This window comes from Accipiter gentilis, chromosome 15, assembly GCF_929443795.1.
Source record: "Accipiter gentilis chromosome 15, bAccGen1.1, whole genome shotgun sequence".
In the NCBI taxonomy this organism is placed as follows: Eukaryota; Metazoa; Chordata; class Aves; order Accipitriformes; family Accipitridae; genus Astur; species Astur gentilis.
In genome coordinates this window covers 25,218,472-25,478,756 of record NC_064894.1, presented here as the reverse complement: position 1 = coordinate 25,478,756, position 260,285 = coordinate 25,218,472, and the positions used below count along the sequence as shown (strand labels likewise).

Genomic DNA, 260,285 nt, shown 5'->3' with positions numbered 1-260,285 from the left:
ACGTAAAGGGAAGTCTGTTTCTACCAAGTATCTAAAAAATCTGCAAGGAAACACTATGTAAGATAACTCAGATCTTCTTACTCTTCTTAATTATACTGTATGGAACTAGATCCCACTTCAGAAATCAAGCACATAATTACAACCTAAACTGTAGGAGGCCCATTTTTAATCCTAGCTACTTGATATAATGATATCAGTGCTACTTATATGGATCTTACTAGTACAGTAATAGGGAATAATTCCTCTGCTAGTAAAGAAATAGTTTGGATTTATAACAGTGCGGCTGAGAATAAATCAGAAGCTCATATTTATTGAAGTTATTCATATCTAGTGCAGTCATTGACACCAGGCTAGCCATAAACCCTGGTGCTGTTGTTAACTGAATGAGCAAGCTTTCACTTGTATTTCTGTTGGTAGTATTACAGCTGTTTCAGCTTTCCTGTTTCAAGTAGATAAATATTTATTTAAGGATTATTGTAGCAGGATTATAGCATGTCTGAAGACTTTCTTGCAGATGTATGTTTAAACATCAGATGAAATCCTGAAATAATTCTGCCAGAGTGTGATTTGTAGTTTGAATCTTGATTTAACCTGACTGACTCAGCAGAACCCTACTCTAGGGCTGCACCTCCGAAAGCACTTCAGTGTTTGGAGAAACAATGTTGCGTCAACATTTAATGAAACCTGTATGTCCTTGAAAGCCTACACTGTTTTTTAGCCAGGGCTTAGGATCCTACATCACTGAGGAGCTGCCCAAAAGAGGCTTTTCCTGGATTCCCTCCCATGCATTGAGTGGGGTGGCTCCATGTCACCAAAACACTCCAAATGTTCTTGGGGCTTGAAAGTTTTCACAGATTTTGGAAATATCCTTGTGTTGGGGACATTGCTTCACAGTGAAAATAATACTTTGGTAAAACATAACAAGTCACAGTAACACCAACCATAGCTGGATGGACAAACCCATTGCCAGAAGGACTCTCATAGAGTTGACAAGCTCAGTGTCAGGATCTCAGGTGAGACATGCTCTTCTACCCTGAGAAATATGTCCCAACAGTGCTCTCCAGAGTTTTCATCTTCCCTGCATTTCGAAATAAAAAAAAAACAAACTTAAATATCAGATCAAATTAGGAATAAAGAGTCCTGCAAGGCAGATGATACTGTTTTAAGGCTGTTTAAACTATTAAACTATGAGAAGCTTTGGCCAAAAGCTATGGACCATAGTTTCAAAGTAAATCTTAACCAAGTGGTCATGTGCAGTGTGGAAGCATCAATCAACTCCTTCCTCTGGAAGGACAGCAGAGGCAGCAGGGCACTGCTGGCACTTCCCTCAAGTTGGTACTGAGTTGTTAAAAAATTTTGTGTCGGAATACTTTCTAGACTGCAACTCTCCTTAGCTGGCTTCCTGAAAGACAACATTTTCAGAAACATGGTAAAATTCCAGCTAGTAATTTCCAAGTTACCCAGCTGCAACAAAATGATCCTATTTCTGTATTATATTTTTAGTTTCTTCTTCACTGCAAAAATTCAAACACAATTATATAATTTTATTTCCATACCTCCCCATCCCCAAATTCTTTTTGAATTTATGTATTCAATAAAGATGCAACAGGAATGAAGTCCTGCCCTCCATGACAGATCTGCTGGGTCTTGAGTTTCTTGGATCAGCTTATTCCAAGGACCCCAGGGAAGTTCAGGGCCCCTGCTCAGGGGTGGGTGTAAAGCACCGAGTGCCTTACTGCTACTGGGCAGCTCTAGAGCTAAGGAAGCATACGACATTTACACAGCTCATACAAAAGCCACGGGGTTCACATAGTAAAACCAATGCTTTCTCTTGGATTAGCTTCAAAATATATTGGAATCTAGACCAAGAGCTTGATCCTGCAACCTGCCCCCATGTGAGTGATCCCATTCAATGCCACGGTACTGTTTACCTGGCAATAGGCAGTAAAACAATGCCGCTGTGTATTGACACAAATGTCACTGAGCAAAATGTCTCTAAGTTGCTGTAGAATGAAGGATGTACTTTAAAAACATTTGTAAAAAAATCACCCCGTGTCCAATCCTTACTGAAGGGAGAAGAAATAGAGAAGGGACAACTCTGACACAAAACCACAAAGAAACCCAGTCTCTCTTAGGTAAGGTAGTTCCAACAGATTTTTGCAGAGGCTCAAAAAAGGCTGTGAGGAATATGCATCCTGTTTAGGAAGTCATAATAAAAGAGCACCTTGACTTGCATCAGTAAATGCAGCATTAATTGCCAAGGAAAGCCCAGGCTTTCTTCCCAGTGACAGAAAGGACTCGGTTCCAACAGGTGTCAGAGACAAAAATACAAGAACAAAAACGTCAGGGGAGACCCAGGGCTGCCGGCACCCTGATTTCAGCAAGCAACTCTTTGAAAACAGTACAAAAAAAAGCAGAATTGTCTGTGTGGAAGTAACAATGAACTAACCAAACAAATGGGTTTGTAGTGCACGTGGTTCAGGGGCATGCAATATTTTTTTAAGTGTCTCTCTCCATAAATAGGTCTTGTGTTTTGCTTTTGCAAACAAGCAGAAGAAAGTTTTATTAATACGGTGTTTTGAATGTTGATCTGCTTGGCACAATCAAATGGGCCATTGAATCCAAAATAGTCACGGCAAAATATATTTTGGAACATATTTTCCCTCTGATCCAACATCAGTGGTTGCCAGCAAAACAGTGAAAAATGGCTGAGGCACAAATTTTGATATGAAAAACACTTTTTTTTTTCAGTTGTGGGGGTATTTTCATAATGCCCTTCTTAGAAGTTTCTTTATTTTGTAGATAATTCTCTTCAGAGAAGCATAGGATAACCACAGTGCACAAAATAATGCCTGATTTGCTGATACACTTGGAAGATTTTTTCTTTAAAGAGATAGCCAAAATAAGCTGCAAAAAATACTAGCATTGGAAAAAATAACAAAGCAAATGATCCGTCACATATCTCAAAAGCCAGACAAGTATTCCCTGTGCAGTCACTGGCACATTGAAGGACATTTTCAATACGTAAGGACTGCAAAGCTGAACCTAATTCTCCCTTCTATCTCCTGGTAGTACAGGGAAAAACTAATAAAGACATTTAGCTCAAGCCTTGAGATCAGACATTACTGATTTGCAGTTCTCAATGTCTTCATTTGGCTCCAATGAAAATAAGTCAAAGCAAAATAATCTGAGAACAACCAAAATCTTAATGGTTATAGCAGCAGTGACCTAGGAAAATGAACCTCTGTCCTCTGCTTTCTGGGAGAGGCAGGCAGCTGCTGCAGCTGCATTTGCCATGGGGTAGGAAATGTTTTGCTGCGCTTTCCAGCCTGGAGGACAGCCCCGTTGCCTGACATTTCCTTCTCTGCTGTCCCAGAAAGACGATTGCTTCTTATGCTGGACTGCTGTCCTCTTGCACTGGCTCCAAGCCACACTGCTTTTGTGTTATTACATATACTGGCATCTAAAACCATTAAATGAAAAAGAGACACTTTCTTATTTTTGCAAAACTAAGAGTCAGAAAATTATAAGAAACCAGACTTACAGCAGCCTGTGCATCTTTAATCCTACTCTTTTATGTTTGCCCTGGGAAATAATTGTACAGCAGAGTCATATAGTTAAATGCTGTATCATAATGCACAGTGTGTGCTTGCAAGGCTCGCCTTTTTAAAAATAAAAATAGATTTTTATTTGAATTTTAACACCCTCTTCCCTTTGTGTCATGTGTTACCCACAAGAGAAGGGTAGAGAAAAATCAGCTGAAATATTTCTTTCATTAGAATTTGCCAATTCAGTGATGTTGAAACATTTTGTGGAAAGTTGTGACTTTGACAAAGTTCCAGCAGAGCCCACACATGTCCTAAACAGTACCTCAGCACTATTCCCTGGTCGCCCGAAAGGAGTCATGCACCCAGCAACACAAATTGCTATATTTTCAACAGTCCCACGATTTCCAGGATCTGAGACTTGCTGCTTTCCCCAGAACCAAGGCTGCGGTCCCTTTCATAGAAAATCCAATATACTGGAGTTTTGTGGCTAGGCGGAACAAACCCAAAATATTAAAATACCCCGTGACAGTGTCAGAGGAGGCCCCCAGCACAACCTGCTTCCTCCTAACTCAGCAGTTGCTCTACCGGCTGCTGGGCACTCGCAACCTGGTGTGAGGGACAGGCATTGCTTGGGCAGGGACGCAGGGTGTAATTACTGTGGCACATTGCAAATGCCCAGAACAGTAGAAATGAAGAGAGGGAAACAGCAGTGATGTATGGACAGAGAGGCTCACCCTGAACAACATTTTCTTCAAACCCAGAGGTGTTTATTTTTGCTTTCTGATGGCCTTTTGGAAGCAGGGGGGAGATGATGGTGCTTAAAGAGAAGTCATAATGTCCTCAGTAAGAAAAAGCAAAAACCACCTAAAGAAGGAGTGACTCTTAGTCCCTCTTCCCTCTGATTGCCTTTTAACTGGCAATCAGAAGCAAAGTCAAGATTTAGTAGAGCCTGGTGGTGTCTATCTTAGAAGTCCACATGATCCATCTGCTGGGTGCTGGTGTTCCTAGGAATTCCTCTTAGAAGCGTTCAACACAACAGGTCCAAGTAGCTTGGGAAGAAGAGACACATTTCCTGCGCACCTTTACTGACAACTGACAGAAGTGTATCTGCAGACTGTTTCTATCCTGCTGTCTTGGCAGAGACCGCGTCCACACTAAAACCTGGATGCTGGCAGCTGCAGCAACATGAAGTTCGGCCCAGGCTTCAAAACGCATCCAGCAAGTAGGGGAAATGACTGTGCAGTGAATAAAGCTGCGTGCCTACGTTGTACTGCAACCTCCAGCACGCCTGCCACCTTGACACACTCTGCATATAAACCAAAGGCAAGGTTTTATCAGAAGGCCAAGTCATGCAGGTACCTTGGGGAAACAGGGCAAGAGCTGCTGTTACTGAAGGAGATCCCATCGCCATGAAGTCCTTGTCTGTTCTCCTCTCAGTAAGTTTCCCAGCTGCTTTGACACATCTTCACTCCGCTTCCTCCCACCACCTCCCCTGCTCTTCTGCTCCATCTCCCCCAGACCCTGCAGGGGCTGTGAGCGCTGGCCAAAGATGGGCTAGGACTTGTCTGCAGCCCCCCAGAGAAGTTATCCCAGGGGGGTGTGGGTGGCCCATTGCCCGCTGCTGGTGGTCAGCTCCACGGGCTCCACTGTCTCAGCTCAACAGAAGCGTGCCCGTGTCGCAGGTCCACCTCAGCGCCGCTGCCTATACACCATTGCCTCTCACTGCCTTCGGCGGGTGGGACTGCGTAGCTGTGGGGGCCCTTGAGCGAAGAGATCCCGTCCCCAGCAGCGTTCCCTCCATCGCTGTCTCTAGCCATGCTCACCAATGCCGAGGGTACGGGACCCCACACCTCTGCTGGGGCATTACCGGAGAGTGCAAGCCAAGCCACGGCTGGGCTTTCCCCCACTCTTTAGGCAAGGACAGCAGCAAAGTCGTGGACTGTGGAGTGCCTTCCCTGTCACCACGGCTGACCCCAGCTCCTCCCTGTCCTCCAGGCCACCGCAGCTTGTCACGTCCCCGTCTGATCTCAACAACCCATCGACACGTGTGAATCGGAGCAGCAAATAGCATCTTCCTATCTTCACACACCCCTGCTCTGGGTTCACCCATCGCTTCACAGCAAAGGGCATAGCAGAAACAGGATCTTTTCTGCACTTGACACCTGACTGTGACAGCCTGGAAGCTGCCCAGCTGGCCGGAGCCCTTGGCAGCCCAGAGACCTGAGCCCAGCTCCTCTTGGGAAAGGACTGGCTGCTTCCCGGGCTAGCGTGGTTCATGGGCACAGCCTTCATTTCCCATTTCCAGGCATCCAAACCACAACTGTTTCAGCCCATTGAAGCATCACCCAATATGTCACGCAGACTCTGGGCAAACAGTGCCAGGAGCGTCACCCTTTCCTGCAGGCAAGACCAAAGGGCAGGTGCAACCCCAGCAAGGGTGAGTTAGAAATACTCTGCCAGGCTTCAGCTGCCCTAATGCAGCCAAGGAGGCTGCGGGAGGGGGGGACCTGCAGGGTGAGGTGGTACAAAGCGGCCCTGTGAGCCACCTTCCCCTCCCTTGGAGCAGGGCTCCCTGCAGTATCTCACATAGGTACCTGGCAGAAGCACAGCCAATTCTTTTATTTCCTCACCTTCTAAAATTTTCTGCCGTCATCCTTTCAGCCGCCAGTAGATGGTGATACTTTATCTTCATCCAAGGTGCATGTGTACACTTCAGAGCCACGGAGGCAGCACGACAGCCTGTTTGAGAAGAGATTGAAAAATAAAAAATATATATAAATCTGAAAGGTAGGCTCCAGACAACCTCCTCCTTGTGCAGGCGCTGATTTTGGAGGTCTAGCTAATACCCCCAATTTCACTCAGGGCTCCTGGCTGGATTTCCAGAGCTGCAAAAACTGCAACTTCATCACTTGCTTCCTGGTGTGATCCTTTGTGTGTGTTTGAATGAGTGCGTGAGAGGAGGCCTGAAGGCACAGCTCTTCATGGAAGCTGCACAGTCTGGGCACCAGAACAACGAAGAAAATTTATTTATTGCTGAGAATGCAAACAACATCCTCGCCATTTCCAGCGAAGCAAAATACTGGAGGTGTGCTTGGTGACCACATTCTCTTGAAAAGCTCCCTTTATTTTACAGGCTTCTCTTCCTGCAGCAAGTGAAAACCAGTGTAAATCACTAATCTGCACAGCAGTGTAAATTGCTGATCTACACAGTCCTCTGTGGAAAATGTATTCTCACACTTCCAGCTCTTATAAATTGCCTTCAGAGCTGCACTTGTGCAAGAACTAACCTGATCATAAGAAAAAAATAGAGCAGATTTGGCTAAATCCTGCCTGAAATTGCAATGGCAACATTTTTGTCATTCCTGATTCATTGACATATCATTTACTTTGGGGCAAGACTGGTGTGGTCGTGAATGATGTGGTCCTAACCACAGGCAAAGGGCAGCAGGATAAGAAAGCCCTGCCTAACGCTAAGCCGCACGGCCAGCTGCTTTGCGGGCACACTAGGAGGGACTGAAAAAACATGGACCACAGCAGATCTTTCCCCTGTTATTGCTCCAATTACAGGCCTGATCTTCCTCTCCCAGAAGCTCTGTGGGTTGCACGCATAATCATTTTGTCTGTCCTAAAACCATTGCTAACACACGCTCTCACCCATTCAGCTGAGAGCCATTTTTGGCAGGTGCATTTCTAGACATTCCCATCTCCTGTGCCTGGAGAAATTGCTTTACAGCCTCATTAACTCACCTTGTTTTGCCTGGGTCCACATCCGCAGGTGCTCCGGTTTGTGGCTTTGGTGCCACCAACCTGTACAGAATGTTTCCATTTCACAGTTTAGGATTTGTCTAGCTCATGGCCTACAAAGCGCAAGAGCAGATGCCAAACCTGTGGACACCTCGTGGTAGTGAGGGCAAGGTACGACTCAAAACGCAAGAGGCGAGGCTCAATTCGGTAGTTTGCATGGAGCATTAAGATACTACCAACATGAGTCTGTAACGTAATTATGAAAACAGGGGTCTAAACTCAGTTCTCCATCTTACACAAACAGTACACGTAGCCCAGCAAAATGGGCATCTGGGAGGAAAGTGGTCTCGGTTAAACCTCCCCAGCTAGAGTACGTAGCTATCGGCTGGGTTTCAGCCTTACCTACTGCACAGTTCGCAGCATGGTTTTTCCCTCAAAGTACAATTTCCAGACAACTAATTTGGACTCAAAATATCTCTCTCTCTTTTGGGTTTGAAGAAGACAGGAACCCAAATTAGAGAGGAACCGTGTGGATTTAGCAAGAGGCTGTAAACATTTCGCCCAACAAAGAGAATAAGCATCAGCCGATAATTTTAGAATCCCATAAAAGAGGCAAAAGCCACCCAGGCAGATCTCAGAGAAAGACCTCCAACATACACATACAGAAATAGGAGATAAAACAATGAAGTGCAATCAGTTCTCGGAAACTCCTGCCCAGAATGGCAAGGCTGAGATTATCCTGGCCAGAGATATCTCTAGGATTGTCTCTAGGACAGAGAGAAAAGAGCAGCCGAGGCTCCGAGAGCACCCCGGTGAGGGAGCGGTGCCAGCCAGCAGCCCCAGCCTGTGCGTTTCTCACCTTCTGCAAAATGAAGTCCCGCTTTGAGCCTCTCCTGCATGTGTGGGGAATAGCTGACTGCGGCAGCTGGCAAATGGCTCTGGTGAGAACAGTAAAAGCCGTCATTAAAATTAAAAAAAAAAAAAAAAAAAAAAAAAAGAAGAGCGAGAGCAACAGATACATTTGACAGAAAAATCACATCAGAAGCAGGTTATGGGGAAGTGCCTGTGGAGAAATTGCAGCTTCGGGCTAAAGAGGCACCTGCTGTGCCCACTGTTAATTAATTGCCATGGCGTCAGATGCCGCCAGAAATGCCTCACCATGGCTATGCGACATACCGTAATGTTACGAGATGTGCCTTGCCTGTGAAAAACTTGCACTCAGTGCATCCCTCCAAGCAGCTTGCAGGGGACTAAAACCCCTCAAGCCGTCTGGCAGGATAAACACTCCCAGTTAGCCTGGATCCCACAGTCCCGGGACGGGACTGGGGCAGATGGAAGTTCAACAGCCTGTGCCAGGGAGGCTTCAATCCTTCGTCATCTTAAATTAGTCATCTCAACCCAGGCACAGGAGGAGCTGCTCGTGGGACATGTTCCCCATGCAAACTGCTCCACACGGTTTTGGTAATTTTTGCACCCCTTCTTTAAAAGATGCATCACACGATGCCGTGACGGCTGGCAGAGCCGGGCCGGCCGGGAACTGCAGCAGCATCTCCTCCCAGCTCCGTGCAAGGCTTTGGAAGAGAAACTGAGTCCCCAGACCTGGCACTCGGACCCAGACCAGCAGCACCCGCTTCCCTGGAGGCACAGGGGGTTCTCCCTGCCAGCTGCCAGCTCCTGCCTTCCCTTTGTGCTGCCATCAGCCGGGGCTCAGCCCACCCTTCTGCTGGGCGAAGCCTCAGAGCTATCCCCCCGGTCGGGCTCCATCCCCTCTGCCTCCCCCCTGTCCCACCGAGTCCCTCGCCACCTGTGAGCTGCAGGGAGTCCATCACCCCCCGCCTCCATCCTTGCTCATCCCGCTCCCCAAACCGCAAGCCCCAAGTCCCCGCTGTCTCTGCCTGGAGGGGACCAGCTCTTTGCAAGGGAGGGGAAGCCTGGGCCAGCGCTGCCGAAGGATGCTCAGTCCCAGCACCACATCAGGAGCAGCATCAGGCCTGTAAAACTTCCGTCCTCCCTTCTCTCAGCACCTAAGTTTTCTCGTTACTTCCATACCGCTCAGCTCTCTTACCAGCCACCCCTCGTATCCCTTAATTTTAGCTGTGAGTCTCCTATCCCCATTTGTAAAATGCTCTCAGGGGTGTATCTGTCATGAGAGCAGCTCCCATCCTGAGCCCCTGTCACATGCCAGGGATGCAGACAGCCCCGACTCTCTGGCATTTCAGCATCAGATTTATTATTAATTATCAGTGTCATTATTACACAGCACCTACGAGCCCTGGCCGTCTAGCAAGCCCCGTGCAGAATATTAAAATGCTAATTTCCCTCCGAGATGAGAACTTGCTGGTGTCTCTCTGCTCATTTGTTTGCAAATGTCGTTTTCCTGTCAAGGCTGTACTCCCAGCAGGCACGGCAAGGAAACGCTTGCATAAACAGCCCCTGTTTAAGAAGCCATGTATCTCACACATTCGTGCCTTATAGCCCTAATCAGGATTACCGTGACGCTACAAGGAAACCGTTTCATCTGATGCATTTTTAAGATCTTATTGTGCCTTCAGAACACCTCGATGCAGCAACCGCTTTAGGATATATGGTGGAGGATGTCATTTTCTTCTGCAAAGCATGGCTTAGCTGGCTGTAATAAGTTATATTAAGGCGCAGCTCATTTTTGTGCCCCTGTGTAAGTCTCCAAATGGCGTGCTGGTGTGTGACTGCTGCAGCTGTCCCGGGTTTTGCCCTGGTATCGGGTTCTCTCTTGGAGAGTAGGCAGCAGCGCGGCTCTTGGCAGCGACGGCTGTCCTGGGCCGGGAGCCAGCACCCACCGGAGCCGATGGGAGCCCTTGCACCACCGCCAAAGGGCTCAGGGGCTGTGCTCCCGGGCAGAGAAACCCTCTCTATTGGCACAGGAGAGAAACCCCTCTATTTTTAATAACAGCCATTAATAGGGTATGGGTTTTAATGTTAACGATAGGTAGGTGGAGAGGTGGTTCAGGGAAAGCAGAGCAAAAGGCTGCAGCTCTGCAAGTGAAGCAAAGAAGTGCTGTTACTCCTCCCCCCCCCCACGCTGAGCTTCTTTGGAGAGCTGCATGTGAGGTGCCAACCCCCTGAGCATCACCTTCCCTTTTCACTGCCAAAGTATCTCCTGAAAATACCTGAATTCTCTTCTCCTCAGCTGCATGATTTCCAGCAGTTGACCAAGCACAGGAATTGTTTCAGGCTGCATTTTAAGGTAACTAAACCAGCATTCAGTTATATGGCAGAGAGAGCAAAAGAATTTGGCACCAGCAAATGCAAATAAGGCAGTTCAGCTTAAAACAAACAAGCAAATGAAACCAGGATCTCTCCCTGCAGGTATTTTTTGTAAAAGCCTGCCATTATTATCCCTCTGCCATTGAGCAAGACTGGCAGCATTATCTCAAAAGTTGTGCAATACCCCTAAATGTTTAGAACTATTTCAACAGCTCCGAATCGTGGGGGATACAGAAACACAGCCAGAAAGTAGTTTGGAGAGAAAGATGGACAGTTTTTACACCTTCACAGCAAATGTCACACATGCACATAGTACAGGCCGTCTCATTAAACAGGGTCTTCCTTCTTTTTACAGTCTCAGTACCCACCCTACTTACAAATACCTGCCTTACATTAAGGCCACGTGTCTGCCTCCAGATGCTGTTACAAAGCGATTGCAGTGGGGTTTGCTGCTACTAGACAGGAACTCTGCATGACCGGTAATAATCCCCTCCCCAAGTTAGGGGTGCAGTTGTGTTTGCAAGTGTTTAAAAGTTTATTACAAAAGAGGCATAGCTAGCACGCCTGAGTGAGACAAGAAAGTCAAACAGGCTGGGACACTTGGTGGATTAAAAAAATCAAAGTTAAGATGTAGCAAAAAGCATCGCAAGTACTGGGTCCTGTAACTCTCGGGGCTAAAGAAGTCACTGTTGCAGCAGCCAGAGCTGATACCCAAGGATGCTTGTCTCCTGGTACCAGAACTATTCCTGGCTTCATTTCTGAGCTGCCCACACATAGCTTTCATTCAGAGATGGCTCAAAATGTACAGAAGGGCCAAAGCAGACACACTGCCTGGTTTTGCATGGACGGATGTGCTGGAATGCCACAAACTTCCAGAAAAAACTCCCCAAAAATCTCTGTCCCACACAATTGCCACTGCTCACAACCAGGGTCTGGTACTACTCCAAACTGCCCAGCCACAAAACTCAGCCTAATCCAGTCCTTGGGAGAAAAAAAGGAAGGGAACAGAGAAATACAAATCAGAACCATGGCCATGGTGGGCAGCGCTGAGCCATTTATTCCAGCCCAGCTTTTCACAGAGAGGGAAGAAATCCTGAGCAGAGACAAGCAAGACTGAGCCAACAGCATGACCAGCAGTGCTTTCTAGGGCAGGGGCTGGTTCTTGCCCGGTGTCCTTGCTGCCGGCGGGATGCTCAGATGAGCCTCCGCAGCAGAGGAGGTGAACGTGGCAGCTGCAGAAGTCCCAGCTGCCAGTGGGGAGCAAGGAGCATCCCAGCCCAGCTACACCAGAGCCCTGCAGCATGTGGGCAAATCTGCTGTGCCTGCTAACGGTGCTTGACCCAGCAGGCTGAGCTCTTGGGGTGCTTTTGCTCTGCGCATTAACTTAGTCTCCAGTGTTATCTGACAACTCAGATGTTAAGAAGCCAAAATACGTGCCCAGTAATCTGGAAAACAGGTTCCCTGTGCAAGCAACGAGGCTCAGGAAAAACACGGCTTATCTCCACAGCAGAGATATGGGGGAGGGAGGCACTTGCTGTATATCACAGCGTTGTTCTTCCTGCACCAGGAACACGTACAGATCCTCGTTGCCTTGTTACCCAGGCCCCTAGACCACAAGGCACCGCTGCCCAGAGATGCGAAACTCCCAGCCGGCCAGACTGAACTCACTGACGTCTGCCCCATCGCATCGCCGCAGTGCCCGACTGCCTGCGTCCCCCTCGCCCAGCCGGACCGCGCTGCTCTGCCTGCCCCAGCCCGGCAGCTCGGCAGCTCCTTCCCAGCCTGCGGGAGATCAGCCTCGGCTCTGGGCTTGGTCCCAGCGTGGGCAGGTGAGGGGCTCATCCCAGGGGCTGCTTCCCTCCGTTGGTCCCACAACCAAGAGTCTGCTGTGGGATCATCCTCACCTCACCCTCCTCCAGCCCCAGAGGAAAGGCGCTGATGACGCCTGCTTTGGCAAGAAAGTGCCGCCGCCCTAAATCCAGCACAGCTCGGGGCTATGAAACTCTGCAGAGAACAGGCTGACCCTGGGGGGCTGGTCACCGCTGGAGGTGGGCAAATGTGGGACACGGAGGCGAGATGTCGGCATCAGGATGTACGTGGATACCAGGCAATGGCAGATCAGGCATTCCAGGGCTTCGTTTTGCCAGGGCCACATCCCTCTGCAGCCCAGCCAGAGCGACGGGGTTATGAAAACAGGTTGGACCATAACAGCCTTCAGCCTTGCCAGCTGGAAGCATCACTCTGATGGGCCCCCGGGTCCTACCAGAAAAACATAGTGTTGTCTCTGGCCGGAGCGATACCACCAAACCACAAGAACTTTCCTTTTCCAGCTGCCTCCTGGGCTTCATCCCTCCCGTGGGATTTGCCAGCAGATGGCAGGCAACCCCTGGCAGAGCTCCGGGCCAGCCAGCCTGGGCTACTGAGCTCCTCCATCCCATCCAAACAGCAGAAAGGTCTCCTCCCAGCTCTCCTGCCCCTTCCCCAGTCATGCCCATACCTGCGCCTGCACCAGTCCCAGCACTGAGCCAAACCACCCGGCCGGGAGGGTGCAGAACGCTCTGGGGGAGTTTGCAGCCCTCAAGATGGACAGAGAAGAGCTGGTGTTCAGCTGAGTGTGCGTGGAGGTGTTCGGTTCCAATACCAGCAATTCGGAGAAGGGAGATGCACTCAGCTACTGCATGGCCATTCAGCCCAGAGAAACACTTTTACGTTACAATTTAGAAGAAAGAAAGAGCAGGCCTCTGACCCTATGCAGGGTTATCTGTTCAGATCAACCTTTGATATTAAATTCTTTTTTTTTTATATTCAAGGCAAAAGAGGCCCATTATCAAAGACACCGTGTCAACAGCAAGGAGCAAGCATACTGCACTGCAGACTTCAGATTCAGGGCCCCTGTACCTACTCATCCTGGTCGGGCATTGCCCAGGACACAGGCAAACAAAAACCACATTTACAAATCCTGTCATAACACCACGGAGGCTGCTGGCAGAGAGACTTGCCAAGCAGAAAACGGCAATGGCTAGGGACAGACGTTTCATTTGCAAGCCTCAAGAAGCTGTTTGCAAAAGCAAAGTTGGACTGCAACAGCTTTGCTCTGAACCTCCCAGTGAAACCAGTGACAAGTCTGCTCCGAAAGGCTCTAGGATAGGAATTGGCTCAGCCCTCCGCTCAAACTGTTTGTGGTTTATGTGACAGGGAGCATTCAGCCAAACTCCCATCAAGAAATGTGAATTTAAACATTTGTACGTAGCTGTCTGTTAAGAGGGGGAAAACCCACAAAACAAAACCCCTAACTGATAAACAGCACCAGCTTCCAAAAGAGCAACTCCTCACTTGGCAGGGCTGCAAACTCCGGCTCTCCCCAGCTCACCGGGAGCCACGGCCGGTATCGGTGGGACGGCGCTGGCTCCGTGGCCATTTCAGCTCAGCTGAGCAGCCCCAGCTCTGCGGGCTGCTGTGCTTCGCGGCTCTTCCTCCTCCTCCAGCTCGCACATACTCTCACCGGCTGCCAAAGGGCATCGTACACAGCCTGGACGTTATTCATGCTCTGGCACCGGGGACGTGCAGGGCCCGGACACTCGCAGCCCGAGGTGTTCCTCCCTGCGGCTCTCCCCTCGCAGATGCACGCGTAGCAGCTCAGAGGAGTTAAAACATCTCTCCCAGCCTTTGGTTAACCAGCGCGACCGGTGGGTTTTTCACCCTCCCGTTGGCGCTGCCGGGGGCCACATGCCAACCACAGCATCCAGCAGCCTCCCGACCACCTCTGCCCTGTCCGTGCACAGACGACACGCAGGCCGGCGTGATCCCAGCGCAGCTGCAGGGCTGCTCGCCTCTCCAAGCGCGACGGGAGCTATGGCACAGCCCTCGAGGGGCCAGCTCTGCCCGTGCAGGGTGCGCGCTGCCCCATACCTCTCAACTTCTATACACGTTCCCCTGGGGGCTGCACTCGTTCCTCGGAGCCAGGACAGCCATCGCCCCTGCAGCAGTGCCCGCTGGGCGCTCCTCCGAGCAGAACTGGGGTTTGGGACAGAGACAGCTTTACTGTCCTGATGCCTGAATTTGCCGCAGCCCAGCCCTGAGCAGCCCTACCTTGTCTCCATGAGATAGTTCTATGTCTTCAGGCTAGCAGTGGCTCAGAGAGATTTCAGGTCCTTTGCTCCCAGGCTCAGGTTGTTTCTGGAGCTTTCAACAACCCTCCTGAAAGTGGGGGTTGCACGTCATGACCAGCAGCTTCACAGAGTGGCTTCTGGTGAACACCGTCACATTGCTGCTGGGAGCCGTACCGCGACCGTCTCTCTCGGCCTGGGTGTGCTCCCAGCCGAGCGTGCTGCCTTGGAGTTGTGCTCCACCAAACACAGCGGCGTGAGATGATAATCCCGTCTTCTGACTCCAAATCTTCCTCCCGAGATGCTGCTGCCTGACACAGCCCTGCTCACGTGTAGCTAGATTTAGTTAGACTCTTCATATTAAACGGGTCAGAAATGACTTATCCCTTTACACTTCATAATAAAACGGGCAAGAAAATTTTAGTCTATGTGTCTCTGGACAGTAGGTGGGAACCACGGGTCTGTGATGACCCCACCACCACTGAGGTCCAACAGCAGTGACTGTTGCAGGCTCGCGCTGCCCAGCTAGGCAGCAAGGAGAGTAAGCATGCTGGTGTTCCAAAAGCCCAGTGGAGGCATCAAAAAGGGGCTCCCAACCTCTCACTGGACAACCTCGTGTAAAAAACAGAAGGCGGGAGCAACTCCTGCAGAATGGCACTTGCTCATGGTTCTATCACAGAACCATAGAACCATTTAGATTGGAAAAGACCTTTAAGATCATCAAGTGCAATCACAAACCTAACACTGCCAAGTCCACCAAGCTGAGACAAAGTCAGCCTGGCCTGTTCCCACCAGGCTCACTGGGTCTCGCACGCACACACACATACACACACGCACATGCGGTTGTTAAAGCATGTTCTGGTGACAGAGAAATGTGGGGTGATTCAAAAGAAAATAATGGAGCCGCTCCCACCTGCCCGTGTGAACGTGAATCATGTGGGCTCAAACCCCAGCCAGATACAAATCAACAGATCATAAATGAAATATAAAAGAGCATCCCCTGAGGCTCGGCAGCCTCCTCCACCTCTCCCCCCCCCCCTCCTGGGACGTCAGTCCCTCTAATGGGCTCCGGCAGGGTTTGTTCACACCCTCCCTAAATAACCCCCCGCTCATTCCCTGCCACCACCTGCAAAGGGAAACAAAAGTGTTCATTTTCAAGGGCTTTCCCAGAAAAGTCTCCCTCTTGCCCTCTTCTTCCAGGCTGGGAGAGTCATTTGAGTCAGTGTAGGTCTTTTGCTGGTAGTCTTCCCCCAGAGCAGCCGCCACCCGGGACTTTGGGGCGGGCAGGTAGGGCTGCAAAAGGAGGCGGCCAAGAAGATGATGCCAGTGGGGTGCTCAGGGTCCCTCTCTGCAGAGCACGAGGGGCAGCCAGGCCCCTCCTTGCCTTTTGAGGCAGCAAGTCATCCCGCAGCCCTGCAACGCAACGCCGAAGACTCCCTTCTTGCTTTAGCCCCTCCGCTGCCTCCCCTCCCTCGGCGGGACGAGGCTGCCGGCCCGGCCGACGATTTACGGAGGCAGCAGCTTTCTGCTGGCTGAGGGCTCGCATGAACCACGTCTCGCCTAATCCAGAGGGGCCAGCAGGAGCCCCGCACCAGCACGGCATTTGCAGACCTTCTTTTGCCTGCCATGGCCAAGGAATCTGAATTTCCACCAGCCTTTTCTGTTTGACTTACAGGTCAATGTTATGCATTTTCTCAGCAAGACTCATGTCCTCCAAGCAGAAGATCCAGCTTCATGGCAGATAATGTCTGGCGTACTGCTGAACCAGCTGGCTCTCTCCCACGTAGGATTTTTCTTTTCTTTCTAGCTTCTTAAGTAGTCTTCCACAAGGTGCACGATGCTTCCATCCACAACGGTATATGTAAGAAAATTTGAAGACGATAATCCCAAAAGGGCTCAGGCCGTGCTCTGAAATATGTGCTGTAACATTAGATGTCCTGATGGACGAACACCAGAGCTGCCAGACAGCTCCCCAGGACAGCCAGGACCCAGGCAGCGTTGGCAGGAGAATATCCTCCCTAGCAAAAAAAGCAAAGTGAAACAAACATCCCAATGGCTCTCTGAATATACTTTTTTTTTTTTTTTTTTTTTTTAATGCATCTACCATTAGCCATAAAATCATATCCTCAGGTGCAGGCTGCCAGGCATCTGGAGAAGAGAGGGTTTGTGTAAGACTGGGCAAAGCTGAGCCACGGTATGAAGAGGGACATTTTAGCCAAAGCTTACAGCAGCCCTAGCAGGTGAGAACAGAGCAGGGAAAAAAAGATGGGAGGGGATCAGAGCTGCCCCAAATCCATCCAAATCCAGTGAACTGCCTGTTACTGTATGACCCTCCTGCGGGACAGATCTTAAACACAGCAAAATGAGATCTGGATCTGGGGCACTGCACAGAAACAGGAGGACATGCTTCAAAAATCTTTCAGAAGTCCTACCCTCACCCACACATGGGACTCTTCAGACCTTCTGAGAAACATCAGGACCTAAAAACGCGTTGGAAGGCGGGTACCGCAGGCCCGCTCCACGGAGGCACGCAACCACGGAGCTGCGGCAGCTCGGTGCGTCACCTTTTCGGAGTCAGGAGCGAGCTGGTCCTCACGTGGCACCTTCCACCTCTGCCTCTCCCGCGGCATGCATGGGGAGAAGAGGCAGCGCGCAACATGCCCGTCGCTGCGCTGGCTGGCACCTTGCTCCTGGCTTCGGTCTTTTTCACGCTTTCAGCCGCTTGTGCTCTCACTTGCAAGGGTGGGAATTGCAACCGGGCTGCAGGGTGGTGGTCCGGAGAGTTTTTCTGAAACACCAGGGTGTTTGTAAAGCATCCGAGAAAGCAGACCCTGCCGCCGGAGCCTCTCCGTCCTGGACAGGAGAGCGTGGCAGCAGCGGTGCTACCCTCTCCCGGCTCGCCCCGGGCGCTTCTGGCACCTTCCCAAGACGCCCACTGCCTGCAACGTGTGCTGACAGCTTGTGTAAGGTGGACCCGCTGCTCATGGGGGCTGGATAATCTTTCCCATCTCACAGGTGGGCTTGGCGGTCGGAGCCGTGACGGCACGTCGCGTTCACCACCCCTTGCATTTTCCCACCGCAGCTGCAACCCGAAAGGGGACCTCTGCGCCAACCCCACCGCTTCCAGACCCTCTCAGAGGACCGACCCACTCGAGAGTTTGCGAACACCCACGGTAGCAAACCTCCACATCAGACGGGTGCCGCGGTCCATGCAGAGGCTGACACATCTGCCACGGCACAGGTCACCTCCCCTGGCGGGAGGGCTGGTTCTGGGTCAGGATCCCCGCCAGCAGCCGTGGGGCTGGGAGCGGGTCCCGCACCCAGCTGAAGGAAGAGATTGTGTTACTCGGTGGGGACGTCTGGCCCCAAACATCCTAAGCTGCGGTACGTGGTGTAAACCCGAAACCTGCTCTATGAATGCTCAACGCTGTTATATTTAGTATGCATAGCTATTCTAGCTACACAGGGTATCCTGTTTTCCCACTGCATTTTTGGGAAACGAATTATTCCTTAGCTCCGCGTTTGGATACGTGCATGAGAGGAGCGAGACATAGGAAACTTGGTTAGGGTTTTGGGGGGTTTTTTTGGTTGTTTTTTTTTAAATTTAAGAGGTGACAGATGACTACCAGTGCCAACATGGTTTTATTAGCCATGCTGGCCTAAACAAACTTCGGACATATCCTAATAATTTAAATGAGCACACTGCTGGAGTTCACCTGTCTGGCAAGATCCTGAAATCCAAAAGCAAAAGTGTGTTTTGTTTTGACATCCACATGTAGCTTATCCAGACACCGTCCCTGATCCCACAGAAGTAGGGAACGTTCCCGCTCTTCCCCCGTCCCCTCCAAGTATGCCATGACACATGCAGTGGAATCTCAGTCCACACGAGGGCAAGACTGAATACTGCTATGGTGCTGTTTTGATTTCATTTTCAAGGTAGTGTATAGACTACCCAGTCACAGACCGGTGAATTGCTGGTCTCCCCAGTCATACGCAAAACATCATGAAGGAGCTAGGTAGAACACAAACGGATTACCTCAGCTCTGATACACGAGAAGCTGCAGCGATAATGCAGTCTTGGAATAGTACAACCATCGTGTATTAATAAAAGCATGACGCACTACGACAGATATATGAGTTTGGCACGTTAGGTGGGAAAGAACATGCCTGCTTCTGATCTAGCTGGCAGGTCGTTTCTTACGTCCTCCAGCACACACGATCCACTGACAAGTATTTTATAAGATATACAATAACAAGCCACAGTTGAGCATTTCTCCACAGACAATATATGTAAATGTTATCATGTGAGATTGAGTTCTTGGAGATGAAAGCGTACAGCCACTGTGTAAATATGATACTAGTCACTATCTCAGATGACTCAAATATACTGTAACAGCTCTAATATCGCTCTGGGTGATAACAGAAGTTACTTCATTCCTGCTTCCCAGAACTGACTGTCTCAAAGTCACAGGGGACTTCCAGCTTTCACCCAGCAGCAGCACGAGGTAGAAGCAACTCTTGATAACCCCCATTGGGACTTACCCACCAGGGCGTGTTAGTAGATGTCCCCATTGTTTCTTAAATGGGTAGGGATTTATTTCTATGCTTGTGGGATACTGCAAGCTACAAGAAACTTTTAAACAAAAGCTCCATTACTACCAGGGGGAGTATTTTGAAACCATAAACTATGCAGATTTTCATACATTTGTGGGTGGGTAAGACCAAAAAGTCTATAAACTTCTTGACATGATTGAGTCAGTCTGCTTGTGACATGCAGGGAATTTTGTCAGGGTCACTCACTCCTGTCAACTTCGCTAGGTGTAGCTTCTACAGTTGTGACGCTACACTTGTAAGATAAACATTTCTCTTTCAAATTCTGTTTCCCAACAACTGCAGTTACTACACAATGTCACGAGGCTATCTGCCTGCTTGAATCTCCTCTGCTGCAGCAAAAGGAGGACAGCAGCAAGGGAGAAACCTCATCTCCTTTGGTTCCTCTTTGTTAGCAAGTTAACTTTCTGCGTTTTACTGCCAAAATCAAACTACTAGAAAGTGTCCTTCTGTCTTCTGTAACAGTGCAAGAAAAATTAAAATAGGTTGAAAACGGAAAATCAATTACAATTTTGCGAACTACTCATTCTACATTATATTAGATAATGGCAAGACCAACAACAGATGTTTTTGAACTGTACAGCCTAGAAATAATAATACGAACTGACAATTGACAACCATCTCATAGCACTATCTATCAAACTGGAGGACTACAGGAGCCTTTTGCAGTAAGACTTTAAGCTTTTAATTTTTCAGTTCTCTGGCTCACCTTTCAGCTAAGAAAGTATGTTTTCTTTAAAAGCTAATTGCTTTTCCACAGACCTGTGTGACCTAAGCTTACAGGTTAAAGTTCAGTGTCCACTTGTGTAAATCGTCTGCAAGACTCTGAACTGACAATCGTGCCCCTGACCAGGTCAAGCATGAAGAGTTAGAGGTCATCTTTCCAGAGCAGGGCTATGCCACGCTGCCCAGATAAGGGCAGAAAATATTTTTAACAATATAAATGTTAAAAATACACACTTAAATGTATTTAAAAGTTCATCATGTTCTGGAGAACTTCAGACACCTAAATTTGATAGCATTGAAACTTTGATTTTGTAACAAAAGGCTGTATGCTTCCATTGTTTCTTATGTTTTTTTTTAAAAATCTAACATCCCAAGGAATTCCCACTTGTGGATGCAGGCAAGAATCCTACCAATGTAGGCTCAAATGCAGGCCGTGGAGAGGAAGTCTGAGCCATACATCATTCGACAGAACCTGATCCATAATTAAAACTTTGTCTACTGATGATAGGTGTGAAGAATTCCTTTCTTCAGTGCTCCACATATGGGGTTTTTTATTACTTAAGATACACGATTAGTCTTGTGGGATGGAGATTGCATAAAATGCATTACTGCTGGCTATCATGTCACATCTAAGACTCAGTAACAAATACCTGATTTTTTTTGTTCCTTATTTTAAAAAGTCATATTTAAAAAATAACGTAGATTCTCCTTTACTAATTTATTTACAACATTTACTGCTAGTGTAAGCAAAGTAAAAGTCCATTCTGACAATGGACTGGGACAAAGGTATCCTTTCTGCAATGACTTCAAACACCAGTTGGAGGTTTCACATAATTTCTTACTGAACATCATCAAAAGACATTTTAGCTAAAAGAGGATATTGCTGAATATTTCATTCAGCCATGCGCTCAAGGTATGCAATGTACACGTAAAAGTTACATACTCTCAAGTTCTCTCTGTCCTCTTCAAGATACTTTGAAGAACACACTACAAAATAAATCACAGAAATGGCCTGTTACAGTCCATACAATACACTTACCAGTACGCTGGTATACAAAGCTGGAAAAACTGATCCTGCAGCAGTATTTCAAGGCAAGTACACTATATAAAAATTATTAGGTAGGTTGGCATTACTTTCAGACTTCACATAATAATAATCATTATTTTTTTTAAACACCTACTCTGGATTATCTTGGGTATCTGTTACCTAACAACAGTGGTGTTCCCACAGCCATTTCAGCAGCTCAGCTATGACTGTACACACATCTTTCATAACCTCGTTGGTGGTTTTAATCTACCTCCAACAATTATTGTTCTAATAAATATTTCTTGCAAATGAAAAAAATCATTGTAGCAATCATGCAATAATATTTTTTTACATTACTACAAAAACACCAAAATAAAGCTTCTGGCTTTTCTGCGATCTTAAACAAGGGCATGAATTTGTCTTGGAAGAGCAATACCTACCTGTTAAAAAAACATTACAGGTAAACCATCGTTAACCTTTACTGGCTATTGGAACAATGCTTGCTTAAGTTCCATGTTTAGCCAGATCAAATTGATACTTGGCACCAATATGATGGTTTTTGTGTTCAAACAGCACATGGGCATTACTCCTTACACTACTACTGCATCTTGTCCAGTAGTAAAAAACCATTATGTGACAGTGATTATTATTTGTATTAGTGCACGCAAGTGCCGGTCATGAAGCTACTGTATGAGGACAAAACAAGCGTTCCTGTCTCCGGGAACTTACAACGGGTGTACAGGAAGGTGACAGACGGATACAGATAGCCTGGGGGGTGTAATGAAACACTGGGACAGTTTTCATTAATGCAACAGGTACAACTCATAGCGCACCAGTAGCTTAAAATACTGAACTTGTGTAGACATCAAAGCCAAAGGGTTTTAATGAGGGATGCAGAAGACACCTAGGAGTGAATTTTTCAGAAATCTATGCAACAGGTCTTCGGGAGCAATGGGCAATTGGAAACAGAGCGTAAAAATGCTTATTTGGAAATCTAAAATGTGGGGTCGGGGTGTGTAGAGATTGACCTGGTGGGACAATCAGACGAGGAGATAACTTAGATAACTTCTTGATTTGAGTAAGAGGGATGGGGTAACAGCAGGCTTTGGCAGTGATGTGCAAGTGAAGAGAGCAGCTTTACACCTCACGCAACAGAGATGGCAGAGGCAGGGCAGTTAACGCAGGAAGCAACAAGTCGAAACAAGAAACTAACAAACAACTTACTCTGCAACTTTCTGAATGGCTGTGAAATGTAAGTTGTCTAGCTGTCAAGGACAGAAAAAGAGATGACACCATAATTCACGTCAGTATGATGAGGCTGGATTAGACTGTAAATTGCATGACCAGGCAGGAAAAACAGCGAGAGATGCTGTAGAAGAACAAAGACTGGGACAGAGCCAACACAGGAGGTTTTAAGAAGGACATCCAAGTCAAAGCTGCTGACTAAGCACAATCTGACCAACAAACAGGACAGCAGAAGCAGAAAGGAAACTATGAGGGGTATAGAGGTGGGGATGCTCAGTCACGTTGAGGCTGAAGCAACAGCTCTTTATCCATGAGGTGTCAGAGATGCAGACTAAGCTTTTTGGCAAAAGGCTACTTCTATTCTCACCCTTGTGCAAAAGGCACATCAGAAAACACAAGCCTCTTAACGCGATTAGTAGTGCAAGTAAATCCCAACCATTCTTACCCATGCAACTGTTATGAAGACGACAGGTGGGATTTTTGGAAGAAGTGTCCATCTGTGAAACAATGGTTAGATGGAACACAAACACAGACTCGCAAAGCACACAAAACCCCACTTTGAAAACCCACCAATACGCTCTAGCTCGTGCTTTCCACGTTGTCACCTGAAACACTTGAAATTCTCCAAGGTCCAGCAGGAGGAAAAAGTAAGAGGGCATTTAGCTTTACAATGCAGTGAACCAGCTTTTTCTCAGAGGACATGTCTATAGGATTGTCACACAAGAAATAATGAATCTCAACCAGTGACATCGGCGTGGCACGCCAGAATACTTTAAGCAGAGGGCAAAACCTAAGAGAACTACTCCATCGATTCTGTTTTCCATAAGGCTTCATTCTATTTTGATAGACACGTACCCATGAATATCCTTGTGGGCATTTTGAAAGCTGTAATTTCAACTCTGAGGTTTTGCAAGCTTTGTTTTGTGTGGTGTACGATATCATAAACATCCTGAATATAATTACAACTGCAATTTTGTGGGCTATATTTTTCCTCTTGGTAGCCCAAAGCCAATGTTTACAAAAACTTTTCAGCACGCTTATTTGATTTGAACTTTTTATTATTATTACAAATGTATATTATTTTATTAAAAAAATTCACACTGAAGCAAAGTCAATTCCATTTCATTACAACCAAGAATATAAAATAAATGCAATGAACTCATAGTTTAGTTTTAACAGTCATTTCAAGAGTGACATCAGGACAACTTAAAAGCAGTAAACTCTCAGCTCTAGAATGAGAAACAAGTATTTTGCTTTGTGGTTTTGCTAGCCCCTTGGCATGGGCACTGCCAAATGTGGCCACCACAGATCTAGAGCGGCAAAGTTCTGTGGCAGCATGAGGCGCATACACAATAATTTCTAATGAAAACTACAAAAATGAAAGATGCGTGCATGAAATTATTAGAAAAAAATAACTGAATAGAGACAGGCACACTTCCACAAATAGTAAACATGGGAAAATACAACTAGAACAATTTGAAAAGTTACTACCTTACATATATAAAAAGTTCTTTAAATTGCTGTTAAAAAGGACATGTTCTGTCCAGATTTTGTGTAATACTTTTTAGTGTCTACACAAGACAAATTTTTAAAAAAATTAAATAGTATTAATTTACTACTAAATATTTAGGAGATAACAGTGCATTAAGGACTTTTTTTTTTTTCATATAGTAATACACATCGCTCCTGTCTGGCGACATTTTTAGAAGATTACGTATGGCCTTATGTACAATACATTTATTTAATCCTAAAACAATTCTTTGCTTAATGGTGTTAAAGTACCATTCCTGAAGATTATGAAGGGGAACTAAGCTTATTATGTTTATATAAAATATTATACACATTTGAACACTTCTAGCTTCCCGCCACCCCTCCCGCTACAAATGCTCTTCCCTCCCCCTCCCCAGATACAGTGTCACAGATACAGTGCAGGACTCGCAGCTTTCCCTATATTTTTTCCTTCATTGTGCAGTTTGTGCTACATAAACTTCACCAATGCGGACCAGGCTGCTCATCCCATTCATTCCCCACGCGTTTGTTTCCTCTGCGCTACGGTGGGACAAGCTGTACTTAGCAGCCCGCTCTCCCACCGGGCGACCAGGATGGAGAAGACGGCTCTGCCGGCGTCACCCGCCTCGCTCGGTGCCGGCGTGAAACACTTTGGTGAGGGCGGAAAGGTTATGGGCAGAGACAGAGCTATGAGTACTAACGAAACTGCACAGGTAAAAAAAAATAACATAAAAATGACATGGTCCTGGCTTCCCAGGACACACTGCACGATTCACTTCCGAAAGCGGAGCGTTTTTCCCTCGCGGGATGACCCCTGGAAAGCAAGGCGTCTTCCACCATGACTGCCGCCCAACCCGGGCAACGCGCGTCAAGCTCCCAAGAAAAGGCAAATTATTTCACCAGCAGGAAGGAACTAGAAGAGTGCGCAGAGCCTACGTTTCACAGCAAATGCTTTTGCTTTTATTTGCTCTCCTCCCAGCTGTAAGTTTGAAGGCAATGGAGGAAGTCAGCTCGGCTTTGCGTGTGCGCACAAAAGCTAGATACGAGCGGCGTGCCGTCATCTATCAGACCTAACCAAGGCAGAAATGCCAGTTCAGCTTAGAGAGAGGTCGTGGTAGTCGCCCTAGAACCTGGAAGCTCACTCAAAGCACCTCACGTTGCTGTGAAGTTTCACACTCTACATACAGATAAACCTACACCGTGATTTTGCCTTATTGGCACAAGAGCCCACCTTAATTAACCGTATGGCAATACATCTCCCTGCCACCTCCTGACATTATATGAATTCTGATGATCAGCTTGCAAGTCATAGTAGGGAGAAGAAATGTCAGATAACTACAATGGAAAAGACAAAAGGATTTTGAGAGAACAGAAGGGTGAAAAGAACAGGAGGGGACAAAAATTACTCTGCCAAAGGTTAACATCCAGAAATGTGACATTCAAGTCACAAAAACGTAAAATAAATGTTATTTTACGGCATTGGCCAAATATCCGTTAGCTCAAAGGTACCTCATCCTAACATCAGTAAGAAGTGAGACATTTCACTTATGGAAAGAATGCAACCCCAGACTCATTGAAATAAAATAAAGGAACAATTAAAATCTGTTCTTTCAAACAGGCTACTAGGGTATGCGTAATATGTAGCATTTCAAGGGTTACACATGGAAAGTATCCTTTGGGAGATTATTTTTCCCCAGAAATAATTTCTTCCTTCAAATTGCTTTATTTCATTTTCACCACCTTCTTACCCATTTGATGACAAAAGCAGGTTTTAGTTGCTTTTTCAGAGAAGCTGGGTGTTGTCAAAAACCACACGATGGTAGGTACAGCCAAAGCAAGCCAACTGCTCACAAAAGGTATGAAAACAACACAGGTTTGAGGAGGAAGAGGGTGCTAAAGGTGATTGGGAGATCAAATCCAGTAGGAACATGTATGTGTCTAGCTGTGATGAAAAGCATTCTCCTCAGAGCAAACAGGTTACTCATCTTGCTAGGTCTGATCACAACTTCAGTGTGAATGTGTACGGGTATATACAATTTTTTTTTTGTACGAATGCAGGACAGAAAAGAACACACTGCAGTAAAAAAGCCTGTAACATTGAGCGTTTACATATAAACTCTTCTCACTTCACCTCTCCTCTGGACACCAGTTGTAGAAGCTTGCTGATGTTACATTGCTAGTAGCTTTCTAAATGCATTTCTCAAGGTTTTCTGCAGCAAGAGCCAGCCTTATTTCTGAAGGCTGAAGGAAAAATGAAGCTGTCCCAAATTATATGTTGTGTCTCTCCAAATAACTGTGGTTGCAGAAGTTGGACAATAATCCTCTGATTATGCTTCTGAACTCTTGCTTATTTACTGGGGATTTTCTGCCAGCTACCCATCCACTTACAGTCCTTAGGCACAATCAAAACATGTTTGCTCTAGGGAAAAAGAAACATTTCAGTGCAATCAAGCGCATCTGGTGTAACTAATCTGGGTTAATCACAGCAATGTGAGGGACACAGAATATGCATTATAAACATGAAAAAGGAACCATTTTCAACATGCTTTTCAAACTGCACAATAATTTCTCTTAAGTATTAATTCTAACACAAAATGATTAAATGCATTTGTTTTTGCAAGTCTTAGTATTTCTGTCACCTTTATATTCAGAAAACTGACTCAGGAATGTGAAAGAAAGCTAAATTTATAGAACTCTCACATACATTAATCAGCTGCTTAACAGAAAAACAAGCCCGCCATCCACATTCCTACTGAGACTTGAGGGCATTAAGTACATTTTCCTGACTATTTTGGTGTCCAGCCTGGGAAGACATTCCATTCTTCTGTTCCAACAGATCCTGAAAGCATCTCCTTTTTATGTGACTGTCCTGGTTTCATTTAAAATAACGCTTAATTTAAAACTAGTCAGAGCCTGATCACTGTGATTTCAAGAATTCAATGTGAATGAGTTAAGAAATATCAGCAATCTTCTGTTTGGCGTTCAGTCCAGTAGCATGAAGCATATTTGTCGCTGCAGAGACTTGGGTGGTTTTTTTTCTTTTTTCCTTTTTCCTTTTTTAAATTTTATTTATTTTTTAAATTTTTTATTTTTAAGACCTCGCCTGAAAACTAGACTAATAAAAACAGAATAGTAAAATACTCTGGAACAGTAAAATTTTGCTGTTCTTGACATCCATGAGCAAAACAGTAATATCCTGTGAAAATAACATAGTGCTTTAAAAAGGTGCAATATACCTGTATAGCTAAACTGGCTTGCCTAGTATAAAACTAACTATATACAAGCTTGAAAGCCTGGGAGTTCAAGATTTTAAAACTTTAAAATCCCATCAAAGAGATTGAAAAGACAGATTTATGGCAATCACTACAGCATAAGGAAGGTGCACCAGGAATCCTTCAAAATTCCAAAGGTTAAAGAAGTTAAGTGCTGGGTTCAGATCAGAAGGGTTCATTAGAGTAACCACAATGGAGCACATGCAAGGGGAGAGAGGAAGGAAAACTTCACGAGAATCTCCTTTATGGCAATAAAGGGATGGGGGGCGGGAAGTCTTCAGTGAGTGAAGTTTTCCTTTTGTCATTGTGAATTTTAATTCTGCATCATAGTTTGTATTTTTGGTTCTTCTCATCGTTATGAACTTCATATTGCTGGAGTCTTCTGGCTTTTAGTCCGTTCCTTTCTGAGTACAGCCTGTTAGCCCTCTCAGTACCTGTGAGACTGATGAGATTGGTGATACTGGGAGCTCTGCTGAGACGACGTGGAATAGCCCATTGTACTCTGGGACTGAGAAGATCCCTGAATGTTGCTTTGGTAACTCAGGCGTGAGCTGGAGTGCTGCAGGAAAAGAGAGCGGGATCAGCGGAATGAAAACCAGCCTGTTAGGACTATGCAGCTCAGGAAACTTTTAACCTCTCCGAAGCTCATTAAAATGTGACTGTTGGAGAAGCTGACTAAACAGTGTTACTGTTTAAGGTCCCATAAAAGAAGTAATCAATCTGACCTGCAATCAGCCTTAACACAGCACACAAAATACGCAAGGTCACTGGCAGACACCTAGAAGTACAGCGTGTACACACCCGTTTTTTGAAGGAAAAATACACAAGACATGAGAGCAGACTCCATTTCAAAATTCAGCCGTTTCTTAAAATTACGTCTATCATTCTTGTAAGTGCTATTAATGCAAAAACAAACTGCTAAGGTCACAAACACCCTGTCTGAGATAGGTATTACTAAATGTTACAGAGAAACAATTTATTCTGTTCCTGGGAAAAAAGACAACCATGACCTAAGAGTTAATCAATTTTTCTAAATGAAAAAATGTCCAGTAGGATAAAATAATGAAATCTTAGGCATCTTTCAACCTGCTGCCTTATCTACTGGAAGCAAGGACAACTGCTTAAAGATAGGCATGTGTATGTGCAATAAGCTAACATTCATTTTCCTGAATGTTTTTTTTTCCCCTCCACCATTTGGGATATTAGCTCAGTGGACCCCAATCTCAGCAAGCCAAATTCATGGATCATTTGTAACCTCCAGCCTGCTGAATTTGCCCTTTTATTACCATATCCATTCCCTGCCCAGAATTAATAATGAGCTGCAATAATGTAAAGCTGCAAATAACTGCAAGCTGCAAAATCACTTCGCGTGAAAAGTACTGCTTAATGCATAGGAGACTCTCTAGCAAGGTAAACCCCACCCCAATCCACAAGAAAGGAGAGCCTACAAAAACAAACCCCAAAACTATTTGCAGTCAGCAAACAGTTTGCTTCCAGCCAAGTTAAGTACAGGGTTAGGCAGCCATTCAATAGAGTTCTGTTCACTCCCTAGTTGATGGTTCTACTTGGTTATGCCCAAGGGTCATCAGCAAGACTGTGGCCAACAGCAATCACCTGGGAAAGTGTTAAGAACCTACATTCTGATGAAATATCAGGATTATGAGTTACAGAAAGCCTCTGGAGAAGTTTGAGTTCTGAATGGAAATCCCATGGAGACAGCGGGTCTGTGAGAACACCACATCCTCCACAGACTAAGAATCGGCTCAGTGAAGGCAATACCCCAGTCAGTGGTCTCATCGAACCATGGGATCCCAACCAGGAGAGCTGTGAAAGTCTCCCAACAACTTTTCAGCTGGATGATGGAGAGCGGGAACCTAAAGGCAGCATAAACCACTTTTGCCCTTTGTTTCTGTACGTAGCTTTATACCTTTCATTTTACATAAATTGTAAAACATATTAAACCCTAAATTTATCACATTACTTTTTCTGTGTTCTGTCTAACGTAGGAATATGAAGGCTGCTTTCAAGACGAAGCACAGTGAGGCTAAACAGAGAAACATAACAGTACAATCTTGCAGACCTCTGTATCTTAATATAATATCAATGTAACTAATAGTTGTACAGACTAACTTTACTTGTTTGTAAGGGTCAGTTTGGGAGATAACAGCTCAGCACACTGGCTTTGGAATGGACGTCTCCCAGCGGCACGTATGCTGTTAATAACCAGATTATACTTGGCCTGCATGGTGAGATTAAGAGAGCGTCTAAAACCTGGAGTTTGTCTCAAAATTCTGAAAGTTTTTGCAACTTCTAAACGGAAAAGAAAAAGAATTGTGATAAATGCTATGACTTTATAGGAACTCATTCTGGGTGAAGAGCATCAGCTCACCATGCTGAGCAAAACATCCAAGGCGACATAAGGAATGCTCAGTAAAATTCAACATGGAATTTGCACTGTCATTTGTGGAAGTAACATATATGGAGGTTGGTGAACTTCCAAAAAAATTTCAACAGAGACTTTAGATCACAAGCTCAACAAAACTCAAAAGCAAAGGGAATCTTCTTCCTACTTCTGAATAAGATATAATGGAGTAAAATTAATGCCATAAGACTACAAGTATACATTAACTTGTTCATGCTTATTTTTGTTCCACAGAAGAGAATTTGTTTTTAACGAAGTCAGACTTGGGCAAATTGCAGACATTCCTTTCCAGAACAGAAGACAGTCAGCTAGAATTTAAGGGCAGATAGCCAAATGCAAATGTAAAAATGGATAATCAGACCATACAATTTAGCGAGTGACGTAAAGGAAACATACAGATCATCATTTTGATGTCTGTGCTTTTAAAGTTTAGAAGGAAAGAGTCATAGGAGGTAAAAAAATAAATAAATCTAACTATCTGAAAAAAATTTATATTTAGACTGCTAGCAACTTGTAAGGGGGAAGTTTGCCAACAATTCAGAGAACTGTGTAAGGATTCTATAATGAATATCATCAAATGCAGCACACCAGTCCTCAAAATACAGACCAAAACAGGCCAGCCATAAATACTGTGTAGTCAGACAGCTATAGTGATCTGTCCAGACCTCAAGCCTGTCTGGAACTTTTCAAAAAAGAAACCTAGTTGTCTTTACCCTTAAATTGCCCTCAGTGCCTTCATGATCATTTGTAATTAAAAGAGTAAAACATAAATGGGAGAAAAATGTCTGGCACTGAGAAATCAATTGTCTGTGGAGAAGGTCTGGAGGGCTAAGTCAAGGCAACTTCAGTGCTGGGTTTTTTAAAAGCTACTTATTTTAAAGCAGCCTGAAACGACCATTCTCCAAGGTGGTATCCTCTCGAAAGCTAGTGGCAGACAGAATCCCTAACATCTTTTAAAATCTACCTTTAATACCTACCTTTTTCTTATTCTGCTTTCAACTCATTACTGTCCCACCAAGTATAAACCCACAAGTATTGAAGATCCTTGTTAGTTCAATGTTTTCTACATTCAGTGTAAGTCGCTTTTTCAGTGGAAAATATAGTTCTAGTAAGCAAAGACAAGTATGCAAATCCAAAAATAATTCAGTGATACTGCTTTTACTTATGAATGCTACTATACTGGAAAACATAAGATCTGTTCAACTTTGGCCACATTAGAAACAACGCGTGTCTTTGTGCCCTATTTCAGCATGAATCATGCCGATGAACCAAAACATTCCTGTGTTTTGTAACATGCCTTTTTTCTTTAACATTAGAAGTAGACTTAGCAAGATACTAGAATAAACTACAGAATCGCTCCACACACGCGATATGAGGCAAAATGAAGCAGAAATCAAATGAGAGAACCTGGTTCTAACTTTGCTTCTGCTTCTCAAGACCTTCTCAGATCTGCTTCTTACACAGGATTTAATATTGCCAAGAGCCAAGTATCCTGAACTTGATCTAACGCAGCATTTACACACATGATATAGTTCCACTGGCTTCAGTAAGATTACTCTCAAGCATAAAGTTAAGCATATATTTAAGTGCTTTCCTGGAGTGGACTAGTCCTCAACACTTTACAGGGTGCAGCAGATATGACTCGTACTGGTATTCTGTTGAAAATTACTAACCAGAGAACAAACCCTTTTTACTTTAAACCTTCAAACCCACATTTTCATCCAATATATCATAGCACGCCTGCTCAGGTTCCATGAGAAATTCATTAAAACACAACTTGTTCTTGCAGTGGGGAAGGGGGAAAACAACGTTTTGGCCCTACAGGATCAGAAGCAGCAAAAATTCAAGTGGTACCTGATAATCTGAAGGCATGACAGGCCCGCCTGAGTTAGCGCCTGAAGGCCCTATGCGTGGTTTCTTGTTCGGAGGCACCTGGTTGAGGCTGGAGTCCTGGCTGTGCTGGAGCCCTGCGCCCGTGCCCCCTCCTCCCGCGCCAGCACCCCCGGCCGTCCCGTTGGTCTGGGTGCTGTTCTGCTGCTGCGGCTGCGGCTGCTGCGGCGCTGCCTGCGGCTGCTGCTGAGGTGCTGTTTGCTGCTGATGTTGATTCTGCTGCTGTTGATTCTAGGGGAAGAAGCGACACGACACGGTCACTTGCTCTGAACTGGTTTGCGAGTTTTTCGGAGTTGCCAACCCCGGAGTCAGCGTGCCTGCGGAGGTGGCGGCAGGCCCGCCTGCTCGATGGGAAAACGCAGCCAGGCTGCGTGTTGGGAGAAACGCGTCCTCGGTACACTCTCGCACACTTTGTGGGGGTATCCCATTTGTGGTCGTTTTGGTTTTTTAACAGAGCAAGCTAGACTAAAACTGGAAGGACAGTCTAGTGCTTCCTACAGCTAGCCAAGCGCTCAGAGGGGAGGATGGAAGGAACCATTTATAAAGCAGTGATCGCCTAATGAACCGAATCAAGACTCCCAAAATTTCCCTAGCGCTCAGTGGCAGACGTGGTGAACCACAGTAAATTACTTTAAGTGCTTCAACAGCCTTGTTCACTCAGAATCAAAACCACTTCTCAAACTTTCACAAATGACACGTTACAATAACCCGAAGGAGGCTGGCAGCATTACTGCCAGAAAGGTAAGCAAATTGAGACCAGAGAGATGATATAATGTCTTCCAGGTTGCAATGAAATTCTGCGGCAGAACCAGAAACAGGTTTCATTACTGTTTTGCTCTCCTGTGCTTTTAAGTACCCTGTAAAGAGGAGTATACTGGGAATATAGTCCAGCATGGTGTGCTAGGTATAGGGTCAGAAAATCTTACTGAAACAGCAGAAAAGTGAAAATTGACCAGACACAAATAGTTGAAAACAAAAGAGGAGGAAACAGCTGAAGGAAGAATCTGGCAAGGGAAGGAGAAGACTAGCAAAGGAAGAGAAGCCAGAAAATTAAGATGACTCTGGGACCTAGCAGCAAGAGAGACAAAGAGAAAAAGTGTCATGAAAGGGAGAAAAAAAGATAAGAAGGGGAACACGAGCAAAAGACATTGTCCTCTTCTGGCTTCAGAGGGCTACAGGCTAAAAAGAGTATCAGGGAACTGGAAGGAAGGTTAGAAAACCAGCAGAGTGCAACTCTGCCCTCCATGGTTAGACAGTTACAAGGAAAGACCACCCATCTGTCTGCTTTCCAGCACTGGGGATGGCTTCTCCAACAGAGCACTAAAGCACCTAAGAGAATTACAAAGAAAAGCAATTTCGGTAGATACGTCACTTGTTCATCATGGAAAAAACCTCCAATTGTCATGGCTTGAATTAAAAAGCCTTACTACCCTTCCCCCCAGTACGCAGTATGGAATATCTCAGGATAGCCTTTTTTTTTTTTTTGCTTATATAATTATCAAAGCTTTAGTATGGCAGCCTTTTATAAAAACCTCACTTAAACAGTTTCTCAGAAATCATGACAACCAGTTGCCACTAGTAGAAAATTCTTGATGCCCCCAATCACCAAAAGGCATTTAGTTACCTCAGATAAGTGACATAACAGATCTGTATCTATGCCATTCATCACAACGGTCTCCCAAGATACATTCAGATGAAATTTGCAATGATGTATTCATTTAAGATTGCAAAGAAGCCATGTGTCTTCAAGGACTTAGAGGTGGCTTGCATTTCCATTTCACATTTAGCAAAACCAATAATGCATCCTCCTGCTTGTAGTCCTCAAATCCCATCTCAGTCAGATTCTGTTTCCCAGGTGATTAAAACTTCAATAACTTTAAAAGTTAATCAAGCTAGCTTGTAGGAAAAAAAAAAAAAGAATTGTTAAAAAGCAATTAATCTTTTCAATAATGGTTTGTGCTTCACTTATACAAAAAAACACCAATAATTAAGGTGGTATTTGTGCTAGAATTCCAAAATTTGTGTTTTCATAGGGGTGTTTGGATGCAAGTGAGGTGGTTGCTACTGTGAGAGCTGAAAAACTGCAATTTTGTTATATATAAACAAATATTGCAGGAACTCTCACAATTAAAGACAACAGTTTGTTGTAGGTCCCACGTTTCGCACTTTGGATATTAGCACAAAATTCACCTCATTAGTCCAAGTTTGCTCTTCTGTGCAGCTACTACTGCTACTGCCTGGGTAGAGTCCATCAGACTCCAGCTGGGGTCTAGCTGCACCACCTTAGCACGCAAAAACAGCTTACACCAGCAAAAACATTGTCCTCAGGTCAGTCTAGTTCATGGTGGTTCCTAAATGAATACACTTGTAAAAGGTCTACAGTTAGCAACATATTACCAAGTGTCACCTCTCAGGCACAAATTACCGAAAGGAAACTCCAGTCCTACCTAGGAGTGAACCCAGCAGAAACTTGCCTAACAGAATTTGAATGAGAGAAGAAACTTCTCACTTTGTTTTATAAACACTCATTCTAGCTTTGCTGACTAACTATTAACCATTTTGAAGAATGGATGCTTATGTTAAAGGTTATTCAATTCAGATGCGAGTTCCAAATAAACAGAGAACTCCTCTAGGTTTCCAAAGGACTATACAGATATTTATGGTTTTAAAAACAAACCAGAAACTAACATGATGAAAAAAAATCCTTTCATTTGCAACAACATCATAAAGAAACAAAACATGGCACAGATCCAGTTTTCAGAATATCTTTTACCTTCACATTTTCTACACTGTGGGAACACATTCAATGACTAATGTGTGACTTATATTACCTAAATCATCTGAAAAAAGTTTAATTTGAAGCATGCATAAATACGTGACTGTCCCCAACAATCTCAAAGACCATTTATACAATGGCTCTTTTGAATATAAATATGCCATTGTCTCCCCCGCAACACTCCCAGGAAATAGACAGATATTTACTTTTAAATACACTGGCGTAACAAAAGCCAGAGTAATTTAAATTCATAAGGTTTGTTCTTGGTTTTGAAGCTGTGAGAGTTGAAGCAAAGCTAGTAACCAAATTACAGTCAAATCAGTATCATGACTTTCATTGTGTTTTTGCTTAGGTGCCTGTTTCATCTTTTTGAAAAAACTGTCTGGACACAAAAATCCAGGATGTTACTACTTGTTCTCAGTACAGAAGAATCTACAATATCTGTTCTGAAAACAAAATTTGCTGTCTGAAGTGTATTGATAGGCATACTTTTAAACTCTGCTAGTTTCTCATGCTATGCAGAAAATCTGAAAACAGAAGATGCATGTAGTCAAATCGTTTCTCCAGAAGATAAACAGTCCTCCTCATGTAGTCCTCACATAATTACAGTTCAAGGCTGTTTTCTTCACGTTTTGCTAGCTATACAGTACTGTTGGTGTCTCACTGTACACTTTTAAGTGAAAATTACAAGACGTTTCATACACTATAGCACCACTTGTCCAGCCTTCACAGCATGATGGGACAATGACTGCTGTCACGTAGCACAGCTGAGCTATACACACAAAGCAGGTCAGACTACGTTGCAAACACACCAAAACTTACTATGCACGCAAACAAATTCTTGCCCGTGTCTATGGGGCTATAGGAAAGAGAGTACTCGGAGCAGATTGTCGCTACCAAAACAGTTCCCGCTCCTTATTACTCCTTTGCCTGAGGGCCCTTAAAACATGATCAGGAAACTCTGTGCAGATGGATTAAATGTTCTGATGTAGTGCCAGAAGCAGGCTGCCACTATTTATTTGAGACCCCAACAGCCACCTACTTTCAAAGGGCTGGATGCATGCCAGTCATACAATGGAAATGCCATTCTTCTCATGTGATCACAATGTATTTTCATCATGCGATGCAGGAGGAGGTAGCAAGGTCCTCTTGGAATGACGGCAGCTGAAAGTAGGCTACTGCTGACAGAACAACCCATCCAGCTCATTCCCCACAGGTCAGGGCAAACCGTGCTGGTGATACTGCCTGAGACACCCCAAAGTCATCTGACACTTTTAATCTGTCTGGGAAGCAGTTTTAAGAGAGCCTTGCCTGGAAAACACATTTTTGGTTAACTCTTCATGTTTCATTACTTTTCATTTGGTAGCACCATGACTCTTTCTTATTGCATACTTAAAAAAATAAAAAATAATAATTAAAAAAAAGAGTTTATTATACCTTATCCCCTTTCTCTTCAGGTTCATCTTCATTGAGGAATTCTCTTTTAGGATATGGAATCTGACAGCCAGCAAATACACTGAAACACAGTAAACACTCCACAAATATGTACATACAACATACATTTACTTAATGCTATATTAAAAACAAGTGAATATAAAGCAATTTAATTTCTTGCATTTCATGAGTCCTGTTTCCATAAGTGACTGGCACTGTGAGCACCCATGACAGCAGCAGATACCAGCAGCTAGGTGTTGATCACAATGTCAGATCTCTCTGCTGTTGGCATGAGGCCATCATTTAGAAATCATGGCATGGTTGAGCACGCCTGAATGCCAGAACGACCACTTGTTGATCCAGATGAACAAATTCACATTTTGCCAAATGGCAAAATGAACAAACCCAGTGTCAGAGGTTCCACAACACCTAATTGGAACATACACGGCTTACCAAATAAAGGGCCTGATCCAAAGAGTATTAATGTCTTATCAGCCCACCTTGGCTTACAGTGGGCTTAAATGTATTTGCCAATCACAACTGCAGAGTTACTTTCAGTTAGCTTCTCAGGTCTTGTCTAGAGAAAAAAGATATCTTTTAAATTCAGCTGCTTAATGGGATTTGGAATATTCCTTAATGTTTATGGCAGAGACTTTAGCATAATGTTATTCTGTAATCCATGGGGAGCTATAGGTCTGCATAGGATAGTATCAGATAAACACTAAATAGAAAATTACTGGTAGATCTTGACCAGTATCAATTTTAGATTGCTGTGCCAGCATTCAAAATACAATCAACGTGACCTGATTTTTTAAAGTGTGTAAGCAGTTCCTAATCTAGCTGCTATGTAGTGTCTGTCTTACCCAAACAGAAAAAGAAAAAAACCCAACTAGTTTCAATTAGAGTCCTTTTGCACTCCAGTGGCTGTTCTCTCCTTTTAGTGTTGCCTGCTAGCTGAAGAAGCAGTGAAAACAAAGGTAGAAGTCTCCCTGCATCCAGCTCCTACAGATCATAATGCTATGAACCACCATGAAAAAAAATAAAAACTGGGGAGAGACACTGGAAGAGGAAAGTCTGCCAGTAGGAATGGAATATACCATTTGAATTTTTCCTGACAGTAAAATATATAGAGATATAAAACCTATACTCTCAAGCCTTCTGAACAAGGGACCTGGGGGATTTTAGGCAGTGATCAATCTCTTCACTTTTTTTCTCCTCATACTGTTATCCTGTGCAAGAGGGCATGGGAAGGGGCTGTAGGTCAGAGAATTCTTCTAGTCCTAGGGAGAGGCACAATGAAACCAGGCAGTGGAGAACAGGGCTCTGTGAGGCTGTGTAAGGCAGAACAGAACAGGGCACAGATTAATTCCCTAAATACTGCAATAGTATTGTCACACTAGCTTTGGTAGTATGTTCAGAATTACAATACTAGTCTGGTACTGGGATATTGTCCATGACCACTCAGTTTTGGCACCAGCAGATACAGACACTTCACTACTGCACTAATAGTTTCTACTAAGCATGCCTGAGTTACTGCTTCTTGTGGCTATAGGTGGATATCTGAATTTTTCAGCTGTCGTCTCATTTCAGGGATTAGCATTTAGCAGAAAGAAGACACTCCTAAAGAGCACAGAAGAGGGAATACGTACTCTGATGTAGGCAGAGGATCCTCTTGAAAGTAGGGGTCCTGCAAAGCCTGCTCTGAGGTAATTCTCTTTGTAGGGTCCATAGTAAGAAGCTTCTGAAGCTGCAAAGCATAACATTAAAAATAGCAAAAAGCTTATCAAACTATCATTTTTCCAACTATGACTTGTACGTCTTGGATTGTGGATTGTTAAATTATTTGTGGCTTGTCCAGACAAGCCTACGTTAGCATTCCTTGTTCAGTGAAGTTCCCAAGAACTAGAATGTGCATCTGTCAAAGCACTATGGCTGTGAAGTACTTCTCACGCAAGAAATACAGTTAAGCGTATCAGGCAATATTAATTGCTAAGGCTGAACCACTGTGCTAAAGCAACACTAAATTCAGCTATTACAGGTTCATAAAGCACCATTTCTAAATACTGGTGTTTTGTTGTGGCACATGTATAGCTTTTATACTGTTCTGTACTGCTGATACAACAGGAAAAAAGTGTCAGAAGAGACTGAACATGACCAGGACTCTCCATATCACTTTAGGGATGGAAACAATAAATCTTCATTTCTCATACTGGTGATATCCCAGAGTCAGAGCACTCTGCCACTCACACAGCTCCCAATCCCACTCTAATTGGTATTGAAATGAGAAAGAGGAGGAGCAGACCCTGCCTAGTAACCCTTCTTCCTCGCTAGGAGGAAAGCAATAACAAAATTATTAACTAGAATACTATTGACTGCAGCAGGCTATAAATGAGGATTATAATATATTAGTATTATAAACCGGAAATTGTAGGGATAACATACCATTTTAAATAGTTACTTATTTATCACATTCTGATAAACTCACAGGAAGAAATTTGGGTGCTCAAATGACATCATACAGTATCCTGCTCTCACACAACACTCTCTTAATTCAAGTTAACAGTGAAAATAAAATTCCTTCTGCAAAGGGCATCTTAGCTCAAACTCTATCTTCCAGGCCACCAACAAAAATTCCCTGGATATTCAGCAAAAGAATGTGATTTTGGCATGCCTGTTTGGGGCTTTTTGTTCCAATAAATAAAAAATGTGATATACAAGTCTATATTCTATACATATGGTACAGTAAACAGCCTCAGTAAAAGCACTCCTCCTCAACAAAGATGATTCCCTGTTATTTCCTTTCTCAATAGCTGTAGTTAACCCTACTTTGTAGATGAGGTCTTAAAAAATTCTCTGTACTTTTGCCACTTTCTTCCCACCTCTCCTTATTCCCGTACTTTATGGGCCATGCACCTCAACAGACTGACAGCACAACAAAGAGCCATTTGGGCTGTCTGTCCACCTATCAATTCATCTGCAACCAGCTCCTGAACTGATTCCTGATGCTTGTCCAGAAATACACCTCAAGATGGTCCTACATTTCTCACATCTGGAGAGTTTGCAAGGCACACTTATTTACTGTGGTTTATGTTGTCAGATAACCCTTAACCCTATGTTTCCTGTGTATCTTAACAAATTCAACTTCTAATGTGCTGCTGGCTCTCTACACAGTGACCTCGCATGATACAATAAATATAGACAAGAGTTTTGGTATTCAGATCCTCCAGATGGTTCCAATGTGTACCCAGTAAGTTGAGTTTAAGAAATTTTAATTATTTTTTCTTGAAGTCTCACACTTATGTGAATGCTTCCCTTCCACCCACTTGGGACCAACCTATTCTGCTTCCACAGCTATTTGTGTCATCATCCAGCAGCTACTAACAAGTCAAAGAGCAATCTTTGCCGGGACCTAGAGAGGACTGCTATGCCGAATGTATAACTAGTGATGAAAACAGACCACTAGAACTCAAGCTGCACTAACAGCCTCATTACTGAGACTCCCTGTTCACAGCACTAGCAAAGTCACTTTGAACTTCATTCCTAAATTTAGACAGCACTAAGTCATCACAGAGACATCCAGAAATGATGCTGTATTAGACAGAGCAACCCTGTATTCGCCTACAATGAATGACTCAACTAGGTAACCAGCAAATACATGTTTAGGGTTATTGTTTGGAATCACCCACAGAACAGAGGTAGCCTATTATCAGAGGGAAGAAAACGGAAAAAAAAAATACTACAAGAAATAATTAAATTTCTCCTTTCCCCTTCCCTCTCTTCACAAAACTCTAGAGCTCTTAGGAGCTCTTCATCTCTCTGAAACAACACGGAATCAAGGGATATATAACACTCACTATCATATTTGCACAGCAGACCTAAGGGTAAGGCTGGATATACAAGTGTCTTGCAGATCATAATTAGATAAGACCTTCAGCAGTTTAAGCACACCCTCAGCATGAATGTATATGAAGAAAACACATCTCAAAAATGGCCAGTTAGTGATAAATAGCTTTAATGTAGGTCTTCATTAGAATGAGACAGAAGAACAGACATGGATATTGCCATTAAAAATGCATTTCACTCCTATCATCACAGTAATTTTCAAGTTGTACCTACCAAAAGAAAAACTTTGCTGTCAGGCTTGACTTTGTGTTTCTCCATGTATTTTATGAGGCTACTATTGGCATATCTGAAAAATACAGTTAAAGAAAGACATTTCTGAAATAATAAGGCATTAAGAACATGGAACTGTACCAAGTGATCACAAAAACATTTATCAGTGCTTAAAAGGTAAACTGTAAAAAGAACTGCTATAAGAAAACATGTCAGATATTTATCTAGCAGTGGCACACAAAGTGTGCTTTTCACTAACAGGAGTAGTATCAACTGCGTACAGATATTTCCGCAGAACATGCAACTTTTACAGTGTACGGATAAGCTGTTGACATGGACATATGACAGAGAAACTCAACTTGAAGTTTATACTCCAGTTTTCTAAAGCAACTCTGCCACAGAAAGTATACAGCAGTTTATAACAGCACAACAGCTAAGCTATCAACTTGCTTCCAGTTGCAATTTGGCAGAGCAGTGAGTTTACCATTCTGTCTCCCTGACCCCAACCTGCAGCAAGCCATTCAGTCCTTATAGTTCCCAAGCTCAAAAATGCCCCAAATATGGATGACCTGTGCTTTGCCTTTAATCTACAAATCCAGAGGTTATCTATAGCCATGTTCAAAAGAAAGAAGCTTCGTGCACAGATAAGCTTAGCATCTTGTCTAAAGCCAGCATAATGAATCCAGGCCAGAGCTGGAAACAGAATCCAAAACTCCTGAATCCATGTCCTCTGCCTTACAACAGAGTCTGTGTTGCTCCTTACACTCTCTGATCTATCACCACCACTTGACTAATTCAGCCAAAGGACCAGAAAACACTAGAAATGAAAAATTCTCAGATCTTAGATAGGCTTTGCATTACAACCTATTGAATGCATTACCTTTCATAAAAATTTTCTGTCTTTCTGTCACTACTTCACTGTCTCCACATATCTGCTGGTCAAAAGGACCAGGGAGATGCTTCCCTATTCTTTCTCACACAAAATGAATGAAGTTATCTTGAATAGCTAATACAAGTGGTTTAAGCAAGCTCATTTGTCTGTGCCTGCCATAGATTAAATGGCAGTTATGACGATCCCTTCCAGAGAAATGAGGAAGCCACTTAGTTGATGCTTTTACCAGGCAGGTAAGGGAGAGAACACCATTCAAGCAAAACAGCTAATTCAAACAGGACAGCTGTCATAGCATTAGAACCCAAACACACCAAAATCCCCTCCCCGAAAAGTCAGAGGACAGGAGCCAATTTCTGCCTATCTGATACATTCACTGAACTGTTGTTGCGTTACCATCACTTACGTTGTTCTCCTAAAATCTTTCTGAAGAGTTGGATATTCTGGCATCTTCCTTATGTCTTCCCAATCTTTATCTTTGGTGGGGGGAAAAAAAGGAGAAGCATTTACAATTCTGAAAGTGTAGGTTAAGTAATACACAAGAAGAAATAACTAAAGCAGTTGTTTGACTTCCTGCTTGTTGGCCAGTGCTATCGTTCCATAATTGTCAGCATTTCCAAATCCATCAAACTGACAGCTTCTTTGTACCTATACAATCAACTAGTCATTTCCTTTAGGAAAAAAATCAACTCAGTAGCAGTTGATCTGACGCTTTAATGAAAAGAAATTACCTGCAGGGAATCCCATTACACTGAAAATGCGATCTAGCTGATCGTGATGAAAAGGGTTACTTGTTTTGATGTCCTCCTGGCGACAGTGAAATATAGGTTCCGAAGTCAATAGTTCAGCAAATATGCAACCAATTGCCCAAATATCTAGGAAAGAAAGAGAATAATTCATGCAAATTTACTGTACTTCATCACTCTGGTTTTTGTTTCTGCACGATTTCTCAACGAGCTGTATAACCACAGTAGGATAAAATGCCTCACAGTATAATTACATACAGTACTTTAAAAATAATGCATTAATATGATACATAAAAAGGGTAAAAGCTGGAGATACAGGTTTTTTCAATCAGAATTAGTCTCCAAATTCTGTTTCAAGTTGTACACTGGCAGTCCAGCACTTAACGTATTCGCAGAAACCTACACAATATTTGCTGATGACATAGCTTAAACGGCTTCAGCTGACCATCAAAACAAAACCATAAATTGCCCATAAAGATACATTGACAAAAATAATTCTATCACATATTTCAGAACAATTCCAAACAGATAATTGATAATCAAATAAATACTAAGAAGGAAAAGACTAATGACTCATATGTTTAGCTAAATAGTGCAAGCTAGTTAAAATGGAGAAACTAGATTCTAATTTTAATCGAGTAGATGAGTGATTACCAAACATTAATTTAAAAAAAAAAAATCCTGCTTGACAACTGACTCCCACTGGAACAATACTGGAACTGTCTCATCTACATCTCATGTATGAAAACGACAGCATGATATACTGTTGCTTTAATGAAAGAAAATAACAATCTCTATTTCATAAATTTCTCATTAATATGCTTTTCAAAATTAAATCTATTGTGGACGAGTACATTAGTTTCATTTACAGGAGAAGAAATTTCTAGTTTACATGTATTTGTTCTAGTTATTACTATCATCACCCATCTTAGTGTTTTGTATGACCCAAATGCTTTATTAAGCATCTTAAAATGAAAGTGTGAATTTGTCAGTGAGAAGAAGGTTACTAGCAGAAAAGAAATGGATTTGCTACCTTGAAAAATACGTGTCTGGGATATGACTCTGAAAAAAGATGTTGAGATCAGATGAATAATGAGCATAGATTGCTGAATACAAGAGTGTGGAGACTGGCTTAGTAGCCGAGGTTAAACTCGATGACCCTGGGAAGCCTTTTGGATTTTATTGAACTTAATAGCATAAATATAGAAAACAATTTACCCTTAATTTATAGGTCCAAGAGATAAAAAAATCACCTAACTGGAGTTTGGTTTATTAGATTCAGACTAAAGAGAACACCAAAAGTCTCTTGTTTGTTGCAACTAATCTGACTCAAAACCCCAGCTGCTGCCAATGATGGTGTTTGGCCCATGCTGCCTGAGACACACATCGTCTCCTGAAGAAAGAAAAAAAGCACTACTCTCTCTATGTAGGGAATGAAACAAGAGCCATCACACTCTTTTTGTCAAAACAGGTCAGTTCCATTTCCGCCATGTTACAGGTGTGGAGTTTGGGGTGTCCTAATTTATAAGCCTTTTCCCCCCACTTTCTTTACAGGAAATTCCGATAACATTTCATTCAGGCTTTAGTTTCAACAGGGTTTAACTTGTTCTGTGCATTACATCACTTTCTCAGGGTTTTATCTTCCTTTGATTTTCTCATTAGCCTCATCTGCATGAAAACAAGATCTTTAGCTCTTGAGATTTTATCTGCTCAAGCAGCTAATGCAGCATATTAATCACAATTCCTGTATGGGTAGTAGGCATAAATGACCTACTCCAGAATAGAAATTACTTACTATTTGAAGAATAGCATCTTCATTTAGCAGCATTTATTCACTCCTTTTCATACTAGATAGCAAATCCTTTTGGAGACGGTTTATCTAGAGGCCAAAGGAGTTGCAGCCCTCTTGGTTTTCACAGCTTTCTGCAGTGCTCACTGTCCATCACATAGTGAGGAAGAGGCTGGGCCACTGCTCATTATTCTATTCAACACTGCTCTATCCATATGGACCTTTTCCTTTTAAAGAAAAAAAATCTAGTATTCTTATTGACAGCAAAGCTGAACCGGGAAATCTCCGTGATGTGACATAACAAACTTCAAAACTCTGTTCCTCCTTCATCAGCTGAAATGTGTGAGAGCAGAACCACTGCGGCAACACATTCCCACTTCCCAACTCTGTGATTCATACAGAAAGCACATTTTAAACCCTTTCAGAATTCAGAAAGATAGTCATTGTACCAACTGGAAGTTACATCTGAATAAACACTGGTAAATCCCAAGCTGGTGTTGTATTTTCTACGGGATGGCATTACTGGACAAGTCAAGCATGAGAATACTTCCAGCTCTGATCAGTGATTATAGTCTCTAGTAGTTCATAGTGCTGGGGTTCAACCCTTTAGGTCTCTTGCCAGATAATATTAGCTCTTTGAAGCTGAAGAGTAAGTAACCCAAAATACTTAGTACACAAAACCTGAAGCTTTAACTTCTGTGAGTGAAGATTAAACAGCTGGAAGAGGTCTTATAGCCATGCAGCTCAAGCAGGTCAGGGTCTTCTCTTCGTGAATCTAACTTACATGTAACCTGATCTCGAGCACATCCTTGGCACATATTGAAACCATTCTCACAGTTAATGATTTTCTGCCAAGTTTGGCTAGTCCCCCCCGCCTTTTTTTTTTTTTTTTTTTTTAACTAACATTCATAATTTACAGTAATTATTTACCATGTGTGGCATTTTTCTGGCAGGAATGGCTCAGTAAATTCTGGCAAGTTTAAAAGCTTCATCAGTGCAAGCAGTCCTAATCAGTATTTATCTCCTACATTGTTCCTAGTAGTCAACCAAATACTAACTTCAGCTCTAACTATGGAAAAATGTGTCAATAATTAGCAATTTCCCTATCCAGTGCCATTTCATGTGTTTTCAGTTTGTGGTCCCTAAAGAAGACTAATGATTATTACATCTATTCCAAAACTATTCCAAATAAGAAGTACTATCCTTCAGAAACAGGCATTTACAGGGGCAAAGCTTAAAACACATAAGCAGTATTTTTCAACTACAGTGCATTATTAATCAAGTGCACATCTGCCTCTAGCACAAGAGGAACTTATAATACTATATAACAATTACATAATCAATAAAATTTCTGTTTAAAAGCAAACCTCAAAAATAAGAGGCAAACTACATACAATATCCTTTTTAACTTGTTATGTACCAGAACCACTGAAAACAGGGCCACACAGATCCTACAAGGTTGCCTTGGATACTAAATGTTTTCCTATCTGATGTGCCAGGAGGATGCTAATAAATATACCAGAGTAATACAAACATTCCTATAAGGATAGTTCTGTTTCCTACACTTTCCTCTACTATCATTAGGTTTCAGAAATGATCTGTAGTAAAAGGTTTTTACTGTTTGGGGTTTTCGTTGTTGTTTGTTTTTTTAGGGTTTTTTTTGTTGTTTGTTTGTTTGGTTATTTTTTTTACTTTGCCCTCCAAGACTTCCAGACTCCCCACTTTCCCCAAGTTCATGCTGAACCTGAGTGCAAGTCAATTTTGCTCCCTGGCTCTGGAAAGAGGGGTGGGAGTGAAGGCCTTCGTAGCATACTCTTTCCTCTAGACTCCTCACCTAACGGTTTGCTCAGGTCCTATTCAAAGCTATTCACCAGTGAAACATCCTTCCACTGTAACAGTATTTCTCAAGTACTACATAATTTTATAGAAGGAAAAAAAAAATAGACTTTAAAGCTGGTCACTTTTGGTTCGTAAACAGACTTTCCATATATATGCCTGGGTGCACAGATTATTAGAATATTTGTATGGCTGTCCGTGTCCCAGTTTTAAAACCTGTGACTCTTACAGCTTTATAGGTCAGCTACTAAAGCTGAGAAAATCCTGCATGTCCCGCTCTACTATAGCGCTGCAGCCAAGGAGCAAATACAAAAGGATGCTGACATAGCTCTTTTAATGATAGGGCTGATTAAGCAGACAAATGCTCATGTATTCTTTCCTTTCTATGCCACAGTAATCTCATTTCTGTATTTGTTCCAATATTTTGGAAACATTCTTTAAGAATATTACGACCATTTCAGACAATAAGACAATTTATTGAGCAATAGCCTTCATTCTCAAAAAGAAACATCTTTTCCCATGCATATTAACTAAAATGTTTCACTGAACCCAGGACACAATTCAAGATTAAATACTTTGTAATTCTTAACTATAGCCAAGAAAAGAAATACATGAACAAGCTCTCAGTCTCATAATTCTTTAATAAAATTCTGTTAAAGAAAGTCAAGAAACAGAAAACATCTATTTAGCTGCAATCGATCTGAGGAATTCATCATTAGTGAGGTTTGGTTTAAGAGCATCAGTACTTTACTCAACCTGCTTTTTTGTTGTTGTTTGTTTCAAACACAAAGTCTAGATTCTAAGACACGTTCAAATGCTGGTAAATGAGGTGAAGAGCCGGGGGACACCAGAACACAGCTTCTCTGTCGACCAAGGGCTAATGCAACAACCAGGGTAACCAAAAGCTAGTTAGCAAGGCCTTAGCCCAAACAAGGCAATCCAGGTCACCTACAAAAGCTACAACGTTTATGTAAGATTCACCAAAACTTTCAATTCAAGGCAATAACAACAAATACACCAACTGACTGGAAAACCAAAAGGCAGCTGTGCAGGCAAACGTGTCTAATTTTTTCAAATAATTATCTGTTGGTCTAAAGAAAATGTATAACTACTTTATGAAAAATCTTGCATCTCTTATGCTGAGCACAGCAGCAGATTCTAAACTTACCTGGAATATTTACACACAGAGACCTAGGAGCATAGAGATACTACAGAAAAAGAGTTTATTAATTTTTACACTGGTTTTAAATACCTAGAAATTAAAGAAAATAATATATCCTTAAAGGGGAATTTCTCATTTCTTTGTTTCGATCAGGTGAACAGAACATACCTGTTACACACTTGTTGCTATCACACATAGACACAAGGGAAAAATCTTCCCATTCGTACATTAAGGTCTCAATTTTTATATGCTTCATTTAAACTTTAGCCAGCAAAAGAGAAGGCTGAGGAAGAAGTGGTTACTAGCCTTTTAAATTTGACACGTTCTGTGGAGAACTGAGAACAGGGTCAAACATTTACATGCGACAGGCTTTTCAAGGGGAAGCAAAAAGTGGTGTCAGTAGGCTCAGGGTCAGAAATTTGCGATCACTCATTGATAAGTTAGGCAATGTTTACCCATCTTTAACAAACAGCATCTCAACAGAACCTGACCTAAGAAGAGAAATTTATACTGTAAAGCCACAAAGACGACTGTTCTGCAGACAGAAAAAATACCTCTCAGTAATCTGAAGGATGCTTACAGCCAGCCAAATGTATATCTAAGAGCAATGTTTTATTTCAAGAGCGTGTAATCTCCTGTGCCATGACATAGAGTCAAGATAATTCAAAACTTTTAAAGACAAACTCATATTAATTCAAATCAGTCATGAAATCTATTATCCTCACACTTTTTACCTGTATGCCTCCATCCTAGCCTTTTAAACTAAGCTGCCCTTTTCTCATGTTTGTGCTAAGAATCTAATTAATTTCAATTACTACACCTTAAAAATTTTGAAGCATTGACTGAAATTCTGAGTTCACCAAAATCAACTGTAATTTTCTACAGGGCTTTAGTGGGCCAGGATTTTTTCATTCTCTCTAAACAGAGTTATTTTAGGTTGTCAAAATATTTATTTTCCCACTTAAATTTCTATTCCTCAGTATATCAGCATTAAATGAAGATCTTGGATCATATGATTTCAGAATTCTGCTGTGCATTAGACACATTATCTAGCTTGCAACATTACACTTAAATTACTGTGGTAAGTTTGACAACACAGGTACAACAGATTTAATATGGGGAGTGGTAATAGGACCAGAGGCCCTAAGTAGTCTTCTCATGCAGCAAAAATATGATTGCAAACAAAGAAACCCTGTTAAAGAACTTAAATCCTTAGTTTACAGAATTTCACACCCAAAAATTTGGAAATTCTACGTTTACGGTTCTATATGCAACCTTCTATTTTCCGTGTGCAGCCTATGTACTGAAGAATACAGGAATCCTCAAGGCAGGGAAAACGCGATCTTATCAACAATTGTACCCATAGAGCATGAGAATTAAACTCTTACCAACATTAGTAGCTCGAGAATGAAAACTTTTACCGCTTTTGTAAGGATTTTCAGTGTCTGTCTTCCCAAATGCTCCCCCTCCCCCACCCAATCTTATATACCAAGTTTTCATCAGCAATTCTTCAACTCTTCAGTTGTGTTTCCAAGACTGTATAAACTACGGATTAACTACATTAGCTAGCAGTAGAGCAGGCTATCATCCTTGAGAGACAGAATAGAGTGATGGTTGCATGAATGCAGAATAGAGTGATGGTTCCATGTTCTTTTTTCTCTCAGTTCTTCTTCCAGAAACTGGGGTGGGCTCCAGCCTCAGGTGATGTGGCTTCAGGACAGGGAATTAGGTCACTGGGACAAGCACTGAGTTCTGGCAAGGAAAGTGTGTTACAGCCTAATTTTTTCCCTAATCCTAAACCTTCAAGATGCATCAGAGACAGCAGAGGGCTATTATTTTTATGCCAACTCCAGCATCTCCAAGTGCTACTTTTGTTCCAGCAACAGCAGTGCTTATACCTCAGAGGGTCCAAGAGGTAGTCTGGCGGGCTGCCAAAGCTCTTCACAGAAACAAAATTAAAAAGAAAAAAGTTCTTTCAGTGACAACTCATCAGAAGCACAAGGAATGTAATGGGTGACACAAAAGGCAGCTTTGTAGCCTCAGGGCTACTCCCCCTACCAAATATCAAACAACTACAGCAAGTAAAGGAAGTATGAAAGCTTCTCATTGCAAAGGTCACAAGTCTTTTCTATACTGCAAAGCATTAGGCAGATCCAATACAGAAATTGTCACCATTTCCTCCCATAATGATGAAAGAATTAAGAACAGGCAAGATAATGCCACTGTTCGGTAAAACAGTATTTACAAAGCTTTTCAGGGAACATCCACAGCTTTGCATTTCCAATTTATCACATTAAAAAAATGACTGATGGTGTCATCTGATCATAGGACTGCAAAACCAGGAACTCCTATTCTTAACTATGGTGCTTCAGCATTAATTTCCCCCCTCCTCCTCCATTTTTTTTCTCCATTTTATTCCATCACTGCAGTTAAGTGTCCAATATCATATAATCTATACTGTACAAATAGCATAGCATATTAGCACATTGTTGCCATTTTCTGTGCTCTTCTGAACTGTAGCGAATGAGAAGAGAGCAGTACATATTCTTTGAAAGGGAAATACACTTTTTTTTCCTAATTAAATGCAGAGTATTTTCACAAACCAGCTTTTCTGTACACAGTGGAGCTCTTTGGAGGTTAACTCCATGCTAAATGAAGAGGGACAGTGAGTTTATAATCTGTTGTGTGCTCTCACTTGGCTTGTGTCATTAACTATGACAACTTTTTACTAGGTCCAACACGTCAACACCTTCAGAGCTAACATGAGGTGAGCAAAAGGTCTGCTATCTGGTAGACTGAGTTATAACAAGGAACATGTGTGAAGAGTATTTTCCTGGCCTGTTCCAATTCATAAGCCATGACAGTCTTTTCTGGGAGTTATTAAAGCTTTTGATGTCTACCTTATTTCACTCAACAGAGAGGAATGCACATGAAGAAATCTTGCCTCTTAGGCACAGAGAAGCTTATTTGTCCTTCTAAACAAAGTGCTTTACAGTATCTTAACATTTCTGTTACTAAGGGGTGCAGCCTTACAGCTATTTCTAATAAGGCACTGACAATAACTCTGACATAATTATAAGCGATTCCATTGGATAAGCAATGAAACAAACTGCTGTGAAATGTAATTCTGCTGTCAGTCACAGCTATTGCCAAGACATCTACTTGTGAAGCAATCCCACCTGTCCTGAGAACAAGTCATTCTACTCAATCAGTGCTGTTGTGTTGAAAGTTTCATTTATTTATTGCTGAAATAATTGTGCCTGAAGATCAAACTGATGGATTAGCTCTGCACCAGAAGTATGCATCTTGTTATGGTAGTAGGTAGTTGGTTTTCCGCCAAAATCAACTTTTGTAAGTGAACTTTTCAGATATGGTAGTAAACAGAGCACATTAAAAGTCTTCATTACTGCACTAGTTAGCTAAGGTAAAATGTTTACAGAACCAGGTTTTACAACAGACAACCTTTTGGCTCTTTAAATGGCAACCTCATGTTTCATTTAAGGAAATGAAATCAGCCTTTAGTCCAGTGCTTTGTAAAGGAAGCCTTAAAAAATAAAACCGAATCAAACATCTCTGAAATGCAAGTTCAACTCTGCACCAAACCATTCACCTCACATATAAAAGGAACAACGTATTTGCAGTATAACCCAAAGAATCACAGTATATCCCAACTGACATGTACAGAACAGAATTAAGTATGAAGAGAAATGCTGAGTCTTGCTTTTTCCTGTCATCATTCATGTCCCATTTCCACATCAGAATCCATTATTTGCTCTGGGCTATGACAGACATTGCAAGAAGAACTCCTGCCTTACTTCCCTAAATTTTATTTTATTTTTTTTTAACTGAGTTCACAGCATAGGTTGCCTGAGAGGTTAGAGAATCAATCCTGCTGCTGCAAAGCTCATCTGCCTGGTAAAGGGCAAAGTCAGTGAGATACTAGGGAGGGAAAAGCTTGCTCACGTAAGAGGCCCTATAGTTATTAACAGTTGGGAAGAACATGAAACATACTCTGAGGGAAAAATAATTAGAAGAAAAAAGACATGGAACTGAGACTATTAGTGGCAGGGAGGCTTTTTTTGACCCACAAATCACTGATGATTTTTGACATACAGGGGGCTAAGCATAGATGGATTTTTGAATGCACCTCTTGTTCAAAGCGTTTTTTAAATCACAAAGCTATTACTATAGAGGATATTCTGCCTTCTGAGTATTTTTATGTTATTTTATTTTTCCTGCTCCAAAATAATCCATATACAGTTAAGTCATAGCAATCACCACACAATAGCAAATCTGCCAAAATATTGAATAAGAAGGCAAAAGCACCTGGTTCTTCCTTTCATATGTTTTGCAAGAGGAGAGAATCGTGAACATACGAAAAAGTATTGGGTGACCATGAGTGGAAGTTTACAGGTTAATTTACAGGACAATCTAAATGAGGAGAATTAGCTGTGATTGAAGATTCAGTGGCTTTGTTTTCCTTTTCTTGAATGTCCAGAATATGTATATTTCTCAAGCTAACTGCAAATGCTAAGTGACATCCCAGGTCCACAGAGAAATTAATCCCTTCACTAACAAAAATAATTCATAACATACTTGTACTGAAGCTCCCTATTATCATTAACTGATTTTATCTTCAGGACAATACTACTAAGTAGCGTCCCTACTTCACAGATAATGAAACAACACATAGGACGCATTAAATGACATGCTGTAAGCTACACACAATGCTTAGGACTGAATCAGTATTTAAATCCAAGTCTCCTGAAGACCCAGCTTACTGTCCTAAGATATGAAACTTTACTGTCTGCCCCATGTTAGAACACCTCCATTGGCTTTATAAGAGCAGAGGCAGGTCTGACCCACTGCACTGTTCTCATTCTCCTGACTATTAAGCTAGTACACACTCAAACATCTCAGACTTTTCAGAGTTGACAATGGCTGCCAGCTCTACTAGCTAATTTCCAGACATCAACATATTTGAGAAGCAAGAGCAATACAGCAGTTAGAAGAAGGGAGGAACTAGTATGCTAGATCTTATAACAGTTCATTTGTTAAAGTGCGTAACAATCCTGTGGACGATATTCCTTGCGTTGCTGTCAGCATCTCAAGCTTCCCAAAATATTTATTAATGTAGGTTTAAAATGTTCTATTTAAGTGACCTAATAATCCTTTATAAAACTTTACATTTTTTTGGATGATTGCAGTGATAAGATTGTGCAGCGTAGCAAATACTTGCTGGTTTTTGTTAGTTTGTTGTTGTTTTTTTAAAGAAGAAACTTGTATGGTATTTTAGAGATCACTGTCAAGCAAGAGGAAAAAATAGCAGTAAATCATCCAGCACCTGCAATAACTAGATAAGAGAGCAACAATTAATCTTTGGTCTTAAAATATTTTGCCTCTCAGAAAAAGCATGAGAACTGTGATAACCAAAATGAAGAAAGTTTACCACATGCCAAAACAAGTTTACCACAAAATATCATCTGAATCCAATTACTACCCATGTCATGTAACATTGCCCAGGGCATGAACAAGACTCCCTTCCTGGTGTAGCCTGACTTTTTCTTTTCAGAATGCATAAATGAATATTTTCCAGACTTCTCTTTTTCTAGTTTTTTCACAACCCCTTCCCCTCAAATCACAACCTCTCACAAACAGGAATGCGGATCCCTACGCAGCAAACAGAAGCTGACTGACTATAGATTTGCTCTTCTTAATTATCTCTCACGGATGTTTAAAAGCAGTCCCCATACTCCCATGGCTCCACAGACCACAGGTGGGAACCTCCCCTGTATATTTTTCCTGAAGATTTTTCAGTCTTCTGGTTGGCCTCATTTGTGATTTCTGGTTTACCAGATTTTCCAAATAGGTCCTATTTTTTTTCCTCCTTCCCCCCAACCCTCCCAGAACAAGAGACCAGAAGAGCTTTAGGCATCAGTCCAAGATTTCCAGAGGCCCCACAAGCCCAGCCATCGTGCCAACAATCTGTGCGTGCGCAGTAAGGACATCTGATGCACTCAGAACGTGTGGGACTCGCTGTATAGGCAATATGGAACACATATGCACATATTTCCATCCTAAATCCTACATAATACACCCCAGATATTTCCCTCTCTTTTCCCTGCATGGAGTCGAATGGAGTTGTTGAAACTCTGACGAATCCCAGCATTTTTTACAAATTCATTCCCTCTGATACACCTAATATTTTCCCATGACATTTGCTTTCAAAGGCATTTTGATATCTGCTTATACCTTTCACACGTTTCTAGCTTCCATAACCATATGTTAGTCTGGAAATAGAATGAGGTGACAGTGCACTGCCCAAGCTTTGAATTACAGTTTCTCTATACCTAAATCTTGTTTGGGCTGGTAAATGCAGTTGCCACATGGCCATTTCTGACATTCCTGCTGACTTATAATCTAGACAAGTGAGGAAAGGCAACTAAGCAATAGAGATTTCTCAGGTTCTCAGATTTATTTTTTCACAATAAATAGTCCCATCCTTTTTCAGTGCAGAACAGTGTTTTAGCCTTGCTTAACGGGTGGTTGAATGATCACTCTAGAGAACTTTTTTGCCAACAAAACCCAAACTATCTAAAATACTATAAGCCATGTGATGCTATTTATCAAATATACTATTTCTTTAATTAAGGCAAGCGGTAAAGAGGTAAGATAACATGCTCTTGTTTGATAGCACTGCTAACTATACAAGCTGCAACTTGGTAAAAAACAAGTCTTAATTATGCTGTTTCCTTGATATTATACTACAAGATGCCCCAGAATGAATCATAGTAGAGACTACCACATGCTTTTTTAAAAACCTATGATGAAAAAGAGTTCTTACTACTTACTTTACTTACTACAACATTCTTTCTATTTTGATGTTCCCAAAGTGAATAGTGAACAGATTCTGTTTTTAAATTATGGTGCTGGAAATGCAGACCAACTTCCACAGCCTACAATAAATTCAGTACAGATTTGTATTGTGGTAACAGAAAGTGACCTTTGGCTTCTACACCATCATTTTCCCAATTTGTATTCATCTGGTAAATTAGTTGCTTGTAACAATGGTAGCAGATTATATAGTAAACTTTATTAACATGTAGGACTTAGATTATAAAAGCTCACAGTCCAGAAAACTAAATATTATTGCCCAGGAAACCCTAACATGGGCTTTTTACTATCCTTTTAACATGCAGAAAGCAAAAGCTGTTTCTGTTTTTCAGCAACAGTGTTTTCTTGACTCCTGTATCTCCTTAAAACATGATGTTATACATGTGATAAACAATTACTTGTTCTGCAAGCAATAAAAAAAAAGAAAAATAGAATATTTCATTACTATGAAGGAACAAATTAAATAAAGGGGGAAATGTCACCAAAAACTACCTCTAAAATAATGAAATATGCTTATATATTGCCTTGTGTAAAACAGCTATTTCTAAACAGACTGTATATAGTCAAATTTTTCCCCAGAGTTAAACCCACAAAATGTAACTAAGATTAGGTCCAGAAAACAAAGACAAAAATCCTGAGTGAGACAAAAGTCAAAGTCTAATTTCATTCTTTGATCATGTATGAGAATTATTTACATGCAAGCAAGCATACCTAAAGGCTTTATTACAAGAACAAAACCAAACTATCTACTATAGTAGACACTGTCCAGGATATTATGAATACACTGCTAATAATTAACATTGCATGTGAAGCTAAGATAAGGAAGAGAGTATTAGATACAGAATACAAAAAATATATTTAAAATAAAATCAAGACTAAGCCAGTAAAAACCTCAGCAAACATCTGAATTATGTAGCAACTGTTGGACAATGTTCAGTGTGTTGCAGCAGAGAACTGATGGCAATGCATTCCTAGTAAATTCAAACAAAAAATATTTCCCACAATAGCAAAATTGGAAGAGAATAGACTAAAGCTGGCATGACATTGCTTTTAGCCTGATTTTACTGATATTTACTAATTATACAAAATTACATATTTTATATAAGGCATAAGAAAATAGCTGTGGAAAATAAGCAGCTATACCAAATAGCCTGTCATTTCCTTTTCCATAAATGGCTACATCTAATCACCTTTCTTCTAAATTATGATTTCCAACTGAAGAACAGTTAAATGAGAGTATTATATAATTTATGAATTATTACTAAAAGTGATGCATTAGGGCTCCTGAGAATTATGTAATATTAAGAGATGTTAAAATTACATTTCTTGCAGATATTTGAGAGCTTTAAGAGTTGTGTCCTTTGCCAAAAACATTAGCATTCAAGTTAAACTCTCACTAGCATGCTTAGCTCATTAAGATTGCCTTTTTTTTAAGTGCACATAATGCTAGAAGCAAAACACAAGTCTGGACTCATAAACTGCATGAACATCACCGCTGTCATTTTGTTACCCACTTCTTCCTTCTGCCTTAAAGCTGCACATAGGTCACCTCCAGGTACCTTCATTCTTTTCTCTTCAGCCACATGCTCCTCTAATCCTTCAGTCAGCCTACAAATCTCACCTTGCAACCTTCCTTGGTTTTATTTCCATATTTTTTTTACTTTGCTGCCCAAACTGTTCTGAGTGTCCTCAGCACTCACACTGCACACCAGGTACTATATGACCCATTCACACCCCTCCTGGGGATTCACTGGTGTGGGTCTGATACAAGAAATAAAAGCCTCAGAAATAATAAACTACTAGCAAAACCAGATCTCTAAAGCAGCATCATCCTCTGAAGTTTCATAGGGACTCCTTGTCTGTGTTTTAATATAGACTACATATCCCTCAGGGCAAGAGCCAAGTAATTTATGACATAATTAAAAAAACAACGGCATTATACTAATTCATTCTTCAAAGAGATATCCTGAGATAACAGTATGTATCACTCGCCCAAATCTACAAACAATATGCTATCTATCAAAACCAGGTAACTGTCAGTTAAGGTAACTTCCCAGTACCACGCGTGCAGGTCACTCTGTAAGCTGGTCCACTCACAAAATCAACACAGTCAGGGCAGTTTAAGCATCAAATTTACAGGCTTTTAATCTAATCCTGTTGGTATTTTCTTCAAGCACTTCTAGTAACTCTTCTGACCCCCTACAGGGTGCAGCAAACAGAGACTTTAGAAGTGAGCATTCCAGTTTGCATGGTGGCCGATGCAAAGCAGACCCTGAGTCTGCCTCAGACAAAATGGAATTGTGCCACAGCCACGGCGGAAGGTACTACAACGGTCCATCCCCAGCACCCACTGGAGAAGATACCCTGGGAAATCAGAGGCCTCAAACACAAGAGAGTTCCCGAGGGAGGGTGCTGCCACCGAGGACTCAGGCTGCAGGGTGACGCCAGCCTCAGAGTGGGAGACACGCTCTGGCCAGTGCACCGAGTCACCAGCAAAAGGAGCTGCGGGAAGAGGCGAACGGACTCTGTAGCATCACGAAGAACAAACAGGACGTGAACCAGGTCACCTCGGCGACCTTGCAAAGGTTTCTGGAGGATGTTGGGGTAAATTTCTTCATACAGACACTACATAGGTCACCTTTCAGATCTGCTACTCAGGAAGAAGGAAGAACTGGCTGGGGATTTGATAATCAGTCACAGCCTTGGCTGTAACAACCATGAAACAGTGGAGTAGTGAAAACAGAGATGTACGAGACCCATCCAAGTTGGTGTCTGTGGTGGGTTGACCCTGGCTGAACACCAGGTGCCCACCAAAGCTGTTCTATCACTCCCCCGCCTCAGCTGGACAGGGGAGAGAAAATATAACAAAGAGCTTGTGGGTCGAGATAAGGACAGGGAGAGATCACTCAATGAATTACTGTCACAGGCAAAACAGACTCAGCTTGGAGAAAATTAACTCAATTTATTACAAATCAACCAGAGCAGGGTAATGAGAAATAAAACCAAATCTCAAAACACCTTCCCTCCACCCTTGCCTTCCTCCCAGGCACAACTCCACTCCCGGATTCTGTACCTCTAACCCACCCCATTGGCACGGAGGGATGGGGAATGGGATTTATGGTCAGTTTACCACACGTTATCTCTGCCATTTCATCCTCTTCAGGGGCAGGACTCATCACATGCTTCCCCTGCTCCAGCGTGGGGTCCCTCCCACAGGCTGCAGTCCTCCATGAACTTCTCCAAAGAGGGTCATTCCCACAGGCTGCAGTCCTTCAGGAGCACACTGCTCCAGTGTGGGTCCCCCGCAGGGTCACAAGTCCTGCCAGAAAACCTGCTCCAGCGTGGGCTCCTCTCTCCACAGATCCACAGGTCCTGCCAGGAGCCTGCTCCAGCGCGGGGTTCCCACGGGGTCACAGCCTCCTTCGGTCATCTCCCTGCTCCGGCGTGGGGTCCTCTCTCCCCAGGCTACAGGTGGAGATCTGCTCCACCGTGGACCTCCCTGGGCTGCAGGGGGACAGCCTGCCTCACCAGGGTCTTCATCACCACGGGCTGCAGGGGAATCTCTGCTCCGGCGCCTGGAGCGTCTCCTCCCCTCCTTCTGCACTGACCTGGGGGGCTGCAGGGCTGGTGCTCTCACCTGTTCTCACTCCTCTCTGTGGCTCCAATTGCACAGGGGTTTTTTTTTCCCCTTCTGAAATCTGTTCTCCCAGAGGCACTACCACCATCGCTGATGGGCTCAGCCTTGGCCAGAGGCGGGTCCGTCTTGGAGCCGGCTGGCATTGGCTCTGTCGGACACAGGGGAAGCTTCCAGCAGCTTCTTACAGAAGCCACTCCTGTAACTGCCCCCGCTACCAAAACCTTGCCACACAAACCCAATACAGTGTCTTTACCAATGCCAAGGAGGAGGTGCTGGAACACTGCCCACCAAGTTGTGGATGAGGGAAAACTGGGGAAACGGTTGATATGCTTGAGGGCACAGCTGCTGTTTGGAGGGAAGTAGCGAGGCAGCAGGAATGAGCCACAGGAAACTCATGAAATTCAATGAGGACAAATACAAAGTCCAGCACCCATGATGGACTAACCCCCTGCAATGGTTCAGGTGGTGGATTGACTGGCTGGAGAACACCCCTGCAGAAAAGGATGTGGGGTTTCCAGTGGATATCAGGCCAAACCTGAGCCAGCAGTGGACCCTAGTAGTAATAAAGACCAACAGCATCAATAGGATATATTGGCTGTATCAACAGGAGCAGAGTCAGTAGACTGAGAGAAGTGATTACTCCCCTTTACTTAGCACTTGTTGGAGCACATTTGGGTCACGTGGAGGACCTGGATAAAAGACAGTTTGATAACTTGGAGCAAGTTCAGTGGAGAGCCACCAGGATGGTCAGAAGCTGAAGAACCTGTTCTGGGAGAGGAGGCTGAGGGGCACAGCCTTGTTCAGATGGAAGAGGAACTTATGAGCAGCCTCCCCCAGTACCTATGGAGAGGTGACCGAGATGACGAAGCCAGGCTCTTTACAGTGGTATACAACAGGAGAATGAGAGATTACAGGCAGAAACTGAAACAAGAAGTTCTGACTAGGTATAAGGAAAAAATTCTTCACTATGAGGACGATTTAGCACTGGAACAGGTCATTCAGACAGGGTGTGGAATCTTTGTTCTAAGCAGTTTTCAAGACCTGGCTGAACAAATCCCTCAGCAGGCTGGTCTGAATTCAGAGTGGACCCTGCTTTGAACAGGAGGATCAATGAGACACCTCCTAAGGTGCCTTTCAACCTGATTAAATCTATCTGCAAGTAGCATTTTACTTTGGACCAGGTGTTTGCTTTTGAAATGGATCAGATTGCCCATACCTATGACACTTCTCAGCTTGAGCTGCAGTTATCTCAGAGTACAGAAAACAAATTCATTTGGGATGAAATTAAACCAAAAGGTGTGCATCAGCCGCTAATGAGCAGTAGTCTGTTGGACCAGGCCAGAGAAAGATCAAAGTACTCCTCTTTATCAAAACCATGTATAATGTGGATGCTAGGTACTCAGCACCATTTTGCTTTACAGATGCACTTCTATTGTGCCATGCTACTTGCTAATGTAGACATTGTCATCTGAAGAGTTACATTATTCCATTTCAGCAGATGAAAAAGAGCACTAGCATATAAACCCCCTACTTTTTGGCTTTTTGATGCAGACAAACTTTGTCCAAGGAAAGAAATGCATGCTACCTGCCTGCAAGACTGAATGTATATATTCTCACTAGAGCTATGCAGAAGTCTTTTTGCCCTTCTTAATAGTTGCTGCACATTCTAGGCAAGCTCAACAAACAAAGCAGTGTTTTTCTCAATTCAAGTCCTCCTGCACTGGAGGATTCCAAATGGGAGAGAAGAGCAATAAAGAAATGTGAAGTCCAAGTCTACATCAAAGTCAGGTGACAGTTGATTGATTTTTTAAACTTTTTGCTGTATATATTTTGATAAATAGAGGAGTTATCTGGAAAAGCCAGACTGTGAGACTTAATTAAAAGTATTGGTCCACCCAACTGAACATTCAACAGACACTAGTATAGCATGGTGGTTTGTAACTTTCTGAACAAAGGCCCACATAGCATCTCCGAAAACTTCTGTAACAGGAAAATGCCTGCAACTCCCAAGAAAGCCACCTCTGTAGGCACAGGAACGATTTAACCCCGTTACAGAGAAACACCATTGCCTCTGCAGTTCTCTTCAGTATATAACCTAATCATGCAGACAGGATACCTCCTGTGCACTTCAGTGTTTTTATTCTCTGAACAGCTAGGCACCAAGGCTGATTGTGCTTATGGAACTTACTAAGGGGGAAAGAAGACAAGAGCCTGGCCACCAGCATTTCCTGAACATGGAGCTTCGTAAATTGTCAGGAGTGAATAATCTGCAGATTGCACACAGCACAGGAGACCGCCCTTCTCTTTATCAAGGCACACGCTACATAGAAGCATTTGGACATGAAGCACCCTAGAAGAACAAGACTTTAACAGCCATAGCTCTTTCCCTTTTGAAGGTTTACAACATTACAAGATTTTGGAGCCCGTATCAGAAAACCATATAAACCAATGCAAAGAATATTTTTATTTTAAGAACAAACAACACATTTAAAATGTCTAACATTAACCTTAACTCATATTGAAAAACAAAAGCACAGTTCTCAAGTTTCGATCTGGATTAATCTTTTACGGATTGGATCATACCCCATCTGCTGCTACTTCAGGAAAAAAACTAGCTGATCAGCTGATCATCATAACTACTATAAGGCTACCCTCCTTTACAAAACTTAAAGGTAAACCTCTTTCTTACACAGAACTTACCAATGGCCTTCGTGTAATGTCTGGCTCCAAGTAACAGCTCTGGAGCTCTGTACCAGAATGTCACCACAACTGGATCCAAGTCTGCCAATGGCTTCAAAGGCGAGTTGAACAATCTTGCAAAACCCATATCAGCTGGGGGAGATGGGGAGAGAAAAGAACATTTAAAATTTTAATACAAATAAATCAGAATTTAACAGTATTGCCAAAAAGCAATTAAAACAAAAGCTCAAGAATATTAAAACTTACAAATCAAAGTTTCTAAGAAAGCAACAAGTTACTTGTAACAATATTGGGCCAAATTTATCTAAGGCTAAATTCCATTTACTTCATTTATAAGACTATGAAGGACGACATTTGACTTTTAAGTTTTTTCATGATGGTATTGTAAAACTTTACATAACACAGATGCCTGTTTATTTAAATAGGACTGTAACAGAAACCTGGTTAACTAAAGTCAATAGTAGTAGGTCTCTAATGTACATTTTCTCTTTTATTTTTATATATGTTTACAAAACTGTGAGCCCTTGTGACTGCTATGTATTTACCCAAAGTGCAAAACCAAAACAACTGCAGTGTAGACTGTTTTGCACTATTTTTCAAAGGATGCCTCCTACTTGTTTTGGAGGAATGACTCCAGAATCAGGAAAAAGTTTTAAAACAGGAATTCATTAAATCAGTGAGTGTACACTGTTACAGAGGTGTATTTTAAATGCACGTGTTCATTTTATATAACTAGAAAATTCTCTCTAGAAACGACCTTGTAAGGAGCATTAAGAAATGCTAGACAGGAAAGTACAAAATTCAGGTATATATATTCAAAACCACACATTTTAATCCAAGTCTGAAACTTATATTTTACACAACTTCACCTAAATCTTTCTGCTTCCAAAGTTATGAAATACCAAGTATAATTTTCTTGCAGTTACCCATACTAATACAAGCTGGATATTTTCAAATACAACAACAGTTGATGAGTAGAAAAGAGGTTCCAATATATCCCTTCTTTCTTAATGATTGCCACATACTTTATTAAAAAAGTTTATATCCACATGACTAAGGCTTATGATCTGCACAGGTAGTTAGATTTTGAATAAAGACCATCACAGTTACATGTGTTTCCCATCTTCATGCCAAATAGCCTTTTGCATAGCAAACCTTTGGACCTCTACAAACATGTGCATTGATGTTATTTATATAAAAATAATTAAAACCAAATACAATTTATAAGTAACAATGTTATGCTAACTAATCATAGTAGAAGTCAAAAGAACCTTGGCCATAGCCATTGTTCTACGTGCTTATAACTTTCTTGTTTCTTACAGATGCTTTTCTCTCACTAGTTATCCTTGCCAAGCTTTATAAATGTCTAATAATACTTTTGGAATCTCTGTAAGCTTGTAAACTCAGTGAATGAGATTTAAATTTGAACTAGTTGTGTATACATACACTCAAAGAATAATGAAGATTTGTTTCTATCTTACACTGAAGATGCAATTTTTTAAGTTTTCCTTAGCTGTACAATGAAATTTTCTCGAAATGTTTACCTATTTTGACTCTTCCTCTTTCGGGACCTTCACCCATTACCAGAATGTTTGCTGGTTTCTGGAAAACAAAAAGCAGAATATTTAATTGACCAGCCTTTGATGATTATCTTCAAGAATAATAAAAATATGTACATTTATAATGAAAAATTTTCTATAAATATCCTTACAAGTCTAAAATTACCATACCTTTATGTTTTGCTGACATATAGTGTTTATCTCTAGTTACCAATTTCACAATTAGAAAAATAGTAAAGTACTTTGACATTTCACAGTAAGAAATGCAATCTTTCATTAAATTTGCATTTCCATTTTTACCAGAATGATCACATCCATTAGCGAGATTTTATTCTACAGGAAAATTTTATACCAGGCTAACATTTACGCTACACATCAGTAATCTGGCAAGAACTACTTTTGCTAGTATAACTTACTGAAAATGATGCCAAATCTTGGTACGCAAATGCATAGATAAGAGTTGCTTTTATCATCATATATAACTACATTTTTAGAACTGTGCTTGTTTTCAGTGTATGAATGATAAAAATCACATTGGCAAAAGCATTTTTTCCCACAAAGTAAGCTGATTTCATGCTATGAGAATTCACTTAAAACAGGACTATACAGACAGCTACATCCACAAGCTTTTGACAGTGTAGACAGCAGCTTTACTAACAGAACAAAACCTTTATAGGCATTTTATGCAATCTGCAGTTGTTCGTAACCAGCCACTTGTGAACACCATATAAAATCTGCACATGACATCACAGCAATTGTTCTGCAATTAGGATCTAGGTTCCTTCAGACATCAATAGTCATTCCTTGGAAGCTTTTCCCCTATTGTGTTAACAGCTGTAAAAAAAGTAAACGAGATTGAAAACATTGTGAATTGAATGAAGAGATGCATAACAAAGATTCAAAGCAGAATTTTTGGAACATCCAAATATTAATTATATTTGAAATCCCTAATGCCTGAAGAGGTCTGCTCAAGCAGGATTTGTTCAAGAATCTGAAAGAGATGTCCAGAAAACCAACATCAGAATCTCACTTAATTTCTCAGTTCCTAACACTTGGCGCTATCTACCCAGAATGAAACTCTCAAACTAGGGTTTCTAGTTTGGCTCAAAATTTCAAATCCTTAGCTTTTTTGAACAAAACAAACCAACCAAACAAAAAAAGCACTACTTCACCTATTCTTTCTCTTTCCCTGCAGGAAACTGTTCTCCCTTCCCACCTCACCCCCAGTGCTAGACATTGCTTCTTCCCTGGCTCTAGCCACAGCCTCTCCTTCCAACCCTGCTCCAGAGGCCATTGCCTCTTTTACTCCTCCTTGTTTAATCTCAGGATAATTCTCAACACCATTCCTGACTTCTCATTCCCCAACACGTTTTTGGATCCCTTCAAGAGAGAATATGCACTCCTTCCTTGGAAAATGCAATAGTCATTTTAATTAATTTTGAGTAAACACTCACTAGCATGTCTAGGAAAAATAAAGGTGATGCTTGGCTCTTCGCTAATATTAAATGACAATTAAATCAGCACTTCAAGGCAACTGGTCAAACTCTGGTTTTACATTTATATATTACCCTGAACTGAATATTCTGGAGAACAGAACAATTCCATTCTGCATATTCAGAGACCAGGCAGCAAGGGAAGCATGCAAGTTTGCACTACACTTTACCTCTGTTAGAAGCCACATAGCTAAAATTGACCCAACAGAGACAGCAAAATTTCAGTTTCCTTGTTGGAATTCTTCCCTAAAATCCTACCTAGCAACCTTAATTGAGAGTTGAGTATGAATCAAAAACACTTCAACAGACTTTTACATTCAGGATTAGATTTTAGGCATTATAAAATGCATTTGTCACATGAACAGAGCTGATAAAAATGTAGTTACTGCACTGATTTCTAGGTCAGTTTTTTTCTATAGAAGAATTATTTTGTAAGGGATAAACTGTATAACACCAGGAGATGTACTAAGATAAAATTTAAAATCTAAGCAGATACAACAGAATTCTCCAAACAAAACATCTCATAAGATTTTACCTGTAACATTACAAGATTCTTCAAGCAGCAATTTCTTCATAGAAAAGAAGTATTATTTTATCTGCTGACATAAACCACAATATTCACAGAATAGTTCAGGTTGGAAAGGACCTCAAGATCATCAAGTCCAATCCTCCTGCTCAAAGCACAGTCAACTACAGCAGATTGCTCAGGCCTGAGTCCAGTTGGGTTTTAAGCATCTCCAGGTATGGGGACTCCACAGCCTCTCTGTAAAACCTTTTTGCAGTGTTTGACCACGCTCACAGTAAAAAAAAAGGTTTCTTCATACATTTAATTTATGCCCATTGCCTCCTGTCCTGTCACTGGGTAGCACTGAGAAGAGTCTGGCTCGGTTTTCTTTACTCCCGCTTATCAGGCATGTATACACATTAGTAAGATCCCTCCCTGAGCCTTCTCTTCTTGAGGCTGAACAGTCCCAGCTCCCTCAGCCTCAGAAAGACAGCCCGAACCCCTAAGCAACTTAATGGCCCTACACATACAGAGGATACGCTAGGTTAGAATCTATGGAAGCAAAGAACTTGTCCATTTATGTATTTTTAAGCCAGAACGTTTTGAAGAGATGTTGTTCCATTTAGATTGTAAATCTGTACTGATATTTAATCCACTGATGATCAGAACCCTGCTCAGGCAGCCAGCAGAGAAGAACGTCGGTTTATAAACTTAACAGAATACATATCCACTAGCTCTTGTAAATCTCTCTATCTGAGGGAGCTGGGGGCAAGGGGGGAGGGAGAAAACAGAGAAGGAATAAAGTGTGAAACAACTGAAAACCTAGTCTCATTTCCAAAAGAGCAAGTGCTTCTCCTGAGGCACCACCACCAATGTGGACAGGACAGGCATTCCATGGAGAACATCCTGATGCCTGCAGGATCCCCACTGATCTGCAGACTTGTGTCTCAGTAACGGCTTCCCTTGTGGCAGCCTCCTGCAAGGTGAAAAGTCTTCATTTAAATCTGTTCCTGAAGTCAGAAGGAGAACACACATGAACTTGCTTCTTATTATAAGAACTTTCTGAGTTCCTCTTGCTAATCAGAGCTGTTCTGGTCAGGAAAGCCCTTTCAGCTGTAGGTACGCTGAACCAGCCAGAGAGTAACACTAACCTCATAGGACCCGTCCTTCTGAGATGAGACAGATGATACCCAGCTCCTGTGCCCATGAACTTTTATTTAATAAAAAGAAACAGCTTCAGAGGAGCTTAAAACATCAGCCACGCGTTTTGTGGTTGTGTTACAGAATAATGGCTTAAAACACAGTGAAGTAAAACCCCTCACCTCTCCAGAGCCTTCACGATACACAAGTCACAGTGAGAGCAACCCAGCCCTCACAGAGCAGGGCTGCTTCCTCAGAGCCTCGGCTAAACAAGAGGCACCAAGGCAGAACTTCAGGTACTCGGGTACAGAGGAAAGACTTGGGGTTATTAATCTCCCGTGATTAATCTGGCACCAGAGATCCTCGGGAAAGTAGGTAATGAACGTTTCCATCATGAGGTAAGCGAGAGGACTGCTAAAGGGAATGCAAACAACTTCTGCTTTTTGGAGAAGGGAGAACGTGTCAGTCTAATCTCTGGATATGTAGGATTTGAAGTATCAAAGCATTTTACTCTGAAACAGTCACTTAATAGTTTACTATGGAATCACAGTCTGGTATAATACAGTTACTGGACAGCTGCAAAAATCAGATTAAAATGTGGGAATCAGAGAAATTAAAAAGCCCCATACCTCATGTACATTCAAACTACACGCGAGTCTAGTTCCTGAAGCAAATCTTACTGCTGTCCATATGACGAAGAAAATGGGGTTTTAGGTGGAAGAAAACATGAAGGCCCAAGCAGCTAAGAGACCAAAACCTGAAACGCACGTACTTAGAGTAAATCATGTCTCTTTCCAAGAGAACAGAATTTAATTCAAGAAAGTCTGAGAAGCCCTGCTTAAAATTATTCACTAACTTCTTAGTAGAGGGTGAGGTAATAGAACAAGGACTACACTTCTGAGCCAGTTACATCCCAATTAATATCATCTCTATTTTCCTCAAACTCTCCCCTTGCTGAGAACACAAAACACCAGCTGGGAAGCAAAGCCATGCTGCTGCGTCTCCACCTATCTAGTTGCTATAGAAACAACAGAAACAGTAAGAGTTAGGAGTCTCACATTTAAGATCAGCTATAAAAATGAACAGAGAAATCCCTGCTGAGAAATGCAGTTGAGGTTTGACTGTCTAAAGAATATTTGCAAAAAGAACAAAGTCAACAGCAACAAACAACTGGAGCAAAACCCTCAAATATCTGCAAAAAGGGATGTAGATGGCAATAATTTAATGGATTCTTTACAAGTAATAAGCATAGATAATGTATTTACTTTTCTACATCAGTGGGAGAGTGGGAATAAAGCAATTAACAGATCTTGGTGGAAGAGAAATGAAAATGTCGGGCTAACAAGTACGTTTTCATAAATAGAAGTATTGTGAATTGGACTCATGGACATCCATGTTATCTTAATCAATATGCTTCCTATTTAAATATTTAGAAAGTAGATTAGAATAAAGGTTTAAGGTAAAGAAACCATCTGTGGGTTTGAAAGAGCATAACAGGTCAAAACAGGAACAACAGCCTCACAATAGATGGCAATATGTTAGTTTTAATGGTTATTGTTGTTATCTCCTCAAGTACAGCGGTGACACAATTCTTAAGAGATCTGGTGCAGAATTACATCCCTGTGAGAAAACGTCCATAGGGACATACCACTTTCCATACACCATTCTTTATTGTTTATATCCAAACAAATGTGTTTCCCTTTTGGAATGTATCACTGGACAAAGAATAACCTGAAATTAAGAGGCTTCTATTGTAAAAGATATTGCAAGTCTTTTAGATAAAAGCTCTCCCCACAATTCAAGAAGCTGGCTTCTGAGGAGGTCTTTTCAAGTCTTAATAATTTAAAAAAGCAATTGTAAACAGCATAGTGTTGATACATAGATGCGCTTTCAATTCACAAGCCAAAACCAAGAGTAGTGGTGATTTCATCTTAGCTTTTAGCACACTGCTCTACAAATGACAAAGGTCCTAAATTGGATGACAGCGTTCCACTCTACAGGCACTACTTGAAAGACCACTGAGCCTTTAAGTTCAAGATTAAGAGGGAGCTGCAGATTGTTCACAGAAATTTGCAGACAAAGCTTTTTCTCTTCTGATCCACAAGGAAATGTAGGCACTTTCCTGCCTTAAGGCAATGCTATTCAAACCCAGACGTTGTTTTTCAGATCAGTATACTGGCATACTGGTACTAATGCTTTAGATAACAATTGATATAATTAATGCAGGATTTAAAAAAGAAATGGTCCTAAAAAGATTTTATTATGCACTACAAACCTCCAAATTATTATCAATTCCATTCACATTACTTCCATTTATTGAAAACTGTAGAGAAAATTTGTTATCATCACTCCCCTCTCCTTTTTTAGAAAACCATTTGGTCAACATTTTTCTGATACTGAAGCACTAAACAAAAGTATACCATATAGAGTAAAATATCTTCACATCTGCTTCTCTTTACAAGCCTTACATACTGTGAACTCATATTAGAGTCACTGCTCTGATTACACAGCATCACTTTCAACTTGTTCTTTTTCCGATGTTATCCTTAACTTCACAAAAGAACCCTATTATATTTTTTGTCCAGATCTGTAAATTCATCCAATTTTCTTGTACTGCTTCTCTACTGTTAAAATGATGGACCTTGCAAAGCAATATCATGAACAAATCTCATCAACGTATTTATCATTTAATTCAAACCAATACTGTTTCTACAGATATTCTCAAATTGACTAAAAATAAAGCTGATTCATAAAGCACACGATCAAAAAGGCAGTAAAATCACAAGGAACGCAAAATGCTTTGAAATAGTACATCATTCAAATGAAATAACAACTTGTTTGAATCTAGAAAGGAGTTAAAAAAAACCAAACCCAAGGCAGACACATTAAGTAAATATATGGCAACACAGGAAGCAAGGAGTACCACAGAAGCCTTTTATAGCTAAATTTAAAAAAACAAACAACACCCCCCCCCAACCCCCCAATAAACAGTCCAAAAGTTTTTGCAGTAAAAAAATGAAAACACAAACAAATGTGAACATGTAAAATTTTACAGCTAAATGTCACCAGATTGTTGTCTTTAAATATATAAGAAAATATACTTGATTATCATCAGGGGAACATCAGTGACAAGAACAACATTTTCAAGTGCTCATATTTATTAATATGATAATAATACATACATGGTAACAATTATTTTGATCTCCAGTCTTGCTTCTTATAGAAATAATTTAAAAATGAAACACATACAGAACTGATAAAGACATGGAAGTGTGTGCCACTGTTTGAGAGGAAAAGAAATCTTTTGCATAATTCTAAGAGATGGAAACTGGATATTCCATCGTAAACCATGGTGTCAGACTATGTTAGGGACTTATGTATTTCATAGCTGCTGAACTGATATGGTCAAAATAATCCTTAATTCCAGATATCAGAAGTCCTAATAGCAACCACAAGTGTAGAATTTACCTCAAGCTCTGGAACTGATGGTAAGTAGCTAGAAGTAGGAACAAACTGTACAGAAGGTATCTGAACTATTCCTTTGGAATGCCTTAGATAACGATTTTGGTTAAACACATTCCTTGCCTCTATCCGTTATGTGTTGAGAGGGGAAGCATACTGTTTTCACATGGAAGCTAGCTATCAAAGAAATCTCTTCATGTTGATATGTTCTTATAAAACTCCTCTATGCACAAAAAGCAAAAGAAAACAGAAATACTAAAACTATGCCTACAGTGCAACTATAGGTCTGCACATATTAAAAAAAAAAGGTCCCTTAAATAAACTTAAGATTATCTAGCCTACAACAACAGCAAAGATGTGACTGCGCAGGCATCGTTACAGACAGATTTAAACCAGCCCATGACTCTGGATACTCTTTGGAGAATCAGTCAAAATCATACAATGCTTTGGGGCTGGAGGGGACCTCTGGAGGTCATCTGGTGCTCAAAACACAGAGGTCACCCTGCTCAAACAGTGGCAACTTCAAAGATAGAACCGACTTTGAAGCTGCATCAGGTTGCCGAGTGTCATAACCAAGGGAGCTGCAATTCTGCAAGGACACGGGTTCCTCAGCCTTTCTGGTGTGCAACCCCCCCGCACTGTCTGACCACTCTCATGACGAAAAATTGCTCCCTGTCACCCAGTCAAAATGTCTCCTGGGGAAATGTGTGTCTGTGCCCCTTCCTCTGCACACCTCTTTAAAATGGCTTCATCTTCTCTACAACCTCCCGTTAGGAATTAAAGTTCACACCGAGAACGCTGCGTGCTGCCGAGTGCAGTGGCAGTAAAGCTGACACATGCAAAGCTATCTCCACCACCCTGCTATACTCCTATTGCACCTTTGGCTGAACAGTTATATAGCTATATGTTTAACACTGGAAACACATATTTGAGATGACAGAGTCAGCCTACAAGTCCAGACTCTGGAACGCGCTCACTACCAATGTATTTTACCATGGGAAAAAAAGACTTTTTTTTCCCCCCTCCCCCTTCATTTTAACCACATCACATATAATCACAGATAGACAAACTACCAAGTACGTTCTACTGACATCGCTATGCCTTCAGTTACTCTCATATATAACCATCCTTACGATAATGAAATCAGTGGTCAGGTAAAGTATTAATTTCTCTGTTTTACTTCATTTTTCACAGGTTAGATGTTCTCTTGAGAGGTAATAAAGCATACAGCTCAACTGACATTAATTCTTTAAATTCACTCCTCTCAGCCCTGCCCACGCACTCCCCCCAAATGGCCAAAACATCCATGTTCCTTGTAAGAATGCCATGATTCAAACCCAATTTGAAACAATGGTTTATTAGACAATTGCTACAAAAGACACTTCATTTTTAAACTCAAGGTGTTTGATCGTTGTTGAAACAGGAAAAGACTATTCACCAAACTCTATTCCCTGGTTAATCAACAGATAATATAGTTGCAGTTATGGCACTGGAAAATGGACTGCAAACACAAGGGGAATATGAAATAAAAGTAATCACAAAAGGAGAATATAATTCTGGGCTATGTAAAAGTTCAGAAATGAAACAATCTTCCTTTCACACACCATTTCTGTCAGGTTTCTTATGGCTGACAGAGCATTAAATTACTGCAAGACAAAAATGAAAACTCCAAACAACTTTGGATGCCAGGCATTGCTTCTATTATAACAATCTTCACAATGTACTAGTGTACCAGTGGTTTCACCCCAATCAATGACAATGCAGTTCAAGTGAAAAAGAAAAGAATGAAAAAAACCTTACATTAGGAGAATGCCAAAACATTTGACAGAAATTAAATTTTATGTTGCTATGCAACATTATCCAAAGCATTCTGCTGGTGCTAGTGCTGCAATAGCATATTTGAACTTAAAATGTTACATGCAACCTTGAGAAGGACAAAGAAGGGGGAAGACGGAAACAAAGAGAAAAATACGATCATAAATTATCAATGAAAAATAAAATGTCATACAGCAAATGTTTAAATAATACACTGAATTCACATTGTCCCTGGGATTTTCAACACGTTACAGTACAGACTCCAGCAAAATTCCCATGAAGCTACTCAGCAATAATCCACAGCCTTGTCTTTAGACCTTGTCTGAGCTCTTTGCGAGCACCAAGGAAAGCATGGGACAGATTGCTCAACCTCTCCTACCCCATTTCTGAGCACTGCAGATGTGCAGGCCCATCGTGCATGGGAACAGAAGACAGACTCACCTCAAAGATAATTTAGAAGATTGTTCTGCTTTTTATAAAGAGGAAATGGAGAAATAAATTTCACTCCATAAAAGCACTGTCAAACTCTTCCTCTCTTGGGGCTTCAAGAAACATCCTGAATACCCCAAGATACTGCAGTCAAGCCAAGTCTGTGCATCTCTGCCATCAAGTCCTTATTAGATATTCTTCACACACGATCTTCACTCAGAATAGCTACCCAAAGGCAAATAAACTGAGAAGGTATTTGCACATCTGAAACATTACAAACACCACCACTTTCTTCACCTCTTTAAAGGCAAAAGCTAAGAGACAGCAAGTCTGACCGAACACTAACATGAGAAAGCCTACAACTGTACTAACCTTGGGACTAGAATTTGAGAGGTGGAAATGAGATGATGAGATTCTCACCTGTTCCTGCTGTTGGAACTCTTTGCTTACATGCGTTCCTTCGTTTCTGTTACGGTAGCATGAAAATTAGATACCATAAGTGCTATTATTTGGTAATTCTTTCAGTTGCAGCACTGAATTCCACCATTGCCAAATCCTGGTATTTGTTTTATATGATATTCTTACTACTCTTCCTGGTTTAGTAGGGTTACTAAGACAGGAGGATGAAGCTTCTATCCAATCAAAGGACAAATGACTGAAAGTGAGACTGCTGACAGTGTCATAAAACATTTTGTTAATTGCCTTTCACAAAATATCTCTAGCAGTAAAACTCCAATACCTCCATTCCCCAGAGAGTCTGGTAGAGTCAAAGAATTAACAAAGCTTTTCTGACTGCAATAAATAATATAGTACCAAATGAATAGAGATAAATGTAACCCATTTTCATTACAAACCAGCTTCTGCTTGGATACCTTAGTTTGACTGAATTCAGCTGAAATACTTCAATGGAAATCTCAAAGGAAGAAAAGATCAAGAAAAAGGTAACACGGTTATCTAGAGAGGTTACTTCCACGTTGAGGCAGTCTTAAGAGTCCCTTTTTGTCTGCACACGGACATGGGAATATAGCTTAAGGGACTCAGAACTATAGAATACATTTCTTCTATTATCATTTTAGGGTATAATTTTTTGTAAAATTTAGAAAAAGCAATAAATACATTAAGTTTTACATGATTTTAACACAGGTTTATGTAGTATTTCATATTGCTTAAGTAGCTCTTGTCAGCTTATTACATGCATTATTTTGCAGTATTAAGCTACATTATTTATCTACTTTTCTTATGTGTTCTTTTCCTATGCTTATAATCTCAAGAGAAGAAGAGATGAGGACCCATGTCTCCTCCCTGCTTCTTTCATGTTGAGTCTAAAGACTAGAAAATCTAATCCTTATATGATCAATTTAAGTGTCTGTTATACTAAAGCATCAACTTCTCCTCTGTGTGGAAATAATTTACAATGTAACCCAAATCTTTCTATAATCTTTCTCGGAGTATCTTCTTGAAGCAAGCTCTTGGCTTCCAATATTTGCAGGGATAAGTTACATGTCACTTTCTCACCATGGTTTGTCCAGCAGATCAGTGTTCAGGCTTCAGGAAGAAATTTTATCACCCTAATACAAGCCTGGACAACTACAGCAATACTAATTGGGATTTAACAGTCCGGTGGACCATAAGGTCTCAGACTCACCATCCAGTTACCACATTCTAGACAACTAGCTAATGTGTCTGTCGAGGCAGCACAACTTCACATGGCTTGCAGTGGAAAAAAGCAACTATGCACCACAAAGTGAGCAAATGCACAAAGTACCACTGCTCAGCTGACACATTCGTTACAAAGTTAAGCAAAACATACCTTTTAAAATCCATCCTAACATAAACTCTTTCCCTAGTTTATCACCATCACTCTGTTCGCCCCAGGCCCCAGATAAAATCTCTCTCCATCTCTCAGTCAGTTCACAGTGAAGCAGTTCCCTCACTCCTCGGTTTCCTGACTTTTGGGGGATCCTCAGGCCCATTCAGGCTCTGATTTTTAAGGAGCCGAGCACCAATGGCCAGGTTCTTCACCAACAGTTGCATTTCAAACCCAGCCTTATATCATAAAGTAGGAGAAAACCGATTCTCCTAGTTTACCCTTGGAGGTTGTCCCAAGGTGTCTCCACCTCAACAAGCAGCTGTGGAGTTTTAAAAGTAACCAGTAGATGTGGTCTGCCTGGGGCACGCTACAGCTGGGGTTACAAATGCTTGATTTCATTTCCACTGTTATTCAGACACACAATTGTTTCCCAACATTAACCAGAGTTTGTAGGAGAGCAGAATCCCCACACCATCGGAAGACCTGTCCTGCACCACGCAGCCCACGGCTCCACAACCATGGCCCTTAAAGCAGCGCTCCCGATACCTGGTGTGTGCTGCCCCTGTGCCAACAGCCTGCTGGGGTGCTCAAGGTGCTCCATCGTGGCTGGGGCTCCAAAAGTTCCTTTGGATTAAAGGGCACTAATGAGATTTTATGAAGCAGTGAACCTAACAGGAGACACAGCAAGACATTTTTGGACACGCTGCCATACCGGTATTCAATATTAGACTTCAGTATTACAACGTTAGTAAAAAACAAACACAATATGATTATCCTCTTAAGGCTTTTTAAGCTATTTTCATGTAGAAGAAAGAGTTAGGCAGAGGTAACAAAGGATACATTTAGAGACTGAGATAATATTTCTACTTGTTTTCTGAAGCCTGAAAGTGATTTAATCATTACCTGCCCATTGTAGATACTCCGCCCTCAATGAGATTAAGAGATATTAAGTAGCACATCTGCATGTGTTTACGTTAATGACAACTTTATAATGTTTCTCAATATAAAGTATTTTTAACGTGTGCACCCTTTGTAAAACTTAGAAGAACACTGCATTCCCCTTCTGCTCATTTTACCAGTAAATGCTATGGAAAGGAGCCTAATATTCAGGAGCTGGCATTCAGATTTGTATGTTATTCCTTCCATAGTATAAGCTCCAATCTTCCCTGCAGCATAAGCCCAGTCTGACAATAAAGACCCATACAGTCTAGATCTGACTGCAGAATTTAAGACCTAATGCTTAAATCAACACTAATCCAGAATGATCAGCATCTTAAAACAATTTGAAACCTCATCAAGACAATTCTTCAGATAAATTAAAGGTCATATGTGCTTAAGCAGATTTTCCACCAATATAAAATAGTTTTCTAACAGGCCAGGAAGGAACAAGCATAAATCATTTCAATCCAGAACATGCTTTTGTTAACAACCATAAACAACTGAAAGGTATACATCTAGAATACTGCTATTCCAAACATGAGTGAACACTGCCTACACAACAGCCCAATTCAAGTATTTTATTGTTTATTTATGCAACCCTTCATGTACACAAACGGCACAACAGGTAAATTGCTGAACAAATGGTGCCTGCTTTGGAAAGCTCAAGCCTGAGAGATGTCAGTACAGCAACAGGGCACAGGACTGAAGGCAGAGTGGTGCATGTTGTGTAGGGAAGAAACAGCAACTGCACAGATGAGGCTCGGGGGTTTGGTGTCAGGGAGGGAGAGAACTTGGCGAACAGTAACCAGAGAGGTTCTTTCAAGGAAAGACTGACCCATAAAACAACAGAGGTAGCAGGAGCAAGGTGCAGAGACCAAGAAAAGTGCAGCCACAGGCATAGCTGGTGGAGGCTGGGAAAGGTATATGAGCAACCAGGAAAAAATTAGGTCAGAATACAGAGATTGAAAACCCGAACTTGGTTCAAGAAAAGAAAAACTAAAGTTAAGATTTAATACACCAATTAAAAAGTTATGGAGACCACAAATTATCTTTTAAGAGTCTCAAGCATTTATCCCAGTTACATACAAGCTGCTGTAGGTACGGTCCAAGATAGTTAAGTTTTCTTGTCTTGGAAAAGAGAAGTATTTTTGTTTCTCAGATACCATTGTATTTACGCCATTTGATAAATACTGATTTTCAATAACCAAAAACCAAACATAAACAAACATAAATTTTATGGTGGTTTTTTTTTTTAACATAAACCAGTTTCACTTTGTAGAACAGCTTTTGTAATTTGTGTTTTAGTATCAACAGTCACAGCCTAAGACAAGCTGGAAGCAAAGCTTGTAACTGCTGTTATGTATTCTGCCCTCTTGGCCATGAGAAGTATTTTTCCTTACCCATAACTGCTTCTACAGTTTCCAGGTTTTCACTCAAAAAATATCACTTCCTTACCCAGAAGAGTCTTTCTCTCTGCAGAATACTTTGCAGCCATTTGTTTCAAACCAGCACCTCCAAAATTGCAAAATAAAGATTCTGCAGTTACTGAGGCAAAGTATGCTGGACGCAACTAAGGAAGATTCACAACTCCACAACACTATCACTTTAGAGCTGTGAAGACTGCTCCCTCCTTTCCATCTATGAATCTTTTACTAGCAAAGAGATAGCGTTTGAGGGTAAAAATTTCACAAGAGTTTAAGCAACCTGTTCTTGAACCTAAAAACCCTGGCCACAAAGAGCTCACATGGCACTTCGGTGCTAGCGGGAAATGCCTGGACCCCTAATACATTTGCTTGAATCATCAAATGCAGTAGGCTTAGTACTTCTCAACAGCATAAACCAGGTGTGAGATCCCACTGTAAAAATTGTTTATAGGTACATCCATTAAACAGTCATGGTTACATTCTTAGTATTTTCTAAAGGTATTTTCATGTGCAGAGTAACACATTCGGATTAGCCTTAGAAATTCATGCAGCTAGATGAACAAATTAATTAGGCTAAGTGAAAACATGAGTTGTCAGCACCTCCACTAACATGTGGGTAACTGCCATGGGCACACTCTGATCATGTGGTATCTTGCAATAAGCACTAAGCAGCTTGTTCCTTTTCATGAAGGAATAAAGGTATCTCTTATTTACCACAGAATACTGCTGGTAAGTGTGCCCACAGGCAGGTAGACCAGCTACAAGGTTTCAAGTTCATATTTGCACTTGTACTCACAATCAAGTTGTCTCCATCAAGAAAATGGGCTTATACTCTGACCTGCAAGTCACAGATGCAGAGGTTCCTCAACTTACAGACTATGCATGTGGTAATCAAGTTGTAGCAGAGCAGTGGAGAAATCTCTTTAGAGTAATAACAAGTTTATCTGTCTGCCTTGATTTCTTACTGTGTTTGCAAAACCAACACGAGATTGAGGCAATGACATTTTGTCACATTCATGATTATTCCATTAAGGCTTGCATAACATTTACGGCATCTTTCCAGTCCTCAAATTTAAAATAACCCAGGTAAGTTGAAGAAGAGTGTTCGCATTGAGCATATTTGATATGACGACTCGAAATGTTCATAGAAATTACTACAGTTTATTAGAAGCTGCACAGTAGATAGTGAAATGTTTATCTTCTGTCGTAAAAGTATCTTGAGTTGTGCATGTAAACAAAAGACAAGATGTTGGAACAAGCAATAAAGGCAATGAGGCCAGAATAATTTACACAATAAGCAAGTAATTTCTTAATTTCCTTTGTTGAGAAGTGTACAAGAATTTCGGGGGGAGGGGGAGCGGTAGGTACGTTAAATTTATTTATTTTACAATATTTAGTGTAACATACTGCTACAACATGGCATTTCAGATTCTAAAAGTTTGTTTCTTCTATATATTGCTAGTATCTTCATTTTTATTGTACTACCTAATAAAAATGCATCAAAAGACAATTATGTTAACAGATGCTTTCAGGAACAAATAACATTAGGTACTAGTATTATTTGTCCTCATTAATGCAAACCAAAAAGCAGTTCTTGGCAGGATATAAACAGTTGGTGATTAAATATTTTAGGTAGCCAACTTAAGACAAGGTGTGGGAGTCTGATTGTTAACCACTTTTGAAGATTAGGCTCTTTCCAAATGACACATGCAGCACAAAACCAAACAATCATGAAGTCATTTCAGAAAAAATTAACCTAACACGTTATCAATTTTTTATTTAATAACTTGATCATGTCTCTGGAGTTATTTGCAACGCTTTTATAATAGTTCAATAGTAAGCATCAAAACTTCTCTTACACATTGAATTGAAGTTGCTGTACTGTATCTAATACCATGTGGAGGAGCTAATTAGTTATAGACTTGGAATGCCTATAGCCAGTTTTCAGCACCAAGTTTTAAAGGGTTTTTCAGTCAATCACCAATAGAGGCCAATTCTGGACTGAAGTCTGTGGTTGAAGATTTTTCAGACACATTTACAAACTTGCCATGCAAAATAACTGCAAGTTAATCATGATATGGGATCAGCTTGACATCTCCAGAGAAACTGTAGTCAGCAATACATATAATTCCAATAATATAAATAACACAAGCATTTCTGTAAAGTTAAGTTTTTTTGTTTGGTTGGGGTTTTTTGTTTTTAAAGTGTAAGGACAAGAAGTGATTTGCTGTTTAAAGAAGAAAAAAAAAAAAGAAAAGAAAAAGAGGCCTGCCAAACCCAAAAAGGATAAAACCCCCTTTTTATTTCATAAAGGATTTTCCCAATAATCTCCAAGTGCTTTACAAGTATTAGATGTAAACTAAGACATGTGAGAACTATAGACTGCAGTAGCTTAAACATACATGACCATTATCACACTATTCATTCTTAAAGCTACTAGTGGAAGTTGAAAGCTAGAAGGCATAGGGGAAGAAGATTTGGTACATAACATTTTGAGTGGGGAAACACAGAAAAGCTGTTTTGAGACACAAAAGCCTTAAGAAAGCCAATCTCAAAATCTTTTCTGAGGCAGAACCACCACAGCAGGGACCATTACCAACTTCAGAATCTAGAGACCTTTAGGTTTTAATGAGTCCATGAAGTTTTTTAATTAGTATAGTTCTTTTAACAAGATCCTAAAATAATGGAGGGTCACTCCATGTGGAACAAGCAAGCTTTCCCGCCCTGTGTCAGTCAAGGCATGAAACACAACGTTCTACCTGCACCAGCCACTGCAGAGCTCAAAGTTGTGAAGGCCAAAGGGAGGAGCAGTAATTAAGGTTGTGAAGATGAAGAAAGAGGAATTTTTTAGGAAAGTCAAAGCTGAGTCAAGGTTATATGAGTAATGTTAAAGAGGTGGCAAAAGGCAGATCAACAGATATGGGAACGTGGGCAGAAGAGCAGGAAGTTGGAAGCAAATGAAAGAGTTGTGTCAAGAAAGAAAACAGAGAAGAGTTGTGAAGAAGGCTCTACGTGCCGAAAACAAAATCTGAAATAGTTCAGAACTAATTATAATATTTTTCCATTCAACAATTATGCCCTTTTTAAAAATTAAAAACAACCTGCATAGACATGCAGTGGCTGTGAGATACCACCAATTCCTGAGAAATGTTCTGTGATTCATGCCAAAAACACGAGCATATTAAAGTGTGGCAGGTCAAGCTGTCCTAATTTTTTATTTTTTTAAAAAAAGTTAAACAACTCCAAACACATAGTACACTTTGAAAGAAAGACATGATTGCCCTTACTACAGCAAATTTGCCCCAGTTTACTAGGAAAAACATCTATGATTTTAGTGCTTGAGGTTTATGGTTCACCTTACTGTTGATGTTGCCAAGTAAGTCCTTGGACATTCTCACAAAACATCAAGTGCTTAAAATGCAAATAAACTCCTTGTGGGAATTTTTATTTTCTTTTTTCAAACTGCATAAATAGGCTAGGTGCTCAATTCCTGTTCCCCAAAGTCAGATTATGACATTTGAAAAGCATACTGCGTAACGAAATGCCTTTGAGAAAAGCCCTAGCTTTCAGAACGTACCATCAGAGCGCTTTCTACTCCCTGTTACTCTGTCCCATGTTGTGTATATGCTATGCCCATCAGCTGAAGCTCTTCTCTATAGTTGCAACATCCATTTTGAAAATAGTCATGGTGTCAGGGGTGAAAGTCAAGGGAAGCTTTATTAGAGGCAATAAGAGCTTTAATACAGATTTAATGGCTGTAATGTCCCTGCTATTAAAAATCCAAAAGCTATCAACTCGTTTGACAACTTGAAATCTAATATTAATAAAATGAAAAGGGAGACTCACACCCTCCACACACACCCCGATTCTGAACACAATTTTATGTAAGACTGAAGTGGTTCTCGCATAGTAAAGACTGAACTAGACATGCACTGTAGGGAGGACTGTACCCAGAAGGTTGAATTGTTCTACAAGCTCAACATACGGATACCAGTCAGGAGAAAAAAAAGAAAAACCAAAAAAAAACAAACCAAACCAAACAAACAAAACAAAGAAACCACCAAACAACAAAAAAACATGCAAAGCCATACAGTCATTATTATATCAACATTTCAGTTACTAGCATTTTAATGAAATCATCCTCAGAAACAATGTAAGGCACTTGGAAATTAACTCAGTAGCTGTCCAGTTTTAATGATGCTACATTAGGCAATTTTATCTCATTTTCATTATGGAGCGAGATATCAAAGGACTATGCATTTTCTGCAGGATAAAAACATGCAGGTGAGCAGTTACTACAGAGAAACTACTGCAGAGTAAATCCACACCCTAGACTGCCTTGCTGTAACTTGTTCCTATAGCCATACCCTCTGCTTTAGTTTAAGTTTTTCAACTAAATTAAATTAAAACTACCTAAATACTGAAGAAGGGTTCCAAGTTGTGTGCACCAAAAAAACCAGCTGTACCGTTTCAAACGTTACTGCCTCTAGCAGTCCACGCTGTCTCCGCTGGAGATAATCGCCCAGACAGCAGACAGTTGCAGTGAATGGGCTGCTCTGCCGCAGCCCTCCAGCCCACTTCAGCACCTTAGCAGGAATAAATATACCTTTGTCAAGGCAGAAGTTAGCACCGGGACCACGGGCTGGGACAGCCACAGTGGAGAAGGGCACTCACATCGCTGACTGCGTGGTACCCAGCATCGCCTCCTGCGCAGTGCAGGGCTGGGCGGTCTCAGACAGCACCACCGCGCACTGGCACAGCTGAATTGAGCACAACTCAGTTTTCAGATCACTCAGAACAGCCACAAAGAAGTTTAACACAATTCAGTCAATCTATTTCAACAGTTAATGCAGAATTTTCCGAGTCTTCCCACGTACACCACCCCAGACAGAGAAACAGAGTAGCATGTAGTATTGCTCCAATGAAGCAAAAAGGAAAGTCACAAGTGAGCAGAACTGTGGGGATCAGCACCTACAGGTTATAAAGGGATATATATCCCTATAGACAAGTATAAAATAAGCACCAAAGCTTCCACTCTGTAGGAGGAGAAATAGCTTGAAAATGAGATAAACTAGAAAACAGCTCGATTTGTTAAAGGTTTCTTCAAACTTAACACACCACTTGCAATATACACTCAAGTATTTTTACATTGCATAGAAAGGATGACTTTTAGATCTCCTAAAATGTCCACTGCTACTGCAAGCCCTTCCCATGCCACTACAGAAGATGGCACCGAAGAAGAACAGGAGCTCCCCACCAGAGCAAGAAGACACGCACAGAAAAATAAGCTTCCAAGTAAATCCTGCACCCTACCAAACAATGGCAGTCAGCCAGCCACAGCATATGTATTTGCTGACAGTAAAATTAGTAAGAAGCTACTGCAAAGTTATTATACTATCCAGATAACCAGAACTTCAAGCATGCACATTACCCAAAACCTAAATGGGTCTGCAGTCTCTTGGTTTTAACTGTCAAGAATTCAAATTAAAATTTCCTTGATAAGCAGTTTTAGGGCTGAAACTGGAATTCACATCCTGAATTTCAAGAAGCAAAAAGAACTTCAACATCCCATTTAAGAGACTTAATTTCAGCTGAGCTGGCAAACAGCTAATCATACTTACAGTTCAACAGCCACAAAAATAATTTTCATAGCGTTAGAAGTCAGTATCAGCTCATTAAAATGTAACCTACTGGAGTTTGCACTTAATTCATAATTCTATCAATCATCATCCACAACTGTTACATCAAAAGTAACTATATGAAAGGCAAATCAAAGTAAAAATGTACAAGCATGTTTCATGGATTAAAGAAAAATGTAGAACAGAAGACACATTTGTGAAAAAAACATTCTTTGGCAACAGTTACAGCATAAGACAAAATGGTTCGAGTAGATGAAACCCCCCATTCCAAGGGGAATTTCAGGAATGCAAAATATTGTCTTTCAGAAATATTTTCTCAGACATGAGTTATATTTGAGAACACCAGCTACACAGAACATTATCATGCTCAGTCTGGGGATTCGGGCTCCATATTTAAGCTAGCAGAATAAGCAAGAGTACACTCTTTGTACCACCTTACTTTGTTTTTATTATTATTTTGATTTTTTTGTTTGTTTGTGGTTTTTTAGGTGAAACTCTTCAATAAAAAAACCAGAAGTGGTTAAATAGAAATAAAGTAAATTAATACAAAACCAACCAAAATTTAAATTTCAGAGTTTATTATACCAGTAGGAACCAAAGCATCACAGAGGGGGCCTAGCTTGGGGTGGGAGGGAGGGGTTGTCTGAGAACACAAAACCATAATCCCCGATATAATAACCATCTTTCAGATGCCATCAGCTTACTTAGAGTAAAAGAATTTCCCCACTGTTCCTTATTACTTTACAAAGTAGCACAGCAAGATTACTAAACTGCTGGGGAAGTGCTTCTAACAAGCCACCAAAAGGAAACCAGAAGGTAATAGCGAGTTGTGCTCTAACAGCACTGAGGTGTTGAACAAAGCGGAACAGGGGTCTGTCAAAATACCTGTCATATATTCACATGGGCTTCTAGCTTCCAGAGGGCAGGAAAACAGAGAAGAGAAAGAACAGTTAGAAACCCTGTTAGTACAGAGGTTTGGTATGCAGAGAACTGTATGCGTTTAAGACTGACTACTTACACTATGACAAGCCTTTCTCGTCTGGAAATCTTCACTGTTTCACTGTTAATAGATGAAACAATATTGTAAATACTTTTACCAGTGGTCCAGATGTGCTGAAGGTTTGTTCCTGTATTTATTAAAATGTCTTGAAAATTTAATTTCAAGCTGCTTTATGTGAAATTCAGAAAAAAACCCAAGTATAAGACTACCATAACCTTCCCTAAAGATGAATTTGAAGACCTAGTGCCCAGTTTCTGAGAGGACCACTTCACATAGTTGGTCACTTCACAGACTGTATAAAGGATTTCCTTCATTTTCTTTAACTGACGTAACTGTGGTACTTGGTCTTACAGCTACAGTAAGACCAATGATTTCTGAAACATTAGCCAGAAAGCAGAAAGGATGGAGACTGGAGAAAAGAGGCCCCGAGATAAGCCATCAGCGAAAACCAGCGAATCAGTCATTTTCTGCAGCAGAGCCCCTTTCTTTGACAAGGTTCACACATCACAAAACAGTAGGAATAAACATCCCTTGCTAGTCACTGCAGCTTCCTGGATCACTGATCAAAGATGCTTAATTTAAATGCAAAACAATCTGCAACATTATTGCCATGTCTTAGTAGAGCAGTAATAACTAAAGTATCCTTTCAAATGAAGAGAAATACAAGATCAAGTGCAAGATGGCAAGCAACATGAAGAAAAAATGCAGTGTTTTCAGTTTCTCGATTATATGTTGTTACATTAGTTGTCTTCATTGATTTTAACATACTTCTTTTAAGCTTTATTAATTTCTATTCCTGTAATACAAACATGTCAATAATATGGTGTCAACCTTCACAGCCTTATTCAGAACAGGCAATGAGTCCAAAAAGAAATAATCTGATAGACACACCTGTAGCCAATCCCATTATCCCAAGGGTACTTTCTCCAACAGAAAAAAAGAACTGATAAATCTTTTACAGAAGAAAAACTTTTAAAAGCTTCTTCTAAACTCTGCGTTTTTCATTTAGAATGCAAAACCCGGCTTGCTCACTCCAAATGGTTAGCTGCACCACTAAGCTAAATACATCATGTATTTACTAGAAACCTTCATATAGCAGATGGTATCTGAATTAGGGCTATTAGAAAAGATGACATTTTCCTTCTGTTTTTTTCTGTATCAGGAAGAGACCAAAGAAATTCTAGAATTACTTTAATACTTTGGCTTCCTCTCACCCTTTTTCCACCTCAGGAAAAGAGATATGAAGCTCATCGAGGCCGTATGTCATCTGTTGACTTTAGCAGCAAAAACACAGCCAAAAGAACATTAAATCAGTCCCTTTGTTTCTTCTGACTCATCTGAATTTACATCCAGTCAGGGGTTTATGGGCATAAGCTTGTTTCAGAACCTGAGGTAAAACATTATTTTTCAACTGTAATTATTTTTATTAGTAAAAATTAATGTACAAACATCTTCTTAATACTCTTGCCACAAACCAAAAGGTATGCGTTAGTCAGTCTCAGAAAAATTGCTGTTTCCATGTACTCAACAGAGGTAATACTCTGTGCACGTCTTCATACACCTTTCTAAATCACGTGAAGATTAGTTTTTACAACCAAAGGAAAAAAGCAAAGTTCTGCGTAATGAGAAATGCACTATTTTTTAGTAGGTGCCCCTCAATATATGCTTAATATTTAAACAGAAAAAGAAGGAGTAAAGCCTATGCTGGTAAAATTCAGTTTGCTACTCAGCATGTAAAATTACTGCTTAGCTATCCAGAAGCACGTATCCATATAAATACATGTATAAGCACCCACATACTGTTGTTCCTCAGCAGTAAATAAAAAAAAGTGTCTCCTCTCTCTAACCACATATGAAAGAGGAAAAAATGTGCTAACCTTTCAGCTAATAAATTCAAATCACTTTCTAAAGTTATCAAGGAGTCTAATCTCTTGAAATACATAGGTTTAGTTTGCATTTCCTTTCTTTTGGGAAATCTGCAAGCTGAGTATGATCATTCATAAGGTTCTTTGACACTGTATAAAGTCCCCTTCACCCAAAGAGATCACACAGATGGAATAATAAAAGATTAAGAGGCCCAAACCCATACACAGGTAGGGAAGAAAGTGGGTCGGGAGTGCGTGTCCGTACACATTCGTGCGCCCATCTCAGATGCACACACACACACGAAGACACAGAATGGTGGGGATTACAATTATAGTGTTTTTAAAAAGTTTAAAGAAACTGGCAGACAGGTTGACTCGTTATTTATTTATAGGAGGCGTGCGTGCGCTCAAATGGGTGAACAGGGCCAAGAAGCTTCTCAAGCCAGTGCAAAATTACTGGCAGAAGGCAGGACCCAACAGTTCTGCATTCCTGTGCAGCAGCTGCTTGTCAAGAGAGGGATGCAGGAACCTATGTCTAAATTTACTTTTGATATCAGCACATAAAAATCCTTTTTTAGAATTGCTGGTGAAAGGGGAGTCTCCCGCACTTGTCATTTTACATTGTATCTTTCAAACCCACAGTTCACTTGCCTAGCAAAATGCACGTGTGACATTTAAAAACCACTTCAGTTCTGCTGCTTTTTAGGTAACTTTTCTATTTATTTATTGGCCTGGAAAATCTTCTTGGGAGGGTACAGGGAGGAAGAGAAGGGAGTAATTAAATACTATAAGCACTGAGAGACCTTTCTCATTTCTAAAAGGGTTTGACATGAAACCAGAAGTAAAAGATCAGTATCCACTTAAGAATACTTTAAGAAATTTTCTGGTGCCTTCATACAACATGCAATTTATTTTAATTCTTAGTCTTTGTTAATACTTCCACCTCATTAGAACAAGAGTATCAAACAACAACAAAAAATAGTTAACTACATAAACCACACATATTATACTGCTTTTACTCAAAGACTGCATAACACATAAAGCAGTACACTACAAATTAAACCCATAAATAGCTAACAGATTGGGAAACAGAGGCAGAGACAGGTTAAGCGAGTCCTGGATTGTGGCAGCAAAGTTCCAGAGCAGAGTCCAGGTACAGGTCCATGGTAAGAGACTGCAGGTTTGCATGTTGGCTAGAGGAGGATTACTATGAGAAAATGACTGCTTTGTTTTTAATTAATTCCTAAACTCAAAGTCGACCAGTCAACTGGAAATCTGAAATCTGTTGGAGCTTTATTGAATTTAATATAACTGAATTTCTGAAAATTTACTAAAATGTTGGTATTCTATACAAACGTCGTGACAGATCATTTAAAATACTCATTCTGAATAAATGAATAATAAATAAATTTTTTTTAAACAACAAATTATCAGAGTTAGAGGACGAACCACTAATTAGTTTAATCATTTCCAAATAGGCTGTGCCTTTGCTCCTTCAGTTTGGAGGTTCTTTACTTCTGCTTTACTTCTGACAGGAGAAAACCCACAGTCTCCAGACAGCTACAGTTTCCAGATAAGCCTGAGAAAGAACAACTACTGCATTGTCCACTACACACTGCTCCACAAGAGATGTGGAGCTGGAGCACCAGAAAAGACAGCTTGCCCCGAGTGCAACCATGGCCAGCTGGAGCCAGCACCAGTCAGCACACAGGCGTCTCTTGGCTCTGCTAAAAATTTACCCTCAGCAAGATACTGGGTTTAATGTTACTGCGGTGGCTGGGTATTCAGAGGACCTGTTAAGAAGCATGAGTCTGGGAGCTCACGTCTGATCATCCTAAAGGCTGTCTACAGACATTCACTATATAAACAGACATGCGGAGTGAAAATTATATCAAATCTCAGCTGTCTGCTATGTCCTTCCACCAAAAATGCCCAGGTTAGCACTCCATAAATTCTGCAGGTGGCAGAAGTGCATAGACACTCCATAATCCACTCCAGGAAGAAACACAAACTGATTAGCTTAAGCACACAATGAAAATAGCTTCTGCTAATACAGACGACATAGTGAAGCAAACTACAGAACACATACATGATCTTCTGGTTTAAGAGGCAAGCGGATGGTAACAAAAAAGCTGGAGATGGGAAACCTGTGGCAAAGTCTTCACCACGGTTGGATTCCTCCTCCCTCCCACTCCTTAGGGAAATTAGAGAAGGCTGATTTGGAGAGAAAGGGTCACACTGAGAAAACCACACATGGATATGGAAGCATCACCAGCTGAGCCCACTCAGCAGCTGAAGCATCAAGGAAAGGCCAGATTTGGGCCTGACTGGAATGATGAAGTGGGACATCACAAAAATCCTGAGAAAAGACAGTCTTGGCTACCAGTAAGGAAAAGCAATGCACAGTGTTGCAGGGCATGTACAGAGATGACTGAAAAACAGAACTGCAGGAAGACTTTCGTTGGCTCTTCTTGCTCTCTCCATTAGCTGTGTCTTCCAAAAAAAAAAAAAATAATCCATCTTTGCTTCAGTTTCCCACTGAGATTCCTTTTGTTCTCCTTCCCTATCTTCTATCCGGTATGTCTCAGTAATATAAGCCACAAACTCAATTACTGTCTCCACTCTGTTACTGTACATATCACCTTCAAAACTCTAAAATGTTTGCTGTCTAAGTGACAAAAAATAATCCTTAAGTTCCCACTACAAACACTTTTCTTCACTGAATACCATCATAAAAGCTGTCCTGCAGTATGTAAGGACCCCACATCCAGAATTTGCTTCAGGATTTAGTCACTTGGTTGCAGAGGTCTGCCATGTTACCACCCATTCTCTTCCACAGCACAAGTAGGAAAAGTACCCTTTCCTTGCAACCGCTGTTCACATTTGCTTTAAACACCAAAGAAGGTGTATTTATACCGACATCTTAGACTGTAAACTGGAGGACCTGAGAAACAGGCTCACTCTGCTTTCTGCCACTGGCAGAAGTATTATTTCAAACAACTGTAACTAGATTCTTCAAAAAACACAACTCAAACCACCAAATCTTAGATTTCTTATGTTGAGAAATTGCAGGTGCTCCTTTTATTCTCACTGGCCAAAAGCTAGGCACCAACAAATTTACAGGTACCAAAATGGTTGAGGAGGAGGAGGATTACAGATCACATACTTAACACTGCCAGCAGAATAGGACAACATCACTGAGAATGGAAGTCTACCCTTCCCTTATGTCCCATCCTTGTCTTCTTGGCTCCCACACGTACATCCATCTTGCCCATATATCCACCTTACATAAGCATTTGTGTAATTGCGTGCTGAACCAGATCAGGGAATGAACTTGCACACAGATCAACCTCTTCTTTGTGAGTCTAATTTTAACTCCTGTTAGTTTGCCAATCCCCAGCTTGGAGGAGGAGGAGGAGAAACAGTGGAGCAGAGAAGAGTAGAGGCAGCATGACGTCCTTCTGCATCAACAGTAAGTTATACATCCAAACCTGCCCAGGGAACCACCTTGTCTAGCAGCTACCCTCTGTCTCACTTACACTTTAGACACCTAAATCTTTTTCTAAACAGAATAATACAAATCAATTATTAGAGTGAAAATGATTTTTTTTTTTTTTTTTTTTTTAAATCTCTGCAATTTAAAACTCGCGGACACCTTTTGTTCCATCAGAACATGTTAACACTGCCATCTGTATGTAAATCAAAATTGTGAGTTCAAAGGTATGTCAAACATTGAGTAGTTTCACCTATATCACTGTTGTTCCATCTAAAAGACTTTTGCTGCAAGCTAATATCTTTAATTTGCAAAACAACATGCACAGTCAATTTAAACATTCTAAAGCAATACAAGAAAAACTGAGAAATTCTTAGTCAACAAGTATTTAAAATTATAATAAAAACACTTTAGGAACTTTGTACAAAGTTAGTTTATATGACTATTGCAATGACCAAGTTTCCAATTTCAGAATGCTGAAAGCAACCATTTAACACAATCCTAGGGGGAAGGGGGAATCTGCATTTCTCTTCTGCACTTGTCTAGTGAGTTTAATTTCCAACATTCATTTTTCAGCCAGTATTTTTAATACCATTAAGCACTATTCTAAAGAAATGCTCAAGGACGTAAGTGGAATCTTAAATGAATTCCTCAATATGGTTTCTGTGCACTTAAAACATCTCATAGATAATACCTCCCTCCAGCAAAATACATCCTATTACAAACAGAAATTGCTTTTATCAAGTTCTAAAGGAAACAGTTCAGCCTTTTCTAAAGCAGCAGTTCTGTTTGCTTTTGTTCTTAAGCAACTAACATCAACTACAGAAGGGTTATTAGCACAAGAAAAAGTGCCCAAATCCTTTCTGTTGCTAACATGAGCACACTGGGAACAGTATATGGAAGATCTCCATTTTTAGATGTCTCTGCAAAGTAAGGCCTTTGCTAAACATTCCTATAAAATCTAAATAATTTGCATTTGGGGGAAGAGGGGACAAAGATATCATAAAACCCTGAAATACTGTACTCCACATGCTGCATCTTCTAACTGGCTATTGACTCAAGGTACAGAGCACAATTTTAGATCTCCTTCAACTGGACAGCCCACAGCGTATACAGAGCACTTCACAAAACCAAAAGCTTTGTACCAAAAGTTCTTTCTCTAATATCTATCTGTATTAACCTCTTGTTCATAATGAAATGCCCAAGCAGCTAGCAGAGCCAGCAAAGCCTCCCTCCTCTCACGCATAGCTTTCAGGAAGGCTGCTATGTTGAAAAGGCAAAATTATCGTTGCCCAACAACATGCAACCCAACAACAAAATCCCACTGCAAATGGCTTGACAGAACAAATGCATGGATTTTTATAGACTCAGGTCAACTCCAGAGTGTATGAACTGACCTAATGCTATTCAAAGAAATCGAAACTAATGTTCCTGTCCCACATTCTGTACTGGTTTGAATCTTGCCATAAAGGAAGTTACCGCTGAATATTTTTTAACTGACAGAAATTAACAGATTAGTCAAAAAGCTATACCCAAAAAGTCACTTAGCACCTTTCAGCTACCTTCAGTATAAGAAAGCCAGAAACAAAATAACCCCAATATTAAAAGAAATTAAAGATATACTACACTAAATTATTGGATGAGCACAAGTGTATTTGGTGTTATAATTTGCCTCAGTTTGGGCACTTCCCTAAATTTGGACTTGTGTTGGGAGAGTTTAAGCTAACATAAGTCTTACATCAGAAGAGATTCAAGGTAAACATAAAAGTCATACTGATTTAGGAGCACAATTGAATTTAACCTTTTAAAAACACTTGCACTTTCATCTAAGAATTAAAAAGGTGCATTTTAACAATAATCTGATCTAGTAGCAGATGACGCTAGAATGACCTGTTGAGCTTTCTGTCACCACCTCCAGCCTCGTGCTTTTTCTGCGCCAGCTCACACACACGTAAACTCCCAGTGAGATCCCCCAGGGAGCTAATCCTGCAGAAAAGGAGCTCTGTAGGAGAAGAGTGAACACTTTCTGTGGGTTTAACTCCCTGAATGAGCTCACCATGAATCAGGTGAGTGTCACCTGCCAGGCCATTAAAATGGGTGGCAATACCTAGTGGTAGCGAAGAAGGGAATGAGGTTGTCTCCTTCTGGTAGAAACTATCCATTAGCTCAGCCTAATGGATACAGGACATGTAATTGCAAGTCTGCAAGTTCACATTGTTCACCAGTTTTATTATTCTGTCATGCTTTTGCTGGCTACCGCTTATCTTAAAAACAACTTAAAAGGAACAATTTTAAGGTATCTAAAAATAAGCATCCATTGAGAACGAGGTTTTTTAAAAAGTGCATTTGGTATTCTAGCTTCTTTAAAAACTCTTTGATTTAAAGACAGTACCAAATTAAAATTTAAACAATGTTTTTCAAATACCTCTAAGCAAGTACTCTCGCAGGTATCTAACCTCCTATGTTTCTGGTTTTTCACTGCAAGGTTTGTTAAAGAAGTTCTAAAGGTCATTTCCATGGCTTAGGAGAATTTGGCTAATATTATGATAAATATTCTTGGAATCTAATTTTTTTAAAAAAGCAATGAAATAAGCATAAACATGACTTTTATGGATCTCACCATCCAAATGCATGCTAAAAATAGTAAGAACAGAGTTATATTAAACCAGGAAAGTACAAGGTGTCTTGACGCAAAGTTTGGTTTACATAAAATAGAAAAGTATTTTTCCAGCGGATGTAAATTAAAACAGCTAAGAGAAAAACACCAGACAAACTGCTCCCCATCTTAAGATGATACTGACGAGCTGGTATTTGCATATTATGCAAGAAACAGATCACCATGAAATCGTGCCTGAGGTACCGTTCTTAGAAGCAAAAAAATCACAGGTAAGAGCATATAAATAAAGATTAGAGTTATATAAAATTTTTTGTTAACTTGAGAATTTAAATCAGTTACTAAATGATTACATTAACTCCTAATTTCAAGAGCAGACAGGACACATCCAGAATAGTACCAGTTTTTTTCTTGTTCAAGATACAAAATAACTATTTTAAATACCTGAATTCTTCAGAAATCCACAATAATTTTTAAAAAGGCAAAAGATTCTGAATACACTTAAATCACCAATGTACCAAAGCAATTTTTTAAATGGTTTCCTTTCTCTTACTGATGTATCCCAGAATCCATTAACTTAAATTTATTCACATACCAAGAATACATTAAAGACTTCACAAATCTGTTTTTCTCCCTTCTCGATTATGCCAACATCAGTAAAGCACTATCATTCCAGAGCCATGAAAAATAGTTGTCTTATATGTAACAGCAACCATCAGCTCCCAAAGTTCCAAGAGAAAAACCAGAGACATTGGGCACCAGCTTTGCTGCAACTCATCAACAACAGATAAGGCCTGTAAAGTAGCAGCACTAGTCATGCAAAACACCTGGTGCTGCAGGCTGGAAATAACAACACTGGCAAGAAAATTCTCTAGAGTATTTGTTATTGTTATCTTAGATACCGTCTTGTATTTCCTATCAAGATATCAAGTTCATGCATGGCATTTGAGTGTATATATATTTAATAGTTCCATGAACACATACACTTCCCTTAAACATAGCTGAATACAGACTTTTCAAGGTGTTCCTTCTCACGCTGTATCTAATTACATTTCAGCACTCTGCCAAAGCAACAGCTGTCTCCTTAGGAAAATAATAATTGTAGCATGAAAATCAGGTGGTACTTGCTTCCTGCTTTTGCTCATGGCTACTATTCCAAAGGTGGAAAAAAAATAAAACCGAACAAAACCACAAACATACCAACATCTGGAATTTAACAGAAAAACTGACAACAAATACCAAGGAACAAGGTTAAAAAAAAAAAGATCCATACCAAAACCTGAAATCCCACTTCTGGCCGCTATCATTAGTTATTATGAGAAAAATGAAATAAAACTTATTTCAGAACCTGTCTGTGACTTCTATTCCGGGCCTGCCTTAGTTCATTCATATCTTTTAAGAAAACATTTGCTCTACATCAAAAAATTAATCCAAGCCCCTATTTACTATTAAAGACTCGAGTACAATCTAGTCTCACAAAACTTCATTGGTGATGGTAAGTTTCTGGACATGCATCCTTATTTTGACATACTGGGGCAATCACGAAAAATAACCGAATAAAAGCAGTGGCTTTATACGCTGATTACATGACATTTCGTACCATATCTACTACTGATGTTACAATAGTTTGCCTCATGCCAAAAATTCTAGTTACAATGCAAGTGGCATCAAGCACTATACCCATATTAGTATCCTTCTTTTTGCAACCTTTAGTAGCACTTCACGTAAGTATGAGGAGTGGTGGGAAACTTTAGGGGAAAAAGGCTAACTAAGACAAGGCAACTGGCTGCCCTTGTAATCTGCAGTCAACTTAAAGAGCCACTTCAGGTCATGAGAAATTTCAAGATGACAACTCTTTCATAGTTCTCTTCCCACGGTCAGAAAAAAATATCACATGGAAAAGAAATACTCCATGAAAACAGCTACTCTTCCACTAGCTTTTATGGTAACTTGCACGTAAGCCAAACAATGTACAAGTGTATCAATCACTTTCCTACTTAAATGCCTTTTTGAAGTCACGCACAAACTTATAAGAATGTTCAACCAACATGTATCAGCTGGCTCCAGTACTGTTTTCAGATATTGGTATCTGCAATCCTTTTACCGGATCTAGCATCATTGTCTGAGCTCAGATGACTCAGATAAAAACAATGTGAAAACGTAGTTTGTTTTCATGTTTAAAATCTCCATTGGTCTCCTGCAACAATAACAGGAAGAGCTGTACGGATCGATATGCAAGATTACTAATAGGGACTTTTCTTCTCCTACCCAACAACATGCACGTGAAACTTTCTTAACCAGGTAATACATGCAACACTTACAAGATCTCTGTGAAGCACCCAGTTTGCATGGAGGTAATGGATTCCATCGAGGATCTGGTAGAGTAGGGATTTAACCATAGATCTTGGCAACTGCATGGGCTTTTTATTTGCTTTTGAGGCACGGTGAAACTTGATGATATGCTAGAAATAAAACAAGTAGAAACATGAAGCATGTTAGATAAGTAGAAAGGTTTTTTGTTGTGTTGGTTTTTTAAACTATTAACACTAAATAATGGAATGAAATACAAAGTTTGTTGAACTTTGCAATTAAAAGTAATAGTGATATGCTCACAATTCTCTTAAATTGTTTGTATTCTCTGAGTTCTTTAAAAAACAGCTGTCAAGCTTTTGCTAGTATCTAAAGACTGGCTACTTACCTCCAGTAAAGGGTCTCAGACATTCTCCTCCCTCCCTCCTCCCCATTTGGGATCCTCTCATCCTCAGCTGCCAGAGCAGAAGCTTCCAAACCAGCAGTATCTACCAGAAAGAGGATCGCACTCTATGCTTTCACACCTTCCCTCCTCCTGTCCAAAACCACCCAGGACAGAGTACTTGCAACTATTTTACTGTTCCCCCTAAATCAGAATCCCAGTAAAGAGAGATTAAATAAATATTTAAATAAAGATTAAAGGGGGGGTACATGGGGGGACACGGGACACAACGACGACTCCAAAAACCTCACACCACAACATTAGGGTGAGATCATGTTCAAACATCTAAAAATGGTTATATTCTCGCTTCTGAGTTTTGGCTGCATACTGCATTGATGATAAAGTAGCGGCTCTTGGATTACAAAAGTCAGTCAGCCCACAAGAGGACAAATACCACTTGAAAACATGGAATGCAGAAAGGGACCCCAGCATTAGTCAGCTGAAGGAACGAAAAAGAGATCAAGAAAAGATTGCTGAGATATCATTAAATATTCATAAACTAATTAATATTTATTTTAAGATCAACATGGAGATGATAGGTTAGGTTTGGTTTTGCTACCCCATACAAGAAATAAAGTGGGGTGAGGCCCTTCTACCTTTTAATCCTCAGATAAGGTGGGGCTATGCAAGGCACAAAGACAATCCTAACATATTGCCGTTCAGCAAACAACTAAATCCATGCCTTCAGATAAAAAAAAAAAACACAAAAAAAACCCCACAACTCCTTTTTGAAGGAGATTCAAAGAAGCATTTCAAATAAAATAGTTTTCAATTATGTGCTCTTTGAAAGACAGAAATAATAAATGCAGTTTGCATTTTTACTGAAAGCGATTCAAAATGCTAATCTGTCGAGTGACAAGACTACTAATTACCCAATTCTTTAAATAGGATTTGTGTAGTTCAAGATCATCCCCCTCCCCAGGTTAAAGAGGGGTAGCCAATGGCTGGGCTTTCATTGGACCTCTACTCCCTCCAGCCTACCCCCTCGCCAAGTTTGTCACTACTATTCCCAATGAAAAGGCCAATGGGTTAATGTTTCCTCATGATAAATGCCACCTCTGGCTGTCACCAGTACTTTAGCCACCGTCAAACTGTGCTTAGCAAAGATATAGATAATAGTGTTTAAAGAGAAATAAAAAAAGCAGAAAAGCCCAAATAAATCAGAACAGCAGCCTGCTTATTCCCTATCAACAGCAACGTTCCCGCTGAGCCTTCCACTACCACACGTACAACCGTGAAGGCTGCATATTAAAAACAGTATAAAAGAAATCTACAGGATTATCAGTTTTTAATGTAGAAATGAGGATCAGTAAACAAAACGAGCTGTCAGTACCTGATCCTTTAATTGTGCAATCACTCTGAAAATTATAATGGAAAGCCTTAAGGGATAATTTCTGTAGAGAAGTTTTTTCTTGTCATTTGAGACAGAAGATTCTGTGTCAAAACTTCAACTGGGAGTCCCTACCTTCCAGTACCACACAATGATCACCAGATAATGACCTTCATGTGTAATTACAGTATGATTTGTAAAGCAGTAATGATACCATAAACTCCCAAATATGTATCCTTATTAATACACGCTACGAAAAAATACAGGAGCACTAACAGGCAAAAGTCATAACAGAGACCCATAAACCCAGCCCAGCCCTTTTTCAAAGTGCATGTAATCACTAAAAGGGATTTCTATACCCATTTAAAAACTGACCAGTATGCACACAAAATGTTATGCCTTATAAGAAAGGCATACAGAAAATGAAACCGAAAAAGGGTCTCCTGGGACAAAACAAGACACGACTAACCACAGCTGCACTGAGGAGGAACGCTCTGTCCCTGGCCCCACCGCAGCCCCCCCCAGTACCTCTGGAGGAAGGGAATGCGACAGCACCAGGCTGCTGCCCACTCAGTTCTGTCCCTGCCCTCCTGGGTGACTCCTGGGTTGCTTCCAACGGACCAGGAACCCTGCCCGAAGGCTTTGTCCCATGACAAACTAGGGGACTGAGCAGACGTTTGAAGCAATGCGAGAATCTGTTCAGGAACAAGACACTATCAGTCAAGCAGCTACGAGTACGCCAGGGCCATCCACCAGATCAGCAGAGCAAAGCTTACTCAAGGGTAGAAGAGGGGAAGGTTTCTTCCTGCAGCAACTCAAAGCAGCAGCATCCTTCTTTCTTCCTCTCGTTCCACAGGAATGCCTAGGTGAACTTTTGAGGCAGATCATCTGCCCTTACACTGAGCTTTAGGTATGCAAGTTACCTCTAAACCAGAGCCAGCATAACTAAATCCGTGCAATGCTAAGCTAAGTTACCCAGCCAGACTTGCCAGCGGAGGCTCACGACCTCACCCTCCAAAGCTGGCACACGCTCCAGAAGGCAGCAGAGCTTGCTCTTATCTGCCCCTGAAATACCACTTCGGCACATTCTAAACTATCTTGCTCCGATGCTTGCTTGTCCCAGTCAGAAAGGCTAAGAAAGCAAGCTCCTTCCTTGAAAGTTACTGAACTGCAAAAGTGAATTAAAACTGATAGGTTTGCTTTAAGCAAGCAATATCACCATTGCTACAAAAGCAAATAAAATTTACCATTGCCAATTTACTCTACAGAAGTTTATATTTCATCAAACCGCAAATTTCACTCCATCACAGTTTGGATTAGAGAACACAACAAAAATTAAACTGAAAACATACTGCAGGGCCAAATACTACAGGGAACTGAAAAGCTGAATTTGCCCCATGCCATTGGAATGAATCCACAGTACTTGTGACCAAGTCCTACTCTCAAGAGTTTTGTAAAAAAAAAAAGTAGTTTATCCAATTTCTTGTAGGCAACTAGCCACATGAAGAAAGACCAACACACATAACCAACACTAAACAGCAATTTTAATGGCAGTGTCCATCTAAGAAACAGAAGAGCAAATAGGTGCCATTGCTGAACAGCATCTCTTTTACCAGAGGCAGCAAGTCCAAGCGTTTTTCTTATTTCTTTATATTTTCAGAAATATATCTATATGGCCCTACCACTATTGTGGGAAAATATTCCTCAAATTAAAATAAATAAATAAATATAAGCATCAAACCAGAAAAATGAATGGTCATAACAAGTTGACAACAGTTTTGGAGATCAGGCAGATCAGGTGTACAAGAAGCTCCAAAGCAAAGAATGTCATACTAGTACAACTATGCTAAAAGAATTTTTTAGCTTGAGCAATTCTGCTAACTTCAACTGTGGCATGGAGATGTGCTCTTTCCGTGACAGAATATTTAAGATTTAATAGTTTAAATCCAAGACCTCAGGTGTAAAAATGGGTGCAGGTACCAGCACAAACTAGGATGTTCTTTATACGTAACTGCACTGTGCAAGTGGATGAGGCATTCTCTGCTAGCTTCCCTGCCTGAATAGTCCCAAAGTGCAGCCTCAAGTACAGCATGTAATAGTCGTAATCTTAGATCTTGTATGGAATAATTTATAGGAATTATAACCGGCATTTCTCATTCCGCAGATGACTGCCCTAACAGCTAGGCTTCAAAACCACGCTCCTCCTTCCTCGCATTCAATAAATCTTTTTTGCAGAATAGCACAGCATCAAGACAGTCCCCTGAGTTGGGACTACAGATTTGAATCTTAACAGGTACAAAGAACATTCTGCATCTCTCTGGAAACCAGGAGCTGTGCTTGGACATTGCAGCTTCTAACCCTTAGGTATGCTCAAGTTTTTTGCTGAATCTTATCCCTAATGAATAACCCCTAAGAAAAAACATGAAGAATTCCACAATCCAGTCAAGCCAGACAGACATGTTTGTAGCAAGATGACAAGCAGGCAGAGGGTCAAACAGCTTCAGCACTCTCCGTGTCTTTTTTCACTGTCACTCCCTAAAAAGAACTTAATTCCCATATTCTGATAGACCACCTGACACAAAAGCTGGAATATACCCAGATGCAAAAGTTTAAGGAAGCCTTAATTGTCAGCACGTGCTATACGAGTCACACGCTACAGAACAGAAACCCATCCACAATGTTATCCAGCCATAATTTCATTTTAGGTAGCTGCTTAGAACACTGCAGGTGCAAGCTCTCCCTTTTGATCTATCTAAAATGCTTCAAAATGAAAGAAGAATGCATGTCATACAATGTAAATGAAACTCCAAGCAGTATTCAAATCTCTTCAGCAGAAATAGCAAAGTTGCTTTCCCTTTCTGTGCATCTGTATTTTCAGGCTAATAAATCTTAAAAACATGCTGCCACCAATTGGATTCCAAAAACGTTGTGAGCCAATTAGGTATCCACTTCTGAAAATAAACATAATGTAGAAGTATTTTAATCGCTTTTACATATTTTGTTTTAAATTTAAACAAGGCATTGACTTTGTGGCAATGGCTTTAAGTCTATATTCTAAATTAATATTTCACTGACCAACATTAAAGTATACAGTTATTAACATTCTAGAAAAGTAACGAAGCTTCCAGAGGCTTGCTATAATTTGCTGTCTGCAACCTCCAGGACTATTGGTTTTATTAACTGCTTATTCCCAATTTTCAACTTCAAAAAACCTAATAAAATTGAGAGGAAAAATGGATGAACCGGCTTATTTCTGTATGACCATTTTAGCTTCTGCAAAGGCAAAACCATATAAATGATAATAAAGTGAAACAGAGCTAAGCATTTTGAAAGAGAACAGTGGTGACTCATGAAACAATATTCAATCTAGTAGTTCATCTGCCTTCTATGTTACCTAGTGTGTTGAAATTGGTTTGGAAATTGGCTGACAAGTAACTAAGTACATTTTCTAAATACTCCACCACAAAGTAAACATAATGCATAACAATATAGAGCAAACGCACTCAGTTTGTTTCATGAAAAACCCATGTATTTCCCCAGCAGTTAAATAAGCATTCAAAAAGATCCTAATTTTAGCCTGCTTCCAAGGAAGTCAAGCTGATGCAAAAATACTCTGCGTTTGTGTCATCTCATTCCCGATTCTGAGAATTGCTGTACAGTACGACAGAGGTTAAAACAAACAAGTCAGACCTGGAAAGTTTTCATGGAAGTAAGAAGCCAGCTAAAGGAGAGATTTTATGCATGTCTGACTAAATGAAGTTACAGCATGAGCTCCCACCTCAATAGACATGAGATGATCCATAGACCTCAAGACACAACCCCCTAGAAAACCTGACGACTATTGCTTAAGGCAATGCTTGTTTCAAAATTACATGCATCTCCATCAAACTGAAATGCAATCATGTCAACACGGGACATCTCTCCCTGCTTAAGTAAATTGTCTGTTTGCTCCCATACTTTAGCAAAAACCCTTCATTCTATCCAATCCCTAACCCAACCTTTGAGAATAAAATAGAATTCTGTCAATGCACCATTAAAAAGTAAAATTACATTTTAATATTAAATAGATGGAAGCTTGGATACACATTAAATCTGTGCCAAGGACAAGAGGAAGAATCAGATTATATGCCTTCAAGTCTTATTTTAAACATAAAATTATTTCCATCTTCTCTCTTCAGCAATGAATACCCAAACAATGGTAACTAATATTGTTGAGCATTAAATGTAAAACACTTAAAAGGCTATGAAAGAATAAATCAAAATCTAAAGGTGGTATAAAACCAAATCATGCATTGTTTGTACAATTTGCAAAAAGAGGAAGCAAAGATAGACCCAACTAACATGAGTAACATTTGTTTGCTATTCCAAAAATAAATCACAGCTTCATATGACTACACTTAGGACTCATTTCAGACACCAAAGTTTTAGACACCAAAAAAATGTTATCAAGGATATATCACAAGTAAAATAAAAAAAAAAATCAAAACAAAAGTGGGTAAAAGTATTTCTACAGCCATCATTTAAGTTTCCAATTTTGGAAGCATTACAGCAATCAACACATAACAGTCCCCCAAAAGAGGGGGGGCGGGAAATATGCCTCAACACACTCCCTCTAAACGATGCCAGTAAATGGCCATCATCAAATACCTTCTTTAGAATGTCATTAACAAAACTACCTAATGCAAAATCCATTTCCAAGTGACAAGAGGTCAACATTTTAAGTAGCAGTGAAAGGAGCCTTAATACACTAACTTTTGGTAATGCCAACTTGCTATAAATACCCAAGCTTTGAAGCACAGAGCAGACAAACAGAATCACTATAATTTTCCTAGGTTTTGCTGGGGTCTTCCTAGGTCTTCTACATCTTTCAGACCTAAACATGCCAAAGTAACTCTATATGATGGTAATAAGAACCATCAGAATTCAGCTACCCTTTCGGTATATGTCTGAAACACTCAGTATTCCTGCCACTCTGTTCATATTAATTCTTCACACACTTTATGCTTTTACACCCTTGCCTCTGTCTTTGAGGTCTGTTTCTACCTGTTGTTTCCTCCCATCCTCATGCTTTGTGGTACAGAAAATGAACCCACATAAACTACCCTCAATTCCCTACAATTTTGGCAGAAAAAGCAAGTTTTGAGAGTGACAACTGCATGCTCAGAACAAACAGCTATCAACAAGGAATGGTGCTGCTCTCTGCAAGAAATTCAGCCACCACTTTATAGTTATATTTGGAAGGGATAAATCATGCCATAAAGACTTTCCGTAGCAACGGCCAGTGATAAAAATTGTAACTTCAAAGCAATCAAAACCTATGCCAGTCCATTCCCTTCTGCCCCAACAAATCTTACATTCTTCTGCCAGCTAGCAGATTCCTATATTGATAAATACACACAAGACAGAGAAGACTGCACAAAGAATCACCTAGTGGAGGAGGGCCGAATTAAAACAAAACCAGACACATGACTACAGAAAATTAAAAGAGAAAAAATAAAACTGCTACACTGAGAAAAGTATTTTCATGTATATAAAAATATTTGTGACCAACTAGTATCTGAATTATCTTCATGATTAAGAACTAAACTGAAGCCTAGTGGAAGAAAGACTTATAACTGATTACACCATATTTGAAGAATACTCTAAAACTCAGATTTATTAGAAAACATTCATGTGATTAAACAAACGTGCAGGTTTATTGCACAAATCAGTATGCAACACCCTCACAATTTCATTTGGGATATAAGAGCATTATTTAAAGTGTTATTAGCTTCAGCTACTGTTAAAAAATTCACATGTGGAAAGAATATTTTCTGCTTTCCATTATGTGATGATTATTTTTAGGTACACATGACTATGCTTATAATCTCTATCCTACATTTTTAAAAAGCAGAATATATAAATAACAAGCATTTCATATAATACAAAGCTACTCTGTCCATATATTTTTATGACCAACAATAATTTCCAGATTAATTTTACTCCATGTTTCTCAGTGGTATTTGCTGCTAAGCAGTTAGTTGTTAGAGATCGCCAGAATTTAACAGTAAGAGAAAAACATTCAACCAAACCTAAAAAATACTCAGATGATGGCTTAACTGGCCTTGGATAGTGAATGTATTATCACATTCAATATTATCAAATATAGTTAATAATTTATTTAATCACTTAATAAGAACCAACAAAGGTTTTTATGGCTATGAAATACATTTGACACATTTTACTGTGATAAAATTGTTACTGTTTTTCAGAATGAGCTAAAAAAACTTCAGAAGCTGCTGGTTTAAGTTATAACATAGATTTCCAAAAAGGGGGATCTTAAGGCTTTGAAGTTACACACACATATTAAATGAGTCTGAGAATTAACTCTGTATCATAGGTAGAAAAGTAGATACACTATCAATTCAGAATAAAAAAACCAGCTACAAAAATATTTCTTAGAATCAAAAACCCTACGAAAAATATAGGGACTATGGAATTGAAGACATTGAATGTGTGCTTACGTGCAGTACTAAAACCAAAAACGTGTGCTTTAGAAAATATTTCTAATACTAAAAATCTGATGCTGTAAAAGCATAGGAGAGTAGGTGGGAACAAAAGAAAAGCTCTAAGTATTATAACCTCTCCCATGCCTAAAATTAACCACACTGACAACAAATAGAATCCACCTCCAGAGCAGATATCATTTGTATCAAACTTTTCTTAAAGTCCAGTTAATTAATCATCATGCATTTAATGTATTTAATATAAATTTGCATTATGTCTTAAAATGCATGAGCTTTACAGAGGAAGTTCTGGATAGCAGTATATGACTTAAGACTAAGGTAAAATAAGAACATACATGAAAGTTGAATAGGAAAATAAGTTATTTGTTAGTGATAAAACAGCAAACACTCATGAATCTAAAACAACCTTTTTTTTTTTTAAAGGTCAAAAATGAACATAGCAGAAAAATAGATGTATCAGTTGAAGGTATTACACTTTTTCTTGGAAAGATTTCATCCATGCAGAGTTTTGTAAGACTATGAAGTTCTAACTGTGTACTGGAAAAGGTAACTTAAAAATAGTACCAATTCCACTTGTGGACTTAAGATCAACTCGGCTATATGTTAACTGAATTACATTTTTTTAATCTCAACATAAATTAATCAAGCCTGGATACAATTTGGATTAAAAGCACCCAAGACCTTACAAGTAGATATTGAAAACGGAATGTCCCTCACAAGAGAAGGAACAGGAGATGCTTGGTTCTGTGGCTATGAATATCTGAAACTGAAAGTTTCGGACAACTGGAATATAAAGGTGTGAAACTGAAGCAAGTTACAAGGAATTAAGAAAGGATGTGACCTATAACGTACAAGAGATTCAATGGCATCTGTGAACACACACATTTTTAACCTTGCATCAGATGCTCCTTTTACACTGAGGTACAAGCTAAGGAATCTTGCATTTACTTCACAGCATGAGCATATACAAGCAGTGATGACACTGTAGACAATACACTATAAATTAACACATGTGGCACATCCAACAGCCTAAGAACTTTATCAATTGATAGAGATTAGTAGCCAAGAAAAATCCAAAGGAAATCATTTGTGGATTACACTAAGAATTCTAGTAATTAACACAAACAGGAGTTATAAATCAATTGGTTAAAAGAATTCCTATATTAGATATTCTTTATTGTAATCTCATGAACGGCTTTGCATTGTTTTGTACAATGTAACTTGAGAGGAGCTGAAGGAAAAATCTTTCACAGGCTTAGTTATTAAATGGTGAATCTGTTTGTAGCCAAGGACAACCTAGTAAGTCTAGTTCAAATTAGCATAGCTTTTTTCATCCCTCAGTAATGGTATCAACAGAAGTTATAGCAAATTATAAAGTATGCTGCTACCTATACACAACTTTCAGATTTGAGCCGTCTAATCCTTGGAAATTAAATGCAAAGTAAAAAAAAAAAGTTCTTGCTCACCATAAAAGAACTTTTTAATAAGCTTAATTGGCACCATCACTTTTCCTCATTAGAGTGGGACAATTTTTTTTCAGTATTACAAAATGAACAGAATATGATAGCATCTAATATAGTTTATTCATCTCTTGCCAAATGTTTCCAGTACAGAAGCTGAAAAATGTAATGATTTTAATTAATCTGATGTTTGTAAGTGATGAGCATTGACTCTTCTCATTGAAGCCAATAGGAGTTACAAAGCTGGACGGCTTTGAACAAAAGGACGATTCCCACACTTACAGTCAAATTTTGGTAAGTAACTCTAAGCTTCCTACGTTTGAAACCATTGGTCTTTGGGAATCCGCATCTCTCTAGTGACAGCACATCTACAATTCCAAAACTTAAATCCTTCTAAACTGATTCCCACAATGAATAGACTTTATTTTGGTTTTATGTAGTGCTGGGGGAGCACATGGTGCTAAGCAATAACAAAACGTGCCAATCCCCTACTACAATTTCTACCCCAAAGAGCTGAAAGGGCACAAGCTGTAAAGCACAGGAAATGCAAAACACAACACAACACAGACAGAATGACAAGTGGTTGTTATTACTGAAATGCGTTACAAAATAAGTGGATTTTTAGGAGCTTTTTGAAGGAGGATAGTGAAGGATCTTTACGTACGTTAATTGGGAGGCTGTTCCATGTGTAGGAGGCAGCGTGGAAAAAGACACAAAGTTGGGAGTGAGCAAAAGAGACAAAAGGGGAATTAAGAGCGATGCTTGGGAGGTGCTGACAGTAAAGGAAATGAGGACCAAGGTTAAGCCAGAACCAAGAGTGACTTGAACATGGCTAACTTTATGCAAGGGAGGAAAAAGAATTCCTGGCAAATGCTTAAGAAGCAAGGAAACATGGGCAATTATACAGGAAAAGAGAAATGATTTGTGCAACATGTCCCATAGGAAAAAAAAGGAAGAGAGTTAGGAAGCGGGAGACCGGTTCGCATCAAATAACTAGTGTAACAAACATTTCAGTCTCAAATAATAGAAAAGAATTAACTCACTGAGATTATGACCAATACCCAGCCAGATGTGAGGAGTGGTAAGAACATTAGACTGCAGTGATTCTTTATCTAAAGCTGTTAATTCATATGAAAAATCACTATGCAGTGTAAAAACCACATGCCCCAAATAAATTCAAATGGAAAAGGTTAGAAAAAAAAGGTGTTTTAAACATGACATTCAACGTAGTTGTAAAATGTGTTTGTTGCAGTTGTTCTATAAAATGAGTAAACTCACTTGAAGCACAAATAAGTTCTATCCATACAGGGTTTTAGCTGCTGCATTCCTATTCACCATCACTGTCACCAGTTGTGAGAAATACACAAGCTCTCAGTGTACACCGAACTTCGATGAAGAAAACTTTTAAAACACAAAACTGCTACGCCATAAGAGAAATCAAATTAAATATTTTTAAGCATATGAAGAGGAATGAAAAACCATGACTTTACTTGCTCTGAGCCAGAAGTATCTTTTTGCATGGTCTAAGTTTACCTTCCTTCCAGACTACAATTTTGTGTAATTTACAAGTACATTTTCATTAGCTCTTGAGATCTAAGTACAAAAAAAATGAGCAATTTGTCACTAACATTAGTAATAACAACTTCTGTATTACTAAAGCCTTAAAAAATAATATTGGAATTAATATTACCACTTCCCCTCCTTGCCAGTATTTTCAGAGAAGCTATAAACATATTGATTACTTTTAGTAAGTGTCTCATATCTTTTGAGTTTAAACACAAATCCAGGTCCAAGCAACTCACATCTTATCAATAATGTGGAGCCTGAATATTTGTATCTAAGTTCAACTCATGTCATTGATGTCCACCTCTACAACAGATTAAGTCAAATCATATCATATTATGGTGGAAACTTAAAAACAGATATCTAAGTCTCTACTCCTCTTCCACATAGTGATAATCCATCAGTAGGCCCAATTAGCAGTTCTTACTTTTTTCTTCTTATTTTCTTTCCGGTCATACAGTCACAAATTCAGTGTTTAGAATTAGATGATTGAATGTTGGTCACTTCCACTATATCTCAGTGAGAGGAATCAGTAGAGCAGTCCCTCTTCTCTTTTTTTTTTTTTTCTTTTCTTTCTTTTTTTTTTTTTTTTGAGTGTGTGTGTGAGAATATGTGTGTAAAACTGCAGGAAAAAGAAAATACTAAATACATTTCCAAACTCTATTTTAGAAAGTCTCAATTTAGAATACTTTCTTTAACTCCAATTAAAGCTTGTAGGAAAATTCTTTTAGCTTCAAAATGAAATCTGACTTTAAAAAATTCTACATAGCCTTTTGCAGGTTTTTAAGTGTACGAAGAGCAGGTTTTTAAGTGTACGAAGAGCAGGATGTCAGTTAGACCCTTAATTACAGAGCAGGAATTTATGCATCTCTGCACCATATGAAGGTATGCCACACACACATCAGTTTGAACCAGCTCGTATTACACTACCTCAAACACTCAGGGAAACCTGTACTTACCCACAAATCATGTTCAGCATAATCAAACAGCAGCCAAACCTTTCTGTCACTGTGAGAAAGGAAAACCTTCTGCAATGCAATCACATTAGGGTGCTTCAACTCTCGTAAAAGCTGCAGAGAAACAGAGAAGCTCTTGTTACTTCTGTGCTTGTTAAGAAAAGCAAACACAACAACAAACAAACCAACCAGGTCTTAGCACAAATAGCAAACAAGTGATCCTAAAACAGGCCTTAGAAGAAAAGACACCACTGATTCAGCACCTTATCTTCAAAATGTCAACATCAGGATGTACACAGCCTCCGCGGCACGGGTCCCTGTTCTCTCAGCACAGCTGACCATCACTAGCTACCTGTCTCTGCCCATCCCACCTATTCATCCCGCTCGCCCTCAGCTTCTACCTTAAAAGATGTTACTACACACAAACATAACTGCTCTGTTATCAAAGCTGAACATCAGGATTTGAGGATGCCAGAATGAAGCTTGTGCAGTTGGTCCAGTTCCTTTTGTGGAGAACACAGTTCTTGATCACCACATAATTATTTTATTACCACCACTTTTCTTTTGTATTGGATCCCTGCCTCACTTGCCTCGAAGTCCACGGAGTTGTTGTTCTCAGAACATAAAGGTGTTTTGAAAGAAGAGTTTACCAAAACCATTTTTCTAATGGTTGTTTCAATTACTATCTTGTAATCCAGAAATAAACCCAAGCTTATTTACTACTTGCCAGAAAGAAAACTAGGTCTCATGACTAATTAGACAGCACATTAAAGCAGGCACCACTGCTAAAGTCATCCTTCTACCAGATCAGATCAGTCTCAGGAGGAGTCGGGAAGTGGTACTCCCAAAAATGTCATTTCCATGGAATCACTTTTTTTTCCTCCATACTGCAGTCACAAGAATGATTGATCTTCTGTTTTATCTGAAAATTGCTTGCATCTGCACCACTAGTATATAAATTGCCAAGAATCAATTTATAATGGCAAAATAGTAAGTGGTGTAGGTTTCCAAGGCACACTTGAGAGAAATTAATCTTCCCTTTTTTCACCTTACAGAAAAGACTCAAGATACTTCCCCCCCCCCCCCCCCCCCAAAATAAACAAGGAACAGGATTAATTCTAAATTATATTATCCCTTGGCTATACAGCTATCTGTCAAGACAAGAAATCTTCTAAAGTATATTACAACTGCTTATATCTATTCCAGTTTTCCAGCAAATGAAATCATTTAAATGTTTTTTCTACCATGCAGGAAGTGTTTTCTTCTTTTTGTTTCTTCCTCTTCCTAACATTCCTAAGCATTTCTAGCTGTAAAGAAAGAAACACCTCCCTAATGAATTGATGAATAGTCATGCCCAGGTATCTCTTACGAGATAGAGCAAAAATTATTTTGTCACTTAGCAAATAGTAACAAGTTGCAGAATTATAAACAAAACCCTAGAGACTAAAATTGTCTCTTCAACATGCATCAAGAGATGTTGCTGTATACCTTGTCTTTAGTAATACTAAAAACCATTTTCCAGTAGGGATTTCATGTGATGCCTCTGCCTTTTTTCTTTTTTTCTTTTTTTTTTTTTTTTTATTTTAATAAAGAGCTCTTTTTATTTTAGGATAATTTTTCAACTTGAGGGAGAAAAAATAATGTACCTACTATAATGGGGTTTTTTAATTGCTATTGGATTTTTCTTAAAGATACTGTTGGCAGCAATATCAGATAATTCCAAATTGTTTTTAAAAAAAACTAAATAAATACAGCATTGTCTCAAACTAAGTAAAAATTTGGAGTAAGAAACAGCCAAAGAGAATATAGTTCCGTATCAAATGCTAGCATATAATAAATAAGTTAACAGAAATATTATGTAGAGCATAAGAATACAAAGAATGCCTAAAATGTTGTGCATTAACAGAAAGGTGCTACATGAAAACGAGACAGGAATGTGTATATTCTGCAGCTCTCGAACACCTCTGCTCACACCAGTCCACACAGAGAAATTGTACATAGCAGTGGCCACCGTCTATCAGAACACTCTGATTAATAAATGAAACCTGAAACCTCTCCTCTTCACACAAGTCATGAAAAAGGATACTTCCATATTAAAGAAAGTAGTAAATGTCTTATCCAAAACAACAACCACATACACTCATTTACAATGAGTAAATTATTTCTAATGCATCATTCTCCTCTTTTGATTCAACTTAGATGACACAACAAGCAGCCTTATGCAAATCCAGCATTTTTCACGACAGAATCAAACCGTCAGTGGCATGATCTTGAACACTGATTTTTGTAAAAAACATGAGACCACGAGGAAGAAATCATTAAGTTAGTATTATACTACATGTGTTGAGTTTCTAACAGAGAATGTCTGTATCTGCCCTGAAACTGAAGAATAGAGCAGTGTAAGGCCAAACAGTCTCTGCAAAAAAGTTCTGACACACTATTTTTCAGCTACTGGACGACTGGTTATAATTGCAGCCATAGATGGCAAGAGCTCCCACCAAACTAACAAAGTCTTTTTGTGCAGGTTACAGACATACTCTCTACACACCTGCTTCTCAAGTCTGCTCTGTTCAGAAAAGCTAGGAATATTTCTAAACCATATTGTAAATGAACATGTTAAAAGCAATAAGGTAATTTTTAAAGTTGCAATCTAGAAGATGCCAAGATGTTCCCAATACCTTAATCATAGCAGCTACAGCAGCCTTATAGATAACAACGTATTTTTTTCTCTCAAGAGGAACAGTTACAAAACAAAACATTTGAGAGACATGAATGCTTACCAAAACACATCTTCTCTAATAGTTATATTTAAGAGGATATTCATAATTTATACGTAGCATTTATGGACTTGATCCCCTGACCTAAACTCATTCTGTAGTTATTTAGACACCGACCAATATTAAAAACTAGGCTGAAAACTTGTCAGATCATCTTATTCCATCTAATGGTGTGTTACAGAAAACACTGATAAATTATTATTCAGAATACTCAAATAAGCTTTTATGTTATCGATTCTGTATCTCCAACAGATGAACAAATTTGTTAATTAAGGAGGAAGGCAACTCAAATTTTATGTTATTCTCATCTGCCTATCTTCAGTGAACGCTTTAGCACCTACCACGGCTAGTAATTTTGGAAGTGCTTTTGTAGTTTTAGCAGACAACGGACCTTTAATACCTTCCTCTTCTTCTACTGAGTCACAACCCTAATATAAAAGGAGACCGTAAGAAATTTCATGTAAAATAGAAAGCTGCCAAGCGGAGAGAAGGAATGCACATCCAAACCAGAACAGTTTTAAAGGCTTTGTTACGTTCTGGCCATGGAGAATACAGCCGGTGCTTCAGCAGCAGGAGCCAGACCAAGGAAACATCGGCTCTGGAGTCCAGTGCACTGGGTCAAGAACAGGAGCTCTGCTCTACCCACGCTGGGCTTGCAACAGTGCCAGGTACCAACTCAGTGAGATCAGAAACTATAGCTTAGGGCACAAGTGATTAGCTTGAGTCACAAACAGAAATTTTTGTCAGATTTATGTCCAAAAATAATCTCCTCTAGAGACAAACTACAGCAGAAGAAAGGGCGACCGCAAGGACCGAACTGATGTTACTCCCAGGTACGTGAAGAGTCGAGATGAGGGGAGTCATTAATAAAAAAGCACTGGAAAGATGTGATCAGAAAGGAATATAGAGCAGAACCAAATACACAGCTATCGAAATCAAGAGACAGCAAATTTTAGACAAGTGTTTCAAAGACAAGTATTGATGTAAGGTTTAGCTAAACCGAAATCAGAGACTTCGGAAATAATATTTTCTTTAAAGCAGACAGGTGGAAGCCAATAATGTGAAAACATGGGGACATACTTAAAGCTACTAGCATCACGGTTGTACCAACTACCTACCCTAACGACTTTTAAGTTTGACTAGAATTTTGTCAATACTTAACTTCTACACCAACCACCTAACTGTATTGTATTGCTATAAAGGATGCCAGGGTAGTACCCAGTTCTTCAGCTTACCCTAACCTCAAAAACAAAGACCTAACTCATCTCATGTTAGATTTGCCACTGGTGCTTTTCTGCCAGCTTCTGCTACGAAGGGCTGGGGGTTCCTATTGCCTTTGTGCAGGCTGAGAATGAACCTGACTTCAAATTCTGAGTAACAGAGCAGAACTGATTTTTAAATACATTGTCCAAACAGGAGATATAGGGCAGAAGGAAAAAAAAAAAAACCAAACAAAAAAAAAGTGTTGTAAGACTACACTTAGGTAAGACTTTAGCTTAGTCTAATGGCTCACCTTCCAGTTTTGACATTCCATTACTCCCTTTATTAGCTGTCACATGCCACATACATCTAACAGTTAAGTCATAGAACTTTTTCTGAAATGGTTGTATGTCTGTTCATCACCATAAACACATTTCACAGTGCATTTTAGCCATACCTAGAATCCCAAGGACAACTTCAGACACATGGTATATCATTGTCTGCAGCTTTTCTGCACCACAGATTGCCATATAAACTTTAAACATACAAAATGGATAAATGAAACATAACACAATACTATTCTTCCTAGGTCTTGTGCAGAAGTAAATCAGTTTGGAGACTTGGTTAATTCAAGTCTAAAGTTAGAAAGAAGAAATCAACATACTGTCCTAGTAATTGAAAGATTCCAATGTACCTAACAACATTTTATTGTGAGATAACCACCTGAACGTAAAAAGGATCTGCAACTGCTAGAATTTATTACTAAGTGAACACAGCATCATATTTTAATAGTACTTTAGCTTATTGTTGCTCTAAAATTAAAGTTCCATCATACCCAACTTGCAGTAAAATGCTAATAAAAACCTGTCTCTCAGGTAAGTTACAGTACATTTCTTTCTTGGTAACAGCACACAAAGCAGTTTAGGCAGAAAGTCATTGAGAAGGACATAATTCTGAATTGTCAACATCTGTGCAACTTTGACCATCCTGTACAATGGCTTTCTTGTAAATGTATTAGTTTTGATTTTATTTTTTTTTTAATTATTCTTCTGATCAAGTGACTTGTACAAGTATTTTTGCTCATCAGTTCTTAGTTGATGCCACAGTCTCAAGTTTTAAAATGCTGCATTTGGATAGCCCAAATAGCATGCAACAGCTTGTAGGATTCCAGGCAGCTACAAACTATATGCAGAATTGCTAGTAATTTCTTCTGCTTTCTGACGAGTAAGTTTTCTCACAAGGGACACTAAGCATTTCCCCCACAAGTGACTGTCTCTTATAGCAGGGGAGGGGTGGAGAAAAAGTTATGTTGGCAACAGAATTGGTATAGAAGCTTGAAGCAGTTTTCTTTACCTATGCTCAATCACGTCCCTCTCCACACACACACACACACAGAGATGAACTCACCCTGAAAGAGGCGAAGGGTGACCAAAGGAGCAAACAATCTATCTCTCAACAGGGAAGAAAAAGCTTGCGCAATTACTGTAACTGATCAAATATTGAAAGAAAATAAGATTGATATCCACTAAAATACAAAGGCATGAGCACCAAAGATGAAAGACATAATTATGCTAAATGACAATCATGGTTCAAGAACAAACAGATACAACTGACAAGAGATAAATTTACCCTGCAAGATGGCATCTCGTGAACAGGAAGGTTCAGGAATAGCAGGGAAAACAGTTTCTCTCATTTACAGCCTGATCATCATTGAAAAAAAAAACAACCCCACAACAAAAAAACAAACCACAAACAAACAAACAAAAAAACCAAACCAAAGAACCACAACAAAAACAACCATTACTTGATGAATTTGATGTAACAGCCACTAGATTCAGTGATGCAATGTCTATGTAGTATGTGCTTTTATAAAAGCCTTCAAGAAAGATGGATTTGGTGAGGTTTTATTGATCATCTCCAGCAGATGAAAAAGATCATGTACTGATTGACAGCCAGCTCCTACAGTAAATTGGTTTAAACTCTTTTAACTTGGTCTACAAATTGCCTATCACCATATAACGCAAGTAACTTTTAGATGAGGTAGAGTAGCAACTAGGAAGTTTCTTGCTCTTTTGAGGCTTAGAAAGTTCTGCCTTTTTCCCCCCCTCAAAGAAAAAGACAACTTCTGTGAGACAGAAGTTACACAGTTACTAATGTAAACAACATTATCAATTATGAAGGCATTTAGCACATTTAAAAATAGTCAGACAGTACATTCCTCAAAGAAATAACTCTTGCACAGAAGTAGTTTTTCACTGTAGGATGAATAATGCTTTCTAGCTACCACCTACAAAAGCAGGGTGAGGACAGACACTTTCACCTTACAGTGAAGGAAACAAGAAAAATCAAAGAAAACAGGAAGACAAACACTGCTCTCACTACTTATACTAGTAAATCTTGCAGTAGACATGTATTTGTGTCAGCGATGACAAAACCCATAATCATCTTCAGAAATTTATTCTGGGGCCAATCTCATCTAAGAGGTGTTCCTATCTTTCATGTAGGTTACTCCAGTCTTTTGATCTACGCAGTTAAACTGATCTGGAACAACCTTGGTAGCTTCTTTGATGGAAATGCACTCTGTAATGCATTTAATCATTTTCAAGGTTAGAACCAAAACCTTTAACAGGCAGAGATGTGGATCACAAGAAGTCATAGGAAAGACCAAAGCACAAGCCTGATTGCTCATAAAAGCAATTGTACAGTGTAGAATTTTAAAGCTGCCTCTTGTGTGATGAATACATTCAAAGCCTCTAGGGTCACTGAAGTTGGTTTTAAATTGAAGTTGGGGTTTGCAAAGGAAGCTAAAGATCATTATTTTACTCCTTCAGAAGCTCTTTAAAAATTCCAGCTTATTCAGATGTTATTAATCAAGACTAGATCCTTTCCTCTGTGTTGTGAATATTATCCTTTCCACATAGACCCTCTGATGCCTATTATCATACTGAGCTCATGCTGCAGCTTTTCCCTCAGGCAGGTATACATGGGCGTCTCAAAATAAAAACTACAACCAGGCAGCTATTAATTCTATTAAACTTGTAAGAACAATCCTTTGCTAACTGTGCTACAGGTCTCAAAGTTATCAGGAAGAAAAGAGAGGGGAACTGAAACAGCATACTACATTTAAAAACTACTCAAAATTCAGCTTTCTTTAGTGATCCAACTGATTCTCAAGTTTGGGATTTTCCAATTTCGATTCCCTTTTCTAGTTAAAGAAATTCTACTTAGAGTTACTGCATAACTGAAGTTAAAAAAAAAAAAAAAAAACAACCAAAAAAACCAAAAAAAACCAAGAAACCACAAAACCAAAAAAAACCCTGAGCAGGTATACAGGGTTTGCTTATCAGTCCTTCTGGCTGTTAAGCTGTCTGTGGCTGGCACATGTATAAGAGGTCTCAAAAAGATGTAGGCAACAACAATGGACATGGATACACACACACACACAAACAAAAAAAACCAAAAAACCAAACCAAACCAAAACTGTCCAAAGAACCTAAGAAGAAAGGTAAAAGTTTAAGTGGCAGCTTAAGCTCTGCTTCAGAGAGGACATGTTCTTTGTATACTGGTCTGGTCAAGCCCTGCCCTTTGACAGCCTTTGGCACACAAAACCAAGTAGGGGAGGCAGGCTGAAATGCCAAAAATTAACAACTGCCATTCTTACATGAACTGCTAGGACTGCTACCTCAGTTTACAAGGCACACTCCAAATTAAAATTAACAAGCAAAAATATTTTAAAGCGTGAGTCTAAGCAGACTCTCTTCGTCCCTCTAATTTTCCTATACAAGCACACAATTTTCATCAGTTTCATCCCAAGCAGACCTTCATATTGAAACACCCTCCCAAGTCTGCTCTGCATGTCCTTCAACCTTCTCCTTTCTTCATACTTCCATCTCTCTAAAGCACACAGCTCCCAAACCGTGATGGCTCCAAACTTCCACAAGAGAAAGATAAAGCATGTTTTAAAAGACACGCAAGTAAAAAAAACACTGAACAGAATCTAGATGGTAAGTTGCCAAATGTCAGGACAGGAAGAAGACAAAAACGTGCCCCACCCTCCTCCTATGACAAGGATTAAGAAAGTATTTATTCTATAAATATTTTCGTTTCGGGAGCTGAAAATGGTCTGGCATTGCTAAATAACATTATTATTCTGAAACAAAAGCTTGGCAAAAGACTTTTCATAAGTATTACATTTTAACTAAAATAAAGAAATAGAAACTAGGGTAACCGCATTTTTAATTCTTGAGGTTCCCAGCAAAAGAAAATTAAGTAACTTTAGCATTTTTCTTGAAGAACACAGGCAGAAATACAAGTATAATGATTCTTTCCATTTCTTAGTTACCAATATGGTATACCATGGCATAGACTTTTAAATAGAAAGAATGAACTATTGTGAAATTACTTCCAAAACAAGAAAATTCTTAATTTTGAATACAACTATATAAGGAAATGCCAACGTTAAGATCACACAATATCAACTTAGCTCGAGTGCACATATTAAATATATCATTTATTTTCATATCTTTTCTATAAAATACATCTGAATTATTACTGAATTTCTGCATCATCTTAAAGAAAACAAGATTTGCTTTAGGACAATCGAATTCTATGCTCTCTCTTCTGTTAATGGCAGCTTTGTAGTCAAATTTGGTCAGTCTGACAGAGATTTAACAATAACCACTTTCCTCCCAATTGAAAAGTATAGAAAAGTTTAAGCTCTGTCTCTCTCAATAGAGATTTTTCTCCTTATTTGGCCTACAATAACATAAAAGAGCATTCATCCACTCAGATATCACCAACAACTAAATTGAAAACATCTATAGAAAGTAACCTGCTAAAAAGGAATTTGGAATGTTTGTCATTTCTGAAGATTTTAAGATACCCTCAATTCGCTTTTCGGTTCACTAGAGAAGAAATTTCTTCTATTACTGAGAAGATAAATTTCCCATCAAACTAACAAAGACTCTTAAACCTAAAGCTGTATTAGAACAGTCTTCACAATGAGTCGGGGAGGGGGGGAGGGGGGACGGACACGACGACAGACAACACACCACATTGCTAATATATCTTTAAAATTCAGAAGTAGCATCACATAATTCCACAAACCTACACATTCAGTCTGGGTTTTTAAACTGCAACTTAGTTTTCTCTCAGAGTGGTTATTCTAACACTTCTGCACTTCTCTGATTTCTTGGCAACCAGTTACCACCTTGCTCTTGCACTGTATCTCACAGAGAATACAGTGATGGCGACTGAGGCTTTCCAAAACCCCTGTAGAAGGGCAACTAACAAGACTAGACTTCAATTCTGATCAATCATCCATTTTTCAAAGTAGGTTTTCCTCTCAAAAAGATTTCAGAAAGATAAATGTTATATGAACCAGAGTAAGAGGAATAGTCTTTTAGCAAAAGAATAGCCAAAAAGTATGTTTTTCCAACCTCAACAAAATTAATTATGGCACTGTAGTGATGCCTCTCTCAAGAGGTAATAAATTTCTAACCTATGCAAAGGATTGGGCAGTGATTACAATGCTATCCTGAAAAGAATTTCCATAGAAAATATTTTTACAACCTATTTTCCCCCTTTATTCCTAAAGTTTACTTACTATCTCCTCTACTTAACTGACTTTTTGATTAACATTTTTATTATTAAATCAAATTTTCATTTTTGTGATAGTCTTCCATTTTCCACAGTTTATATACATTACAAACTACACAACACAAATTATAATACAAGTTATTTGACAGTTACCATGAAAATAAAATCTAGATCTTGAAAAAACTTCCACTCAACAACTTCTTGTATCCTGCTAGCGATACTGACCAGACTTCAAACCTGGTAAGTACATCTATTGGACTCACAGAAAAGCGCAACTCTGCACCCCTGCTTTTGATCCTGAAGTTCACTATCATATGATCTGAAAATTTCCTGGGTTTGCTTCTATGTAGACCCAGAGCACATCAAGCATGACAATGCTGAGCTGCTCAACAGGCCTCTCACACCTATACCCAAGATCCAAAATCTCTGCCAAAACCACCTGTAAAATTCAGCCAGCGAGGGCTTCTCTCAGCTGATATATAACAGCTTCAGCTCTAACAAATTGGCTAGCAGACTGCCAGCATCTCCTCTTAATCTGACAGCTCAATGACCAAAGCAGTCCCAGCAAGCAGCAAACTTGGCTTCAGTCTTCTCCAGTGCTCTGCTCTGACCTGTCGAGTGGAAGGGGCACAGTGCCTGAAAGGACACAGCTCAAGCATGTCAGACTTCAGGACAACATTCCGAGTAAATAGAGGTGACTCCCCGCAGCCTGAAGGAAGGTATCACAGCCCTGGAAAGAGCCAAGAATTGTTGCATACATCATGTAACTTAAATCCTACACAGCTTCTCAAGCATGCATGCTGAACATTACAAATCCAACTCCAGAATTTAACTACTCCTGCTTTATAAAGGACTTGGTGTATTAGTCAAGGTCAAAGAATATGCTGCTGCTAAGTACTGCTACATCCAAGTCCTCAACTTGCATACAATTATTTCTCCGAAACAAAAATACACAGGAATACAAATCAAATGTTAATATTAGGCAACAGTCTAACAATAATTTAGAATTTCCAAGAGCATATTAAGAAGGCACTCTTCTCATAATATGAAGTATTAATCCAACGCTCTCCTGTAATTCAAAACTGTTTGAAAACAATGATGGCTTAACTTTGTATCCACTGGTTGTATGCTAGATCAGCTATCACCTACCCTGCAATCTGCCTGAAGCCAGTATAAAGAGAGCCAGAGCCATGCTCTGAGAAACTCAGAAGAAATGAAATCAAGTGCCTATGCCCTAATGTGGACCAAACACTGATGGCTAATCCCGCAACACAACAGCAACCTCCAGTCGGGACACAATTCTGTTAGGTCCTGTTTCCATGATGCTGAATCACAGGAATAGTAGATTTTTCAGGGAGGAATAATATAATCCTGTAGATTGCCCTAAGTTTTCAGTGACAGTACTACGTGACATAAATTGTGTGTATTTTAGCATTTCAAGATTTAAAAACAAAACAAAACAAAAACCTTCATACAGTTAAAGAGAGGGAAAAAGGAGAGAAAAAAAGAAAAACTAATAATTATTCTTCATATGTACTCATTCTATTTACTCCAGACTGGGATGCAGGAGTCTAGATGTATAATTTATAGATCAAGTCTTCTTTAAATAGAAAATTAAATCAAATCAGAGGTATGAATTCAAAACATATTAAGCACATTAAACCTCTGTTCCTTATGGGAATCAAGTTAAAGCTGCTTTAGTTCTGAATGACAGCATCCATTAAAGTTTGATGTACTTCAACTGATCTGCTTTAATGTCTTACCTCTAGTTTAACAAGCTAATAGACAATCCTATAGTTGCAAGTATAAATTGAGTCTAATACCACGCTCCAAGTGAGAAACATGCCTACAGACTGGAGGAGAGAATGAGAGTATTTTTTGGTTCTTAACTTCCTTTCATTAACTTGGATCTGTTTAAAATAGTAAAAGTTTTGCACATAGTTTTATAATCAGGTTTCTTGTATACTGTTTCAGGATAAGATTCATTTAAAAATATTACTCTCTCAGAGCTTTTAGTCAAGAATTATAGAAGAAATTAGTCTGTTGACAGTTATTTACAACAAATTCAGCATTTCACTCTGGAAGCACAAGGCTAGAACATTCTTAGTGTTTCTTAACACAATTACCCATTAAATTTGTTCTGCTTTTGCTTATAGGTTTTCACTTTTTACCCAAATTTTCTGCAATCTTTTTAGCCACACGTTAGACAAATCTAATGTGTGAAGCAAGCTAAAACAAGATGTTCATTGGCGGCCTCCCAAGTCATTAAACGCCTACCACAAGATTCCTCTCATACTCTCAGGATCAGACTGCAACTGGACAAAAAAAGGCAGTTTGTAATCTAAAGCCTGCTATTTCCTCATTCTTCTATTAAATATGAAAAATTCTTCAGTGAAGCAATGAATGCAGCAAAACCAGTATTTTCCCCAATAAGGACTGACACAGTTCAGGAAGGCTCAAAAGGTAGCTTAATGTAATTCAGAAAATATGGTGAGCAAAAAGATAAAAATATAAACAAGGTATGGTAAATATACTCTTATGGCAACCCATAAGGACTCAGAACAATATCAGTTTTGTAAGAGATGTTTTGAAATGACAGTAGGTAACACGATGAAGAAACAAATAACTAGTAGAAACTAGTAACTAGCAAATACTTACCAACATGAGAGGTTAGGCATGTGGCATTCTGCATTTAATCTCTCACTGAATATAACTTTTCTGTAAAGTCACTTTTACTGCAAGCAAATGGATACTGAACTGACTTTTTGCCCGAGGCAGCAAAAGCTATGTGGTCCTGAAAACAACATACCATGAACACACACTTTCTTCCTGAGAGCTGAGTGCAGATACTGTCCCAGATATTATGCAGAAATGAGTAACTGGAAGTCACTCTCAGGACCTGCAACAGAACTCTTCCAGATCTAGTGTATCTCATCAAGCATGCAATTAGCAGTAGCAAATAATATTTTTATAATGCCAGCCAAAATGACAGAGCTCATTTATGTGCATCTTCCTTCTGAAATAACAACTTCGGACTGCGTAGAGAAAAAGAAATATGTCTTTCAGAAGTTAGGAAAATTTCTTACACAATTATGCCATCACCCACTACTACAGATCCCCAAGACTACAGCAAGCCTCCTGCATCTTTATTGCTCCTAACTTTGCCAAACTATTAGTTTGGGCTGAGATTTTCCAGTCTGGGCACTAGTGAACTAGTTCACATAACCACTTAGCTATTTACAGTAACACCATTGAGGACAAAACGTGCAATGTATGTACATTCCTACTAAAAGAAGTACGAACTGCTGTACTTGATTCAGACTCAAGACTCATTTCAAGTCTCCTTATTAACCTGCCCCTGCTGTAGCTGAAGCAATCACCAAGGAAAAGAACACGCTCTCGAGCAGCATACAGCAAAGTACAAGCCTTTTGTTGTATGAGCAGTCAGCTTCCAGTAAGAAAGCAGATCAGGGAATTCAGAACCAGTTTAAACCAAGGCCCTTCACTGGTTTTGCGCAGTTGCTCGATTAGCCCCCAACCACAATCCTCCTCCCCAAGTTAGTCCTATCCCTGGTGGGGAGCTGTGTTTCAAAATCAAGTTGTATTGGAAAGAGATTGCTATCTTTCTTCAGTTGCCCTAGTTCTTCTGCTCTGATAAACCCTGAATAACAATTCCCTAATTAACTTTTCCATACGAGTCTGATTTTAGACCTCCCGCATCTTCCTTCAGCTTCCCCACCTTCCAACCCACAGATTCCCAGTCTATTTTGTCTCTGCTCATTCAGTATTAGTGTTGTATCACCAACTTTCTTGACTCTCCTTCTCTTTACCTTTTCTAGTGCTAATGTATTCTTTCTTAGGTGGAAAGGGATCAGGACAGCACACAGACTCAACATCTGAACATACCAGGGATTCATGAGGTTGACTGAGTCTGGCTTGCTCTCAGGTCTTGACTTCAGTAATTCACTTTAAAGTCATTCTAGTGACTTAGAATTTGCCTTTTTGCCTGCTCCTAAACTTGGAGCTGTTTCCAGGAGAATAGTGATGAAGATTCAAAGATTCGCCCCCTACCCTCAACCTGCACCAGAGTAAAGATCGTTCAAGAAGCCATCGCTGTCTGTAAACAGCTAGGGTTGTTTCTCTCCCATTTCCACTACATCAAAATTCAATGCTGATAGATGCAAACATAATTTTATCGCACAAGCTGCTCAATATTATGAAATATTTTGCACTTCTGCACAGGTTAGCAATGGAACAGAACCAGGCTAAGCAATTTTGTATCATCAGACTGTCATCTGATGCTTCACTTTCCCTTGTGAGAAAAAAAACTTACTTGCGCATACTCTAGAAATGGACTTATGAGACCTTTATGCCTGTTAAAGACGCACATCAGAGACAGCTCTAGCAATAAAACAAAGGACAAAGTTTCCTCTATTTTTCTCCTGCTTAATTCAGTCCCTGAGGAGAAGGCTGCCCGCTTCTGGGACAAGAGACATGAAACTCACTCCAGAAAGAGGAGAGGTAGGAAGAAGGTGAAGGAAGAGTCGGTCAGGAGAACCACCCCAGGAAGAAGGAAAGCAGCACGGCAGCCAGGAGGAGAGGGACCCAGCCTGCAGCTTACCGGCTGCTCTGCTCAGCAGCACTGGGAGCAGGAGGAACGGCAGAGCTGGAATCAGCAGTGAGGAGACACACGAGACCTTGGAGAAAGATACTGGGGAAAAAAAGACTAGACCAAGGGAGAAGGATGCATGGACTACAATACTCTATTAGTGGTGAGGAACACAGCTGGCTGTGAAAACAGAAGGGAAGGGGGGGGAAGCAGGAAGACACTAGCAAAGCTGAAGAGGGAAGAAAAGGTGTTGGTGAGGCAAGGAATGGGAAATGGGACAAAGTATAAAAAAAGAATGAACTAGGTAGGAAAAGTAAGACTGAGGCAAAAAGACTACTCGAGGGGAAAGCAAAGGGCAAATGCAGAAAATGTTAAGGGGGGAGAGACGCATAGAAAAGCATGCAACACAAACAACCCTCCCCTAACCTTGGCACAAAGTCCAGAGGCCCACCAACCCTCTAGGAAAAGTGTCCTCCTCTTCTACTTTTTTAAGCATTAGTTCCCATGAAAGTGATGTTACTTAAGATGCCAGGCTAATGTCTGTGTTGGGACCAGAAGGTCAGAAAGAAGAAGAAAAAATGAGGCATAAGGGATGAATGGAATCATTGCAAAGAAAAGAAGGGGCATAAGGAAGAAGCTTCTATTTCCAAGGATAGAAGATGGGAAAATATAGAGTACCTGTCAAACTCTTTTATCCTTTCAGCATGACCTTCAGGAATAAAACGTCAGATTTGTATGAAAAGAGAAGACAGAAAAACAGGAGGCCTCAAAGGGTATGTCAAGGGTGGTGAAAAGAACCTGGGACTGGCAATATGTGATACAATTAAACTGTAAAAACGGAGAAAACTCTCATGAATGCAGGTGAAAAATCTGCAGAAGCTGATTGTAAGATTTTATTATAAGCACTCTAGCGTACAAAAGAAGCAGCAAAAGTAGTAAATATTGCTGCTGACAGACCCCATGATAGAATAGGAAAACGCGAGGAGAATCAAAAAAATGTATCAACAGAAGAAAAGCAAGCAGGAAGAAGAGGATATGAGAAGTCACAAATACCTACACATCAGATATCATAGGAAAGTCTAACCAACACAGTACGAAGGATACTACACAAAGAAGAAACTATATGACAAAGAAAAGGTTTAGAATAGGAATTAGAGACAACAGCATTTGAAAAAAGACACAAAAGAGCAGCTCTGCTAGTGAACACAAACATTTAAGTAGTATTGCCCCTGACTGAAGAGGCAAACACAATCTAATACATACAGCTAAGCGACCAGATGCATCATCTGCATTAAATTACAGAGGATGAACCAGAAGAGCGCACAGAAAGGGAGCCAGAGTCAGAGAAAGGATGACAAGCAAAAGATTAGAACTTACATGCAAGTAGCCTGGTAAAAAGGATTAAAAAACCCCCTACAAATAATATTTTTTTCCTACTCAGACCGCAAATGTTTTACAATGGTTACTGAAATAACTGAATTTAATAAGACATTTTGTCCCAATCAACATGTCACTACTATACAATAGGATAACTCAGCCAAATAATCCAAAAAGTGCAATATGCACTTTGTTTCCACTCATTATGACATTTTCCACAGTTAGATAAAAATCAAAACAGCACATCCTTTATCAGAGCTGATAAAAAGAGAGTAGGCCAAGGATTCTTCCTTTATCCTATTAACTGCCAAGACAGAAAACATGTTTTTGTAATGCCCTACCTAAAAAACATAGATTAGACCTTTTATATTTGGCAAGAAGCATGGAAAAGTTTAGGCAAGGGGCCAGATGGTTTGTTAAAATGCATAATGGTATGGCTTAGCTTTGCTGAGGACCCACAAACAGTGCCCTGAGAATCTGGTCCCAATGCCCTCTCTTCTTATTTAATATACAACATCAGATTTTATTCCAAAAGGTATAGAAATGTATTTACATACACACCTCCCCCCAAATCTCTTCTAAAAGACAAGAGCATATCCTATGCTGTAAAGACCACAATAATCTCCCATGAAGACAAAGCTACATTCAAAAGCAAAATAAAGTCTTTAATTCATACATGAAGTTACTTTAGCACAGCCTTTCATAAAAGCAAGGCATGCTGCTGATCAGTGCTGCAGTAAGAGCTCTTGGGCACTGCTTGCTCCATGCTGTCCCCTTCAGCTCTCCTCTCTTTCTTGCCACTGTCACCACCTGCTTATCCATCACACACAAGCTATGTCCCCACCTAAGCAGCACATCGCAGGGTTTCATATATATACATGTTTATATGGCTTCCCTTTTGCCCTAGCTTTTCATGGCACAGTCGCTATCTGAGTAGCTGCACCTGGATTTTGCCACCAAAAAATAAAAAATTTAAAAAAAAAAAATCAAATCTCAGAACAGATTCACATGACTTAGAAAAGCCCCTCAGTCTCTTATTCCACTGTGAGGATCCTTTTACCCCATTACCTTCAGAAATCAAATCTCAGAACAGTTTTACATGACTTAGAAAAGCCACTCAGTCTCTTACTCCACTGTGAGGATCCTTTTACCCCATTACCTTCAGATTTTTAGGTATTTTAAATGAACAAAATAAATTAATGTGATATGACACAGATTTGATGGAGCAACTGGACTCGATCGTGAAAGAGACATTATAGATACCAAATAAAAAGACTGAATGACACTGAAGAAAATACAATGATAAATGGAAGTGTGAAAAACACACTGATGAGTGCTATTTTATAAACCACAAATATTTTTTAAAAACCTCATTCAGGAAAAGCCATGCAAGGAAGATTCCTTCCTTTAAATTTTCTTTACTATTCATAGCATATGAATTGGACTGTATGCAACAACAGAGCAATTACTTTAAATACTGCCAATATTCTCATTGGTGATAATTGGTTGCTTCTTGCAAGAACATCTGTTCCATCTTTCTTAAGAAATCAAGTACAGACCCTGTTACCTAGACAACAGAATCCTTCTGAGCATCACGCACTATAAAAGGGCAATATCAACCTAAGTCACACTTCATATTCATTCTCCCCACTGCTCCCTTATCGGCATTAATGCAACTGAATGCCATGACTTTTTAATATTAAGCCCACATTTATCAGATCACATAAACTCAGGCCCACTTTCACAGGCATTAAAAGTAACAGCTGTGTTACTGCCCTTTGGCCAAGCAACAGCCACTTTGAGGCTTTGCATCCAGCCAGTTTCTACCACCACGACTGCCAAGCTGTCAAGCTGAAAATGCTACCGCTTATGAGTACTCTGAGAGCAAGTCCTATCAAACCTAGAAATCTCAGCTCAGTCCTCTTGAACGTAGTGGAGAAACAGTCACCTTTACCACCATGCCCCTGGATTACTGGATGTATTCAAGTGCTATGGGGACTCATCCCATACCAGCACTCACTAATGCCCTCCAGCCAAATTAAGGAGAGTAACAGCAGATTAACCTTTGAAAGATGCCTTTTGTTGCCTTGGCAAACTCAGCACAATTTTGTAAATATTGATGAATTCTTAACAACAATGAAGTGCACCAGATGACAAATTCCTCTCTGTGCTTTAGTTGGATGGATTTTTTTTTTTTCCTGTGTGTATGTGATGGAGGACCAATGAACGTGGAAGCTCAAGTGATGTGTGAAACCTAAAGATTAAGCACTCAAAGAAAAAGAGAGCTTGCTGGGGCAAAATAAGCTGCAAAACAACCACCACTCAACTATCACCCTAAATTCATCTCACTTCATCTTCCTTCTGACAACACCCTCAACTAACTTTCCCTCCTCCTTCACCTTCTTGGCTGGGAGGAGTACCACTGTCCGTCCTCAAACGCAGCTGTCCCTGTTGGGGAGGAAACTTCTGCAGGAAAACCCCTATAGCTTTTATGCATTTGGTTTTGCATATGCAATAGCAATAATGCCCTGGGTGTGTACTCAAAACTTCAAGTTAGTCACTACAAGTCAATAGCACCAGAAAACGCCAAGCAAGAAAAGGAGAAAAGGCTGTTAAACCAAAAGCAAGCAATCGGTTCACTACAGACCACACAAGAGAACTGAACGCTTTAGGACTTTACTAATGCAAACATGACTGGTACTTTTATGGGAATGGTCTGATAAGTTATATTTCCACTAGTATGCAGAACAACACAGAAATAATTATATGAACAGCTGACAAGCAAGTAGATGGCATTTTGAGCATTAACTAGAATAACCAGGAGTATTAAGTTTAACCACAGAAGAGAAACATGGGGTTTTATTTGTTTTGCAGATTCTGCATTTTTAGAGGGGACTTCAAGGCCACTTAATTTGATAAGACAGGAATTGAATGGTTTAAAGGAAGGCTTCTCTAGCAGCACCTTATACAGCAATGTTTTTTAGGAGAAAGATAACATTTAAAATAGACCCAGTGGGATAAGAATATAGATCTGTTTTTCAGGCTCATCTGTGTTAAAAACAAACAAACAAACTAACAGAAAACAACCGTATGAGTTCTGGAAATACTGAAGAAGCTTGAAAATGGTCTGGATTTGAGATGCCCAGAAGAAAGAAAAATTAAATAATCCATCTGGCCTCAGACTGAAAATGTGAACAATGGAGATAGCTGAAAACAATTGAAACTTAAAATCACAGTAGAATTCCTTATTTAGACTACAAGGGTCCAAGCAAGTTCAGTGAATTTCAGATGTAGAACAGCATAAAAGACAATTTAGTAGCAGTAAAATATTTTTTAGGCAACAAGTAAAGCTCACGGATCACCCATCCTCAGAAAAATAAAACAGACTAGATAAAACTTAGAAGAACAAAATCACTAATACATAACAAAAATAACATGTCAAAAAAGAAGGAACAATTATTAGTCTGAAATGCAAAGATATTAAGGCAAATGAGGATACTGAACAAACTTTGGAGTTTGGTCAGGGAGAGATCATTAATCACAGTAATAAGAAACTTTTTTAGAGTAGAAGCTTAGAGAAGTCAAACCAAGACAGAGCTAGTGGACAGGAAACCACTGTATTGCTTGTAAATATGAAAGGCATCTGGAGATAAAGAGAGAAGAAAGCAAGAAAAATAGTACAAAAGGCAACTGAGGTAAAAAAGAAACTAGAGTAATCTAATAAGCAAGTGAAAATATGAAAAGACAATGAGAGTTGAGAAACAAAACTCTGCAGGGACCATGGGATGGGATAAGTTCATTTGCACAGAAAGAAAAGACAGAGGCTTCCTCAAGTGTCTTCAAGAACTGGCAGCAGATGTCGTATTTTGTAACTGTCTATAATCAAAATTATTCTACTGATAGCTTCTTTCAATATGCTGTTCATGTATGCAAAAACTGATGACTTTTTCCAGTAGTATAGCCCGTCAGCACTATCGTAACTTCAGTATCCTCATGTGGCTGCATATGAAAGAGCTCAAGGTCAAGCACACCAAACACGTACGTATACCCACTATTTAGTACATACGCTACATACAGGCAACAGGCAGGTTTAAGGAAGGATCCTGACACTGCTAATGAGATAGGAAGGACAAACATGATGCTCTTTCTACAAGGCAGAAGCATTTTGCCAGTCAGAAGGCCAAATGGGGCAGAGAACAAAACCGTGATGCTGATACCTTTCTTATCAAAAGGCAGACTAAGAAAACTCTACACAGTAATAACGTCACACTATAAGCCTGTGGACAAGATGCATCACAGAATTAAAGACATCCAGGCTATCCATTTAGTGACTAATGTACTGTTAAATACAGTTTGGAACACAGGAAAGCTTCCCTGTGCCTCAAAATCCGCATATAATAATACATCGAGTCACCATAAACTCAAGAAAAAATCTCAGTAGGATACAGTGGAAGCTGTATTTAAACAGAGCTATTTTTCAGCTTACCACAGGAATAGACACAGAGGTTCACAAGAAAACAAACACCACACAAACTTTTAACATAATGAAATTCAATTAAATTAATAAAGTTTTAGTAGGAGGTTACATGACATTTTCGCTTCAATAACAAATGACTACAACTAACATACAAAAACCTGCAGAGTAAAACACAACTGTAGACTAAACCCACTATCCACTTAGCCATACACAGTGCTGAAACCAATGCCAAATGATATATTGAAAAAAAGCAACTTTTTTATTAACGTTTGATCAAGGCCTAAAGATTTTTCCACTGACATACCATTTTCAATCCAGCTATCTCTGTTCTGTATTAATTTATCCAGTTTAGGCACTACTAATAACATTTTATTTCTGCCTCAGACACTCAATGGGCACAGAGAAGCCTCACAAAGCTTGTGGGTCAGGATCAGCAGAGAGACCAGTAAGGATGACGTTGTGTTGAGAGCACATTACAAAACAGCCTGATAAGGATGGGGAATTGGATGAAGTCTTCTCTCCAACTCAAAGAAGCCTCTGAACCACAAACCCTGGTTCTTACGAAGAGACCTTAACCTCCCTGACATCCACTGGAAGGGCAACACAACAGGGCACAAGCAACCCAGGTAGTTCTTGGAGGATATCAGGGACAACTTCTCGATATACAAACTGGATGGGCCAACAATGGTGGCACGGAGCTGTTCTCAAACAATGAAGAACTGGTTGGCGGCAGCTGTGGCTGTAGCAACCATCAACTAGCACAGTTCAAGATCCCAAGTGGAGTGAGGAAGGCAAGTAGCACAGCATAGACCTAGAGCTTCAGAAGAACAGACTTCAGCTTATTGAAGAAACTGGTAGGTGGCCATGGGAAGCAGCTCTGAAGAGCAAAGGAGCTCAGGAAAGCTGGCAGGTCTACTCAGAAATACAAATATCAGGAGACCAGCTAGGCTAAGCAGATTGTGAGAGCTCCAATGCAAGAAGGGCAGTATACAGAGGGGTGCAAACAGGGACAGGCTACATAACAGAAGTTTAGAAACATTGCCCAGGCATGTAGGGATGATGTCGGGAAAGCCAAAGCTCACCTTGAACTGACACTTGCAAGGAATGATGAGGGCAACAAGAGCAGCTTCTGCTACTACATTAGTTGTGAAAGGTTAAACATGAAAATGTAAGCCTGTTGCTGAATGAAGTGGGCAATTTAGTAACAGTATCTGAAGACAGAAGTCCCAACTTAAAAAGAATCCATCTTCTGATAGCCCACGCCATCACCTCTCAGTCTGAAGCATCAAAAACAGTCACATGCAATGTTAAATTAGAGAAAGGCATGCTCTAGAGTTATGTAAAGTCAATATAACAAACAATGTTACAACTCCACACAGAATAAACTGAAACCACGTATAAACTAATTTTACTGGACTACAGGGAAAGTACAAATGGAGGAACATAACATGTAATGAGAAAGAGAGAATGAGAAACAGAAGAGAAAAAGAAAAGTTTATGACAAATTCATAGAAGAACCCAAAATTTACAAAACATTCCAACAGAAGCTTTGAAACTTGTACACTCATGTGTGCACACACACACACACAGAGTCTTGCAGGGAGCATACAAGTTTGGCAAGTAAGTATTTAAAAAGATCTTTCCTCCGTTATCTGCAACTCTGTTCTTCATCTGAGTGATAAAGTAGCTATTTGCTTTGAGTGCATTGCTGCCTGCAGCTTAACCTGACGAAGCTTAGCTTTGCTTTTTTGTTAATTTCTGTTGAAAGCACTGTCAGGTGGTTTTGCATTCGGGAGAATATTCTGGAATATTCTGGATCTGAAGTGAACAGCAAATTCGAAGTGAAAACAATTGAGCCTGAACACCACTGAACACCCATGTTCCCTAGTCAGCTGCACTGTGAATTTGGATTATATCCTAACTGATGTCAAGTACCAAATTCAAAGAGAAGTTTTTTCAGCTCACACTGTGTTAGAATGGGGTGAAAGCTTTCTTTTTTATTCCTCGTTTTAATGTACTTGCCATAGATATGTTGATATTGCTCTCCTGCTTTGAACAGAGACACAACTTCAAGAAAAGGAAAGTAACCTCTGTATAAAAAAAAAAATCCAAATTTTATATTTAGAAAGCAATGGTGTGCTAAAAGCAGTGTTTCCATTTTCCTTTCTCCTCCGCATGCTCTTTTTTGCTGCTGTTAAATTGGTGAAGGAGGTGGCTGTAGTTAAGACAATGGAGCTGACTAGCTGCTTCACATGATGCTCTACTTTCATTACAATTACTTGACAAAAGAATTATACTTCAAGCTGTGAAACTTACTTCCATAAACATTACAGTGCATTTATGGGCCGATAAGAAAAAAGTCAACTTAACCGATTATAACAAAAAACTCTTTTTATTCCACAGATTTACTACCTGTGTACTTTTCTATTTAATGAAGTTAATGTTTCAGATACAATAAAATAAAAACAGACAAAAATTGTCCATAGAACCCTTTTGAAGAATAACCAAAGCAGGAATTTAAGTACTCACTTACACAAAAAGCATTTAAATTACACAGATTATACAAGATTAGGCCATGTAACGTAGAGAGCTCTTATTCTTCCGATGGCATGCAAAACATGAGTTGTCATGTAGCCGAACCAAAAACCTCCTTCCAGCTGATTCATACTTATAAAAATCACGATGCACAGACACTTCTAGCCAACACATGCCTTAACTCTTTAATAAAAATCCCTTCAAAAAAATTTTTTTCAACTTATACTTATTTCACTACCTCCAGCTATTGAAAGAGGGAGTGGAGTTTCAAAGTTTCCACAATCAAATCTAAATCTTTTCTAATTAGGTAGAAGAGAATTTATGGGGAGATTTTACAATGCCAAATATTCAACACATTTATATTATCTTGGCAAGGGAAAAGAAGTTCTGACATTCAAAAGGAATCTCCTACAGCAAATTTACTCAGGGACACAGATTTTTTTATTTTTTTTTTTTTTAAAGCCTTGTTTTACCTAACCTCACCTCAAACAAAGCCAGGGACCAAGGTTAGAAACCTATTTTCCTACATAACAGTAAATACTGCAAGCTGCTGTGATAGTCAAGGTCAAAGAAAAGGTCAATATAGCCAAAGCAGAGGACTTGTACCTATCATGAAATTCCAAGACAGCCAATGGCATTACAAATCTTCAAAGTGTTTTATTAATAGTTAAAAGTTATCATTATTCCCGTACAGCTGATCTTTTCTGCATTCCTAGGAGATGCAGAGATGGGTCAAACAGGTTATAAGGCCAGCCTGGTCCAGAGTCTCAAATGAAGTAGCTTCACGCCTTGTTCATTTGACTAAGGGGTTTCCAACCAGGGAGGTGAGAGCAGCTTGGAAGTGACATGCAGCACCTGACAGAGGTAAAAGCAGATGAGCTTTACCAGCTCTACCAGGAAGGCACGACACGTCCCCTTGAGTGGGTCCCTGCACCATGCTGCCAGCAGCACTGCTGAGAAGCCCACGGCAAAGGCACAAAGTGCTTCAAAACAGAGACGATAAGTCTAGCTGGACCTCCCTGGCTCAGCTTCAGCACGACAACACCACAGACCCCCAAAGCCAAAAGGAGAGAGATGCTGCCCCAGAAGAACTGCCTGTGCACAAAGGAAGGCCACGGACAGCAGGGAGGCAGAAAAGAACATAAATTCACTGACACAGAGCCTAGCTCTAGAGACCTGACAAACACAAAAAGGTTAGAAAAACCTATTGTTTAACCTGTAAGGCTTTGAAAGCCTTGCCCACCCTCCAAAACCGAGGAGGCCAAAATATTTGTACCCTCTAGCACTTTGTAACGTACATTGCCTCAATACACAAAAGGCCTGAGAATAATTTGTGCATGCTAAATTGTTCAAATGAGCTTTCAGTAACTCATTTAACATTACAGTCTGAATTATTTTAGCCTGTACCCATAAATGCAAGTATGAACACAAAGGCCAACTAATGCTCCTGCTAGTGTCCCACAGTGTACTGGCAACATTTCAAGGTCTCCCAGAAGGAGCAGCCTCTAGCAGCTTCACTAACAACCAGCACACACAGTTACAGGATGTGGCAACTAAAACAGTTACGCGTCCCAAACCCAACATTCATGCAGGGCAAAACTGCAGCAATTCACGGCACTCTTAAGCAAGGCTAGGAGAGAAATGCTGCTGGTTTGTGGCTCTACTTCTTCCATTTAAATCATCTGTAACAGCCTAGTCTAATTATTTTCTCCCCCACAGAAAAAAAAAAAAAAGGCTACTGGGCTGTAAAAAAAACCCCTGCTATACAAAAATCCAATGAAGTTTAGAATTAAGATTACTATTTACAGAGAAGATGGCTAGAGTTGGTAATTTATCCTTGGAAGAGGGGAAGTTCTTGGTCTGTGGGGTGGGGAGAAAAGCTGAAAATGACCAGGAGCTGACAGACAAGCCTCCTAGGACCTAATTCAATTCACTGGTTCACATGAAACCTTTAGTAGTAGTCATCTTTGTCTACAGACTGTGCTTTAGGGGAAAAGAATTATCTTATAGAAAGACATTCTTAAACCACCCTCTTCTGGGTCAAGAGTAATTTCAGAGCACGACTGTATTTACTGCAGTACAAGTGACTATTACAAATACTTCACTGGTTTCCAGGACATTTTTACTACTGTATTAAATAAACTTGCATGGAACTGTCTCAATAAGAGAATGGCCAGAATACACTAAAAACACTGATTGTTTTTCAGAGGAAAATCGAACTTATTTTTCATTTGTCACTGAATGTTTTGAAATTATGTGCAAGTCATACCAGGGAACTGTTATAAGTACTAGATTAAATGTGTGTTTTGGTGACAAACAGACCCAAAAAAAGAATTTGGGAATAAAGTTCAGACCCTTCAAAAATTTTCCAAGAACTTTACATAAGATACCTGATCTCAGTGACCTGTCAGGAACCTCAGAAAAGCAACTCAGGATACAAGAGGGACTTGCAGCTGTTTTTGAAACTTAGCAAACCAATGTTTCTTCGTTGTATTTCACTGCCAAGTAGTATATAATACTGTTTTATTAGCACAAAATGTTTATCTGCTTACTAGAAATACACCTGAAAGGCATGGCTCTATTTCTACCAAATGGACAGAAATGCTAGAAGACTGTTTTACAGAATCACAGAACCCTTCAGGTTGGAAGGGACCTCTTGAGATCCACCCCAGCCTCCCTGCTCAAGCATGGTCAGGTAGAGCAAGCTGCCCACAACTGTGTCCAGTCAAGCTCTAAGCATCTCCACAGACAGAGACTTCACAGGCCTCTCTGGGTAACCTGTTCCAGTGCTCAGTTACCCTCACAGTAAAGAAGTGCCTTTTCATATTCAGATGAAATTTCATGTATTTCCATGCATGCCCATTGCCTCTTGTACTGTCACTGGGCACCACCAAAACCAGCCTGGCTCTCACTTCTTCATTCCCTCCCATCAGGTATTTACGTACATTTGGCAAGATCCCCTAAGCCTTCTCTTCTCCAGGCTAAACGGTCCCAGCTCTCTCAGCCTCTCCTCATATGTTATATGCTCCAGTCCCTTCATGACCTTTACGGCCCTGCAGTGGGCTCACTCCAGTTGTTCCATGTGTCTCTCATACTGGTGAGCCCAGGACTGGACCCAACACACCAGGTATGGCCTCAACAGTACCGAACTAGACGGGAAGGATCACCTCCCTTGACTTGCTGGCAATGCTCTGCCTAATGCAGCCCAGTTCTTCCGCACTCAGGGACAGGCTACATATCCAGATATTTTGAAAGTAGCTGGTGAATGGCACTGATTAAGAAAAGGCTTATAATTTTCTTTTCTCTGAATTAGTTTTTCCCCAAATCCTCAATTAGAAGTTTATAGTTCCTTCACTGTGGAAAGCAAAATACTTGAAGTAACCAGAATAATCCTCTCACAGGAAGGAAAGCCTTTGGGATAAGAAATCTCATATAAAGCTGTACTACCCTAGTGCTTTTTTGATAATCAAATACAAAATTCCATTACCGTTAGCTGTTTGCAGACTTTTAAAGTTATAGCTATTGGTTCTTAACAGATGATGGCCAAGATACTCCACAGGCAAAAACAACCCTAACAAATAATACTCCTCCGGTCTGTTTCTTCTGTCTCCTCTTGTCATTCTAAGAAATCTATTTATATAAGGTAAGGAGCAAAAAGTAAAACACAAAGGCAGCAGTATTTCCCTCCAAAAGTTAAGTTACCTTTACAGCATAATGAAGAAAAACTTTTTCCAAAACATGCATTGGATTATTTCTAAATCCAGTTTATTAATCTTGTCTATCTCCACACTTGATTATGTTTGACTCTTTAGTCTCCTTCTTCCAGATCAAAAGATAAAGGAAAGCTTTTCCTGCATCAAGAAATCCAGCTCCTCACCCTAATACCCAGCAGCATAATCGCATGCTCTTTTGTTGCGCAGGCTTCCAATGTACCTGTAAACTACCTTGCAGTGAATGTACTCTGACATCCCACCTCTGAATGGAAAGGAACAGAGTTTTCTTAAGGTCTTATTGTCTAAAAATGTATTTTATTTCTCTTCCAGGTTCTACAACACAAACTATTTTAACAAATTCCTAGAGCCATTTTGTCTATTAATAGCTCTAGGAATTCAGGACTACTTTTTTTTTTGCCTGCATTACAAAAGGAATTAGAAATCCCACCCTGATGTTCAAGCAATAAGGTAAACATATCATCCGTCACTGGTTCCAAAATAAGCTAACACAAGTCTTGAGCTGAAAGAAGTGTCACATTTGTTAACTAAATAATCATGTAAAAGCGAGAACTCTATCATAGCTCTCATTCATATTTTACAGCTCTACTCTTCAAAAATGCTGTTGCTTAAGCCAAGCAATAATCTGCCTCTTAACAAGAGCATAGAAATAGTTGGCATTTGAGTTATCTTCAGAATAGACTCAAGTTACAGGGAAGAAATTAGCTTATCACCAGCCCCACCACCAAATCTTTAAGACTCCCCTCTAGTACTTTCATATTCAATACAACAGAATTGGCTGAAATATGGATTCCTTCAGCAGGTATCACCCTAGAGTTGAAAGAAAGTAATCATCACTTGCCCCAGGAACCACCACCTATATGGCACTTTCACTGACATAAGCCTTCTTCTTGGAAAAGCTCATATTAATAGTGGTAAAAAAGGCTTTATGTTTTTCCAAGTCCTAAGCAAAGACAGAACAACTTAACCTGTAACATCAGAAGAGAGGAGTCATCTGCTTTTTCTCTTAGGGAAAGTTAGCCAGTAGATCTTATTCTGAGTATCTAGGCAATACTACACACAAAATGGTCTTGGACTGCAAAACTGAGTGCCTTTTAGTTCAGCAATATATTTCTTGAGCACATTGTCAAGTGTCTTCAGGTTATAGAATTATTAAAATATTCTAAACACACACAGAACTACATACACTGGTGCTTCTTTCATCTTCTCAGCTTCCACAGAATATGGGCAGGGTTTGGGGTTTGGGTTTCGTTTGTTGGGGGTTTTTGTTTGTGGGTTTTTTTTTGTTTTGGGTTTTATTTTGGGGGGGGGGGGGGGGTAGGCAGGGCTTAAACGTCAAAAAAAACTATTCAAGGCATTTTAACGTGGCCTCTTTCCAGGCTGATAATCTTTATTTAATCAGTAAACATTACCCTCTTTGTTACCTATCTAAGCCTTTAAATACAAAATTAACTATCAATGCATTAATTATAAGTCTGCTTCTCTTTATGGAAAATGCACTCAATTCGGCTTGTTTCTGTATGACAAAAAGTTCATATTTATTTTTCAACTATTTCACCTTTACCTTTTTCACATTTCTAATATTTGACCAACCTGAAATTTCACTGAGGCAAACAGTGATTTGCTACATTATCTCAGGTTATAGAGTTTTGCAATAAAGCCTGAAAAAGAGTAAAATATCATTCAAGGCAGAATTACAGGAAGAACCATTGAGAGGATTCAAGCAACTTGCACAGTAAGCTGTGAAATTTCCGAGGCTGTACTGAGCTTTGTACAAAGCTTCATCAACAAAAAAAAAGTTTTTTTAAAAAAAGGCACAAGACTGAAATGATGATCTATCATCAGAAGAAAAAAATAATTTGACACTCTCTACTTCCTCACGATGTTGTGTCCATGTATGACAGAAACAGCTCCATACCACAGTGCTATAGTGACAACAAGGAAGTCTCCTTCGGACTATTCCACACATCATCTCCACAGTAGTAGAATTTAAAACAGACAAAGGACAAGAATCAAAGAAACAAAACACCCGCTCAATGCTGTCAAAACTGACTTTATAGTGACAAGAATATAATGTAGTACTGATGTTAAAAGACGATTTCTTATTTCCTCCAAAGGCAGAAATATTAGCAAAAAGGTCACTGGGTAGATTCTGTGTAAAGTGACTGACAGCAATGCAGCCACCTCTCAAACCCACAAGTGACCTTGACCTTACAGCAACAAGCACTTTAAAATGATAGTAGTTTTATCTACTAAGTCTCTTCATACAGAATTAACCATGGGCACTACACTAAACACAATACAGTGGTTTGTTCAGTTCATGAACATCCTGAGTTTCTAATGCCTTACATTGCATTGCACACCTAAATGCTGTATTTCAATGCAACACTACTAGATTATAAAAAGCTTTAGGCACAATCCTAACATACATTTCAACAGCTCTCAGCATAGTAACAGCATTAAAACAAGGTAAATATTTAATCAAGTAAGAGCACTTCTTTTGCAATGCAAGAAATTCTTGCATTACAAAATTTTACTCACTATCCAGCACGTTGACAGTAATGCATATTTTCAGTCATAAAATAAACATTTAAAGATCAAACTCTACCTTCATATACAAACACCTAATTTTTACCAACTTTTAAGGAACGATGGGCACTGCTGTGCTCAAAAGCGTGCAATTTCTGAATCCATTTTTTCTCCTAAGACGCATGTAATAAAAATACAATTAAAGCTGGTTTTTATTTTGCTACGAAATTTCTCTGTACTTAGCAAAACAAATAAGGAATGCGGAGAACAAACTGTTCTCGAGTACTAAAGAAGAGTAAGCTACCATTAGTTTGAAATAAAATACATTATTAGCAAGCAAGACTTGTAATGACAGTTGTAATCCTTCAGGACCTTTTTCCTTCAAGTCATTTGAAGAACATCCCTTTTTAAAATAAATTTTCATTAAAAGGTTCACATGTATTTCCCTCTCAACACATGAAACGGATAAGCATTTTAAGAAAAGCTCATGTTTTAATAACTTCCATGCTTGCACACTTTAAAGAAAACATTTAGATAATCTTTATGTTACATAATTTAGAGAAAATAAAATAATAAAATAATGTTCAATAATAAAGTCAGTAAAAATACTTTCATTTATGTACACTTACTGCAATCTCTCTACAGGCCGACATGGATATCCCTGTACCTTCAATTTGCTTCAGTGCATACTCCTTTTCATCTTTTCTGTACACATAAAAAAAAAGAGAGGAATATTTTTAGCTCTGACTTATATTACACCAATCAATACAAGTATAATGATTTAGTTTAATGTGGTCTGGATCAAGAAGCTGAAAAGCTGATTTTTTTTTAATGCATAAACTACGCTTCAATATTAAAGACAAGTTTCCTTTTAATACAGACTTCAAAAATTCCAAACAAACTCTCACATAAAGAAACTTTGTTAACTTATATCCATTTCTTTCTGAAACCATACGGAATACTGCAAATATGTCTACAGAGACTTTTGGAAGACGCTTTTCCTGAAATTCCAGGATTACTACCATGAAAAAGCTGCACAGTTGTATTCCATGCCTGGAAAACTCTCCTAGAAAGGTTTTTACCTGAGTTTATCACCTATTGTCAATCCACTTTTACTTCTGAAAAGCTATTATTTCAAACTAATTATACTTATCACATAAGTGCTGGCTACTGACAGACCCCTACACAGCATATGAAACCGTGTGCTCTGAAGTACAAAGCCAGAGAACGTGAAAATGTTCAGCCCATACACATTCTTTTAAATAATCAGTTTGAAGCGATTTAGAGGGAAGACCAACAGAACAAGAAAATGAAGTAGTATCTCAAAGCCCTTGCAGTACATAACCAGCTTACTGCCTATGGTAAGGTTTTGCAGGACTCTGCTATCATAGATAAATGTTGATAAGCACTAATACCCACAGCGCTGATGCACTTCTGCAGACTCACCAGTTACAATTCAACAACGCACAAGCCCCCATCCAAATTCCCTATGGCATTTCTGGTAGACTTCAGTTTCCCCTTCTTCCAGTCCCAAACCATTTCGTTTCACTATGCTGAGAAATTAACTTGAATTCATTTCAGCCTCTCTGGCTTTTAACTCCTGGCCTGTCTCCTGCCCAACTCCAGCCTCTTCCCCACCCTCCTCCAGACCCTGATCTCTGAAATTCATGGGATGAGAAGTGGCTGAGTGGAAGAATGTGGGGAAAGGATGAGATTGACCAGAAATTATAACTGCCTACACTCATTAGTAACTACACGTGATCATTATTCTCAGTAATTTTCAGTAGCAGCTGAACCCACAATGCATATCTATATTTAACATTATGCTTGGCTTCCATTTTGCACTATGGTTTTTGAAGAAAAAAAATGAAAGAAAAATTCCAGATGTATTCTGACTATATATGAAAACTCCGTGTGCTGCAAGTTTTGCAAAAAGTGAATCCACCTTTGAAGTAGGAGTCACTCAGCAGCTATTCCAACCAGGAAACCCGAGTTCTGGTGCTGCACCTTAATTCAGAAATAGTTGTTATTCCTCTCTCAAACAAGCACTTGCATGAAGTCTTTGGAAATCTTCGAAAAGATATTGCCTCTAAATCAAAAAACAGAGAAATTCAGTTTAATGGAATTACAATCTGCTTTATTTCATGCAGGGTGTTTCAGTGTGTTTGGGATTTGGTGTGACATTGATCCCTAAGGAAGCAAGACCAAGCCTATTAGGCTACAAGCTTGAGGGACCTCTTTCTCCAGATAGGTTTGGAGTAACAGAAGATACTTCTGCAGCTGAACCTAAAGGAACGGGTTACTTTGAGGTGACCTAAATGATTTTGGAACTGCCAAAGAGAGAAACACATTCTCATTCTGCACAGAATTTCCATGGAGAAACAGGAAGGACAGCAACTTACAACATGCCTTGCAACTAACCCCAAAATATTCACCCATTCAGATACTTAGATGCAAATCTTAACAACCAACACACATGACAAACAAACATAACAAGATTGGACCCCCTCTTCTAAAACAAACTTTTATTCCTCTATGCTAATTAAAATGAAATAGCCTCATAACACAGTATTTTAAACATATAACTTTTGAATCTGTAATTGGCAGGGCAGGGGAAACACCCCAAACTTTTCAAGGGCAAAAGAAAGCCCAAGAAGTTACCATTACTAAAATTAGGCCAAATACTGCATTAACAGCTCATAAGAGCTGTTCACCAAGTACACTTTCAGGATTAACTTCAGAAGTGGACACGTCTGCTTCCTAAGCAGAAGGATTCATCAGGATCTACTGACATGGTAATTCAAACTCCTTCCTTGCTCCCCACTGAGCAGCCCTTTATTTTCATGAATTAGTCATTTACAATAACTTGGCTCAAAATGCAGATGCAGAACCAAGAAATGGGTACCTTTACAGGTTATAAGGTCCCACCTTATCTCACAGAAATTGCTTCTGATTTCATTAGTCCAAATTTTAAACAGTAGATAATAAATGCCCGTCCCCTCTGACACACAGTTCTGCTATCTATGCAGAAGATTTACATAAACTGCCAAGTATTAACTCCATAACTCAGACCGCGTACTAAGACTGTGAAGACAAAGTTATATTGTCTGCAGGACGAAAACCAATTCTGGACATTTAAGATTGGTCATGGCTTTTAAACTATGGTCGTGTTTAAACTACACAGTACAGAACATTCCCATGCACACATATCAGCTTGAATCCCAAACCAATGTAGTCACTACAGCGCTGCAGTATACCCTTCTTTTGGCACATCTACTTAACTGGGCACACCACCCCACTAGTACGGCTACCCTTGAACTCGTTCTACACATGCAAGCATTGCATTCAGTTACTCAGACCTTCACGGATTGAGGGTCACTGCAGAGACTGGCCACGCTGTTTGGCACACATTGCCTTCAACAGCATTGCTTAACACCACTGCCACCGCGAGTGTGTCATCACTTCACAGTCAGCCACTCTACATAGAATTTTAAGATACAAACGAGAAATTATGAGAGATGTTTAAAAAAAATAAACAACCCAATAACTTAAGGTATTACAGCATGTGGGAAAAGAAGGCAATCTTACTGAGCTGCAAACATGATACTTCTAGGATGCTGGGTTTTGTGAACATTGAGCAAAAATGGGGCTAATTAAATACTTACCTAAAATAAATGGGTATCAAGGATGAAGAACTCCAAAGATACCATATCCTAGATCTCACAAAATGTTTTTTTTATCAACAGCTTTAGAACCACAAACATAGCCTCCTTTAAATACATCAATACCATTTACTTGCTTTGGCAGAAATGCAAGTCTATATGAATACTTTTCCAAAATTAACTGTTCTTATTACACAAACATAATAGCTGTTTAAAGCACCTTCCAAAAGATCTTCCAAAAGATCTCCACCAAGTGGTATTTTAACTAATAATATTATCCATTTAATAGTGATCTCAAGTTAATTTTAGAAAGAAAGAAATATATTAAAAACTTCAATATTGAGTCAGGCAATGCAATCTGATGAAATACATAATTCTGGTTACTCAATAAAATGGTATTAAATGGCCAAAGGAAAAAAGAAATAGGTACTTTATTAGCTATTTCCCCACTTCTAAGAATTCAATAAATAATGTCAAATGGTGTGTGTGATAGGCAAGTATACTGTTCAACTCCCTAAAGACCTATGCTCTTACAAAACACTTGAGGCAGGGAGAAGTATTTCTACTTCGTGTTGAATATACAGAAAAACTCTAGTGAACTCTAAACATATTTCAAGAACTTGTGCAGAATTATACAGCAGGGAAGTTTTCATAAATCCTTTTCTGACAGATCCTATATCAGTACATTTGTCACCAGAGAGCAGAGCAAGCGTGATTAAGTTTAAAAACCAAACCTCAACAACAACAAACTACACAGCTCTGGTACGAGGCAGAAGGCACTCATGCTAGGGATAGCCAAGCAGAAGCAAGGTCTTTGTAATCATTATAATCTGCTCCACAGAAATACTGGCCTGGGAGCAGGCCAACTGACTTGAAGGTCCTGCTGTAGGGGGTTGTCCGAGGGCAGGGAGCAAGTGGCACAGACCCAGGTTCAATCAACCAGGTTCTATTAAACAGCCACCCCAGGCTAACAGCAGCAATGTGCTCACTGAATCTGAGCGAAAAACGTAGTAAAACAGTACTGAAAGGGAAGTCTATTCCTTAGAGGCTGTGACTTAACGATTTTCATTAAAGCTTTTCAAAATTGATGCAGAAGAATTTGCCTGATAAAACAAGTACCACACCACACCACCACCAGGCTTCTCCATGCTTCAAGTTCCCTTCTCCAAAACCAGAGGCAAAGATTAAAATCAACATTGTTTCTAGTTCCAGAAGCATTACAATTCATGCTATTTTAAGGGGATTAACTTTTTACAAAAATGAAACTGCTAATATGAGATATCCCCATCCTGAAAACTTCCTGACTATATTTCAGATTGCCATAGGCAGTATCCAAATGCAAGAGTCCTCACGCCTACCAGCAATAATCGAGAACATCCCTCTGTTATTAAAATCCATACCAGTGTAAGGCTGTTACTTGGTCCTTCAGATTAAGCTTTTCTCCCTCACCAATAGCTAACTCATTCTGCAATCCTTAAGGTTAATGTTAACATTTTAATTTGTACAGTGCAAAGCAAAATTCTGTCCTCTTGTCCCAAAAAATTTTACTCAGCTGGCTTATGTTCAACTGCAGTATTTAATGACGAAAATGAAAATAGATTACTACTACTTCTGGGCAACACTTTCAGTTTCCATTTTCCAAATGCTCTGAAAAGAATAAAGTACCAAATTCCCTTTAGAGGGGTGCAGTTCAGAAGACTTAGAATAATTAAAACATTTCAAAGGAGTTAAACTGTCTTAACTATTGCAATTTTACTTCAGAGTGCTCCCATTGTACGAGAAACTACTTTACAAACAAGCCAATGGAAAACTAGAAACAACTTGCCCAAGACCATAAGAAAAATAGAATTTTAAAATAGCACATGGTTCAAACTATTGTTTTATCCCTATTATTCAAATTTTTAAACTTTAAATGATGGTCCGTCTTGAATTCACAGATAATTTAACATACATCTGAACTTCAGAATTAATTATGCACATCAAGGAACTGGCTTGAAAGACTGCAATCGCACTGAAGCTACAACTGTGACTATCACGTCAGTTAATACAGATATTAACATTACAGTATATACCAATAATAAACTTTCTTAAATTAAGTGCACAATATCATAAATAAAAAATAAATAATAATTGAAGTGTACATTTTCTTAAACAAGTGAAGTGCATCATAAAAACATTCCAAGACCTACCTAGAAAAACCTAACAGAAAACAACAAGTCACCCTTGTAAGCAACACTAATGGAATTAAAACATTTGTGACTTTGTAGGACAAAGCCTAGGAACACTATGGAGTTCAGTGTCCTTCAAACACAGTACTGCCCAGAACAGGACATTCATACAGATATCTTGTTACGCTCTAATCACTTAATTCCTACCATACAGCATAAAGTTAATCACTCAGCAGGAGATTGCCAACAAGTTACAAACTCTCCCCCCCCCCCCCCCCCCCCCAAGATAAAACAAAACCATGACACTGAAGTACACCCAGAAATTAACTGAAAAACCCTCCATGGTATCTGGACCATGGCAGCAAAGCCACTAAATCAATCACATCCAGCACTGGTTACCTTATGCAAGCTGCTCACTGATGTAACTCTATACATAGCACATGGCCATAACCCTTTACAAAGGTAATAGTACCAGAAGTGTCTATGATTGACCGGAAAAAGGGAACTAATCCTTCCCAAAAAGTGACAGGTTCTTATGCTTTCCTCTTTTTTATGCATACAGAAATAGGCACCAAGCCAAAAGAATCAGAAGATCAAAAGATCCACACATGGTGTCACTAGGGTACATGCTCTTCAACAGACTAGGAAAGTAATTTTCTTTTAGCATTATCCTCAAACTGTATCAAGCCTTATCCAGTCAGCAGCTCAGCCAGCAGCTCAGCCAGCTCCTTTTCATCCATGCCAACAACCAGCCACAAATGACAGAAGCTGAGCATCTACAGGTTGATCTTAATTTATTTCTAGAGAACAGTACACATACTGAATTTCAATGCATATATATTAGTTCATTTTTAAAGCTACGTAAGAAACTCAAAACGTGAAACAGTAAGGATAGTAAGAAGAAATTTAAAAGAAATCTATGACCACATCAGTCCTTTAAAAGGTTTGTCTTTCTTCACCTTCAAGTGCAGCTGTCTGCTGCTCTGCTAAAAATGTTCACAGCAGCTACAGGTTGTTCCTACAGCCCAGTCCCAGACAAGTTCAGTATGACAGGGATACTTGAGTTATATTTTGCTGGTTCTGGCCATGAAAAGAATGGATGAAGCCAGCAGACTTTTACCTCATTCCACTACAGTGAGAAGTTCACCATTTCGGTAATGTCTGTGGACTGGGTAGCTGGCCTGCCTGCTGACACATCCCTCGGAGGTTTGGTGGGAACCTTCTCTGTGTTGCAAATAGAAGAGCACGTGTCTGTAGGGCACAGGAAAGGACTTCTCAAAGAAAGAGCAGACACGTATGTCACCTCATCTGCTTGAATCTGGGCCTGGACTTTCCTCTGAGCGGCAGGGTGGGAAGCCAACCTCCCCAGCAGGCAACGACTATACGATCTTTAAAAGTTCAGCTTCCATCTTGTCTGGAACAAGATCTAAAAGTAAACTCGGGGAGCGGGAGCAAGGCAACAAACCTACACCAAACAGGACAGTCTTTACTATACAATCTAAAAAGAGCTAGAGTGAAAAGAGAATCTCCAAGACTGATGCAGATACACACAAGGAAAACACTTTTTGGAATGGAAACAATATGCTACATTTTGTACTGCATTTCTGAATCTTTTGTCTCACAAAGTCCTTATAATCTCAATTTTCAAAAAGCGTCCTGAATGCTGCACAGCTCATTGGTATCACTGCCTGACAATACGCACTAAACTCTGCTGGGTCTCCCCTCCAAATGTCCCAGCCAACGCCAGCTACGTCAGCATATACATACAATAACACCAGAAGGCAGCACTTCTCTTTATCTTATGCTACCTCCAAGACTTGGAAGTCCATATATGAAGCACATTCTAAAATTAAGTCTACTATAAATGTTTATAAACTGGCAGAGATTCAAATATAGAGCAACTGATGACAACAATTAGCCTTTTTTAAAAAGTACATATATTTGAGAAACACACAGCAGAACAGTTACACCAAGGTTAGCCTGCTGGAAAATCTGGCACGTTCCAGCCATATAAAAGAGATCACATTAAAAGCACCACTGGCATCAGATTATGAAGAGACACTCAGTGTTATCACAGTACCCTATTAGAAATTGACCTATACCCAGGTTTTGTTCTATTATCTACAGAATATCCCCAGACCTACCTCTAAAAACTGCTGTTGATATGGCTGCCCTTCTGCTTGTATATTCCTGTGTAAAGCAGCCTATGAACTCAGGAGGAAATGTGCATGTTCAAGAACAAGACAAGTTCTTAAAGTGATGTGAAGCTACTTGCCATTAAACACAACACCCCTATATTGTGCGATTCCAGAGTCTCACAAAAGATGCTAAATACCTATAAAGAAAACCCAAATCTTCACCCACCAGAGGTGATGTGTTCTTTATGTATGAGATGACAGCAGATTAAAAAGACAAAACAGTGAACCTGAGCACTGATAAGAATTTCTGTTATAAAAAAAAAATTCCTTTACACAGCTATAATTTCACTAGACTGGGAGTGGGGAGTAGGGGTCTCACTATCAACATGAGGAGACGGGAACTGTTCCAGCACCATTACACATAACCTAACTATATCCTCTTCCCTTTTTTCCAGTAGTTTCTAATTCAGAAAATTAAAAGCAAATCTTTGTAGCACAGATACCCTCTGTTACCAACAGTTTCAGACTATTTCAGTCACAACCACAAACAGATTTTTAAGATCTCTGTAACAACAGACCATTGGAAATCTCGCTAACCTTAATCGTATTAAAATTTAGCCTTTACACTATAACAATAAAACTTTGTATTTGTAAGCAAAGAGAGCACATCTTCAGTCACTGCCACCCTCACTCCAAATCTATTGATGAAGATTCACAGAGACCTCAACCAGCTACGCGGTTGTTGCCATTGCTAAAATTAGACTGGCTCCAAAATACCCTGAGTGACTGAGAACTGTGAATTTCATACAAGTAGGTTTATTTTATAACAGATTGGCATAAGCAGACTTGACAGCCTGTTTACAAAGGTAAAAACTAAAGTGTTCACATTAAACCTTGAAAGCTGTAAAATTATTCTGCTGTTCCAGGTAATTTCTTCCAGCAATTGTTATATTAAAGCAGGGGATAGAGCTGTACCTGACTTAGTTTCTTTATAGACAGGCTTGATTACACATAATGAATAGATTTAAGAAATACCTCCCTTCCAGAAAGGATACTGCATGTGAGGATTTGTTACCTTAAAATAAGGAACAGCAGCAGCAAGGAGAAAAATACCTCTGAAATAAAGAGGAAACAAACTTTTCTTTATCAGTGAATTACACACCAAGACCACAGACACAGTGTCATTTAGACTAAGCCAAAAAAGAATCTGCTGTTTGTTTCATAAAATCACTTATAAGAATGTTTGCCACTAACTGTAAATGTCAAGAATATTAGCTGTCTGTTTTCAGTAATTTTATAAGCATAGGTCCTAAAGCCATAGAGTGAAAAGATACCATTGCTACATAGTCCAGTTTCATGTGCATCACGTCTCTTTCTCTGTAGTGCTAAACCTGGCTAAATACTGCAGCTTTCATAGGTGGGGAAATTACTACGAAATCACCAAATATTAGGAAGCCTGTATTTCTTTGGGGTCTTTTTGGCAAGAACCTGTTTGAAACACTGAATGCGGATTTTTTTCTAAATCATTATAATGCATTAGGTTCACCTATTGCAGAAGAAAAAAATACTGACTCAGTGTAAGACCTATCAGAAGGACAATGGCCTAAAAGCCACAGTTACTCAGTTTTCCTTTTCCAGCTCATGACACAATCAAATGCATCCTCTAAAGCATATAGAAAGCCCAGATTTATCAGAGACCTGTCACACAATTTCTGTTCTTGTTTTCCTTCATACTTCCCAACTCAAATGATCTAGCGTGAAATCTTCACTTCTCATAGCCAGACCTACACGAAAGCTTACTAGCACAGCGCGGATGTAATTCTGAGTTAGTGAACTATCCTTTAGGTACAAAAGCTGCCACCCAAATCATGAGTAAGAAGTAAGACCCAACATTCTGTATGGGCAGAGTGAGACAGAGCACATTTGTTACAGCTGGAAAGTTGTCCCAAGGTAAAAAAACCCACCCTCACGAGAAGGTATAAGGACCAGAATGAAATTCTACAAAGTCACCATGAGGTCTAATTTAATTCAGTCTGAAAGGGGAAAAAAAAAAATCATCATTGGTAATGGAGCATCTCCATGTTTTTTCCTCACTTCAATGTCAGACGATTAGGATTTCACAAAGTTACAGGTGTCTTTATTCCAGCCACTAAGAGAGTCTTGCTACTTCTCAACAACAAACAAGGTCTTTAGTCAGCAATCATCGTATCTGTTCCTGGAGAACATGAGCCATGTTCTGCTTCCTTTGAACTTTAAAGCTGCCTGTCCCATAGTCAGAATAAGCTACAGAAAGAGCATGAGAGAAGCCTAAGAGCAGCACTTGGAGAAAGTTTCACACTGACATTTTTTTCCCACCATTGAAATCATGCTAAAGGTAGAATAAATGGCATTTGACTTGTAACGGTCTTTTGGTCGTTCTGAACTGAAGGTCAAATTAAATCTGGTAATTTGTCTACCTCTGTTTCTCATTTGGAGCATGAAAGAATTGGACAAAGGAATAACTGGTTATCCCGTACAATGACTGATTTTAATCAAAAGGTATGAACATAAAGCTAACTTTGAAGTCTACAATGCCCTTGAGAACTTGGCAACAACTCATACAGGAACTCTGTTTCAGGAATAGACATATTTAAAGACACAGGCTGAAACCTACTGCCAGCTGCACTAACGATAACAAACCAAAGCAACAAACATGGCATATTTGAATGAGCAAGGTGTTAAATCTTAGCATGAATCTGTGATAATCCATGGAAGTATTAATACGAGCAAGAATTTTCTCTAAACACCTTTGAATTTGCAGAATACATAAGTCATAAAATAAGAAGCGTCTCTCTCAAAACAGTCTACTTAAGAGTCAAACAGTTAACCTCATGCCACTAGGATTTCATGCATGAGTGGCCTTTCTATCATCAGATCTCTTCAGGCTCTCGGACCCCACAACACACCAAAGTGGTGGGAGGGTCAAGGACAATTGCAGTCAGAGCAGAGTCCCAGCACTACCTGTGTGAATGCTTCCAAGTGCTCTAATAAGATAGGCAAAGGAAGGAGGGACAGAAGAAGCAGAAAACCTGGCCACATAGAAAGGATTGACGACTCCTGCAATTAATGCCTGAGGAAACCAGATACGTTGCTTCAAAACAGCAAAACATAACTCTGGACGTAGCTTCCATTCCAGCAGATCTAGTTTCTGCCTCCAAGCCAATTGCCTATAACATTTATTTTCACTTGACTCTAAAAAGAAATCAATAGCATCTTCTACTTAAGTCAGCAGGGAATGAACAAAAAAAATAATCATACTGCATGTGAGGCCCAGTTTACATGTTTAAAGCCATACTGTTAGAGACTGTCCCCAGTTTATATCTGTACTCTTATTTAGCCCAGAACCTTTATCCTTAATTGAGCAAACTGACACTCCCAGCGCACACAGGAAGCTATACCTGTTGCTTTGCCTATTGGAAAGCCTGACCTCAGTGTCATTTCACCTACCAGATGAATGACCCTAGAATATTTCAATATCATGAACTCTGTAGAAAACAGATGACAACTGAGAGAGAAACAAGCAGTTATGCATTAGCCTCATCTGAAAATATTTATTTAAAAACTGCTAATCCCAGGAGAGACAGAAGCAAACATGAATAATGCCCTTCAGAGATCCACTATTCCAATAATCCCAGCTCCTCCAATCTTTCTCACAACCAGAAAAGTCAGTGCTACTTTCCAATAAAGTTTAAAACAAGCAAATAAAACACACACACACACAAACCCAAACCAACCACACACCAACCAAAAAAAACCAACCCACACCTACAGACACCAATTTTGCAAAGGTCAGTTAACACTATCTCTACAACATTCTTTCCCTTTCAGACAGTCTGACTAGATACACTAATATTTCATAAATTCTCAAAAAAAACCCACTGCTAAATGAAAGAATTATGCTCCCACAGAAAAGTCTAAGAAAATATTAAAAAGAAATTCAGATACAGAAGTATCAGTTGAAGACTTTCACCAGATTTTGTTAGTAACAAAGTGTGATTAAAAAGGTTTCTGTGCTTTTTTTCCTTCTTGTATCTGTTGAAATAGCTGAAGTTCACAAGAGGTATAATAATTTCTAATATCATCACAACTAGCATTTTTACCTATCAGTCATCTAACTTATAGTCAAGTGATCTATGTAAACCAAGTCCCCAGAGCTGGGAGGGCTTTTATAAACCTGAACTATTTTGATACATGACGCTCATAAGTCAAGACAAAACCGTAAAGTTTTTGTATTTGCTACACAAGTAGAAACTGTTCTTCATTTCCTAAAGTCACATGCTGAGTTAGCCAATTTATTCTAAAAGCAGTTGTCCTGGACCAGTTTCAGCATTCCTTCAGGCAAACACACTGTTACTGAAACAAATAAATCTTTTTTAAGTTCTAATACTTTGTTTCAGTAAAAGAGAATAAAAAATTGCAGCCTGTGTCAGTTCTCAAATGCTAGCAAAGAAGCTCAAGAAACAACATATCAAACAACAAGAAGCAGAATGTGAGAGCTGCCAATCACTTCTGCTAACGATCCCTTCCTCGATCATGTACGTAGACCATATCATCTCCTGAACTGTACGTTAAGCAGCAGCAAGCCCATGCAAACAGAATCTTATTTCACAATGTAGAACTCAGCAGTTAAAAATAGAGGAGAAAGACCTGGGTCAGAAGGCACCTATGCAAATTATGAGCTTGATTAAGGCCACAGAAGAGGCAAACACACCCTTTCAGCAGGCATTTTCAAAAGATATGGGAATATTCAATGTTACTAACCAACCTCTAGTGAACTTTGCTTAGAACATTCCACAAAAATTCTGGTTACTTGTGCAAACACATCTGTGGCATTCTGATTCATGGCAATTTCCGGGACTTGGGATTTTTTTGTTGTTTTTTTGTTTTCTTTTTAAATCATGCATGATGTGAAAATACTCATCTTGAAAGTAAACTTATGAAAGAAACTTTACAACACTTCTAGCTACAATACAACAAATTAGATCGGATGACCCAGAAATACACCGACATATTCAATTTCTACATCAAGTAGTTCACATGAGAAGAATTTAGCTTCTGAGCTAGCCCCTGTTTTACCTTGCTTTCCACCCTCTTACCAGGTAGGGGGCTGAAAGGAATCTTTCTTCCCCTTCAAACTCTTACTTCCTTTTCCTGCAGCACTATTGGAAAACTCTTAACCCCCCTCACTCTAACAGGAAACTTCTTATCCTCTTCATCTCTATAAAAACCACGACTAAATCTCGAGAGGTTTTCCTTCACAGCTTATTATGAGCTAATTTATGCACGAGTCTTCCTCTGCAAGCTTGGCAAAAATCTTTATCCATTCCTCTCTCAAACGCAACCTCTTCTACATCTTGTCACCTACGCTCACCTCCTTTCTTCCTCAAGCTCCTACCACCAACACTACAATACCTTTGTACTTGCCATAGTAGCAAATGAAATACCGGCTGAATGCTATTTTCTTTCTGAAAGGCTAAGGGCTGTACAGCTCATTTCTGCACTTGGTTTCAGGGAGAGTAACAGAAGAAAGGAGAAAATAGCCATGGAAGAGACCATACGCAAGAGCCTGTAGGAAGCACTAAAAATTACTCATCACCACTTGCGCTATTCTCTTGAGCAGGAAGCAAAGCCACAGTGTAGGTGCACTAGCAGCTCTCAGTAAGGCACAGTTATGAAATACCAACGATCTCTTCCTAGATTGGGGCTTTTTTATTAGAATGCATTGCAGGCAACTAGTTAGACGGGTCTGGGTTAGTTCTGCTGCTCTCTCACACATATTAAGAGCACTTAGTGGTAACAAGTATTTTCAGGATTTGCAGGTAGATCTAGTATATAGGTTTACTTAGCTATTGAGAGATGATAGTGAGGCATGAACACCTTCGGCCATTCTGCCTTCCTCAAGATAGTGAGTTTCATCAAGGAAAAAAAAATATGAAAGTGAGAAGCAAAAGACAGCTTTTCAGATACCATCATTGGTAGAGATTTTGCTGCAGAGAAAGGTAATTGTTCAGGATCAAATACATTGCTTTCTGACTAGGGTCAGTATTTCTGTGATTTAGACTGTCACAGGATTACATTAGTGAACAGCAACTACAGCTGAAAACTCAAATTTCTTACGTTCAAGACAATGACAAAGAGAGGAAATAAGAAGTAAATACATAAATTATTGTAGAATCTCAAATATCTTACAAGTATGGACTTGCATTGGTACATAACACTCCAGTTTCACATTCAAGAGACTATAATCCTTGCCACATCAATGAGTTGCCTCTCTCAACAGTAAACTGCAGTACACACGTGCCCATTCCCCTGTGATTTTACCGCCAACATTGATCATTTGTAGCATTTAGTCAACTTGAGCGCAAGTTTCACTTCCCGACACACTTGTGCTACACGACTTCAGTAATTTAAGCTCTGCAGAATAACAATATGGGGAGAACAGTACGCAAATTATTGCTATATGAATACTGGTTTAAGAGAATAAGCAAATTACCTTTGCCTCTTCTACACTTAAAGTTTTCTACCACCACAGTGATCTCAGTCATAAGTATGACCAGAGGCAAACTCTGAACAACATAACAATATTAGCAGAAACCCCAACCACAGCAAGTCGCCCCAGGAGAAAGCCTGTTTTTCCAATAGAGCCATGCCTCACAGCACACTATTTTTTGTCTCTTAATCAATAGTCTTCCACTTCTGCTTCAAACAAATAAGATTCATCAAATAAAAAAAAACCTAAAAGAAACTAAAGGTTACATGGCCAGGACCACAGCCAGCATTCCTCTGATTATACACTTGCCTTGGCTATGTACTTCATCTTCCTTTCTCTTCCCATGCCCTAATTTTCACTTGACTCTTGTGTGGACTTGGATGCTGTAAGCACTTCAGATCCCCGTTAAGAACTTTAATGCTTCTGCACACCAGTATCAGTCCAAAGAGGAAAACAGACTCTCCTCTTTAGTCACAAGCTTACAGTACTCAGAAAAGTGGGGGACGGTGAAAAGATTTCATTTGTGTCTCCCCTCCTATGCCCTTATTTTATAGTGATGTTTTTGGACTTGCATCACTGTTGCCCAATTTCCAGAAAGGAATTCCGTATTTGGCAGCTAAGGTGAAGCTCATTTTGTACCAATTCTCTTGTTTGAGAGCTACAGATACATTAACAACAAAGTAATCTGAGAAGGTACAAATAGTGACTGACTTTTTTTTTTTTTAAAGTGTATTACTATATTAGCATATAAATCTGCACACTTCATTCAGCTGATACATTGTACAGTACAGGGCAGTGCCAAACCTTTTATACTTGCCAAAGGATAAGGAGGGTCTGCCAGAGCAGCACCAGCTACTGAGCAGGTGGTGAGCCTGGCAGCTGCCCAGGGGACAACTCCTGGTTCTTCTGCTGCCATCATCTTGGAAGCTGATCACTCTGTATTTCTGTCACTCCCTCCATAACAAGATGAAAAAGCACATACCTGCTTTTTAAGAGGTGTTTTGAAACATACAAATTAAAAATATTACCTACATAGTTACTCGGAAAGAAAAAAAAAGTATGTTTTTAATTTTATTTTAATCATCTCTGTTGCCCAAACCCAGGTAGCGAGTCAAAGAAAAATAACATCGCCATAGCGTGACAGAAAGCAGCCAGCTCAATTGTTTGTTTAAAAGTAAGCAGAAGCAAGCAGCAATAACTAGAAAGGTTTTATTCACAGGAAGATTTCAGTTTTTGCAAGTGTTACATTGGCTGTTGCTGCTACAAAAGAACAGAGTGGCCTATTTTCTACTTTACTCGTGCATTCCATTATTCCCTGCACGCTCCTGACTAACCAAGAGCAGTATCTTTGCAGCTTGCTGACTTGCCCAAACATCCTCTTGCAGGTGAGCTGACATCCTGGTGAAGGAACAGAAGTACTTTGTAGTGGCCTGGACTGACTGGCTGATCTTTCCTGAAGAGTAAAGGGAAGTAATTCAGGGATATACAACAAACAGAATTTCCAACCCTCATTTCTTCCTAAAAATTGCCTCCCATATGATAAGGGGATACAGGAACTGAAACAACTAAGCACAACATTATGGCTTAAACTGTGATCAAAGAAGCAGCAAGGAACATAACGAGGAGAGGTAAGGCAGGAAACAAAAAAATCACACTTTCCTAACCGTGACTGGAAAAATCACTTTCTTGGTTTTACTGGATAAACGTGAACAAGTGTCCAAAAAGCCACGAGCAAAAGCCAACATGACGTTTTGAGGTAGTACACACAAAAAAAAACTGTAACAGATTTTCCAGCTACATAAAGAGCTCAAAACTTAACAGTGACAACTGAATTGCAATCATGAGACTTATATCACTATTTCCCCCTCCCCCAAAGCCACTGGTCCAGTTTTTGTGTACACTGAAATAAACCATTAGACAGCTTATATAAAAGACCCTTACTTTCTAGCCCTTCTGGACTGCAAAAATGTTAATGAAAGTTTTGTAAACCCAGGTGCCTAATTTAGCCAAATACATAATGCAGGTAATACCACTAGACCTCATCAGAGCACACAAACACTCCTAAAGTAAATGGAAGCTGCAGGTGCTCAACATCTTTAAAAATATGCTCATGCAGTACATGCAAATGTCACACCAACATTGTTCAAACCTGACTATTTAAAAAAAAAAAATATCTTTTAACTTTCATAGAAATCAATCAGCTCACTAGAACCATGCCAAATGATACTCCACTCTAGGCTGAAAAAGCCAAACTAAGCTGTTACTTTGTTGAAAAACTGCTTTTATGCCCAAGCCATTCACGGAGATCTAAGAAATGCAACCACTTTTTTTACAAGCATTTTATCGAACAGCTTGCCAAGCTCCATATAAACACATTTTACTATTTCATAAAGTTTATATGCCAAGTTTTTGAAACATGAAGTGACAGGATCTCAGTGGAATTTCTGTAGAGCTACAAGGTTCTTATTGCCCTCAGCCTCCCGAGACTGCAAATTGACTATAAGAAGAAAGTAGCCAGATTCTTTCTCTTTTATACAGGAACACCTTGCAAATTTGAAATACTGAAACAGTCCCTATGATCAACCAAAGAAGAATTCCTCTACAGGAGGCTCAAAATCCCCCAGTGATCAGCACACTATAAATATGCATCACTGCTAGGTTTCTGTTGCCAGCATTGGAAAAAGTTTCTCTCTGTCATTAAAGACCCCTTAACTTTAAGAACTAAGGCTAAATATCCTCCACCCCTCAGAGATATTTTAGCTAGATATTTTCACAAGGAAATCAGCTTATCTTAATGATTTAGGATGGGGTTTGATTTTTTTTCTGACTCATTCACATCTTACTTTCACCCAAGGTCCTAAAAGCACACAAAAGCAACTGAGAGTGACCTCACCGGTGCCATAAAAAAAGAAAATCAAAAAAACCAGGGCGAATAATCCAGTTTCCAAGCTTCATGAAGTAAAACCTCCGAGTATATAGTACAGTTGCATTTGGGCCACATTATATTGCATTTCAATCTATCTGGCTGCCTACTGAAACCTTGCACTTCCTTTTACCATTTAGTTTACTTACGGATCAAGGTCTCCCTTTGATTATTACCAGCTCTGACATATTAGCTATCTTTTTATCACGTTTACTTTTGCTTTACTAGCCATTTGCATTTATAATACTATTATTATCGTAGGGATTTTGAAGACATGTCCTTTATGGTGCCTTGTAGCATCAATGTAATTCTTGCAACATCTTTCCATTGCCAATGACTGAAATGAAACAGATAAGCTAGACATCAAATTTCATTTTTTTCATGAAACAGTAAAACCCTCTGCCTCTTCTATGCTGTTCTTACAAGCAGTAATTTTAGGGTTACTATAGCAAAGAACAGCAAAAAACATTTAACCAGCATTTCGAGCATTTTTATTACCGCTTCCTCTCATATAACTCAAATATATAATATAAATAAATTGAAAGTTAAAAAAAAAAGAAAAAGAAAACACGACTACTAAACCCACAAATATTAGAAGAGCTCAGTGGCAGCTGTAATACCCAGAAAGGCTTTAACACTGCCTTTTCAAGTTAGCTATGCTCTAGGTTTCTTAAGGTTGCAGAGCCAGCTAGTCAGAATCAGAGCTCGTTTCCCAGCATTTAATCCTCCACCTGAATTAGTGTGCTACCTTTCAGTTATTAATCACTTTGATACTACATCCTCTTAATGCAGAGTTTAAATTTTCCAAGACACACATGAATGCAATTTACATCTACAGAAAAATCCCTGGACTTCTCTATTAATCTAAAGCAGCAGCATTCCATTAACCACTTCCAGAACTTTATTTTTAAAATTGCCATTTTTCCATATTCTTCCAGTTGCCTATGATGGAAGGCTATTATTCTTTGGCTTTCTGTTAGAAGGGTATCACCTCAGATTTGCAAGTGTATTTTAATCGAACTTTACAGTACGCTTAGAACACTTCTATAAGTGCAGTCCATGTTTGTGCACTATTCACACGCCACAGTGAAAAAGCGCTTAACGGCTCTTCTTGAGGGAAAAAGGAAAAAAACAACAAAAAAAAGAAAGAATAAAGGCTTCTATTCGGAAGCTGCACCTGCTCGAGAGCCTTACTCGGGCCTCAGGACTCCTCCTCCCCAACAACTGCACCCCAGCTAAGCAATCCCAAACTGCAGTCCGAGCTCCCCATCGCTCTCTTTACCACCATACACTGAAAATGGCACCCACGGGACACCTACCCTACGGTGCCCACTGTCTTTTCCCCAGGGAAAAGAAGGAAACCTCGCTCAGCCAACACAGGCGGGCTAAAAGACCTCTCCGGACCCAGCCAGCAGCCGGGTATTTGAGGACGGGCGCAGGTACCGCGCTCTGTCTCGCGTGGGGAAGGGGGCCGAGGGAGACCCGCACGACCGGCTGTGGGAGACCCGGAGCCTCCCGGACCCACCGACCCGGCTCTGGGTTCAGCCGGGGGCTGAGGCCAGACCACGGCCCCACGCCGCGCTCCCCGGTGAAGGAGCATCGGCCTGAGGGGGAGACGGCGGGGAGGGGCGGTCGGTAGCCGGGTGCCCCTCACATCAAACTCCCTCGCTTTCCGACACCCCCCCCGCCCCCTCCAACCCGCGAGTTCTCGGGGCAGAACGTCAAAAGCACGAACGCGGTCACACAAAAGATGAAAGCCTGACCCCCGGTGCGTGAGGACCGAAGGCGATCCCGGCGGCACAGCCTGACAGACACAGCACCCCCCGCCCGCTGCCGGGAGGGGGGCAAAGCGGGACGCGCCACCGCGGCCTCGGCCGGCGGCGGAGGGCTGCCGCGTCCCACGGCCGCCGAGAGGGAGGGCACCCGCCGGGGACGCCGACAGCGGGGCGGCGGGCTCGTCTTCCCCTCACACGACGCCAAGCGCTCGGCGGGCAGCCGGGCACCGCGTAGGGCCGAGGGGCCGCCCTCCGCCTAGGGCCGGGGCAACCCGGGGCCCGGGTTGCTTGGGCGGGCTCCGCGCTCCCCCCCCCCCACACACACTCCGCAACGCTGCCAGAAACTTTCCGGGGAGGGGAGAGGAGGGCGCCGGCGCGGGGAAGAAGGGGGAAGCGGGGCGGGATTGGGGGGGGGGGGGGGCCCTCCGGCCGTTGGCGGCGCGGCCCGGCGGCGCGGCCCGGCCCTTACCCGTCCTTGCGGCGGGCCTTGTAGACGTGCCCGTAGGTGCCTCTGCCCACTTTGCAGCCCTCGTACTCGAACAGGTCCTCCACCCGCTCACGCTCGGCCGCCAGCTTCGACTTGAACTCGTAGTCCATGTCTCGCCCATGGGCGGGGAGGGGACGGGTAAGGGACGCGGCGGCCGGATCAGCACCCCCGGCTGGCGGAGCCCCCTCCCGGCGCCGCCATTTCCGGGGCTCGACGGGGGCGGCGGGCGGGGAGGTGGGGAAGGCGCGGGAGGGGGGGGGGGTGGAGGGGGGGGGGGGGGCGGTTTGTTTTTGTTTTGGTTTGGGGCTTTTTGGCGGGGGGCGGGGGTGCGCTCCGCCGCCACCCGCTTCAACTGGGCTACTGGCGGCGCGGCGCGGGGGATGCCGGGAGTCGTAGTGCGGCTGCGGGCGCCGGCCCCGGCGCCGCCAGCGAGGCGTTGGTGGCGACAGAACTACAACTCCCGGCATGCCCCGGGCCGCCCCGGCCAGGCGGCGTCGGCGCACTCGGCTCCCCAGAGACACCGAGCGTTTCAGCGGCCGCTGGGAACTTGCTGACTCTTCACATTGCGGGCAGAGGCGGGAGCGGCGAGCGCGGCCGGTCTCGGCGCCTCTCGCTGGGATGGGGGAGATGGTTGGAGGGCGGGCGGGTGGGCGCGCACCCCCCTCGCCGCCGCCGCCGCCGCCGCCGCCGCCTCACAGCGCGCACCGGCCTGCGGGGCGCCGAATAGTGCGGCAAGTTGTTTATCTCGCGAGCTGCCACTCAATGCGCTGCCCCGCCCCCCCCCGCTGGATGCCATCCCCTGATTGGCCGGTCTCGCCCCGCCTCCCCCCGCAGTGGCTCGGGCGGGGGCGGGACTTGGCAGCCGCCCCGCCCGACCGCGGGCTGAGGTGAGGCGAGCAGGGCCCGGCCCGGCCCGGCGGCTGTTCGGAGGCAGCGCCCCGAGCCCGGTGGGGTTTGCGGCGTCGGGGAAGAGCCGCTGCTCCTCGGGGGCCCGCCCAAAGCAAACAGCTTGTCAGAGGAGCGGAGGCCTCGACCCCGTTCCCGCTGCCGGGTGGCGGAGGGCCCGCGGTGTAGGCCCGCGGCCGTTTGGGGTCGAAGGGGAGAGGCGGAGGGCCGGAGCAGGTGGAGGGGTGGAAACACGAGTTCTGGGAAACCGGCTGGAAGTAGCCAGGCGCTGCCGGATAGACTGCTTGTGTTCGTAGTAAGAATCACAGGGGCAGGTGACGGTGCTCGCATTCAAATCCCAGCTTATCGCCGAGGCTTTGTGATCCTGCACCACAGCAAAGCCGTGTCCCTTCGGCCCCCCAGCACAGAGATTTTTAGACAAACACGACGCTACTGTCTCATGAAGAAGGATTTTGAGATCACAGAAATACTTAGGCCTCTTGAAATTATGTCTTGGCCTCTCTCATTAAGGGATTTCTTTGCGAGAAACATCACTCTCTGCAAGCATATTTGCATTATGGAAGCACCGTGCAGAGCTAACCAAATACCAAGGTTATATCCTGTCATACAAGTACATAATAATCCCTGCCTTGTGTTCTCAACCTTCATTTATAACAGTCAGCAGCAAGTGAATGAAACAGAATGAAATTAGAGAAGGGGAGAGTTAAAACAGAGGCTGTCCGTATACAGAAACCATCTTGGTTCATCACCTGCCCAGGCAGTGTTAGTTACCTAAAGGGAAAGTTTTTCCACTGCCTAGCACACACTGGATAGGAGGGGTGGACAAGCTGAGGAGAAGCTGTCATTGCTGACAAAGCAAAGGGAGGGGCCAACTGCACTATAAGGTAAGGTACTATATATGACTACTAGTGCATAGTTAAGTTATGAGGTCCTAACCAGAAGTTTGTTTCTCAAGCAGTGGCAAGAGTGTAACCATGTCGAAGAGATTATTTCTTCCAGAAGGCAATAGATGATTCAGAATTTCCCTTGTGTCAGGTAGCTAACAACCAACCAAAATTTCTCAGAAAACTTCATCGCTCCTTTACCAAAGTAGTATTTTCCAAAGAACTACGAGTGCTTTTCTCTGCAGTTGCAGATACAGATCTTTCTGAAGAAGGCCCGCTCATGAGCTGGCAAATTTCATAAACACAAGGGAGAGAGGACCATTGATCTTTCAGTACCAATGTTAAAGACGTTTGCTAAAATTAGAGCTAACCGTTTAAATTTTGCAAAGCATTCCTGTCTTTGGTCACCTAGTAATCAAAGCCAACACCAAGAAGAAAGGGACATAGACTTAAAAAGGCAAGCATGTAGCCGTAGAAGGTTATGCTACCCAGATGTACTCATCCAGTCTTACAGTCACTAGGAATAAGGACCGCTTGCTGTTGGAAATAATAAACTCTACAAGTAGCTCCCATTGCCCTCTTTGACCAAAAAAATAGCTGTTATTGCCCATTTTCATCATTAAGGCTTTTGTCCTCTACTCTTTCAATTCCACCCTGTAATGAAAAGACTGTCTTTTACTACAATTCATTGTATGTCCACAGTGCGGGTCAGAGAGGGCTAACAGCATACCCCCTGCCATTATGGAAGCCCAGCTAGGCTGGCATTTGTAAGCCAAGGCAGCTTAATTCCCCTCTACCCTGTACTGTAGCCAGCTCCCTAGTTTGCAAGCAGCCATTTTATTCTTCCATAAACTGATAGTGCTTTGCCAGTAAACATTTTGGCCCTAGCTGCTGCTACTGGGAGCAGCTGTCCAAGAGACACCTAACAGCTGGAAGCTTTTTTCAAATTTCAGACCTACATTTCCCTGTGACCAGTCCACATCCATCTTTTCTTCCTGCGCAAATGCTGTCCTGAAGTAGCCTTTCCCACTCTCCTGTGTGTATCCCCTGCCAAAAGTATTTATAGACAGCAATCTCATCCCATACAGCCTTTATTTTGCTGGACTAAACAAGCTATGCTCTTCTCATTCCCCTCGTGAGCCCCCCCAGTGAAAGCTGGACTGGTACAAAGCTGGTTATGGAAAACGCAGTACATGATCTGTGGCCCGGTTCCTTCTCTCGTGACACAGCCTTGCTTCTAGTTTCTGAATCCTTACATTGGCCACATAAAAGCCATTAAAAGCATAGAATCAACTGAACAGCTCCAAGCGTAGGCCAGCTCAGAGGCCAGTAAGAATGAGGCTACCTTCTCAGTTGATGAAAAAGTTTTATCGATGCATGGTTAGAAGATGGAAATGGGCACATTGTTTCTTCTTGAGGTTGGAGCACATGGCAGGATTCCACTTCAAGTTCACAAAGGTGGAGAAAACTGGCCACACGCTGTCAGGCCTGCTGGAGAACTGCTGCCTGTCATCTCCTCTCCAGGTGGTTCCCAGAGGAGGAGCAGTGACAGGCAGCCATTTACAGAGCAGAAATGAATCTTTGAGTGGCACCAAATGGTCTGAGAGAAAGAGGCAGAACAGCACTGTGACATTTCCATTGCTCTTCCATGTTGTAGAATGGTTGTGATACCGGTAATACGTATTTAATAGCATTCACATTTTTTAAAAGTGTTTTATTAATTGTATTATTCACTTCTAGTCAGAAGATAAATGACTGTAACATTTTTCATATGTAATGCCCTATCATTTGTTAATTGTGCTGATGTAGAAAGTCTGAGTAGCCCCACCAAAGAAAATAGAAAATGAGAGGCTTGCAGATTACAAGCATGATTTTTTTCAGCCTGCTAGCCTAACTGAAGATGCTGGGTTGTTGCTCGTTAGAATCACCATTTCTTCCAAATCTCAAGTAACTGTCCTAAAATAGTGCCCAGACTGTTGGAGAGGAATGGTGTTTCAAGCAAGACTGAAAGTTGAGGAATTGAATATTCTCACCAGTTCTCTAAGCAAGTCTCCAAGACAGATAAGACATGAATTTCTAATGTAAAAAGGAAGAATTTGGTCTTTAACACTTCAACGTCAAGAAAGTGACACACGCAGACCATTTTTCTTCTTTGCAGATTGCCTTGCATTTAAAATACACTGGGTTTTTTTCTTTCCAGCTTGTCTTAACTTCATTCCTTGGCTTGTCGTAGGCAATCTCTCACAGTTCTCTCTTTGTGTATTAGTGAGACCAAAAAATATGTTTGGGTTTTTTTTATTTTTCTAGGCCACATCTGGAAGTAGTTGCACCTTTTCTTAACTTACTCTCTTTGTAAGCTTTTACTTGTTAATCCAGTGGGAAGTTTTGGATTCTTAGAGATCAACGACACCATTTTTCAGTAGATCTTCAGTGGGGCTTTAATAAACTTATACAAACAGTGTTTACTTATGTCAGTCACATTTAAGCTGATGTTGCTTCACTTAAGAGTTGAAAGATGCATCCCAGAAGTCTGAGGAATAAGAGTAGAGAAAATTCAGAATGAATAGAGGTCTCACATGAACTTTATTATCATCTCTACAGAAGCAGAGAAAAACTAACAGTTCTGTTCCAAAAAACGTAGAAATATACTTGGGATTTTTAAACATTAGTGTGAGAGTGTGAAGAGCCTAATGAAAGTAGAACACCATGTCAGAGCATTTCTTATAGGGATAGATTAGAAAGTCTTCAGCTGGCTGTAAGTTCGTATGTTGTCATTCCCAGTAAAACTCTGAATTTTGGAATCTTTTATGTCAATTAACTTCTAAACACCTATAATAAAAGTGTTAGCCATATTTTATAGGTTTAGAAAATAAAGTACATAACTAAGGGGTTCTATCAAGATTTTACAGTAAATCTAGAGAGCATGCTAGGAACGGAAGATGGGAGTCCTGACTTCTGCTCTCATGATATAATTATTTGGCTAGCTCTGGGTTTTTTTAATTCATTTTTATAGTACCATAATCCAAATAGTACTAAAATAGAAACCTTGTTCTGCTTTTCTTGAGTATATTCCAAGAACCTGGTCTCAAAATAGGCTGTACTGCTTTCCACCATGGTTTTTTCCTGAGAAAAAGAAAAACCTCACAAAATCACAAAAGCTATTCCTCACCTTCTCTTTACAAAATGGCAAGACTGAACAGTTACCTGACAAAAACAAGGGAATTCAGCATTCAGCAACTAAAAACCAGTGAGAGGCGGAAAAGTAAAAGTGAAATAATTCTGCAGTGCATGGTGTGCCACAGTTCATCATTGCACAAATATGACTTAACCTCATTGCTGATCAACTAGTGTAACCACCTGTATATCTTTCTTAGCATATCCACTTGCTCCCTGTGAATTGTGAGGCAAGATGCATGAGCTTATTTCATCTGGGGTACAGCATGCAGTATTGTAAGCTTGCTTCAGTTTGTCAGAAAAAAAACCCAGAAGCCAGAGGATACTATTAACTAATGTCATTGTATTCACATTTGAGAATCAGCTTGACAGCCAGTTTAGAGGGCCAGCCAATGCTTCCAAAGCAGATATTTAGAGAAAGCCGTGAATTCTAAAAACATAGAAGTTGCCCATAATTATGGAGAAAGCATAAACTCTAATTCTGAATATAGGAGCCCAAAATTTCATACTTTGGAGCTGCACAGTCGGTATAACTGAGTTTCCTTGGCTTGGTTGGTATACGTGGTTTCAGTCTACCTGCATTGTTGGCATCCTCACTTCAGCACCACCATATTCCTCCTACTCTATTTCCTTGCCGGTCATTAAAGTTTTCAGAAGCTAAAATTATTCTAAACTTCCCTGTAGAATCCACTGATCTTTTCCCATGAACTAGGAAAGACAGTAGCATGTAATGAAAAAGGAAAGATGTTTCTTCAATTATCCCTGAAACATATAGAGGAGAATACAGCAAAACTGCACCATTTGATAGCTTTCTGAAATTAAATCCATTCCCACAGAAGAAACAGAACTGTGCTAAACAGATAACCTGAACCGTATCAAGTTCTACTGTTATGTTTTCCACTGGATATAGCAAGTGTTATACCACTCTACTGGCAGAATCCATCCTAAAGACAAGCTATGGCTATAGAACAGTATTTCATGACAAGTCTATAGAACATATATAATTTTTATATATAGAACTATTATACTTTAGTGTTACTCCTAGCCAAATAGATTGTGATGCCCTATTACAAGTGCAAATGTTCAAAAGGGCTTTAATAAATCATCTTTGGATAGGAGACATAGGACAAGAATTAACAAACTTCAGTTGAACCAAGTGAGATTTATATATAGGAAAATCTTTGAGTGATAAATTGTCTGGAGATACTGTGTAATCATCAGACTAAAGTTAAAATAATTAGATATTTTTAAGAAAAGGTTAGATAAACCTCTGTCAGAAATTTTGTAGGTAAGGTAGCATTAACATGATGAGGAGAGTAGCTAGAAATTAGATTTCTTGTTTTAATTTCCAGCCCTATTTTTCTATGGCTCTGTTATTCCATATGACATAAGAAGGAGCCTGATTTCATGGACTAACCAGTTAAAAGTCAAAAACCAAAAAAGACAGAAGTAAACCATGAGTTTTCATGACAGAAGGGTTATCCCACAAGGCATTGTACATAAAGCTGAGCTGTTCACAGTTCATAAGTGAGCTAGGAAAAGGAATGAGTGATGATGTGACAACATTTGAAGAACATATCTATCTAATAACTCAGATCTAAAGCTGATTGAAAAGTACTGCAGGAGGCTCCCAGAACACTGCATGAGTGGTAGTTGGAAAGCAGTGTTCCAAAGTGCAGTGTAATGCACATGAGGGTAAAAACATACAGACACGATGATGATAAATTCTAAAAGCTAGTATCAGTCAGGAAAATGTCTTGAAGTCACTGTGAGTAGTTATCTGAACAGATGTTCAGTGCTCAGAAGTAGTTAACAGGACAAGAAATAGGACAATATTCTTTTCTTTCAGGAAAAGACTAAGAAAACAGCATGAAACACACTTGTATAGTACTGCATATAACTATGGTGCACTACTTGCATATTGCTTTCAGTTCTAGTTACCCCATCTCAGAATCCATATAGTAGGATTACAGTAACTTTCAGGATTGAATAACCAAAACTCAGAAATATGAAATGGCAAAATGATGGGATACAAAAGTGTTAGCAGCTATTAAACCCAAAATACTGCCTCTGTCTTAATAAGTCAGATTATTGGAAGCTGGGAAGGCATACAGAAGGGATTATTGCTATCTGCTTGCCCTTGTCATATACTCTTTCACTGTGTGCTAGATGGGCCTCTGGTCTCACCTACTACAGCCATTCTTATGATCCTATGAGGAGAGACTAAATACGTTTGGTTTTGTTAGCTGGGAAAATAAATGATTGGGGGCGGTGATAAATGATAAAAAATAAATTGATACAAAAGACATACATAATTAATACTGTGTCATTTTTGGCTATTATGTACCATGGTCCAGAAGAAACTTCCAGCTCAGGAATTCACTACAACACAGTTTGTTAGAAGCTGAGAAGATGTACTAACAAAAGAAATGAGCGATCCAAGAACTGGATCCCTCCTTCCTGAATGATTTTGAGCTTTTTGAAACTATGGTGGAATTAGACTTAGGCAAACCTAAGAAGAACTTGTATGATGAGAGTCTTGATATGTTACTGAAGTTCTGGTTTTCTTACTTCCACTCTAATTTTATTATTTCCTAACTCCATCCGTGCTTCAGTGGCAAAATCCTAAATTATCTAGATTCCAGAACTGTATTTACAGCCAAATAGGAAATGACAGCATCGGCTGCTGGCTCACTATGCTGAAGAAGTTGAGCAACTCTGAATTTTAAAAGAAAGCCAGATGGTCTAATGAAAGCAGGAACCAGGAGATCCATTGTCCTGCATGGTTTTATTTCTTTTGGGACCAGGTTTTCTATCTGTAATGCAAGGCAGAATATTTCCCCATATTTAGGAAAACTTTTGGATTAAAATATTACTAAACCTATCAGTTAGCTTTACCAGCTATGTCCATCGACCAGTAAAGAATTTGCAGTCAGCCAAATTTCAGTCAGCTGGAAAAAAGAACTGACCAAAATCTTTTTATACTTCAGGCTATGATCTTGTCACTACAACTCGAAAAAACAGTATCCTGAGACAAATACCTATTGTTAATGCCATATACAGAAAAGACTAAGCACTGACTGTTGAAGCAAAAATGCTTTTTAAACCCTTGCCACCAGACCTCAAAAATTTTACTGTCAAACCCCTACAGTACTTCTGGCTGGATAAAGTATCAAGGAGAAGTGACTGTGACTTTGGCCGCGCAGAAGATGCAGAAACAAAAGTTGATAGAATTGGAAGTATGGAGATGATGCATCCATAGACAATCACTAGCTGCTCTTACTACAGAACGTGAATGCTCTTGCTGCTGAGTAAGACTTCTTGTCTTGTCACTATCTTCTGTGTTATCCTCCTTCCAATTTTACACAGACGTTCAGCAAAATAAAGGCGATCAAAAGTATTAAATTAATGCACCTAAGCTGAAGTACTTTCAACTGCCATATTAATGTTTCTTCGAAAGATAAAGTGCCCTTGGTTCCCTGTAGCCTCTGATAGTATATTGTGTCTGGTTGGAATGGGGTTAATTTTCTTCACAGCAGCCCAGATGGTGGTGTGTTTTAGATCTGTGACCAAAGCAGTGTTGATAACACACCAGTGTTTTAGCTATTGCTGAGCAGTGCTTGCACAGCATCAAGGCCTTCTCTGTTTCTCACTCTGCCCCCGCAGCGAGTAGGCTGACACAAGCTGACCAAAGAGATATTGCACACCATATAACATCATGCGCAGGGATAAAACCTGGGGGGGGAGTTTTTACAAAGTTGCCATTGCTTGCAGACTGGCTGGGCATCAATCTGCTGGTGGGAGGTGGTGAGTGAGCGCCTTTCCATCACTTGTTTTTTTTCTCTCTTATGTTTCTTTCCTTGACTTACAAAACTGTCTTTATTTTGACCCATGCGTTTTTCTCGCTTTTGCCCTTTAAATTCTCTCCCCCATCCCACTTTGGAGGGAGTAAGCAAGCAGCTGGGTGGGTGTTCAGCTGCTGGCCAGGGTCAACCCACCACCCATAGGAAAGCTCTGAGGAAAGAATGAGAAGGAAGGGGGATGCATCTTACTAGGCTAATTGCTTTGCCATGGCTCTCATCTTCTACTCCGTATGTGGAAACTACCAAATCCCTATAGTTAGGACTGGGTGGAAGAAGTCACAGTTCATTTTCTCTTTCCCATCTACTGGTGTCAGCAAGAAGGCAGTATGGATCCCGGAAGGATTAACAAACTGGTAACAGTTCGTGTTGTGTGAAGCAACCAAACAAAATGTGCTGCTTCTTCCAACCTCTAATGCAAGCATAGGCAACCTATAGCTCTTAAGCCACATGAAGCTTGTGTGTGACTTCTGCAAGAGCTACACCATATGACAGATCACAGGCAGTGCAAGTACAGAAGTTCCTGCATGTTCTGTATGTCCAGCTGTCAGAAAAAGCAAACTGAAGCTGCTGAAGCCAAAATCAGCCTGTCACCTTGGACCCAGCTCTACTCTCCAGCAGAACGCTTACCAACGGCCTATAATGTCTTTTTACAGTTTGCCCCCTCCTTAGCGTGATGAGATGTCACATGGACTTGAGCTTTCATCTGTAATCTTCCTCAGTCTGAAACTGTGGTGTTTGACTCTGCAGAGGCACAGTCCGATACCATGACAGCCAAACCAAAATCTCCCTGACTGAAGTTTTCTTACCATTGGGTAAACCTGTGGCAAAACAGGCTCCTCCACTAACCCTGTGACTTCTGAGGAACTGTCGGAATTTGGATTCTACAGGTGTGTGAGCTTCTCAGGACTGTCTGAAAGCAAAAAACATGGAAAGAGGTTTTGTTCTTTATCTCACAGTAAGGAGACTTAAATTTTAGGGAGTAAAATTCATACACTTTTTAAATCAAATGGAGCTTCAGTAGTAACTTAATGGAGCCATATTTACCCCAGAGTCTGTTCCAAACTTCATTGTTACCACGGGAAAAACTACATTGTATGTGTTTCAGTTCTTGTGTCTATAAAGTAGGAACAATAATATTTAGATGTCCTTAATAGGACTATCTCAAATCTAATTGGTAAATTTGGGTACTCTGAGTATTAACTATTATTTTATTATTGCAAAATGATAGTTGCTAGTGCAAACAAAACTTTCTTCATATAACCTATTGAGTCTATCACTTGCAATGGATTCTTTGGTGTAAGACAAAACACAAGGAGCTGTAACTTTAGCATGCTTGTTATAGAAGCAAGCATGCTTGAAATAGAAATAATTGGGATATCAATGGTAACAGAAACAATAGCAGTAGACTAGTATCAGATTACCAAGTTGTTCTCAGTAGTGAAATCCTGAACACTGTATGTAGTGAACTGGATGCTTACAGAACAGAGGATAAGCCAATATAAAAAAAAATTGTTTAAATGATGACCGTTGTGCTGATTACACTAAAAATCCATTTTGGGTGCCGAACTCACTTCAGTCTGCTTAATTTTGATGTGTTGCTTTTGACTCAAGTCATTCCCAGGTAGAGATCAAGTTGTGCTGGTAAGGAGTGGCAGAAATGAAACCCTGGCTTCTTTACATCTGCGTCCCATTCTTCATCCTTTCCCGGTGTCCACAGCTCTGGCTCCCTGCCCGTCATCAATCTTCCCTTCCCCCAGCGCCCACAGCTCCCTCCTCCTGCCTCCCAGCTACCAGCTGGGTGAGAACCAAGGGGATGTGGCTGCTTTTGAGCTAGGCATGTGCTGGCTGCCAGCAAACTAAACATAATAAATAACCTTTGAGCTCGGGCAACAGCTTTTTAGTCACGGTAATAATTTGAAGGAACTAGTCTTTCCTTTACTGAGCTGTTACGTTTCATGAAACTTGGAGGAATTTCATAGCCTGAAGTTTTCTATTTCTGCATCAAATGTAACTGAAATGAACTCATAGGCAAACAGCGTACCACCTAAGCCCTGCTTCCTGAGGCTTACAATCACAGAGAAATACCCTTTGACGATATAATAGATACAATTCCCAGTAGTTTATAAATAAAGTTTGAGGATGGAAAGTCTGGGCAATATGCAAAATATTGGTCTCTGGAGTTTCCATACCATTTACAACATTCAAGGAAAGTCTCCAAAGCATCACAGCAGGAAAATCTGCAGTTGTTTTGATTTATTGGGAATAATACAGAAACTAGTAGAGACCAGGTTCTCATTTCAGGAGCCAGAACATGAGTCTTTGTTAAATGTCTCTGCTGCAGCAGCTAGGCATCATTTCCCAAACATATAAAATTGTAGTTCGTTATCAGAACCTGTGGGGGGTTATTTGTAAATTAACAATTCATATGTCATACTATACAACCCTACTGAATGAAAGATTTTCACTGCCTTTAGGACTTCCTGCATACGAAAGATCTACTTGAACACCCACAGGTGAGAATCATATGCTGTGTATGTATGAGTGTATTTTCTGCCTTTATTAAGTGCATTCTTTTTTCACATTTCCAACATCCTAGACACTATCCGACTTAAATTCAGATACAAAAAGAACTGGTTTTGGCACAGTGCAAGTAACTTGATACCTGTTGTAAAGTCTGATAAAATTGCATGCTTTCTTTTGTGTGTAATCTCTTTTCCTTGATATCACTTAAATATTGATACCACATGTCATCCTTATCGCTCACAGAAAACATTGAAAGGGGGAGGTGTGGAAAGCCAAAGATCAAATTCACCTTGATAAGACTTTGATGGAAAGAAGACAAAGACATAAGCTGAACTCAGTGGCATTACAAATTGATTTATTTCTGTCTATCAATAATTCAGATTTCATTGAAGGTATGTCAGGTCACTGAAATGGTAAAAAAAAAATCTAGTGTCAAAAAGATGTTTAAGAAGAATTTAATGCCCGAAAGGAATCTGGTGGTCATACCAATTCTGGATGAACTGTGTCCTGGTTTCAGCTGGGATAGAGCTAACTGTTTTCCTAGTAGCTGGTACAGTGCTATGTTTTGAGTTCAGCATGTGAAGAATGTTGATAACACTGATGTTTTCAGTTGTTGCTCAGTAGTGTTTAGACTATAGTCAAGGATTTTTCAGCTTCTCATGGCCAGCCAGGGCACAAGAAGTTGGCACCTGACCCAAACTGGCCAACGGTGTATTCCATACCATGGGACGTCCCATCTAGTTTATGAACTGGGAAGTGGGGGGGGGCAGGGAATCGCTGCTCGGGGACTGGTGGGGTGTCGGTCGGCGGGTGGTGAGCAACTGCCCTGTGCATCATTTGTACATTCCAATCCTTTTATTACTACTGTTGTCATTTTATTAGTGTTATCATTATCATTATTAGTTTCTTCTCTTCTGTTCTATTAAACCGTTCTTATCTCAACCCAGGAGTTTTACTTTTTTTTCCCGATTTCCTCCCCCATCCCACTGGATGGGGGAAGTGAGTGAGCGGCTGCGTGGTACTTAGTTGCTGGCTGGGGTTAAACCACCACAACTGAAAATGGGGGAATAAATTTGGCAAATTACTGATGAGCAAACAACGTGCAGTGATTATAGCTCATATTGGTCAGGCAGCAGGGCGCGTAATACACTTTCACAGAGAAAGGAGGTAATAGAGAAGTTCTGCACATCTCTATGAGAAACAACATTGAAAATAAAAGATGGAGAAAAGCCCCAGAATATGGGGAATTTGATTTCCCAGCTCAATCTGGTCACGCATAAAAAGCAGATCGAAGTGCTGTGCCATGACCACTGCAGAGCTTTCAGCAGGCCAAATGCCGTAAAATCCCCCTCAGGAGCCCTTTCCTACATACAGAAACTATATGGACTTAATTCAAGCGATATTAACTAAACAAGTTCAATTTTTGTGTGTGGTTTCTCTTATATTGACTTAAAACTATTTTTATCTGTTTGGTTTATGACTATACATTTAGACCATAAGCACGAATTAAGTTTGAAAACAGTTGCTCCAGAGTTGTTACTACTCCCCAGCCCTTCATCGCTCACCTTTTACAAAAGGCCATTTCCACCCACAGCTCTGCCAGCCTGCTCCAGAATGGGTCCCTCCGTGCCAACGAGGCACGAGGCTGGTGAACCACCGCCAGAGAAGCATCCAAGGGGACAAGCCAAGGAGCACCTACACAACAGACGTGGGTGCAGGAACCTGCTGCTGGATGGTGACAAGCAACGAGACGTTTTATCTTCATCTGTTCCAGCTATGTTGGGAAGGAAATGGCAGTCTTCTGCCCTGCTGACGGCTAAACCAGTACAAACAGTTCTAAACCATGCTAAAACCTTCCCTGCGCACAGCCTTTTGTGCTGTACTTGCTATATTGATTTGGAAATCGATACCGCTAACCTGGTAACCCCCTTGCGCAAACATATTTATAGCATTCTAAAGGTTTTTTCTTTCCCTGATGTGATATTCCTATTGATTTATCTCTAATACAATAAATTATTTTATCGTAATCTACAGCAGGAAGTTGTGTTGCATCCTGAGCCAATATATAAGCACAAAAGAAGATAAGTATCTTTATCTACGTCTTTTCTTTATCATCTCACAAGACCATTTTAATTTAATCTTATCTAATTATACTGTAATGTAAAATAGTGCAATTTTTAAGTAGTTCTAGGAGGCTTTTATTAGCCTAATGCAGAAAAAGGAACACCAAATAACTACTGAGCAGGGCCAAATGAAGCTGCAACGTAGCTGGGAGGGACAGGCTGTAAGTTATTATGTTGTTCCCATGCTATGTGGCATGGAGTGTGCCACACTGAGGGATACGAATAGCCCCCTGACTGTAGCCAGGTCTCCTGAATGGGCTTTTGTGGCATTTGAAAGGATACAACTTGAAACCAAGTAAACAGCAGAATAAATGGATAACTTCTGATATTAAAATCCTTCCGTCCCAACATTGTATTTATTACACAATATATTTCTAAATGATGCTCCTTATTTAAAAAAAAATCTTCCTTGAGAAACCTACCCAGAATTCATTACTATATGCAAATATATATTGAATGCATAAATATATAACATAAAATTATCTTCTTCTAACCATAAGATTGCATTAACAGGGGGAAGGTCGCTTCCTGCTTTGATTTTTGCTTTGTGGGCGTGCTTTATAGCAGTATTACATGTTACCAGTTTTATAACTAGTGAGTTATTGCCCAAAGTGTAACCTCCAGGTGCAGTTTAGCACCATGCCTTCTGTGTGTTTATGTACCATCATAAGGCTCTGCTCTTCCCTTCCAGTTGGCATGAATCATGAAGTCCTCAGAACTTGCTGTCGTGCGGAGTGGAGTGACCTGTAAAGCTATATACATGCACAACAGACCTGGAGAACCAATACTTGCAGGCAAGTAATGCATATTCAAGTACTTGCCAGTGCCTGTGTGCACATGGTGGGCAAGTAATCCCATACTGTGGCTGTCAGCCACCGAAGTCCCTAATAGGGTAAGAACTGAATGACAGCCTTCCCAAAGGCAGCATCAGAGTTACAGACTTCAGAAGTGGCTTAATACTTGGTGGAAGCTCCACCTAAGCACTCTACTCATCTTAGGAATGCAAATATTTTGCAGCACTCTGATTCTGGTAGGAGCTTCCTTCTTTGTAATCTTATAACAAATCCAAATCCAATCATTTTATCCTGTGGGACAATTTCTGCATGAAAGCAGCAAACTCCAATATCTTTCTTAGCCAGAGGATTTGAGACTTAAGTCATTCTGAAAGCTCCACTCTAATTAATATAAAAAAAAGAAAGAGCCTGCTAATATAAAAAATAGCAAGCCCAGGATATGCAGGCAAGAAGCTTAATTTCTTGATTTAAATAATTTAGATACAGCATTAAAAAAAATTTAGACAAGACGTGAGAAAGATCGTACATTAAGACATGAATCTATCTACTTTTTCGAGCCAAGGTTCCGTTTACCGGAATAAAAACATTTTGACAGACAGTTACCAAAAAAAGGTGGCAGGAGCTGATATACTTTTAATGATGGTATATTGTATAAGGCTATCCTTATATAGAGGCAAATTCTGGGACTGCACTCTGACAGCCTTAATAATTATTTAATCCTGCTGGAGTTAATGGGTTTACTGCTACCCTTCCCTGTTTTTCCTGTAGAATAACCTTGCATAACAGAGTTTAATGGAAAACATACATGTCTTCCCAGCTCAGGAATCAGAAACTCATGAGAAGGACCCTGAAGACAAACTAGCCCTGAAACAAAAAACAGTGCTTCCTGCTAGAAGTCAGGACACAAAGAAAACTTGACCTACACCCTGTCACGGAAAAAGTTTGACAAGACATGACTCCACACCATTCAGCAGCTCAAAACAACTGGACCATTTGGTACTCTGGGTGGATAGGCTGCAGTAAGTCCCACTGTCGCGGCGCTCCCTTGCATAGTAGAGGCCACCTTGCACCATCATCCTTGTTGATAGAAAATAAGGGAGTGGTATATCCATTTTTTTCAAAACAGATGATCTCAACTCCTGGCATAGAGCATTTGGTGTGCATTTCTCACTACCCTGAGTTCAAGTGGATTAACGTGTGGCTGTGCTGTACCAGGGATCACAAACTGTGAGCCTTCACATTATCTCAGTGAGATGCCTATCTGCTACCGCATTTATGCAGAAAATGAGGGAATGCTCAGCAGCTGGTCCAAGGTGTGTCCCTGACAGACATAAATACCTTGTAGCCACACATACTGTGTTAAATCGGTACAGGGAGTAACGTGCCCCAGAAGAGCTAAACAAACCCAATCCTCAGAGTACCAAATTTGAGCACAAGCTTCGCCATTTCTTGAAAGAAGTGCCATTGGAGGTAGGGTGTGACAGGAAGATAATCTATCTTTTAACTGACAGACTTAAGGTGTTGTATGAGAGCCAGTTGTGACTTCCAGAAATTTAGCATGAAATCCAGAGAATAAGGAATTTGTTGTCTCTATTGATTTTTGAACCAATGTAGCACCTAAGCTGTGTGTAGACATATTTTTAGAATGGTTTCAACCTTTCCATAGTCCCCCTATTATCAGTTGCAATTACATGGCAAAATTAACCACTTTAGTCTCATACTAAGAATGCTACTTTTGTTATGTTTATTACGTTATCCTATATACTGATAATAATCATACCTACTCTTGCTTTTTTTGTACTGGTGTTTTCCCTTAAATGTACTTGTGTCATTTAAAAAAATCAATAGCTGTATTATCTTCAGATTGCCTAGCCTATTGTGGCACTGTAAGAAACTAGGTGTTGGAAATAAAATGTTAAGCCACCCAAAGCCACTGCAGTTAATCAAATTTAACACCTGACTAAACTGGGCTCACCCAGATCTTTTGGTAGGATTGGGAATAAACAATCCTGCTCAAGTAATTCTGTTGTATTACATGAGAGCCCATTAATAGCTGCAGTTTCTATTAAAGCTGGATGTAATTCTAGAAGCCAAAGGCCCTGTTCAAGTTTAGGAATAGTTTGTACCTCTCATTTCTCTGGTACAGCAGGTCTTGGAAGGGCCTACCATTTACTTTTCTGTGACCTACAAACGGACTGTTGATCATAAATCTATTTGCTTTTAATTAACATATCATAGTGAGAAGCATATGAGAGGAGATTGCAGAGAGTATGCTCTGCTGGTTGACCTCCATAGTGATGCCATAGCACTGAGTTGCTTTTTATTTATTCTCTTGAACCTGTAATGAGAATGTACATACTCTACCACAAGTGTTAACTTCTGTTGTAGTTATCCATATTTCCACCACCAAACTGATGTGAAAACTCAGCTTTTGTGTTGCCTGAACAATATAATCCCCCCAAAGAACTCACACTTGAAATGGAACAAAACCCCTCACCTCTGAAGAGCAAGCAGAAAGCAGAGTGTTAAGGCAGGGCAGGCATCAGTGCGGAGAGCCAGGTGTTCTTTGAAACAGGGTGGGATTAGAGACAGATTCCCAGAGTCAAGATGAGTACAGCAAGGAAAGGGGACAGGAACTCAAGGATGTCCTACTGCATTTTACTTTAAGAGGTGTGCTTTTTTCATTGTGGCAATGCTTGAACTTGACGTTTCTCTCTTAAAAGGAACAGCCTTTTCTTGTCTTCTGTGGCTTAGCATAACAAAGGAACAGGCTTTTAATGGTAGCTTGCTTTTCTTTGGCTTTCAGACAAGGGAAAAATTCTGATTTCCTCAGAATATATATTTTACCCATAGAAAAATGGTCTTTTTTTCTTCCTGGATCCTTTTTGATCCCTCCACATAATTTTCTTACGTTCCCATGTTTTCTTACCTTCACTCTGTGAAGATATGCCCTTGGATCTTCCCAGTACATATGGTTGGGAACCTGCAACTGTGTGTACTTGGGCCTTTGTCATTGCTGGGGACATTATGGTGGTCACAACCACTGCTTCCTGTACGAAGTTTTACACTGACTACACTGTTCCAGTGCTCATACTTTTAAGACCCCCTTTATCAGTTCCCCCTTTCATAGGACTCATGGGTAATCCCCAGCAATTTAGCATCCCTGCAGCAATGCCTTTACCCAGAGCAAGCTGTCTGGAACAAGACAGACCTTCCTGCAGGGAAAAAGTGTCATGGATTTCCAAATTCCTTCTCCTTCCTGTTACTGAGCAAATCTAACAACCTCTCCTTTGACAGAGGGTCCTAAAAAACCACAGCCTTCGTAATTGCTGAAGGACAGACGCAGATTACGGGGGAAAACGGGTTAAACAAGGGATAGTACACTTCCAGAGCCTCTTTATTCCACAGAGAATGCTGACCAGGAGCATACACAGTAGATGGACAACATCCTGGGGAGATCACAGGAAAAATCCTGTTGCTGAGAAACAATATCCTTCAAGAAAAACAGAAAGGCAGATAGGTGCATCTGTTATCAATCAGCTCCTTAGACAACAAGTTTAGGAGTCGTGGAGCAAAAGCAACAAGCCTTCCCTGAGGCTCAAATTCCTCCTTGGAATTTCTCAAACGTCCATGGCTGCAGAGCTGTAATTCCTGGTCCGCTCTGTGAACAGCAGCTATTGCCAACCTCTTTACCAGCCGGGAAAACAGCAAAACTGTGACTACCTGTACAGAAACCATACTGGCTTAGCAGTACATGAACAGGTTTAGCCCATTAATCAATCTAACAGATCAACAAAGCGTTGATCGATTCCCAATCACGTACGTACTCAGGCATTGACTTTTGTTTGTTTGCTTTCAATAAGTATATTTAAATTACAAAATTAACTTCCTGCAAAGTTGTCTATAGTACCAATTCAGCTTTTCTCCCTGAGAATGTAAAACTGCAGAGTATGTTACCACTACACCGACTGCTTATATACTAATGTTAAAAGCAATCAAACCCCAGCAGTTTCCTTATTGTAAGAATGGGTTTGCTTTGCAATGACAATGCTGACTGAATAGCAAAAGTTCTGTAAAAACATTTGTATTTAAAGCTTAAGCACATGTCTTTGTCCAACACCCTAGTCCTTAGGGCCCTCAGTTCTGGCTCCCCGCTCCCTCCTCATTCCTAGCTGCCCCAGGTATCCATGCACCTCATCCCTAACTCCAGGCAGCCCAGTCTGCCTTGCCCTTTACTTGTCCTTCTGGACTTACTGCAGGCAACGTGGTTCTCACCGCTTTGACTCCCTGCTCCCCTGGCACTTCTTGCAAGGAGAGCAGGGCCTGAAGTGATGAACTCCTGGGAGGGGGGAGAGAAGGGGAGGGAACCTCAGGGAGAATGTTCTGGCCATACAGAGAGTGCATCCACATCAGTATTTTGGTTTGGAAGATCTTCTGTTCTGCAGATCCATTCCAGAGGTGTGCACTGTGATCATGTGTGTGGCAGCAAGAGGAGGACCCTCCAGAGGTACCCTGCATCCATGCTGGATATTTGCTTTGCTTACAAAGGGTGTTCTTGTGCTCCTGGATATTTTGAAACACTCCCTCAGCCTCTGGGCTCTGACCTCAAACCGATGAGAATTCAGTAATCAATGTAGTTAATTTGAAACTGATTATTGTTTCTAAGGTCCATAATGGGAAAACTGACTGACTATCAGCGAACAGCCCTCCTGAGAACAAAACTCTACAGGGATCTGATGGTTCCCTTAACCGCACAATGCCGTAGTAACTGACAGGATGTTTGCCTCTACAACCTGCCAGTCTACTGCCGTGCTTTCCCTATTGCTTAAAGCAGGCCTCACAAAACCTGAACTAAAAGCATGCAACAGTTACACCAGCATGCATATGTCACTCAGACTAGGCTTAATAGGATGTGTCACTTGTCAATTTTAAGTAAGTCATCCAAATTTACCTTGCATTTGCTGAGACAAGTGTTGAATCTCTTCTTTTTGGTTTCTGCATTTGGGAAGCAAAGGCTAAGTTTCACTATCCACACTTCAATAAAAAACAGTCAAAGAAATATGTTTCTTGTAAGTACTGCATATCTTCCTTGATCAGCCAAGGTTTACATCATGGACAAATATGCCCATTTGTATTCAGAGGATGCAGACTCAGGATGCGTCCGACCTATTTCCCTACCACAACCTCGTCATCCCCTGCTTCAGATCCCTCTGTTCCCCAGGCACCACCCTGATTCATAATCTCAAGAAAGTAGGAGATGCTTGATGATCTTGCACACCTGAATGACAACTATTTTCACTGTGGATTTTCCAACCCAGTTGATTGCCCACTATCTGGTAAGCAGGCTAGCGTTGCTGACTTCTACAGTGTGACTGTCGTTTGTCATCAGAGTGGCTCTCGCTCTGGTGTCTCTTTGATGAAGGCCAGGGCCACTACCTCTTCAGCATACAACCTCATTTATGTGGCTTTCTTCACTCTGAATTTCTTCATCCACTGCTAGTCACCCAAAACCTGCAACGCACAATTTCACATTCTGGTATGGTTTTTTAAGCCCAGAAACATTGGTCCATAGTGCGAAGTTATTTTTTCCTCCTCCCCAAAATTTCATCATTCTTGTCCCATCACTAATCACCATTTTAGAAGGACTTGCTTCAGTTCCATATACATGAAAGATATGCAAACCAGAACTGTAAGGTACATAACCTTTTACAGCTCTCATGCTGATGGCAGAGAGAAAAGAGATTTTTGTTTAAAAAAAAAAAAGAAAACCTGTATTTTAGAAAACACTGTGCAGTGGAGAATTGTGGGAAACTGGTTCTAATAACTTGACACTGGAAAAATCCTGCACCGAGGAGTGCAGTGCAAGTTAGCACAGGGAGACCTCCTCACATTTTGGTGTGGCTCCACCCAATACAGCCACACTGGGTGAAACTGGGCTGTGTCAGGCTGTATGACTGTACTCCGATGTTGCCATGTCAGCTGTTGTAGGCTGACAGCATACTTTCTCGTGTAGTCATATCTTTAACCCTTGGGATTGTCAGTTAACTCTGCTTTGACTTGCAGTCTAGAGAACTAGCTCAGATGCAGACATCAGTACTGCAGACATCTAAAGTTAAATAATACGAATTCCAGTGGTAATGCTGTAAAGATGGAAGACAAATGCTCTCAGATCAATGTTCAGCAGGGGTCTTTGTTGCCATTCTTTAAAAATTTTCTAAGAAACTTACTAATACTTTCTCTCCAGTAAAAATGCATCAATCTTTCAATCCCTGAAACAGAAAGGCATGCTTTTATGCAGCCATTTCACGCAGCATTCATGCAAAATTCTTAACAGTTTAAAGAAATTATATTAATAAAATAAACTATTCCATAGATTATGATTTATTATAACATAGTTTGTAGTGTTCCTGAAAATGTGTAATAAAACTGTTGCTGTTGCTGCACAGGCAATGCTGTTCTCGGCTCACTCTTCCCCAGACTGGCCATACAGTTTTACTGTCACCCTTATGCTACTCTCCCAGTAGAACAAGTAGGCCCTTTGGTGTGCCTAGAAAATTTAATGAATCCTTGTCTAAAATAGGTCAGGTGATTCATGCCCTAAACCTACCTGTTCTTCCACATTGACCATTAAGGGAAGCCCTGGGTGATACATCTTACTTATCAACATCTGCATTGCACATGGAAAAGTTAAATGAGATTAATTTCTCTGGTGATGTCTGTAATTGCTTCATTTCATAGCAAAAATGAAACACATGACACGTTCCAAAGAGCTGAAATACATGTTTTTTGAAAGCTGATAAAGGACTTGAAAGTTCTTTGACCAAAGGAAAATATCGATCAGCCTTTTCACAAATCTTTTTGCCATGGAGCGATTAACGTCTTAGAACTATCCACAAAGTAAATGCACACAAACAGAGTTGAGAAGAACACATCATCAGGGAAAGGTACAGGGATCTGGAGCAGATAATCTGAGGCAGAGGAAAAAGGCAGAACCTGGACAGAACTTACTGAGGGTCTATATAAAGAATATTTTCTAGTTTCTGCATGAAATTCAACATGGAAAGTTTCTCAAACTGAAATATTTCCCATTCTAGGCTAGAAAATGAAACTGAGAAAACAGTAAAACTTTATCACTCTAGCAATCATGACAAATAACATAGTGTTAGCATGCTGAATTACATTATTTTCCTGACATAAACAGACCTGGATACAAAGAAAGAAATAAATTCTTAGATTACCTGTCTAAATCTTGCCATTTCCTTTATAAAACTAGAGATTGAAGAGATTGTCTGAATTAACTTCTTGCTCTAAGTCACAGAAAAGAAATCTGAAGTAATGTTTGTACATGATGCTTTACAATTTGAAGAACTAATTTGAAGTTATTAACCTCTTGTACCCTAACTAGGTCGGGTGACTATGAGTCAAGAAGATCAGTACCATCTCCTACCGTTGTTTATATATCTGTCACCCTTACTACAAGGAACGAGTTTCCTTGTTGGGGGCAAGTTTGGATATAGAGTATCCTGATCAGAAGAGTTCTTCAGATGAAAAGCCTTGAATGCCTTGCTGAAATATGAATTAGAGAGACCAGAGACACGGTAGGTAGGAGAAGAGATTATTTTTTGTAATGTACAATCAAGTTATATTATATGTTGCAAGTACTAAGTTTAAAAAAAAAATCAAATTATTATGATTAAACTGATTGTATTGCTTAAGATGTGCTTTTTTTTCATACCAAGGCAACATATAGTCTATAATTGCACACAGAATGAATCACTAGTAAGAGATACTCTGTTGATCAAATGACAAAAAGGCTCCTGCACTTGCAATTAGCAATAAGTGTATAAAAGTTCAATGCGTGTCTTCTACCACAGCTGGCTTAGTCAGTGCACAAATTCAAAGCTGCAACCAAAGGCAGTTGTGCAATTTAGACCTTAGCTAGTATTTTGAAAACATAAGAGGGAGGGGTAGTATTAAACTACTAAAGAAATATTTATGAAAAGTAAGGGCACAAAGTACACTCTGGTTTAATCAAGGACTACTGATCCATAGCAAAAACAGAAAGGAGTGCTGTCATGAAAAACTAGCACTTTTTCCCAGCACCTTGTTGGAAGTTATGATCATCTCCGCTTATGTACCACGCTATGTAAAAGCTTTGCCTTCCAGTCTCCGAAACAGCTAGATCAGTTTTTCGTATCATCCAAAAATATGCCCTCTGTCATGATTTATCCTAGAGCAACTTTCAGAAATGAGTCATGACCTTTGTTTACAGGTTTTATTTTTGAAATGCTGACACCAGCTTAGCTGTAGCATTGTCAACAGGGAATGCTAGTACAGAGAGACTTAAATGACGCTGTCATGTAAGTAGAATAAATTATTTCAATTGTAAACTAGCTAATTATACATCAAATCTGGTATCTACTCCTCTTTATTATAAGAAAGGTTTTTCCTGCTATGGATGAAATATAGCAGTGTGCATAAAGCCATATAAAGAGCTGTTTTGTTTTTATCATATCAATATCGCTCAGTGTCTCATTTTAAGATTTGTATTTCTATTCATGTGATAGCCTCCTGTTTTCTTTTGGTTTCAGTTTCAGAGTTTTAAGATTTTGAATGTACACACTGACAAATACCCCAGAGGTCAAATCCCAATTTATTAATGACTGAAATCTCATTATTTTTTAACAAATCTCATTAGTTTAAGACCTAACGGGTGATTTTTTATGCTTAGGCTTATTAAAATTGATAATAATATAATCAATGTAAATCCCATCTATATAAAAATGAGCAATTAGAAACAACGTAAGCAATTACAAGCTATATAAATATTTTTTTTCATTACTTTTGTGATATATATGATGGAATTTTCCCTGCGGAAGGTTGATTATAAATCAATCACCATCAGATGTCCCTGCAGAAGCGACCAGTGTACAGAGGAGACAGCCTGGCTTTCTTCAATCAAGTCAATAAGGAATGAACATGCTTTACCTCCAAGACAGACTAAATGAAAGCAAGAGAAATAATGTTTTAAACTGAACTTTGGATACACCTATGCACTCTTGGGAGAAACATGGCGTTCAGTGTTTCAGTGTTGTCTCCCCGAGAATCCTTTTAGCTTTGACCATAGGCCTTGTATATGGGCTCATAAAAAAAGGGGTGCACCTTTGTTTACTCTATGTAAATAAAACTCCTCCGTGCGGTTTACACCCCATCCTTCCCAGGTTGGTTCCTTCAGATAAAGTTTTCTATACAGTCCAGTTTGGGTATTTGAAAAGATGAAGTTTTGTCTTTTCCTTAAAGTATAAAAAAATATTAGCATTTTTTTCTGAAACAGATAATCTGTTTTCCCTTTGCCTACTGCACCTTTCTTGGTTTAGCTACTTATCAGAAGATAATGGAGAGGTCTCAGATATGAATTCTTAACAATCTACATCAAGGAAATGAGACAGAAACTTTAATAAAAAATTCTTAGTGTTCATCCAGTATTTAACTACAGTACATGCCAATGCAATTAAATAATTTAACTAAAATATCTAATTTTTTGTAATGTTTCTCTTGTTCTCTCACCATGGGCAGATGGAGGGGAGAGGGGTAGAACAGATACAACCTGAATTCCTATTGTAAAAATAAGCAGAATAAAATTTTCTTTTGACAAAAAAAATCATAAATAAGAACAAAGGGCACAGTTCATTTTCCTCCCTCAAACCCCTCTCTGAAGGACAGTTCTGATTCTCCTGTATCCCAGTGACAGATGACAATAGATAATACTTTAAATTACCTTTTCTTCCTCTCAAAGGAGCTAAGAGGAATCTGCCTTTCTCATTCCATCATATATGCTAGAACTTCTGTAGATGAGTAGCTTCATAGATTTGTGTACTTCTACCAACTTCAAATTTAGTTTAAAAGTTAAACGCGTAAATGTTTGCAGGAGCAAGACCTTTTTTTGCATATTGACTTCCTTTAGATGGGACTAAAATGACTGATATGACCAGGGGTGTTTGGAGAGTGTGAAAGGGGAGAAAGTATGAGTTTTGCTTTTATATGTGTAAGATTTCTATTGACTGACAGCTCTGTTTTCAAGTGCCACAGGAAGACTGGGGTCATAAGGAAAGCTGTTGCTTTGCCTCATTTAGTAGGGCAATCTTGGATGTTTTTAGGATCAGAAACAATAATTTTCTTGCTTTGTATTGGTGACTGCAAATCAACGTTGCTTCAAAGATACAACTGATGCCATAGGGCAGAATAAGGGATGTTTTAAGTGAGTATTTTCATTGTCAGGAACACAACTGCAAAACATCTCAAGCAGCAGTTTCCATGTACTTTTTAATTATCCAAATGTATGGACTGACACAAGTTTTTAGAACACTGAAAAAATAACATCAGTAAAGAAAAAAGCAGGATTACCCAATTCTCCTTCTTCAGTCCCTCTTTGAAGATCACCTGTAACTAGTTTAGTATATGGTGGAATAATACCATATATTTAGTAAATTAGGTACAAATAGAAAGTGAAGTAGAAGGTTAACTACAACTAAGCTAAAAGCATTTATAAGTAATCTTCATAGATAAAGACAAAACATTCACATTGTAATCTTTACATTGTGAATTACATTTGTTATTGCATTCAGTGCATTATATTAATTAATCAAATGCATATGAAAAAGTGTATAGGCACGATTGTCATTGCCTAACAAAAAGTTGACACTAATGACAGAAGAGGGCTACAACAGATATAAAACAATTTGGTTAGGTCAAAATTGATTTGGGGAAAGATGGTAAGAGCTTCTACTCCAAAAGCAAACAATATTCTCAATTTCAAAAGGACAAGCTTTGATAAACAAGGGAACTTACTTGTGAAGTCAAGGACTGAGGAATTCAGATATTGAGGATAATATAATTATTTTAAGTGAAAAGGATAAAAGTATGTGGAGTTTGTGTCTCAAGAAAGCAGAGAAAGTTCTACTGAGGAGAGCTAGTTGAATAAATAACCACAAGCAAAAACCAAAACATTTACAAAATGGCAAAGAGGATTAAGAACAAAGGAAATGTTATCTGAGGGATCAAGAAAAGGAAGGACGAAGTGAGAACTGCCAAAAGTCAAGCTGAGATAGACTTCCAAAAAGATATGAAAAGCAAACAACAAAAAAGATTCTTCATCTCCATAAACAAAGGACAATAAAGAAAGGACTGTAGTGCTATGGAATATGAAATGGAGAGAGATGGAAGATAATCTCGGCAAAAGATAAATTGCACTTCACTATTGATCTGAAACGAATACTTTGCCTTGTTTTTTAATGAGTACAATGACTGATCATGGGAGCAAAGACAGTTTAGATAATGGCAGGAGTGTGTGGAAAAGCATCGTTCGGAACAAAGTTAGAGCAGGAGTCAAGAAAATGAATGCAGCCTGTTCAAGAGACCACATCTTCTCAACCCTATTCCTGAAAGGAACTAGCATGTGAGCTCATGGGTCTCTGCCAGGTGAATGAAGAGGTGCAAATTTCACATCTATCACCGAAAAGGTGGTTAATTCTAGCGGTAGTGTTTTTATAGCCCATCACCGTGACACCCAGGCCTGCAGAACACACATAAGCTAGCAGCAATTACAATTTAGGCCAAAATTCAAATTCCTGGCCTTTTAATTCACCTTTTCCAAGTGTCATTGAGTGATTATTCTATTTGCCAAATATTTGCTGCTGGGTACGTAAGCTAAACTTTCAGAAGCTTCATTAATTTCACATTTTTAATAAGACATAATATACACTGTCCAAGTATTAAATGTATGCTACTTCTACTATTATGATTTAACGCACACAGAATTTTACAAGACTTAATTAATAGTCAAAATTTCCTCCTTTTTTGTCAGCAATTGTCATTTGCCAGGAGATAAACTGCATGGCAGTACTACACTTACAACTATCAGTCAGATCTGAACTGCAGAGGAAACCATAATGGCATCCTGAAAAGGATTTCACAGAAGGACAATTCTTTGTATTACTTTCCTCATTTAATTTAGAAGGGTATTTGCTGGTTACAGACAATAAATTAATTTATTCAGTAGGAAATAACCATATGAAGTGCTTGCAATCACTATTTTGAGCTAAAGATAGCTCACGTTACTGAAAGATCATTGCTGCTTGTTACTATAATGACACAATTTAGAATTTCTATCATGTAGAAGAACAGCTCAGATTTGCTGAGAAATTCTGTTCTATGACTTTTGAGTCTCTGAACTGTGAAGTTGGCTGCAGTTGCTGTCCTTTCCATAAGCAGAAATCTAAGAAGCGGGGCAAGTAAATCAGAATGGGAATGGAGGAGCAGGGCCAGGTGGGCAAGATTAGAGATGAGTGCTTTTGTTTTTAAAACAAGGGGAAAAAATGCCTTTAAAGTCATCCATTCTCTGTGCCTACGCTGGCTCTGCAGCAACTTGCTTTTCTGTTCTTTTTGTAGCAAGCATCGGAACAACTGAGGAAGACAGCAAAAGTGCTTCTCCTCACAGCACACTACAGTTTTTGCTTCTCATGGTCACATACCAGGGTTGCATAGAATTAGCTTAACATAACCTTTACATAAATATTAACAATGAATGTTCTCCTTCACAAAGAGCGAGCATGATTCTTTGCTGCCTGTTGGGTGGAGGGCTGGTAAAGGTGGCTTTATTCCATATTTGAATCTTCATTTTTCTTGGCAATGCCTCTCATGTAAGTTGGCAGCTCTAAATTACTTTGCTGCCACAGCCCCCTATGTATCATTGCAGCAGCTCAAAATAGCTGTTCAAAGTGAGGAAACCTCTACACAAGGAGTATTCCCTAGGGAGAAATTTCAAGAACTCTACAGCCCCTTTGTGCTACTGGGAAAGTGTAAAGAGACTGGATAAGAATACAGAATTCATCATTGTCCTTTCTGTACAATAAAACATTTATACTTTCTCATCTTTCTTTCTGAGCTTGATTATTTGTTGACACCAAGCTTGCCCTATTCAAGTATATGGGTAAGAGCAAAGATTGCTTCACACAATCTCTATCAGCTCTGTGTTCTGCAGCTGGTTTAGCAATGAAAATGGGGAGCAGCTTCAGCACCATAGAGGCTTGCATCCCGTTTCTGACTGCCCCAAAGCTCTGGTTTGGCACACAGGAACTCTGACCTGCTGTGACTGTTGGGCTTGATTGCACACCTAACATAAAAAAATGCAAAAAGGATTTGATCTAGTTAGAACAGTTTTTTACTGCATAGAATTTCCTCCTGCGCACAGGGTAATGTACCTGGCCAATTACGGCCTGTTGTGCCAGCAGATTACTACAAAGGAACCATATCATAAACAATTTTTGGCCCTGTGTCTCGCAATCATATGATGTTATCTGAGCCCTCCCGTCTTCCTGAGCCTTCCTTCCTCCAGATTCAAATGTCTGATTATTGTTATTAAATCAATTTAAAAACTGCTCTAGTTAAATTAGCGCAGCCCCTTTGAATGGACGTTTTCAAACCTGCTAGTCCTTCGGCTCCTGGTCTGCCCTTTATCTCTGCGTAATCTCAGTTGTAAACATCAATTCAGTGACCATCTTTCCAACGATGACTCACAGAACCACCCTCTAATCCACAACAATCTCCTTCTGTCCTTCCTGAAACCTCAGCCTCTCTCTCAGACAATACTTTGTTCATGTCTAGTTGTCAGTCAAGTTCAAAAAAAGAGATTTCAGTGTTTCCCTCCTCTACCTGTTTTGTGTGTATCTGTCAGCAATCCAGCCTCTGATGAAGGAAGGCCTGCAGCCTCCAGCATTAATAGAAATCTCTTTTTAGGCGTTCATACCCATACTCTCTGGCTTCAAATATATTACAGCACCCTGCTACTTTTCTATCACATCAGACAAAGTACTTGTCTTTGTTTTCAAATTCTTCCACTGTTTCATTTTACTCAGCGCTGAGATCATTTCCCTCCTCATGTCAGCTGGTGATACTGGGCTGTATTGTCCCTTGTCATACTGTCAAACAAGTACTTTACACCATTTTGCAGGTTATCCTTCCCACCGAGAAGTTTCCTAGAAATAAAAAAGAATTTACTTCATTTTTTTGAATCTTGTCCTCCTCTGAAGTGTCTTAGAAACATTCTTATGGGCCATCGATGTGCCTTAAACCCAAGAGACAACAGTTACAGCTGGTGGGTTAGGCCCACTCAGCCCGGTGTCTGGTAGCAGGTGAGAAGACACTGAAGTCCTGAATTGGAGAAGTCAGAGAAGGCACTAGCTGAAGAGGGCAGACAAGAGCACAGACTTCAGGAACTGCTGGAGTTTGCCTGCACGTGGTCCAAGACATGTGGTGAGACCACACTACAGTCAAAGACCAGGAAGTCGGGGACTCCATACAAGACAGGATCCAGGACAAGAAAAAGACACATCTGGCTGGAGCAATGTCACACAGATCGCCTGCAAGCAGAAAGCAGGCTCGAATACCTGACTGAAAACCAGAGACTAACATTAAACCGACAGAAGACAGGACTAGGAGCAGTATTATGGATCCAGAAACAAGGATGGGGGGACTGGTATTAAAAATAAATGGAGAATGTGGCTGGGCAGAGTCCACAAACTCTCAGCTGCAGTTTCATAAGCACTTTAAGCCGATAGAACCCATTGTGGCTACTGAACAAGTGGTCCTGCACTCCCTATCCATAATTTCTTGTGCGTGCCCAAGCACAACCTCTTATTTATACAAACATAAGCATTTATGTAGCTGGGACGTGAACTGCCCTGGGAAACTGCTGCAAGTTAAAGCTGATCACAATTAAAACCATTAACCGTGATTAAAACTAAGGAGTTAGCCTTAAACCCAATGCAGTGCACTGCATAGCCATGCAAGTGCTTGCACCGGCACAGAGAAGGAGGCAGCATGCAGGCAGAAATAAACGGCTGAGAAAGGAAGACCTTCTTTTTATGGTAGTAACAACTTACACAAAGTTACACAAAAACCAGTGAAACCACAGCACTGGAGAAGATGTTTCTCTGCCAGCTCTAAGGCTGCATTAAGGGTGCATACAGTGGCGACTAGCCACCTAGGGAATGATTCACATCCAGCTGCCTTGGGAATGACTCACTGACTCGATGAGTCACTCCTCCACTGGTGGACAGAGCCCACTGCCTATTATGTTGTCCGATACTATCTCCCTGTCTCCTAGTAGGCACTCATTCATCTGTCCTCAGCCATCTGCTGCTGCTCGTCCCATGCTTTCTATTGTAAGCTCATTGGGGCAGAGGGTATTTTCTGTTCTTCCTTTGGTTTCCTTGAAGTATTGCAATACCGGACTATAAGGCTCGGTAACATTGATGAAAAAATGTTTTAAACGACTAGTTTAGTTTGCAACAATTTCTTCTAAATGTAAAAAAGAACATTGCAGGTAGTCAAATATTTACACGTGCCTGCACACCCTCTCCTCCCGGCAGACGCTTTCTCTCCCGTGTGGCACATACGGCTGCACGTTCCCTCCCCAGTCACTCGCTCCTTCTGCCACACACACACACACACACACACACACGTATAAATAACTTCTTACTCCTCGGTCACACATGCACAGCTCCTTGAAGGGAAGAGAGGAGCGAGAATGACGTTTCACCAGCTACTAACAGACGGTAGAGAAAGCGCAGCGGGCAAAAGGCGTTAGGTGCAGAGGAACGACTGCAGCTCCGGCCCGGTTAGAGGCTTTATTCTCGGCCTTACTCCCTGCTACCCGCCTACTTGTTTCGGGGTTCGCCCCCCTATCGTCCCTCGGCCATGTTCAGCCCTGCCTCCCCCCCCCCCCGGGATCCCTCACTGACGACCACAGGCCGCGCTTCCCTCTCACCCCCGAGGGCGGCGCGGCGCGACCCGGGCACGGCCGCCACACCGCGGCCCCGGCCCCGGCCCGCCGCCGCCCGCGCTCCCCTCTCCCGCTCCCGGCGGGCGGGCTGCAGTGGGTGGGACCAGAGGAACCGGCATATACCTCGACAGGCGTGAGCGCCCTCCTATGGGAAGCGGGGAAGGGCGGGCCCGAGCGGCGGCAGCCCAATGGCAGGCGCATGCGTGATGCCGTTACCTGGGAGCTATAAAAGGGCTGCGTGCGCACTATCGCCTCGCTTACACAGTATGGCCGGCGACATTAGCTAGCGCTCGCTCAACGCTCTTCTCTGTAACAGGGGAACACACGGACTACAAGGAACCGAACCGCATCGCCTGCCCGCCCGCACCCCCGCTCGGACTGTAACCCTCTCACACACACGCTCACGCCGCATCCGCCGCCGCGCACTCCGGGTGGTTTTCGCTGGTTTAAAAAAAAAAAAAATTCCTCTCTTCTTCTTTTTTTTTTTTTTTTTTAAATTAATATTAAGCAAATCCTCTAGAAGGTGAAACCCGCCCGGGACGGACTGGGACCCCGGCGGCGGCAGCAGCGCGGCCCGTGCAGCAGCAAACGGTAGCGGCCGGAGGGCGGTAGTTTGGTTGTCGTTAAATTTCTGTGGTTGTTGGTTGCTGAGTTGTCTCACCATGAAGGAGAACGGTGCACACTTCTTCGAAGGGACCGAGAAGCTGTTGGAGGTGTGGTTCGCCCGGCAGCAGCCCGCGCAGCAGGAGCCGCACCAGAGCAAGGGGTCCGGCGATCTTCGCACCATACCCAGGTCCGTTAACGGCCGGGGGTTGGGGGGGGGGGGAAGGAGGAGGCGGTTGGGAGCGCTGCCCTCAACGGCCGGGAGGGCGGGAGGGGCCGGCGAATGGCCGGCGCACGCCGGGCCCGGGTGTGGCGGCGGCGGCGGTGTGTGTGTGAGAGGAGCGGGGGGGGTGGGGGGGTGGTGGTGGCCGTGCGCGGGCTGGCGGCAGCGCTGAGGGGAGGCTGGGTTCCGGGAGAGCCGTTGGTGGCAACGGCCGCGCGCGCGCGCGGCGGCGGGCTCGGCCCCTGCGCGAGCTGTCGGCCTCCTTCCTTCCCCACCCCCCCACCCCCCCCCCTTCCCTCAGTGACAGCCCCGGCCTCTTCCCCCGTTTGCCGGCGCAACGCGGCAGCCGCGGGAGGGCAGGGGGTGACCTTCCGCTGCCCTCCGGAGACGACCCCCCCCCCCCACTCCCCGTTCCCGTCAAGGCCGCGGCGCCGGCCCCCGGAGGAGCCTCCCCTCGTCCTGGCGGCGGGGGAGAGAGGTGGCAGGTCCCCGGGGACGGCGCGGAAGCCCCGTTCCCTTGCCGCCACCTCGTGCAGCCCCGTGCGGTCCCTGCTGGCAACATGTGGTGGTGGCGGCGGCGGGGAGAGGAGAAGCCGGGTGTGGGGAGTTGCCCGGGGAGGCTGGATGGCGGAGTGTCGCAGTGCTGCTGGCGGCCGGGGGGGCACGGCAGCGGCGCCCACCCCTCTGCAGCTAAGCCCCAGCGCACACGCTGCGGCGGCTCCCGGCAAGCCGCCTGCTTAGCGGCCGGCCCCCCTCGGAGGGAGAGCCGGCCGTGGGAGTCTTTTTACGGCGGGGCTTCGGGAAAATCCCCTGCCCGTTGGGACCGTAGCGCGGAAAGATGAGGCGGGGGCGGGGGGGTGGTAGGAATCTCGTTCCCCGCTCAGGGAAGCTGGGGAGGGAGAAGGGGAGATCGGTCTTGCTGTCGCGACGAGGAGGGATGGTTCCCCCACATGGCGATCTCTGGCGCCGGGTGGGTTCACAGAGCGGCTCTCGGGGAGGGAAGAGGGAACCCTCCCCCGTGTCTCCCCGCGGCGTGGTGGGCACCGGCGGGCGGTGGGGGGGGGTGGGGGGAATGCCCCCCTCCCCCCCGCCCCGAAGTGTGGCTGGAGCCACGATTTACACGTGAGTCCCTTGGCTCCGCTCCCGGATCGCGCTGCCTCTTTTTTTTTTCCTTCTTTTTTTTTCTCTCCCCCATTGACAAGTTGAGGCCAATGAGAGCTGGGCGCCGCGAAGGGGTGGGCCCGCGCCTGTCACCCAATGGGCATGTGAAGAATGTGCTGGCGCTTCTTTCACTGCCACCCAGGGAGGGAGGAAGAAAGGCCCGAGGCCCGCACAGCTTCTCGCCTACACGTGTTTCGGACTCGGGCCTCTCGGGGAGCCCGGAGGGTGTGGGGGGTGTGGTGTGTGTGTGCAGCTCTTTCCGCCCGCGGCTGAGGTATGTACGTGCCTGCTCGGCCTTTGGGAGCGCAGGGGCTGACGGCCACCTGCCCGCCGTCAGATCGTCTTTGAAACCGTGTGGGGCAGAGGTGTCTTTACTGTAGATCCCCAGTACAGTATTCTATAGGGGGGGCGGCTGGAAGGACTTGCAACCATAAGGGGTCCAGCTGTAGATCTGTAAAAGATCATGTTCTGACGCGTCCTGGAAGGGTCAGAAAATGGTAGCTGTGAGCTTGGAAGTACAAAGCAAAATCTGCGTATGGACGCAGAACTGCGTACCGGTTTGCAGGGACATGACAGGGTTGGTATGTAGGTGTAATCAGCTGACATAATTGAAAAAAGCAGGCTTGTCTTTAACCTTCAGATTTGCCCTGTATGCTTTACTTATGTCAGTAGTTTACTATCAGTATGGTAAACAGTTCAACTTTCCAGGTTCAGATGGTAGCTGGAGGATCTGGTGTTTTCAGTGTATCCAGATCTGCTTGTGTATATCACTCCTACCCAGTGGTCTTTGGTCAGGGAGCTTGGAGGGGAGCTTGTCATGATGTATTGAATGTGTGGAATATGTTAGTGACAGTAGAGTCTCCATTCAAAGGCATACTTTGCATATGCTAGTTGTCTTCTCCTTTGTTTTGGTATTTCTCAGAAAATTTCTTGTGTGTATATGTTGGTAGAGTTAGCTATCCAAAGATCCGAATTGCCAACGGGCAGATAACTCCCTTTCCTGAAATAGTGAACAGCCTGTTTTGTGCATGCCTGTGTATATATATACACCACTAGCTCATGGGTAGTGGAAGCTTCATTTCTGCTCTGCCAGAAGCACAGCAGAATACATGGTTAGCTCTGACGGGTTGGTGTAATGGGGTAGCTTGCTCATGTAACTTTCTGACTTGTGAAGCTATTTAGACCTTTTTGAGTAATGTGCTTAATGTGGAAATCATCAGATGTGGTTATACAGCTCTTTGAGGTTTAGCGGTATAGCAGATACCACAAGGTAATGACTTGTGTAGTTAATGTCCAGGCAATCCTGGAAGACTATTGCAAATCCTAGCTGAAATACATGCAGATGATCTGAGTTATGTAGGCACTTAAGGTTTCCTGTCATGTTTGACTTTAAATGTGAAAGATTCCAGAAGTACTCATTTGACTTTGCCTTAATATGCTGGTGTTGGAATATACAGATCTGGTTTAGAGATGGCATTCCGCAAATGCTTTCCTCATTGGCACAGTCATGCTCTCTGCTGTTCTGTTTGTCAGCTCAGGCTCATGCTTACAAAACTGCAAGCTTAATTCTTAAAACTGCTCAAAAGCATTTAAAGTAATTGCAAGGCAGGTACTGTGACAGTTCCTTTGTATGGTTTAGATATGGCTGTAAAGTTTTAATAGAGTAGATACAAACTGTTAACTGTTGAACATGTGGTCTTTAACACAGTTTCAGAGCTGTGAGTAAGCTTTGAAGGCCTCTGTGTTAATTGGCTCTTAATACAGGATATTAATTGAAGCTGTGTACTTTTTTGGTAGAAAGGTGTGACATGTCTGAAAATTGCTGTTAATCTCTGTTAACCTGTATCCAGGAGTAATTATCAGTGATACTGTGTTGCTAGCATGAAATGATGTTCTGCAACCATTCTCTTTTAGAAAATTGTCAGAATTAAATTATTACAGTTGATGTATTTGGAATTTTTTAATTTGCATCTAATATACCCCACTATACTAATTCTGTAAAGGCAATTGAATAAACTAGTTATTGAACAGAACTTGAAATCAAAGCCGAAACTGTAGAACAATAACGAAATTAGAATCAAGTTGCAGACCAGTTGAGCTTGCCTTTTGTATTGTAATACCTGCTTTGTAGTGAAATGCAAGCCATTCATCTACTGAATGACTAAACTGGTGTTCAAAGCTAAAAATTTCCACGTTGTGTGTGCTTGCTAGGGATTAGATATTTTAAAGTCTTTGATGGGTATCACCACTGAAAAAAGGAAAAAAAGTTGAACTGTGCAATTAAGAATTTTGTCACATTTTTTCCCCCTCCTGTGTGCAAGCCTGCTTTCTAGAGAAGAGTTTGGATAGGTGTAAAAAATTTCAGGAAAGATCTACACTTATTGTTCTAATACACCCGGTAGAGGTCCCAGCTAAAAACTTACAAGTGTTGAACATGGGCTTTACTTTGCTGTTAAGATTTGGGGGGGGGAGGTGGGTGTTGTTCATTTGCTAATCAGTTCTGTGAAAAGGTCTTGTGGTGGAAATGGTGGCAAGCATCTGAAGATGCCTATCCTACTCGTATTCAAAAGTGGAATGAAGTTAACATTTTTGTGGTCTTGAAATAATTTGCTTTAACTTTAGTGCTTGTTCTCACTATGGTTTGTGAAGCATGCTTTTTAAAAATAGCCTTAAACTATGTATTAAAAGAGGAGGGTTTGCTGAAAACATGCTGTGAGCCCTGGAATTCTGTGGTGACTGAGTAGTGCATTCACTATCCCTGCAGTAAAATAAGGTGTTTATTCCTTCAGATGATGTGCAACTAATGCATTTCCCATCTCAAGGCTTATCATGATCTTGAATGTATGGAAGTGTGAAACCGTCGGTTAATGATGCAAGTATTAAGAGTCCATATCTCAAGCACTCAACCCTGAAGAATACTCTGAAATTACGCTGGTTTATGGACCTTTAATGTGCTTCCTATTTGTCTGTAGTATGTGGACACACAAGAAACTGGAGAAAAAACAGTGAGGTAATGATTAATATGGAGTGACACTGATATGAGATTCTCACCTTGTGCTATGTGAACACTTCTAAGCCCCAATACAGTCAAGCATCCGATATGAGTCCTGTAGATACTTGCTTGGTACTGCACCCTATAGCCTGACTCCACCCACTGCTGCAGTGCTGCCACACTTCTATCCCTTCCCCCAGTGCTTAGGACCACAGCAGTGTTATCTGCCTGTTTTCTCAAAGAGTGAAGGTACAAGGAGGCTGGGCCATGAGCCCTCTTCTACTTTTAATCCTGCAGTGCTTCAGAACAGTGTAGACCTACACTGTGTGGAGACTGGGAAGAAGGCAGGGGGTAGGCAGGATTGTGCCAGGACTTCTGTCACTGTGTACTCACTGAGCTTTTTTGCATGGAGATGAAAGGTAATCTAGATAACTTCATGTAATAATTCAGTCTTCCCCTCATCAAAATTGATACTCACAAACTAGATTTTACTACACAAGTTCAAGATTACAGGTAAAATGTTTGCTTGTAACTCTCAATCATAATTAAAGAATGGTTTCACACAAAGGAAACAAGCCCTTTTACACGCTACTGCTACTACTGATAGTGGTACTGCTTGTGGGAAGTTAAGACTGATGTTGAAGGCTTTTTGATTTTCTTCCTACCTTACCACTGAAACTACTAAATAATTTGGTTAGTCACTTTCTGTCAAAGATCTGGTCACTTAGTGAGACTCCACAGAACATCCTATTAAAATATGTAGCTACTGGTATATTCTTAAAAGGCCTTTCCTAATGGCTGTTTACTCAGCCAGGAGAACAAGAAGATTTGAGGCTTATGGTAGATACTGGCTGCCTTACAGCATGTTCCTTCTGGAGAAGGTTACACTCAAACTTGCCCTGAATGTTGCCTGTAAGGCTTGTTGAAGCCCTGATGTGCCTGTTGGGGCTCATGCTTCCTTAAACATCTTGGGTGTCAGGTATGTCTTGTCCTTTGATATGACAGACTTAGGAATACCCATTGAATATCTTTGGATGTAAGGGATGGAGTCACCATTCCATGTATACTGCTGTAACTGCAATAATGATAAAAGGCCTGCAACAGGTGAAATATGCAGCCTTTAAATGACTGTCTGTGGCCATCTTTGTGCCATTGCTGAAATAGCTTGATGTCATTCGGGAATGATTGTCTTCAGTAGTTGGCTCAGGACCTTCTAGATACAAAGTATTTTGTGAGGAGTACTGCTTGGAATTGCTTTTGATGTAGATGCAGTTTTTCCATTCAGGTGCCTGTCTTTAATTCAAGATTAAGTGCATGTCCCTGGAGAGTTTCTTAAGTTTAAGATAAGAGAGATGCAGACAGTCTTTCTGTATATCTATGTTCAGAGCATATAGAGGGTGTGTGGGTTTTGTGCACTCCACAGATATTGCTGAAGTAAAATTATCGAGTTGCCAGTGCCTTGTGTCAAAACTCAGGATATGAACATAGTTCTGTGTTAAACAGCAATTTATAAACTAAGTTATAGTTCTAATAGGAAATAATTCACATGCAGCTGTCTGCAGAGAAATACACCAGCTGCTAGGAGGTGCTTTAAAAAGTTTGTGATTTTTGTGTAGCTGGTCTGTGCTGTATCTGCCTGTTTCAGGATGCTTGAAACTGATGTTGCAACTCTGCTGAGACTGACGCTTAGCCAGCTTCCATGTGCCTGGGCTACATCTCCTCTGCACAGGCAGTTTAGACAAGGCATTAAGTTTGACTGTTCTGGACCGTAGTATTGGTAGGAATGTGCCTACTTAACTGTAGCCAGCTAATGAGGTAACCAATATATCTATTGGCTCCTAGAAATACTTAGTAGGTAACAGGTCAGGGAATAAAAGGTTGCTCTGCAGCTGAATGCTTGATTTTAAAACAAGGTCTTACAGTGAAGTACAAGATTAAAACGCTTATTACTTTGATTGCTACAGACTTGTCAGTTGTTAAAAGCTATGCATGAGTATGTATAGAGCTTAAGCTGTCTTTAGGAGTTTTGTAGCATTTCTTTCCTAGGAATTCCTGCCCTACTGCAAAACAACTTTTCTTCCCAGTGTTGTCTGGGCTGTGTTAGCAAGGTAGTGTTACTGGGGTGGTGGGATGGTATGCCTGTGGAGGCTGTTAATTGCTGATAGGAACAAGTTCTTGATGTAGTTCTTTCTCTTCAAATTGCTGTTATCCCCTTCTCAGTTGGCCTGAAATAGCAGTATGGTGCTACTGCCTGATATACTTCTGTTTTAAGAACCTGTTTTACCTCTGAAGGTAAAGGCTCAGAATAGGCTGATAACTTGCACTCAAAGCTATGGCTTTATCTGGCAAGGAAAACTTGATTCATAGCTTATTCTTTATTTCTCAGAAACATGAAATAACAAACATGATGGAACTTGGTTGGGAGGGACTGTTGACTATTCATTTCATTACACACTTTTAAGCATACTTCCTAAAAATAAAGAAGAATACTTCTCAGTTCTGATAGGTTTTCTGTACTGACATACCTGGGTGGCAGTTTGAATGGAAGTTATTTGCAGTCTGGTAACAAGTCTGTGCTGATAAGGCACTAAACATTGCAGCACAGGTGTAGGAGTAGATTGCTAAACTTTTTTCTTTTGGCATGTTCTGCTAGTCAAGTATAGAACAAGTAGCTTTCTACCATTCAAGCATGGATGGTTCTTCACACTTGAGTAGATGTATTCCATTTTCATTTGGTATTCTCTGAGCATGTGCAGCCATTTAAGATGCATGGTGCTTGCCCGTTGGAGAAACTATTTTGACTTTCAGTAGGTGGCAGTTATTTGAAATTTCAGAAACAGGATCTTACAGCTTTGGAATGAAGTGGGTAATAAGCCTACATAACAGTGAGGAGTTGGTCCCAAATGCATTTTCAGTTTGGAGTTCCAATGGATGCAGGTCTGCTGCAGAACTTAGCTACCAATGATTCCCATGTGTTATATTCTAGTATGCTTGGCTTGAGTATAGGAAAGCAGTTTCCAAAGTGTTTAGGATTGTTCTGGTGTCTGGCTATGGGAAATAATTTAGGAAATAGTAATGCAATCCACATACTTCCCATTGAAAGGGGAATTTTGAAGAGCAGAAATATGTGATAGCATTTTATTGAGAATTAGTCTCTTTAGATTCCCCTTTTTCAGTAGGAAGCTTTGTTTCCCAGTTAAAACTTCACTTAAGTTATGAAATAAGAAGTAATGTTCTCAAGTATATTGCAGCTACTAACTTTGAGGTTTTCTACTTGACAAAATAAAATGGGATTAGCTGCAATACATGTACTGATAACCATTGAATACTATTTTTTAGGTGGACTTTTTGTTTCTATGTTAAGTGGGGGTAGACATTGCTTGTCTCTAGTAACAAATAATTAGAGATTAAAGAAAAGGAAGAAATGCGAGAGTTAGACTTCTAGTGCACTCGGTCTACTTGGTACAAAGTAGTCCCAGATGTTCTTCCTTAGCTCTGCTTTAAACAATGGAAAATGTCAAACACTAAGGTCATCTTGTTTAAATAGATCATATTGAGTTCAAATCTAGCATGTTAGTGGCCTTTCTATACTTTTCTAGCTTAACTTTAAAATGCATATAGGTATAGGTAGGTATCTCTGCAGAACTTCTCCTTAATGTGGCCAAGTCTCATCATGGGTACTGCAGCCCTTTAGTCTATTTTATGTATGCTTCTGGATCAAGCCCAACATCTTGTATGTTTCTCAACTTGTAGGCTTTTTTCCTTAATGCTACTTTAATCAGATCAATTGATGAACTTACTCTTCCTGTAAAGGCCGAATGTATGAACATTTAGCATATGCTTAGCTATGGTTTCTGCAGTGGAACAGTGAAGAATTGAGCAATGTTTTAACATGGAAAGGTCTTGCACAACTGCAGATTTCAGCTGTAGTACCTAAAAACCAACTATAGTACTAACAAGTGTAACTAGGGCCTTTCTTTGCATGGTAGGCTTTGGACTTAACATGCAGTATTGTATTGTATTGTTGGTAGTATGCTGTACTGATTCTTCATTGTTGGACTAGTTGAACACCAAAATTGTTACATCTTCCTCTGCTGATACCTGATTGAGACTTAAATGAGCCATTTTCCTGAAATGTGTGTGCAGAACTGCACTACAGTGATACTTAAAGAAAATTCTCGCTTGTCTACATTAACCACCTGACCAGGTAAGAAGCTTGTGAAGGCTGAGATGTGTGCTCTTGCAAAGCCTAAACTTACATACCCGTTAATACTTAGACAAGTACAAAATCAGATTTGTAGTAATGTACAAATGGAGTTACTACAGCTCAACATCAGGTGGTGTAATGGAACTCTGCCTCAGCTTTCATAAATGCTATGTCAGATGCTGGGTGTTTCTTTAATGGCAGATAAAATATTATCAGTAGTGGTGCTGGAACGATTTGAACAAATGAACACATTACCTAGTTCAATTTACAGGAAGAGTATAACAGGATGTTAGATGGAAGATACTAAGGCTGGCAAATTATGCAGATGTGCTGTAGCTTCCAGGAAAAAAAAAAAAGCTTCAGTCCTCAGCAAAATAGCATGATTGTCTAGGAGCATTTAAAAATGGGTATAATACAAACTATTTCACTCTTTGCATTTACCAAGTTTTTCAAAGATGAGCAGGCACTTGCATTTTTATATAATCCTGAGTATCCGGAACAGAGCTAAACCTAGTCAATGATACAAGTGTAGAGCTGAATAAATGTGTGGGATTTTGAGCATTAAACACAAGCTGTTTGTTTTTTTTAATTTGACATGCAGATTTGGGTGGTCTGTGCTGTCATGTCTATAGTTGCAGGAGAGTATTTCATCAAGGATCACTGACTGGGGTGGTAGGGAAAACCTCACTTTGATTTTAAGTGTCCAGTTTTATCACTGAGTTCATAAACTTCCTCAGATGTGCACTTAATTATGAGGAATTTTAAGATGCATAGGATTCTCTTAAACTCATTTTTAATAGCTTCAGTCTCACCTAAAAGGAGGCTACAGTGTGAGTCTAAGTTAAGTATGTTCTGGTTGACTCCTGTATAAATATACTGGTTTAGTGTAATATACACTTTAAAAGGGAAAATCCTGAAGTATTAGTACTAAAGGTACAGAATTCAGTTTCAGGAGGTGTTTTCAAGTGAGAGGAATTAAGGCATTAATTTGCTGGGGTGTTTAGAGAAGCAAAGAACATCTGGATATTTTAGTTACATGTACAGCAGAATCTAAAGCTTCAACTTTGCAAACTGACCAGTTTTCTAACGGGAAAGATTTGTGGCTGCTGGAGGAACCCTGCTGGTAGAATTAACAGTGCATGCTTGGTCCTGAAGTACAACTACAGAGCTTTTGCAGTGTTAGTAAAGGGAGAGAGCTCTGACTCCTGAGGAGGGATTAGGCTGACAGTTACATGAGCATCTGAGCCAGTCTAACAGCTTGCTTGGTGATGAAAAAATTGCAGTTCTTTTGTGCTCCCAGCTGTGTAGTGTCCTGTAGTTGTTCCAGCTCTACTTCAGGAAGCTGTATCTGTTCTTGTCTGCTTTATAGCAAACTTGACTATATTGGATTCTACTAATCTGGTGTACATGCAAGACTGAAGAGACAACCAAAGTGTTTTGCAAGTCTGTTACTTCTCATGAGTAGCTGGAAGTCTTTGGGCTTAGTTTGAGCCCTTTGATTTTTCAGTTTCTTAATAAAATTCCTTGTAGAATGAGTAATGATAGTAAAGAATTTAAATATTTAACTTGCACTATACTGAAATCTAGCACTGTAGCTTCAACTTGCACTATATGAAAATAGTTCAGTTTACTTTCTTGAAAGTGTAATATTCCAGGTGATTGGCTGTAAGTCCTCTATATCTTCTAGAGGTAGAAGGAATTCTGTGATCCTGATTGATCAAAGAGGAAGTCAGGTCATTGAGATGTGTTTAGTTTTTAAGGCTGGTTTTCAATAAAATTATGAATTCGACTCTAAGCTGGACAAACAAAACATGTTAATGTAACTTGCTGGTTTATTACTCTAGTAGTTGCCAATGACTACTGTGACTGAAGTACATGAAGATTCAACCTAAAGCATACCTTCAGTTATAACAATGAATTTTATCTTGCTACGTGTGGGATGCATATGCAGGACTTGGGGTTATCCTGACTTGCCTAGTGAGAAGCTTGGTGTTGCTGTTTGACGATTATCCTTGTGCAGCAGATTACACTAAGATCTTGAGGAATACTTAGGCATTGGGAGCTAAGAATTAGATATTACTCTATTGTGATAGACAGTTCCTATATAAAGAGTCTTTGCCTTTCTTGCTGTCAGATCCGGCAACTCAAGACAAGAGCTATAGTCTTGTTTGGGCTATACTTTTTATCCAGGGTTCCAGAAAGGTTCAGTTTAACCTGTTGTTTGTGCTCTTATAATTTCTTCACAGGATTGAGTGGGACAAACTTCTGGAGAATGTGCATTGTTTGATCATAAGTGTGACAAAAACTGACAAGCAGGAAGCTTATGTACTCAGGTAAGCTTACTCTTTTAGTCTTGAAGAGGTAGAAAAGTTAAAGCTGTCATATGGGATCCACTTGGCTGAGAATCCAGTCTTGGGTTAAGGTCCTGCTGTTCATGACTACAGCCTGCAGGTGTCTGCTAATCATAGTACTGTCATGCTTCTGTTCTGTGGTGGAAATGTCTTCATAGTTGTCACTGTTTGTCCTTTTTCTTTAAAAGGATTAAAGACAGAGCTTTGGTGTTTCTGCACCTGATCACTGAATTTTGTCCAGGGGTAAATAAGTCTCCCTAATTAAGAGGTTTAGGATGACTTCAGCAGAATAGTGCATGTAGGTGTCACTTTTAGATCAGCAAAAACTGTACCAATAGTTTGGCTTTAACTCCAGATAATGCAATCAAGGGAGCAACTCCTGCAGCCGAGCTAAGGGCATCTGTAAAAATGTAGCTTTCCTGAAATCTTGGAATTTTTGTGTTGTGCAGCAGTTAGTTGTAAGGACACTACTTCTGCCATGTGTTTTTCATCTTGCAAAATACTTTCATGCTTTTTCTACATGAACTTTACAGACACATCAACATTCTCTGTTTTACTTCAGATTACAAAAACTGAAGCTTTTATACTCTGAAAGACTGCCTTGAGGGCAAGGCTGGGCTAAAAGCAAGCTAGTCAAACTGTGCTGAAGTCTTGTTTCTGCAAGCTTCATATATTTAAAACAAAATTCTGAAAAGAATGTAACTAGTTACAACTGTATCCTGGATGAGACATAACATTGACTTTGAATTCTTAAACAGCATTCCAAACTGAGTTAGTTATTTAAGCTAGACTTTTATTCCAATTGTTGTTACTTGGTGAGAAGATACTTGTTATACATGTTCGTGTTCTGGATGTAGTATCAATGCTTATATCCAGTTCAGTGGGACTGTAGTTAAGTATCTGACTTAGAGTTTATGTATAGTTAATTTCTGTATCTTGTGTATAAGGCATAATCATACAGCTGTGCCTCTACTCTCATCATGAGACTTCCTGTTCCCATGGACAGGTGCTGATTTACCACTTCCCAGTAGTCAGCTTTCTTAGAACATGCAGCGGGACAATTTATGAAATTCTGTTAAGGCTTTTGTTTTTTGAGTTCACTTACTCATAGGCTTTATTTCAGCTGAGAAAGTCCAGTCTCAAGTTTGACCCTGTTCTGTGTTTGGGTTAAGAAATTAAATCGCATGTCTATGTTGTGTACCCATTTCACAGCATGTTAGTATTTCTTGAATACATTGAGGATATGTAATGCATGTAGTACCTCTTTTCCTGTAGAGTGGTAGCTGCGTATTATCACACTTGCAGCAGGTATTTGTTCTGGGAAATTGTAACAGCTCTCAAATGTTAGCTGAAATCTATTGGTCTGATCCATTTGCCAAGCATGTTTATGCACCATATGCTGAACGTTCACTTACAGTAATGCATTTGGTTGGGATAAGAACCAAGATCTAACCATTCTCTCCTGGCTTGTTTTATATAGAGCACTTAATATATTTTTGATACATCTTTTTTTTACAGTGAGAGTAGCATGTTTGTCTCCAAGAGACGTTTCATTTTGAAGACGTGTGGTACCACCCTCTTACTGCAAGCACTGGTTCCCCTGTTGGAGCTTGCTAGGGAGTACAGTGGGTTTGACTCAATTCAGGTAAGGTGCCAAAAATGCTGCATCTTCCTTAGAATGTACAAAAAGCATTTTACAAAAAAGCTTTTATTTCCAACTCCCTGATTTTATTAAATATTCTGAAACTTCCTCTGCCATTTATGTATGCTTCCCATAATGGGAAGATTGTAATATAAGATTGCTTGCTCTGATGTAGGATTTAGTCTTCTATTTGCCTCAAAGGATGTTAACTTACAAATGCTATTGTGCTGAGTTAAGGTTACTTAAGGGTGAAAGACTTCCATGTCCGTGTTGTCAGTGCTGAAGTCACTGATGTTTTCCTGTGGAAAACAAATTTGGAAGTAAGCTGTATCCTGTAGCTTACAAATTAAGCTAAATTATGTCCTGTGAAAGCTTATAATAAATGCTTGCATTTTTCTAGATTTTTAGATTCAAGGTGGATAGATATATTCAATATCTAAGATGCACCTTTATTTTTTTCAGAGCTTCTTTTATTCACGTAAGAATTTCATGAAGCCTTCCCACCAGGAGTACCCACATAGGAATTTCCAGGAAGAAGTAGAGTTTCTTAATGAAATTTTCCCAAGTAAGTTTGTGAAACTTCAGTGAAGTGTTGATGTGAAGCGAGATGTGACAAGTGGTACAATACATACAGGCTGCAGGGCCATTCCTTCAGCAGTTGCTGCAGTTCTGCGGCCAGCATGAGCTTCGGCTGCATGAAAATCAAAAGCTATAAGTACTTATTTTCTGGATTTCTGACACTAATTTGCCAAGATCAATTTAAATCATACTAAGCTTGACACTTGGCACCTCGTCTTAACTGAGGTCATCTTCAGACTTCCAAATGGAGCGTAGTCAGTCTGCAGAATCCAGCTCTCACCCTAAAAGCCACCTCATTAAAAAGGTAAGATAGTAATGTAGGGTAACTAAAACTGAAGGAAAACACAAGCTTTTCTCAGGAAAGTCACTGCACTAGAGCTTGAATTTAAACATTTAATAAAAATCTAAATCCTACAAGAATAACCCTGAATTTTAACTACTGGCAGAAAAGGTTTTTGAAGGAATGTGCAAGCTCTAGTACTTATCCAAGTTATTTGAAAATAAATGCTAATTGTAAATTCATTGAAGAGATGCTTAAGAGTACTGTGATTTGTCTGTGCATAGCTAAAGTTGTAATCTGAATTCCCTGCTAGTAGGCTCTGAACTGGGGTGTTCAGACCACCTTCTGAGGGAGCCCCTTTTTTTCTGATTATTGGCTTACATTCCTGAAGTTAAATGCCTGGTTATTTGATACAGATGCTGACTGTATCAGTGAACCTCTTGGTGTTCTGTGAAAGACTTCCACTGTCTTAAAATATGAAATGAAGCTTATCTTTTATGTAAAGGAGCAGCTGTGCTACACTAACTGGAGACTTTTTGTCTTGTCTAGATGGAGCAGCTTATTGCATGGGGCGTATGAATTCTGATTGCTGGTATGTATGTGAAGACTTGGAAATCTTTGGGGCATACAGTAGAACTTGATGCTGCTAATATTTATTACACATGTGATTTGTACTTTATATAGGTACCTGTACACCCTGGATTTCCCAGAGAGTCGGATATCCAATCAGCCTGATCAGACACTGGAAATTCTGATGAGTGAGCTTGACCCAGTAGTTATGGACCAGTTCTACATGAAAGATGGTGTTACTGCAAATGATGTCACTCGTGTATGTTTGCTTGAAAACTAAGCGGGTTTGGGAATGGTGGAAATTGGGCAACAAAATGCTTCAGTTACCATTTAATACAAGGTTTATTTTGTGGTAGGAAAGATCTGGTAGAAAATGTCAGGTTAATGTTTTGGGGGTAAAATGGATTTAACTTTAGAATGGTTGGGGACTATAACTTCCCATTTTCAATGCCCCTGCTTTAATCTATTGAAAGGAGCAATTTGCAGTGCTTTGGGTGATTGGAAGCTTGTGCTCTGAAAAATGGAGAAATGGGAGTGAAAACATAACTGAGTAACTTCCACTGAAGGATGGAGATTACAGGGAGTAAGACTTAGGCTGAAGATAATGAATGCCAAGGGAATATAGGTATCAAAATAATAAGATTAAGTCATGGAGCCATTTGGATAGTTTGGAAAGGGTGGATTTAAGGTCTAAGCATAGCTTGATGGTTTTGCTTCCTTTTCTCCTTTTTCCAAATGGGAAAGTCCTGTGACATGAACAAGTACATTGACTTCAGCTGGTTTTCCACCTTAGGCTTTGATTCTTGTGCTGTATTTGCTATTGAGATTTGGCTGTAGCTGAAGTACTGTGTGGGAAATCAAAGTGTTTGGGGGACACTTCATTCTAGAGTATAAAGAATTATATTCTTACTCTGGAGTAAACAGCCTTCACTTTGTGGATACTGGTTGAACAGGAGCTCCATTTTCTGTTTTAGTTGCAGAAGCAATTACGTTTTAGAATTCTAAGCTGTTCCCTTATCTTGGAGATATGCAGCTTGGTTCTGTAAGAGGCAACTTAACTGGTAACTTGCATGCAACTTGGCACTCAGTCACTTACTTGGAAAGTGACAGGATGCAAAGCAAATTCATCTACAGTGGTACAGATTATCAGACTGACTTGTTACTGGGAAAATTCTGGTGTCCTGTCACCTAAACTGCTGTTCATTCTGCCTCTGAGTTAAATCTAAACAAGTGTAAGGATGCATGATAAACTGAGTGGTGTAATTTTAACTTCTGTTTCAGATGAGTGGAATTCGTGACCTGATACCAGGTTCTGTTATTGATGCTACAATGTTCAATCCTTGTGGGTATTCAATGAATGGGATGAAATCGGATGTAAGTTTTACACTTATTGATAATTAATGTTAAAATAAATTTTAACTATCTGGCAGTAATAATATATTTAAATTTTTTCAGGGAACTTACTGGACTATTCACATCACTCCAGAACCAGAGTTTTCTTACGTTAGTTTTGAAACAAACATAAGTCAGACCTCTTATGATGACCTGATTAGAAAAGTTGTAGAGGTTTTCAAGCCAGGAAAATTTGTGACAACCCTCTTTGTTAATCAGGTGAGTTTTCTTGCATTAGCTTGTCAGGTCCTGAAATGTGTACAGACACAAAGCAAGGATAGAGATTTTTTTACTGGAGTGCTAGTAGTTTCCAGTTTGCCTCTATATTTAGACGGTAGTTGTTTGCAAAGCAAAAATACTCTCTAGTATTGCTTTGGCATGTACTAAATCTGATCTTCAGAAAACTTAAGAAATACTAAGATAAGGCAGCCCAATCTCAGTATTCTAATGACTTCCTATGCAGTTCTGTATAGGCATACCTTCTTGCTGTGGCATTTTTCTGGATTTGGCTGCAGCTGTCAGTTGTAGAAGTGCTGCTGTTAATGGTGATGCTGCCAGCTAATCATAGAATGGTTTGGGTTGGAAGGAACCTTTAAAGATTACCTAGTCCCACCCCCCTGCTATGGGCAGGGACACCTTCCACTAGACCAGGTTGCTCCAAGCCCCATCCAACCTGGCCTTGAACACTGCCAGGGATGGGGCAGCCACAACCTCTCTGGGCAACCTGTTCCAGTGCCTCACCACCCTCACAGTGAAGGACTTCCTTACACCTGACCTAAATCTGCCCTCTTTCAGTTCAAAGCCATTACCCTTTGTCCTATCACTACATGCCATTGCAAAAAGTCCTTCTCTGGCTTTCTTGTTGGCCCTCTAGGTACTGGAAGGCTGCTATAAGGTCTCCCCAGAGCCTTCTCTTCTCCAGGCTGAACAACCCCAACTCTCAGCCTGTCTTCACAGGAGGGGTGCTCCATCCCCCATAATTGTTCATAGAAAATCAGGATGATATATAGGGAGCAGAATTGTTGCTTGGGATTGAAACTTCCTGCAGCACTATCAAGCAGAGGTTTGAAGCATGTTGGTAATAATATCACAAGAACCACACAAAATACCTACTGTGCTAGTCCATCTCTAAATCCTAAGTTTAAAAGAGTAACTTTCCCTTTTTTGTTTTCTAGAGCTCTAAATGTCGTACAGTGTTTTCTTCTGCCCAGAAGATTGAAGGGTTTAAACGTCTTGATCACCAGATTGCCCAATTCAGTGATTATAATTTTGTTTTTACCAGTTTTACAAAAAATCGCCAGCAACAGCACAGTTGATTAAGAATGAAGAAAAAGCGCAAAAAGAAATCCCATATAGAAGGTGGTGGTTGCTTTCTAGTTAATGATTCAGGGGGCCATGCTTTCCACTCCCACCACCTTGTAGTTGTGGAAAGCCCTAGGTGTAATCATAGTATAACCATTTTGAATTGTATGCATTATTATATCAAGGAGTTAGATATCTTGCATGAATGCTCTCTTCTGTGTTTAGGTACTTTATGCCACTCTTGCTGTGAAATTGAAGTGCATGTAGAAAAATCTTACTGTATGAAACTTTACAACACTTGTAAAAATGATTCAGGTAGAATTACACACAGTATAGTTTTTCTCCAGGTATCACCAAAAATTCCCCACAGACAAGGCTTTCGTCCTCATTAGACTTTAGCCTCAACCTACTCACTGGGGACAGTTCTCTGTTAAAGTGTCGCTTTTTTTTATCTATGTTGTGATTTCAGTCTAAAACAGTTTTTGACAAACTTTTATTATTTCTAATGAAACTGATTCCTAATTAACACTTTCATGTTTGGAGAGGGTTCTTAAAACAGTTACAAATTGTTTTTGTTACTACAGGTGGTGGTTGATTTATTTCTAAATCAGACTGACTTTTCATGCTCTACTAAAGCTTGTAGGAATTTGCTCAGCTATACTGTAGCACTGGGCTAATGCATTGGTCTTTCACCTTTAGAAACATGGGTATTGTTACTAATGCAGGTTAAATTTCATCTTACCCTAATGCTCATTTATCTGTACACATCCCCAAGCTGTCACACTGCTACACAGTGGCAGAATTTGAAGAAGGTCCAAGGCTTGTTAGGGGAAGAGCTGAGTCAGGATGCAAGTGCTTTGGCATAGTTGTGTGACGGCTTTGCAAAGTGCAAGTTCATATTGGCACCAGACATTTTCTTTCCTAATCACCAATTATGTCAGACTAAGAAGCTGGTGCTCTTGAGCACTGGCAGATAGACCTAGTGAAGGTGTGGAATTTGCCAGTCTGGGTGTGTTGATTGATTTGGATTATTCTCAGTAAAACCTGTGACCTACCACTTTCAACTGTAAAGAGTGCTTCTAAACTGGTCCAGTGTCACTTCATTTTGTTGTTCCAAGCAAAGCTAATGCCTCTATCTTGTGACAGTCCTGTGACATTGTTGTGCATGTGACTTATGTTGTATTTGAGTGTTGTGACTTCATCTGTTTTTTCCTCCTGAGGTGGTTCCTCTTACTGTGACTTGAGGGCATTAAGTGAAGGCATAGAACAAGAACTGTCTGGGACACCTGGACAGAAGTAGAATGCTATTCATAGAGCATGAATAAGTGTGTAATTCAAAGTCACTTTAATGGGTATTGACTAAAATGCAGGCTTTAAAGAGCTGGCACACTTTCAGCTATGTTTGCAAATACTGAGATTTTAGCAGCTGTGAGACCAGCATGTTATCTATGAAATTGAGATTATTTTCCCCCCTGCCTCTTGTCCTTGCAATGTTTTGACTCTTTCTGGTTTGACGCAATGGTTTTTTGTTCCTTCTGTATTTATAAATGAGGCACTTTTTCAGTGCTTCTAAACTAAAGTCTGCTTGGTTAGAAATCAAGTGGTTGGAACACTTTGATTTTTTTTATTTTAAGCATATTGTTGATGTTCTTTACCAATGTTATCAATTACATGCTGTAAATGGCACTAATGCTTTTTGGTGTTAATATTGAGGACCAATATTTCAGTGGGGTTTTTTGTCCTTAAACATTGTCCCAACTGACATGACATTTGTTGGCTTGAGGTCCTTTAAGTAGACTGAAGATCCCTTTTCAAATAATACTGAAATACACATTTTACAAATAGAAGCATAAGCCTCAGCTATAAAAATGAAAGCTGTTGAATGGGTTACTGAACTATCTAGGGTGATCAGGATGGGGGGAGTATGGTGTTTATAATTTCTGTGGTGTTAGACTTTGATCATTTAAAAATATCTGTACCACAACTTAATGCTTCAATAAAAGTTCGCTTAAATTGTTTGTAGTGATGATCCAGAAATTCTATCCTTCACACTCTTCGTGCTTTTTTTGGTACCAAATGGTTTAATTCTGAAATAGATTGGTGTTTCTTGTCCTAAATTACTTTAAATTTACTTTGCTCCTGTAGGGGATGCATCTCAATTGTTACCATGTTGGTAGTTTAAAAATGAGACAGCATGTCAGAGGAAGCCAAATGAAAATGTTACACTGTTCTGGAGGCTAAAATTGTTTGTCTAAATGAACACACAAAAATTTGATATTTCCTGTCTTCATCTAACCTGTATCTTCAGCATTAAATATTTAAAATATTCCTCTGAATTAAGACAACTCCTGCTTCTGCTGTTCTTAAGTAACAAACTCTGGTATACATTTATGGTACTTCAGCTTAGACTGACTTTGAGAGTTCAAGATGAAGTTTGTTAAGATAAAGTAAGCATGTACCTAATCTGGATAGTAAAGTAGACCAGAAGCTAGTGGCTAGGAATGTCAGTGCTAAGCAGAGGCAACCAGCATAACTGAAACTTTCTTGATTCCATGTGATCTGTCCAACAGGAATAGCAGCTGCAGTTCAACCATACCTGCAAAGGTCTAAAAATGTTGATATTCCCCCAAAGTCACCTACGTAGGGAAAACTTGTGTCATGTCCTCAAGGCCTAATACCTTTAAATTGTTCATCTCTGAATACAGGTTTCATTAGTCATCCAGAATCTATTGTGATGCTAGACTTCTCTAATTGTGCTTTGGATATTTAGTAACTTGTAGTTACTTCAAGTATTTAACACTGTTGAAAATGCCCAACTAAGTCTTCTACGAAAAGAAGGATTTCCAGCTTACAGCATCAAGAGATCTTGTCTAATAGTTTCAGCTATGACAAGTTAGCATAACCTAGCTCTGAAGAACTGTTTACTAGACTGACCTCTACAAAACTGAAGATTCATCTTAATGTTTTTCTATTTTTAACTCACTTTGCCTGAAGCTTGCTGGTCTCCTGTAAAGTTACTTGTCATGTTCACATTTTTCACTTCAGGAGTGTTCTTCATTAATACTTCTTTACACTAGCCCTTCTCTCTTGTAAATGGTGCTGCTAACTGACATGTGAATATGGTATCTACATAATTCTATCCATTATAGCAACACATGCAAAGCTTGCTGTAGTTGTTAGCTGTGTTAGATGTTTGTATTTCTCCTAAATCAGTGGAGGAAATGGAACTGGCTGCAAGTCCACATGTCCACTTCATTTCTGTGAATAAATCAATGAGTAGCTACTGTAAAGGGGTAGGAAGGGCTTTCTGTGGATCTGCTGTCAGATGAATCCCACCCAGTCTTGTGGGTTTGTGAGATCCAGCTTTAATAGTCTCTAACTTAATGCCAGCTCTAGTATAGGGAGCACATCGCATTCCACAAACTTTACTACTATGAACAAAGACCTCTTTGGTTTGAGAGGAGACTTGCCTCAGTGAAGACAGGTTTGGGAGAAGGCATTGGGTGTATTGTGTTTTTCTGGTGCTAGGTCCCTTGCTTGATTCAGCAGTTTTAAAATTGAACTTGGATGTTATAGTTTATCTGTGTGCCTAGGAAATGCTTTATATTTTCCCCTTGGCAGCCTGTCCTTCCTTCCATTTCTTGTGGACTTTCTGCATTTGAGCTCACTCTGGAGTGGTAAGTACTGGGGCCAGTGTCCCAAGAAAAAGAAATGAGCCTCAAAGCTAGTAGAAGCAACTGAAAGTCTGAGGAATTAAGACGATACTGGAGGGTCTCATCTTAGACTGTGTGGGGATGGAGGGGGATGGGCAGACTGCAGAGAGCATGGTAAGTCCAGGCAAGAGTACAAGGCAGTTCTGTGTGTCTGAGCACTGCAATTTAATTTCAACACAGGGTAGAAATAGAGCTGTGGGCACTCATGCTAGCTGATATCAAACCATTTGAACAGGCATTAAAAGCCACCAGTTTTCAGTCCTCAGCCTTTACTGTAATATGTTGATGCCAAAGAGATGAATCTGCTCTGGTACTCTTGAGTGCAGGGTGACTCTAGGAACAGATACTGACTCTCAGGCTGGCTGCTGCTGTGGTGGCGCAGGATTATGTGTTGGTAGAGAAGTGTTGAAGCTTCCCAGCTGGGGTGGTGTAAACTCGGGTTTCCCGAAGTGATAGTCTTAAAAGCAATGCCACCAATAGCTAAAGGCACAAGGCTTGCAAATGATGCTGAGGATGTACTCCTGAATTGTGAAGTACTCCCAAGCTGTACAGCCAAAACTACATTAGAGGTGGAAAAAAATTGCTTCCAAACACATGATGTATAATCTGAAGCTTGTTGAAGTGTCAAAGCAGAGCCTGTGGCCAAAGCCTAGAAAGAACAGGATAGTTCAGTGCTGACCTGTTAAGCTCCCATGCGACCACAGTAATGACAATTCAGTAGAAAAGTTAATGAACAACTGAGGAACTGCTCTGACTCAGCTACATGGAGCTGAGCAAACAGGATTCACATGTAAAGGAATGCAAAGAATCACCTGCATGTTCTTAAATACACTCAATTAAAGATCCCAATTTCAAATGCTTGCACAGCCACACTGTGAATGTACCTACAGACAAGCACTTAGAAGCGAATGCTGTCATGAGAAAGCTACTGAGACAGGCATTTCCTGACAATTTGTTCCATTTGACTTCCAATTACATGTTTAGCTTCAGGTTAAGATACACTTGCACTTTTTCATCCTGCTTCATTTCATACTGTGGAATTACTGATGGTGTAGTCTATGGGGTATTCTGCATATTGCTTATAGGCAGACCTCTGCTTTTTGGGGGAGATTGGATTAAGGTGAAAATTGCTTATAGTACTTGCTGTTAGTATACCTCATGCCCACAAGGAAGCACAGCTGGAAATGAGGTTTAGCCAAGTTTCAAGTTAACTGTTCAATTTTCTTCTATTTCTTGTTACACACTGTACTTACAATACCACAATTGCTCTTACACTTAAAAAATAAAAAATTAAGCAGGCCCTAGATAGTTGCTTCTGCAGCTGCCTGAGAGCCATATCTCCGTACAAATTTTACATTATCTGTAACATGCTTATTTCTGCCTTTGGCAACTGCTATTAATTTCAAATATATGTATACAAGTGCAATATGTAAAGTCAAATTTGGGAGCAAATTCAAACACTCAGCATTTTTCATTCTTGGATTAGCCAGAACGTGGAACCACACTTTTGCTATTATGTAGTTCCTAATGTCCATGCATTACCAAACTTTCAATTATGTAACTTAGAGCATACCTGTTACTTTCCCCACATAGCTTTTTCTAGATTATATCCTCTTACTCCATCATTCTAAAATTTTCCTAAAATATTAAGGTTTCAAAATAGCATGCAAGGCATGTCCCCATCTGGACATGCACTGGAACTGCTTTTTAAGTCTGGAATGAGTTAAGTGTGCCAGTGCAAGGCTCCTGGTTCTCAATGCAAACCCAGGAAAAACCCAGTTAGCCCTGAGAGAAGTTAAACTAAATCCTTAGTGACCTTTCCAGACATGGTAAGCAGAGAGCAACATGTTCTGTGACTGATACCCATTCATTCAGCAACTCATAGGCTCCTACAGTCTTAAATGCAACCCAAGGTAAAAGAGCAACTTTTTCTTCCCTCCTTCCCTGCTATCCACTGAATTGTATTTTGCTTGCTCTTTAAGGAGTTGTGGAAACCTAATTTAATAGCAATCAGATCATCTGCAATATGTAACCCAATACTGGCTGACTTGCAATGATGTTTGATTTTTCTTTTTTTTAGCAACACTTGAAGATTTATAGTCTTAGAAAACAAAAACAAAACCCATTTATTTATGATATGCAAAGCATTTGACCTCAGAAATCCTCAGCTGGAAATCCATCTGATTTTCAAAATACGCCTGCACTATATTGCTTGATTAACTGTCACATGCAATGTGATAGACTCAAGTATTACCTGTTAAAATATATTTTGCATAAATATGTAGTTGCTGGCACATCAATTACTGTAAACTCATAAGCAGTAGCACAGGTTAGTTAAGATAATCTTCTTACTATGGTAGTGAGAAGATTGATGCAAAACCATAAGGCATATGTGACACAAAAACCACACCCACAGACATATGCACATATCTACGCTTTCTGATTTTCTGCATCCATTTGAGCAGAAGCAGCTTGCCAAACAGGTGGCTCAAGATGAGCTCCATAGTGCTGGACCTTCTTTTGAAGGCCTCACTGGCCAAAAATGGGTCCATTCTTGAAGGTGAGTTATGAAAGCAGTGACCTCCTGTTTGTAGCTTCTTAAGTGGTTGCTCCAGAGTAAAGCTTTCATTATGGATTCAGTGCTCGATCTCAGTGATCCAGTTTACAATATTCAATTTAGACATCGCCAGTTAAAAACTGCAAGTTACCCGAGCTGCTGGTTGCCTGCTTGTAAAACATACCTACTTATAAAAAGAAGACACAGCAGCCTGAAATAAATTTGAATTCCAGAAGCTGTGTAGAAAAAGCATCCAAACATTAGGAAAATACTGCTTCTGTCAATTTGCTATTCAGTTTCCTACACTCTTGAGAGCAAGCAGGTGGAGGTTTCAGTTTCCTACACTCTTGAGAGCAAGCATGTGGAGGTAGAAAACAATGTGATACTTATTCTTTCCAAACCACTTTTGTAATAGGTAATTAAAAACTAGTTCATTCCATGATCAGAACTTGTAGAAACCTATCTGTAAGCTTCATGAAACCAAACCCTGTTCTCTCTTAAACAAATACACTCCTGAATATTAACTGGAAAAAACCAATGTATTTTGTAAAACCTTTTTTAAACAGTTGAATTTAGAGTCTTGAGTAGCTCAGAGTACTCTCTATGAAGTCATGTACTCATTTAACTCATGGCTTATGCTGTTATTGATTAAAGTGGAAGGGATGGGGCACTGAGCGGTGAACTGTAATGAATATTTACTCTTGTAATTTCAATCCCAGGAAGCTCAATGGAATGACTTATATGGGAGCATGTTCCATTCTGGAATTGTAACTCAGTGCTACAGCCCTAAAGAACATCTTTCAAATTTCACCTTGGTGTCATAAGTAATGGTGCATTTTGAGTAAGATGATGTTTAGCAACCATAAATCAGAAATGCAAGGGGATGTTAAAACAACTTCCCTAAAAAATAAACATAGCTTTTTGACTTTGAGAGTGAATAAACTGATAGCATTACTGTTAAATCTATTTGGCCACTTAAATGTCTATTAAATCATAGAATAGGGTATCTCAAGTTGCAAGGGACCCATAAGGATCATCATCTCCCAACTGTTGAGCCACTAACACAACTAAGTTACAGTTACACAGTCTGCTTTGCTGTTACACAATTGGGTATTATGTCTCGTCTTTCTGAGAACATCTTTTGTATTTAGTTATAATGTGATTGTGTTCTTATTTCACAATTAAAAGGAAATTATTATACAAATGGATCACTGTAGGATCGCTGCTTTATAACAGCAGATATGTTGATATGTGCCTCTGTGTTAGAAAGGTGCACAGTTCTGGCCTGAGTTTGCAAAGTAGCCGTAGAAATGGAAGTTCTGACTCCACTGGTCTAATCCCCATCTGTTAAATTTCATTGTCTTTATGGGCGAAAGTAAGGATTTGGTTCTTGGTTTACCCTGTTAAAAATGCTGCACCAACAAAGCTATGAAAAGACAAGAGAAAACCAGCATAGGATTGATCAGAGTTGTTTGTTGCAGTTACAGGATTAAATTCCAGCCTTTTTTCTGTGTGCAATCGTACTGTGGACAGGAGTTACACAGATATAACGGAACAAGACAAAATGTTCCAAGTCCATTTTTCTTGCTCATAAACTGAGCGCCATATGGTGACTATTCATCTTCTGCTGCTTCCAGAAGAGGCACTGGCCTCTGTGCCTGCCAGAGGTTATTCTTTAAAACACAGTGTGTGACAGCTCCATCAACACACCAGCCACTGTGTGCCATCTCCAGTCCCTAAATTTGGACTTGTTTCTTTCAAAGAGGAACTTAATGTATATCTGTCAGCTTCACTAGACTCATCTTTTAAGAGCACATGATCTTAAGGGTTAGAAAATGTTTAGCTAAATACAAGTTCCGTTTTCCAATTACAAAGTTAGAATCCAGGCTATAAAAAGGTAGATAAAACTAGACTATACTTAACTACAAGATTCCTTCTTAGCTGCTCTGGTATCTTGCAGCCAGAATCCCTAACAGCCTAGACAGTGGTAACATACATTTTCCACACTATTTTAGGATGAAACTTTAACCAGAGGGCCTAAGCCCTTGAGGACTATTCTCTAATGGTAACCCTCTCCAAACTCGCTGTCTTCTCTTTGTTAGAGGTGTCTCTCTCCTGTTTTTATTCCATGATGCCTTTCTAAAGCAAAGGTAGTGCTGCTGCGTTATCTGAAAGGAGGGGGAAGAACGTGGTTTTATTCAGTTATTAAGCATTCCCAGTACTGTTACAATATCCTGCAAGGCACTTGTCATAAGGAGTACTTGTATGTTCATTTGGTTAGACTTCAAGATTTGTGTTCTTTATATGCTGCGTATTGCCTAAAACCACATTATTAGCTAGGTTATAGATAGGATGCTCTGTCCAAACCATATCTCTGTCGTAGCCCAAATTTGCCAGTTTTAAGGCTTCTTACAGACATGTATTTTACAGACACGTTTAGATAGTGCAGAAATTGGGGATTTTTTTCTTATTTGAAGATCTAACATTTTATAGTTTCTAATTCTCCAATTTTATTTAGAGTGAAAACCTGACACAGAACAAGAAGTGTTGATAGAGTTGCTGGTTTAAGTAAAGACCTAATTTATTTATTCCCCCAAACTGTTGTGAAATATAATGGGGGGGGGGGGTAGGGAACAACAGAAAAATAAGGTAAAGAAAATAACTCATTGGCATTACAGAAGGTATATTTTACCTAGTGTGCTGTAGTGAAAGCTGGCATATGTAAGAACAAGACAAACGTAAGAACAAGACAAACGTAAGAACAAGACAAAGCTACAAAGGCTTCACGGTGTAATTGCTGAAGCTACAGTACCTACAACTGAAGGATACTGAGCATGAACCTGACAGAACTAGTGAAAACAGTAAAGCAAACAAACAGCCATCCTTGTAGTTGTCTGCACTCTTCCATGATTAATATTGGTTTTAATGTTAGTATTCAATTTGTTCAGCTGTGCTTTCACTGGTTTTAGGCAGATAATCAACTGTAAATTCATAGTTCTTAACATTCTGGTTTTAAGCTGGGCAAAAGGTTTATTTGTAGCTGTACTCTGTTGTTAAGTGCCATGACATGGACAAGCTGAACAATTTATATTTGTGCCTTTCAACTCTTCCATTTAGTGAGCTGCTACCTAACAGGAAGATATGTTTTCTGATTACCTGCTCTCTTACTGTTGTAATCTCTTAAATACTGCATTCCCGAAATATTTAAACTATGCAGACCACCCAGAAGGGCTCAGCAGACAAGAAGTTACAAACTAGTGATTTTCTCTTCAACTCCTCATGTTACTGTGTCAAGTGGTAGGTAAAAAAAGAATCAGCTACTGGAAAAAGCTACCTATTTTTATTTTTCATAAAGAAAATACTACAGAGACACATAGAAATTACATGTTTAAACCAGTTTTCATAAAACTTTTTAAAGAATTGTTATCCTAGTTATTACTTATTAAATTTGGACAACTGCCATCTCATTGAGCCACTTCTCAGTTTCTTACAGTAATAAAGCTTCACTATAGGATTTTAGTGTAAAAGCTGACATATAGATTACATTTGTTCTCTGATCTTATAGATCTCAGTCAAGCAAAGGCAGGAGAGCACTTAATCTTATATAACATAAATATACTTCTTTATATGCTAGAGAAACATGCTAGTATTATTTTTAAGCAAAGCACATTATTATACATTTGGTTAAAATTTGTTGAAACCTGTGTATAGTTAGAACCACTGCTTGTCCAGGTCAAGAGTTCTCAAAATATGTAATTGTCTAAAATAAACATGTATATGAATCTGTTCAGAAATCAAAAGGGTGTAAGTGGAGGGTACTGCTTGGTAGGATTCTGTGTGTATTTATGTGCGCATCTGTTTGTTAGAGAGGAGAACTAACACAGGAATATATACAGAAGGAACAGCCAGCCAGTCATAGTCACAGAAGCACTAAGAATAGGACTCTTAAAAGCATATTGATAGAACTATTAGTTTGAGTGCTAATTGAAAAAGAATGGAAGCTCTGAGAAAGGTAAGTCTCCGCTTGATTCCTTCTGTGTTCAGAGAAGCAGGACTCTGTATACTGTTTTTTGCGGTATTGTATACAAATCCCTGGGGAATTCAAAGGATTTGAGAAAAAGGAGAATTAAATCACAAAAAGGAGATGGTTACAGAAACAGACAGTCAGTCCAGACTGAATCTCTCAAAATACTGATTTTTTTTCAGTTTATATAATGGTGATTCAAGAAATCAATACAATCTCTGTATTCCACATGTAACATATTTTAGATACAAAATAAATATACACCTGTATGTATTTGTATATAAGTATGCAAACTATAAACAAACACACAAAATATAAACAATTCTAGAATACCATTTTTTTAAACAGTTCCTCAAGGTTTTTTTTTTATTTTGGAATCCTTAATTTTCAAGATTGTTCAAGACTCTGAAGGCATTTAAAATTATTTTGATCACTCTACCTGCAAATCTAACCAAATTGCGCTCTAGCAATAGAGCCTGAGCTCTGAGACAGTGTGATGTGAAGTTTCTGTGATTCCAGGAACCATATGTCCCGTACAATTTCTTAATGGACCTCCATGCGTCTGCAGAAAGATACACTTTTATGCATCCTGGGATGGAATGGGAAGATTTGAATGTATTCTAAATCAGGTCAAGACATCTGAACTACCCACCCTCTTCTGAGTAACCAAAATGACATTGATTAAAGTCACTAGCCTAAACATGTAGACGTTGAATCTTTTTTGATGTTTTTTGCTGTCTCCAGCAGTGAAAATATTCATCATAGTATCTCTTGTTTCAGTGCTGTACTAGGATTAGTTTTATAGTTTCTTAAATTCTTGAGAACAGTTCCTGAAAGAAAGGATGCAGTTGGGGAATTCCAGAGAAGCAGCAATGCCAACTAAATGAATCATTTACTGCTGCTCATTGTGTGTATCTGCTAACGTGGGAGGAAGAGCTGATTGGAGTAGCATAGCAGGCAACAAGAGAGAAAATTATTTGTTGATTCTAGTCACCAATTCAGGGCTGTTGCCTGCTAATTCTGAGCTGCTTGGAGAAACTGAAGTAAAAGTGAGATGTTGGCAGTGACCACTGTTCTTGCTAGCAATGCCAGATCAGGCCATTCTGTAGTTCTTGCCAAACACACAATCCCTTGCCCAGACCAGTCCAAAGCTGGACTGGTATCAGCAGAATCTTTCCATCTGGATTGCTCCCAAAATAAAGATGACAGAAGGGTATATGTAATGCTTGTAATGCTTTGCCTTGCCTTTTCTGGTTTCCAGAACAGTGATGGCTGAATAAGCTTAAAGAAACTGAGATGGTGCCAGTTACACATTATTATGTGTTTTAACACACTGAATGTAAGGGAGAGCAAGTCTAAGGTGCTACTCTGTAGCTTCTACAATGGGAAAACCTTTTCTGCTTCCAAGTGGCTGGGCATGCTTTCATGCACAGTGGAAGTATACTGTATTATATAACTGTTACTTAAAGACAGAATGTCTTGGGGTTTACCATAATATCTTTTAAAAAGCTGTCCTCTTAAAAAATAAAGTATTTTGGTATCTTAAAATTGGTACCTGGTGTTTTTTTCATACAAACATATGTATCTAAATGCCAACATAAAATTCTGTTTGTTAAAACAGAAATCTCGTCTTTGCAGGGGAATCCTGAGCCTATGATAGATAATAATGATGGACCTTGCAGCTAAGATGTTCAAACCTGACATTTGGAATGTCATGTTCAATCCTTTAAGGAGGATAAAGAAAGATCAGATCAAAATACAGATATGACAGTATAAACTTATAGGCATCTTCTCTTATCTTCTGTAATTCTGTTGATCAATTACAGTGTGAAGGCCCTGGCAGATAAAGCAGTACTTAATAGCAATCTTTTAAAAAAAAAAAAATCATGTAATACATGTTCAGATGAATGTACTTTAGCATCAGTCACCATTCAATAAATAATATTTTATTCAGTATAAACTACTCAGAATGCAAGAACTGCAATAAAAAGTTATGAAATTAGTTACAAAAGAAGGCATTAGAAGCTTACCCGCTGTGGACCTAGTACAAATACAACACGTGCCTGTAAGAACAGGAATAGGAAAAGAAAAGTCCTGAATTAATTATGTGTAGAGGGTATAATATATGTGTGTTGCTGCTGACTGTAAAAGATGATCCTAAGCATAAACAACATGCCTTCAGAATCTCCAAGAGAGCAAATAAAGAGAGCTAAAAAGGCCAAGGTGAAGAGAATTCAATATTCTCCATTTTCATTATAGACTCGTATAGAGTGGCTCAAGTCCATCCACCATTCAGTAATCCACAAGAGCAGGTATAAATTCTTCTCTTCTCAGAGCAGATCTCTACAGAAAAAAAACCAACCAAAACAAAACAAACAACAACAACAAAAAAAAACCACCAAACCAGCAGAAAGTACCTCTGAGGCATTTTCAGACAGCTAATAACTCCCTCCAGAGCTGCCTAGGTCTAATGTGGAATATGAGCTGATAATTGTATCTCCCTCTCTCAATTGCTTGCTGGGAAAAAAACCCAGCTATGCTTCCGTACAAATTTAATAAAGGGTGGTAAGGTCTTTAAGCCTTAAGGCTAATAGATCTTTGTTTTTTTAACAGATTGTTCATCTGCTTTTCTAGGGGGAAAAATAAATTATTATTTTTGAAAAAGAATCTGCTCTGGTATAGTTTAGAAATCAGAAGTGTACATTCCTAAATATTGAAAATATCATGAGCTTACTGTAAACTGAGGCAATTGTCAGCATTGACTTTTTTTTTTTTTTTTTAATAAAGGCAAAATTCTCTCAAACTTCATCTCCTGACCTGCATTTCTGACTAGCTTACAAACAGACACAGTCATGTCCTTGCTCTATTCACTCTTTGAGCCAGCTGGACAAAAGACCAGCTTCTTCCCAGAAATCCTGTGGACACATTAGCACAGTTCTGAGCCCAAGCTAATATATCCTGCCTCGCAGCCACCCTTATTAACTCCAGCTCAGTAACACACCAGTCACAGCTACGCAGCTGCTGCAATGGAGCTGGCTCCCACCTGGCCGGTTCAGGGCATAGGCAGAGTGAATGTGTCACTGTCCACACCCATCCATGTAGATATACCCTCAACTGACCCTAAGCATGGTGTGCTGTGCTGTAACAAAAGCTAGTTTTAAGAATGGGTTCTCCAAATAATTGCACTTTAATTACATGATACGAAGCAACAAAATCTTACAGGATATGGTAGTGAGTTTGTGTCAACATAGCCACAATAGTGTGGCACCTAAGCAAATCTATGAACCAACTTAAAAAAACTGAACAAATCCATTAACTTGCTGTATTTAAATTTTTTTCATTATTATTGAAAATACAAGACTTTACATCTTGTCCTGTAGCAGGAAATTGATACTCTATAGAATACTCCTACATTGCCATCTAATATCTATGACCATGTCATTTCCGTTGTCGCATCTAAAGCATTACTCTCCTCTTAAAACAGCAATACATGTAAAACATTTAAAAAGATCCAACTGTCATGGGAAAGATTATCATGTTGCATTGGTTGCCTTGCTTTCCAAACACATTATTTATCAAACGACGAGGCAAATCAGGAAGGTAAGAACTACTGAAAGAACGTGGTCAATCATGACAATTTCCTTCTTTCTGCTTTTTGCCTGGCATTTGTAAACAGAATTCCTCAAGGAGTGCAAATGGGAGGATTCAGGTCCTTCCCCATTCGTTACCCCCCTTCCTCTTGAAAACAGAGGCAAGACATGCTGTCAGTGGGTCAGTGCACTGGCTTTGCATCAGACCAAGCCAACACAACTCCTCAAAATTACTTTTCCAACGGCTTAAAAGGCTTAAAAGTAATTCACAGTACTTTTCACAGTCTTCCTACACAGAATTCCTGAAGAGCTGAATAACAGCCTTTTTCAGGTACTGATGCCTTCATGAGTAAAAGTGGTAATTGCAAGCATACCAAATGTCATGGTATGTTAACTGACAATGGGATCTTGGGAGGGTTTTCTACCTCTCATTCTGTCATCTGCCGTGATTTATCTGCTGTGTTATATTCCTCTGCTTCTGTACATGAGACAGTTAGGTTAAATAGCTGGAATGAAAAATGAAGCTACTAAATGGAATTTAGGGTTCATACAAGGGTTCTTCTTTTGGGTCTAGCTAGCTCAGCATGCTGTCCACAGCTGTGGCCACCTAGTGAAGAACACAAGTATATACAGTGTACTCCAAACTGTTGTCAGCTCAGGTGATGTCCTCAGCCTGATATGATTTGCCCATTTTATTATCCCCCGTGGATCCCTCCTTCAAGTACTTGTCCAGTCTCCCATTGAGTTCATGTAAATTTTTGCCTTTACAAACTTTGGGAAGGAATCTAACAGGTTTACTACCTGTTTGGTTTGTCTTTCTGAACCAAATTTAAGAGGCCAGAATAGCCACAGATTGTGCTCGATCAAAGATCCACCTAGCCAGTACCCTTGTCACCTAAATCAGCCCATAGTGAATGCCTGGAAAAGAGCAGAAGAACAGGCAGGGCTAGCATGCAAAGGTATTTCAGCTTGGAAATCTCCTCAGTCTTCAGCAATTTTGGCTCAGGAGTTCCTTAGCCAGAGAATGGTTGCAATTTACCCTCCATTCTGCCATCCAATCATTCATGTGCTAATCTTCACAGCAGGCTTTCATTTTATGCAACCTTGAAAACAGTAATATCATCCAACTTCAGTACCTCATTTTCCACTGTTTTTTTGGTGTTTTTTTTAAACAAATTTAGGAATATGTTTAACACTACACATTCCCATGAAAATCCACTAATGATCTCCCTTCATTTGGAAACCAGACCATTTTCTTCTACCCTTTATTTCCCATCTTTTAACCATTAATCAATCCATAAGAACAACTATTTATTCCTTGGCAGCTTACTTTCTTTTAAGAGCCTCAGTCCACAGCACTCTGTAATGCAAACAGATCTTTATTTTGGTGCAAGAGCATTGACTGCAAGTACATTAAGATCACTATTTCAGAATGGCTTTTCCATAAAAAGTTTGAAGCGGATCATGCACAATGGTGATCAAGAATCAAGTCCACAGTTAGTTTTTATCCTGTAGGTTCCTGCACTAGTCACTCCAAGAAGCCTAAAATTTATGGCACCAAGAATTTTAGTCTCATGACTCCAATCAATATGATATTTATGGAGAATACTCAAGAGTATTGGACCATCTTTTTTGTTTTCTGCTTTTACAGTGTCTGATTTTCCTTATCAGGAAGTGATTGCCACCATCTAGATACTACAGTCCTAACAAGATACATTTCCTATTTAGAATTCATCTAAGTTGTTTATTACTTGTTTTTAAAGGTATATTTTAACTGTGATTTGACTCAACATCCTTCAGCAGTACAAAAGGCTGTTTTCACCTTCCCTATATAACTTACACCTAGTGTTACAGTGTTTATCCTCCTTGCCTCAGATGTCTAACATCCACATTATCACACTATCCCAATTTAAACTAGCCATTCTTATTCTCCTATTCTAGATTTGGGGGTTTTGGTGTTTATGGAGCAATAGAATTTAGTACTTACAGAGATGCACACACAGATAACTGAGTCAATACATCCTTCTGTTGGTTGTACAACTGGACTTATTTTTTCAAGTGTTCTTCACTATTTACTACCTCACTTTTGTCGGTTCTGTCCTGTCCTTTGAAGATATAGAATGCATTTATGATTTTGCCCACATAGTATGAATTAACATTGAAAAAGCAACATTCTAACACCTTGTAGTAATATCACACTAAGAAAACCAAATTCACATAGCATTTACCCTTATGCTTCCGCAATATGATTTTTACTTTTAATACTGAGTGAGAAACACTTTCTGTGGGTCAGTGAGCATACCTACAAAAGCACTAAACTAACAGGAATTCCAAATTGCTGCCAAGTTACACCTCAATAAAAGCCTACTGAATTAAGACTCTGATGTTTCTGATGCAGATTGACTAATAAGTGTTTTTTATTTCCTGCACTGCAAACCACTTTGGCAGTTCTTGAGGTGTGTAAAAAATGCTTTTAACAGTACTTCACTAACAAGCAAAGCGGTGTTCATGTACAAGGAAAACAAAACACAATTCAATAAAAATATTTCACTTTAATAAAAAGTAAGCCCTGGGAGCATTGATCAGAATCAGTAAATAAATATGAAACAGAAATAACCTTCTGCTTTTACATAATTGTATGCAAAAAAAAAAAAAATCCAAGTGCCTTTTATATCAGTTTGTTTTAAACATATTTTAAACTAATACAGACAGGCCAGATGAGATTAAATAGAAGCTTGGCCCTAAAAAATAATGAGTATTCCCAGCGACCTTTGAAGCCAAGGGCATTCAACTGCTTTCAGCCCAACAGGAGTAAGAATTTACCTCTCAGTATCTCAAATAACTGATGCCAAATAATCTGAGGTCATGTAAAAGATTCCAAACATTAATATTTCATAAATTAGCAAGTCAATTCTGTAGATAGACGTCCCCTTCTCATCCAGCTGGATAACAAGTAACATAATTTACTCCCTATTTGTTACCACCTGCTTCAGAAGACCGTCATCTGCCAAGTTTTACTGGGAGACATCCTAGTTTTAGGACTCCATGCACGACACTGCAGCAGTTCTCAGCTCTGCTACGTCACTATCCTCCTGCCTCATCACTCATAGACATGAAGATACATTCCTCCCACATGTGGATACAGCACCAGTTTCCCTCAGGATGTTCCCACTGCTCTCCCTCTTATATGCTCCAGGACACGATACCAGCAGGAGACAACCCCTCACTGGTAGGAAGGAGGAGTTGAAGCTCTGAGCCTGCTGTGTGCAGAAGGCAGCATGTGCTTCTGCAAGTACATAAATGACAAAAGAAAGGCTAAGAAAAATGTGAGCCCACTGCTGAATGGGGCAGTGGCCCTGGTGACACAGGACATGGAAAAGGCTGAGGTACTTAGTCCCTTCTTCACCTCAGTCTTTATTAGCAAGACCAGCCTTCAGGAATCCCAGGCCCCAGAGACCAAAAGGAAAGTCTGGAGCAAGGAAGATGTACCTTTGGTGGAAGAGAATCAGGTCAGGGAATACTTAAGCAAACTGGACATACAAAAGCCCATGCGCCCTGATGGGATGCACCTGATGGATGACTACTGAGGGAGCTGTCCAATGTCATTGCAAGGCCACTCTTTGATAATCTTTGATCCATCATGCTGGTTGGGAGAAATGCCTGAAGATTGGAGGGAAGAAAATGTTACTGCTGTCTTCAAAAAGGGCAAGAAAGAAGGCTCAGAAAACTACAAGCTGGTCAGCCTCACCTCAGTCCCTGGGAAGGTGATGGAGCAGCTAGTCCTGGAAACTAGGCACATGAAGGTCAAGAAAGTCATCAGGAGTAGTCAGCATGGCCTCACCAAGGGGAAGTCATGCTTGACCAACCTGGTAACCTTCTACAGTGAAATGACTGACTTGGAGAGCAGTGGATATCATCTACCATGACTTAAGTAAGGCTTTAGACAAGCTGTTGAAATATGGGCTGGATGAGCAGACAGCACTGTGGATTGAAATCTGGCTGAATGACTGGGCCCATAGCATGATGATCAGCGGCACAAAATCTAATTGGAGACCAGTAACTGGGGCCAGTAACTAGCCAGGGTACCCCAGGGGTCAATACTGGGTCCAATCTTGTTTAACATCTTCATCAATGAGCTGGATGATGGGGCAAAGTGTGCCATCAGCAAGTTTGCTGATGACACAAAACTGGGAGGAGTGGCTGATACGCCAGAGGGTCATGCTGCCATTCAGAGGGACCTAGACAGGCTGGAGAAATGGCCCGACAGGAACCTCACACAGTTCAACAAGAGGAAGTGCAAAGTTCTGCATCTGGGGCAGAATAATGCCAGGCATGAATATATGAAGGGGGCCACGAGCTAGAAAGCAGCTTTGCTGAAAAGGACCTTGGGGTCCTGGTGGACAGCAAGCTGACAATGAGCCAGCAATTAGCCCTCACGGCAAAGAGGGCTAATGGGTAGCCTGGGCTGCATTTGGAGGAGTGTTCCCAGCAGGTCGAAGGACATGATCCTTCCCCTCTACTCACCACTGGTGAGGCCACACCTGGAGTGCAGAGTCTGGTTCTGAGCTTTAGTACAATAGAGATATGGACATGCTGTAGAGAGTCCAGTGAAGGACCACAAAGATGATTAATGGACTGGAGCATCTGACACGAAGAAAGGTTGAGAACTGGGACTGTTCAGCCTAGAGAAGAGAAGGCTCAAGAGGGACCTTATCAATGTATATAAATACCTGAAGGGAGGGTGCAAAGAGGATGGAGTCAGGCTCTTTTCATTGGTGTACAGTGACAGGACCAGAGGCAATAGGAACAAAATGAAACACAGGAGGTTCCCTCTGAACATCAGGAAACACTCTTTTACTGTGAGGGTGACCAATCACTGGCACAGGTTGCCCAGAGAGCTTGGGGAGTCTCCATCCTTGGACATATTCAAAAGCTATTTGGTCATGGTCCTGGGCAACCATCTGTAGGTGATGGGCAACCATCTGCTTGAGCAAGGGGTTGGACCGGATGACCTCCAGAGGTCCCTTCCAACCTCAACCATTCTGTAATCTCACAGGCTATTACTTGGCTCAAAAAATTTAAATGTGTGGTTTAAGATGAACTACCAGATTAGGAGTGACATCTTCCTGTTATACAGCAGTGGCAGAAGCTGGAGACAGTAGCATGTTCAGCTGAAACAGCTGCAGCCAGAAGGGGACCCTTTCTGATTCTGAGCACACCAGCTTTAGCTCAAAGCCATGTAGTCCAATAAAACAAAGAACAACTCAGTGAAATCCACTATCATCTCAGCTGCTGAACGGGTATATAGCATGGATCTTCGAAAAGGTTTTTAAGGGGCTACATAGGGAACAAGTTCATATCTGTCCAGAAGCAGAACTTGGGAGGCTAAGATATGCATGGTTTCTCAGTTATTTTTTAAAAAGAATAGTAAAACAATTTCTCCTAAGTTTCTCCTGCTCTTAGCTCCTCTCATCTGCTACTTCAGCCCAGAAAGCAGGAAAAAAGAACACTTCCCCGTGCTTCTTTTCCCATACATGCTCTGGGGGAATGGCGCAAGTGGTGCCGTTTATGCTGTATGCACATATAAGGCAGGCATAAGACCCTCAGTAAGAAGCACCCACCCCTGCCTGCCTCTTCTTTACCTCTGATTCCCCAGCCCTTCCCAGCTCAATTCCCCTTTCACAGCTGAGATGTAACGGGTGGTGGGATGCTCTCCATGCTGCTCCTCAACTTTCCCTGCTCCTACCATGACAGACCTTGCTCTGAGTGTCTGTAGAGATGAAATGGAAGATACTGGGGAAGCAGAGGCCCAGTAACAAGCACCTGGGCAGACTAACTGCCTTGTATAATGACTGGGTCTATGACACTTAGACTGGCATGAAGTGTCCAGACTCCTGAGCACAGAACTCAGGGAACATCTAATCCCTTCTTTAATCTCCTACTATGCTGGCATCTGATTCCAGCTGTTAAAAGTAAAGCACAAGCCCAGCAAAATTCTGTAGGATCACCTGTGCCCAAGTCTCCCTCCCAGCCCCTCTTCTCCCTCATCTTACTGTGCTCTTACTACGCTCATTCCAAGACAACTGGAGTGAGGGCATCTAGATTAAGAACTGGTGGAATAGAAAGGTCTTCTTCCCTCCTTCCTACTGTACTGCATCTCACTCCAAAGTCTTAAACTAGAGAAAGTAAACAGAATAAGCACTGTGGAAATAAAGCACCCTTTTCTTCTCTGACTGTGCTTTGTCTATTAGGGTTGCTAGGATTTCCTTACATGATCTTTAAGGAGCTTTTTGAAAAGACAAAGGCACAGATGCAAAGGAATCCAGCAGGTCATTTTGGTTTGGTTTGGTTTGGCTTTTTTTTTGTGACACCTATGAGCTGGTTTGACTTGCTAATTCCTAACTGAAAAGGCTCAGTAAGGTAGCTGCAGGGAAATGGAAATCATCCTCTGTAATTCTATCAGCAAATTACTTTTGTCCTGGGGCTGATTTACCTTTTGTAACCCTGGCTAGAGCCAGAAATACACACTGGTTTCTTACAAGCTTTCTTCTTCATCTCTCTGCACCTTACAACACTGTATTATTACATTTAGCCATTTCACATGGTAACATTTTACTGAGGAGTCTCTTCTGATATTCACAGGCAATCACCTTTTGTCACAACATGAATTTTAGTTACACTTCCAATTTAAAATAAGCCTAGAAATACCACCCTTCTCCTGAGGCAGTCAATTCAGCAAATAGTACAGATACATAGACTATATATGTAGTGTGTGTGTGTATATGCACACACATATGATCTATTATCACTCTTTAAATACTAAATTCTGTGGTTTTTTCACTATGTAATACAAAAGGTTTTCAACCAGAGGCACTCACAGTCTAAACAGACAGACAAAACTCAAGAACTTAAACAAAGACTATCTTCCTATGTGTTTTTACAAAACATTTAACCTTTTACTTAGATAGACTAGTGCCAGGGCCTCACAAAGAAAGTAAGTGTTCAGGAGGGAATGGAGAAAGGGTGATTGCCTTCTGCAAAAGGATTGGGAAGGAATTCCAAGCATGAAGATAAAAATCAAAAGAAAATGGAAAAATGAGACAAAGTAGGAAGCCAGAATTTATTCATTATGTGTTTCAGTGAACTTTCTGATTTCTTGTAATGTACCTTAACTGCAATAATGCTTATTTGCTAGAATAGACAGTCCAAGTTTCTATTCTATGAACTTCCACAACTAGAATTTGCAAACTACAGGGCCTAAAATAAAAGATGCATTAACATGCTTAAATGCAAGTGAACCCACTGAAACTAGTGCATACATATTATGTACGTAGATCTCAAACATGATAATTTTAAATTTACTATTTGGTCATCACTTACTCAAACTGACCTAAATGCCACCTAGGTACTTGCCTCTGGCAGTATGCACACATAAATCTGTTCAAGCACTGACAGGATTGTTAGCTGGGGCCTCAGAAATACCGGCACCTGGATCCTCAAAACATGTATTTCCATATTTATCTCATCAAGCAGTTCAATCTCCCTGGCAGACTCTGAGGAGAGTCTGTTTTAAGAGCTAAGTTGTTGACATACTCTTGCCAGGGTATGAAAAACCAAGGCAAACCACTAATGCCCATGGCAAGTTCAGCATGACAATGAGGTAGTCTCTTTTAAAACACATTTGGTGCTAATGAACCAAAAATTTCCCATAATCCAACTGCACACCCTGACCCCATGATAACTAGGAGACTGAGATGACCCAGATACTATATGACACTTAGGCTGGTATAAAAGCAAACAAATGTACTGGCTCCTTCATCAGCAGTTCATGCCAGTCTGTGATTTACACAGGCTGATCTGGCACACATTTATGTTCTTGTAAGGGCTTTCTGTAGTTTTAGCTAAGTGACTTAAACTCTTCCCATCTATAAAAAGAGAATGATGGTATTAATTTAATGTTACAGAAGCACTGTCAGTTATGGCAATTTTTAAATATATATTCAGAATAGAGTTTATTCTGCTTTATTCAGGTAGAACTTTTTTAAAAACAACAAAAATTTCATCTAAAGGCAGGAAGACCTGGTACAAAAATGTAATTGCCAAATATAATGATTTAATAAATAGAAACCAGTAGCTAAGAACTATTAAAAGACTGGGTTTACTACACCTGTATTCATATTACACAGCGTAAGATCAACTAGCTAAAGTTAGCAACATTTACATACAGCTTTAAAAGTTAATAGCTCATTAAAAGCCTCTATCAGAAATGCTGAACAAGCTCTTTAAGCATAATTTTATTTATCTATCTCCTTCTAGTGGCAGAACGTGAAATCAAATACTCAAAAACTTGGTTTTGTTATCTTCTAAACCCCTTAAATACAGCAGCCCACACTAGCAAATTATATAAACTATTATTTTAAAATACCTGATAATTAACACTTGTAATATTCCAAACATCTGTTCCACAGCTATTATCCTCTGTAGTCAAAATTCAAGCCTTTGCAACTTGCCTGATTAAAAGGTAACACGCTCCAGCATCTTTTCTATATTTAGAACTAATCCAAATTTCTTACCATATGTTCTTACCATAGCAGTATGCAATATCATAGAATCATAGAATGGTTTTGGTTGGAAGGGACCTTAGAGATCATCTAGTTCCAACCCCCCTGCCATGGGCAGGGACACCTTCCACTAGACCAGGTTGCTCCAAGCCCCATCCAACCTGGCCTTGAACACTGCCAGGGATGGGGCATCCACAACCTCTCTGGGCAACCTGTCCCAGTGCCTCACCACCCTCACAGTGAAGAACTTCTTCCTTACATCTGACATAAATCTACCCTCCTTCAGTTTAAAGCCATTACCTTTTGTCCTATCACTACATGCCTTTGTAAAAAGTCCCTCTCTATCTTTCCTGTAGGCCCCCTTTAACTACTGGAAGGCTGCTATAAGGTCTCCCTAGAGCCTTCTCTTCTCCAGGCTGAACGACCCCAACTCTTTCAGCCTATCCTTATAGGAGAGGTGCTCCAGCCCTCTGATCATCTTCGTGGCTTTCCTCTGGACTCGCTCCAACAGATCCATGTCCTTCTTATGTTGGGGGCCCCAGAGCTGACTGCAGCACTGCAGGTGGGGTCTCACCAGAGTGGAGCAGAAGGGGAGAATCCCCTCCCTCAACCTGCTGGTCACGCTGCTTTTGATGCAGCCTGGGATACAGCTGGCCTTCTGGGCTGCGAGCACACATTGCTGGCTCATACTCAGTTTTTCATCCACTACTACCCCCAAGTCCTTTCCCACAGGGCTGCTCTCAATCCACTCATTCCTCAGCCTGTATTTGTGCTTGGGATTTCCCTGCTTGCACTTGGCCTTGTTGAACTCCATGAGGTTTGCACAGGCCCACCTCTCAAGCCTGTCAAGTTCCCTCTGGATGGCATCCCTTCCCTCCAGCGTGTCAACCACACCACACAGCTTGGTGTCATCAGCAAACTTGCTGAGGGTGCACTCAATCCCACTGTCCATGTTGCCAACAAAGATGTTAAACAGTGCCGGTCCCAATACCGACCCCTGAGGAACGCCACCTGTCACTGATCTCCACTGGGACATCGAGCCGTTTACTGCAACTCTTTGAGTGTGACCATCCAGCCAATTCCTTACCCACCGAGTGGTCCATCTGTCAAATCCATGTCTCTCCAATTTAGAGACAAGGATGTCACGCGAGACAGTGTCAAATGTTTTGCACAAGTCCAGGTTCCTGACGTCAGTTGCTCTTCCCTTATCCACCAATGCTGTAACCCCATCATAGAAAGCCACCAAATTTGTCAGGCACGATCTGCCCTTAGTGAAGCCATGTTGGCTGTCACCAGTTACCTCCTTATTTTCCATGTGCCCTAGCAGAGTTTTCAGGAGGATCTGCTCCATGATCTTGCCAGGCACAGAGGTAAGACTGACTGGCCTGTAGTTCCCCAGTTCTTCCTTTTTTCCCCTTTTTGAAAATGGGGGTGATGTTTCCCCTTTTCCAGTCGGTGGAAACTTTCCTGGACTCCCACAACTTGTCAAATATGATGGATAGTGGCTTAGCCACTTCATCCACCAGTTCCTTGAGGACCTGCGGATGCATCAGGTCTCATCAGGTCCTATGGACTTTTGCACCTTCAAGTTCCTTAGATGGCCTCGAACCTGATCTTCTCCTACAGCAGGAGGTTCTTCATTCTCCCAGTCCCTGCCTTTGCCTTCTGTGACATGGGCAGTGTGGCTGGAGCACTTGCTGGTGAAGACTGAGGCAAAAAAGTCATCGAGTACCTCAGCCTTCTCCATGTCCTGGGGAATAAATCTTCTGTTTCCTTCCAGAGAGAGCCCACATTTTCCCTAGTCTTCCTCTTATCACCAACATACCTGTAGAAGCGTTTCTTGTTGCCCTTGACGTCCCTGTCTATCAGGGCTTTAGCTTTCCTAACCTGATCCCTGGCTGCTCAGACAATTTCTCTGTATTCCTCCCAGGCTACCTGTCCTTGCTTCCACCCCCTGTAGGCTTCCTTTTTGTGTTTGAGTTTCTCCAGGAGCTCCTTGTTCATCCCTGCAGGCCTCCTGGTGTTTTTGCCTGACTTCCTCTTTGTTGGGATGCATCACCCCTGAGCTTGGAGGGGGTGATCCTTGAATATTAACCAGCTTCTCTGGCCCTTCTTCCCTCCAGGGCTTTATCCTATGGTACTGTACAAAGCAGATCCCTCAAGAGGCCAACATCTGCTCTCCTGCAGTCCAGGGCAGAGAGCTTGCTGTGCACCCTCCTCACTGCCCTAAGAATCTTGAACCCCACCATTTCAAGTTCACTACAGCCAAGGCTTCACATTCCCTACCAGCCACTCCTTGTTGGTGAGAACAAGGTCCAGCATAGCACCTCTCCTTGTTGGCTCCTCCATCATTTGGAGAGGGAAGTTATCATCCACGCATTTCAGGAACCTCCTGGATTGCTTATGCCCTGCTGTGTTGTTGCTCCAACAGGTGTCAGGGTGGTTGAAGTCCCCCATGAGGACCAGAGCTTGCAAATGTGAGGCTGCTCCTATCTGTCTATAGATGGCCTTATTCGTTCAGTCTGCCTGGTCAGGTGGCCTGTAGCAGACTCTCCCCTATAATATTCTAAACCAAGCTCTAATAAAAGAATAATTAAAAATGTGAAGCTTAACAGAAAATGAGATGAAGCCTAATGCTGGCTTCCCAAAGAAAAACACTGCTAAACTTACTTAATATGTTTCAGATCAGTGATTTTTCTAGGAAAAGGAGAAATGCATTAGATCACACATATCTGGACGTTGTTAAACACTTGATATGGTGCTATGCTGACATTTATGTTTATCTTACGAAGGTTAAGTAGACGGTGGAAGAAAATCTACAGTGAAATCCCTTGGGATCAGTTTTTATTTAACATTTTTGACACAATGAGTAGAAAGACACTTTTGGTACAAAATAAGAAACATAGCGTACGGAAGGAAAGCAAGGGAGAACTACGTTACAAAAAACAGTATGAAACTGAGGATTATGGAGTGCAACATCCTGCACTTATAAAGAAATAAATTAACACGTTATCTCAGAAATCCTTGTCAGAGGGAAATCGGACAGGAGTGTATTCAAACCTTACAAGATAACCAGAAAGCATCAGGCAAAGGACGTGAATATAGCAAATACAATTTAACCATGCACAAAGCAAAACATTTCCCTTTCTTCCACTGAAGAAGGGTCTGGCAAGATTTAATCTGCGATGGTGCATGTAAGGCTAGCCCACAAGAAGGGAGATGAGCGGCACAGGTGCAGAGAGAGGGCTACTAGGATGAAGAGGGAAACCAGGACTCTGCCTAGGAGGGATGATGCGCCTTGAGCAACGGGGCTGTGACTCCACTCTGGCAAAGCGCTGGGTCTGTGGAAAACCTCATCGTTGGCGGAAAGCTCGGGTCCAGCCGACGCGGCGCCGGCAGGAAGGCAGCAAAAGGTACGGCTCGCAACGGGCGGGCAGGGGCAGGAACACGAAGCCGCTCCCTGACGCAGCCGCCCCGCCTCAGCCTAACCCCCGGGGAGCCCCCCCCCCACCCCGGGCTGCCACTCCTCCTCTCCCGCCCTTGACACCGCCCGTCCTTCCTCCCGCTCCCACAGCCCCGCATCTTACCCCCGACCTCTGGCTCCTCCCTAGCCGAGCTTCACCTTCTTCCCCAGGGCCCTGCGCGCCGCCGCGCACCCCTGCACCGCCATACCGCCCCCTCCCCGCCCCCCGCTTCTCACGTCCCACCGCTTAACGGTCGCTGAGCCCGCGCGCCTCACGCCCGCCTCCTGCTGGGGGCGGCTGGGCGCGAGCAGCAGCTCGCGGGCGCTTGGGCGGGGCCACCGTTGGCGCCGTTTCCAGCCGCCGCCGCGGGGAGGGGGCGGTCGTCCTCTAAGATGGCGGCGCCGGGGCCACGTGGTGCGCGCTGAGGGGAAGGACTGGGGGGGAGGGGGGAAGTGGGGCCTTCACTGGTGACATGGCGGCGGTAGAGAGCACGGAGGAGGGCGAGAGGAAAGATGAAGCAGAGGAAGACGAGGTGGAGGTCAGTGCCTGCCGGCATCGGGACGCGCTCCCTGGGCGTTCCCCTTCTTAGGGGAAGGGACGTGGGCCGGCCCCCCTCGGGGCGTGTCCGTCCTGTGGACCCGGCCCGGCCCCTCTCCGGCCCCCGCCGCTGAGCCGGCCGGGACGGGCTGCCTGCCGGGTGGCAGCGAGGGGCCCTGCGCCCGCCCTCCTGTGGGCTACCGGGGCCGAGCACCGGCTCCGGGGCCCCACTGAGGCAGGGGGTGGCTTTTCTCCTCTCGCCGTACCTCTGCAGGGCCTTCCCCGCTTCCCGGGAGCCGGTGTCTCCGGTCCGCCGCCGTGCCGCTGCTTGGGGGACGGCCGGCGGGACAGGCGGGACGCCTGAGGAGAGGCGGGACGCCTGAGGAGAGCTGGGCGCGGGGGCCGCCATCACCCGGGCTGGCGGTGGGGTCCGGGCACAGGGCGAGCGCCTTTCCTTGGGCCCGTCGGGCTTCTCTGCTCCCCGCAGCGGTCGTGTCCCGAAAGCTGGATCGTTTTGGCTCTTCTGCTTCAGGTTTCCCGGAAAACGGCGTTGTCGGAAAGCACTCCTCCAGTTTCAGTTGCTTCCTACCCCCATGACACCTGAAAATACAAACTATTGCTTTTCTAATATTGTGTATATTTATTCATGGATGATTAGTAGATGGTGATCCTTGAAAACTTACTTTCCTTGAATAGAAGATTTTTTTCAAGGTGGCTATTTTTTTGTTTTGTTTTTGCACTTTCCTCACCCAAAATTGTAAGGAATTGCAAACAGGAATTGATTTCAAAGCAATATGTTATAAAGAGTTAAAACTAACCATTTCAAGCAACATGTTGCTTAACTTAACCTTTTGCTGTGGTGTCTTATTTAGGTAGGTACTAAAGCTTTGGAAAAAATGTATTTTGGAATATGTAACTGGTCATATTGTTACAACTCATAAATCATTTATATCCATCCTCATTTTTTCAAGGGTGAAAAAAGAGCTCCCTTTCTAGCTAGGAAGAAAAGCCCAGGAAAATCAGGTGTGAAACAGGTGTCTCATGGAGTAGCGGGTCACTGCATTCCCCTGGGTGTTGATTGCAATATCTGTCTGCCATTCTCTCTAGACAAAACGCAGAATAAGTCAGATCTGTGGTCTGTTAATTCTGAAGGTCTGGGTCTTTATGTGCTGTTCTTTTTGGTTTGGGTTCTTTGTTGGGTTTTTGGGGGGTGCCCCCCCCATGTTCAGGTATATCAATTACAGGTGTACATTATAAACTTATCTTGTAGGAGCAACTGGTCATGGTGGAACTATCAGGAATTATTGATTCAGACTTCTTAGAAAAATGTGAAAACAAATGCAAGATTTTGGTGAGTGATTACAGCACAATAGGAAAGGGGTAAGTCAGTACGCGTGAACAAGGGACTGAGACTGTTTCTAAATTCCTTGAAGTGAAAAACATTTAGATCAAATCATTGATAGAGAATTATGTGTGCTGTCTTGGCTGTATTTGGCTGCATGTTGTGGGCTATCTCTATTTCAGAAATGGCATGTGGTCTTTGAACAAACATAGTATTATGTAAATATAAGTATTTATAAGCTAGGAACATTAGCCCGTCTGATTTCAAGGTCTAAGTTCATTTTTTTTAAATCATGTATTTTACATGTTTAAAAAAATATATTGTTAAGCGTACTTCTTCAAGTACTTTAAATACAGCTGACAGGTAAAGCCAAAGTCTTTCTGAATTGAACTGTATTTGCAATGGGTATTTTGCAGATACTGCCTGGCAAGTTCAAGTGTTGTGAATGTAAAGGGTAACTGGGTATTAAGCATGTGGTAAACAGTTTTGGATGTTGCTTGCTTCACTGTGAGGTTGTTGTAGGAATCTGGCTTACTTGTCCTTTTCCTTTTGAGTTGTTTAATCACTTTCTCTGTATGGGACAAATTTTTTTTTGCCCTTCAAAACTTATGTGGACTCTGAGAGCCCTATAGATAGTACAAGTACTATTGATTTGCAAATACTTTCTGAAACTAGGCCTTTATCATAGACTGAAGAGTTGGAAGAGAACATCTCAGAGTATGCAACTGATGAGGAATATATGTGAGGTAGTAAAGTCAGTTCTGAAAATCTCAAATGTAGAAATACAACCGAAATTCATAAATTATCCATCACTGGATGGATATGCTTTTATAAGCAGATTTGTTTTCTGGATCCGACCTAAGTTGCTTGACATATATTACACAAATGATCCATTACTGGTGGCTGAATGGCTACATATTCTTCAATAACGTTAATGGGATTCTTTTAAATTTTGTGCTTTGAGATTCTCTAGTAATGTTACTAGAAAAACCTTTAAGTATCTATACTGTATCCTACTCGTATCCAAACCTACCTGTTCTTGCTCTGCAGAGTAAGCATTCCTTGAGATTTCTTATAATGGACAGCTGTTCTTAAAACTCCAATAAAAGATTCTGCTTTGGGTTAGTCTGTTTAGCAAGTTTTCTGTGATGCTGGTCATATAAGGGGAAGACAGTCTCCATTTTTGCATAGTCCAAAAAGGAATGCAAATTAGCTAAAGAAATAAAGTTTTGAATATTAAAAACCTTAATGCTCTTGCCTCGTACTGATGTGTTCAGGTTTTTATTAACTTCCTGTAGTAAAAAAAACCAACCAAAAATATGTTCTATACATTAGGTTAATGCTATTGTTCTCAAGTTATGCAGCAGAAAGAGAATCCCAGAGCTTAAACTTTTCTGATCTTGGATACTTCTGGTTTTTTAATAGTACAGGAAGAAAATTACACAAATTCCTATTAACCTGTGTGATATTCTGTATTTCATGCAATTTACCACATAGTGCCTCATCTTCAAAACTTTTAGCATGTGCTTATGCTCATGTCCTGAATAATGTTCATGATGTACTATTAAAAGACATTTTGCCTTAATTAGTGTATTCTGTTCAGGCATTAATTTTTATCAAAATACAATTTATAGGTATATCTTATATTAAGAATAATGGGATCATGGCCTGTATATTTGGAAGAGCTCTGCTGTAGAGGAAGGGAATGAGCTGATAGAACTGCTGCCTTACTCTCCCACTCCTTGTTTAAAAAAGTAAAATTAGATAACAATTTCCAACTCCTTCACAATGTAGACACACAGTAATCACAGAAGCTTCTGTGACCCTGCAGTTGTACTTCCGGTGCTGGTGTAATGCTTCATGCTAGACTTATTCACCTTGTGTATTTTCAAAAGACTTGAAAGTTATTCCACTTTATAGAATTTGTATTAATTGGAGCTTAGAAAATAACATCTTTTTTCATGCAAATACATATATTTTTATTTGTTAATTTAAAATAGAGGTTAAATTGATTTCCTAGAGGAAATAACAGCACTTTAAATTTATTTACTGTAACCTAAATAGACTGTTGGCTGCAGTTTGATCTAAATTTCTTTCATCCTTTTTAACATACTAGAGCATTTTCTATACCAGTTCAGCATTGTTGGTTTTGTTGCGATTAGTAGAACAGTATTATCTGGCATATTCTTTGTATTTAATATATGGAAAGTAACATGTATGATGATAGACTGAAAAACTGTCATTGCATTTTATTTTTACTAACAGTACACTGATTCTACAGTAAGATTGTCTAAACCCTTTTTAACAGTTATGACTGCTTAACTAAGCCTCATACAAAAATGTAAAGAAAACTCCTTCTCCCCCCACCCCCAATGCTTAACAATGCAGAAGACCTCAGGGTTAATTGTAATGTCTAAAACTATTTTTACTACATTTCTTGAAAAATATAAATATTAATTTAATTGCATGTCTTGCCATTCTTTCAGGAGTCTGCTAGCTTCTGTAAAATCCTATCCTCTGCAGAACTCTCTTACCAACTTCCACTGTTTTAAAGATGTACTTTTCTTCATATGAAGCTGATGGTTTGAGAAAGCTTTACAGTCTGGAATCCATTCCTTTTTAATACCAAAAGAAACTTTTTATTTCGCATTTACTATGTTATGCAACACTTATTTTACTGTTATTACCTTATGTTGGTTGGGTTTTTTTTAAACTATTTATCTTTTCAAGGAATTGATGTAATACGGATTCTGCTATATCTGTCTTCTCTGGTCTTACAGCAAGAAATTTCTCTTTAAGAGAGACCTGACATCTGTGCAATTTTGTCCCCCTTTTTGTAGGGAATAGAGACAGAGAGGCCCATTCTACAAGTGGACAGATATGTATTTGCAGGAGAATATGAAGGTAGGAAAAATGATGTGGATACAATCTCTCCTTTTTCGTGTGACCCAAAGAACTTTCTTAATGTCAGTTAATTGCACTGCAAATGAAGAACATGGTCCCATGAGGTGCTGAAGTTCTGGATGGTATTTGTATAACACCATATAGAGCAGCACCAGTCTGAGTTCACTCCTAAATTAGCCATGCATCCATGTTACTTACTGGAAAGTATGCCTGGAAGCTGACTCTGGGCTGCCCCATCTGGTATTTCTGCAGGGAAAAACGTGGGATGTAAAATGCCTTAAACTAAGTGCTGCTTGTCTCCTGTATGAGCAGGACTGACATGTTGTGCAATCTGCAGTTCTCCTATTTGCCTTATGGTGACAACATTGGTCTGGAAGAAAATGATCTGGAATCCTCCCTTGTAGTGACTTTCAGTGACCATGATATTCCTGTCTTGTTCCTGATTTGGCAGTGTGGTTACCAATGCTGGCCCTTTGCGAGGGTCGGGAATTTGGAACGTTCCCAGAGCTGTGCCAGTGGGTGCGGTACCTGCAGCTGATAGAAATTAGTCTCTAAGACTTTCTCACTCTGTTTTCTGTAGATACCTTGGGAACCTGTGTGGTTTTTGAAGAAAACACAGAGCATGGTAATTGTTGTGATTTGATGTCCTGTTTGTTGTGGTAGCTGGGGAGGTTAAAAATATGTAGCTTATTTCAGTTGATAGTGGAATTCACTATAATGATTGCATCTGGGGTATTGTTTTTTTTCTCCTCTTTTCATAGTAGATGCAGAAGGCAACCAAAAAGTACAGCTGAAATACAAGTGCCATACAATGAAGAAGTTGAACATGACACGGACACTTTTGACAGAAAAGAAGGAAGGAGAAGAGAATGTTGGTTAGTGCCTCTGCTCTTATGCATAGGGACATGGATGGATTATGTTTAGGAGTGTCAGCCTTGATTAAGTCTTTGATTCAAGAGCATGCAGGAAGTTAGAGGAACTTTTCTTCTGTAGACAAGAAATGTGTATATTTAAATACAAAACAAAAAAAAAGAGAGAGAGAGGGAAAGGTTCCTTCTGATCAGTGCTGCTTCCAAAAGTGGCTACTAGGAGATTCCTACAGAAGAGCAGGGCAAACATATGCTGATGTTCCCTGGTATGGTTTTTGGCACTGGTTGTGAAATCAGAGGTGCAGTTTAGTAGTTCTTAATTGATTTTTTTTTTTTTTTTTTTCTTTTTCCCATCAATTTTTCTAATGGCTGTTTGAGTCTCTGTGATTGTGGAAAATCTTTAATATCCTTAGTAAGAAGTTCCATGTTCTATGTACGACAACTGAATTGTTCTTACTGAATTTACAGTTAACTAAAGATTGTTTTAACTTACTTGCAAAGGCACACCTAGCAGACTATTCATCTTGATTTTCATTCTGTGGGCAGAACTCAGTGTTCCTATATTTGCTTTGTTTCAGTGGTGGGTTTTGGAACAGAAATCAGATATTTTACATAGTCAGATACTGAGTATCCTATATAGTAGTATTCATTAGCAGTATCATGTTGCTTTTTTCATTGAAGTCAGTGTTACTGCTTCATATTTTAAGAATATGTTGCCATTTTACATGATACATGGGCAGTCAGCTGGACATTGTTCATAGGAGATATAACATGAAATGTCATCTAGAATCTAACCAAACATCAGCATTCTTATTGACATCATGTACTATTTCTTCTCTCCATATAATTAAGTAGGTAATATTAAACAGATTATTTTAAAAGTACAATAGACTAGAGAATATGTTGCTGTCTTTTTCTGGAGGAGCAGTAACAATGATACCTGCTGAAAAAACACTTTGTTTCTGTACCCAGACAGAATTTTAATGTTGTGCATACAATGTAACCACAACATCTTGTGAATTGGCAACATGTACTGCCTAAAAATCTAAGTGGGTGGGGAATCCCAGTTCTGTTTGGCGTCTGTTTGATCTGTGTTGTAAGAGCTTGACATACTTGAGTTCAGGAGATGACACAAATTCTTACACTATCTCTGATGTCATTCCCTATCATATTGCCAGATGTTCTAAGATCTAGGTGAACAACCATTTTCTCTTTATTGCATTTGTAAAATATTTTCTCAGCATTTTGAGTTATATTGAAGTTATTTTAAGAGTATAAGGGTGGAGTCTGACACATCCATACAACAGGAACTACCATATTGGATTGGACCAAAGGTATTTTAGGCCTGTATTGTATTTCTGACTATGGACAGTAGTAAATAGGTATGTGGAAAGTAGCAGGATGGGGACATATACATGAGTAATCCTTTTTTTTTTTTTTTTTTGGCTATCCTTCCAGTGTTTAGCAGTTCATGAATATCCTGAGAAGAGTTTTCATCTGGACTACTATGTCTTTAGTCCATAAAGGCTCTGTCATCGTCACTTGCTTTTTCAACCTGTCTATGCTTTTGAATTCTACCACTTTTTATGTCAGTTAGTTTTCAAATCACATTTCTGTTGGATGGAAAAAGTACAGCTTTACTGTGGGTTTTCTTGATTGTTTGTTTGCTTTTGTGGTTGTTACAAATGCATGATCTGGTGCTTCCAATGAGTGCAAGTTGCTTATTTTCTCAGTAGAATTAGGAGGCAAGTCAATCCCTATTTGTTTGCCCAGTACAGCCTTATAGACATCTGCCCCTTCTGAGCTGTCTCCTTCAAGTAGAATTCTAGTCTCTGTCTTTTTTCTTTGCTTTTTTTTTTGGTGGTGTTTGGTTGGTGTTTGTTTTTTTAAAGTTTCTTCCCATGTAGAGCTAACTATGCTCACCAAATCTTGTTTCTCTTTTCTATTTTTACAGTATGGGTTGAGCAGGACACAGTACTCATGACATGGACATAGCATAGTTTTGTATCTTGACATTCCTGCTTTTCATTACTTTCCTAATAATTTTATCTCCCTTGTGGCTGCTCTTTAGAGACTGAGCTGGTGACATCAGTGAGCCATATACAATGCCTCCAGTATCTGGATAAAAACCTGTAGCTATATGTCTTGGATAAGTTGGTTTAGCCTATGCATGCTATTGTTAATTTATCAACAGTTAAGTTTCTCTTAATTTTAAGCTAGTCCTTCAAATGCCTTTCTGTTCTTCATAGCCTTATTTTTAAAGGAAAATGAATGGTTTAAGCCCCATTGTGAGACTCACCACAAAAATTAGCATTGGTCCAGATTCTTGAAAGACATCTTTCTATCTTAAGTGATTCTTTTACTTAAATGTTGGTCAGGCTCAGCCTTAATAACAGTGGACTTTAAGAAGAAACTGCTGTTAACTCTTAACTCCTTGTCATGGTTGAAGCCCAGCCAGCAGCTTGGCACCATGCAGCTGCTCACTCATTCCTCCTGCCTCCCAGTGGGATGGGGAGGAGGATAATCGGGGGGGGGGGGGGGGGAGTAGAACTCATGGGTTGAGATAAGAACAGTTTAATAACTAAAGTAAAATAAAATGTAATACTAACAATAATAAAAAATGAAATGATACCAATTATAATGAAAATGAATATAATAAAATAAAATAAAAAACCCAAGAAAAGACAAGTTATACACAATGCAATTGCTCACCACTCGCTGACTGATGCCTGAGCAGCAATCCGCCCCTCCTGGCCAGCTCCCCCCAGTTTATATATGGAGCGTGACGTTCTATGGTACGGAATATCCCTTTGGCTAGTTCAGGTCAGTGGTCCTGGCCATGATCCCTGCCAGCTTCTTGTGCACCTGCTTGCTGCCAGAGCATGGGAAACTGAAAAATCCTTAACTTAGGATAGGTGCTACTTAGCAACAACTAAAACATCAGTGTGTTATCAACACTATTTTCACACTAAATCCAAAACATACTGTACCAGCTACTAAGAAGAAAATTAACTCTATCCCAGCCACACCCAGGATACTACTCTTTTTTCGTTAATACCAATTTTCTTTCTTTGCATCAGGTGGAGTGGAGTGGTTGCAGATCAAGGACAGAGATTTTTCTTACAGCAGGCCTAATACAATTTGCAGCTTTCTGCGTGAAAAAGAAGATTCTGAAGAGTCAGCTCAGGCCCAAGACAAATTGACTGAAGAGTCAGAGGGAGAGGTGAGTGGTGGAGGAAATTCTGACATGAATTGTGATCTGGAGAAGCAGCACAGCTTGGAAATAGATGCCTCTATTCCTCTGCCTGACAGCCCTGCTTCTGGGGCAGAGGATTCTCCTTCTGGAAGTGTGGCCTTAGATGATGCCCCTCCCTGATGTCAGCTCTGATCTTTTCAGAATTTCTTCATGGAGTTAATGGGCCAACTTTTAAATGCCAACTTTTATAGGCCATGACATGATTTCCAGTTTATCTGAGCAATTAATAGTGGAAAAATGGACATAGTGTTCTTGTGCATTGCTTTTATGTTTGGATTATAGTGGGGAGGGCTTAAGTGTGTTTTAAAAATGCTGATTGGTAATGTGTGTGTATCTACCTCAAAACTGAAGAAGAGGAAATGGTTACATAATTAAAAAAAATCCCTACCTTGGAAAAATGTTGATGTATTGTACAGTCTGGGACATTTTGTAAAAAGAAAAAAAAAATTGTTTAAAATAAAGTCCTGAATTTTTTCAAGTATAGCTTCACCTTGTGTGTCATGTTCAGCTCCATACTATGTCTCTTCTTGTGCTGCAGTCATTGAAAGAAAAATTCAAGTAAGTGTGGCTTTTATTATTTGTTTGATTACTCATCAAATTGCTTAGTTTGGATTTTCTCTAGTGTCCTTTGTCCCTTTGATGGATCTTAGAAATCCTTCATGTGGGAAAGGACTTCAGGAGGTCTCTGGTCCAGTTTCCTACTTAAGATAGGGTCAACACTGAATTCAGGCCAAGTTGCTCAGGGCTTTGCCCAGTCAAATCTTGAAAACCCCCATGGACTAGTCCGCAACTGAAATCTAGGTCTTAATGAGTCATCTGTCACTCTTCCTTCCCCCATTTTCTATATAATGTGTGTTACATAAAAGGAAGTATCTTAATTTTCTTCCCGGTTTGCTTCCTGTTTTCCTCTTTTTTTTTCTTTTTTTTTTTTCTCCTTCCCCGTTAACTTCCTGGCTCTGCTCTTCTCCTCTGTCATTGTTCTGAAGGTTTTTTCTGCTTGAGATCCTGTACCCATGCATCAGTGGTTCCCAGACTGATCCATGTGACTGTCTTGTGGCCCCTGGCGAGCCTGTGGGTTGATACTACATACTGCTACATCCTTTTTATTGTCACACAATATTTCATATGAAAGTTGAGTATGTGGTGCATTCATGGTAATGTTTTTAAAAGCACAGCATTTTTATTTAAACAAACTATTTTGAGGGAGGCAGAGAAAGGTAGGAAGGAAATGTTTGAACTGCAACAACGCTGTGAGGGTGGGGATGCCTAATGAAACCCAGCATAATTATGTAATACTTTAATTAGTAATGATCAGAGAAGAAGTTCACCCCCAGCGTTGTTCACAGCACAGGTTCAGTAAAGATAAGCCATCAAAACAGTGCAAGAGTTTCAAACCATCAATCTCACTGTTCTGTTTTTCTGTGTAGAAGCAACTTGGATCATGGGGGAAGGGGAGGAAGAAGAGGGGACACGTTCTGTACTCCTCCAGCCTGGGTGCAGATCTTTTGCGTGGTAGTGTCTGCACTTCAGGTTTCAGGGAGATGGTTCAGCCTTCCCTCTGGATTTAACTGCAGTCGTGGAAGTCTAAAAGCATTGTTCAAACTTGATTTGTATGGTGCTGATAGACAGAGGATAACTACGACTGGAATAACGGTCTTGGGACTATGAAGAACGGGTAAAATGTGTGCTTTTGTCCGCAGTGGGGAGCGTTTGCGGTGCTGGGCTACGTTTGCCGACAGCTGAACCTCCTGTGAGGGAGCCGGACGGGCAGGGTGGGCTGCCGGTGGACAGTCCTCACTGTCATAGCTCCTGCTGCTGAGGACGGAGAGACGCTTCCGAGAGCTTACCCTCTGTCAGCGTGTGAACATAGCAGCTCTCTCTCAGGTTTTGTTAACCGACTGCTACATCGGTCACCGTGTACGTGTAAATTTTTTTATTATGTGCAAGCAGTATTCTAGCAGAATTGTTTTTTGACCTTTTTCAGCCTTTTCTTTCAGTAATATACTGAAGCTGTTTTTTTTTATTCTAGTTTATCTGGGAATTGTGGGGTTTTTTTAACATTTTATGTATATCATAAACTGAGTACCTTCATAATAATGTTTTTTAGTTTTTAAGTGTTATTTATAATGCTCAAACTTTTGTTTCTATTATTATTAGCCCTAACTTTTGCAACCATAGTTGCTCTTTACCCCTCCTTTTCTCCCAGAAAGCAGGTGCTGTGAGTCCGCTGCTGCTGCTAGCAAATTCTTCAGCTTTACTGATTTCACCTAATAAAGCCCAACAAGTTGGTTATTTCAAGGTCGGGTCAAAATTGGGGGGGGTGAGGGGGTGGTGTGGCGTAAAAAGGGTGTTGGGCAAGTATGATAGCTGGACATAGGATTATGGCCGTAATCATCCTTGCCTGCTTATTATGGGTTGTTCACAGCCCTGTGCCTAGGTGCTGGGCCATCCCTGCCGTTCCTTGCCGTGTCTGGTGTAAAGCACGTGATGACGGTTACCCGTGTATAGGATGTTCAGCACTTAAAAAGAGTTTTTTTTTTTTTAAAAAAAAAACAACTTTGGGGAAGGTTTGGAGAAACCCGACTTAGAGAAGCAGCGTGCCACACAGCACGTCAAGTATTTGGCTTATGGGGACGCTGGGAGATGGGTATGTTCCGAATTTGAGGTAGGTAGGCAGGGGAAGATTTTTCTGCTTTAGGTCTTTGGATTTTGCTGGGCTTTCTTGTACCTCCAGTTTTCAGGTTGCAATCAGACACGAACTTGAGGAGGAAACGCGAATTTGAACAACTCTGACTAACTGACTGAAGGCCTGCAGGCTTTGAAATAACCAGAAACTTCTGAGATGAAGGATAGATACTGGATTAGAAGTGACGCTACTGCATCAGGGACTTTGGGCAGAGATAAATCCTGGGCGTTTGGTTTCTATTATCTATAAGGTAATACTCCCTGCTCGTAATAGTTGCATCAGTAAGTAAATTTGGGGGGAAATGTGGCTGAAAAGGGCCTGTTTTAGCTGTACCTCTCCCCCGCTAAGGGGCGCGAGGAGGGTAAGCGTGACGCTGGGACGCAAAGTGCATCAGCCGCTGCTGCAATTACCCGCATCGTTAAGTCGTGCCTTCCTTAATGGGCGCCCGAAGCAGGCGCGGGGGCGCGGCCAGGCGCAGGGCGTGTCCCTCCGCGCCGGGCATGACGTCACACGCCGGCGGAGCGCGCAACGCGGGGGCAGGGGAGGGCACGCGCTCGTGGGGCGGGGCACGTCCCGGCGAGGGGAGGGCGGGGCTTGCTCCGCGCATGCTCACTGCCGGAACCCGAGCGCTTTCTGGCGCCCGCGTCGTCCTCCCGCCCTTCCCGCGGCGGACGTGAGGTACCGGCTGACGTTGCCTGAGGGCGGCGAGGCGGCTGAGGAGAGATGGAGGCGCTGGACCGGGTGGTGTGAGTGTGGCGGGGCTGCGCGGCTTCCCCGGTCTCTGGGAAGCTGGAGGGGACCCTGCGGGGAGCCGGGGGCGGCGGGCGGCTGTAGGGCCTGGTGTGGGGAGGGTCGCTGTGGAGGGGGGGTAGGCCAGCAGAGAGAAAAGGGCTGTGGAGAATGCGAGGGAGGGAGGGAAACCGGGCGCTGCCGTCTCTTTCTTGGTGGCCAGGCAGCCCTTAGGCGACTGGTAACTTAAAGGATCCCCGGGGACCAGCTGGGGTTGGATTTATGCGTTTCTGTCTATAGTTGGAAGTACCCGTGTGGGGTACTTATGTGGCGTTCTAAAATAAATATAGTGCTTTGCGGAGAAGGTACTAAAAGCCTTACGTTCATCTAGTGGAGAAATGTAGTTCTGAAGCAACGTAGTTATTAATTTATATAAGCTCTGCGCCCCTGCTAAGGCCGGTGTATTTCACCTAAATAATGCTGTGCGGTTCCTGCCAGCGGATGGGCCGTACTTGAGCTTTTCTTTTGGATGCGATTGGTGTGGTCTTTGAGGAGCTGTGTTTTCTTCTCGTATGGGAGTCTCTGACTTGGGGAGGGAGCTGATGTGAGGGTAAGCTTTCAGCCTGTTAGTAGTCTGTAGGAATTCTGGTGTAGCTTAAGCTCTAAATCGGCAGAAACCGAAAAGCCCAAGACTGTAAAATCACCTTGGCTAGCCTGGGGGGGACACACGACAGAGAGGAAGAGGAGTGGTAGTAAAACACATTCATCCGAGACTGGGCTTTTAGCATTGATTGTAATTCTGCAGGTTGGGATTAGTTTGAGTCGCTTAAACAAGTTACTTGAACACAGCTGGTTCCAATTCTTGTTTTGTTTTACTGTTTTCTGTGGTCTCTGGTATTGTTACTAATATTAAGTTTTTAACTGTTAATTTATTGTTACAGAAAGCCTAAAACTAAGAGAGCAAAAAGATTTCTTGAGAAGAGAGAGCCCAAACTTAAAGAAAATACAAAAAATGCTATGCTCATAAAAGGAGGAAATGCAAACTTAACAGTGACTGAAGTGCTTAAAGACATTGTAAGTTGTTGGATATAGTATGCAATCTTTAATTATATAAGCTTTCGTGCTACACCAAGAGTATCTTCCTTTCTCTTTTCCTTATAATTTGCACATTCTCTGCTGCGAGATCAATATTTTCATACTCTCCCCATTCCCCAAATCTCAGATTGACCAGTACTCCAAAGGTGTTGTTACCTACCCCTTGACAGCGATTATTTTCTTCCAATTTCTTCTTTGCCAGAACTTTTGATCTTATTCTCTGTTATTATTTTTTCCACAATTGTCCAGTATATAACGTGAAGGTCTGCAAGTCCATTTGAATACAAGGGGATTAGGTACAGAATTGGGACTGGATGACTAGGCTGAAGTTGTATTCCAGGATCCTGTAAACTGATATGGAGCTTTCAACCTCTCCTAAAACTTAAACTTACCAATCCTGTCTCCTAACTCTATACTGGAAAATATTATAGCTGTTCCTACATTCTTTTCTCTCCTTGCTTTGTCATTTTCTTACCATCTTACTCTGATGATAATCAGGTGGTTGTTCATTCCCTGTTTTTCCTCATGCCCCTAGAAGCAGAGAGATTCCATTACATGGCTTTGATTTCAGCTGTGTCAGTTATTTTTTCTTAGTTTCTAGAAACAAGTCGTTCTGTAACTAATCGGGAACCAAGATTGCCACCAACTTGAAGGATATTATTCTGAGCAGGCCTTTTGAGGTGCCTTCTTCTAGAGTCATTTCCACAAACAATTACTCTTAATTCCTGTGATCATATGAGTTGTAGGGTTTTAGAAAAAGCAGTGCTGTGCACTTAAACGTATTAGAGATAACACCAGTTTAACTTTTTCTTTTGCAGTATGCTGTGAAGAAGCCTTTTGCTGTACTGTATAAAAAGTAAGCGGTCTCACTTTGACATCTTTTGAGTCTTCTGACAGGACAGCTTTTGGTAATTTAAAATCATGAATAGAGATGCTGGTTAGCGTGGGAACTTGAACAATGGAAAGGGTTGCAGAAGGTGACTGAGATTCATCATAAATTTGAGTAGACTGGAAACAAGCTACGCATGATCAGTGTTGGTGCTGAGCACAGTTCTGTGCCAAGTGTTATAGAGCAGGATTCAGCTCACTTGAACAGTTGGCTTCTCTGACTGATCTGTGCAAACAGCTAGTGAGGTTCTGTGTCAGATGGGTAGGCTGGAGTTCTTATATCTGAAGTCTTACAAGTTTGAGTTACAGATTATAATGATAGCTATGTCTTGCTCAAAATGGGAACACGGTATCTGTACAGATGTAGTGCAGAGACATTAATTGTAATAGCTAAATTTAACGTTGGATGAACAAGCAAAGGCAGTTGTTCATGAAGTGTTGCTGGTGGTGGTCTGTAAGTCGGGCCCCAGGAGACAGGAAACATGGAGTAAAGCACTTAAAACGACAATGGCAGCACAAAGGAACTTCTGGCAGTATTAATATGGCTTATGGTTTGAACTAGAACTGAACCTCTACAGCTGGAGTTTCCAGCAGAATGCAGAATTTTAATGTTATTGGAGAACCAATTAGAAGTGCTTATCTGGGCCTGTTCTCTTTTTTTATTTATTTTTTTTCCTCCTCTCAGGAAAAATATTACTAGGCCTTTTGAGGATCAAACATCATTGGTAAGTATAAACTATGTCTCTTGTGACATTTTGCAGCCATAAAGTCATGAAAAGCTTTATTGGTGGATAATTTGCTGAATTCATAGGTTAATTCATAGTTAAATGGAGGGGTCATAGCTTTCTGTGACTTCCTTGTGTTTGAATAGAGGAAGACAAGCCCAGCAGAGTACCACATGCATCAGCTGTACAAGTGTGAGATGGTCACCAAGAGTTCTGCTCAGACAAGAACTGTCAGAAGAATGCACAATTTCAGTTAGAGATGGGTATTTGGCTTGCAAAGAGATTGCAAAAGTGGCTCTCCAGAGGCTTGGAGGGTATTTTGGAAGGGGGCATGTGTTTGGAAATACACTTGCTGATATGCCCCTATCTGGATTTGGTGTAGATTCAGTGCTTTAAGGTCAAGATAATTTATGAGCAAGAAGGCAAAAAAAGTAGGTTCATCCTAAGATTCTCACACGTTTGCACTTCAATTGAAGCATTACTTTAACTGTTGAAATATATCTGTTGTAAAAGCAGTATACGTATTTCCTTCAACAAGATGAGAGACAGGAGATAGTGATGCACAGCTGTGGTTTTACAATAAAGATAAAAATGAATTATCCCAAAATAAATTGTTTGGTTCCCAGTGATCATGATTGGGTAATGTTTGCTCTGTGCCACTGCTGACACGCAGGGAAATAAGGGTCAGATTTCCAATGCGTGAGGCAGTTGTTGAAATAACTCACTGAAAATACATGTTGAAGTTGGGAATTTGGGGGTTTTGTATTAAGTAAATCTGTGTGTGAATTTAAAAAAAACAACTCGTGTATACACACCAGGCACAAATGCACTTTCTTGTCTGAAAGGGATTGTGGAAATAGAGGGGAAATGTATCTAAGGAATTATCTGTAAATAAAAAGTGAGGGGAGGAGAGAGATAGCTAAGTATCCTTAATGATCATTAAGGATCTTTTTTTAAAGGTGAAGGTAGCCAATAGTGAATGCTAGAGGAGCTGCTGAAGTTGTATTGGACAGCTGAGTTAAAGCATTTTAATGGTGATGCTGAGGTGTTGTAGTGTGTGCTTCTGTTCTGTTCTTGGCATGAAGCACAGTAGTGCTGCCATCCCTAAAATATTGTGAGTGGAATGGAAAACTTACTGTAGGCAGCAAGGAAAGATTTGTGACATTATTTGCTGAAACTAAACCTCTTACAATCCCGTAGCTGGATGACTTTGTTTCACAGTCCTACAGGAACTAGCTGATCATCAGCTGACCATTGGTTTAAATTTCTGATAATTTCTGGGAAAATACGGCAGCTGAAATCATTCTGGTATTCTAAAAAGGGGTCCTTCAGGGTACTTTAATTCTTGTAACCTCAGAACAGTGGGCTTGGTTCATTGAGAACGGTGTCAACAAATAATCAGGCTCTAGAAAGGTATGGAAAGTCAGATCAAGCTAGGTTTGGTTTTTGGTTTGTTGTTTTTGTTTTTTTTTTTAACTTGCTTACAGGCATTTTTTTCAATTGGCAGTTTTGCAATGTATGTGATGTTGCAATATACGCAGGACACATTTAAGGCATTTGAGTTTGTTGCATCTTTTTAATAAAATATCATACAGCTGTTGGAGGATTTACATATATCAACACGCAGTGATTAACAGAGCTGTATTAGCAAGTGTTTCAAGGGGATGGTTCTGTTCGTGATCTGTCTACAGTCAGTATTTTCCAGGGACCTGGTGGCAGAGCTCAGTGCTGAGCTGTGTGATTTCTACATGCTTAGGATTGCTCCTGGGGATGTCTCTTCTGACCTCGCAGAAGGGCCGAGCTGCAATGTCTTCTCTGAGCTGCTGCTGTTGCCAGGGTGGAAGGAGATGCATTGCCTTTTTCTGCTTCACAGCTGCTAAGTGCAGGCACAGAAACTCTGGTACTTCTGGGATGTACTGGATAAATAGCATGTGTGTTTATCTAAGAACTATGGTTGATACACAGAATGAGGGGCTGCCTTGAGAAGCAGCAGTGCATAAAAAGGCTTTGGAGTTGGACATTCTTAGAAAGAGTTGCTGTAATGTTGGCTCTGGATATAATACCATAATAGGTTCTCTGTCTACTCTACCTAGAGGAAAGACATTCTCTGTGAAAGTCACCACTGGCTTGGTTTTAAGTAACATCTTAGTCTTAAATAATAAATTGACGTGAAGTTGCTCTGTAGCAGGACTCTCGTGCCCAAGTGTGAGAACATTAGTTATTTGCAGATGTTCCTAGGCTTGCTGTTGAGGGAATTAACTGGTTGTTCAGAAGCTATTAGGCAAAGCTAATATGCTGCATAAAGCTTAGCTGGGTAACTAAAATGAGGCATTACAACTGCAGCCAACTTGCAGATACTTACCCTTCAGGCAAGGAGAAGTGGTTGAAAGTATCTTATTTAAAAACAAATAATGAGGAATTATGAAAAAGGGCATTACAGATAAAATGGCAAGAAAAAACTGCCTGGCTTGATCTTTAAGACTGCGATGGGAAATTAAAAGAGAAATGAATTGTTATTCGAACCTTGAATCCAGCTGTCCGTTTTAGCTTATGTGGACCTGGACACAGTCAAAACTCTTCTGGTAAGTGCAGTTGCTCTTCTCATTAAGCAGCTCCTAAACTCACATGTTTGTGACATATACCTTCACCAACTACTTTAAACACTACAAACTGCAGCTCATGAGTTTTGTTCTTTTCCTCAAATGTAGGAATTTTTTTCCAAGAAATCAGATTGTTCTTTGTTTCTGTTTGGTTCTCATAACAAGAAGCGACCTAACAACCTGATAATAGGTAAGATGTCTCACTTGGGTTTTTATTTGGATGAAAGGTCTAGTTTTCAATGACTATTTAAACAGTTAGGATTTCCTTTTTTTACTTTCACAGGTCGCATGTTTGACTATCATGTCCTAGACATGATTGAGTTAGGCATTGAGAAGTTTGTATCCCTAAAAGATGTCAAGGTAAGGACTCACAAATTCAGTATTTCAGTGACATCTACTGGTGGATTTTTTTGGTGCACTGGCTTTTTCTGTGCTTTGAAGTAAGGACAAGGGTTGTTTAAAAATGTTTTCCACGCAGTATATGAGGATTTCTAATTTGTGTACCCCAGAATGTTATTTTTATGCTCTGCTTTTTATTTTATTTTGGTGGTTTTGAGCAAGCTTGCAACTTTCGTTGCAAAATCTTTTTTTAGACTTGGTTTATTCCTAATATTTTCCTTTTAAATTAGAGTTTAATTTACAAAATGCCTTAGGTTCTGCTCATGGTAGTTTCCTATATAAACTGGTGTAGGCTTTGAAAACTGAAATCCCACTTCTCAAATTGTAACCAAAGGCAGTCACTCTGCTGACTGAGATGATTCTGAAACTTTCTTATGCTTTCAGTAGCACATAAATACCAGTTTTCAGGGAACTATACTTAATTCAGACAGGGAGCTAACATCTTGATTATTTTAACCCAGAGAAAAGTCACCTTTTATGTTTGTTAGGCTCATCTTAGCAAGACTAAAACATATTTCGTGTGTGTGTACTTTTGTATCAAGCAGTTCATACACTGCAAAAATAAGGAATTTTTCTGGTCCTTATTCTCATCACAGTATATAAATTGTCAGGACAGTCTAGAGGGATAGTGAAGAAATTATGGTTTTTAAAGGTGAATCTTCCCCTTGAAGTCAGATTGTAGTGTGTATCTTCATAACATTGTTTATAGCAGGGAAGTTATAGTTAAGTAAATGTATTTGTTGGCCAGAATTAAAATTAGGTGAGTGATTAAACTATTCCTTTAGTCTTTTTCATGTACTCTGCAGTGTCAGAAGTACAATAGACTTGTTTGCCTGTAACTTTAGTTTTCTTGTTAGTAGTTGCAGTCAAATTTGCTTGTTTTCACTGGAAGGTGTTATCTAATACATTTTATAGTAAAGAATCTGTCTTTATTAATCCAGCACAAAGAATAATACAATTCACTCTTTTAAAAATGAAGTCCTTCCATACACATACAGTGCTGTTCAATGAAAAAAAAAGGTGTCTATTCTGTCCATATTGATTACAAGTCACAATAATTTTTCATTCAGTGTCGAATGGCTAACCACCTATTAAGTCAATAATATGTTCCCTAACACCGTCTGAATTTTTGTTCTGTTTTAAAATTCTTACTCTGCAGAACAGTAAATGTCCTGAAGGAACAAAGCCAATGTTGATATTTGCTGGTGACATGTTTGATGTAAATGAGGAATACAGAAGACTGAAGAGCCTTCTTATTGGTCAGTATTTTGATTATTTCAGCAGTAGGATTGCATAAATCTGTAGTAATACGATTCCTTGAGACATGCTGGTTTGTCAATAAATGTTTGCTTATGTTCAGGACAGAAGGAGAACAAGTACATGCACTTGTGAGTTTCATGTTGCATGAAATTAAAGTTAACTAATGATCATGAACATTGGGGGGAAAAAAGACTAGCCTAAAAGACTCTGAAGTTGAAACTTTGTGTTCACTAAAATTCGTGACTTTGTAGGAAAATTCTGGCATTCTTCAAAAAGTGTTTACCTTGTAATTGTACTGGATCATCACTTTTTTAACCAAATATTTTTGAAGTATCTAATCTGAAATCAGTGCATTAATTCAGAAAGTGGGATATTTTTGCTTACAAAAAAGTCAAATCAGTATAACTGAGCTTGTGTTTTTATAATGAAAGCATTTTCTGTTGGAAACTTGGCCAATTCTGACAAAAGTGCCATTGATTAGAGTACTTGAAAAGAACATGTGCAGTAAAAATCAGTTGTAGATAATAGCTGTGTCATAACTTCAAGGCACGCTTGGAGCTTAGTAAACAAACTGGTATAAAGTTTTTTACTATGTCAAGGTTGGAGGCTCTGGAAGAAAAAGCACATTGTGGTCTTTTTCTGGGAAACTACAAAAAATTACACTTAGGGTAGCTTTTGGTGACATAGAAGTCATATGGTACTTTATCTCTTGACATGAAAAAAAATGCATCTTGCTTGGTAGAACTAGATCTACTAAGTAGGGTGGTGTGTTTTTTCTTTTTAATAGGCTTCCTAAAAGTAGATTACTTTTTTCTTTTTTCTTTTTTTTTTAAACCTCTGGTGAAATACTGAAACTGGCCCAATAAGAACAGTATTGTACTTTCAGTTCTGTTCTTGGGTTGTACCAATTCATAACTTTACAGCTTTGCAAGATCTCCCTGTCATGTAAAATAAATATTGGTTGGGCTCTCTTTTTCTAGGCAAACAGATAAATGAATGTTCTTTAGAAAGAGACTTTAAAAATGAGATTTATTCCCCCCTGTTTAGTATCATAATTCCTTAAAGCAAGATGTTGCATCTGGAATGAGCCTGAAAGGGAGCAGGAGAGGAGAAAATTTGTATCCTCTCAGTACAGCTGGCTGGTTCTTGGGGATAGGTGAAAGGCTAGTAACTGTACTTATAAACCTTTGAACGTGGGTGAATATTGAATATGAAGATAAAGTGAGTTTTAATACTGCATGTTTGTGTTGCTCTAAATGAATATTTACACTGCAGGAAGCAGGTGCATTACTTTCTGAAGTGTATCTTGTTCAGGCCAATCACAGTGTTGGTGATTGGCATCCAGATGTGCTCATGCACCCCGTGATCAAACAGCTCGATACCTTAAATGGAAGACATGCATCGTTAGGTAGCTGCCAAATAACTAACTGATCTTTCCTATTTCTTTTGATGTTCATCTGTCCTTTCTCCTCTCCTATTTATTTGCCTTTAATGACTCTGCAGTCAAATGTACTCAAATTGACACCTAATCTTCTTGAATGTACTCCAAGTACTCCAGGTCTTAATGTTCTGCTGACTTCTATGAAATACCTAGATGCAAAACAATTTACAAAGGGAAAGGTTAAGGAGTGTAAAGGCTTGAAGGTATCACCAACTAATTAAAATTGTTTGGGTAATAATTTGACATGCTTCAAAACTGCCCTTAACTGATAGGGAAGAACTGATTCTTTCCTGCAAAAGATGGTGCTTTTAAGTTGCCACTCTATTGCTAAGAAAGACAGAAAAATGTCTTTATAACAACAGCAGCAAATATTTTGTTACTGTAGCAATATTGCTGGGATCCCAGAAGGAATATTAGGTAGCTAACAGCTTCTTGTTGCCAGAGCAATGTGATGCCAGTTATGCTGGTGAACAACCAAGCTTTCATTGGCTTTTGTGGTATCAAAAAGGTTTGTGCATATTTGGAATATCATCTTACAGCAGTTTCTTTGTAAAATTAAATGCAAGGGTGAATTATTGTCTTCATGGTAACCAAACCCTATAGTCCGCTTAAATTGTGAGGTGGAAGAAGTTATTTAGGAGCAATAAATAGCAGCTGCGTTTTTCTTCAGGGACCTGAAAGACAAAGACATCCCATTCTTTTTCTTTTCTTTTTTGTTGCCTACTGATGTGGTAGCGTAGGAATTAATTTATGATGTAAGTCCTTGGAATGCAGTTCATGAAATTCTAATAACTTTTTATACTTGTATTTATAAAATGTTTCATTTCATACAACACTGCCAGCTTGCTAGTTCTGTTATTGTATACCCGTTTCATCCTAAAAATGGCTAGGTGCTACGTGACTTGCTTATATACTTTTGAAAATGCTCGTTTCCAGGAGATCTCTACAATTTCAGATTGACCATCGGCTTGTTCTTCACACAGCCTTCCTCACACACTTTTTTGAGTGCCTCAAAAGATTTGTGGGTTCCTTTTGGCCAAGAAAGGGGATGGCTGGGATGGAGTTTGAACTTGGCTAATGCTAACCATAGCTACATAGGTTACAGTGTTACCAGCTTTTGGATATGAATTGATACAAAAAGAAGTGTATAGACTGGTGTTCCAAAATAATTTAGGAATTTAATGTGGAAATGGAAAGATCCTGTGAAGCTCTCTGCAGGAAAAAGTAAATTAGAAGTGCTGGAAACAAGTTGAGGACAAGGGGGAGAAAGAACTAGGAATGGAAAGAAAGGAGAAAGCAAGTCTCTAGTCCAACCAAAGCAAGAGTTGTAAATTAAGAGTATGTTAAAAAAACTTCAACTCTCTGGGTATACTGAAGTGTACAGTTTCTGCAGATGTTCAGCATTGCCAGGAAGCAGAAATTCTTGACCACCTGCATTTGTTGGAAGAGATAATGCTGTGAGTAGAAGGATGTATGATGCCACAGGAAAATACGAAAGGGAGATATTGCCAATAAAACCACTGTAAATGTCAGCTTGTGTACCCACAGAGAACTAGTCGAAGGGAAAATATATAACAGAAGCGAATGAAGTACTGTATTTACAACTCTTCTTCTAACTACAAGCTCAACCCACAAGAGGAGAGAGAGTATTTAATTGACCAAGGACATTTCCTGGCTAGACTCCAGGTGATACCTGCCAGCAAGACTTTTTTTTGGATGTCACTCCAGTGCTGATACTCTTGAAAAGGGTAGTGGAGGAAAAGTCAACTAGCCAAGGGATCTGAAAATGGGACAGAACGGAAAAGACTGATGTGTTTTGCATGTTAGCAGTTCTGCTGTGTTTCAGCATTGCCCTGTCATGTTTATTAGCACACCTTGTTCCCTAAGTCAAGGTCACATTCCTTCTCCACCCTCTGCATATGTTGGACAGATTGCTGTGCTTATTGCAAGCTCTCTGATTGCACAGTATTTTTGATAGCCTGACAAAAGAACCTCACTAGAGATGGCTCATTTTGTATTTAACCTGTATTTCAGTGTTCTCTTTTCAAACTAAGCAAGCATTTCAAGTGTCTTATTTTTATAGATATATGTTGCTTATTAAATAGAGAAAACATTAATTGTAATGACAAATACTGCTTTATATGGAACACAGAAGTGCTTTGTTGTGGGGGAGGTTTGTAAGAAACGATACATCTAAACTAAAATTTTCCCCAAGTCAGAGAAAGAAAGTGTAGGTAAGAGTAGACAAGATACAGTTTCGATCTGTTTTGTACTGGGTTTGATCCTTCTTTGTACTCTTCCAAATCTGACTCTGATTAAGAATGTCAAGTATCAGTTTTTTGAATGATGTCTTCAAACAGATACCTGAGCTAATGGTTTCTCTGTATTGATCTCTGTTTAGCTGAGCAGAACTGGCCTAAACACAAAATAAGATAAATTTCATTTTTCTGATTTTAGAGCTGAATATTTAGAAGAATAGAAAATGCAATTATCCCAATTAGCTTAATAAAGCTAAGTTACTGCTCTGAAAGTATATTTGCTCTTCTCCATGCACTTATTTTTAGGTAGCATGTATATTGCTACCAAATTATCTCTGGGAAGTCACTGTATTCCTGTCAGGATTTCCATGCACATTTGGTATCACCAGTGCAGGAGCGAACACATGCAGTATTAAGTTTCTCTCCCATGTTTTGGCAGGGCTGCAGTTCCAAGTTGCAGCTATTTTGTGAGATTCCCATTAAACATACAGATTCAGCTTTTCTAGAGCCATCCTGTGTATAGCCTTGCTTAGTTGAATGCAGTAAAAATACTTATATAGGTAAGGAGCTTACATCAGTGATGTGATGTGTGTCCATTATGAAATAAACCCATTTGTTACAGTCATCTGTAAGCAATTTGTTACAGTCATGCAGTTTCTTGTTGCCAAGAAACCTGGCATTCATTCTTTTAAAATATTCTTTCAGATTTCTTCAGAGGTCCTAGCGTGCCTAATATTCGTCTGGCTGGTTTAGAGTGCGTTCTGCATTTCACAGCTGTAGATGGGAAAATTTACATGCGAAGCTATAAGTGAGTATGTGTTTTATCTATTTGTTTGCTTTTTGGTACACTTGTCAACTTTTCCCCAAATTTAGCCTGTAGTTGTGTAATTGAACTGGCTTCAGCAATAGTTTGCTGCATTTAAAACATGTACTGACTGTGTAAAGGTGTTTCAGCATAACACAGAGTAACTTGTGCAGCAGAAGGAAAACACTTAAGCCCTAAACCTGTTGCTTCTTTTCTTGTTGAGCTCCCCCTTCCAGTGAGGGGGATTGCTCGTTCATATGGCTGGATTAGTAAGGCGGCATGAATTAATTTGGTGAATTCAGAGTACTGTCTTAGACTTCATAGACTTAGTCTGTTCTCAGGCTGGCTTCTAGGACTCTCCTCACTGAGGGGCTTGTCAGAGAACGACAGGTGGTAGGCTGCAGCCAGCGATCCACACAGAACGAGGAAAAGGCAGGACAGGACAATCTTTCTTGCTGTGTTGGTGTTTACTCTCACAGTTCATGGCCTTGCCTTAGGAGGTTGTGAGCATTCACAGCTTGTGTTCCATGCGATTTTGATTTCCCTTATAACAAAATCACTTTTATCAGTCTCATTCTTCAAAACAAAACAAATGCACAAAAAGCTTTCTTGGTTAGCACTCAGGTTATTTTGCTGTAAACAATAGTAAATATTTTTTGTGTCTGTTAATACCCAGGGCGCTATTTTGAATTTGAGGAGTGATAGGGCTTTCAGGTTACTGGGACTGAGTTTTTACAGTAATACTGGTCTCATTAAAAAAAAGTTACATTAGCTAGGTTATATTTTGGTTGTGTTCAAATTGTGATGGGACAGATTTAATATATTATAAATTGTTATTGACAGGCATCTTTCTCAATAATAGAGTTAGCAGTAGCAATTGTTTTCAATAGCCTTCCGAACTACAGGATTGAATCTGCCTTTTAGGAAGACGGATAACCCTTTATCACAGAGGACAATGTTGATTTTCGTTGTTTTGCCCTTCTAGGGTACTTCTGAAGAAATCTGGCTGTAAAATACCAAGAATTGAACTGGAAGAGATGGGACCTTCATTAGATCTGGTTATGAGGAGAACACATTTAGCTTCAGATGACCTTTATAAGCTGTCTTTAAAACAACCAAAAGCCCTGAAGGTATGTACCTTGGAAAGTATGTTACTTCCAGATCTATCTGTGAATCAGAGCAAAAGCTTAAGTATTAATTATTGTATATCTGACCAAAGCTTACTGTTATTTAGGCCAAATGAGATTTCTGGGGCCACAGCACTCTTGCAGTGATCAGCTGGCATACAAATTCCTCCCTGGAAGCATATAGAACATACGGAACAAAGCTTAATCTCTAAGTGCCAGACAGTGTATGCGGCCTTGCTTTTAGGCACTTGATTCTCACCAGAGCACTTGGCACTCTCTGCTCAGAAACACTTATGTTGTTCTTCCCTTACAGCCTAAGAAGAAAAAGAATATCTCCCATGATGTGTTCGGTACAACTTATGGTCGAATCCACATGCAGAAGCAAGATCTTAGTAAACTGCAGACACGGAAAATGAAAGGGTTAAAAAAGAGGCCAGCAGAGAAGTCAGCTGAAGATGGTGGGGTTAGTCCCAAAAAGTCAAAATCAGCTTCATAGTCTGTAACAGCTTTGAAGGCTTTTTGTACCTTCACATTTAGTATATATATATTGTAATATAAATGTGTCGGACATAAGACTCAGCTGCTGTTAGCTTTAGTTTTATATAAAACAAAATCTTTTTAATTGTTTGTCATTTTAAAGGGAACATGGGAGTATTGAGCTTTAATATGGAACTTGGTAATTTAAAATAAAAAAAAAAATTGATATAACTTGCTTAGTTTTCCAAGGCTGAGTATTTATTCTCTTGGTGTTAGCAAACATGTGCTAGTCAAGCAGGTGACTCATTTCCCGAACAGTTTTATGGCTATTATGTTGGGAGCCCTTGATCAATCAACTTGTCATATAAATTCTGCACAGGACCAGAGCAGTGTGTATGCATAATATACACAACAGAACTTCTCTGTTCATTTATTTTTTATTTCATTTAGGTTTTGCACAACTGCAATACTCAATAAACTATAAACCATTTTCTAAAGTCTGAACTCACAATATGTGTCTGATGCCAGACTATGTTTTTGACTATTGCACCAAGCCCTACTTTACACTTGCAAAATCAGGAGTGATTAAGGTGTTTTTACTGTGTTCATCACCATGGTAGCAAAGTACCTGATGTTTGCTTTAGGCATAAATGAAACCTTTACAGTTTGAATTTCAATCTTTGATGCTTGATTTGTGCTCAGAATGAAAGTATGTGAAGCAACCATGAAAGGTGCAAGTCTTTTCTTCTTACCCTGTTTTCCTCCTAAGTTTGTGCTGATGAGTTAGTGAAGACTCAGTTAAAGACTTGGGTAAAGGGGATGAGAGTTTAAGAACTTAGACTTTGGTGTGGTGTTCTATGTTTTGGAACATACCGAAAAACCTTGGTTTTTTTCTTCTCCTTGTCTCTTTGGAAGCTATTACTTTGTCCTTTAGCGTAATTATGATAAAATTGTACACACTTGATGATGAGCACAGCAAGTTTGCTTATCCTAGTTACGTTTTTTAATACTTCATCTTTTCTTGTTAGTTTTCTCACTGTAATCAGCTGAAGTGTCACATTAGAAATAGGTCGTTTGTTATTCTCACCTGTCTTCTGCATCCTGGATGGAAGCTGTTGGGCTTGTTACTGTGGTTGTGCAAATGCCACACATGATGTTCTTGCTGTGCTGGTTTGATAAAACTTGTAGTGTGAAAAAGAAAGGGCTTTAAAAGTTTGGGATCTTTTTGAGGGCACAAACGTAATTATCTTCAATGTATTACCTAATTTTTTTTGTGTATCATTACACAAAATAAATTGCATAGCTGTCTGTAAATCTTTTTCTCCAATCTACAACTGTGTGTTTGAGAAACTGATAATTCCATAAGCTAGATAAATTAAGATTTGTATTTCCCACCATATCTTTCTGAAGTACAAATCGCTGTGTTTTTGACTGAAAGCCATGTTTGGTAAAAGCTGTAGAAGAAATGTACTCATGGACTACGTTTTTGACTGAAAGCCATGTTTGGTAATAGCTGTAGGAGAACTGTACTCATGGGCATGCTGTATTTTAAAAACTTTTAGTCATAAAAGTAATAGTAAAAGACTAAGTTTGTGAGAGACTATAAGTTGTATCTTCCTAATTTGGAAGCTAATTTTGGTGCTTAATTTGGTGTTTAAAAACTGAATTTCATAGCATTAATGTAGACCATCTAACATGCCGTTACCTCTTACTGTAAAAAGTGAGACAGTTATTCCGTAGTAGCCCTCGGAGAGAAGCTGTTGCATCCTGGCACTGGTTTTGTTTAATGCTGCTGCTGGTTTGCTCCTTGTACGAAGAGGAAACTGGGACAGGTGAGGGATACTACACCCTCTGACAGCTCAGCATGGTTACTGTGCAGCTTCAGAGAGATGCAAAGTCCTTGAGTATGCAAAGTCCTTCAGCCCAGGAAATTGGTCAATGGGGAGAACCCCGGTGCATTTATTCACCCTTTGCAGGGTCTCTTGTCTCTGCTGACAAGAGGTGGAACCTGAAGCGCCTGATGTCCCAGCCGTCTGGCTGTTTGTGTGAATACCCTTTTATTCTTAGTTTTTCTACTGGTGAAATAAAGCCATGTAGTGGACAAAATGCACTAGATATGTGAGGCAAGGACAAATTCTCCTGGATATATTGTAAGGATATTTAGGCTATGCTTTTTCATACTAATCAGTTTAAAGTTACGTTGCTAGCAAGGATTAAAATTTGCTCCATTTCTAACAAATACTTTGTACAACTCAAATTGGTGCCATTTTGGTGCAAATTCTGAGTGGGAAGTGAAAATGCTCTCCTGCTTTTCATGGCAGAAATGAACTACTCTGATCTCTGTATGATAAGATAGGATGAAGCCAAACGAGCAACTGAGTTCACCCCATTTCTTTCAGAGAAGTTTCAACCTTGCTGCACAGCACTGATTAAGACACGAGGCTGGTGGCTAATGTGATTTCAGATGTATGGCATGTACAACTGCACCTCTGCATGGTAGGCAATTGTTACATTCTGCGTATCTGATTTAACTGAAGGTGAACGGAGGTAGGAAGGCTAAATATAACCTTTCTAGTGGCATGTTCTTATTTCCCAGTGTCTTCTAAAGTGTGATCAAATTTGTCAGGTGCTTGCAATGTAGCTGTGTGCGTGGGGAACGGAACATGCGGCGCTCAGCGGGAAGCTGATGAAAGGGGGTTGCCTTGCCTCAGTTGCCCCTTGCTTCCAGAGTTCACCAGGCTCTGAAAACACAAATGTGGCCCCAGGGTCTGCTTGACTTGGGCAAGGCATAGCTGGCATCTTCACCCCTTTCCTCTGGCTTTCATCTTCTTGCCTCCCAAGGCACTGCAGATAGCTTTATTTATGGGTGGAGCATAGTAATAAATTCGTTTTCAAGAAAATCCCTGTGGGCAAAGCATGGCTCCTGAGGCTGTACCTGTGCAGTAAAATGGAGGTGGAGTTGCAAATCAGCAGTCAAGCCCATGCTGTCTTTAGTCTAGCTGGCAGGATGGCAACAGCAGGGAGGGTGCGCCTTCTGTGGACCCTCGGTTTGCATGCTGATGTTGCCCAGCTGTGCTGCTGGCATCTTCTTTGCTACTGTTAACTAGGCTAGTGTCTTTATAGATAACTAATGGTATACATAGAATTTATAATCTACCTGCGCTGTAAATTTACTTGGCTTTTTTCATGTGTGGTGTAATTAAAAAAGGCAGGAAGAGAGGTAGATACTGTTGAGTGGCGTGATGTGCTAGGTTCTTGGGATTCCCACATTTTTGGGAATCAGTCCTGGGTGCACACAACCACAGCCTTAGCTCCGTGCTAATGTGACAGACTGAGCACTGAGGACGATGAGTGATGTGTGTTTGAAAAGAATGTATGAACTCCCTTCTATTTCCTGGATTTTGTGTTTTGAGTTTATCTTTACGGTTCCTTAGCAACCTTATTTGTTTTCACTAAGTGCTTTCTGGGTTTGACTAGGAGGCTTTCCCTCCCCCACTGGCTTGGTTGCAGCTGGGATGGGTTAGAAAAGAGTGTGAAGGGAAGACATGGCAGGCATACCCGGTATCGCATGGACTGCTGCGTCCCCCAGCCAGGGGAAAAACGGCTGACCGTTGCTTTTTCAGATGCTATCAAATATAAGAGGGGGGGTAAGGAGACTAGAGCAGAACTGCGTTAAAGAAGTTTTCATTATTAAAGAGAGGGAAGTGGAAAATGCTAGCTGTGCATAATGTATGTAACATAGCCATACATATTAATGTGTGTATTACATGTGGTGCAGGTAGTTCTTCCCTGTCTCCAAGCGCAATTTATCTCCTCCTTTTGGACTTCGCTAAAGTGCCTCTAACAGTGCTGACGTATCCCAGATGCAATCCAAAGACGTAGCCGAGAAATAGGTCAGTTATATCAGAAGTCAGGTTTCCTAAAAATGTACAAGGAAAAGAAACATGAGGGTCCTGAATGTGAAGCCTGTGAGGGATTGCCTTCCTAAATGGATGAATGTTCAAAGTGAATGTTGTGGCTAACACCGTACGGGAAGAACAGCTTTGCTGCTCGTGCCATCTACGCAGAAGATAGTGAGGAGGAGCTGGCAAAGATATTTTGGGAATACATAGGGTTTCTGAGGGACCTACCTGACAAGGTTGGGAATTTATTATCTTGGAGGTCACGGTAGGCAGGAGGGTCTTAAGTGCTGCATGGGCAAAGAGATGAGGATAGGCGTTGGGAGAGGAAAAATTTACAGGTTATCTGGAGTTAAGTCCTATCCTAAATAACGTGGGAATCATCTACTCGGAGCAATCGGTGAACACAGTAGCTGTAAGATGATCAAGAAAGTTCTAAGGTGTATGTTCCTTGTTTGTTCTTGTTTTCCTCGACTTTCAGTCATTGTCTACTTGATCTTTTTTTTTTTTCTCCCCTGCTTCTCTAAGATAAGCACAAAGTAATTCAGGGGAAGTAGAGGTAAAGTAGAGGGTTATCTCCTGCCAGGGAGTTGCATACAATTGCCATGTGCTACATTGCCCGCAAAGATCTGAGCAATGCACGATAAACTGGATTTTTTTACATATACAGTGCTGTAATGCAAAGTAAGATGAATTTAAAAATCTGCCTCCCTCTTCCCTAATGTTAATGTGTACTCCATGGAGAAGGCCGTGCTCAGCATGTGTAGTGAAAGGGCCTTCGCTTAAGGCTGAGCCCTGTATGATCAATCTAAGGCTGCTTTAGGTGCTGGCGTTACTTCTCCCCTTTTTAAATCTGCAAAATTAAACCATTGATCACTGCTGCTGGCCTCTAGGCAGGAGAATTACTGATGCTGCTTTATGCTCCGGAATTACTGCTGCAGCAGTAACTATGTACGTTAGCCATAGATAGGCACACTGGGGCCTAATATCAGCTGTTGCCAAAAGGTAGTTTAAAAGCCTCTTCCCTCCCTGCCTGTTTTTCACATAAAGGCGTGTTCCTTGTACTAAGTCAGGGTTCCTGTTTTCTTAATCCAAAAAAGTCCATAAGTAGTTACATTTTTTCAGTTTTGGTTGCAAGTTGCTAATGTTTTTCTCCAGTGGAAATTGAGCTCCCTGGCTCAGAAGTTGCTCTCTCCTCTGGGTGGAGGTGAGGGCGGGAATGCAGAAATGAGGTGGAATAAAAGATTCAGGCAAAATGTCTCCTCTCTCCCCTGGTGTGTCATGCTCTTGTGTGTGACAAACTAGTCCCAATGCAACAGAGAAACATAAGGTATTTGGTGTGAATTTATACTGCTAAACATCCCTAAGCAAAGTTGAGCTCTCCTGGTTCTTATGAGCAAAAAGCCGTTTGGCATGCGTTGCTGCCAAAAGACAGGCAGTCACATTTGCTGTATCAGGAAGCTTGTATTGGGGTGGTTTGCTGCAAAAAGTGTGATGCAGAACTTGCATTCGCCTCCCATCACAGCCATTTAATTTTTTTAAGTGAAAACAGATTATTATGAAGCATTAATGAGACCATCCAAAGTGCACATGCAGCATGCCAATAAAGAGTAATAAGCTTTTAATTCATAAGAGGTGATAGATTTCAGCTGCTGTTGGCTTACTTTGCACACAGGAGTAATTCCTTGCTCATTAGGGTTATCTGAATGAAATATTAGGCAGGCTTTATTTTTTACATCGTGAAAAGAAGTTTGTAGGTGCTTTTTCCTTTTTTTCTTTTCTTTCTTTCTTCTCCTTTCTTCTCTGAACATACCTGAGATACCTAAGGGCTTCTAGGATATTGTTGGCAAACAGCTATTCAACTCAAGTGCACTCTGTAGTTGATGAGTGAGGGGTTTCTGTTTGCATTCCAGATGCTCGTCTCTTGAGGGCTGAGCAGAAAGGCTCACTTAAAGAAAGATTCAGAGAGCCAGTAACTGCTGAGCATTTCCTTCTTGCTTTCCTTGCAGAGAGAGAGGGATACCCACCCTTCCTGCCATTAGCCTTCTCCAGTTTCTCAAAGGTAGCAGGTCATACATAATGATATTTCTTTAAAAAAAAACCCACACAAACCCAACGCTTTATAGATAACACCATGTGGGAAGTTCAGCAGGAGTGCTGACGTAAGGAGTTATGAAGGTGCGGCTGTTTGTAGGACTGGCAATCAGATCAGGGAATTGAACTGGCTTTAAAAGGTGGGGGGAGAAAAGGGGGGGGCTCTTTGTTTTGAAGCTGGATCAGTTCCCCAATCTGGCTCACAGCACAGCTGGGTGGTGCACTGCCTCACTGGGGAGGAAGCAAAAGGCTGGGAGTGGGATGGGAGACGTGACGGAACTCCTGCCGCTTGTATTGCTGCTTACAGAAATATCTGTAAGATGGTGCCTGAGTTTGAGAATTACTATGGTTCTGAGTCTGTTCTTAAGGAAACCAATAGTTTTGGGGACCTACATTTGCCATTAAGCTTAATCACAAGTTCTCCAGTGAAGAAGATGACTTCTAACACCATTTTACACATGTGACAGCAAAGGTTAACTGACTTTTTCAGAAGGTATTTGCTTTGGGAGCAAAGGTAAAATGTGAAAGTTGTGAGTTCCCTGCGTTGGTGTGGTCTGTGTTGGTAGTTTTCACGTACCTTCCCGTGGACGGAGTCTGTGCTACCTGTGCTGTGGTGGAGCTGGAGCAGCTGTCAACAGTGCTTGGCCAGAAAGAAGTTGACCTAAGTGGAATCACTCACAATTTGTGATTTTCTTTGCAAAGAAAACCCTCTCAGATATTTTGAGGTTTCTCAACAAAGACCAACATGAGCCAGCCCTGGTCAGTGGTAAAAGAGACACTAGTTCATCTGTGTGCCTTTTAGCAAAACATGAAGAAACCTGTTCAGATTGGTTTTAAGGCAACCTTCAAAATAATATTCAGGAAACTTCTCCTTTCCATCTGGAGTAACCTTCTAACAAAACTCCTTATGTGGCTTCTCTTTTAGCTGGAAGGATTTTCTCCACTATGAAGATTTTTCAACATACTTATTTTCGCTCTGATGCTATGGAGCTATGGCAATGAATGAGACCTTTTTAGCTGCTTTGAATGCTTTTGTTTAATGAACTTGAATAAAAGATCAAGTTCTGCTTGTTCTAGTCTGAGCATGATCAGAAATACTGCATGGTGGTATGTTATGTTTGGAAAGCTAACACTGCATCTTAGCACAAGCCTCAAATCTTTTGAAGACAGATTTAGTTATTTTCTCCAGTTATGAAAAATATTTTAAATTTAATTTAAATTCCAGTAGACCTGTGTTGCTGTTTTCAGGAGGTGATAGCTGATTAGGGTCTCAGTTACTTTTCTTTCAATTCCTGGAAGGAAATCTATTCTGTAGCTTACGTCGTAAAGTGACTGAAGAGTTTAAGTGTGTATAGACAAAGCTGTCCCTGTTAAGGAAAAAGTATAGTTAAAGGAATATTATGAAAAAGTAAAAGGGGAAATGCTTTTTCAGCATGTGGGCTGCATAGGACATGGTAAGTCTCCCCTAAAGATGGTCTCATGAATGAGATTCTGTCAAAGGTAGGTCTTGTTCCTTTAGAGACTCATGCTTGTGTCAGATTTATGCTACCTGACTGGTATGCCTGGAGGAAAAGATGTATTAAATGGTAGCAGAGAAGAAGGAAAAAACTTGTCAAAATTTGTGGTTTATGAAAATGGTGCCAGCAGTTGGTCAGAGCCAGTTACGCTAGACTTGTAATCGATTCTGCGAGCTGAGTTTGCAGGAAAGTTTTGGTGTTCTATTAAAAAGGAGAACAGGATGAACTTTTCAACCTAGTAGGTAAAGAGCTAGTTTCCATGGGCCTAACTCTGTCAGCAAAACAAATGAGTGTTAAGAAAGAACAGACAAACTATTAAGACAAGGCATTAGCAGAGATGTTTTCTCACGGCGAAAGCCAGATGACTGAAATAAGAAACTTTCAGGTCTTCTAAGTCCCTCTTGGACATTGAACTAAACATCTGACTCATAGGAAAAGAAGAGATAAAAACTTATATGATAATTATTCATATCTGCAAAAAAAATTTTGAAACCTGTATGAAAAGAGTTTTTTGCAGGAAAGAAAGAACCATCAATTATATACTGAATGTTGGAGCAAGATCTTTAAGACCTTTTCCCATATGTCACACAGAGAAAGCTGTCCCTTCCCCCCACACATATAGCTGCATGGGTCTCCATAAGTGCATTGGAGTATGAAGTGACTTATCATTTCCTACCAAGGTATCATGAATCATGTTCCATTTGTAAAAGGTCTTAGGTCCCACTGAGACTTATTTAAAAAAAAACAAAAACAAAAGCAAACCACAACTTCCCAACTTTATATGTACTTGACACAGTGTTTTATAGATTTGCTGGAGAGGTTTGTCTTAAATCTTATTCTATTCTTATCCAAATCACAGTCCAATCTTCAAGAAGAACAAGTTTTGAATGCTTACAATTATTTATTTATTGTAGGAGAGTAATATCCAGGTTCCTCCAAGAAGGATCCCAGAACTCTGTTGTGCTAGGCATAGTAAAAAACTGTAAAGAAAAAGTCCTCACCAAGATATTGAAGTAGCACATGGCTCTTCAGAGACGGAACATGGCTCTCCTGCACTGCAGTAGCTTCTCCTTAAAAAAAACCAAAACCCAAGACACCTTAAGATCTTATCCTTCAAGGGTTCCCATTTACTTGCAATCACACATTGCAGAAGAGTGTTGAACACAGGCTGCCCTGGAGAACCCTATTTCATATTACTGCTGAGTAAAATTCAAGGGAAACCCTTAATGAGAACAAGCATTCCTGTTCCTTTGTTTGGAGAATCATTATTTCTCTTTTATATTTTGTGGTTGCCAAGAAGTACTTGCGTGATTAAAGTGGTTTGTTGTTTTAGATAAATAGTTTGGATTTGGGATATGAGAATTGCTGGGCCCAGCTTCCATGGACCAGAAAATCTAAGTGAGCTCACTGCCACTCCAGCTTCCTCCTGAGGGAGAGATCTCAGTGGACTTACTAAGGATTAGCAGTTTTATGAATAAAGATACCTATGACATGAACCTTCCCTTTCAGACAAACACACTGGCATTTCATAGTCAGTCTGTGATGAGGAACGAGCTGTTAGGAAAACAGAATTTCTGGGAATTGCAACATTTCAAACCTTGTGTTGTTCCAAATCTGAATGAAAATCCAAGGCTTCCCGTTGAATGAAAGCTCTGGGGATAAGATAAAGTTGATGCGTGACCATGGAAACATTTCATGCCTTTATATTCAGTATAACGTGCTGATAAGGCAAACATCAATGCTAATGTTTCGTAAGTTGAAGAAAAAGAAGTTCAGTTAGGTGGAAGCACAATGCTTTCTTTTGACATTTTTACTTCTACCCATTTCAAATTTTCACCCATGTCACAAGACCAGAAGAACAACCAGGATCAAATTCACATCAGGAGTTCTTTTAATCTGTGGGGACATATTTAGAGAGTGACTTTTCCAAAGGTAAGACTCACTCCTTTTGTGCTGGATGGGTTGTCTGTGCACTTTACCCAAATATGGGAAAATAAACTGCAGTGTCTGTGGTAGCAGAGAACTGCATTTGTGCTTCACCCTGGAAGTTTAAAATGAGTATGTGTCCTGTTCCAGGTGCTTTGGGAAAAGAGCATGAAAACAGGGAGAAGCTCAACAGAGCTTTATTTCAATACCTCTCCCATTGTTTCCAAGTATAACCATACCTGCAGTTTATAAAGTTCTTGAGTTGGAGATAATCTCCAGTTTGTTGTAGTTTGTTGTTACTGCATCTTTCTTTTATGGCTTCTCCTACTGGTTAGTGAAGTACATAATTTTGGCATCTTAAATTACACTTTGTATTGATTAGTTACATAATTTAGTTTTGTTGAATGAAATAGTAATTTGGGGGTTGGACTTGAGGCCTGATCATATTCTTGGATGTCCATTAGGTCTTTTATTTGAGTTAGCAGATAAACATTTCCCTTCACCTGTCTCATGCCAGTCATGATTTTACAGGCCTCAGTTTCCT

The 260,285-nt window shown here is 40.5% G+C and overlaps 4 protein-coding genes and 4 long non-coding RNA genes across 14 annotated transcripts; 5 read left to right on the top strand and 3 right to left on the bottom strand.

Moving 5' to 3' along the window:
- Positions 1-6,179: 6,179 nt before the first annotated feature.
- Positions 6,180-10,529, bottom strand: LOC126046140 (uncharacterized). Its single transcript, XR_007508234.1, has 3 exons — positions 10,439-10,529; positions 8,152-8,230; positions 6,180-6,287 (listed from the first exon to the last, which is right to left on the bottom strand). It is a non-coding gene; the product is annotated as an uncharacterized LOC126046140 (long non-coding RNA).
- Positions 10,530-23,319: 12,790 nt separating this feature from the next.
- On the bottom strand, positions 23,320-152,202 carry CDK19 (cyclin dependent kinase 19). Its single transcript, XM_049817686.1, has 13 exons — positions 151,571-152,202; positions 132,536-132,611; positions 103,077-103,187; positions 90,828-90,968; positions 60,864-60,921; positions 59,320-59,451; positions 41,287-41,430; positions 40,962-41,031; positions 39,670-39,742; positions 37,203-37,300; positions 35,557-35,635; positions 31,308-31,574; positions 23,320-27,590 (listed from the first exon to the last, which is right to left on the bottom strand). The coding sequence occupies exons 1-13, from the start codon at positions 152,053-152,055 to the stop codon at positions 27,459-27,461; spliced, it is 1,866 nt and encodes a 621-aa protein (XP_049673643.1). The 5' UTR covers positions 152,056-152,202; the 3' UTR covers positions 23,320-27,458.
- Positions 152,203-152,286: 84 nt separating this feature from the next.
- Positions 152,287-165,850, top strand: LOC126045975 (uncharacterized). 2 transcript variants are annotated; one of them, XR_007508178.1, is made up of 5 exons: positions 152,290-161,302; positions 162,890-162,928; positions 163,182-163,330; positions 164,533-164,858; positions 164,973-165,850. It is a non-coding gene; the product is annotated as an uncharacterized LOC126045975 (long non-coding RNA). The 2 variants fall into 2 exon arrangements; XR_007508177.1 differs by having other exon boundaries at positions 152,287-161,302; positions 164,533-165,850.
- Positions 165,851-166,675: 825 nt separating this feature from the next.
- Positions 166,676-175,570, top strand: LOC126045976 (uncharacterized). Of its 2 annotated transcripts, none has more exons than XR_007508180.1 (4): positions 166,676-166,874; positions 173,261-173,453; positions 174,128-174,215; positions 174,735-175,570. It is a non-coding gene; the product is annotated as an uncharacterized LOC126045976 (long non-coding RNA). The 2 variants fall into 2 exon arrangements; XR_007508179.1 differs by having other exon boundaries at positions 166,676-167,168.
- Positions 175,571-181,956: 6,386 nt separating this feature from the next.
- On the top strand, positions 181,957-201,016 carry AMD1 (adenosylmethionine decarboxylase 1). The gene is made up of 9 exons (XM_049817782.1): positions 181,957-182,489; positions 193,129-193,215; positions 194,752-194,878; positions 195,338-195,440; positions 196,284-196,326; positions 196,419-196,563; positions 197,586-197,678; positions 197,760-197,915; positions 198,872-201,016. Exons 1-9 carry the CDS (start codon positions 182,359-182,361, stop codon positions 199,010-199,012), a joined length of 1,026 nt encoding a protein of 341 aa, XP_049673739.1. The 5' UTR covers positions 181,957-182,358; the 3' UTR covers positions 199,013-201,016.
- A 2,666-nt stretch (positions 201,017-203,682) lies between these two features.
- Positions 203,683-225,052, bottom strand: LOC126046015 (uncharacterized). Its single transcript, XR_007508194.1, has 3 exons — positions 225,031-225,052; positions 211,323-211,355; positions 203,683-207,436 (listed from the first exon to the last, which is right to left on the bottom strand). It is a non-coding gene; the product is annotated as an uncharacterized LOC126046015 (long non-coding RNA).
- A 308-nt stretch (positions 225,053-225,360) lies between these two features.
- On the top strand, positions 225,361-235,597 carry GTF3C6 (general transcription factor IIIC subunit 6). Of its 4 annotated transcripts, XM_049817799.1 has the most exons (7): positions 225,361-225,445; positions 226,715-226,795; positions 229,627-229,690; positions 230,271-230,315; positions 230,452-230,565; positions 233,640-233,782; positions 235,516-235,597. In XM_049817799.1, the coding sequence occupies exons 1-7, from the start codon at positions 225,380-225,382 to the stop codon at positions 235,567-235,569; spliced, it is 567 nt and encodes a 188-aa protein (XP_049673756.1). In that variant the 5' UTR covers positions 225,361-225,379; the 3' UTR covers positions 235,570-235,597. The 4 variants fall into 4 exon arrangements, with proteins under 4 accessions (XP_049673756.1, XP_049673754.1, XP_049673753.1 ...); XM_049817797.1 differs by lacking the exon at positions 235,516-235,597 and having other exon boundaries at positions 230,455-230,565; positions 233,640-234,361; XM_049817796.1 differs by lacking the exon at positions 235,516-235,597 and having other exon boundaries at positions 233,640-234,360.
- Positions 235,598-236,644: 1,047 nt separating this feature from the next.
- Positions 236,645-251,637, top strand: RPF2 (ribosome production factor 2 homolog). 2 transcript variants are annotated; one of them, XM_049817794.1, is made up of 10 exons: positions 236,645-236,751; positions 238,172-238,304; positions 239,144-239,181; positions 239,899-239,938; positions 242,647-242,728; positions 242,822-242,898; positions 244,097-244,196; positions 248,602-248,704; positions 249,687-249,831; positions 250,142-251,637. In XM_049817794.1, the coding sequence occupies exons 2-10, from the start codon at positions 238,248-238,250 to the stop codon at positions 250,322-250,324; spliced, it is 825 nt and encodes a 274-aa protein (XP_049673751.1). In that variant the 5' UTR covers positions 236,645-236,751; positions 238,172-238,247; the 3' UTR covers positions 250,325-251,637. The 2 variants fall into 2 exon arrangements, with proteins under 2 accessions (XP_049673751.1, XP_049673750.1); XM_049817793.1 differs by lacking the exon at positions 236,645-236,751 and adding an exon at positions 237,126-237,247 and having other exon boundaries at positions 250,142-251,633.
- Positions 251,638-260,285: the final 8,648 nt, after the last annotated feature.

What these genes read in the sequence shown, in the direction of transcription:
- AMD1 (XM_049817782.1), top strand. Translation starts at nt 182,359, where the DNA reads ATGAAGGAGAACGGTGCACACTTCTTCGAAGGGACCGAGAAGCTGTTG. An exon ending in CGTATGAATTCTGATTGCTG is followed by an intron (nt 196,327 to 196,418) that starts GTATGTATGTGA and finishes TACTTTATATAG; the next exon opens with GTACCTGTACACCCTGGATT. An exon ending in CTGCAAATGATGTCACTCGT is followed by an intron (nt 196,564 to 197,585) that starts GTATGTTTGCTT and finishes CTTCTGTTTCAG; the next exon opens with ATGAGTGGAATTCGTGACCT.
- RPF2 (XM_049817793.1), top strand. Translation starts at nt 237,225, where the DNA reads ATGGAGGCGCTGGACCGGGTGGT. An exon ending in GAGGCGCTGGACCGGGTGGT is followed by an intron (nt 237,248 to 238,171) that starts GTGAGTGTGGCG and finishes TTATTGTTACAG; the next exon opens with AAAGCCTAAAACTAAGAGAG. An exon ending in ACTGAAGAGCCTTCTTATTG is followed by an intron (nt 244,197 to 248,601) that starts GTCAGTATTTTG and finishes ATATTCTTTCAG; the next exon opens with ATTTCTTCAGAGGTCCTAGC.
- GTF3C6 (XM_049817796.1), top strand. Translation starts at nt 225,380, where the DNA reads ATGGCGGCGGTAGAGAGCACGGAGGAGGGCGAGAGGAAAGATGAAGCA. An exon ending in AAAACAAATGCAAGATTTTG is followed by an intron (nt 226,796 to 229,626) that starts GTGAGTGATTAC and finishes CCCTTTTTGTAG; the next exon opens with GGAATAGAGACAGAGAGGCC. An exon ending in ATTTGCAGGAGAATATGAAG is followed by an intron (nt 229,691 to 230,270) that starts GTAGGAAAAATG and finishes TGTTTTCTGTAG; the next exon opens with ATACCTTGGGAACCTGTGTG.
- CDK19 (XM_049817686.1), bottom strand. Translation starts at nt 152,055, where the DNA reads ATGCCGGGAGTTGTAGTTCTGTCGCCACCAACGCCTCGCTGGCGGCGC. An exon ending in AAGGCCCGCCGCAAGGACGG is followed by an intron (nt 132,612 to 151,570) that starts GTAAGGGCCGGG and finishes TTATGTGTACAG; the next exon opens with AAAAGATGAAAAGGAGTATG. An exon ending in TGTAATGGGATTCCCTGCAG is followed by an intron (nt 41,032 to 41,286) that starts GTAATTTCTTTT and finishes CCCCCACCAAAG; the next exon opens with ATAAAGATTGGGAAGACATA.